The sequence below is a fragment of the Diplotaxodon limnothrissa genome, linkage group LG12 (genome assembly GCF_057381915.1).
Source record: "Diplotaxodon limnothrissa isolate DT_005_m linkage group LG12, D_limnothrissa_male_GT1.1, whole genome shotgun sequence".
In the NCBI taxonomy this organism is placed as follows: Eukaryota; Metazoa; Chordata; class Actinopteri; order Cichliformes; family Cichlidae; genus Diplotaxodon; species Diplotaxodon limnothrissa.
This window is the reverse complement of record NC_140607.1, coordinates 19,438,769-19,726,165: the sequence shown is the minus strand read 5'-3', so window position 1 is coordinate 19,726,165 and position 287,397 is coordinate 19,438,769. Positions and strand designations below refer to the sequence as shown.

The window sequence follows — 287,397 nt, the reverse complement described above, 5'->3', positions numbered from 1 at the left end:
CAGAAGAGGACAAGAGAAAGGGGGAGGGGCGCAAATCTGGTGCCACAGAGGCAAGGATTTAAAGATGAGCACTGGTCCTTTTATTGTCAGACACGCCCATGCCCACGTGATGGGAATGGGCCAAAACCAGATAGGCAGCATAGTGAGGGGGCAGCTTGATGAAAAATATCAGATGCTGTAATGATTTACAATCTGGACACTAAATCCAGTGATCCCAGTTTGAACGTGTAAACTATTCATCGCTCAGTCTCCCAAAAACTTCAAATTACCAGCAACGCACATCTTTTATGCTGTAGGGTGAGTGAAGAGGTCACACAGCTCATCAGCACTTTCCATATACAGTTTCACAAATAAGTGTCAGTGCAGTATGTCAGCGAGACAGTACATTTGATATAAATAAAAAAGTAAACATGGAATCAGTACAGTCTGATGATGGGAACAAAACCACAGTGACATACAGTAGTAGTAAAAACATAATCGCTAACCATCGTGAGGATGTAGTGTGAAAAAGAAACTGAAAACAGATTGACCATAGACCTTTGGAGCGTTTGGTGAGTTGGTGATAATTGTTGTGACTCTCTGGCGTAGTCACTGGGTACATGTGTGGCTGAGATGTGTGTGCTTGAATGCGTGATTGACTGTTTGTGTGTGTGTGTGTGTTTACAGTACAGTACAGTGTGTGCAGTGCCAGAGGCTGAAGTCATCTGTGTTACGGGTGCAGCCCTGAACCCTAGCTTTCCCAGTCGTGGGCGGCCAAACCATCGTCGTCCGAGTCGGACTCTGGTGAGGCCTCCTTGATGCGGCGCAGCGCCTCGTGGATGCTCCTAGTCAGGGGGTCGGTGGAAGGCGGGAACTCTCCCTGGTCCTTTCTCTCTCTGCAGGGAACGCGACGAAGTTTGACCCCCTTACGAATTTGGGCCAGGATGCTGTTTGGGTCATCGTCACCCTTGGCAGGAAGCAGGGAACGCTGGTCGACCTTCCTCAGATGGAAGCTGCCTCTCTTCAGGGAGGCGAGCACCTCGTCCATGGGGGAGCTTACTGCATGTGAGCAGGGGAGAAAAACACAGACTATGATTGGCTGCTGTAATTAGCTAATGTGAATACTCAAATTATTTTGCTTATTAACAGTCCTGGTACCTTTTCTGTTGTGGATGTCAAACTCTGGGGTCTTCCTCAGCTTTTTGCGGGCGCTCACCAGTTGGCTGCTGTCAAAGAAGCGAGGGATAAACGGGCCAAGCGGGGAGAGAGCGAGCTCTTCTGATACACTCTTCCCCCCAGCCTTCTGCCCCCGCCGCCCCGGGCTCCCAGAGGGCGACAGCTCCTCCCTTGTTGGTGGCGGGGGTGGAGGGGGTGGTGGAGGAGGAGGGGAGATAGGGGATGCTAGCAATGAGGACAAGGAGCAAGGAGAGCAGGAGGAGTCTGCAGGACTGGGCACAGGCAGCGGCGGAAGCGACGCCGTGTACGCCGTCGTGGGCTGAGTGGTGAGCGTGGAGCTGGGGTCCGTCTGCACGCTGGTACTTAGACACAACGGCTGGCCCTGCTTCTGCACACAAACAGAGTCCGCGCACTCCTCCCTCTCACTCAAGCTACTCATTTCCACGCTTCTTCGCTCTCTTCTTGTGCTGTGAGCCGTGCGTAGCCGAGTGGACTTCAGAATCACCTGACCTGGGTACCGCTAGAAAAAGACACAAAGGTGTAGGTGAGCAAAAGATAATTACATATACTGAGACACCTCCAGTGAACAGGAGGGCACATACCTGTTTGAAAGTGCGTAATCTGTCCAGTGTTCTCTGCCTCTCCTGGCTTACTCTGCTCCTCTTCCTTTTCTCATCTTCCTCTTCTTCATTTTTCAGCTGGTAATTCATGAGTTTAGAAGAGGAGAGAGATGATGGAGATGCTTTAGCAGCAAAAAGTCCCATCATTAAAAAAAACCTAAAACAACTTCTACCTGGGATGTGGGGTCCTTTTGGAGGATTTGGCGTCTCTGCTGTTTCTGAGTGTGGTTGGAGACACAGATTTCCTATCGATACACACACCATAACCAATTTAAACAATCAATAAAAACTCACAGTCATGAACATACCATAATTATATATATGTATACACATATTTGCTTGGAGACATGTGTCTTTATAACTTGTTGTAGAGAAAATCCAAATATCTAGCACAGAAGAGCTGAACAGGATTGCAACCACAGTATTAGCAGTCACTTCTTCATTTTGAATAGGCTTCATGATCCAGGCTACACTTCAGGAATGAAAATAAAAGCTAGTAAAGCACACACACCCTCTTGTTCCTTAGATAGGAGCGTTTGGCAGTGATGCGCCCCCTCCTTGCCTCCAGCTGTCGAGCGCTGACCTGAAGTCTGCGCAGCTCTTCTCTCTCTGCAGTATTGTCCTCTGTTATATCATCCGCACTTTCAAAGGTGTCATAGTACACCACTTCATCCTGACGCTCTGAAAGCACACATACACATAAATATAAACCATTAATGTACAACCAGAATTCAGAAAGTCTTACAGCAGTTAATATAGCAGAAATTCTACTTCAGGACTCTCTTTAAAACAGGATAATTAAGATCTTGCAAACAAAAAGTAGCTGCAGTAGAACCTGTCATCTGTCTACGGATGCTATCTAACTGAGCAGTGAGGAGCAGCTCTTCACACTGTAGTATCTCAGCCTGGATGTCATAGAGCTGAAGCTGGAGCTCATAGTACTTGGTCTCCATGTGGTCTAAGAGGGCCATCGCGTCCTCACTGCTACACAGACTCTGCATCTGGAAGGAATGAATGTAAAAAATAGAAAACGGTCACAAAACAAAGCATGCTTAGTAAGCGTGCCTGGCAGTTTCATTTGGTCGTGAGCGTGTTACCACACCTCTTCTCGAAGTGTGTGTTTCCTCTGCTCTAGACAGATCTCCCTGGCTCTCTGGAGCTGGAGGGTTTCCTTTGCAACTGAGTAGCGCAGCCTCTCCATGCGCTCCACCGCCGCCGTCCACGAAGACTTACCAAACTTACGCTGATCCAACTTCATACGCTCGTATACACCTATGGACAACAAAACACATTGCACAGGTGGATGAGTGAAACGTGAGAGTGACTCATTCAGTCTCATCCTCTGGTACAGTGTGTGGGCACGTCACCGCAATTTCTTTTCCCTCTATGTGATGACTAAAGTCTAACATAAAAGGAAGGCTCCTTACAATAACACAGAGGGAGACATCTATTGGCCACATTTGGATATTGCATCTACTTTCTTTACAGTCGTCTCTTCAAGCAATTAACTTACTTGATTTTTCATCTGATGAATTTGAGATAATAAAAGAATGAGTCAGCTGTGAAGGAAAACATGAGAAAAGAGGGACACATTGTGGAGTGACCCTGCACTGACAGAAGCTGCTGGCAGAGCTGGTTGATCAATAGGTCGTCCTTGTTTTCTCCTGTTTCTGTTAAAGCACAGCTGTCTGCAGTGTCTCATTAATACCACATCGCATTAGCCCTGGGATCAAAACCACACACAGGTCAATAACACGCCAATGTCTCTACTATGTGTGTGCGTGTTCTCTGTTTGATTATTCAAAGTCATCCTTCTGCTGCTTTATCGACTTGACGTGTCAGTGATGGCAGACCGTACCTTTCTGGGCTCTGGCAGTGATTTCAAAGTATTTTACAGTAAACTCTTGGATGTTGAGGACGGCCTCCTGAGCCTTCTTCTGCCAGTCAGAGTCTTCCTTTTTTAGACCTTCAATGCGCCTCGGGCCCAAGTAGTCATTCTCCATGGAAATCTAACGAGAGGATATGCACACATTTTTTTCAGCAAGATTAAAAAGCGACATTTAATATTTTTCTGTGATGAATAAAATCTAAAGAAAAGTAAGTTTGTTTCGTTTTTTAATAAATCTTATTAACACTTCTCAAAATAACCCTTTGGATACAGTATATAGTGTGCTGATAATAAAAAATGAATAATCATTGAATAAGAATAATAGAAAAAGATTAGGAAGCAGCTGCTGTGTACACAGTGGAGCCAAATCTCAATGACAAGTTAGCTGCCCATTCATAAAAACATACACCTTTAAGATAGCACTGCTTCTTTTCCATTTGAGATCCAGAGTGGTGGTGGTCTAAACTCCAAATATCACACATTACTAAGCTACTGCCACTTAGTGGTAAGAGCAAGTTACACAAATGGTTCTCCTAAACTTTGGAGTCACTGTGGTATACATAACAGTACAGATAATCTCCCCACACATAAAATCTGTGTGGAACGGTTTTAAAGTTTAAACACACACTCCATTTAAGTGCTTTCACCACAAAAAGCAGGCCTGGAGGGGCAGCCTCACTCCCACACACAGAAGTACTGGCAACTGTCATGAAATTCCATCTTCTCTTTTAGTTTAGTTATTTTTAATTACTGTGTGCACAGTCAAGTAAGCATGTATGCAAGTAGACATCTATAACAAAAAGTAGTGTCAGCCTCACACGATCACTGAGATTACAAAAGCATGTGCGATGATGAAAAACAAATTTAAAAAAAACTTAAATCTTAATTGTTTCCGTTGTTTTATTGGTTATGTTTATGGAAGATAGAATAATGTCAGTTGAGCATGTAAATATTAATATCAACAAATACAGTATGAATTACTGTAATATTGTATTTATCAATATAATAAATACAATATAAAGTTGTTTTTAATAGCTTAACTGAAAAGGCTAAACTTTCATATATTCTGTATTCATTACATGTAAAGTTGATATTTCAGGGGTTTTATGTTTCCATTTTGATGAAGTCAGAAATCCACTATCTAAAATTGTTAGAATACTTCATATAGATTTTTATTAAATTACTATTCACACACTCTAAAAAACTCTAGTTCAGCATACGCAGCCACAATAATGCAGTCCAAATTATGATCAACTTTAAGCCTCAGTTCTGAAGGCTAGATGTTCGCACAACCTCTGTACTCCTGAACCCAAGACAACATCAGATACATCTCACGTAGGTGTAAGAAAACAATAACTGGACCTCTGCTCGCTGGTCCAATGTCCTCTTTTCAGATTAAATCAATTTTGGTTTTTTGATTTCCAATCAAAAAAAATGGCTTGAAATATTTCACTGAAAGTTAATCTTCTAGAATTAAATTACAGGAAGTCTGAACTATTTTACAACATTCACATTTTTTGAGATGCACTAGTGCAAATTTCAGAAACTAATTAAAGCTTGGATCAGTTCAGCATCACACCATTTGTCATTTAATTATCAAACTGCAGCATCATGGTTTAGAGAGTTAGACACCAAAAAAGAATAAACAATCCATCACTAATGTGGAAAGCAGGCGAGTCCTTTTTTTGTTTTGTTTTTACACAAAATCAGAATCAGAATCGCGTTTATTAGCCATGTATATGCAGAGACACACACAAGGAATTTGGTTCCGGCAGATGGTGACTGTGAAGCACAACAATGTATATCTCAACAATGTAAGCAACACAATTCACCCCCCCACACACACACACACACAAGCGTATGGATACAGCTACACATGCATACACATACATACACAAACATACACAAGCTGTGTAAACCAACCATAAACAAACCATCTAAATCTTATATACATAAAATACAGGATAACAGAAATGAAATGAAGTGAAATGAATACCACAGAAATCATAAGACAAACAAGATTACAGAGCTAAACATCAACTGGCTGACCCTTATTAACCTTCCATCTCTATTCAGCAGTGCACCAGTATCATTTGCTACTGCAATTTCCTGAAGGTTTTTTAATAAAAATATTCTTCCATATTGATTTGTGCTACTATATAGCTAAGGTTACAGTATATAAATAAATATTTCACAAGAGGATCTCAAATGCTCTCAATCTATATGTTAACTCGGGTACAAAAAATATGTATAAAAAGTTCTTAATTAAGATTCGTCTTTCCAGTGTTTTTCACTTCACAAAAAATAACCTTTGATCAAGTGTTTTGATATTAAATGCTACTCCATCACAGAGTAGACAGACATCAGTCCTGCCAGTTCTGAATCATCAGTTAACCTAACATGCATGAACATTAGAAGAAGAAAGAGCACTTACTCTTGTCTAACCATTTTGTGAAGATAAAAGAACTTAGTCACTGAAAGTCTTGCTGTGTAGTAGCTGCAGATGCTGTAGGCTATAAATACACCCGGATGTTTGAGTGTAACCCACTCCTACCTCCCCCACTCTGGTAGGAGGTTCCATGGTGTAATGGTTAGCACTCTGGACTCTGAATCCAGCGATCCGAGTTCAAATCTCGGTGGGACCTGCATATTTTGTAACCTCTTTCTCCCCTCTTGTTTTCTGGCAAAGCCTCGATTCTGCTGACATACTGTTGAGCAGACTAAATGCACTACAGAAAAAATCCAGAGAGACAAAAAGGGAGGTTCTGCTCTACTTATCAGAGTAGTATATGTATGCATCTATACCATACCCATACATCCGACCGACTATCAACATAGAGGATTAAAGTTGCTAACCTTCTCTGTCTTTAGTTGAAGGACTGTGATTGACAGCAGCCACACGTGAAGTGGAAAGCTTTACTCAACAATCCATCCTTCCATTCAGACTGGTCCTTTCTGAATAGTAACAACCTCTATTGATTTGTGCTTCTGGACATAAATTTCCACCCTTATTCCTAAGAATTAGTTTCACTAAAATACCTGAATTCACTGAATGTGGTGGAGTGATTATGCTCACAGCAGAGACAACAGTTTGACTCATACACATAAGATTTTTTTCTATTTCATTTGTACTATTATTAATACTAAAAACTATTAATTCAATATACACAATATTTAATATCGATTATTCTTTGTTATTAAGCTGGACTCAATTAGGTTTATACAACAAAAAATACTCAGGGTTAGAAAAAGGTAATTGTTTGAGATAAAATACAGCGATTGTTACTTCTTTCATGGTTCAGATTCCTGGTTGCCAGGGTGACAAATCCCAGCTGAACAGTGTGGACAGCATATTGTACGTGCTGTAGACGTAAAAAATACTTCCTACTGGTTCTGTTTCTTCATTAGGTCCTATAGGTGTACCTGCAGTACACCTATAGGACCCCACACAACATGATTTATTCATGTCTCTGTGAGAATACGGGAAATTGGAGATCCATTCACTCTGACAGCATTTCACTCACACACCACCATAAGTTTTTCAGGTACTGTGGAAAACTTAGAGGAAGGTTTTGATCCAAGGATGGGAAAGCTGTTTTTTCTTAGTAGATGGATATCAAGTGGCAAAGTTAATATCCATCCAAAAGACACTGAGGTCTTATTATTATTGATGTGCTGCGTGTGAGTCATGGAGCTAAATATATATGTGCCATCAGCACTGCAATGATTGAACAAAGCTTTTCCACCATTTATCCATTCACCAGCATTCATCTTCCCTTTGCAATTAGATCCGTCTCATCCCCCTCCCACTGTGTTGGAGCTTATCAGAAAATACAAGATAATTTGTACCGTAATACCATAATACATCTTCGTCAAACACACACATACACAGTGTTGCAGACAAATGGAGCAGGCTCTATTTTAGGAGACATGAGAATTTCCTGTCAGGTCCGTTGTGTTTTATGATCCGTCCACGTCACTGACTAAATGCAGAAATAATATGTAATTTAAACATAGCAGCTAAAGAAGAGGTCAGAAAAACCCACACAACTCCCATGATCTACAACAACAATTTGTGTCTCATTTTATTTTTATTTCCTCCTGGTTATATGTCACCAGTGTTCTTTTACCCCCTATGTGTAAAATGTTTGTTTGCATGCAAACTATGTAAGCTACTTGGATTGACTGAAAGGGCTTGGTAAAATGCCGAGAGGTCTTGCAAAATTACTGGGTCACTAAAGGATTTAGATCCAAACCTAAGTTCAAACAAATTCCCACGAAATATCAAGAATGCCTCTCTGATTCCAAACAAGGGGAAATTGTTACCTTGATCTGCTGCCTGCGAAGCATGGCTAGTTCCCTCATGTCTCTGAAGGGTTGCAGAAGATACTGGTACAGCTGTGTGGAGGCCTCCAGCAGACCTCCGTAGGCGTGGTCTTCTTCCTCATATAGCTCCAGTAACTCCACCATACTGTCCATGGTCTTGTGCTTCTCCAGCAGCTGCATTTTATACGTGCAAGAAGTTATTTTTCTTAACATCAACAACTTTTAAAACACAGGAAAACAGCGCACATCGAGCAGCTTACAAACATACTGCAAGTAAGGGGTGTTTCCATGATTTTTAAAATAAGGTGGGATTGCACAAGAGCAAGGTGGAGGGGGCGTCACAGGAGACCAGAATATTTCCAGACCAGCCTGGAAATTGTTTTATATTGAATAAATTATAAAGTATTTAGCCCTTTTAATTTAGTTAAAAAGCCTTAAATCTGATTTTGGACCATAGTACAATATATCTTAGCAAACATACTCAAAACGTAAAGATTAAGCAGAGTCACATAAATGATATCCTAATTATTTATTTCATTAACGACTGTATCACTTTAATCTTGCAGTGAGATGTGATATTGAATACTTATACACTGTTGGATAGCTTTATTTGCAATAAAAATGCCTAGAATAAAATATATATTTTTTCAATCTGCAAAATAAAATCTAAAGCTTTAAAATACATGATATGAATGGGATTTGAATCCAAACAGAATAGAAGGGAGTAAAAAGCGAGAAGATTATTAAAACTATGACTAGACTACAAGGATGCTTTGTGTAACTGTAAATAACAGGAGTATATCTGAGCGTAGTCTCTTGCTGCATAGACTATGGCTAAGTGAGCAGAGTCATTGCAGCTGCTGGGAATAAGATCGATACATGCACATTTTTGCCAGACTGAATAATCCTGTAGGCTACCAGCAACACCAAAATAAGCATTAACTCATTCCTCAAATGGAGTGAGAGGATCGATAGGCCAGTGTGTGTGTGCGTGCATGTGTGTACGTGTGAGATGTCTGACAAAATAAACAACTTCTGTTTCTGAATGAGCTATAGAGCGCTGTCACTGCAGTCCAGGGAGCTCAGCCTGTGATAAACAGTTGAATAAGATCAGCAGCTCCTCGGGGATGAATCCTCCGTCGAGCAAATGGAAATCCCAAACTGATAAACACTTACTGAAGCAATCAGAGGGATGGCTCGGCTGTTTAATGTTTTCAGATCAGGAAAAGGGCAGTAAGGCAACACTTCCTCTGTCTGATTTTCTGCCTTTTTTATTCTGACAGCGGGAGTGGTTGTGGGACTGTCTGTGTGAAACGACATGGCTTCTCTCACTCGTGTGCGCTATTCAGTCTCTCTTCGCTGCCAAAAGCAAAGCAGAGAGGAAATGCCTCGGCCAGAATAGTCACATAAGCACATCAGTATAAATGCATGTCGTTTCAACTCTAAGTTAAAAAAGACATGAAATGCATCACGCTGTGACTGCGATCATAAACACAGCATCTTTAAGAGGAGCCTTCTATCCTTTTTCATTGCATTTGCAAAACGAATATAAGTGTATTGTAAGAAATGGTCTCACTAAAATTAGCTTTTAAATAGTCCATGTAGTTCAAAGAAATCCGGGTAACACACCAAGGTTTATCTACCACTTCCACTGTAACGTTATGAAGAAGTAACACTGTTGAAAACACTTCCATTAAAGGCCTCTCTCACCTGTTCCCTCAGGGGCCTTCTCTCACTGTCTGGCTCCACAAGTCAAGGATGCATTAATCTACCACTGCTGATTAGGAGCACAATGCGAGAGCCGATGAGCATCAATACCTATTGCTATTATGAGCTTTTAACCAATCATTAGCTGCTGCTTAAGTGTGCCAGAGGAGCAGGCCCAGAGCATGGTGTCTGGAGGGTGTCTGCACTATTAGTCAGAGTCCCGGTCAAACATTAAATCATTGCAATTTGAAATGAGTGATGTTATTAAAACAAATATTACTCCTTTTACTTCAAAACATCTTTAATTAGCATGTATTAAATAAATGTCAAATTCATTTTCAAGGCCACAAATCAGTCAGACTCATAATTTCAAAATGAGTTAAAGGTCATAAACATATAATGAGGTTATGTGCTCCTCTAGCATGAATTATATTTATAATGTTAACTTTATGGCTTACAAATTCACCTCACAATCAAAAGAAACCAGTTTTGATCCCAGGTTTGTGTGTGGACTGGATTCGCTCAGCTGTATAAGCAGACTGCTGACTCGCTGTGAGTTTAGTACAGCACACTGCAGTGAATTTTTATAAAAAAAAAAACCCTTTGCTCTCTGGTGAGACAGCATTATTGGGTACTCCACCTTATCTCTGGAGAAAAGGAAAAAACTGAAGCACTCTACCTGTCATTGACTGGGTGTCTCTTGTATTGTAGAGGTTACACTGTCTTTTTTTTTTTTTTTTTACCTCCCGTAACTTCATGTGATCTGTTTTTTTCACACTTCAGTCCCCTTAGAGTTTTAGGTGAGTGAGATCGAGTTTTTCCTTCCCACTGTCGCCAAGTGCTTGCTAATAGGGGGTCGCCTGATTGTTGTGACAATATAAAGCGCCTTTATTTATAGAGTTCTAACTTACAACATTGTTGTTGTGAGTTAGAACTCTATAAATAAAACTGAATTTAACTGAACTTTGTTCTTTCTTTCTAACCTCAGAAACTAGCTTCCTACTCAAAGGGAACGTGATTCTATTTGTCTCCTCTCGTCCTGTGCCGTCTGTCCTGTGACAGTAGTGGAAATGAAATGCCTTTTTGTTTTCATTAATTCTGGGTTTATTATTTTTAGTTATTACGCATCGTAGTGTTTTTTTTTAAATTATCATTTAAAGAAAAATTAAACCTTAAGGCTATACTGGAGGATGCATCAGTACCCCTGGAACTTCTAATTCTTAGCTTTAATGACAAACAAAACACACTAATGCAGTATAATATATGCATAGAATGATAGATATGCAAAAATAAATAAAATAAAAACTTCCAATCTTAACTAATCAAGCAAATAAATCTGGTTTCAATAGTTCAGCCATTTCTGTTTAACTCTTTTTTGTGTGTTTTAAGTGTGCCTGCTATAACTGTCTAACCTACATAGAACAGATTTATTATAGCAAAATGGAAATGACCAAATTAGCCTCTCTGAAGTGTTTGTCTCATAAGTTTTCTTGCTGTATTCATGATTATTCAAAGCAAACCCGGAGTTAGTGTCCTGTACAGTGACTATTATTCTAGCAGTTCTACATCCACTTTGGGAGTTTTTGTGCTTTCAGCATCCTGGTAGAAGAAAGAGCTCCAGCTTGCATACTGGACTTTTTTTTGAAGTCTTACTGTAGGTGAATCTCATGTAATATTAGGTTGGGGTTTTTTTTTCTGAGTTTGTGTGTTTTTGTGTTGTTAAATTTTGTACATGAATAAAATAAATGCCCTGTGCAATGAATCGGGTCTGGTAAGTGCAGCGCATCTTAATTTTCCAGATGTGCGGACACACTTGTGTCACAGACAAGCTGTGGGAGGATCTCAAAACTCACCTCCTGCAGATGTTTATTTGCTCGGCTGAGCGCCTCTTCGTACCCGGACTGCCTCAGTTCGCTCAGGCTTTCGTAGTACTCATCCGGGTCGTCATTTTCCGTGAAGAGAACCTGGGAAAGTATCTTCCAACCGCAGGTGTCGAGCGCGTGACCCAAGTACACCTGTAAATTGAAGCACAGCTCGTCCATTTCTGTTTCGGATACTTCCGCCGGGCCGAACAACACCGTCCACATCCCGGCCGGCTCCTCTGGAAACACCGGCAGGCATGGCTCCAGGACGGAGTTTATCGAGCACAGCTGCTGGTGGATTGCCCGAAGGTCCTGAAAGGAGAAGAGTCCGGCCCAGCTGCAGTCCTCCCTGCTCAGACTGTCCAGCTCCTCCAGGTCCAGGCAGTCCAGTGATAGAGACAGCTGGTCCTCTCTGAGTGATTGTAACGCGTCGGTGTCGGGGCTAACCCGCGAAGCAACGGGTTTAGTCGCAGTCTGAATTTTGACAGGACTATGTTTTGACAGGGACTTGGTTTTAGGGCTGCATGCTTTAGCCTCACTGGCTCCTTTACTAGACGCTATATCCCTGACGGGACTTTCGAGCCATTTTGTTTTGTCCCCCTCCAGACCAGTCACCTCCACAGGAGGGTCCCTACCAAAGCTTCTCCTCTGCACCGTCCTGTTATGACACGTAATGGCAAATTTGCCCTCCACCTCATTCCAAGCGACGATGAAAACAAATTTATGCTTCTCCTTCTCCTCAAACGCATTCGGGCGAACGGCTACCCACCCCGACTCCAAATTATCCTCCATTGTAAAGGACATCTCTGCCAAGTGATGAAACGGGAATATGCTGCGGTGGCACTGTCTGGGAGTGGGGCGTGAAACGGAGAGCCTCACAGCGCTGTAACGTCGTTTACCAAACCGTTTGCTCTCCGAGGAGATTTCGCCTGGGGGGCTATCCTCCTTCGCTCGAATGGATGAATTTGAAGCAGTGCGGTTTCATGTCCCATCTCTGGCCCACCTGCTTTCAACTTGGACGTCTATCGCATCATCGAGCAGCCGTTACCTCTGCCATTAGCTTTCCCGGCCGTTAAAGACTCGGCTCTGACACATAACAGGCGCCCGAGTGTTTACCAGTCCAACGGTCGATCCGCCTGTCAGCTGGGTTCTGTTATTCTCTCGGCTCCAGAGCCCCTTTCTAATCATGAAGCACGACACCAAAGCAGACATCGTTCAGATACGCCACGCCGAGAGCACACATGAGCGTTACACGGGGCTCTCTCCGGTCTGTGTGAAAGGGTAGCATCGTCTCCAAACTCACATTACCATGTTGTCTTCAGTGTTCGCCCAGCAGGACCACAGACGCAAAATATGATGCCTTCAGGTGCACTGAGATATATCGGAACTATATTGATAAACTCGGAGACACGGGGAAATAGGCAAAACTGAGTGCTGAAAGCTACACTGCGGTCTATTTATGAAACATTGGAGACTTTATGTAAATAGAAAGAGCGGTTTGCATTAACGTTTGTAATCCCATGGAAAGCTGCTTTAGCAGCAGTTACTTACCATGTTACTACTGACTGCTATACTAATGCAAGCCAGCTTTGAGGACACTGAGTCTGCATTGCTGTATCCCAAAAAGCACGTGAACGCAACATTAGAGATTCCGCTTGAGTAGGGCACGTAACTGTGGTAGCTTAGAAAATAAAAACAATGCAGCTTTTTTCCGAAATGAATTAAATAATAGTTAGATGCACAGAATAATAACTTTTTAAAATATTTCACCAATTAAATTGACAGCTCATTTTCTGAAGTAACTGAATGACCCCATTTCTAGAAGGCCCCTGAAATCATCTAATATAAAACAGTTCATTCCCTCTTTCTTTTTAGAGGAAGGGCAGGAAGCCGAGTGAACCAACTTTATTTTCAGGTCACAGGGGATCAGTGGGATGACTCATACAGACAGCCATTCACACCTACAGCCAAGTCAGAGTAGCCACTTATTAGTTTAACCCGCTTGTCTTTGGACTGTGGGAGGATTTAGTTGCCATCATAATGATGATGTAGTCCAAAACCACTAACCTTGAAGTAATAAAGTAGTTGAAAAAAACTGAAGAAAAGAATGTGTCTCATCTTACATAGTTAAGTTCAGAGGAGGGAACTGGTATTGAGTTACACAGCTCCTGTTGTTTACACGTTGGCTGGCCTGTTACAGAAGACAGGGATGGAAAATAGCATTCCCCATTAATGGTCACAGCCTTGAGATAGATAAAAGTGAGTCCCTCAGCAGGGTCTGTTTCTCCTAATGATGCAAAGAAAAAAAAAATCCTTAATGGGTTCCAACGAAGACTGCCTCCCACCACAACAACCTATAGAGCACTATGTTTGCATTATTAAACAGATCCCTGGGACCTCTGGGATCCTGTAGTTTTAAAGACGTTCATTTAAAAATACTGCAAAATGCTGAACATCTCCTACGACTATCAGGAGCAAGTTGGGGTGATTTCGGATAGACGGCTGAACATTTCTGAAGAACCGCGTGTTCCTTTTTTTTTTTTTTAAATCTTCTTTTGGATTTCACTGGACTACCGCCTAACAAAACCTCCATATTAACAGCCCAGTTTATTTCCAAATACCTGAAATCACGCACTGGTACACACACAATGAAACACAGAGCCCGTTGATTTAGGGGACTCAGTTAAATGGGATTTACTCAATCAATTCAATGAAATTAATTGAAAAATAAAACCTTATTTTGGCTTTTGAGTAGCGTGCGCCAAAGGGGATTTTGCGCAAGTCCTGCGTGTGCATACCAGCTACGCGAACAAAGGGTTCCATGGTGTAATGGTTAGCACTCTGGACTTTGAATCCAGCGATCCGAGTTCAAATCTCGGTGGAACCTGTCGCTTTTCACTTTGAGATGGCATCAAATTGGCCTACTGTTGAGTACATCATCCATAATCAGTCGACGTAATCGGCATAAAAAGATTTAAGGTTTGTTATGGAAATGCTTATTTGGGCCCCTGCATGTGTTTAATCCTGCTTGATGTTAGACCAAATTGCGAAGTTTTTGTGGTGTCCTGCTTTGGGAGGCTATTGCAATTTGCGACTGTTTGGAAAACCCTACCTGATTCAACCTAAAGCGTTTACCTAATCAATCGAAGAAGTAAGAATGGCTTCAATAAATTAATCCAGTCAGAAGAATAAATGTCAGGCATAGTTTACATATAGAAAAAAAATGCATGTGAAATAGTGTTTCAGTTTTAGCTGTGTCAGGTGTAGAGGTGTAAATTACACTGCTGTTTACACAAATCATAATCTTGCATCACAACTGAACCTCATCCTGGTTTGTTTTGTTTGATGGACCTTAGGAAGTCGAGGCGAGATCGTCAGTTCAGCGTGCAGGGGAAACACCTTGGGTCACAACTAAACTCGTGGTTCATTGTATGATTTATGGCACCGTGTCTAACACTTTTACTCTCAAGAGCAAATACTTAAAAATAGTAGAGAGAGAATGATGAGACAAAACTTTGCAAGTAAAGGAATAAAAGGCGTATTTCAATAAAATGTGTTTGTCTTGAATGAAGAATACTTTTGTTTTTGTATATAAAAAAATGTACATTGGTTTCATACCACTCTTCAGCCACTAATATTTTTAAAAAGCAAGTATTTCATTTCATATACATGCGGGTTAACTATAGTAGCTATAGTAACTATGGTAAACGGTATAATAAAGAAAACAAACCTGTTGTATTTGTCCACATATGTGTTTTCCCTCTCGACCAGCAGGGGGCGCCGCATCCCTTGATGTGTGACAGGCAGAGCCTTTGAAAGTTGAAAGTTCAGTTGAGCGTTGGTTCTGGTCACAGGCAGACGTGTGACGTATGGTGACGTTCCGTTACGTGTTTCTTGGCGGGACGGCGTCGTTATAAAATTAAGTCGCGCGGCGTAAACAGTTTGATGTGTTACAGCTGGTGACATTTTGATAAGCAAAAAATTGTTAACTTTAACGGGCGAGTGTAACGACGACGCCAGGGACTAACCTCTGCTTCTTTGTCTTCTTTTTTTAATCTTGACATAAGAGCGTTAACCTAACTCAATCGAGGTAAGACTTATATGTAAACCGAAGTAGTTTTAACGCTAAGTTATAACCAGCTGAAAACACGTTAAATGACGTTATATGAAAATAATGCATGTGTTTACTCTCCTGTGTAGTGACTCGGGTGCTTGTTCTTAGTTTGAGGATTCACTTTATTTTTCTGTAACGGTACACTCACCGGGCACTTCGTTAGGTAAACGTTGCTAGCACTAGGTTCGACCCCCAGAACTGCCTTCCTTATTCATGGTCTATGTTGGCACGATAGCATCACACAGTTGCTGCAGATTTGCAGCCGTTGCACATTCATAATGAGTATCTCCAAGTCCAGTTCATCCCAGATTTGGTGTATTAGATTGAGATCTGGCGCCTGAGGAAAGCGGACTCACTATCTTAGCCAAGAAGCCAGTTTGAGATAATGTGAGATTTGTGACATTGTGTAATGATACTGTTCTTAATAGCAGTCATAAGTTGGATTCAGTGTAGTTATAAAAGGATTGACTTGGTTAGGAACAATACTCAGGAACGCTGTGGTATTTAATTGATTTTCAGCTAAGAGACCCAAAGTGTACAAAGAATCTCTAACAGGCCATTACACCACAGACAGCAGCCTGAACCATTGAAACAAGCCAGTATGGATGCTTTAATGTAATTTACACCAAATCCTGACCTTACCATCTGAAATTTAGAATAGAAGTCAACATTCATTAGACCAGTAATTTTTTTTTTGCCAATCTTCTGTTGTCATGTGCTTGTGCAAACTGTAGCCTTAGTTTCCTGTTTTTAGTTGACAGGAGTGGCCCCCATTGTGGCCTTCTGCTGCTGTAGTAAATCTGTTTCATGTAGTGCATTCAGAGATGCTCTTCTGCATACCTTGGTTGTAACGAGTGATTATTACTTGGTCATTCTACCCTTCCTCTGACATTAACACTGTGTTTTACCCCAGAACACTGCCATTGACTGGACAGTTTCTTTTTCAGATCATTCTCTATAAACACTAGAGATGGTTCTGTGGGGAAATCCTAGTAGATCTCCAGTATCTAAACTACTCAGACCAGCCCATCTCACACCAACAATCGTGCCATGTTTAAAGTAATGTCAATCAGCTTTCTTCTTCATTCTGATTTTAAGTTTGAACTTCAGCAAGTCAGCTTGACCATCTCTGTATGCTTAAATGTATTGAGCTGAGAGTTTTTTCTCCTCCTGAGACTCACTGTTCAAAACGTATTAGTTTTCTGAAGACATGACCTTTTCATACATATACATCTTTTTTTAGTTCTTAATTTTTTAATGACTGGGCTATTATGTGTAAAAATGTAATAGCCAAACTTAATTCTTTAAAAAGAAAGATTAAACACATTGGGATGTTGTCACACACACAGTTATATGAGTGTAATGCACAGTGAAATGCTTATATATCAGGTCCTTATACGAGTAAAGTGGAAGACATAAATAGAGAAGAATCACTGAACTCATTTAATGGTTGGTTAACATTATGAACTAGTAGTTCAGCTATAGGCCAATTATCCAGAAGTCGGTTAATATGTTGTGGGCAAGGGTGGGCTTTGTTTCTTTTAAAACGTTAAAATGAGCATTAAAGAGAGTGAAACCAACTCCTTGCTGAAGGTGCATGAGTGTTCTCCTGCTTGTCTTCAGTTTTACCCTCCTGTCCGACAGGTGGCGGTACTGAACTTGTAGGCTGGTTTGCTAATCCCTGACAAAGAAAAACAATAACAATTTAACGCGGTGACAAAACTGATTACCTATTGCGCATTTTCTTGCTAATTAACAACCGCATTTCACACAGATGAAAGCTTGTGAAGAGTTGTAACTCGCCGTTACACTGAGCGACTGACGTTAACTAGCAAGTGTAACGCCGAAGCTAACAGAGGTTCAGCAGACAGTGCTTATTTGATGTCATTTGGACTTGAAGCATCATCAATTCCGTTAAGAGAGGTAAAAAAAATTATTTTAAATAAACCGATATTAGTTTTAGCGCTACGCTGACAGCTGCTGAAAAGGGCCGCTGTAACCGTATAAAGACGAGCATCAACTCTGATTAAGGCTGCTGTATGTGTGTGTACAGCGCAGAAGCAGAGCTGCACTGAAGTACAGTTTCAGCTTCTACGACATCAGAAGCCTACGCTTTACTTTGTGTGACTGTAAAACTGATGGGTGACAAATTACTGCGGGTGCTTTTACACAGGTGCTAAGCATAGCACCGTGAAGCGATTGAACTACCAGTGATGATGATTTTATATAAGATGACTGGAGCGGCAGGTTAGTGATTTGAGAAGTGGTTTCACTGTGTCGCAATGAACAGGTGGCAGGAGTCTCAGTCACAGAAGCCTCTTTGCTCGTATCTTGGCTGCGTTTCCGTGCATTATCTGAAGATTGACACTTGCGCAACAAAACTGCTTACTGTTTGCAAACCACTGAGCTCAGTGGTTACGGTGGAGGCGTACAGCAAGGAAACCAGACAATTCATTGGTGCAACCTGCAGAATCTGCCTGGATTTTCTTTTTCTACATAACGTTGTGCAGTTTTCTGGTCAACTGAAAAACCATCGGTCTGTCTGTCTGCCCGCTGGCCACCACTCACAACCACTTGATCACAAGGTGATTGCATTGGTCGTTTAATAGGAGGCAGTCTTCTGTATTCAGTCACAGTTTGCCAGTCAGAAATATACTTGTTATCAAATACTTGCTGTCTAATTTATAAATGCAGACAGATTGCCAACATGTCGCCATCAGTTTGAACAAGTCTTTGTTAATAAGGAGACTCGACTCAAATGGCTTCCAGCTGGTTGTATTCTGGTCATATTCCTATAGAGCAGAAAGGCTGCTGAGCACAAATTTAACAGTTAAAAGTGAATTTCTGTTGACGTCTACGAGGACACAAATTCACATTTGGTATTTTCAGACAGCTTATCACTGTTAACTGTTGTATTATCAGGAACAGATTGGATGTAATTAACAACAACTGTAATTAAAATTCAGTTGCATACAGTTGGCCTGTCTGTCTTATGGCAATACAGCTATGCCAGGTTTATTGACAGTGTTGGTGTGCTTATTGGATAAAACAGACAAAGTTTAACTTTGAGAACATAATTGGTTATTTTAAAAGTTATTGAAACTTATGCATTAAGATTTTATGATATACTATCAAATTGTGATAATATTTTATTGTGGGGTATTTGCCGATCCCCACTTAAAATATGATATTTTTATACAAGCTTGTTTCTGCCAAGTGGGACTATTAATAAGACACTAAGCCAGAATTTCTTATCACAATCTCAACATTTTGACTTACTAATTGAAATTTCAAATAATTTTTTCACATGTTTGAGTTGATAAGTTTGTATTTTGAAACAGCCTTCCTCAGCTTGGCTGCTGAAAACTTAAGTTTAACTCTGTCTTGCTCATGATTTGTGGCCTTTTTTTTTTTTTTTTTTTTTTGCACCAGCTGCATGTATGAATTATGAATGAGTGTAAGGCTGTATGATGTGTTTTGTATGTTGAGATGAGTATACTTGTTTCGGCCACTGAAACAAAAAACCAAAAAAAAAAACTTGATGACTGGCAGACTTCAAGTTAAATGCCATTATTTTCTGTATATTAGTGCATATTAGTCAGTCTGAGTTTTAATGAGCTATAGTTTCTTATGTTGGATTAAACCCACATTTCTGTGGTTTGATTTGTCTCTCCAGGAATCTTCACTCGTTTTTTTTTCTTCTTTTTTTTTTTTTCTTTTTTTTGGTGATGGAGTCATCTGACAGCCAGGGGAAACTCAATCACATGGTGGAGACTATGGAGCCAAATGATGTTCCTGCTGCTGAAGGTGCCACCGGACAGAAAGACACGTCACCTGTAGACATGCTGAGGTTTGTATCTCTCACCCCAACATTGGTGTTGAAGGTCAGTTTTTGATCCAGCTGTGCCGCACACGTCACCTCTGGTCTTTACTTTCTTTACAGAATAAAGCAACAGATGTCCAACCAGTGCTTTGAGATGGCAGTACAGCTCAACGCAGGTATAAAACAATTTTCTTGAATAAATTTGTTTTTATTTTTTAAGAGCAAAAATGGAAATTAATTTTAAGTTTCCCCTGATAGAAAAAAATAAAAGGTCATGCAGCACATCTGAAGCAGAGAGAGACTTGTGAGTATTTGATGTTTTAAAGCCAAATGTTAAATAGAAAAGGGAAAAAAAGATGTTGACACTTGTTCGTTTCAGGCCAGAATATATCGGTGAGCTTGAAAGGGTGAAGACGCTTCATTTTAACAGCACACTGACCCTGCACAGGTAAACTGCTGCTTGTATTATTTGTTTTTGGAGTTCAGATGTTCTCATGTTTTTCGTGACAGATCATTGATTGTCTCTGTCTTTCAGAATGCAGATGTGGCACGCTATCGGAGAAAAGCTGAACTGGAGTGACTCTGAAGCAGAGTAAGTCAACTGACAACATACAGAAACAGCTGAAATATTTAATTATTTTTATCAAAACATTTGTTTTGTTTTTTTTCCCTCAGTGCTCTGAAAGCCATAAGTGACCGCTGCATGGGTCTTTGTTCACACATAAAACACCTTCAACAGGTGAGCAGCTTAAGTCTGTGTTCTTCTTTGAAGTGCTTTGTGTGTTTAAAATTTTATGGGATTTCCTATATTAGACAATTTGTTTTGTTAGGGTATTGTAATCACTTATAGTATTGTGCAAAGGTCTTGAGTCAACCCTCATTTGATATTTTGCTTGGAAAATGGATAATGTGTTCTGATCTTTATTGAAACATGAAAATGTTCATGGAAGTGCAGTGTATATAAGGCAAACACAGGATCTGTCCAAGTCAATACTTGGCATGACGACCTTTATTCTTCAACATAAATGCTACAGGTTAAAGTGCTACTTAAAGTTGAGGGTTTTATACCCTAATCTACTATTTATTTTTCCAACAGGAGTCCAAAAAACTTCAAGATGAGGTTACAGAAATACAGAAGAACAGACTTGGTATGCTTTACGAGAAAGAAATCGGATGTCTTTCACAGTTAAAGTTCTTAGTTATTTATTGTTTCGACTCCAGATTAAAGTAGTACTTTCTGCTTGCAGAGATGAAACGGCTCACGCATGAGAAGATCAAACACATGGAGGAGTCTTCAAAGAAAGAGTATCCAGACATGGAAAAGTACAAAGCTGCGTTGGAGAAAGGCCAAGCAAACCTGGAAAAATATAAAAAGATGGCCATCATGACCCAAAATGTCCTCAGGGTAAACTTTAGAAAAAACAGTCGGTACAGTTTATGACTGAATGTATGATACTCACTCGCAGTTTTGTTGGTTGTATGTTAATGTTTGTTTTCCTCTTCAGGGCATTCTCTTGGCCTGTAAAGTCAACTGGCTTGATGATCCCAAACTTCGAGACATCGCCATGACACTCGAGGAGTTTCCCATCTCTGAGTAAAGATGGTGTGTGTGTGTGTGTGTGTGTGTGTGTGTGTGTGTCAGTCAAACTGTTTCAAAAACAGTTTTAGTTTCATCTTGAAAAAGTAAAAGCAATGCCGCCAGATCGCCACCAGAGGGCGCGGAGGAAGCGAGCCAACAGATGAAACCTGCAGCTCAGCGTGTCACTGAAGAAGAGAAGGAGCAGCATAGAGGAAGGACTACACGTGTTTACAAAGTCCAGCCAGCCTTACTCTGGATAATTACTTACAATTTGGATTTTTGTAGCTCTTTAAGTAGGACAAAATAAAGTAAAATGCCGAAGGTCAAAGCGGTGAAGAAAAGCAGACAGCACCAAGAGGTCAAAAACCAAGGTACGTTTCTGAACGGGGTGCGTTAGCATTAGCATGTTAGCATGCCAGACTTTAGAGACGGGGTCAGTCATCGTGTCTGTGCAGTGTTTGCATATTGAGCTGGTGTATCGCTGTTTTAGCAGTCACAGCATTTAACATGAAGCACTGCTGTAACTGTCGTCACTTGTGTTGACGTGGAAACGTTTTAGTGACTCCAGCCCACCAGCTACTTCAATTAAAAGGTTTCTTTTGAAAGTTTCTTTTCCTGCAAATTGTTAATTTGTGCTAACTGCGATATTTAGTCCAGCTGCTTCCGCTGTTATTTTCTGTATGCATTGTTTAGGTGAACAAATGACGTAAACACAAATTGTTTATGCTTAATCAAGATCAGAGAAACATAACTGACTGTAACAGTTCTAACATGTAGATTTATTACTACTGTTTTGCAATATTATGAATGTAAATATTCACCAAAGAGGCTTATGTATGAAGAAATGTTGAAAGTCATTCCTGATATGTAAATAAATGTCTTTTGTCATTATGTTAAAATGCTCGTTTTGATTTTTTTTTCTCTTTTTTTTCATGGTGGTGGTTATTTCATTTGCAAGCACCCTGAACCTCAAATGTCAATGAAAAATGTTTACTGATAACAGAGCAACAAACTCAGCCAGACTCTTGTTTGGGGCTTGGTGGTGTCAGATTCCCTGATACGTTTTAAGGGCCCAGCCACAAAAATATTTAAGCTATACTGAAGTCAAATCATGAGGCTGAGCCAGTAATTCATTACTGTTCATGCAAACCAGACCACTGATCCTGACTAATTCATTGCAGGCTGAAACAAACCTCAGTCCACCACGAGTTCTTGGAAAGGTGGCCTTCCTTGATTCTTGGCAGCTATTGGAAGAGAGCCAGACTTTATGAAGCTTTCTGTTGTTTGGTATTGTCTGTTGGAAAAACATCAAACTAATCAAAATGTCACTCTGGTCACTCTGCGAGATGCGTTTGATATTTGTAATAAGTAGTCGTGACTGACCGTGGAAGGTGGGGGAATTGGTGCTGCAACTTTACAGTATGCATTTTATTCCACAGGAATAGATGGGCATGGAGAAACGGGAGCAACATTGAAAGTCCACAAAAGCAGTTTAACACTGAAATGATAAGCAGTTACTTCTGCCTCGGATCTGAGTCTGTATGCATGAATTTAAATGAAATTAGAAGTATGACCATCTGGAAACTTAGTTGATGAACAGGCAGGCTGAACTGTAAACTCATTCCTACCTGAAGGCTGAGAGAAGTGCAGAAGATTTTTAAAAAGGAGGATGGATGCAAAGAAAAATGGCATCTTGGTGCCAATTATGAGCGCAGGAAATTATTATATTTTTTAACCTGTAGCCGTGGTCATGTTTCTCAGCGGTTTCTGGACGGGATTGTGTGATTCCTTAATACTGTCTCACTGCCAGGTGAATGTTAACCCCACTGAACAAAAAGCAGTGCAATGTTCACCCATCTGCAAAAGATGCAGTGTTTGAGTAATGATGATTATAAAATTTTCAGGAGCTGTTTATCTGCAAAATGAGCCTTGGGGGTTTCTTGCTGTGTATATACAGAAGGAGGACTGTAGTGCATTAAAATCCAATTTAGTAGAAACTGTGAAAAATGGCTCATATTCATCTTAGCAAGGGAACAAGCAAAAAAGTATAGTATAACGTTTAGATTTTGCAAGAGCTTCATAGATGTTTTTCATGGGACTAGATGAGCTGGCATGGATGGACTTATCCTTGGCTTAAAATGTGAGCTTAGGACATATAAACAGATATAATTGTTCATATATAAATGACCATAGTCGTCACACATGACCAGCATGCAGTGCTCAGTTTGCTCTCTGTTGCAGGGATCATGTTCAACACTGGCATCGGCCAGCACATCCTGAAGAATCCTCTGGTTGTCAATGGGATTATTGAAAAGGTGGGAAGTACTTGCTGATGCTGCTACAGACAAAAATTTTAACAAATATTCACAAAATGTAAAATATGTGTTTTAAAAAAAAGAAGTGGACAATCATGCAGAGGCTGCTGATCTAACTGAACTGTGACGCGTCTCTTTTTCAGGCTGCTTTGAGGCCGACAGACGTGGTGCTCGAGGTGGGACCTGGTACTGGTAACATGACGGTTAAGCTGCTGGAAAAAGCCAAAAAAGTAAGAGCCTCAAACTGTCGGGGGTCTCGCTCCAAGAACTCACACTACACCTTTATGCAAGCCTTTTTTCAAACATGTTGTGATACACAATGTCAGTAAATACAGATATTTTTAAACCTATATTTAATAGAGAATTGTGTAAACATATTTAATATTGACACTGAAAATCCAATTAGTTTGTTTTACATTCTCATTATTATTTGTTATGAGATGTTCTGTAACTTATTAAGCCCCAACTAAATTGCAAATGGGACAAAAAGTTGCACAAAATCCTTTCAAACCACCAAAAGTTTAATTCATTTTTGAGATTTGAGATTTTATAAAATTTAGCAAACACCAAAAATGAATTGCATATTGTGGATAATTTGCATGAAAAGGAGCATATACATCAAAATGTATTTTCAGTGGTGCAGTCAAAGTTTTAAGTATCCCAGAAAGTCACACTTTATTTTTCAAAATCACCAGTGGAGCTGTGACAGACGGTGGAGACGATATTTAGTAACTCATGTGGATTAACTCTACAATCAACATATATTTGGTTCGATTCCAGGAGGAGGTACAAATGCATCTGATGTGTAAAAATAAAAATAAATAAGAAAAAATTAAAATAAATAAATCTAAATCAAAAAGCCCAGGGCCAGTATTTTAATTGCTTGCAGACAGTTGCAGAAAGCACGTATGAATGCATGTTTCTGTTATATTGTTTCTTGGAGAATGCTTGGAGCACACGTGCGTAGTTGGTAGATCTCAGCATGGTGTCTTTACAGACAGGTCCACGTTGTCACAGTTAATTGGAGAGGACACAGAGTGCTCCTTTTACCCTGTAATGATAAAATTTACACCCCCAAAAAGACCCTCCACACACTTGGAAAGTATAAAACTGCCATAAGACTACACAGACCGCACTCCCGGAGTTTGTCTGGTATTTCGGTTCACTTTGGTGTTTGTTCGGTGCTGCAGTGACTGCAGATTTTTAAAAGTGACTCGCCGTTTTTGCAGGTAGTCGCCTGCGAGTTGGACTGCAGATTGGTGGCTGAACTTCAGAAGAGAGTACAGTGCACGTGAGTGAACAAAGCAGTGCTGCTCTTACATATACTGTGCTTAAAAGTCGTATTTGAATATAAAGTGATCTAATAAAATTGTTTTCTCCATCAGACCCTTACAAGCCAAGCTTCAGATATTAATTGGAGATGTGCTAAAAACAGATCTGCCTTTCTTTGACGTCTGTGTGGCTAACTTACCTTACCAGGTACGGACGTGTTTCTGCCAAATCCACACAAGTCTTTCAGTGTCTTGCATTGCACTTGGACCAAACACAGTTTCTCTTTGTGCAGATTTCATCACCTTTTGTCTTCAAGCTCCTGCTGCACCGGCCTTTCTTCAGGTGAGACACAGCTGGAGGTCCATAGAGGAAGTTTGATCGTCTTTTCTCGTATCCCTGCTGTGTTAAGTGCCTGTTATTTATTTATTTTCCTCCAGGTGTGCAGTCTTGATGTTCCAGCGAGAGTTCGCCATGCGCCTGGTTGCCAAGCCTGGAGACAAACTGTACTGCAGACTTTCCATCAACACACAGCTTCTGGCTCGTGTAGACCATCTCATGAAGGTCAGCATCCGCTCTCTGATGGTTGTCTAATGCTAACAGCAACTCTCTAGACCAACGGTCCCCAACCTTTTTTGCGCCACGGACCGGTTTATGCCCGACAATATTTTCATGGACCGGCCTTTAAGGTGTCGCGGATTAATACAACAAAATAAAACTAGTACCGGTACCGAAAAAAAGAAAAAATATTCATAACACACGTGAAAAGACCCAGGAAAACAGAGTAAACAATAAAAACGATAACAAAATAACGCTGAAAACAGATTAAAAACCCTGAAAACTATACATTTCACACCTGAACCTCAACTCTTGCGGCTCGGTACCAAGCGACTCACGGACCGGTACCGGTCCGAGGCCCGGGGGTTGGGGACCGCTGCTCTACACCATATGTCTCAGTGTTAATGTGTATTTTCAATGTTATCAGGTAGGGAAGAATAATTTCCGCCCCCCTCCGAAAGTGGAGTCGAGCGTCGTCAGGATAGAACCCAAAAATCCTCCTCCTCCAGTGAACTTCCAGGTGAGCTTTGATTGTTAACGAATCCTACTGTGGAGGAGTATTCATTAAAAATATAAGTTAGACTGAAGGTGTATGTTGTTTTTATTCTAGGAGTGGGACGGCCTTGTCAGAATAGCCTTTGTAAGGAAAAACAAAACCCTCAACGCAGCTTTTAAGTGAGTAGCTCTCAAACTGTTCAGTCAAAAGTGGGTGTGGTCAAGAGCAGATGGTCATGTGATCTTGTGTTCTGTAGGTCCGCTGCAGTGGAGCAGATGCTGGAGAAGAACTACAGAATTCACTGTTCTCTTCACAATACGGTGAGTCAAGTTTTTAAATAAACGACTCCTCAGCCCTCTTTAAAGATCTCGCCCGCTCCCTGTTTCTCTGCTTTTAATCAGGAATCTTTTTGTGCATCTTCACAGGAAGTCCCAGCTGACTTCAGCATTAGCAAAAAAATCGAGAGTGTCCTTCAGGAAGCAGATTTCAGTGAGAAGAGAGCCAGGTCGATGGACATTGATGACTTCATGGTGTAAGCTGACATTCTCCACCTTGAAACGCCACAGCCTGTAGCTTTTAGTGTGCTTTCCCTACACTTCCTTTGTAATTACATAGTAAAAAATGCCTCTTTTCCACTATTACCTACTCGACTCTATTCTCTTGCATTACAATTGAGCACCTCTAGTATGGTTGGCTCAAGAGTCCTGTGATGTAATTTGTATGTGACACAAACGCAACAGTCGAGCACATCAAAGCGATGGCATTACCTGCTCAATCAGGGGCTTTTTTTCAGACTTGGGGTAAAGATAAGAGCCAGAATGAGTCACTCCCTGACCAATCAGTGGCATGCGATCTATTTATGTCCCATTTTCAGCTCGACTCTACTTGCTTTGAACCCCAATGAAGAGTTTTGTTGTTGTTTTTTCTGGTTTTTTTCTTCTAAGTAATTGGTACCAGGTTTTACCAACTAATGGAAAACTCAAAAAATTCAGATTAGAACTTGGCATGTAACATATGTACACGAATATGACAGGAGTCTATTGTACATTATAAACGGCAGGCTGCATGTGGTCGTTAAAGGCTTCACTGTTCTAATGTGTTCAATTGTCTTTTCTTCATCATCCTCAGACTGCTGCATGCGTTCAACTCTGCAGGAATCCACTTCTCCTAACTCTGATGAGAAGATCTTCACATCTTTCAAAATTGTCACGCAAGGGAGAATTTTGTGGTCAGATCAGGGAAGAACAAACGCCTGTCTGGTTCAGCCCCTGGAGCCATGTTTGACGGAACTGAAATTTAAGATATTGAAATGGTTGAATGAAATATACAAATAATATCAGATGCATTTAAAGTGCTCATATTGAGTGCTATTTTACATTTGTGAAAATATGACCTGTAAAAACTTTGAGCACAGATACTTTAAAGCCTCTTACTGGTCTGAGTTTGTTCTTTGTCCAAAAAGTTTAGAAAACCAGATGTTTTCTAAACAACAGATTTTCCTATTCATGAAAAGTGTAGACATCTTACATTGTTTTTTATGTAACTCTCAATAATGCAGAGTTACTCCTGCGTAACAGGTGCCCTTTAACAAGAATCAATATTCCCCGTCGCACTACATAAACAATTTGATTGCTTTCATTAGAAGTCTTGCTTTATGCTTTTGTCCTGACTTTTTTTCTGTTTTTGAACGTTTGTACCAGAAAAGAAATCTTTTAATGGTATGACTGCCATGAATATAACTACATGTAAAGAAACTAGAAATATTAAAACATAGTCTGGATAAGCTCAGAACAAGGATAATCAATTAATGAGTTACTAAAGAACAGACTGAGGGGTATAAAAACGCAATAAATGTTATGAAAGAAAATGGTGACCATTTGTTTTCTAACAATAATACACGTCTATTGGAAACACCAAAGAAACATGGATACAGAAAGAACACGTGTGGAAATTGTAGTTACTCACTCTCGCCGCTGGAGGGCAGTGAATAGCAATTAATGTCTTGGTCATGTTAAGGTGGAAACATTGGCTACTGATGCTGAGATGACTTTCAAAATAAAATAAGTTTGCCATTTGAGTACAATAATACACTGCAGGCTGTTACTGTTGTAAGTTAATATTTTCCTTTTTAATATAGAATAAAACATTTTAAGTATTGACATCACGCTCTGAGGCGTCTACTACAAAGGAGGATTTCGTCTTGAGCAGGTAATTTCAGGGTTAACCCTGAATATTCTATACCGCGAAGGTGGTTCACTTACCAGGGTAAATCACTATGGTGACGTATTCTACTTTCCTCATAAGAGATCCTGCTGACCAATCAGATCTCCAGAATACAACGCTCAGCAGTGAATACAGATTCTTAGACGTACCATTATTACTTTATTTTCGCCTCTCTTTTACCTACATTTTTGCGATTACTTTTGTTTTCTAAGCATCAGTACCTGATCTTAAAACAGGAGGATGCCTATACTGCTGCAGACTAAGCCTATGTTTGAATTCTATTTTTATAATTATCTTTTACAGCAGAACTGAGAGCGAACTCGGTGATAAAATAATTTGAGTTAAATGTTTATTTTACTGGTCTGTGCGCTAAATCACAGATTCACGGGTTCTTGTTCTTTATAGATTTTTGACAATCATTTTATCATCTGATAAAATCTCTTGATTGGAGCAGGTGACACTCATAGGGGTCATTTTATGTGGAAGAAAAATGAGCCATGAAACTTTTAGATTAGTCAGATACCGCTAACACCACCCCAGGGGAAACCTTGGGTTAACTTAGCCAGTTTATAACCAGCTTTGTGTGACTGCTTATCTTGATCGTTAGCGATAGGATAAGTGAATCCAGACAGCGCAGAGATACGGTTGTGTTAAACTCGCACTGATGGGAAAACTTAAAGTAGCGCAGTCAAATTCGAGGTGGTGAAGCGGAGCCCACCTTTAGACGCTCAATTTCTACTCAAGCTTGACTTTATGTTTGTGGCAAATAAAGATAATTTGGGTCACAGAAGTCATTGAAATGAAACATGACTTTTTATTAATTCTTCCAGCATTACATCTGGTGCAAACACTGAGCAACATAACCAATGATAGGTCAGTGATCTTCACTATACATTTATTAATAGTTTTTCTAGTTCCATTTTTTTTTAACAAAGTGTTAAATGGGTGGAAAACATGTTTTACATTAAGAGTTTTTTGAGTCAGTTGCCACATGGCACAGACTGTAGCAAACTACAAGTAAAAATCTGTCAGGGATGACAGAAGGAAAGAAACACAATGTGGTTTAACGCTTCCTCCAAACTGGTAAAAACTTTGAGAAGGAAGGGAAAGGGAGAAGAGATTACTTACAATGAAGTATGACTTTACGATGCCGACCGGGGGGACCCCCGGACCATGAAACAGTGGTGAACATAAGCTATCACAGAGTGAACATGCAGAAATGTCAGCCAGAGCAAACCAGAAATCAAATACTGGTTTTGTGTAGTAAACTTCGAAGCATGTTCAACTGAGATCTCCTCTGAAAACCGGTCGAAAAGTTTTAGTTCAAAGGAAGTACAAACGGGTATAAAAGAAAAATAATTTAAGTACAAGGAAAGGAAACTAAACATTCTCCATTTAAAAAAAATCATCTAAAGTGGAAGGAAATAAAAACTAGTTTCCTTCCAGTTTTCTAACAAGACCAAAGAGTGAGTGGAGAGCCAGTTTCTGTTACTAGAGGGATCAAAACAAACGATATTCATTGAGCCTGTTGGTACATTAGACAGTCTTTTAATTTGTGTTTTCACAGCTGCTAGCGTCAGCTCGACTTGTGCCAAACATCTAGTGGTTATGTTTCTCAACATGCCACTTAAACCTCTTCAGACTCTAAAGAGCACGTGGCCTCTTGGGATTGATCTGCTTACTGGCTTGCTCCTCCTCCTGCAGTGCAGAGCGGAATGACTTCACTTTATCTGTTGAGGAGAGCAAAAGCATTTCACACATTTAAAAAATGTAGCAGGATGGCTTTATTCTATTGTTAAGTGATGTTTCGGGCATACCTCGGAGCTCAGTGAGGATTTCTATCTTTTGATCTAGGATCTGCTCCAGCTGCGTGGCGTAAGACTCCACGTCATAATCCACCTCCTCCGTCATCTCCAGCAGCACCTTTTCATCTTCCAGCCACCGGATAGACTCCTGCTCAGAGGAGAACAAAGAGAAGTTATAAATTCACTGTCAGGAGCTGCAATTTATCTGGATTCATATAAGTATGTATGAGAAAAAGAAAGAAACGAGGAGAGCTGGAGTGTTTTCTAACCTGGAAAACAGCTCTGTGGTCCTCTAGGACCTGCTCCTCCATCTCCACCAACTGGGACACGGCCTCATGGAAGGTGAAGAGCTGAGGAGACACTTCTTCCTCCTGTGTTTACAGATCCAGCAGAAGATCCAGATTTAAACAAAGGAGATCAGGCATTTTTAAATAGCTACTTCTAAACTGTGGCTTCTTTCCCTTTATACGTCACGATGTCTCCAACAAACAAATATTCTTTAAACCTGAGTAAAAACCCACGTTTATAATTTGGGTTTTAAACCAGACTGAGTTCTTCTATTTGTGTTATTATTATATTATCTCACTCTTTTGTATGACGCATTTTAGTCAAAAATCTAATTTTCTTAAAATTGTTAAATTAAACGTACTTAACAAAAAGCTACAGCACAGAGATCATTTCTGAAATCTGGTTATCAGTGGACCTCACCTTCATCACTGATAAATAAAAGTTTCAATGTTAATCCAAAAACACTTGGGGTAGTGTAGGGGTAGTGAAATACGTGGCAGCTGCGATATGGTAAATAGGCTGGTACTTATTTAGTGCTCATATACCAGTATCTTGCACTCATTGCCCCTTGTAGGAGTCAGGGACTGAACTACTGAGTAATATACAGCCTTGTTTTACCTCCTGTTCCACAGTAGCCCTATTTTCAGATATAAGTTCCAGATGTAAACAGTCTGATTTGTGCTTCAAAGAATCAACTGTGAGCACTTACATTCTGCTCACAGAGAAGTTTAAGGTCGTCTCTTTGTGGTGAGATGCTCAGCCACTCTTCATCCAAGAGATCCAGCTGGTTGACAGCATGGATATTGGGGCGTCCCCCTTCCATCACTTGGTTGGGGTCCACCGTTAGTTCCTTTACCCTGCAGACCAAAAGAAGAAATAAAGAAACACATCAGATCGCAGCGACCACAGGTCAGACCTGTTCTTAACAAGGCTGATGTTTGGTTTGCGGTTCATGGTTTGTGCAGCATGGCAGCTTCATGACAGCAGTGATGTCATGCACAGGCACAGATGACAATGCTCAATTTCCAGATATCAGTTTTCATGGTAACTGGAGTCTGGGTGTTCAGAGCTCATGTTTAACTAGGCTCTCGCAGAGCTGATGAGGGATTACAGCACTGTACCCGACCTGCAGGTGCCAGCGCCAATTAATTAGGACTACGGCCGGGATAAGGGATTACCCGCTGAGTGTTTGGCTCAAACAAAAGCTCACCGTGGATGCATTTGCCAAACAGCTAAAAGTCGAGTTTTGCACCAGCATTCTGACTTATCACACCCAGCTATCGCAGTTATCCCTGACATCCGGGGCATGAACAGCGATGAAACAACAGAGCAAATAAAAGACACACCCACACACACAGACAGACAGACATATTGTTCTTCAGGATTTAGCAACACAATTTAAAAAAAAAAAAGTTTTGTCTACAGTTCAGATCAAAGTCAGAGCAGGGATGAAAAGATGAATCACATCAAAACATGCAGATGAAAAACAGAAAGGGGAAGACAGGAAGTGTAGCGCAGTGAGGAGCTGATAAATGAGCTCATGGGTGTGTTCTATAATGCATTAGATACACAAAGGGACAGCATGCACTGTGTGTATTTGTGCGTGTGGTGCTGTGCTTTGGGGAGTGCTTGACCTGCTGGGAGAGGTAGCAGCAAAGTCATCATACTCAAAGGTATTGGTGGGCGAGTGCTCAGGGCGGCTTCCCTGACCGCTCTGGGAGAAGGGGATATCTGACGGACTAATCCCAAACTCCTTCACTCTAAACAGTCATCATACCAGCACACAGAGCAGCAGAGGGCGGGAAACAAGAAGGAAAGAAAGTAGGAAAAAAAGGGGAAGAGGATACAAGAGTCAGAACGAACAAGAGTAAGCAGAGAAATTTGGAGTAGTACAGCTAATTTCAGATTCTATAAAAGCCACTGGACATTACAGAGGAATCCAAAAGAGCTAAAATTTCATAAAGGTGAATAATCCAAGAAGTTCCTGTAGCAAGAAGATACTGTCTAAATCACTGGAGTGGGTTATCTCAACCCCACCTGTTAGCGTAGCGTAGTGTGTTGAGTGTGTTCTCACAGGATGTCATCCCAGGAGAAATGGTTGCAATCTGGAGCAAAAAACAGAATATGTCATTCAGATTTATTTCATATTTATTAACCTGTGGAAGAGATTTGATAACATGGCCAAAGACAGAGGACTGACCATGCATGTGCGTGAGTTTTCCCCAATAAAGGAGTCTCTGAGGACCTGGGTGAGCTTACTGGCTCTGAATGGTGTATGGGGCTTGTTACGACCCAGAGCTCTGATACACTCCTGAAACAACAAGAGAGACATACTTGGTAAATTAAAAAAAAAAAAAAAAAAATTACAAATGGAAAAAGTATACATGACATTTCTTTGTTATTTTACAAATCAACAACAAAAAAACGAAGTGGTAGCCAACACTTGGGAAGGAGCTACTCCACTATCCCTTCACTGCACACAGACCTTCAGGGCTAACAAGCTTTTGTTGATCTCTGCTCCCTCCAGACGAGTCTGCCGGTCAGCGCTCGATGTATCCGCCCCCCTCTCATTGCCCGCAAGGTCGATGAGGGAGAACTTTCCATGCATCTTCCCCTTCCTCCGGAGAATGATCTGGAAAACGGCGTGGCTGCGAGATGAGTGAGCGTTGGCGGACGTCTGCCCTGATGTTCTTTTGGGGGGTGATCAAGATGATGATGAAGCAGCAGCAGCGAGGGCAAAAAATTAATAACTTCAGGAGAAGGAATAACATCCCCAAAGAACATGAATATTGTGCTAGACGACGTCTGCATGACAATAAACGAATTTCAGAGTTTTGATCTGATAACTGATCAAATACAAGAACACAAAGTCTTGGAATTCCTGAGAAAGTTCCTGCTGTCATACCTGCAGCTGTTTCCCACTTCAATGAGTTTCAGGACATCCTCTGTGCACTTGACCTCCTTCTCCTGCAGCCCCACCACCTGCACTTGCTGTTTCCCGTCCTCCAATACCCTCAGCTTAGCTTTACGATTCAGCAGGTCAAACACCTACAAACACAGTTCTGTCAGCATTAAATAAAATCTCTCCTTCAGAAAAAAATAAGAAGGAAAAAAATGATCACACATCACTTGCCTTCCCACTGTAGATTTCAAAGAAAGTTGCGTACACTTGTAGATCTAACTTTTTGTAGCTGGGTTTCTTCAACATGAGAAATACATCCCGAGCTGCATAGAAACACACGAGAGATCGAATTCCAAAACAGATCCAACTTATCCTTCAGTCAACAAAGAGCTACATCTAATGTGCTTACCAGCTAATGCATAAATTCCTTTAGAGCAGTCTTGGTTTTTCCCAGAGAAATCGCCACCCATAGTCTGTGACACAATGAAAAAATAAATATATACAAGTTAAAATGTATTTTATACACAAATTATATAAGATGCACTCCAACTACAAGGATAAAAGCCTTCTGTTTTCTTAAAGGCACATTAATTGTAACTCACGTGTGTTTTTCCACTGCCTGTCTGTCCGTAGGCGAAGCAGGTGGCCATGCCTCTCTCAAAAATGGTTTCCACAAGAGGTCTGGCTGTGAACCTGCAGGAGAAGACAAAACACAGTCATGCGCTACTCCATCCCCAAATTTATACATAAAATATTAACAATTCATTCATCTAATTTTGTTTGTTAGTCACCTTTCTTCTGACTAAAGGAATTATATTAACATGCAAAAAAAACAGATTTCAGTTTTTTATTATCTATGAATTTGCAACTTGAAAATGTCAAACTATGGCTGTTATTTGAATTAGTTTGGTTTAGTAACAATGCAAATAGATAAACAGTCATTTGTAGAATGTTTGTAAATGATTAAAAAACCATAAAACGATCACAATCAACACATTTCGGTCAAATTCCGCTGGCCGAGTGGCCAGGTCGCACCCCTCAATGAGTGTGGCTGCGCTGATCCAGGGTTTCCTTCCCCTAGCCGATAATTTGTGGCAAAACACTGACTTGTTCATTTGTAGTTTGTGCATCAGAAACCGTTCAACAATTTTTTTTCCCAGACATAGCTGTCTGCAAACATCTCTCAAAACTAAGCTAAGACAAACACTGCAAATACTGGAAAGTCTGGTTGTTCTTGATTGTGCGCCATTGCTTGGCAGAGATTCTCCGTCTGTGTCTTTGGTTGGCTTATCATGTGCTGCGTCACATAATATGAATCTGACTTGAAATTGAATAAATCTAACAGCTCAGATGTCGCTTCGGGTCACAAACCTGTAAACCATCTCGTTTGTGGTGCTGTCGTCAAAGGCGTAGTCAAAGCGGAAGGTCTGGTTCTCCAGGTAGCGGGTCAGGTCCACTTTTTGTTTAGGTTCATGAACCATCACCACATCCTTACTGGGAATGGTGATCACATCCAAATCTTTCACGGACAACTCTGAAACACAGCAGAGGCGACACTTTCAAATACAACAATATAAAAAAGTACTTAGCACGCAACATGAGGCGAAACTCATCAAAGACCTCACCTTTTTTGTTGAGTGGGCGTTTCCTCACACAAACGCATATTCTGTGCTCTTCAATCTGGGCAGTGCAATGAGAAGGACATTTATTAAACTTTGGATGAAGGTCAATTCTTACCGATCAGGAGCGAAGAAGAATTTTCACCAGGTCTGCTGTGGTCAGGGGCCGGTAGTCTAGACTGGCTCGGAAATCTCGGATCATGTACATGATCTCATAGTTGGGGATGGTGGTGTCCACCTCCTGAAGGACAGACAGACAACATGACAATTACTCTCATGTCAAATAGATACTCACTTCAATGTAAACAACTCTATGGCAAAAAGAAAAAAAAGAAGAACAACATCAGTGTACCTGAGCTCTTTTCTCCCTGAGCTCCTGCTGCTGAAGCCGGCGTCTTTCTCTTTTCTCTTGAAGTTTTTCCACCTCCTTCACGCAGTTTGACTTCCTTCGTGCTGCCATTTAGAAAAGAAAAACAGTAATTCTCCCAGCTTTCACATCATGTATCAACAGCTTTCTCTTCCCCTTTCATCTCGCTTACAATATGTCACTTCTACTACTTTCCCAGCGTCTTCTATCAGCTTTCCTTTCTGTTGGCCTTTATTTAAACAGCAGAGAAACCTTGGGCTGGCTCCAACAAAGCAGAGCAGTGATACAGCTACTACACACCCGGATGCAGCGGCTGGCACACAGTGTCTCCCGCATAACATTAGCTGCTTGCTCTACATAACCAACAAAAGGCCTTTGCAGCACTGTGTTTCAACACCTTTTTATTTTTATTTGTGTCCTCAAACACAACAGGACATGTGACCTCTGAAAGGAAAATTAAAAAAAACAAAGACAAAACCAAAAAACACTTACAATGCAGGATATGTGCCTTGCATTACTGTTTTAATCCAGTCTGATTACAGTAAGAGGCTGTTTCAAATCAAGAATGATCGTCTTAAGAAGGTTATTCCAAAGCTCCCGAGCACCACACCCCCAGATTAGTTTTGTTTCAGGTCAATCAAACTATTAGTCACCATTATAAAGGAACACAAGTTAGCAAACATGTGAGTAAAAGCCACTTTTAATTCAATGCAGAGTTCATCAAAACCCCGGCTCAATGCTCGCCGCTGCAGCCCCAGCTTCCCGCTGCAAAGCCCAGCCCAAGCCTTGTGACACAGTCCTGGCCTCCTGCTGGCTCCAGTCCCTGAAAACCCAGACTATCGGAGCAGAGGGATTAATAATCTGCTCTAATCTGTGAGGAGAAGATGAACTGGGTCAGCACCGGGACAAGAAATATAAGACGAACTCAGCACCGTTACTGCTTATGGGCTATTCAGTCTGTGTGGAGGGGAGCTGAGGGGGGACAAGGCGTTCACATCATCCTCTCAGCCTTCCAAATGACAGCGAGCACTTTGAATAAAAGGCTATCATTGCTGTCTGAGCCCAGAGACGTAACACACATTACCGCAGGCTCTTCCACGTGTGTGCCCGTGTGTGACTCAGCAGAAACCAGACACACACAAAAAAAAAAAAAAGCAGCACAGCCAAACGACACCACAATTTTTTTCCCCTCCTAATACCCAGAAAGCCTGTCTGCTGGATGGATTGTGAGTGTGCTGCTTCTTGTCCACACAACAGCTCTGAGCAGTATGTGGCAGACATTTGGCTGAGCGATCTTCTTGTTTGACTAGCGGTCTATCGGACTCTATTGGAAACTATCAGAATCACTGTGAAGCACTGAGGGCAGGGGTAACATGCAGGTGATACATACAAAGCTGTCCAAACTCCTTTCTGGATAGCGGCTGATGTGAGGACTCTGTGATGAACATGTGGTCAACAAAGACACGACATTAAAAGATTTTGATGGTATGCTTTTGTGCGATCGATGCATTTTTACTAACGCTGACAGTATATTTGGATTAAAAAAAAAGAAAAATCTTATATGGATTATACTTCACATTTACATAAAGGGATTAGGCTAGAAGCTTTTGGCCAACTGCTTAAAACTGGTTTCTTGAAATGATCATTTTCTTGACAAATGTCATGATTGTTACCGTTCTGTAGCTGCTGCTGTGTCTGAGCCTGAGTGGGCTGTGCAGGCTGCTGCGATGGAGGAGGTGGAGCAGGCTCTGGCTGCTGAGGCTGTGGAGGTCTGGCCCGGGTTGGAATTGCTTAAGACACAACACCACAAAGATTAAAATACAAATATCTCTGATCCAAATGCCACTACCAAGCAACACTAACAGCAAACCCCCCCCCCCCCCAAAAAAAAAAACCCTTACACCAAAATAATTAAATGAATGAATATTAAAAAAGGAGGAAGGAGGAGGAAAGAAAAAAAAGATAATAATAATAATAATGAATAAATACCCAGAATATGTTTACTTTGGTCAAATTTGTTAGCACAACAAACGTGGATGGTTCACGTGTACTGAAACTATAAGGCTGTGAGTGTTATGTTTGTATTTCAGAAAAATGCTTTCTTATAAATAAGGAAGTAGCTGAAAGTAGTGGGTAGTTCTATATATAAATGGATTAGTCAGTATTTATTTATTAATCTTTTTTTTTTTTCTTTTTTTTTTAAACACCGGGTGTCCGTACTGATGCTCCACCAAAGGGATTTGTGTCTCCTCCTGGTAGCTTTTTCTTGTTTGCCAAAAGTGTAAACGACTACACTGGAGTCACTATGTTTGCATTGGAGAACATATTCTATTAAACTATCAATTTTACATTTAAACAACTACTGCCTGTCCATACTACAGTACTGTTTGACCAGTGTTTGCTGCTTGCAATCAGGAAGTTAGTTCTTCCTGATTGCACAGGAAGAGTTGATGGACAAAAAACAAAAACAAAAAACCCCACAGATTTTTTGCATTCTAGTAAAATAATTGCTAAACTAAAGTGGGCAAACTCATGATGGAAATAAACAAAACAAAGACTGACAAACAAAAAATAGCAATCCATAGAAAGCAAAAATTTCAATAACAATTAAACCACCATAAATATGTGAGGATAATGTTGCAGTTCCTCAAACCTCTATTATCTCTGGATGGAGTATCATTCTTAGGAGGTGCTATCGTCCGTCGGTTCTGTGAGGGGAAACCAAATAAAGAGAAATGACTACTGAGTTAGTTAGTGTGATTCCTACTTTTGTTGTCACAAAGTTCTAGACTTTTCTTATCGTGAGTACTCTGCATACAAAAATACAGAAATACACATGCTTTTTTGGAGGTGGGTGGTTAATGTATCCACATGCTGCAAGCCATACTGTGTGGCACAGATGGAGACACAGAGCGGCACAGGTGCAACAGTACCCTGTTCCCTCACTGGCAGAAATTTTCCTGTAATTTCTGATCATTTGACAAATGTGAATATCAGACAAAAATGTCTAATATTCAGTACTGGGTAAGTAACAATTTAAAATTGGACTTTACTAAAATTCTAGTTAGATCTCTGACAAAGGAAAAACCGTGATGATACAGCTCACGCCGCAAAACACACAAAAACAATCTTGAGTCTGGGTGGGCTGGTGGTGAGACAAAAGGATGGTGGGAACCTTGAGCCCTAAATATTTACTGAATTTAGAAAGAAAAAAACCACTGAAGACTCTCACCTGTTAGTCTATATTTATGACACATGGTGTAATTAACAGGACCAGTTAGCTGGTTCCTGAGAAGGATCGAGGTTCTATAAAAAGATCCATCATACTGAGCCGCACAGGTCACCCGAGGAAGCCTGGGTGCTAGCCCGTGAATGAGGGATGAGGGTGACAAAACAAAGAGCTGCAATTCTGAGCAATGTAAATCACACGCTACACCTTTAGGTGCTCATAAGGTCACACAGCACCACTCACCTTTGCAATTTTGTTGACCTTCACACATGTGGGTGTAGGAGGGGGTGGGGTCTCTGGACTAGGGGCAATTTCTTCATCTGGAGCCACATCTGGATTAAGTGCAAATATACTCTCCAAGTCAATCTGTCCAGAAACAGAGCAGCATAAAGTCAAGTGATTCTGTCTATGACAGGGTGTTCAGTCAGTTTGAAAATACAGTGCATCACAAAAGCCTAAAAAGGGCTTAAATGCGACCAGTTTTGTACATAATTAAGGTGGACAAGAGTCTTCAAACTACCCCCAAGTGCTTATATTTAAACTTGGATGTCTCTTGTGTGCTGAGTAGTCAAAATTATTCATCAGATTTATTGCAGTAAAGCCAAAGGGTGTTGACCACTTTCTAAAACTGCTGCTGAATGTAATTTTTAAAGTTCTGTACTGGAAATTTCACCAACGCTCCATGGGTGAAAAAGCTCAGAGACAGACTTGCTCCATGGACACTTTGTCATTTTGATGGGCTGAGAATCAATGCTGCAATTAATGGACAACTTGCTCCAACTTTCTCATTCGTTTTTATACTTTAAAAATCTAGGCAATGTGCACGCTGTATAAGCATTCACATTATTGAGATCCTCCTGCACTTAACTACTTCTGCATACTTTGTGCTACAGAAACCATTCTGGTATCAAAATGTTCAGCTTTTTCTGGAGAAGTGTGCTTTTATGAAGAATTCAATTTTTTATGGCATTTTGCCACCACTGTGTGATGACATCCCCTGCTCTTTAAACGGTGCTAGAAGAATAATGTGAAAAAACTTCTCTTTTTTTCATGCCCAAATCGTTTGCCTTACATGTATAAGATATACATCAAAACATAGCCATCCCTGTCCTCTTTCATCCAGTGTCATTCAGCAATTTCTCATTTCTCTTTCTGTTTTGTTGGAGGGAAAAAGTAAACAGCCTGAAGCTGCCATCCTCTGCAGTGGTTGCTTTGTTTAAAGTTCTTTCCACAAACTAAAGTTTTCAAACAGTTGTAACATCTCCCTCTGTGTGTTTGTATGTCTCTGAGCTTCTGTGCAGGATTATGATTAAAATTCAGCTAATAACCGGCATGATCATAGACTTGTGTCTTAAACACAACTGGGATGACTCCTTACAATAATCAAGAGGTGCACGACCGGCCGACGCACCACAAAGATTGTGTCTAGCGACACAGGAAGTTATGTCAAAATCGTCACACGGCTAAACATTTATGGATAAACATTTCTCATTTGAGATCATTTTTCATTTTGATGAGCTTCAGCTCCAAGTTTAGCATTTTTGAAGCTCAGTTTTGGTACCTTTTTCGCTTTATTTCGCATATTTTCAGTTTTTGGTACTGTTGCTGGCCGATATTTTGCTAATCTTTTGCAATTAAGCTGATTTAGCAAATTCAGCTTTGAATATTTCAAATATTTTTAAACATTTCAGGCAACATTTTCAAATTGCAGCATTCACATTGCATTTTTGGTAGGAAATGCTTTTTCTAGTATTTTTTATTGTCTTATTTGGACTGTGCGTATGTGCTCCAAAGACAGGGCTGAACCAAATGCAGAAACAGACATTTTTATATAAATAATTCTGCTTATCTTTGTGCTTTTTATTATGTCCATGAAAAATAATTATGAAAATGTGATGCAGCAAGCCTGCCGCCAGATGTACTGTTAAATTTTCACACTGTCTACATGTGATCAGAGCTGCAGGGTGTGCAAGGGGTGATGTGTGGTTGAACATGCAGCTTAGTTGCATAATCACAGCAGCTCCTGAATGCTTTTGGATCTATTATTCATTTCTTTGGAAAATAAAAAGCACTTTGTGCTGTTAAGGAAGCTTTAAGAGGTTAAAAAAAACGGTGGTAAATAGTGGTTTACCTCTTTTCCCTTTGTGTCTCCATTTTCTATCCACTCCACTGTGACGCTCTCATTGTCCTCGTTAAGTGAGGTCACCATTGCCTGATGTATACGTCCTGTAAAAGCACCAGAGATAAGATGAACTCAAACATCAGATTAGCAGAAAAACATAAATAGCTGAAGGTAGAAAATATTGGGACAAAAATCACTGTAGTGCTATGGAAAATTAAAAGCATTTTATTGTTTAGTAAGTACAACAACAACATAACGTTGTTGCATTTGCCATTCAAACCCCATGATTTATGAAATATAAAAAGGTCTAATTATCACCTGCTACCATGATCAGATCTGCATGCAGTCTTGTTAAAATAAAACTGTTTTTATTTGGATATACACTGACTTTAAAGAATATGTTTTTAAATAATATACTATATAACAGGGTAGGCAATCTTTCTGATGACGAGTGCCATCTAAAATTTTATGATTGCATTAGCAATAAATTTAATAACACTCTATATTAACAGTTACACACTATATAGAACCACTTTATAGAATTATATTTGTTCGCAGATGTTGGCAGCTATCAGCGAATAGTTATCAGCTATTTTGAAACAAAAAAAGACATTTTTATCCATAACAGCAAATGAACTGTACAACAGAAAATACAAATGCTATTTATGGTCTCCTCACAACAATAAGTAAAATAAACTGGGCCAATATGGCATGTTTGTTAATACAGGGATACACATGTTAATGTGATCTCTGGTCTCCCACTCAGAGACACAGGTCTCCAAGTGTCCAGCATTCAGACGGCTACCTGAGGACACTCTTCATATGAGAGAAAATCTGCTCACACAGATATGTAGAGCCAAATACTGTCAATAAGGCCTCTGCAATGTTCTGAAGACAGTTAAACTTGTCAGGTAGTGATGTCCAGCAGGTGAAAATGCAAGCTCCATGAACACGCACAGCTATGGATTCCAGCTGCTTCGATGTTGCATTAACTGGCATTAACTCAGCCAGTTAATGTGAGACAAATTCAGCTGCTCATTAAAGATTTCTGGTTTGATCAGAAAAGAAAACATTGGTCCATACACCTGAAAGTCCTAAAAACACATTGTGAATTCTGTCTCGAGCACAACGAATGTGTCTATCCGAGCTAATTTGCGATGTGCACCGCTGGCCTGGCCATTTATTTTTAATGCACCTTCTCAGATTAATTCACTGCGTGTCGTGCCAAGGGCTGGACTGGGACAAAAAAATCAGCCCGGGCATTTTGACTAGAGACCGGCCCACCAGGTATTAAAGCCATAAAGCCTTTGAATGAAAACAAACGCTGTTGTGACAGTGATGTACTGTCTTGTTGGTATATGTATGATTTCTATTCATTTTACATCAGATAAAAACTTTGGCTGTAAGCTTCAGATAATTATTTAATAACAGCCAGACATTTTAAATGAGAATAAGAAAGTATTTCTTTGTGCCCCCCTTTCCCTGTTAATGCCCTACCTGGCCCCCTGGCAAAACTTTGCTAGACCCGCCCCTGCACAGTTACCAGCTGTCAGCTACATAGAAAAGGATCCTGGTGTTATTTGTCTCTCAGAAACAGTTCATAACTTCCCTTCAACTCATTCATGTCACCTAAAAGGTAAACCTGTTTCTCCATCACCTGTTCAGCTCTGATGATTCAGTAAGGACATCTCCTGGTTTCATCCTCATGTTTCCCTCTCACCAGATAACCAAACCGATATCATGACCAGCAGCTTTACAGCTGTGGCTCCAGCAAACATCAGCTGATACTAGAAATTAATATTAAATAAATTCTAACAACAGCTTATCAAGCTTAAACGTGCTGCTGTTGTTTAGCGCGATGTCCGGCGGTTTCCTTTTTCTGGCGCAAAGTGGGCGACAAACAATAGAGTACAGCTGATCAGCTGATCATTGATCAGTTTCATGATTGAAGTAACAACAGGAGAGAGAGGAGAGAAGAGGCAGCTGTGCAGCATAACGACAGAATAACTCCTTTGTGTCTTTTTCCATTCTAGCTGAAGTCCGGGACAAACTGTTCCTTTTCAGCTCAATACAAAACGCATAATATTTTCTCTGAATGCGGGACGACTCCGTCTTTTTACGGGACGGTTGGCAACTCTAATAACTAACCTTATGAATAAAATAAAGTTCGCTACAACAATGCTGATGAAAACTCCGTCATGCTAGCTAGTACGCAGTACGAGTTATTGTAACTGACTGTAAAAAGTCAGCACAATGAAAATAAACTACACCAAACTTGGTTTATATTTGACCCAGATAGACAGGTAGGTCATAACTTCTTACCTGAAGTTCAGTTCACCTGACACTCGGACCAGCGGCCGCCTCGGGTCTCTGCTCCTCCTGCCTCCCCTCTCCCTCATCCACCTACCAGCCTCCACCACTTGATAATGTTACTGAATCTGTGGAAGCTCCGCCATAGCCACCACCAAACGAGTTATTTTTACACACCGGCCAGCATCTGGCCAATCCACCACCTGTCATTTTTTATACCCTTACAAAAAATAAATAAATAAAAAAATCATCCGCCCACCGAGCAAATGCCCGGTATGCCCGATGACCAGTCCAGCTATGGTCGTGCCATCAGTTAACCCTTCGCGTGCCAACTGTAGCACGCGTGCTTAGGGTTGCCGACCCCTGCTATATTATAATTGTTGTGTGACGACCCACTGATGTATTCTATACATTTTACATTTTCAGTTCTGTTTCTGAAGTGTTGTGCTCCAACTTTTTTATTATTATGCCATATACATTTAACCTAGCTTCAATTAAACCATTTCATTACTAATTATATAAGCTTATATTCACCTTTATCCTCACAAACAAAGAATCTAGTTCCAGATAATGCAGGCGTTTCAGTGAAATGTTACCAACACAAAACCCGCCTATGCTCACCAACAGAGGCTTTTATTTCATTTCCATTGTTCTGTAAGTGACTGAACAAATTGGGTTTCTTGTGAGAGGAAGGCAGCAGGCTGAGGCTAATCTTGGTAAGTTCAGACCAGGAGGTTTGATAATGAAACGTTAGCGAGACTCGGATAACGGAGATGAGAGCAGCTGCTGTTAGCCTCTGTGCTTCTCTCCGCCCCTCTGTCTTCAACACTGCAATACTAACAGCTGGAGAAAAAAAAAGAAAAAGGACAAAAAAGAAAAAAAGCTGCTCAGCCCTCCCATTTCTGCCTGTGCAGATCCAACTGCATGCTGCAAAATCCCTTCACTATCTAAGCTCCAGTATCCATTATTTAGAGACACAAAGAGAGCAGGCCAGCAAAGATGCTTTCAGTGTTCTCATGTGCTGAACATTTGATCAATTTACCATACAAATGTTTCACATTTGCAAAAAGCAGGGAAAATGATTTTCTCGCAGGGCAGCCATTTATTCAACAGAATGCATATGTTCTATTTGTTAGGTATATATCGCGCACTTGTGATAGCGTTATTTCCTTAAAATTTTGGTGATTTAGCAAGATGTGGACATCCAGTATTTGAGCCATTCCTGTGTGCATTTATAGAGGATACAAACAGCCACAAAAATACACAGAATAACAAAGTTAACCCAACCCCCCACCCTAAAAAAAAAAAAAAAAATTAGTTGAAATTGATTTACAATAAATCACAAAGTTTTAAAATGTAAGAGTGGTTTTATACTTGGTCCCTTTCAGCCCTCAAAACTAATTTAGTTTCTGAACACTCATTGTGGTTCATGTAATCTGTCACCTGTAAACACAAAGGGTTTTTTTGTTGTTGTTGTCATTACCTCCCAGCTGGATGGATAGATATATAATTAAATTATTAATTGATTTAAGTATCATGTTCATGTGCAATGACAGCTTATCTTACAAGAGAAACTTATACTACAATTCATTTGGTTTTGTTATTAGCAGGCAAGATGCTTTCACATTTTATTATCAGAAAAATCAGCCACATGCTATTATAGAAAACTTCCATACAGGCAGTAATGATAATAGTAACTAATCCAAACATAGACATGAATTTAAACAGGAAATGTACATGTAGCTTTTTTTTTTTTTTTATTCTACTGCTGATCAGATGTTTACCAACAGTATACAGTCATCCCCCACTATATCGCAGTAGAGCAGGGCGATATGGCCAAAAATATTTATCACGATATATATTTGAAAATTTGAGATAACGATATAACTAACGATATAATTGATGTGAGACAAAATACAAAATACAACTCTACAACTTTACTAGCGCAAAAACAAAAACATCCATTTATTTTCACTTAAACAAGCAGCTGTTTTTTATTTTCATTAAAGCTATATAAAAATTTAACAGTGCAAATGCAAATTCCTTGCTGAAAGTTTAACCAAAGGGCATTTCCAGTAGAAATGGGCTGACATATCCTGAGCATAACCATGTAAAATATCCACTAAAGTTAAAAAGAGGTGCTTTGCAACATTAAACTGCAGTGTGCCAAATAAAAAAGTCAAATAGATATTTTTCGGATTATAAAGTGCACGGGATTATAGGGCACATTATGCGAAACAAAGCAGTCAGATAAATCAAACTTTATTCAACTCATTCTTCTTGTTTCCTCCACTTCTGTACCATTGATTCATTAATGCTGTATTCTATCACAGCTGCACTATTCCCATGTTGTTGCAGTATATTAATGACTAACTTCGTATTGTGGATGGATTATCTCAGTTGTTCGCCTGACTGAAGTTTGGTCCGTTTACTGCATCCTGCCATGCGATTGCATTTGTCTCTAACCATCAGGAACCCTCATGTTAACTTTTATCGAGTGGAAAAGTATTAGCATTCATCCAGTGGCGTGTCTAGAAAGTTTTTGTTGGGGGGGCCAGGTAGGGGCACAGATTTGGAGAAGGGTGGCAGATGTAATTGGCAGATAATGTTAAAAACAATTCTACCAACCGTTAACCATAATTCAATAACCCTGTAAACCTAATAACCGAATGCGCTTTTAACTCTTATTAGAATGAGATTTTAACCACTACGGTGCAAAGTTTTTAGATACTGCGTTGATAAAGTACAAGAGATACAATCAGTCAGTGTTTATTCAGCAGTCAAGGACATCAATATTTGCATAGTATTTTTACTGACATGTAGAGCACATATGTTTTGGGCAAAAACATTTTTGAATATTAAAATACGAACATTTTTAACATACAATTGGCAAATTAGCCAATGCAAAACCAATGCCTGTTAAAAAAAAAAAGAAGATAATCTTCTCACAAACTGGTGTTTGATTTTGAAACAGGAAAAAAGTGGGGAAACAAATGAAAAGACTAACATTTGAATAACACCTGAAAGCAAGTAAATACTTTATATGCTGCCTTATGGTAAACTTTGGTAATATTGATGTATAAAGAACAACACTGACTGATGATGAAATACAGTCAGCTGGCATGGTGACACTGCCAGTATTAACCTGCAGGGCTGGACTGGGACAAAAAATTGGGCATTTTCACTACAGACCGGCCCACCAGGTATTAAAGCCATAAAGCCTTTGAATGAAAACAAATGCTGTTGTGACAGTGATGTACAGTCTTGTTGGTATATGTATGATTTCTATACATTTTACGTCAGATAAAAACTTTGTGCCCCCCTCTCCCTGTTAATGCCCTACCTGGCCCCCTGGCAACACTTTGCTAGACCCGCCCCTGCACAGTTACCAGCTGTCAGCTACCTAAAAAAGGATCCTGGTGTTATTTGTCTCTCAGAAACAGTTCATAACTTCCCTTCAACTCATTCATGTCACCTAAAAGGTAAACCTGTTTCTCCATCACCTGTTCAGCTCTGATGATTCAGTAAGGACATCGACTGGTTTCATCTTCACGTTTCCCTCTCACCACATATCCAAACCGATATCATGACCAGCAGGTTTACAGCTGTGGCTCCAGCAAACATCAGCTGATACTAGAAATTAATATTAAATAAATTCTAACAACAGCTGATCAAGCTTAAACGTGCTGCTGTTGTTTAGCGCAACATCCGCTGGTTTCCTCTTTCTGACGCAAAGTGGGCGATAAACAAACAAGAGAGACGATCAGCTGATCATTGATCAGTTTCATGATTGAAGTAGCAATAGAAGAGGGGGGGGGGAGATAAGAGAAGAGGCAGCTGTAAATACAGAATAACTCCAGCTTTGTGTCTTTTTCCATTCTAGCTAAAGTACGGGACAAACTGTGTCTCTTCTCAGCTCAATACGAAACGCGTAATATTTTCTCTGAATGAGGGACCATTCCATTTTTTAAGGAGCTGTTGGCAACTCTACTAACTAATCTTATGAATAAAATAAAGTTCACTATCAGTAACATCATAGCAACCGAACAGCTGTATAGAAACGCGTCATGCTAGCTCACGCAGTATGAGGTATTGTAACTGACTGTAAAAAGTCAGCACAACGGAAATAAACTCCACCTAAACTTGGTTTATATCTGACCCAGATAGACTGCAGGTCATAACTTCTTACCTGAAATTCAGTTCACCTGACACTTGGACCGACGGCCACCTCGGGTCTCTCCTCCTGCCTCACCTTCCCTCATCCACCTGTTGCCTCTGTGGAAGCTCCGCCATAGCCACCACCAAACAACTGAGTTATTTTTACACATCGGCCAACATCTGGCCAATCCACCACCTCTCATTGTTCATGCCGTTACAAAAATAAATAAATAAATAAGTCATCAGCCCACCATACAAACGTCTGATGGCTAGTCCAGCTATGTTAACTTGTTAATCTTTCGCCGAAAAAATGTTTTCCGCAGTGCCGTCTTTCGTGCTTGGCTCTCCTACCTTTGCTAACATGATGCTCATAGTGCAGAAGCCGGTGCTGCATTCACTTACCCTCAAATATCTGAGCTTCACTGTGAAACCATAATCGTACATTTGATATTTCATTAAATTTTATTGTTTTAGCTTCGGGGTGGCACCTGGGGTGGCCAGTCTGGTTGGGGGGGTGGCCCGTTGGACACGCCACTGCGTTCATCCTCCAGCTTCACTGTTTATGTTATGCTAACTTAGCTGTGTTGCTAGCGATCACATAGCACATCATTATATACCAGCTAGTCCAACTTCAGTAACCCTACAAACGTCACTGCTATTTCGTTTTCTGTCTTCATTTATGTTGGAAGTGATAGCAGAGCTGTAAGTTTTAATTTTTTCAGAAATCTCTCAGTCAGAACATGGTATACCATGGTTAGGTAACTAGCGAAACTAGCGAGCTACCTTCCGCTAACTTCCTGCTAACTTCTAACTCCTGTAAATGTAATAAAGTCTGTTTTCATGGATGCCTGGATGTTAAACTTAATTGTTACACCTGTTAAGCAGCAATCGTGATTGTTTTATTAAAGATGAAAGAATTTAGACAGTTCTTAACTCTCAGTGTGCCACAGTGTTCGTTTGACTTTGGGACCTGAAACGGATGGAGTTTTGGACCCAGATTACTCCCAGATTTACAAGCACCTTAGTCCGACATATACGGTAATAATGACGGTCCGCTTGCATGTTCTACAAAAAAAAAAAAAAAAAAAAAAGTGCTTTGGTGGGTATCTGATGGATGAACACCAAACCAGTTCTGCATCACTGAAGTTGCACCATTTTTATAAACCGATTCTGTTCCATCCGTTTCATTCAATGATCCGCTTTCCCCCTTTTCATTTTCCGCTGCTGCCATGCTTCTTCGGCCATGTGCGTATGAAAACAAAGGCACTGCGCATGCGCGTATTACCCATATTCTATCGCAATATTTTCTTATCGTTGCCTAACATTGTACTGGTATTACCGTGAACGGTATAATATGGCCCAGCCCGATATCGCAGTTCACTATTTGTGGCCTCGCTGTTTCGCAGATTTTTTTTTGTGCAATTTCAATTTGTCAATCAATCTCATGCAGTGTCTCCTGTACAGTAAAGAATGCGTTCGGCTTATCAAATTTACATATATCTTCGATCACTAGCAGTGGGACTTGTCACCGGCGGGTGCCTTTGGTTTCATTGTATAATACCGCACTTATTTTTCTACGAAGGTTTGAACTTTGAGAGTGTTTAAACAAGAGAGAAAAGTGTGAAAATGTTCATGCCTGTCTGAGAAAAGTGTATAAAGTGTGTAGTGAGGGGTTTTACAGCCTTAAAACATCTATAATAATTGTAAAAAATAAAGTTGGCTACTTCGCGGATTTCACTTACCGCGGGTTATTTTTAGAACGTAACTCCCGCGATAAACGAGGGATCACTGTAATAAAAATGTCCCAATAGAGATCGACAGACCATGTGACTGATCGCTTTACCCATCGGCTTCCAGTGGCTGTCATGCGACTGGCTATGGCAGTTAATAATACAGCTTCTTGCCATTCTTTGTGTCTCCGTTTATCTCTGTAACTGTTGTCTTGTAATAGCCCGTGCGCGCTAGCCACTTGTACCTACAATCCTTTGCGGTTTTACTCCGGAAATTACGTCACATTTTCGATGTCTATAGCTTTGATGGAGGTTGGCACCGAGTCTGAGGAACAAACTGTCTGTAGGGTTGACTGGAGTAGACAGATCTACTCTAAGATCCTGTGTGGCTGTTACGACTAGGTCGCTTTGGACCCTAGGCACGAGCCCTGAATGGTAACAAGATATTTCTGCCCGTTTTCTCCTCATACACATCAACTTGCACTGTAATGAAGGAAGTATTCACATCCTTTACCCAAGTAAAAGTACTAACACTATACTTGTACTAATTAATTAGTTACGTAATTAGTTAGAAAAAGCTCCAAAAACAGTCGAGGAGTCGAGGTCTGAGGGCTCTAAAGAGTGAACAGGAAGATGACCTAGAGTCAGAGTTGAAGGGTACCAGAAAAATCAGGTCTTTGTTTAAAATGCAATCACACTATAAACACAAAAAGAACTAATTTCTCTTTTGTTGGTCCACTTTAAGATTGTTGAGTTTGCGTCTTCTAAAAAGAACGATATGTAAAAACACTCTTGGGTGTCAGAAGCTATAAAAAGTTCTGTTTCCATTAGTGCTACTCATAACCAGATGGGTGACCTATCACAGGTATTGGTCCACCACAAACTACATTCATCCACAAAAACTGGTCTTTGGAAAGATAGACTCTGAAAAAAAATCTAGCTAAATTATACAGTGACTGGGGGGAAGAGACATGTGACATTAAATGTCACACCTCCAAGAGTAGCAGCACTCAGAGGATTTATGGAAACAACTGTGCTAAGCATGGCTCTCCAAATCACTGCTCCATCCTGCTAACCACCCTGGAAAAAAACGGCTGCCTGCTTTTGCCAATGTCAAGCAGCAAGCCACCGACCACAGACTTCCTGTGGCTTCATCGCGATCAGACTCAATAAACTACTTGGTGCATAAGTAACAGCAGCAGAGAAGAGAACAACTTCGCCCAAACTACTTTGATAAAACGAGACAAATGTCCTATTATTTTATAATATGTAAATCTGAAATTTAAAAATGAAACAATATGGAATGTAAGGGGTTATAAATAACCAATAATTATCTAAAACATAATAATAGCAACAACAAAAATATAATTTTACACAAGAAAATCTGCAGCCCGATACATGTACTACTTAGGTGGTAACCAACAGACACCGCACGATGTTATCACATTACTTAATTAATGATACGATACAATGACAATTTTTAACATTTTTCAGCATGCTGAGTACTGCAGTAACATATATTCTGATTTATGGCCGTTTTTCAACTCAAAGTTAAATAAAGAAGGCGGCCATGAAGTTAAAAGTTAACACAATTAAGTACACTTTAGTTATTATTTTGAGATTGTCAAGCACACCAACACTGTCAGTGAAGCCTGGACATAAATGGTGCCAAAAAGACCGAGTCAGCATGCTATCAGCCTGTGACTGAATGGGATCAAGCAAGCAATTACATCCAATCAGTTTCTGATAATAAAGTAATTAGCTGTGATGAATCATCAAAAAATGCTGTCTACATAGGAAGAAATTCACATATAATTATTAAAGTTGGTCTCAGTAACCTTCCTGATCTACAGGAATATCACCAGAATACAATCAACTGGCAGCCAGTTAAGCTGAGTCCCCTTGAGTTGTGCTCATTGACAAAGACTCATTCAGACTGTCTGTCTGCATTTATAAATTACACAGCAATTATTTATGAGTCTCTAACAATCTCTGAGAGCGACTGCAGTGAGTCCAAGTCCAACTGTGAGTGTTTGCTGGTCTGTCTCTCTGTGCTGGCCCTGCGATACAACCCGTTTAGGGTCTAGTTTGCCTCTCACACTGCGACAGCTGGGATAGATCCACCCCTAACGCTGACCTCAGTGGATAAGTGGTTAAGAAAATGAATGGATTAAATGATACATAAACACACTATTCTGTTTTTTATTACAGAGATGGAGATGTATTTATTTCCCAGACACAAAGGAGGAAATAAATAGCAACAACCCCCTCCCCCTCCAAATCAATCATCAGCCAAATTGTTATTTTAATCACCCATGAACACCACATCTCCAGTTAGAAGTTCTCTTAAAATACAGTACAATACACCTATTAATGGCCAGACCTCCCTACTATTATACATACTGTTATAAAAAATGCCCAATAAATATCAAACCGAAGTCCTTGAACTATACTATTATAAAAGGGGTAGATCTGTTACATTAAAGTGACAGCTAAATGACACAATGCTCAACAGGTACTAGGGGTTGAGTGGATAAAGTTCGTCTCACTCTAAATGTCAATTTTACACAGGTCATTAGGTTCAGATATAATAAGGACAAGGCTTGTTTTAGGCTCATTCATAACAACCCACAAACACAAGAATAACACTAAGGCAGTGTAACTGTCATATGATCCTGCTGAAACTGATGAAGTGATCACTTTCCTCCCAAGTCTGCTAACTTTGCAAGATGTTTGTTGTGTCAATGAGCCAACAGTTGGATCTTCACTGTAAAATGCCAGCAATTCGTCTTTTCTGCTATCAGACGAGACTGTTTAACTGAGCCTTATAGTGAGTGCAAATGCCAAGAGAGGCAGTCATGATGAACCCATAATGCAACAGTACAAGACATTTCCCATGAAGAGGCTAAGCAATGGTGCTGCTTGTAGACATTTGCTGTTAGCAGTGGCAGGAACTATGTAAACTGAACCTCAATAGCAGTAAATGGCACTAAACACAACACTGAACATCAGGAGCTTGTGTAACCTGTTGTACCCAGAAACGCATGTTTTAAAGTACTAACAGCATAGGTATTAAAAAACGATTTATTGATTTAATTAAAAGTAAAATTATTATTTTTGTTATTACATTTACTTTCAAATGGCAAGGCAGACATGCCTTTTAATAATCGAGAAGTGACAAATTTCCTTAACTGGAAACTATCCTACCGTTCTTTCTGCAAAGCTACAGACCCAAACGGACAGGTTTCAAGGACACAGCATACGTCCAGACACTGTACATCTACAAGATCCACATGAGCTATTGTGCAGCTGTACTCTCTGACCTTGCCAAAGACGGGAATATTTATTTCCCCCCCAGACTTTAATAAACTCTAACGGCTGCCTACATCTTCCTCACAGACATACACTGTATCCTTAGACTTAAAAGAGCTGAAATACCAAGTCACAACCGGGCTTGTTTTACTGAATCCCCCATCAAGTGCCCCACTTTTTTACTAAAACCTTGCTGAATGGGTACACTGACACCTCCCAGGAGCAGAAGGGGCTTAAAATGGGGTGCTCTAGTTCTGCTAAGCCTGTGGAATAAACAAAACCCTCAAAGCATCGTTTTCACCCACAGAACCAGAGACACCTATTAATGAAACCATATCAACATGGCACACATTCAGAAAAAAATGATGTAGTGTACAAACACCACACAGACCCTTGCCTCTCCGGTACTCCACTCTGCTCTGAAAGACTTTAAAATATATAAAATGCCAAACCATAATATTTTACTTAAAAACAAACAAACAAACAAACAAACAAAAAAGATAAAAAGAAAAGAGGAAAGCCCAAAAATTAATACTCAATATTGATATCCAGGAACAATTAAGAGTATAATACCTTTAAAGGTGCACACATCATCCTCTGATGACTGGAGGTAGTCTAATTAAACTGCTCCTAATTATTTTCTATAAGACCTAGCTCTCAACAGGAATAAATATGAAATGGAAAAAACACAGAGGGAGCGAGTGAGTCCTGGCAGAACAGAGGGAGCCGGCTGCAACAGATGGGGTGGTGGCTAATAGCATGAATCTGGCTTGAATCTGAACCAGTCCCCAGAGAGAGAGGGCAATCCCTGCTCTGGATACAACACCAGACAGACAGAACTGGTTCTTTCTGCAGCCCTGCTGTGCATCTAGTTCACATCTCACTCTTGATCTTAGGACAGAGATTATGGATTTAGGGACATTACCAATGATACTAACCAGCACCAGTGGCTGCAGCACACCTCTGGCACTAGCTTTCAAGCTTATTCCCGTGTGCTTTGTGTACAAGATTGGTGCTGTTTGAGGGTTTGTTGCAAAACAATTTCACTGGGTGTAGCAAAGTCCCAAAAGGACCAGCAGGAATGACACAAACTTCTGTGTCATCTTTGGCTCTATAGCCCTGAAGCAATGCCGAACAACTACACAGAGCAGCAAGAATAAAGCTGGCATTCACAGAAAGGAGAGTCATACAACAACCAGCCTCTCCCTTTTCTCGGTCTACTCATCTGCTAGCCTTCAGAAACAACTTCAGCTCATGTGAATGCAGTTTAACCCCCCTTTTTTGTAAGCTATTATGGCTACATTTGTAGTACCACTACAGAAAACCGAGGGCATCAGTAGATGCCTCATATTTAAGGTTACACTATCTACAATTATATATCCTTGGCATTGCCTCTATTAAATAAAACACTATCATCTTTTATGACCCATGCAATACCAAGAGTAATAGAGGAAATAAAGGAAAGAGTTATAAAAAATGGCTTACGTATATGCTCTTATTACAAATGTATTTTTATGGCAAATGACCGTGATAAAAGACAATATTAATACAGGATTTTAGACCTCAAAAGGGTTTCCATAACAACTAGCGGTTCGGTTTATTGACAGAGCATTTAATAAGCTAACAATGAAAGAAAGCGGGGATAAAATATAACCAAAAACCAAAGTGCATGTTAACGAAACCGATTTTACTGCAGAGCCACTGCTGTGTGAAGCCGGGAAACAGCACACAGCCTTTGGCTAGCCATAAGCTAACGCTAATCTTGCCGTCTACGTTAGTTAGCTAAGCTAACCGGGTTAGCAATCCCGCTAGCTTGGCTAATTATAATTTTGAATTCCCTGTTATAATAAATAATTTAAGAGACTAGGTGGCGCTAGAGTTAATATGTTTGTATGTTTGATAAATTCCAATCAAAGACATTTGCTGTTATCTAATGATAAGAATCTAGAGGTATCGGGAAATATCTTCTGAATGGGCATGCTAACAAAGGTAAGGCGCCCATTCAAAGGCTTAGGCCGTGCTGAAACTCTCCGCCCTGACAACTAATATGAATCTGCAGCTAGCGTTACGCTCTGCAGCCAGAAACAACGGTTGCTATATTCAACAGCAGCGCAGCAACAAAGATCCCCAAACAACTTACACATCGCGACGGGAAAAATAAATAGACAGGGTGAAACTTACCATCGCTGCGTTTTATCTCCACATAGGTACCAACGACTATCTTCCCAAAGCCAGACGCCATTCTACATCACTTAAAAATGAACAAATACAGGACTAGAGACTTATTGTAAGCCGAGTAAAATCAGCTTCTTTGGCAGTCTTTGGTTTGGGAGGAAGATGCAGTCAGTGGGATTACGCATTACGTCAAGAGCATTACGTACCTACCAAGAATAGCAGTTTCTTTCCGGTCAGCTTTTTCAAAATAAAAACGTTATGCGGCTCATAAAAGCATTGCATTTACTACAGTGTTTATAATTGTTATTTCTTTAATCATAGGCTGTTCCTGTAAAATATTGGATTTCCCATTAAAGTTAATTGCAAAAACTATTACCTTTACTTGTACATGATCACTTTGGGTGCAAACACACCATAATATATTATAGCTATTATAGGCTGTTGTAATTGACTCCAAAATGAACAGATGTTGTTAAGATTAGTTTCCTCCTAACCAACTCAATGATTTAAAATGCTAGGTAATAATAATAAATGCTCATTTTTCTGTAAAACGAGCACTTACATTGAGCTCATGTTTCAAATATATGATACTAATCTATAAACATATATGACATAAATAAATAACTGATAATAACTGATAAGTAATGCATTTTTTTTGGTATGAACAAAATCCCTCTATTGTGCAATTTATGCTGCAGTGGATGCAGTATACCACCTGGTGGTACTACTGCTCTAATAGGTCCAGATAAGATGCATCACAGTTCTCTGACTTCTTCACTACGTACGTAATGTGGAAAAGATGCCAATAATTTACCTACGACATTTATGACGTTTCATGTGTAAACCTCTAGGACTATCACTAGGATATGGAGAGGACCAGCACACCCAACAGTCGTCATTTACAAAAAATGAAAAAAATATTACTTGCACTTTGCATAACACTGAAAGTGTAATTTTGGTCTTTAGCAATATTTTACAGGCATTTTTTTCAGCCCAGTCCTTGTACCTGATTCTCTGGGGATTTTTTCATGTTTTTGTTTTTAAGCCACAACCAACCTATGAATCATTCAATAATAAAAAGAATGCATTCAACTTAAGGAATGAATCAGTTTTGCGTCTACACATAACGAACAAGTTAGAGATGTAACATTATCTTTAGATGCTTTGTTACCAGCAGCCTGTCAAAAAGAAAAACATCATTTGTTTATACAAAAAAAAATGCAAAAGAAAAGAAAGTATTTTTGCATCAGAGATCAATTCTCAAAGAGCTATTAACTGAAAAGCACTTCCTGCCATGCTGTGAACTGTATCTTTAAAAAAAAAGTAGGAAAGTGGACAAGTAGAGGACAAAAGCACAAAAGGAGAAGTTGCAGGATTTACAAACTATTTACAGCAGATGAAGAATATTGAAAGTCATATCTTAAGAAACAGGACAAAATAACACCAAAGTCCTGAAACAGAACCTGAGACACGCCTCTGACCATTCAGTTTATCCATCTTCTATTCACTGAAATCTACTCTGAAATGGTCTCAGCTGTAAAGATGTCACCCTTAAAGAAAGAAAAGGTTGAGGCACACCAAATTACAGAAGAACTAGACTGAAAATCTGTTGGTCTGATGAATCCAAATGAGAATTTTTGGATATCAAACACGCAATGGATTACTATTACTATGGCTTCCCCAGAGCCCGGACGTCAGCATTATTGAGGCAGTGTTGGATCATCTTGACAGAGAACAAAAGAAAAGGCCTCAAGACTTTAGCACAGCACTGTATGGGCAAAAACATTTGAACTCAAATGTTAATGAAAAAGAAGCAACAGTAGGTCTCAAGAAATTCACTGTGGCAATAGAAGACGAATCTTTGCTGGGTTGTCTTGTATACAGGTGTAGTACTGTATGTATTAACTATTTTTGTTTTTAAGGGACAGTCATGACTTGGCCCTGCAGTATGCAGATGGCCAAGGCAAAGACACACTGTGACTACTGGGGGTCTGGTGGAGATAGTGTCTATCATTTAGGAAAATGTCATTTGTTGCAAGGCTCAAAGTGGGATATGAAGTCATGCTGCAATAATGCTTGAGGGGAAGCCATGTAAGGTTGAACATACCATGTGAATGGTCTTTTGAAAATTTTTGAAAGGACTGGTCTTTTAAGCAGGTACAAACCCATTTTAACAGAAATATTAATGATACAAAAAAAGAAGAAACAATAAACTGCTTTCAAACACACTTGCACCCTATCATCCACATCAGACAGTTGCTGGTGAGTTCGGAGGTCAGTGCAAATATAATTAGTATCTCTTTCCCCAACACTAACATCATTATTGATCTTTCCTCTGGTCTGAGTCATGTATCAAAAAATGTCTACACAGTTCACAGATGGAGTTTAACACAGTTCTAATACAGAGCATGAAACTGATGTGCTGCACATGGAGTTTATAGTTACTGCTAGATTTGAATTACATTGAGAAAATGCAATTACATAAAACCATAATACACTATAAATACAAAACTACAATATATGCCCAAAATAGAAAAATTATTTCCAAAAGTATGAATAATTGTGAAATGATATCAATAAAATGCTCGCAGCTGTCTTTTGATATGCATGTCTACTTTAAAATCCAATCCAAAGCAAACTGATTTAAGACTCAAAGCAAAAGGCAGGGAGGCAGCGCCAGAGGTTTTATGAAGATGAAGGCCAGACAAGGTAAACATTTGAACACAATGGCCTGCATGAGTTGATCATAACAAAATAAGTAAGCGGAGCCCCACAATATCACTGTGGAAAGCTGAACGTTCTGGTGATGTTGGAGAGGAAAATCCGGTCTTAAATACTGCAGTGGTGATGAGACAACACAGTTGTGTCAATAACCACTGCAGCTGCTGAGACGCATGCTTCTCAAAACCTCAAACCAACCACTGAACCTGGGACAGAGTAGGTGGAGAGAAACAATGAGAGTCACTGGTCTTCAGGACAATGACAACTCTTCTTAAAACATATTTTTATCATTATGCGTGTGCGTACTTGCTCTCAATTTTTTCCATGTAATTTGCAGTAATCATAATTTCTATTTTAGATGTTTTGAATTTCTCAAAGTCTTCACAGATTGTTTTCTTTTTGCGTACTGACTTGTGAAGCCAGAGCGCTTCTTCATTGGGGCGTCACAAAATGAAAAACATCTTGGGACCTCTGTTGGGTGTGTGTGTGTGCTGAGAGGATACCAGTTACAAAAAGTTATAAAATCATCGATGGGACATTTTTGAGAGAATTGCTGAAAACCATTTGAGCGCACATTCAAAGGATGTAAACATACACTCACATTTACACTTGTGAGTCTTTCCACCTTAAACCCTGAACTCTCCCCCTAACCATCAAAACTAATTGCTTGATTCAATATCAAACCTTATGTACGTGCTCTTTCCAGAAGCTACCAGTTTCCACCAGGATCCCCCCCCCCCCCCCCCCCCACACACACACACACTCTTCAACCCCCCCCCCCCCCCCATCAGGCAGTTGCTGGTGAGTTCTCAGCTGTCTGTGCCCTAAATAGACCTCATCAGGAGCAGACCACCTTTGAGGGGTTACTCTCCACTAAATTACCAAATCTAAAGTTTGGGGTTTCTTTTGTGAAGCTTTAGATTATTCAACAACCCTTAAATTATATGTTTTTCAATACAAGTCGTCATAAACGTACACCAACCTTAAGCACAAAGCTGTTTTTTGGGGGGGTTGTCACTGTGGAAAGAACCCTTTTGGTCGCTGGTGGTCCACCTTAGTTCTGTCCCACCTCCTTGAGAGTCACTATAAATATAAATTGTGATACTGGTAGGGGGAGGTAACACAAGACAGATAAAGTTTGTAAGAAACACTCGGGACTACAGGTCCAGATCATCTACGCAGGAGGAAAAAGAAAAAAAAACCCCACAAGAGCAAAGAACAAAGAAGAGGACTGAAGAAGAGAGACTCAACAGAGATACAATCTAACGGTACAAAACAGCTTCCACACAGAGCTGTGATTCTCTTTTGAGGGACACTCAGGTATGCAGAGGTACTTAGTATAAGGGTAGACTATGGCTATCAGGGGAGCAGGTGGAGATAGTGTTGGTCATCTAGGAAAGTGCCATTTGTCTCAAGGCTCAGACTAGGGTGGGAGATCGTGCCCAAATAAGGCCTGAGGGGAGGCCATTTAAAGTTAGAGATAGCATGTGCATGGCCATTTTCTACGGGGGACCCAGGTCAGTGGGACAGGGATTAGCAAGAAGGTGAGAATGAAAATAATTTCTAATTGTATGTTAAATTATTTTCATTACCACTCTGTCGTTTGTTTGAATGGTGTGTCTTTATAACTTTGAACTGCTTGCACACTGCTTTTCTAACACAATTTAAAGAGACAAAAAGAGTCAGCCACGATCATTATATGTTCAGCTTATTTGACGTATTTGTTTTTCATCCAGAGAAAAAGTAAAAAGCTTAATTTAAATTTGATTGGCAGAATTTGTTAAAGTAAGCTTTGCCTGGTGAGCACAATAAAACAACACACAGGTTTGATTTTACATTTCACATATACATAAATATATATATATTCCAATTTTTTGCCAGATGGGAGACCCAATCCAGTTAAAAGAGGAGGGAAACAAACACTTTCAGGCAGGCGATATTGACAAGGCCATTGAGTGCTACACTAAAGCCATCAAGGTGTGCCAGGACAAAAAGGTGCTGGCTGTGATTTACAGGAACAGATCTGCATGCTACCTAAAAAAGGTAAGCACTCTGATATGGGACCAAAACTATATCAAACTGATTATGCTTGCAGGTTCTCTGACAAACTGTCTGTGATTGTCTCTGTTTTTTCTTATAGGAAAACTATGTTAATGCAGCATCTGATGCAACTAAAGGTAGAGTAATACGTTAAGAACTTTGAACAGCTGTAAATATTCAGTCAACAGCAGAACAAAAATCCATAGATGAAAGCTAGTCATTAACTTAAACAATTTGCCCTCATCCATAGCGATTGATGTTGATGCAAAAGACATAAAAGCTTTGTACCGGCGCTGCCAAGCTCTGGAAAAGCTGGGAAAACTGGATATGGCTTTCAAAGATGTGCAGAGGTGTGCCACGCTCGAGCCAAAGAACAAAGCCTTCCTGGAGACACTCCGCAGACTGGGAGCAGAAATCCAGTCCAAGGTCAGCATTAGGCAGATACAACTGCACACAGAGCACCATACAGGGCAGTAGAAAACTACATATACTACTTATCTAACTGCAATAAGTATCCATTAAACTCTAACATACAAGTAATCAGCAGGCTAAACACTGAAGTAATTTTCATGACTGTTCATGGCCATATCACCAAACAATATAAAATGTAGTCTACATAGCAGGAGCTTAGATGATATGATCATTTATAGTCATTTTTCTTTATCATTTTTTCTCTCCACAGCTGAAAACTACATTTTCCACAGATTCGAGGGTACAAAACATGTTTGACATTCTCTTCGATGAAGAGAGCGAAAAGGACAAGAAGGAGAAGGTGAGGATTTTCTAAACTTCCTATTTCTATATTTGTTGTGGCAACAACACACAGTTCACACAGTTTTGCTTCTTCAACCTCTAGGCCGCCAACAACTTGATTGTCCTTTCGAGGGAAGACGCTGGAGCAGAGAGAATTTTCCAGAATAATGGAGTGACTCTGCTACTCAATATGATCGAGACTGGCAAACCAGAAATGATCCTGGCTGCTGTCCGTACGCTGTCAGGAATGTGCACGGGACATAAGGCTCGCGTGAGTCATGGTGCATGCAAAGTGAAACTTTCAGCAACTCTTTATAAATATATAAAATTCCCATGCCCATGTCACCGGATGTATGATTTTCTTCCCATTTTCCTTACAAAACCCTTTACACTTACTGCAACAGGCAATGGCCATCATTCAGATGGTGGGTGTTGATAAAATGTGCAGCATCATGGCTGTTGACAATGAGGAGATTGCACTGGCAGCCTGCAACCTCTTCCAGTGCATCAATGATTCCCTCACTGGTGGAGATACACGAGAATATGGGAAAGAAGCAGACCTTGTTATGGGTATGAGAGAATAATTACAGTATGTGTAATAAGTATCGGTTAGATTTTCTACTTCTTTTTTCATCCTTACTCCTAAAAACACAGACTTCATTCTAAAAGGGCTCCTCTATTGGTGGTATTTTTCACTGTATTATTGACTGATGGACAATCTTTGATTTAATGTGTCTCCCCACAGATCCATCTAAAGACTTGAAAACTATTCTTCTTTCTCTGCTGGAGATGGTTGCCAGTAAAAAGGTGTCTGGCCATGGCAGAGACCAGGCATTAAACCTCCTGAGCAAGAATGTACCTCGCAAAGAGAAGAAGGAGATGGATCATTCCAAAAGCCTTTTCACTATTGACCATGGTGAGCCCAACACCTGATTCCCTAACAGATTCCCTAACACAGGCTTTTTGAGTGATACTAATCATTCAACATCTGTTTTTGTTTTTTCTTTAGGTTTGAAAAAGATCCTCAAGGTTTGTGGCCAGGTTCCTGAGCTGCCAGACCAGTTGCCCTTGACAGAGAATACACAGCTGATTGCTAGCGTGCTCCTCAACAAGCTCTACGACGACCTTAAGTGTGACCCAGAGAGAAACAACTTCAGGGACATTTGTGACGAATATATCAAGTATGTCCATGAAACATTCAGTGTTAATAAAGACACTATAAATGAGGCCCAGCAAACATATCTTGTGTAATAATCAGATTTTTTTTCTTTTCTCTAATTCTCCATTCATTTTCTAAAGATCCAAAATAGACCCCAAAGACATGGACAAGACCATTCATGCCATCAACTGCATCTCAGGACTGCTGCAGGGACCGTTCGATGTCGGTAATGCTTTAGTTGGTCGGCAAGGCATCATGGAGATGATGGTGGCACTGTGCGGCTCAGAACGCGAGGTGGACCAGATGGTTGCGGTGGAGGCCCTGATCCACGCCTCCTCAAAGATGAGCCGTGCCAGCTTCATTATTACGAATGGTGTCTCACTGCTCAAGGATATCTACAAGAAGACCAAGAATGAGAAAATTAAAATACGTGCGCTGGTGGTGAGTGTGCCAAAATGCAATAAAAGCTTACTTTATGTTTTTTTCTTTTGTCTCAGGGTCTGTCTGTCTTTATGCATACTCATGCGTCTGTCCTCTCCAGGGTCTCTGTAAACTCGGTTCAGCAGGAGGCGATGATTACAGTTTAAGGCAATTTGCTGAGGGCTCCACAGAGAAGCTGGCCAAGCAGTGCAGAAAGTGAGTATTCACAGAGACTCTGTACTAACTATATGCTAATGACAGTAATATTTTAAAAATACGATAAACTACCTTATAGGGCAAGGATGTTAGAGTCATTTTACAGCGTGGGCGAAATACAGCCCACTTTGACTGCCCTGCAAGTATAAAACATGAAGTTTTCATTAATTCAAAGAAAATGTCAGCTTTTGGGTTTTGTTTTGTTTTTAGACTGTGAACAATGTAAGAAGAAACACACAAACAAACAACAAAAAGAAACATTTCTATAGTAGAAAGTGGAAAAAAAATTAACTTTGTCATTTACTTGTTTTTGTATTACTTAATTACTTGAAAATACAGTTAAAAGTCTGTGCACTCCTTCACATTTGCTAAAGCTGTCTAGTGGCCAGTCTTTGCTGGGCCGATTCTGGCCCTAATCCAAATGTTTGACACCCCTGCAGGCTTCATATTTGTCAGGTTGCAATCAATGATTCATGATCATTTTTGACTTTTCTAGGTGGCTCTGCAATCCCCAGATTGATACCAAAACCAGGAAATGGGCTATAGAGGGTCTTGCATATCTGACTAATGATGCTGATGTAAAAGATGACTTTGTGGATGATGAGCCTGCCATGCAAGCCATGTTTGAACTGGCTAAGGTACGGAAATAACAACCTGAGAAAAACTCAGAAAAGACTAAGAGGAGACCAATAACCACTTCCTTTTCTCTGTGTTTTTAGTCCAGGGATAAGACGATCCTATATGCAGTTGCTTGCATCCTGGTTAACTGCACTAACTCCTATGAAAAGAAAGAAATTCTCCCTGAGCTGGTTCAGCTGGCCAAGTTTTCAAAACAGCATGTGCCTGAGCAACACCCCAAAGTAAGAGAAGAATGTAAAAGTCAGACCTAAACTGATGATTCAACAAACAGAACAGGAAATGTCACACACACACACACACACACACACACACACACACACACACACACACACACACACACACACATATGATGCATTTTTTCTTGTCAGGACAAGAAGGACTTTGTTGACAAAAGAGTGAAAAGGCTGCTGAAGGCCGGAGTCACATCAGCTCTTGTTGTCATGGTGAAAGCAGAGAACATCATCTTGACGGATCAAACCAAAGAGATGCTGGCAAGGTGGGAAAGAAAAAAAAAGAAAAAAAGACTGATGAGGCGTAACAAAATATGTAAAACGACATCTTGTGACGTTTGTAGTCTGGAGGGGAATTCCAGTTTGGTGACAGCTGAATAAATGACATCATGACTCTTTGACACATTTTTTAATCTTTAGGGTTTTCTTGGCCTTGTCAGAGGATCCCAGAGATCGCGGTACTATTGTTGCCCAGGGTGGAGGAAAGGTAAGCAGTGTGAAAAAAAAAAATCAAAGTAGACTTGAATTTATGGCGCTCTATAAAGCCACGGTTAGATACATGGTCAGCGCAAGCATGATTTGTACTGATTAACTTAAAAAAAAATTCCACACGTGTACGTTACTGTTATTTAAACATATAAATGTGGTTCTGCCCTCAGGCTCTCATACCACTGGCTCTGGAAGGAACAGAAGCAGGAAAGGTGAAAGCCAGCCATGTCATTGCCAAAATAGCTGCCATTTCCAACCCAGAAATCGCCTTTCCTGGTGAGAGGGTAAGACAGAAGCTCCTTTGTTTTCTTCAGTGACAGTTTTGCCTGTGGCAATGATTTTTTTTAAATGGTTTAAATGAAAGTGTTTAGACTTGTTTTTACTTGGAGTCTGTGTCATAGCTATTCAGCTCTCACATCTTTTATTGTTTCACAGGTGTATGAGGTAATACGTCCATTAGTGAACCTCCTTCACACAGACAGAGAAGGCATGCAGAACTATGAAGCTCTGAGAGGTCTCACCAACTTGGCTGGTTTCAGTGAAAAACTGAGGTGAGATTTTTTTTCTTTTTAAGATCACATGAATGAATGGACACTGTGACATTAAATAACTCATTTTCTATACAACAGTTTGCTACGTTCTGCAGATTTTTTCATTTTCAATTATAACCTTCATCTGTTTTTGTAGAGTGAAGATTGTGAAAGAGAAGGCTTTGCCCGAGATTGAGAACTACATGTTTGAAGAGAATGAACAGATCAGATTGGCTGCCACTGAATGCATGTGCAACCTAGTGACATGTAAAGAGGTGAGGACAGCTGCAAACACATATTGATGGACGACACACAATAAGTAGGCATTCCAACAGGTTGGGGAAAATGAAATGAACTCTGTATGCTTTAGGTGCAGGATCGCTACCTGGAAGATGGCAATGATAAGCTGAAGTTGCTGGTGTTGCTCTGCGGCGAAGATGACGACAAACTTCAGATAGCTGCAGCTGGAGCTCTGGCCATGATCACAGCTGCTCAGAAAAAGCTGTGCACCAAAATGACTCTGGTGGTATGTGCAACAGTTTACTACAACCCACCCCCTTCTCTGATTTTTCTTTTTGTATAGAGATATCACATAAATGAGGTAATTTTGAAAACTTTAAGAGGTACTCCTACAGTTACATAGTAGGTTTTTGGACAATAACACAGTTTTGCCTCTGTTACCGCTAAAGTGTATATACAAATATCTGTAATTTCTAAACAGTTCATGCAACACTTTTGTTAAGTCCCTGTGAACTAAAACTAAAAGTCTGCACTACAGTCACACCTTCACAGACTTACAGAGTCAGGTGTATATTAGCCAATGATGTTTATGTTTAAAAAAAACACAGTGTCACTGACAGAGTACCTTATCTGTACCAACAGACTTCCCAGTGGCTTGAGATCCTGCAGAGGTTATGCCTTCACAGCAATGTTCATGTTCAACACCGCGGTCTTGTCATTGTTTACAACATGCTCAACTCAGACAACAGTGACCTGGCTAAGAAACTGATAGAGAGCGAGTTACTGGAAATCCTTTCAGTGGTTGGCAGAGCTGAGGACAATCCGAAGAGGCAGGAGGCCATTGATGCAGCACGCACATGTTTGGTCAAAGCTATGGATCTTGGTCTCATCAAACCCTTCGCCAGCCCTTCTTAAAGAAAAAGATCAAAGATCAAAGGACATTCTTCATTTTTCCCCTCTGTTAATCAGAGACCCCCCCACCCAAATAACTGTTTTTTCACATAAGTGATTTTAGGAGTCATCACCCTGACTCCCCATCTCTAAATACAACCCCTCACACTGTGAAGCAGGGATTATTTTTATATACAGAAAGGGGTTGCGTGATATAGGAATCATATATGTGGTGGGGGTTTCCAGCGATTGGTTTTGATAAAGCTGTAACTGTGTCTAAATGTTTAAAGACTGATGCATTTACATGTGTTTATATTTTGCCATTTGTGTGGTTGATGAGCCATAATACACCATTTAAATAACACCTAAATGTTTCAGTGTCTCTTTTTCTTTTCTAAACTCAAATTCTAAACAAATAAGCAGCACAGACTGAAAACATTAAATCAAAAATCTTTACAGATCTTTTTTACAAACACCATCTTGTATTTACCAGAGGTGTGGACTCGAGTCACATGACTTGGACTCGAGTCAGACTCGAGTCATTAATTTTATGACTTTAGACTTGACTTGAAAAAATGTTCTAAGACTTGTGACTTGACTTGGACTTTTACACCAATGACTTGGGACTTGAATTGGACTTGAACCGGTTTACTTGAAAAGACTTGATATTTTACCCCAAATATAAAATTTAACATGCATATTATATAGAGATTGAAAATGTGACGTCATTCACGGGTAGAACCGCAAAGGATTCTGGGAACTCGTGGCAAGCGGTACTAGCGCACGCAGGCTTTCAATTAAAATCAGTTATACAGCGATAAAAAGAAACACAAAAATGTCAAGAAGCTGTTGTATTATTAACTGCAATAGCCGGTCGCATGACAGCCACGGGAAGCCGACGGGTAAAGAGATCGGTTGTTATCGGATTACGTCGTTGAAGAGAAATTGTTCAAGCCATGTTTCCGAAGTAACAAAGACGCGACGGATGGCCTGGATTGCAGCCATTCAAAGACCAAATATAACGTCCCAGAACACTCCAGCTCACAGGTTAGTCTGCTCCAAGCATTTACACGAAGGTCAGTGTTTTTTAGTAGTTAATACGTCATTTTTCTTAACATAATTGGTGATATAGGTTACAAGCAAGTCTGGCGCTGAACAGAAATTGTCGCGCTATGCTCCTTTATTTATTGTGCATAAATAGTAAATTGTCCTGACACAATATTGCGTTTCGCCTCTGTTATTATGGCACATTGACAAAAACATATACTTTTATTCACAGGATAAAACAGGTTTTTTGTATCACTAATTGTCCAGTACGATTACAGCATACAATATTATTGTCACTGCTACATTTCTGTGATGGGTACCAGAAATTATTTCTGTAGCATGTTGACCTATGTTTGTATCAGCCACTAGATGGCACTGTGTCGCTGCAATGTGTGTAATTCACTGGCGAGCAAGAAGCTTCAGGGGCAAGAAAAAGGAATAAGAAATAAAGTGGAAGCGGAGCAGAGATCAGTGTGTGCGTGCAGTTAATAAGAAGCTCGGTATACATACAAAAACAACACATGGTGTCAGAGTAGCGGATTCTACGCAATCCCTCGCCGTCGGACAGCGCAGACATGGAGGCTTACGGCGTTCCCACACCGCGTATGGATTGGGACTCCAGCAACCTGCCCGAGGCATGGCGGCGTTTCAAGCAGCACGCCGAGCTAATGTTCGCTGGTCCTCTTCGGGGGAAGGAGGAGGCAGACAAATGCAGCTACCTTCTTCTATGGGTCGGTGAGAAAGGACGGGACGTCTACAACACGTGGACGCTCACCGCAGACGACTCCCGAAAGCTTCAGACGTACTACGATAAGTACACTGATTACATCATACCGAAAGCTAACCCAATCTACGCCCGATATAAGTTTCATGAAAAGATGCAGGGTGAAAATGAGACATTTGAACAGTTTATTACAGAGCTGAAACTACTTGCTAAAGACTGTGGGTACCCAAATACAGATGAAATGGTCAGGGATCGCATTGTATTTGCCACTAACTCGCCACACGTCCGAGAAAAGCTACTCAGCCAAGGCGCAGAGCTCACGCTAGAGAAAGCTATAGATATAGCACGATCACACGAGCTAGCAAAGCAGCAGCTAAAAACTATGGGTCACTCCAGGGGCCAAGAAACTGTGCACGCCATCGGCAGGAAATCGCACAGACAAGAATATCAAACAAGAAGCGTGAGACCAAAAGAACACGCTAATGCAACACTAAAAACGTGCAGCTATTGTGCCGGACAACACAGTAATAAAGACACCTGCCCAGCAAAAGGGAAGCAATGTGCAAAATGCAAGAAAATGAACCATTTTGCGAGAGCATGCAGGTCAAGACTCCCTTCGCAGACAAAAGCCCACCTCAAATCAGTACACACTGTGAGAGAGAACATAGAAACGACAACTAAGGACACAGATGAGGACCAAGACTGTTTCTACATTGATAGCATCACCATAGAAAATGAAGGAAGAAAGGATGAGCAAGCATATGCAGACATGCAGCTTGGTTCCCCCCCACAGACAGTGAGGTTTAAAGTTGACACTGGGGCGCAAGCAAACACAATTCCAGCCAACATGTTCCAGACACTCTTCCCACACGTGACACTGAAGCCTGTCACACACAAGCTCACAGATTACGGGGGACACTCACTCAGCATGGAAGGGAAATGTCAGCTAAAATGCAAACACAAAGACAAAACCTGCACGTTGGAATTCCATGTTGTTAACACAAGCGCCCCACCTGTATTAGCAATGAAAGCTTGCCGTGACCTTAACCTGGTAAGGATTGTGATGGCAGTGACGGAGGAAAGAGGCAAGACAACCAACAGTTCACAGGCAATACTAGACGAATATGCAGACGTATTCAAAGGGATAGGAGAATTTCCTGGTGAATGCAGTTTCCATGTAAATCCAGACGTTGCACCCACAGTCAGCCCACCTCGTCGGATTCCCATTGCTCTGCGAGCCCGACTCAAAGACGAGCTCGACAACATGGAAAGGAACCAAATCATATGCAAGGTCACAGATCCTACGGACTGGGTGAATGCACTTGTTGTCGTGGAAAAACCCAAGACAGGCAGACTCAGAGTATGTCTGGACCCCAGACCCCTCAACAAGGCTATACAAAGACCCCATTACCCTCTACCCACCTTAGAGGATGTCACCACAAAACTTGCTGGGGCCAAGTATTTCAGTGTTTTGGACGCCAGATCAGGCTACTGGGCCATTAAGCTAAGCCACGAATCATCTCTGTTAACCACATTTAATACTGTGTTTGGCAGGTACCGCTTCCTCAGGTTGCCATTCGGCATAATCTCAGCTCAGGATGAGTTCCAGCGACGCGTGGACGAGACCTACGAGGGCCTGAGGGGCGTGGCAGCCATTGTGGACGACGTACTGGTCTTCGGAGAAACCAAACAGGAGCATGACGACAACCTGAGGGCCATGCTGCAGCGCAGCAGAGAGAGAGGTGTAAAACTGAACCCTGACAAGTGCACCATCTGCGTCAAAGAGGTCAGTTACTTCGGTCACACATTGTCACACGAAGGGCTGAAACCAGATCCACAAAAAGTAAAAGCAGTCCAAGACATGGCGCCCCCACAGAACAGGGCGGAATTGGAAACAGTGCTGGGGATGGTTAATTATCTAGCAAGATTTGCCCCACACCTGTCAGAGATAAATGCTCCGCTCCGCCAGCTGTTAAAGCAGGACAGTGAGTTTGTATGGGACAAGAACCATGACAGAGCCTTTCAACGAATGAAGGAGCTGATCACTAAAGAACCAGGCCCAGTTCTCTCCTTCTTCGACCCCAAGAAAGCGCTACGACTCCAGGTCGATGCATCCAAAAGTGGCCTCGGTGCTGTGATGCTGCAGGACGGCAAGCCAGTTGCCTACGCATCCAAGTCACTTAACAGCACTGAGCAGAACTATGCCCAAATAGAAAAAGAGCTGTATGCTGTTCTCTTTGGTTGCAAGCGGTTCCACGAGTACATGTACGGTCGACATGTGACCATTGAGTCGGACCACAAGCCACTTGAGTCCATACTCAAAAAAACACTAGCATCAGCACCACCACGGCTACAGAGGATGATAATACAGCTGCAAAAGTACGACATCAGCATCATCCACAAGCCAGGGAAAGACATCCCGGTAGCCGACACGCTCTCCCGGAAATCCATAGAGTTCCACGTCAAATCACTATGTGACGGGATGGATGCGCAGATCCACTCAGTCCTCAGCAACATGCCTGTCAGTGATCAGAGACTCTCAGAGATAAGAAACGAAACAGCCCAAGATCCTCAGCTCAACAGCCTGAGACGGACCACATTGAGTGGATGGCCAGATAAAAGGTCTCAATGCCCGCCTGACATCCAGGAGTTTTGGAACCACAGGGATGAGATCTCACTGATAGACGGGATCATGTTTAAAGGAGAGTAAATGATCATCCCAAAAAGGCTCAGAAAGGACATGATAGATCGGATTCATTCCAGCCATATGGGCATAGAAAAGAGCAAAAACAGAGCCAGAGACCTTCTGTTTTGGCCAGGCATGGGAAAGCAGATTGAGGAAGCAGTCGGAGCCTGCAGCACATGCCAGGAGAGACAAGCTGCTAACCCCAAGGAACCCCTGTTGTCACATGCAATACCAGAACGACCGTGGCAGGTCATAGCCACCGATTCACTTGGAACTCGGAAGACTACATCATCATGGTAGATTACTACAGTAGATTCTTCGAGTTGGAAAGACTGCGCAGCTGCACTGCAGAAGCAGTGATCCACAAACTAAAGTCAGCCATGGCTAGGCATGGTATTCCAGAGTCGGTGATTAGTGATAACGGTCCGTGCTATGCTTCCAGTAAGTTTCAACAGTTCGCAAAGTCATGGAGTTTCACCCACACCACTACTAGTCCCCATTACCCACAGAGCAATGGTCTAGCCGAGAAAACAGTCCAGACAGCAAAGAAACTTCTGGACAAGGCCAAAGCGGAACATAAGGATCCCTACTTGAGCCTATTAGAATACCGGAACACCCCTGTGGACAACTTAAAGTCGCCTGCACAACTACTCATGAGCCGGAGACTTCGCTCCATCCTCCCTGCAACACCAAAACAGCTGGCACCCCAAGTAGTTTGCCAGCAAACAGTGCGTGAGAGGAGAGAGGTCTGCCAGCAGCGCCAGCAGACTTATTTCAACAGAGCCGCCCGACCTCTGCCTCAACTATGTCCTGGCACACCGGTTCGGTTCCGGCAACAAGACGGTTCCTGGAAGCCAGCTGTGGTCACAAGTTGTGCCGACACGTCCAGAAGCTACCACATAACCACAGATACAGGACAAGTTTACTGGCGTAACCGCCGACACCTCCGCAGAAGCAGGAACAGCGTAGGAGGTGAGGAGTTCATTCAACCAACAGGCATCAGCGATGACAGCCCTGTGGTATCTCAGCCCCCGCCTGTGGAGCCCCCTGGTGAAGACATTACAACACCTGGATACACGACTCGATATGGGCGTGTTACCAAACCAAGACAGGTCTTGGACCTGTAATATTGTAAAGGGTGCAGGCGGATCGCTGCCCTAGAAAAAAAAAAAAGGCTGTTTATATGTTTGTTGTTCCAATGATGTCACTAAATGCATCTGTTTATTATGTTTGTGATATAGCCAGTATTGAGTCGAATGCTATGTTATCAATGGATGTGCTCAGGATGTTATTCCTGTAATTTCAGTTGCCTTAGAAATTTTACAAGCCTGAGTTGTGTTTTTTTTTTTTTTAAGAAGGGAGATGTAGCATGTTGACCTATGTTTGTATCAGCCACTAGATGGCACTGTGTCGCTGCAATGTGTGTAATTCACTGGCGAGCAAGAAGCTTCAGGGGCAAGAAAAAGGAATAAGAAATAAAGTGGAAGCGGAGCAGAGATCAGTGTGTGCGTGCAGTTAATAAGAAGCTCGGTATACATACAAAAACAACACAATTTCCACTACTAATTAATTACCGTTGAGCTCAAAGGTCCTATTAATAAACGGTTAAGGAATGTGTATTTATGACGACAATTTGTGAGACTGGTAAACTTATGATACGTACGATGGTCTTTCGTTCTACACGGTGCATTTCAAGGTCCTGTACCCATCCGTCGGTAAACTGTACCTGGGCTTGTTGCAGTGACCTGAAGTTACTAAACTTCATGAGTGTATGCACTCACTCCAAGAACCGTGTAATTATAAATATGCATATAAATATGCTAGGATGAGATAGCTGACTTCATCTAACTAGCAAATGTTGTCCAGGCTACGTTGGTGATACAGTTTTTTTTTAATGTGTATGATATTTTTGTCATGCGATTTTAAAGCTGGTCCTACAACCGCATCCAAGAATAACATGCAGCTTATCTCAGAACTGTCGGTGAAAATTATTCTAGGAGCTAGGTTTAATTGAGCTGCATTTTAAAGAGGTGCAATTTCACAATTTGTGTATATTTTCTAAGTTCACTATTTTGTCATGTGTTGAGAAAAACACAGATTTTAAAATTACATGGTCTAATATTTACATTTAGCATAACTGCAACATTATTTTTTCGTTTGTTTTTTTTTAAAGACTCGAAAGGACTTGAAATTCAAAGTTTCAGACTTGTGACTTGACTCGGACTTTTACACCAGTGACTTGAGACTCGACTCGGACTTGCCTGACATTACTTGAGACTTGACTTGAGACTTGCAAAACAATGACTTGGTCCCACCTCTGGTATTTACATTAATAAATCTTTTTTGAATTATAATTTGAAGTAAGACTATCATTCCTCCTGAATAACTATATGTAAATAGACAAGAATCAAACATTTATGTTTAGCAAATACAAATTATTAGTTTTTTGGGTGTTTTTTTGCTCTTGGGTTTTCAATTCAAAATTCAAAATGAATAACTATGAAATGCAGTAGAATGTGTAACTTTGACACTCTGATTCATTGTTTTTATACATAAACTACCACATGTTTACAGGTAATTAGTATGTTTCCTTTAACAGGTTATTAATATGTAATTACATAGAAACAGGTAGTTTTGCATTTTGCAGTCATGATTCCTGCATATAATAAGCCATAACAATAAACATTATTGCCATTATTTACCATTATTGTTTCCTGCAAACAAAGAAGAATACTGAGGACATGAGACAGAATTAATTCCAGGATTACAAAAGTATATCTCAGCATGTCAAAGCATTAGGCAGTATTACCTTACTCTTTTTTTAGCTTAAAAATTCTAATCACTTCATGTCATTTTATTTCTAAGAGGTAATACTGTTACCAATACATTGATATACAGTTATTAATATACAGAGCTCGACAGTCATCAAAGAAATGAGTGCCAGCTGCTGGTCAATGTTTACCACAGCTGCAGACGTGCAGCAGTCCATGTGCTATTGCAGTTTATTCTTACAGTGTGCACTTTCACCCTGAAGACTACACAATATGACTTGCTCTTCCTAACTTGTGTTTCCTTTTCATTTTAAAGTATTTTATTTTAGCATAACAATCACTCCCCTTTCACTATTTTTGTCATTATGCTTGATTTATTTCAAACTTTAAATGTCCACTAGATTTCATTAATCCACAGTGAAGATGAAACATAACAAAGTGCAGGAACCTCTATCATCTTCTTCGTGGCATGCTCTGAATACACAGACAAGCATATCTTTGACTAGATGTGTAAAACTAAATGTTTTTTTAAAAAAAAGTCAGTACCATGAAGGCTACAGCAGTAATAAGCACTATATGCATATGTAATATATGAATTTTACTATACGTTCTTGTTTTTGAAAGAGATCTTTTTATTTCAGACCGTCCCTTTGTAACCATGGAGAGAAGAAAGGAAGAGCAACGGTCTGGCAGTCCATATGTAAAGCGCTTTGGGGTCCTTAGGGACTAGTAAAGCGCTATATAAATACAGGCCATTTACCATCATCACTCTCAGCATCTGCATGATTTAATATTTACAACATCACAGATCTGTGATTATTTCTCTCTGCTCACATGATGTTCCTAAAAACTCTTTAATGAGTGACAAATTTGTTGGTCAGTTCATTCAACTTATTTTACTCGTTCCTAAAATTCTCTGGAACTTGGAGTCATTTTTGACCAACATATGTATTTCAACATGAACATTAAACAAATATGTGGAACCGTCTGTATTGGCTCCAGAATCAAATTTAAAATCCCTCTCATAACATACAGGTCTTAAATAATCAGCCCTTTCATACCTTAAAGACCTCATAGTACTTCATTATCCTTACAGAGCACTTCAGTCTCAGACTGCTGGCTTACTTGTGGTTTGTAGTTTTCAAAAGTAGAATGGGAGGCAGAGCCTTGTGCAACATTTTGTGCCAGTAAAAATATATTTAATTCAAGAAAATATCTAATAATTATAATATTACTCATTAATACTTGCCATACAAAAAACCAACATTTGGTGGTACTTTTATTCATCTATCTCCCGTTCAGTCATGTCAGGTATGTTTATATATAGTGCCCAATATGTTCTTCGTACTTTAGAAAACCCCAACAAGCATTTTTACGGTGGGAAGGGAAACTCCCACTTACAGGAAGAAACAGCTTCGTGTAGGCAGACAGTTGCCACAACCGGGCAGGGTGGGGGAAGAGAACAGAAAAGCTGAGCTAAAAGATACGCTCCAGTGGCATCTGATCAAGTGGGTTGTGAAAAAATGGGACTGGGGGATAAATGCTCAGTGTGTCACAGTTAAAATTTGTTAGAGTACTGATTAAGTGGAGTGGTGCATTTCCATCAATTAAAACAATATTAAATAGACTTCTCCCAAATATAACCGTAGAATACTTTTAAAAAAGAGCATTTCAGAGTACTAAATGAAAAATGTTAAATTAAAATATTTTTAAATGCATTTTTTTGTGCACAAGATGCAAATCTGGCAAATTAAAGTGTCAAAGGAAAGGCCTTTTTTGTTCTTGCATGTTAGTTTGTGATGGTTGCAGACTTCTTTCAAATTCACAACTGAATGAGTCATGCAGCGTTTCCGGATGGGCCTAAGCCACACTTAAATGAAGGGTTAAACAGTGAGTTTCTTCAGACTGTCATCAAACCGTGTAAGAGAGAGGATTCCAGCTCAGATCCTGAAGCGTTGGTGTTGAACATGAATAGTAAGTCTCTGATTCGTTACTTAAAGTTAAAAGTGTTCATACTCAGAAAGGCTCGAATTTAGTTTCTATTTTTCTCTTCATAGACCTGCTACTGTTTACTTTTGGACTGTTTGCTCTCGCAGCAGGTGATTCATTCATTCAGCTATACTAATCTCAAGATTTTTTTTAAAAGTAGCTCATGTGAGATGTTTTATGAATAATCTGTGTGGTGTTACAGGTGGAAACGGCGTGCAGGTGTTTTATTGCGAGCCTGAAAAATGTGCTCTCAGTGTAATTAGGGTGTATTGCAACGATGAAGCCCTGCTCAATAACAGATCCATGACAGAGTGCTCTGGTCCTCCTCCACACAGAGCTGTCTGTCAGCATGATGGTCGAGCATTTGTTTCCATGTCTGGGAATGCTCATTGTGAATTTGAAGGGAATAGTGGATACATCACCACAAAAAATTGTTCAGGTATTTACATTTTTTAAAGTTGTTGCTTTTCTTGCAATCATTCATGCCTCTCTTTAATTTATTTTTCTTTTCTTTTTCATTGCACTGAAAATAACAGATTTCTTTCACTAGTGTCAGAAATTTGACCAGCTTTGGAAAAATCCACAATAGCCCACTTGTGTGCTCAGAAAGATGGCGGATGTTGAAGAATTTTAAGCTCTTATTCAGGTTTTTGTTTACTTCCATTTGTATTTAAACAATCTCATAAAATAACACATGATTCTGATCATGCTAGCTGAATGAGGAAAACAGTGAATTGAGGTGTGCCACCCTTGCTGATAATGGTCAAAGACTTCCAGTTTATTCTGTTCTATATCTTCTGCATCTTTTCTACTCTTACTAAGTCGACGTTTATTTATGGAACGCACAGACGTAAACAACAACAGTGAAACTGATGCCACTGTTGATAACTACTTTCTGTTAGAAGATATTAATTTACTGAAGATGTCCGAGAACTTATTTTCTACAATTAAAATGTTGAAACTTTGGTTGTGAAAGAAATCTCAACTCGTGATTGCAGTTGTTGTTGCTGGCAAGTTGTTGCAGTTGTTGTTGCTGGCAAGTTGTTGCAGTTGTTGTTGCTGGCAAGTTGTTGCAGTTGTTGTTGCTGGCAAGGGTTGCACAACTGATTATTAGGCTTAGAGTGAAAGTACTTCTACACACAGAGCCAGATAAGTTCTTATAGCTTTTTTCCCCGCGATAAATGAAATAATTTCGGAACTGCATTTTCTTTTTTCTTTTTATTATCTGAAACATTTCTGTGTTAAAAATATGGAAAACAACTAATAAATCAGAAAGTGGGCAAAGACATTTTGACTGCACTGTATAAAATCCCTTTTTTAGAGTTATATTTATTTTGCCATATAAACCGTGAGCTGACTAATGTTGATACTTACTGCAAATAAGAATCTGAAACAATGTACATTTTCTTGACCAAAAGAGTGACTTTTCTGATCTCTCTGATTTCTCAAAAAGACCTCAGCAACCTGTGCTCTTTCACTGGAAGTAAGTACAGACCTTTCATCTGCTTCTCATTATTTTGACTTTTCACTAAATGGAAATTCTTCCTTTCCATTTAGCAACCAAATCCTCACCAACCCCAACGGGTTTTGGAAGTCTTGCGGAGGGCCTTACGCAAACTCATCTCATCATCATCGTAGTAGTAGTTTGTAAGTTCTGACCATTAGTTGTTTTGGCTGCATGCATCACATTTCTCATGCTAGTAAATCTTTAATTGCAAATACAGCTTTTATCTAGGAACAAATTCATGATTGTTCTTCCGCAGGTTCACAAGTACTACTAATAATATTAATACTACTGGGACTACTGAAATGTTTTTTCAGTAGTTTCATGTTTATGAAACTAAAGAGTGAGCCGAATCAGCAACAAAAAAAGTTACTGAAATATAAAACTAGTCATTTTTATGTGTTTAGCTAATGGGATATCTTTCTCAATAATATAACCTTGTTTCAGCAAACCTGGTGTGACTGTTCCCCTAAAAGAGGGCTGCAGTCAGCTGTGAAAGGTTAGTGAACATTACATACACTTACAAACTGTATAGATGGAACTATTCTCATTTTACTTGACTTTTTTTTGTCTCTTTAGACTACTGATCAATAAGTTCATGCAACCAAGGCTCAAGCCTGACGTGAACCCCCTGCTGTAACGACAAAATAGCTTATCCCACATAACCTCTCCACTCTGATATTTTAAATTTGTTTTATGTCTTATGCTTTTATGATTGTGTAAACTGCTTGCTTTTATGTTGCTTTTATTATTCTACCATGTACAGTGTCCTTGAGTGTTCTGAAAGGAGCTTTCAAATAAAATGTATTATTATTATTATTATTATTATTATTATTATGTTATGGTTACATGAGACAAAGACTTAGATATTTGGCCTGAATGATGAGAGGTATGTTTGGAGGAGAAACAGTTAGGTTTTCAAACCTAAGAACATTGTACTGGCTATCAAGCATGCTGGTGGCAGCATCGTGCTTTGGGGCGGTTTTTCTGCCAGTGGTACTGGTGCATGATACAAAATGGATGGAATAATGAAACATTAGGATCACCTCCAAATTCATCAAATTCGCTTAAAACTTGGACACAACTGGGTGTTCCAACAGAACAATGATCCCAAGCACACATTAAAAACTGGTTGTGGATAAAACAAAGAAAATTTGAGAAGTATTCTAGCTTTTTGCCATGAATGCAACCAATTTAAAGGAAATGTCAAGAATAGTTTTTAAGATATCTGATAATTGACTACTATTCTCTGTCAACAATTGCGGTCAGTTATCCAGAATTATCCTTTTGGTAGCCAGAATTATTGCATCTCTTCAAGGTTTCAATTTGCTAACGGACATTTAAACAAATATTATTAGACATCAATAATACTTGTATATTTGAGGGGGGTGTATATTTGAGCCTGTGTGGATTAGAGAAAATGTCATCCACTTGGGATGTTTTTTAAGTCATCAAAAATGTATGCTGTGCAATACACAGCATACATTTTTGTGTCAATCATTCCAGCCTGGAAAAAGAACAGTTCAAACAAATCATTAAAAGCCCAGAATTCCTGTGACATTCATGCACATCATGAGTGTATCTTAACTTCTGGCTCGATTGTGCTAGGATAAAGATTGTGAAAGGTTGTAAAAAATAAAGCAAGCGAATGGCGGAGCGACACGATGGTTTTACCGTCGTTGTTGCACAAACCGACGCGTAAACCAGCCTCTTGTCCATCCAGACTCTTATTTTAGATATAAGAGAAATAGAGAACTCCAAGAAGAAACAAAGATAGCCACTACATTAAGTAAAACCATCATGCTCCCGAGCAAGACGACTGCATCGCTATGAGATCGTGCAAAGTTTGATACAGCAAGTCAGTTAAGTGCACAGAGCTGTATGCATGAAGAATCTAAGAAAAGAAGAAATAAACTTTCATGGATAAAGTTTTGGACTATGATATGCTGCTAAGCTACAAGTCGTGTTAAAACTGAACAATTGCGATTCTCAACTTCTTACAAATAAGTCAGTGACAGTGTTTTTGGTCTTAAGAAGATGACACTAACTACGAAAGCCTCAGCTTTGTGTCATAGACCATTTTGTTTCATGAACACTTTTTGAATAAGAAGTTGTGTAAAAGGAGCAGAGATGGCAGATAAAGACCCGCAAGGTTGCAGGCCCAGGGCACAGAGCTGCAGTAGCGGGACCGGCCATAAGAGGGCGCAGAAGTACACCGAAAGAGGTTTGGAAGAACAGCTCGGCAGGCACATAAACGCAAGAAGGTCCAAGCTGTCACAATTAACTTCAAAAATGAATAAAATTAGCGGACTGATGAAAGAGAATGAAAGCCTTGACATTGTTGATGAACATTTAAGTAACTTTTCAAAGCTGCATGAAGAATTCTTACGGGCAAATGATGATGTACTGTCGCTGTTGCCAGAAGATGAAAGGAATGTGGACCATATGCTCTGGTTCAATCCAAAAAAGGAGCAGTTCAGTGCGTTTATGACCGAAGTTGAGAAATGGATCATCGTAACAAGACATCAGCATCAAGACGACGTGAGCCCAGATGACAGCGTGTCAGTGACTGCTAGACCAACTGCAAAGAAATCAGGTACCAGCGTTGGAAGAAGCTCAGTCAGTAGCCACTCATCAAGATCGTCCAGAGCTTCTTCGGTATCATCTGTACGGCAGAAAGAAGAAGCAGAGCGCGCTGCTCTGCTCGCACGAGCTGCATCCTTGAAACAGAGACAAGCCTTGGACATTGAAGAATGTAAGTTAAAGGCAAGAAGAGAACAGCTTGAGATCGAGACAGCTATTGCTGCTTCTACAGCCAAAATAAGAGTGTTAGAGGACTGTGAATATGACAGCTGTAAAAATGATGTGGAACAGTGTGAATCGGCTGTTAAGCACTTCAGCTTCCAAGAGCCAAAGGTACAAGGTGAACATGATGGGCATTCAAAGGTAAACAGTCACAGTGTAAAACAAGAAGATGACTTGCACCAAACTGATGCCAGTGTTATTCCAATGAATCTATGTGAAGTCATGCTGAAACAAAATGATATCACTGAGATGTTAGTCAAACAACATAGACTATCACATTTGCCTCAAAGAGACATTCCCATTTTTAGTGGTGATCCACTTGAGTTCATACCATTTACAAGAGCCTTTGACCATACAATTCATGATAAAACTGACAGTGACAGTGACAGGTTATATTACCTTGAACAGTTCACCAGAGGTGAGCCCAGAGATTTGGTAAGAAGTTGTCAGCACATCGATCCTCAACAAGGCTACAGTGAGGCAAGGAAGTTGCTGTTTTGTCATTATGGTAATGAACTAAGAATTGCAACTGCCTACATGAACAGAGCATTCAATTGGCCACAAATCAAAACAGATGATGCAAAGGCTCTTCATAGCTATTCACTGTTTCTCACTGGTTGTAACAATGCAATGCAAGACATCAGTCAACTGCAAGAGATGGAGATTCCCACGAACCTCAGAGTTATAGTCTCCAAACTGCCATATAAAATGAGAGAAATGTGGAGAGTCTCTGCCTTTGACATTCAAGAAACAAGTGGAAGGAGAGCAAAGTTCTCAGATCTGGTTAGATTCATAAACAGACAAGCAAAAATAGCTGCAGATCCTTTGTATGGTGACATTAAGGATGCTGAAGACAAAGCAAAGTCATCTGCAAATGTGAGAATGACTAGGTCATCCAGGCAAAGGGGAAGCACATTTGCTACAAGTGTAACACAAGCTGCAAATGAAAGGTCACCTGAAATTAATAAAAGCGCTTCTTGTCACACTAGCAATGCCTTCCAGAAACCATGCATATACTGTGAAAAACTCCATACACTGGCAGAATGTCAAAAGGTCAGAAACCAGCCTTACAAAGAAAGACTGGAGTTCCTTAAAGCAAAGGGTCTGTGCTTTGCATGTCTGACACAAGGTCATCTGAGTAAGGACTGTAAGAAAAGATCATTGTGTGAGTACTGCTCTAAGAGACATCCAAGTATGCTTCATTGGACAAAGGAGGAGGACAGTAAGGCAGACGATTGCATCCAGAGAAATGTCTCAGACATTCCCACAACAAGTGATGAAACACACAGTTCAGGCAGAATTTGCGGAGTCACAGGGGCCGGAAAAGGCATTCATGTGTTATCGATCGTTCCTGTGTGGGTTAAGTTGAAGAAAGGCAATAAGTTGATTGAGACTTATGCATTCATGGACAATGGGAGCCAAGCCACGTTTTGTTCAGAAAAACTGATGAGACAACTGGGTGTAGAAGGTAAGAAGACAAAATTCATGCTTCGCACAATGGGACAAGAAAAGATGATGACAAGTTACCATCTGTCAGGATTAGAAGTGTGTGGTTTAAATGAGAACACCTATATAGATCTTCCTGACATTTACACTCATGCAGACATTCCAGTGTCTAGAGAGAACATCCCTACACAGGATGACTTAAAAAGGTGGCCACATCTTCGGCAAATCAAGTTCCCACATTCAGATGCAGACATTGGATTTTTTTTTTTTTTTTTTTTTTTTTGCCTGTCCCATTTGGTTCTTTAGCCATCAGAATTGTTGTCTGAAGACCAACAAGGATACCCAATGGATTTACTTTGCCAAATGGATCATCGTGGCATTGCCGTATTGGTCCATTTGGTCGATCTTTGTTTTTATTATTTATTATATTTTATTTTCAGATGTTACAGACGGGACAGACATGAGTGAGGGATAGGAAAGGAAGAAAGAAAGAGGAAGGAAAGGAAAAACAGAAGGGGAGAGGGACAGTGAGACGGGGGGGAGAAAAAAAAATCTCCTGGATCACCTGTTGAGAGAAAAATAGAAAACAAGCAAAAAAAACAAAGCAACATACTAAACACAACACCATCGCATTAATCTAGCTAAGTGTAAACAGCAGTAAATACTAAATATTCAATGTTGTTGTGCAGCACGCAGGACAGATGTGCTTCGAAGTAGCGGCCAAGAAAGGTGTAATTTGGGTCTACGAGCAGTGAACACCCGTGTGCATACCTGTGTGGATCAGCGCGCTTGTATTCCAAAGGTTTCTCCATGTAACGATCTGCTAGGGAGTGTGGGGGGGCCACAGCCCCGTCCTCCAGGGTGTGAAGCGGGTATGGAGGAGATCAAAACTCCAGACATCCAGAGGCCCCCAGAACACAAGAGACCATGGAAGACCAACAGAGGGGCAGCCGCGCCACTGTTCCAGTAAGAGCTGAGGAGAGTCCCAGATGAGGGTTCACTCAGCAGCCGCGGAGCAGAAGCCAGGGGGAGTTGCAGTGACGCGCCCATGAGCTCCGCCGGCCCCCAGCTGTGACTGAGTGACCGAGCCCCAGGCCGAGAGGCCGGGGGCACCCCACCTCCGAAGGGGCCCGAGCGAGCCCCAGGCCCCAGACATTGGACTTTTGATAGGATGTGATGTGCACAAGGCTATGGAACCATGGGAGATTATTCATAGTAAAGATAACGGTCCATATGCTGTTCGAACAGTCCTGGGTTGGGTTATCAATGGCCCTCTCAAGAGAGATTCCTGCTCTACTCCTTCTGACAGAGAGCTGAGTGTTTCAGTAAATCGCATCTCTGTCACTAATGTTGAGGATCTTTTGATGCAACAGCTCAACTATGATTTTCCAGAGAAAGCTTCTGAGGAAAAACAGGAAATGTCACGAGAAGACATTATGTTTATGGATTCTGTCAATGGCACAGCTGAAAGGATTAATGGTCATTATAGCATAGGTCTTCCTTTGAGAAACAAAGCTGTCAAAATGCCAAACAACCGCAGTGCACTAATGCAGAGGGCAGAGAATCTGAAAAGAAAACTAATCAGAAACACAGAGTTTCATAAGGAGTATCAGAGCTTCATGTCTGACTTGCTGAATAAAGGCTACGCAGTTCAGGTACAAAACATAAAGACTACCCCTGAAAATGAGAGAGTTTGGTACATACCACACCATGGGGTGTACCACCCTCAGAAAAGAAAACTCCGTGTAGTTTTTGACTGTGCAGCATCCTTTCAAGGGAAATCACTGAACGAAGAACTCTTGCAAGGGCCAAACCTAACGAACACACTGATTGGAGTACTAACAAGGTTTAGGTGGGATCACATTGCCTTGATGTCAAACATAGAAGCTATGTATCACCAGGTGCGAGTACCTCCAGAGGACAGTGATCTTTTGCGTTTTCTCTGGTGGCCAAACGGGAACTTGAATGAACCTCTGCAAGAATACAAAATGATGGTGCACTTGTTTGGGGCAACATCCTCCCCAAGCTGTGCAAACTATGCACTAAAAAAGGCAGCAGAAGATGCTAAAGAAAAAATGCCACTAGCAGCAGTTAATGCTGTTCTGAACAATTTTTATGTAGATGATTGTCTTCTGTCAGTTTCAGATGAAACAGAGGCATGTACTATGGTCAGGGACCTGTCTGCATTGTGTGAGAGTGGAGGATTTCACTTAACAAAGTGGATGAGCAACAGCAGAGCTGTCCTTGCTTCCATTCCTGAAAAGGAAAGAGCAAAGGAGATGAAAGATTTGGATTTGAGACATGATGCACTACCAGATGAAAGAGTCCTAGGAGTGAACTGGTGCACAGAGACAGATGTATTCAAGATCAGGATAACTGAAAAACATGTGCCAACGACTAGGCGAGGCATCCTCTCATTTGTAAGTGCAATATATGACCCATTGGGCTTTTTGTCTCCTGTCATTCTGACAGCAAAAATCATCCTGCGAGAGCTATGTGGCAGGAAGATTTCATGGGATGAGGAAATCCCAGCTGAACTGGCTCAAAGGTCAGAAGTTTGGCATTCAGAGCTTTCAAAACTTCATGGCTTCACCGTCAACAGGTGTTTGAAACCTGCTGGATTTGGAGTGGTCATATCTACACAATTGCACCACTTCGCTGATGCCAGTGAGAGAGGTTACGGAGTCGTTACTTACCTCCTTATCACAAACCAGAAAAGAGAAACTCACTGCTCATTCATTATGGGCAAGTCCAGAGTGTCTCCTCTGAAGCAGATAACAATTCCACGTCTCGAGTTGACAGCAGCTGCAGTTGCTGTAAAAATGGACAAGCTCATGAGAAAGGAGCTGCAAATGCCACGAGAAGAATCTGTGTTTTGGTCTGACAGTAGCACTGTTTTAAAGTACATTTCCAGCGAGAACATCAGATTTAAGACATTTGTAGCAAACAGAGTGTCACTTATTAGAGACAACACAAAACCAAGTCAGTGGATGTATGTAAACTCTGAATTAAACCCTGCTGACCACGCTTCAAGAGGAATGAACACAAAGACATTCATGAAGTGTTCAAACTGGATTGCTGGGCCAGAGTTTTTGACAAAAGATAAGAAAAACTGGCCAATTCCACCGGACATTAAAGAAATACCAAAAAATGATGTCGAAGTCAAAGAGGTGATGAGTGTAGATGTTACAAAATTACCTGAAAATCCAGTGAACAAACTGATCTCTCACTATTCAGACTGGTACCGTCTAAAAAAGGCAGTTTCCTGGATACTTACGTTCAAGCAGCTGCTTGGCAGGTTAAGTGCGCATCAGAGGCTTCTCATGTCACAAGCAAGTGGCTGTGACAGCAGCAAAAGGAAATCTGAAAAGGTTGCAGGTCAAATGCAGCAGTTCAAAACATGTATTAAGGGATCTTCACTTACTACTGCAGATGTTGCAAAGGGAGAAACTGAGATTGTTAAGTTTTGTCAAAATCAAAGCTTCGCAGAAGAAATTCTGCAATTCTGACCGAAAGAACGAGATCGCGGATACAAGCGGCAGAAATGAGCTTCCTCCGAAGGGTGGCTGGCCTCTCCCTTAGAGATAGGGTGAGAAGTTCGGCCATCCAGGAGGGGCTCAGAGTAGAGCAGCTGCTGCTCCACATCGAAAGGAGCCAGCTGAGGTGGTTCGGGCATCTGACAAGGATGCCCCCTGGGCGCCTCCTGGGTGAGGTGTTCCAGGCATGTCCCACCGGGAGGAGGCCCCGGGGCAGACCCAGGACACGCTGGAGAGATTATATCTCTCGGCTGGCCTGGGAACGCCTTGGTATTCCCCCGGATAAGCTGGAGGAGGTGGCTGGGGAGAGGGAGGTCTGGGCCTCTTTGCTTAGGCTGCTGCCCCCGCGACCCGGCCCCGGACAAAGCGGATGAAGATGGATGGATGGATGGATGGATGCTTGAGAGCCACCATCTACCGGAACCAAATTCCTTGTATGTGTCTGCACATATACTTGGCCAATAAACACAATTCTGATTCTGATATTAGTCATAGAAACAAGAGTAGACCTTCAGGGAGAAAACATTCTGATTGCGTACTCATAAAGGTTTCAGTGATGGTGTCCAACTACACGTTTCCAAAAGTAAAAAAATAAAATAAAATGAAATAAAACTTTATATGTATATAATCTGGATCTTAACTGTCTCATGCTGATTCTGGTTTTTCTTATCCAGTGCTGGTAGATCATGACTCAATGTTACTGTAGTTTAATAAGAAAACTGAGATAATGGAGATAAACTAGGTGAGTTTGTCTCATAAGACTGAAAAACTTACTGGACACTATATTAGGTGCACTCTGTTTGTTGCTCCTCACAACTGCCTTAATTCCTCATGGCATAAATTCAACAAGGTGCTGGATGCATTCCTCAGACATGACGGCATCACAAGGATTTGTTAGTCAGACATTTATGACATGAAGCTCCAGTTGTACCAGATCCCAGTGGTGCTCAATTGGGTTGAGACTTGGTAAAGCTTTGTGGTCATAAAGGGATGGACAGGGTCAGCAACAATACTCAGGTAGGCTGTGGCATTTAAACGATGCCCTGTTGGTAGTAATAGGCTAAAAGTGTGTTAATAAAATATCCCCCACACCATTACAGATGGATGGATCCATGCTTTCATGCCTTTTCTGCTTAATTCTGACCCTATCATCTGAATGTAGTTAATAAGCAGACGAACAGATGTCTCATACTGGAATTTACCTTTAAAATGTTATTATGACTCAATTCAATAATATTTGAGGAAAAAAATATGACAAGGGAAACTTTTCCATGATTATGAGTTTTAGAATGAAGTACAAAACAATGACCATTGGCAGGAATGGGGGAACTTTTACTCTTTTGTCTCCATATAGAAATCTTCCCAATAATCTTCCCAGAATGTCTTTATGTAACCTGGACGTGTGTCCCTCTATCTATAAAGAGATGATCTATACTGCTCGCCCAAGTGCAATGTCTACAATATCCGAATCTAGGTTTGGGAAGGAGATTGGCGGTAGCAACTCTGTAAGAGCAATAAGTGTCATGGTCCTGGGTCGTTGACTCAGCGTTTTGCGTTTTTTCTGATCTGTATTAGTTTAGGGTTAACCTGAAGTTTGGTGTATTGTCAGCCCTACCTGTGTCTGTCCTTGGTGCTCTGTTCATGTCCCCGTGTTGTGTTGTACATCAGTCTGTTTCCTGTTTTATTTTGAAGGCTCGTGTTCTGGATTTCCTGTTCTGTTCTGAAGGTCTGTGTCTGTTATTGTGTTCAGCTTGTCTCCTCCGGTCCCCAGGTGTATTAGGTTCAGCTGTTCTTCCCTCCTGTGTGTGATTACCTGATTACCTTGTGTGTGTACATTTAGTGGGTGTCGGTCTGTGTTCGTTGTCGGCTCGTCTGCGTTCATCCATGTATCACTGTGTTACTCCGTGTAAGTCTGCATTCTTCCGTGTATCTCTGCGTTCTATGGTGTTCCTCTCTCTGCGTCTCTCTGCCCCGCACCCCTTTTGTATGGTCTCAGGTTTGGCATTTAGTTCTCCCAGTTTAGGTTTCTTCAGTTGTTTTGTCATGCCTCACTGCCTGTTTCTGCCATTGTCACTTTGTAAATAAACATCACTCGTATCATCAGTTTGCTGCATTTTGGGTCCTCCTTTTCCTCCACTCCACACGGCTCACTCCGCCAGCCGTGACAGTAAGACTTCCAACCCACATAACACGCACGACCACAAGTTTGTGAAACAAAGTTTGCTTTATATATTTCTTCTTTGGATCAGTTCCCTTTGCTCATCCTCAATGTAGGGATACCTTCAAATGCAGTAACCATCTAGAATGCATCACAAAAATAATTGAAACAATCAAAATAGATGTAAGACAAGAAACACAATATTTCAACACCCCAAAGAAAAGGAAAAAGAAAAGAAAATAGCATGTGAGTGTCCAGTTCCTTATGGTGTCAGTTTATTCAGTTACCCACTGTCCTGGGTTAAGAACTGAAAACGACCTGAATCTCAGGCGGAGAAAAAGTAGCAAAGAAAATGGTAAGGTGTCTCTCAGGTGGGCTTCCTTTTGTTTTTTCCCTACCGCCCTCCTGGTACGGCAGGCATCAACATGTAGCGTCCTGACACAGAGAAGGCCTCCACAGCAGCAACAGTGTCTTAGACCCACGATACCAGCTCCTCACTTGGCACCCATGGAACTGTACCTCAAAAAAAAACCAGTCAGAATAGTTCAAAAAGTTCGAAGAAATACTCCGACTCCTTTCAGGTAGGTACCCGTCTGTGGTTCACCGCTAACGACAGCTCTCTCACAAATGTTAATTAAACCTCTTTCCTCTCTTTCAACTGGAAAAAAAACCGTGCTCCGCGGCAGCATGGAGTTTTTCCTTGCCGTCCTTTTTCCTCTATACCACACCTTCACGCGCACGGAGCCGCAGACGGTGCCTTCAGGGCAAGCCCGGAAATTAAACTATCAGACAAGGACGACGATGCATTCAAAGAACCCTGTACTTCTGATTGCTGTAAATCTTACCAGGGTTACATTCTCCCCCTCTAGACTGCATGAGTCCCAGCATGCATACCTGCCCCTACCGGTACAGACACATGTGAAATAGCAGCCCCTAAAGCCTGAAAGAATGAACTAATGGCCAAGGTTAAAGGCTCCCCCAGCTCATCGTAGGTGAGTTTCCGAGGCGGACGTCTCTCCCTAGTAGAACGCCGGACACTTGCGTTCTCGGACTCTTGACTCTCAGATACTACATTGTCAGTGTCTGCAACTACAGGGTCTGTGGTGATGAGATCTGTGTTCTCTTCATCAGGTGAGATTTGTGTCACATCAGGTTCAGGAATATCAATGACAATATGGTCCGGAGTCCTACAGTGTGAAGTAGGATGTGTAACTGAACCACTATTCTCAGAGCTAACATAAGGAGTTCCTGGTTGAAGCTCGTGAGTAGGTCTTTCAGGTAAGTGTGCTGAACTTTGGGGCACAAAAGAAGGGGTGTCTGGGTTTAATACCCTGGAAACTAGCTGAGGCTCATTGAAGCCTCCTTCCCTCTGCAGGAAAGGACCCTTCGTGATGATTTCTGGCATCCATGTATTAGGATACAGTTCATCTTCATCACTGTACGACTCGTCCTCCTGACAATCAGTGTCCCCTTGCACGCCTTTTGTTGTTTTGCCCCTCAGTCTCATTTTCCTCGATGCGTCAGTGGAAGAACTTTGCTCTCTGATCTCAGTTACAGGTAGGAACCCGCACGGCAAAAGAAGGTCTCTATGCAACGTACGGTGTGGCCCCTCCCCTGTCTCAGGTTTGACTACATAAACAGGACTGTTGCTAATCCGTCTGACAACAACATGGATTTTCTGTTCCCACCGATCTGCCAGTTTGTGTTTCCCCCTGATACTCACGTTTCTCACTAAGACCCTATCCCCTTCTAAGAGTTCAGCTGCCCTGACCTCCCTGTCAAACCTAGCCTTGTTCTTCTCTCCCATCTTCTTGGCACTTTTAGCAGCTAATGAGTAGCTCTCCTGTAGGCGTTGACGAAGGCCCTTGACATACTCTGAGTGGGTCTTGTGACTTGCCATTTCAGGTTCGATTCCCAGGACAAGATCAATTGGCAGTCTGGGCTGCCTACCAAACATTAGTTCGTAAGGCGAATAGCCTGTTGTACTGTTTCTCGTGCAATTGTATGCGTGGACCAGAGGTTTGACAAAATCTCTCCAATGATATTTGTCTCTCTCTTCCAGGGTCCCTAGCATACCAAGGAGGGTCCGGTTAAATCGTTCCACTGGGTTTCCCCGGGGATGGTACGGGGTGGTACGAACTTTGTCTGCTCCAATCAGTGTGCAGAGTTCTCTGATCGTCTTAGACTCAAAGTCCCTGCCCTGGTCGCTGAGCAGACGACTGGGGAACCCGTAGTGAACAATAAAGTTCTCCCATAAAGCCTTCGCAACAGTTCTGGCTTTCTGATCCCTAGTCGGCACCGCCACAGCAAATTTTGTAAAGTGGTCAGTGATGACTAAAATGTTTCTCGTGTCTCTATCATCCGGCTCAAGGGATAGATAATCCATACAAAGAAGTTCAAGTGGATAAGTAGCAGAAATGTTTTCCAAAGGCGCGGCCCTCTGAGGCACAGCCTTCCGCCTGAAACAGCGTTCGCACTTTTTGCACTTCTCCTCGATGTCTCTGGCCATTCTCGGCCAGTAGAACCTGGCACGAGCAAGCTGAAGTGCACGCTCAGAACCGAGATGGCCAACATCATCATGCACTCCTTGTAGTGCCCTCTCTCTGAACTGTTCGGGTAAGACCAACTGATACACCAGTTCGCCTCGCTCAGACCACTTCCTGTACAGGACACCATCCCTGAGTTCAAGTTTTTTCCACTCCCTGAGAAGAAGTTTGACATCGGGATGTTCAGGGTTTGTCTCTCTGAAACTGGGTTTTACAGCTCTCCTCACAAAGGTGATGACACGTGAGAGAGACGGATCATTATTTTGAGCATTACACCAGTCAGAGTTAGCCATGGATGTTAAAGTGTCCTCACCGAAAACATCAGGCACTACAGAAGGGTCGACAACAAGAGACTCCGCAATGACAGGCTGCTCTGAATGAGGGTGACGTTCATCTTTAACCATCACAAGATGACGTTGACATAATGCAGAGAACACCTCATGATCCATGTCATCTCCTGCTTCCATGAACCGTTTTTTCATGTCCTCTATTCTCTCTCTTTCTTTAGTGAAAGCTTCATCCTCAAGAGGTGGACCTTGAGGCCGCCAGGATAACCCATCTGCATCGCGGTTGGCCTGCCCTGCTCTGTACTTGATGGTAAACTGGTAAGTAGAAAGAGCGGCTAACCAGCGATGACCAGCAGCATCTAACTTCGCAGATGTCAAGACGTATGTGAGGGGGTTGTTGTCGGTAAGCACAGTGAAACTTGACCCATAAAGGAAATCACTGAACTTTTCACAAACGGCCCATTTTAAGGCCAAGAATTCGAGTTTGTGCGTGGGGTAGTTTCTCTCGCTCTTGGAAAGACCTCGACTGGCATACGCGACAACTCTGAGCTTCCCCTCCTGCTCTTGATAGAGCGCTGCCCCCAATCCATCGCGACAAGCGTCAGTATGTACAACATATGGTAGTTGTGGATTCGCAAAAGCAAGGATGGGCGCAGACGTCAGTTTCTTGATCAGAGTTCTGAATGCACTCTCACACTCCGAAGTCCACTCCTCACCGAGCGGTGCATTAGGGCTTACAAGAGTCGTGAAGCGTTCCCTCTTGTACACTTTGCCCCTTTTCTTTGGTGGATAGTAGCCTGCTGTCAGGCTATTAAGAGGTTTGGCTATCTGGGAATATCCTTCGACAAACCGCCGATAATACCCAGCGAAGCCTAAGAAACATTTAAGCTCTTTCCTATTTGAAGGACGAGGCCAGTCTCTCAAGGCGGATATCTTGTCAGGGTCAGTATGAACTCCTCGTGCATCCACGACATGACCAAGATACTTCACTGACGTCTTAAAGAAGTGACATTTCTCCGGAGAAAGCTTTAGACCGAAATCTTTAAGACGGTTCAGCACCTTCATGAGTCGTGCTTCATGTTCTTCCAATGTGTCTGAAAAAACAATCAAGTCGTCCAGAAACACCAATACCTCATTGAGATGCAAGTCACCGACACACCTTTCCATAAGGCGCTGAAAAGTGCTTGGTGCGTTCGTGACACCCTGAGGCATGCGATTGAATTCAAAGAAGCCAAGGGGACACGTGAAAGCGGTTTTAGGCTTGTCTTCTTCGGCCATCTCAACCTGGTAATAACCAGATTTAAGGTCCATGACGGAGAACCATTTAGCACCGCTAAGGGCAGCAAAGGTCTCCTCAATGTTCGGAAGAGCGTATGCATCTCTGATGGTTCGAGCATTTAGCTTCCTGTAGTCGATGCATAACCTGATAGAACCATTCTTTTTCCGGACCAAGACCACTGGGGATGCAAAAGGGCTCTGTGACTCTTTAATGATTCCTGCATCAAGCAGTTCTTTAAGATGCTCCTTGACTGCCTCCCTGTCACTGGGATGAATAGGCCTTGGCCTCTCCTTAAAAGGAGTCTCGTCATGTAGCCTGATGTGATGTTTCACTGCAGTGGTGTGACCATATGACAGGTCATCCACAGCAAAGACTTCTGGAATAGATCTAAGCTTGGTGGTGATACGATCTTTCCATTGTTCAGATATTGGTGAATCATCAAGATTGAACTCGAGGTTGTCACTGTCAGGCTTATTGTGATGAGAGTCACCTTTCACTGGTCCAAGTGATGTGACCTGCTGAGCTGCACATATTTGAGCAATGATGCATTTTGGCTGCAGCGTAACATCATGGTCACTAAGATTGCGCAGGACGACTGGGACCTTGCAGCTAGACTTAAATGGAATGTCCATCAGAGCAGCTTCAAGGAGCACGCCACCTGGCAACCTGTGATGTTCATTGGGTTCAAGCACAAATGTGGTCTGACTGTTCCTTTTCAACCTGACATCACCTGTGATGCAGCACTTTTGTTTTGCAGGGATGGTGATGGGGTTTCCACCATGTAACCTGACAGGATGAGCATGGTTGTTGAGGTCATGGATCTGGGCAATATGCTGGAAGATCACTGCAAAATCTCTAGAGAAGAGTTTGCAAACAACCTCTGGACCATCCTGTTCAAGTACTTGTTCATAAAGTCGTAATAACACATTGGTACCAATCAACAGGGGGGTCCTGCTGTTGAACTGACACTCTGGCACCACAAGTGCTAACACGACTAGCTCCTCTTTCCTGCCAGGAATGGACAGCGGGAAAGTGACACGCGCTTCTATGTAACCAAGATAGGGGACCTGCTGTCCACCTGCTCCTTCGATTTCAAGAAGGGCATGAATTGGATGTATAGGTAAGTGAGACAGATGGTTCTTATGGAAACACTCGGACACTGTTGTAACTTGTGAGCCGGTGTCCATTATGGACTCACACTGCACACCCTCAAGAAAGACAGAAGCCGCACAACGAGGACCTACAAGCCCTGCAGGTATAGATAGCTCTGTGCAACGGTAGGTTTCAGTCATTGTGTGGGTTATGACTTTCTTCTGTGTTCCAGCACCATCAACTGATCTGTTGGGACAGGGGTTATCATCAACTGCAGCTCCTGGACGTCCCACTACAGGAGCTGCTACTAGTTTAAAGTGAATGGGGAAGCAGCCTGCTGAGCTAAAAACTTATCCTGCCTCTCCCGGAGTTCTGCATTTTTCTTGCGAACCAGTGCGGGGTTGGGTTCATTCGAGCAATGAGCAGCAATGTGGTTGTCTTCCCCACACTTAAAACAAAACCACGGCCTCGGCATTCCAGGCACCTTAAGGCCCCTCTTCATGTTACTACTACTGATTGCAAAGCAGTCGGTCTTTTCAGTACTCTCTCTCTGATTTTGTGCTAGTTTTTCAACTTGCTTTGTCAGTTCAGCTATCTTGTTCTCAATATCAGAGGTTTCATCTCGCTTTGCTTTTACCACTAGGGGAGGATTACTATCATGAGTGAGGCTCGGTGGCTTTTTGTTTAGCTTTTCCAACTGTTTAGTTAGCTCATTTACTTTCTTTTCAAGCTTTGATGTCTCATTCGGCTTTGAGTTAGGCAGTGGGACAGGCTCACAGTCATAAGAGGGCATATCAAAAACATGGTGGGCATACATGTTAGCTTTCGAAGCACCTAAATGCTTTTTCATCCTATCTAGCTTTGTGGAACGGCGGTCTTCCTCAGTTCTCAGCATGAGGAGGAATTCAGGAAATGTTGGTGGATTTCCCTTTTTGCACTCTAACTGTAAGCCGATGATGATGCTCTGATCCCAACAGCCCCTACAAAACTGTCTGAGCAAATGATCATTGGAATTTCCAGCTGAGGCTCCCCCTCTAGAAATTGCTCTTGTGAGGAGGCTATGGAGCCTGTTCAAGTATGCTGATGGCTTCTCTCCACTATCTTGGTTAGAGCCGAGAAATGCCGCAAACAACTCCTCTCCATCCTCCACAACACCAAAAGCAGAGTCAAGTTGAGTGATGTAGACACTTGGTGGTGAAGAGATGCCAAGAGGCTTCACAACATCAGCTGCTGGACTCAGCAAGCTCTCAAGAATCCTTCTCACCTTGTGAGCATCATTCAAGGAAGGATCGTTAAGGAGAAGATCAACTTGGGTGTGCCATGTTTCGTAGTCCACCTCACCATTTGGCCTTGGCATCCGCCCAGAGAAGGTGCGCAACCTTATTTGTGGGGATGGTGAAGTGGTGGACTCACTTCGGATGACATGCTCCACAATCACTCTCTGGATCTGGGGGGGGTTAAAAACATCCTCACTGATGTGGACCGGGCTCGTTGGTAAACTAGCAGATGCACTATAAACATGTGTGGGCTCTGCAGGCTCATTTTGATCATTATTAGGTGTGTTAGCATTTTGAGCTGCATAGGGCTGTGTAGCATTACTGTGTACGTCATGTGATGTGCCCTGGTTCCCATGCAGTTCCTCCTGAAGCACATTCAAGAAACCTTTCCTGCCACTGCCTGCGACAGACTTTAGTTCGTCCAGGTATCTGCAAGCTATCTCCCTCCCCACCACTTCCTGACAAACATCTCTAATGGTCCTCGCAAACCACACCACAGCGGGGTCCTTTGGACTTGGTACAGTACCCAAAGTAATGGGGTCGATTCTAGAGATAGACCTGTCAGATGCATACTGGATCAGGGCTCTACCCTCTGGTTGTCCTGATTCGTCAGGGATCCTCACTAATTTAGAAATATCTCCATTAACTTTGAACACAGCAGTTATTTCCTCATCTGTGTATTCTGGTCCTATACCTGTTACATACAGGGAGTTCTGACCATTAACCTCAAAACGGTTGCAAATATCCATACCTGACTCGGTGGAACAAATGTCAAAAATCTCAAACGTGCGTAGTGTGGGGTGGAAGATCAGAAAGCTACTATTAACCAATCTCCTGGCTGGCTCGCCACTTTTTATGTAACCTGGACGTGTGTCCCTCTATCTATAAAGAGATGATCTATACTGCTCGCCCAAGTGCAATGTCTACAATATCCGAATCTAGGTTTGGGAAGGAGATTGGCAGTAGCAACTCTGTAAGAGCAATAAGACTTCCAACCCACATAACACGCACGACCACAAGTTTGTGAAACAAAGTTTGCTTTATATATTTCTTCTTTGGATCAGTTCCCTTTGCTCATCCTCAATGTAGGGATACCTTCAAATGCAGTAACCATCTAGAATGCATCACAAAAATAATTGAAACAATCAAAATAGATGTAAGACAAGAAACACAATATTTCAACACCCCAAAGAAAAGGAAAAAGAAAAGAAAATAGCATGTGAGTGTCCAGTTCCTTATGGTGTCAGTTTATTCAGTTACCCACTGTCCTGGGTTAAGAACTGAAAACGACCTGAATCTCAGGCGGAGAAAAAGTAGCAAAGAAAATGGTAAGGTGTCTCTCAGGTGGGCTTCCTTTTGTTTTTTCCCTACCGCCCTCCTGGTACGGCAGGCATCAACATGTAGCGTCCTGACACAGAGAAGGCCTCCACAGCAGCAACAGTGTCTTAGACCCACGATACCAGCTCCTCACTTGGCACCCATGGAACTGTACCTCAAAAAAACCCAGTCAGAATAGTTCAAAAAGTTCGAAGAAATACTCCGACTCCTTTCAGGTAGGTACCCGTCTGTGGTTCACCGCTAACGACAGCTCTCTCACAAATGTTAATTAAACCTCTTTCCTCTCTTTCAACTGGAAAAAAAACCGTGCTCCGCGGCAGCATGGAGTTTTTCCTTGCCGTCCTTTTTCCTCTATACCACACCTTCACGCGCATGGAGCCGCAGACGGTGCCTTCAGGGCAAGCCCGGAAATTAAACTATCAGACAAGGACGACGATGCATTCAAAGAACCCTGTACTTCTGATTGCTGTAAATCTTACCAGGGTTACATTTACAATATGTTTTGTCCTTAGTTAGAGCTTAGATTAACATTTATTATCCTTGAAGTGTACTGTGAGTTGTGAGCAACAAATGTTGATACTTACTACAAATAAGCATTTACAAAGTACATTTTTCAATCTAAACATTGATGGTATATTTGCTATAGCTCAGTATCTTATTGAAGTCTAATAATTATGTTGTTCTGTTTTTACTGTGTTATAGAGTTTTTACTGTTTTATTTGATTATGCTTCAAATGTTATGTTCACATATTTCACCAGACAAAATGTACTCACAGTTACAACACCCACAGCTGTTTCTAGAAACAGGAAGTTCACCCTGTGACATTTACACGAACTTAGACACACACACACACACACACACACACACACACACACACACACACACACACACACACACACACACACACACACAAACTGTTTCCCAGTTTAGTTGAGTTTGCTCTGTATGCTTTTCACCTGGCAGCAAATAAAGCTGAGTATTTTGAGTTCATCCCTCGAGTACACTTTCTACAGAGGCACCATCGAGAGCATCCTGTCGAGCTGCATCACTGTGTGGTTTGGAGCCTGCAATGCGTCCTGTCATAGAACCCTCCAACGCATAGTGAGAGCTGCAGAGAGGATCATTGGTGTCTCTCTCCCCTCCCTCCAGGACATTTACAGCACCCGTCTCACTAAAAAAGCCCTTTGCATAGCGGCTGATCCCATGCACCCAATGCAAAGCTTCTTCAAGCTGCTGCCGTCAGGGAGGAGACTGCGGAGTCTCCAGGCCAGGACCAGCAGACTGAAGGACAGCTTCATCCATCAGGCTGTCAGGAAGCTTAACTCCCTCCCGATTCTGCCCCCTCTCCCCTCTTCTCCTCCACGGTCTCACTGAACTCTGTCACACACACACACACACACACACACACACACACACACACACACTCTGACTCACTCACTGGCCTGCACCAGTTACCAGTCACTTTGTGGAGCATTGGACTGCCATTACCTCATAAGACTTTGTTGTTACACTATCTCTTACCGTACATTACTAAATCTCCATTTGCACTATTTGCCTATTTGCACTACTCTGCCTGGTTTACACTCAATGTCATTTACCCTTACTTGAATATTGTATATTGTATATTGTATAGCTTTCTTGTTATACGTAAAATTGTATTGTATTTATTTAAATTTTTTCTTTTTAATTATTTTACTTGCATTTTTTAATCACTCTCTTATATTTAAATGTTCATTTGCTATTTCATCTAGGGTTTGAGAGTAACGAAATTTCTATTCTCTGTATGTCCTGTACATGTGGCAGAATTGACAAATAAAGTTGACTTTGACTTTGACTTGACTTTGAGTCTGAGTGCCTGCATTTTGGGTCAACTCCTGCCTGCCACACAGTGCTTCCTGATATTTAAATTCTTTATTGTCCCACAAGGGGACATTAGTTTAGCAGAAGGGAACATAAAAGTAAAACAATAATATAAAATAATGATGACAATAATAGTAATAGAAAGTCACAGGGCGGTTATTTGCCATTAAGGAGACAGAATGCGGTGGGGATAAAAGAAACCTGTTTTACTGCAGTAAAAGTTGCAGTACTAATCTGTATCCTGTCACCCTTTTGCTCTCTCTCCTATTAAAAAGGTTAATCATGTCATCATTTATGGTCAGGATCCTGGATTATATAGCAGGGTTAGTAGCCTCTTCATTCATCTGATCAGGGGCTCATAGCTATTCCATGCTGTCATTTTAAAACCAGAGGAAACCATACTGCTGAAGTTGTACGTATACAGCACTTTTATACTCACTGAGCACTTACAGCACTCATTCACCCAATTACACCCACACACTCAGTAGCCCAAGAGTACTTTGATATGCAGACTGGAGAAGCTAAGGAGTGAACAACTGAACTTGTATTTGGTAAATGACTTGTTCTACCTCCTGAGCCACAGTCAAAAGTGCCTAAACTTTGAAACTGTCATGGTCCCTGTGCCTGCCCAGCCGGCCTCACAAGTCTACACTTGTGTTTTTGCTTTTTCTCTCTCTCCCCTACCTCTCTGCCTGGGCGGAGCTCACAGCTGGCTCCCACCCTTGGCTCACACAGCTGTTGGCGATCAGCTGATTGGCGATCAGCTGATTACCGATTGAGGCTGGGTCACAGATCCTCTCATCGCTGGATGATTGAGCTACTGACTTTATCTTCCCGGACCTGTGACCTCCCCGCGGTACGGACGTGTGTGAGTCGGATGTGAGGACGTGAGCGAGCGTGAGAGAGAGAGAGAGAGAGAGACTTCCCCTAATCCCCTGGAACCCTGGACTTTCCCCGTCACTGTATATAGTATTTCACTGGTGTGTAAATAAATCGTGTTCTGAGACGTCAACCTGCTCTGCGCTTGAGTCCCTGCTTTCAGTTTGTGACAGAAACAGCCTTGCAAACTGTTGTAAAAACCCCAGAGTGACTCTGTGGTTTGCTTTCTTACAATATTTTTGCCCTACTTTGCATCTAATGTGTGTATAGAAGTGTGCTTTTTGGACTAAATGTAAGCGTATGTGTTTGAGTGTGTGTCTATATGCTGGAACCTGTATACTTTTTTTTAATGTGTAGTTTTATTAAAACTGTAAAGCACTTTGTAACTGTGTGGGTTTTTTAAAGTGCTATAGAAATAAAAGTATTATCATTATTAATATTTTTATTATACCACTTATTTAACTTACACTGTTATGCCTCAATGCATTTGTCTTTATAAGTTATAACTAGTCACACCAAATAAAGGTAAGTTTACACTTGTCAGAAGTGGGCAGGTTGCGGGCCAAAATGGAGATGTCTTAAACAAAAACAAACTTTTATTGAAGTGACACAAGTAACCCTAAAAGCATCAAACAATAAGAAAGATTTTTCTTGCAGATAAAGTGGCAATAATAAGTACTAAACATTTAAAAAAAAGCATACATACGCAAAAAATGCTTTCAGTTTTGGCAGTTTAGTCTTATTTATCAGCGCAAAACAGACAACAGTTAAGCATAATAAGCGCTTCTTGAAACTTCATTCACAAATAATACCGATAAAAGGGACACTGAACTAAAGTTCAGCATTTTCAAAATGAACACACACAAAGGAATTTAAGTCAGTGCGAACTCAAATGAAAAATCAGGTATATAAGTCCGTCCTCTCGTGATTCAGGTGCTTTGGACACACTCCATATGTAACATGAGTTTGCTCACTTGACCCCTCTAACTCCCGGTGTTTTTTTTTTGTTTTTTTTTCTGTGGCGGGTGACATGACACCATGTGACACGTGCCGCAGTTTTGGTGTCACTTGAGTTTGTTCTGTCAAATCAACATACATTGTCAGATCGGCATACGTGCAGCACAAGGTGACAGCTATATTTGTTAGACAACAATAACCTGTGAGACCAGCACAAAATCATATATCAGTAAAAAGAAAAAGTAATGATCATTTACTTGCCGTTTGTCTACTGTACAACAGAGGCGGAGCCAGACATTTGAAACACCCGGGGCTTAGCCCTAAAGGGTAGTATGCATGTGGGATTTTTTTTTTTTGGGGGGGAGGTTAGAAATGACTGAAAGATTAATTGGCTCTGTTTTGAGTTTTGTTCAAAAAAGAATGACTTCATATAGGGAAAAATATATATCACATGTGCAGGACACCTGAAACTAGTTTTTTAATTAAGCAGCAAGGAAGAACAAGGTCAGGGCTGCATCACGACACGAGGACTAAACCCCAATTCAACCAGACCCAGAACTGATCCAGAATTAAAACAGGACTACAACAGTTCAAAATCAGCACTACTTAGGATTTAACCAAGACAGAACCAGAATCAGAACTAGATGATAGTAGTACTAAAAATCATCATAGACCTGCACTACACTTATTTTTTTAATTCTACCAAAGTCCACTATTTAGATTGAGAAAAGTTTATATAATTATTTAGCCTTGTTGTGCAAACAAGCCTGCATAACTTAATAAATGTAGAATTTGAAAAATAGCAAACCTAAAAAGAAACACTAGGTACGAGATACATGATGATACGGTGATACTTTTGGTAAACAACCATTTGACTAACATGTGTGTCTCACCTGCTCTTGTTCCCTCTCTGTTCCTCTCTCTCCCTCTTTGTGCTGACAATCATCAAATATACAAATATTTACAAACTCTTCAGATCAAAACACAAACACTTTTTTTAATTGTAACATCAAATCAGACTAAATGTTTATTTTTTTTAGATTGATAAATATAAAAAACATATTTGTTAACTTTAAGAGTAAAGAGAGAAACTATCTGTATTTCTTAATTGCAAATGGCACCAAATTGTATTCAAAATTGAGCCACACTTATGGAGATCCACAATTCTTTTTCTGGTGTTTTGGTTGACATCTCTTGATTTTCCCATGTTAAAGAAACAGGTGTTTTGCCTTATATGCATCCACAGCTGTGCCACCAATTTACTCACATGGACTCTACTAACCTATCAGAAGCTTCTTCAGCTCAGAATGGAATCGTCTGGAGTTTTCTTATTAATTAACAAACTTAGTGTATATGTACTCCTAAATTTGATCAAAGTGATAAAAAATAGACAGATCTCTCTCTCTTTATTCTGACATTTAACTAATTCAAAAGATATTTCAATATTTATCTAAAACAAAAGTTTACTCTAAATTGATGTTGTACAGTAAAAATGTTTTATGTTTTCTCCCTAAAGTGTATGTAAATATCTGGTTACAAATGTGAATATCCTGCTGTGTACTGAAATCCCTCTTGTTTTGCATAGAAATATACTGAACAACATACAAAGCATAATATATAAAATAACATTTACCTGAGTTTTTTCTTTGAAAGAAGCCTCTAATGTCCATTCTTATATTTCAGTACATAACTGAAACCGATTTAGTCGGGGAGGGTAAGAACTGAAAATGTGAAATAAACACACGTAAGCTAAGACTCTCTAAAAAAAAATAGCATTTGTTCGGCTTTTCATTTCGCCATTTGTTGATTCACTTGAAGAGCAAGTAACGTAATATTGGTCAAGTGATCAGTTTGATATCAATCTTTCGTGATACACCGTCATCAGTGTTGGGGAGTAACGGAATACATGTACCGCCGTTACGTATTTAGAATACAAAATATGAGTAACTGTATTCCGTTACAGTTACCGTTTAAAAAGGTGGTATTCAGAATACAGTTACTTTGTTGAAATAAATGGATTACACTGCGGTACTTTCCTGTTTCATTTTGTTGCGGGTCAGGACTGTTTGGGTTTTGTTTGACAGCTACGTTCTTTCGTTCCAGGCGGCAGCGTTACGGTTGCCATGGTTACAGGGCGACGCTCTCTCTCTCTTTCTGCGACTGTGTGTTTCCTGGGTGAGAGAGCGCCTTTTCGTTGTTGTTGTTGTGCTAAGCTAACAGGCAGAATGCTACAAGCATAGCTCTAAACAGGGCTGGACTGGGACAAAAAATCGGCCCGGGCATTTTGACTAGAGACCGGCCCACCAGGATAAAGATTGAAAATGTGACGTCATTCAGGGGTAAAACCGCAAAGGATTCTGGGAACTTGTGGCAAGAGGTACTAGCGATAAAAAGAAACCCAAAAAATGCCAAGAAGCTGTTGTATTATTAACTGCAATAGCCGGTCGCATGACAGCCACGGGAAGCCGACGGGTAAAGAGATCGTTTTTTTTTATCGGATTACGTCGTTGAAGAGAAATTTTTTAAGCCATGTTTCCGAAGTAAGAGCCGACGGATGGTCTGGATATACCAAATATAACGTCTCAGAACACTCCAGCTCACAGGTTAGTCTGCTCCAAGCATTCCCACAAAGGTCAGAGTTTTGTAGTTAATACGTCATTTTTCTTAACATAATTGGTGATATAGGTTACAAGCAAGTCTGGCGCTGAACAGAAATTGTCGCGCTATGCTCCTTTATTTATTGTGTTTATTGTGCATAAATAGTAAATTGTCCTGACACAATATTGCGTTTCGCTTCTGTTATTACCATGGTACATGACAAAAACATATACTTTTATTCACAGGGTAAAACAGTTGTTTTGTATCACTAATTGTCCATTGCGATTACAACATACAATATTATTGTCACTGCTACATTTCTGTAATGCTACCAGAAATTATTTCCACTACTAATTAATTACCGTTGAGCTCAAAGGTTATATTAATAAACGGTTAACGAATGTGTATTTATGAAGACGATTTGTGAGACTGGTAAACTTACCTTTGTTCATACGATGGTCTTTCGTTCTACACGGTGCATTTCAAAGTCCTGTACCCATCCGTCGGTAAACTGTACCTGGGCTTGTTGCAGTGACCTGAAGTTACTAAACTTCATGAGTGCATGCACTCACTGCAAGAACCGTATAATTATAAATATGAGCGTGGTGAAAGTTGGGCAGCACGCTGACGTCTTTTGTCCACTCTGTGTGCTCCTAAGGGTCTGACCCTTTCACTCCTTTGATTTTTTCCTCGTATTTTTCTTTGTCTTTTCGTCGAGTCTGTCTTTGTACGGACCGGCATTGTTCTCCTTTTGTTTTGTACATTCCTTTTTTGTGCGGCAAAGAAAAAACAAGAAGGTATTGGAACCGGAGAATGAACGTTTTGCGGTGCTGCAAACGCTTGCATTTGATGCGGTACTTGGATTGTTTTGCCACGAGTTCCCGGCATGCAATGCGCGAAAATCACGTGATTGCTAAACAAGGGGGAGGGTGCATCCGGCCTCCTCGGCTGTAATTGGTCCAGTCCAGAGTCGATCATGACCAATTGGCCAATCCAACACCTTTCATTATATATACCCTTCCTAAAAAATAAAAAAAAAATCCATCGGCCCAAAAAAAACAAAAAATCGCCAGCGGCCCACCGGGCAAATGCCCGGTACGCCCGATGGCCAGTCCAGCTATGGCTCTAAAGAATGCAGCATCATGGGCAGTATAGTCCGTGTTGCAGGGAGAATGCACTGCCATACACGTTATGTGTCTGTGAGCGCGAGGAGGGAGAAAAAGGCGAGTGGAAAGGTACGAGTTGTCGTCGAGGAAAAACGGGAGCTGGAAACATGTAAATATAATAATAACCACTGCAGCCAAGAAGAGTGCCTGACGAGCCCAGTTGTAAGTAAGCTATTAAGACTCGACTGTACACCGTGTTCGTGTTTTCCTCCGAAAACAATAAGTTCCGTTGGAGCAGTCTTTCAACGCCTCTCTCTGTCTCTCGCAAGAAAAATTGACCCACACAACAAAGTAAAGCTATTTTTCGGCTATGAGCCGACAGGGACCCCGCCGTATTAGTCAGAGGTCCCTTTACTACAGTTCGGAGTCGCGGACCTTCAGTAATAGTAATAAATCACACAGCAATAGTACATTCACGTTGTTGTAAAAAGCACGATAATATATTAAGTAATCCAAAGTATTCAGAATACGTTACTCTCATTGAGTAACGTAACGGAATACGTTACAGAATACATTTTGGGGCATGTATTCTGTATTCTGTAACGGAATACATTTTAAAAGTAACCTTCCCAACACTGACCGTCATATTTACATTATTTGTACGGTACGAATGATTCGCTTTGGTACCTGGTCAAACTTAAGCTCTCCTTAGTATGGCTGGCTCCGTTTCTCCAACAGCGCACTCACAGGTAGCTAGTGATGGGTCGTTCGCGAACGAAATGGCTCTTAGAGCCGGCTCTTTGACGTGAACGACACGAGCCGACTCCTTATCGCGAGCCGTCACATGGGTTTTTTTTTCTTTCTTTCTGTCACCCTCTCTCTCTCTCTCTCTCTCGTACTTTTTTTCGCTTCACTCTGCACGCGAGCCTTGTGCTTTACGCTGGGCAGAGGGGGGAGGGGCGGTAGTTACACTCAGTAGCACAGGAACAGAGCCAGAGGGAGAGAAAGAGAGCCAGGGACAACAACGTCACATTAGAAAGGTATAGTAATCATCCACAACTATTTTCAGTTGCAGATGATAAAGGATTCAGAAAGTTTATTCATGCAGGCCCATATGACAGAGAATATGCATGTTCTTTATGTTTTCATATTTTAATTTATATTTAATTGTGTTGTGGTTTGCAGTGTTTTGTGTTGTTTTCACTTTAAATTTGTAAAAGGGAAAAGCTGAAAATTTAAATAGTTAAAAGTTGAAATGTGAATAGTTGATTTTTGTATTATATGATTTATTTATTACATTTTATGTGGAGTGAATAAATAAAAGTATATTTACGGTGGCCCCTACAGACAAAGCACATACAAACTTCAAATCACGTACGAACTCTGAAGCATGTACAAACTCCAAAACACGTACAAACTCAGAAGCACATAAAAACTCAGAAGCACATAAAAACTCAAAACATGTACAAAAGACAACAGAAGTGCTCCAGGATGCTAGGCGCAGTGTTGAGCTTTTGTTATCTTGTGGCTACACAAGCCAGCAAGTACCAACGACCGGATTTGGTGTGTGGTAGTAACAGGTAAATGAACTTTTTTTTTTAAATTATTTGAATATATATGAGTGCTTGTGTATAAATACACAAACAATACACACAGGGCCGGCCCGTGGCATAGGCCGTATAGGCAAATGCTAAGGGCGCCGTCCATCAGGGGGCGCCACGCCAGTGCCACAAATGTTGAAAGAAAAAAAAGTTGGTACTATTATTTCTAAATACAAAAAATAATCCCACGTTAATTAAAATGCAAAGTAAAGCTTATTTAATAGAAATATTATTTGTTACAACATTACACTACACTGCTGATGTAGGGGGGCGCCACCTAAAATCTTGCCTAGGGCGCCAGATTGGTTAGGGCCGTTTCTGAATACACATATGCTTTCATGCTTTCAATTGTGTAATTTAAGTGATCTAGTAGCTCTGCTTTGGAAGTTCAGTTCATGCTAGAAATGTGTATTGGAGTTTGTACGTGTTTTGTCTCTAGGGGCCACCGCATATATTTATATATAAACATATATAAATAAAACCACTTTTTTTACGTTAGTAATTCCTTTTGTGCGTAATTTTATATTATTGTTAATAATAAATTAATTAAAGCAACAAAACAACCTGAAGAGCCGGTTCAGAGCCAAAAGAGCCGGCTCTTTTTAGTGAGCCGAACCGAAAGAGCCGGCTCTCTAAAAAGAGCCGGAAATCCCATCACTACAGGTAGCAGCTGCCCCGCCCCCTCGCTCAGTCACTTAGTGCCTGAGCTCGGATCATACCAATATCAGGGGGGATTCACGCACAGACGTAAATTCCCACAGTGTGCACTATGTGCTTCGAATATTATGTGTGCTTTTTGTTTTATACAGTTGTCAGCCAGGCATCTAACTATGAAAAAATTACACTCCAAAAGACCCCGGGCTTCTGACAAAACAACCCGGGCTTAAGCCCAGTAAGCCACCCCCACGCTCCGCCCCTGCTGTACAATGAACTGATGACTCCTACGCACGTGGAATTATTCTACAACGCGCATGCGCATGCATGCAAATTAATGTGATGTAATGCTACTCTTAGTTGTATTGGATCACCCCTGATAGGAAGCGAACAGCGCGCCATTCAGACCACGCTACTGTGAGCTTATAAAAAACCATTTAAAGAATAATATACCAGCAGAGGGTAGCGACAGACAGACTGCATTTGCGCAGAAAATGATTGGTAAGTCTCACATTTAAACTTCACATTTAAACTTCATCATGAGAAAAGCTTTAACTCCAACCGTGTGCCTTATTGTGCCTCATTAACTTTAACATTATTTTAAACGAATGTGGTGTGAAGTCACTAGATTTTCAAACATTATCTACTTTTTATCTAACACATTAATTGGGAAACTCCCTCAGGGGTTTTTACTGGGAACTGCACGTGAATTTTGCAGTGAGCGGGGCCAGGTGTCCTCGTGTTCCTTCTGGCTGTTTACTTGGGGGGTGTGAACCACGTTACAAACATGTTACATAGCCCTCGTTAGATGATTCACACAATGCTAAATAACTGTTAAATATGTGCTTGAACATATTTAAGTAAATAGCCACAGTCAGTGGTGGTCCTAGCCTGTTTGGGCGAACACTCCCTCTGCCCCCCCCCCGCCACACACACACACACACACACACACACACACACACACACACACACACACAAAACATATTAAGGATAAAACCTCTGTTGGAACCATACTGAATTTCACCAGAGAAACACACACACATGCGCACACACACACATATGAAGAGAGAGAGAGTATGCATAGTATGCAAACGGCTACCAAACAGCCATCATAATTCGTCATACAATGAGAACAGGACAAATCAACAACTGACAATGACTAATTAATATTAAAATCTGTAACATAATGTATTGTTTGGAGTTTAGTCTGTTACTGTTACTATTTTACCATTTCTTCTTGGAGCAACTGTAACCCACATACTTTCCTTAGGGATTAATAAAGGATTCTGGTTCTGATTCTGATTGTTTCAGGATAACCTGCCATTATCCAATGACACATCTGCTTACCTGTATCTTTTGCTCGTTTCTCCTCCTCTTCTTTTCTCTTTTTTGTAAACTGAGCACCTGATGGCTTTGAACTTTTCTAGTCCATCTTCCATCGGTTTTAATTTTGGACTCCAGTATGAACACAAATCCCCCAACCCAAGGATCACCACAACATAACCTAATAGACCTACACCTTAGTTCACAGATTCGCTTTGTCTATGGTCCTGGGATTTCGCACAACCCAGGATCCAAATCATGAATACATAATGGACTTGGATTTACAACATTATGAATGAAATTGCTCTATTTGGAAGCAGCTGGCCCCCCTCCCTTTTCGACAGATTGTGTGTGAGACTTTAAATCATCAAACTGTAAATTATAAGTTTTAAATTGTTATTGATCCCTTTACCCCCAGTCCTAAAGTGTATATTTATTTTCTTACTCTTCTTATATTTATTGTTTGTTTACTTGCACTGCTGGAGCCTCGTCGTCTTGTCTCTCTATATACTGGACTGTATGTAGCGGAGATGACAATAAAGTTTACTTTGACTTCAGCAGCGAGCAGGCGCACCGAGGGCTCTCGCGCTCACTTTTCGCGTATAGATTTTCGAAAAAACATTGGTGCAAATTATAAGTCTGTATCATAATGTCTGGTGTTTTCGTGTTTGTTGGTTGTTTTTATTTTGTTTTATTTTGCGAGTTGGTTATTAGATGCTGCTCCAGCCAGCCAGAGAATCCCCCGCCGCCCCACCCTTTGGGGTGTTTTGTTTTTCTGTTGTATTGTTTTGCACCTTAAGCCCCTTTGGCATTAGTACCTACTCGGGTTAGATTGCCATGGTTTTCAGGGTTTTCCATCAGGTCGTAGTACCTGGTGCCAAGTACTTTTTTAGTACCTACTCCGCTGGGGTTTCGAGCAGTCCGAGACTACTGCATGCCACCGATTGACTGGTCAGTTGTGTCACTCGATGAGTCATGAGAGCGTAATGTAAACCATATTTGTAAACTGGCAACGAGGGAAATGACTACAGAAAGCAATGCCGTGGTTCCCGAGTCTGACAAAAAACCACACACTGAGCAGCAAGTATATTGTCGCCTCAATGTCCACCTTTGTTGCATACTAATTATATGACAGGACACTCAGCCTCATTGATATAACGACTACCTCGCATATTAGGTGGTACTTGATTGTAATGGAAAACGAGTCAAGGCAGGTCGTACTGCCTCAAGTTGCATCAAGGCAATCTGAGTATGTAATAATGGAAAAGGGGCTTTAAAGTTGGCTTTTATTATTGACCAAATGCAACCACAGTGATTTTCACCTGGCAAACAGTGGCTAGAACTTAATGAATATATATTCATTTTAGGCAATGTGTTTTTCAGTAGAACAATATACTTGTTAATTGCTTACCATCTTAAGTAGAACTGCAACATCATATATGATAGCAAGCTTTTTGGAGGGGGGGTCGCCCCAAACTATTCCAGGTTAGACTTTGTAATGTGCAGGAGTGTTGCTTTTATCTTGTGAAAATGTTGACTTTACTAATAACATTTCAAATATTTTTCTTTTTTTCTTTAGTGCTCATATTTAAAATATTGTTAACAGACACTTTAAAATAAGACATTTAATTAATTAGCCTATTTGTAGTTTGTGTGTATGTGTTCTCTTCATGTAGTTATGAGCGGTGTGTGTGATTTGGTAGTTGTCATGGAAGTGTTTTAGGACTACATATAAAATCTTGTTTAAGGCCACCAAAATCGTAGGGCCGGCCCTGGTCAGCACCCCTCATCAAAGAGCATTCAGCTTAGATCGTATTCTTTATCTTGACAGAGGTTTTGTTGTTCGTCATCGCTGGACTCTTTCCTCCGTGCTCTTCCCTCACATCAGGTCAGAAATCTCTCCCATTGTTTACAATTTTATCATAATAAATGTTTACATTACTAAAAGCTCATTTGTGATGTTTTATGGATAAACTGTGTGGTGTTATAGGTGGAAATGGCGTGCGAGGATTTTACTGCGAGACTGAAGGCTGTGTCAATGATGTAAAGCGTGTTTTCTGTGAAGATGTGGAGCTCCTGGGTAACAAAGAGATTTCAAATTGTTCCCACGGTCCGCTTCCACCCAATACCATCTGCCAACACAGAGGCCGCTTGTTCGTCTCCACCTCCTTAAAGTCCTGTGAATTTGAAGGTGTCACAGGATATATAGAGACCAAAACTTGTACAGGTATTTTCATGCAAACATATTTATTCTTTTCTCCCATCTTGCTCTTTCTTCTCTTGCCAATTCCATTTTAGTTTGTGAGATGCTGCTGCAGCTGACGGGGCTGTTTGATACTTTTTTAAAATGGCCCATGCATGTGTTAGTAATTTCCCGTATACGTATATGTATATGTATATGTCAGTCATGACTCATAAAAATGACCTGAAAAAGTTCCCATATATCATTTGGAAACCACTCTGTCTTATCTACATGGGATCTCTGAGCTCTCTGCACCTCTGATGCTTAGTCAGATCCAAAATACCTGGTACCTTTTTGATATCCAGTAACTGATGCTGTTCTTGCTATTAACCATCTTTCTCTTGTTTCTCAATTAGACTGCTCTTTTTTAAATAGAGGTAAGATTTGTTTTTTTAGGTACACATTTCACCAGTTTCTGATTTTGTTAACTACTAAATTAAGTTTATCCCTTTCCATCCAGCTACCACACCGGCAGTCACCCCAAGCACTGTGGAAACATCTTCGCAGCCCAATTCCAAACTTCCAGGCATTGTAATCACAGTAGTCTGTAAGTGTGGATACACAGTTAGTTACCATACTTACTGCCTACATGTTTTTTGAGTATAGCTTCTGCTACTAACACAGCTTGTTTTCACTATGCAAATTTAATCTAAACTATAACCTATTTTACTTTTTTGTTTTTGAAACATGTTCTATAGGTGTGGTACTGCTGTTAGTGGTACTGCTGTTAGTGGTACTGCTGTTAGTGGTTTTCTTTTGCAGAAAAGTCAAAAATCAGCAACAACAAAGGTAACTAAAATTAAAAAATAACTTGAAGTATTTGATAAAAGTATCCAAATTTAAAATAATGTTTTGTATCTTTAGACGGACTCAAACCAGTCCTGGGTTGCAGAATGACAGCTCTTTAGTCTAATGCCTTGGATCTAACATCATACTCCTGGTTCGAGGCCAGGGCATGCCTCCACTAGGGGTCCTTCCTGCTACCCAAGCCTACTGTGAGGGACAACTGTAGCCATGCCGGCTCGGACGTCGTCTTGATTAATTAGGTCTGCACGAGGTGTTGAAGAACCAGAAGAGTTTTCATAAGCAGATAGCATCATTCTGGTGCTTGCACTACAGGCTAGTACTTAAATAGGGCTTTTCCAAGTGATGGCAACATCAAGAAGAAGGAATGCTTAATAGCAGAATAAGCTGGAGTTTTTCATGTGGGAAACCCAAAAATGTATTTTCCTCACAAATGTGGTACATTTATGTGGAAATACACAGGCTTTCCAACAGTGAAGTACAGAGTGGGCCATTTATATGGATACACCGTAATAACATGGGAATGGTTGGTGATATTAAAGTCCTGTTTGTGGCACATTAGTATATGTGAGGGGGCAAACTCCTCAAGATGGGTGGTGACCATGGTGGCCATTTAGAAGTCGGCCACGGAGGGTGGGAGTGCCTACTGGGGTCAGCGGGGGAGCTGGCCCCAGGGAGGGGTTACCTGCCCCTCCCTTCCTTCCCTCCCCATCTCCAGCTGCCTCCCTCTTCCCGCTCCTCCACAACCACCCACACATGCAGGGCCTTGGAGTGGGGGTATGTCACCAGGGTGCAGAGGAGGCTACCCCCCCCCCGTCCCCTTCTGGCTGCCTCTGCCTCAATTTTATCCCACAACTTAGACATTCACATTATTCACACTCTCATTACACATACATATAGGATCTTGGGGGTGGGCACAATCACGGAGTCCAATTTACCATCAGGGTGTATACCTCACCCCTGACGTCGTTGCCCACCTCTCAATTTTAAATACACTTAGTCATTGAGGGCTAGCAGGAGGGACTATGCGCTTACCTGCTGCTCCATGGCAGGTAGCTCCATGCCCTCCTGGGTTTTAATTGCACCTTAGAACACATATGCATCAACACTACAATGAGCGGGTGGAGGGAGGTTTGGAGTCTTCTCCCACCCCCATTCTCTGCGGCCTGCTGGAGCGGGAGGGCTAGTAGGAGGAGTTGGCCGTCCGACTGCGGTCTGGGGTGTGGAGCCTCCCTGCTGCTGCGGAGTCGGGGTGGTCTGCCTCTCCCCACCGCAGGGAAAAGGGTAACACCACCTGGGTCTGGGTGCAATTCCCCCCTCCAGGGGCAAGGGTACCTAGACCCGGTTTGTAGAGTACGCTTGGGGAGTGTGATTGTGTGTACAGCGTCTCTTTATGTCTGTCTCCACGTTGGTTGAGTGTGGAGTGAGTGCATATGAGAGCATGAGGGTGGGAATGGATGTTTGTGTCTGTGTGTGCCTGTATGTCTGTGTCTATATGTCAGGTTGGGTATCAGACGCCACCTCTCTGGGGACACCTCAGGCCCTCCAAGGTTTGGAGGCCTATCTCCACCCACCACCACTTCCCCTGCCGGTGGCGGACTCCCTCAGGTGTCGGTGTGTTGGTGGTTCTTTGTGTCTGGGGGTGGGTACACACCGGGGCTCGGTCACTCAGGCACAGCTGGGGGCCGGCGGAGCTCACGGGCGCGTCACTGCAACTCCCCCTGACTTCTGCTCCGCGGCTGCTGGGCGAGCCCTCATCTGGGACTCTCCTCAGCTCTTACTGGAACAGTGGCGCGGCTGCCCCTCTGTTGGTCTTCCATGGTCTCTTGTGTTCTGGGGGCCTCTGGATGTCTGGAGTTTTGATCTCCTCCATACCCGCTTCACACCCTGGAGGACGGGGCTGTGGCCCCCCCACACTCCCTAGCAGATCATTACATGGAGAAACCTTTGGAATGCAAGCATGCTGATCCACACAGGTATGCACACATGGGTATTCACAGACGCGGACTAAAGCTTTCTTGGCTGCTGCCTCAAAGCACACTGTGCGCTGTCTATCTTGCGTGCTGCACAATATCGTTTATTATTTAGTAAATATTGATATCTATGACTAGCTAGTTTATTGTGATGGTGCTTTGTTTTCTCTATTATTATGTTACTCTTTGTTGTTTGCTGTCTCCTCTGTTTGTTTTTTTTGTTTGTTTTTTTTTTTTTCTCCATACAGGTGACCCAGGAGTTCTTTTTTTTTTTTCTCTCTCTTCCCCCCCCTTCTCACCGTCTCTTCTCCCCTTTGGTTTTCTTTCTTTCTCTCCCCCTCTTTCTCTCATTCATTCCCCCTGTCCTATTTATTAAAAAAAAAAAAAAAAAAAAAAAAAAAAATGACAAAGGATGAACTGAAGCTCTGCCATCACGTAATGTCGCATACTGCTGTTTCTGATGTCATTTAAGAAAAAAAAAAAAAAAAAAAAAAAAAAAAAAGATGGGTGATGACCATGGTGGCCAATTAGAAGTCGGCCATCTTGGATACAACTTTTGTTTTTTCAATAGGGAGAGGGCCATGTGACACATCAATCTTATTGGTAATGTCACAACAAAAACAATGGTGTGCTTGGTTTCAACGTAACTTTATTCTTTCATGAGTTATTTACAAGTTTCTCTTTGTTGACATGTCGAAGAGGTTAACACGTGAGTCGCAGATAGAAATTGTGTTGATGTCTGGTGAACGCAGTAACCAGGTCATTGCAGCAAATTTCAATGCAAGACACCCTTTGAGACCACCCATCTCCCATACTACAGTTAGCAAACTGCTTGCTAAGTTTCATGAAACTGGTTCAGTGTTGGATTTGACAAAATGTGTTTTTTTCAATAGGAAGAGGGCCATGTGACACATCAAACTTATTGGTAATGTCACAACAAAAACAATGGTGTGCTTGGTTTCAACGTAACTTTATTCTTTCATGAGTTATGTACAAGTTTCTCTTTGTTCACAGCCATTGACATGTTGAAGAGGTTAACACTTGAGGAGCGGATCGAAATTGTGTTGATATCTGGTGAACGCAGTAACCGGGCAGCAAATTTCAATGCAAGACACCCTACGAGACCACCCATCTCCCATGCTACAGTTAGCAAACTGCTTGCTAAGTTTCATGAAACTGGTTCAGTGTTGGATTTGACAAAATGTGGACGCAAGAAAACTGTCACTAATGAAGAAACATCAGTGGCTGTCCTAGCTTCATTCAGCAAGAGCCCACAGCGTAGCACTCGCCGCATGTCACTGGAGAGTGGCATTAGTCGTAACTTTCATGAGTTATTTACAAGTTTCTGACCACTTATAACATGTGTTCAACGTGCTGCCCATTGTGTTGTATTGTCAATGCAACCCTCTTCTCCCACTCTTCACACACTGATAGCAACACCGCAGGAGAAATGCCAGCACAGGCATCCAGTATGCGTAGCTTCAGGTGCTGCACATCTCGTATCTTCACACCATAAACAATTGCCTTCAGATGACCCCAAAGATAAAAGTCTAAGGGGGCCAGATCGGGAGACCTTGGGGGCCATTCAAATGGCCCACGACGACCAATCCACTTTCCAGGAAACTGTTCATCTAGGTATGCTCGGACCTGGCACCCATAATGTGGTGGTGCACCATCTTGCTGGAAAAACTCAGGGAACATGCCAGCTTCAGTGCATAAAGAGGGAAACACATCATGTAGCAATATCAAATATCCAGTGGGCTTGAGGTTTCCATTGATGAAGAATGGACCCACTATCGTGTACCCCATATACTAGGGGTGCAACGATACACAAAATTCACGGTTTGGTTCGGTTCGATACTTTGGTGTCACGGTTAGATATTTTTTTGATACAAAAAAATGTTCATGCCTTTTTAATTTGTCATTTATTAAAATTATAAATATATATTTTAACTCAAAAGTACAGTTTTTAAATTTAATGTTGCTGAAACAACAAAATAATAAAAAAAATAAATCTATCTGATCGAGAAATCACTCATCTTTGGAAAAGAGAGTTTATTATAGAGAAATGGCTCTTTCCAAAATAAAAGCTATACTATACGCTTCTTCTGGGCTATATTCTCAGCAGCATATTAAACATATCAGGTCCCCATAAGGAGAATCATGTGCTAACGGCTGTCTAAATAACGCGGGTAAAGTTTGTAGCATGCGTGCTTGTTGTTTTTGTCTGCTTCCACTTATCTTTGCACTAGAATGATGTTGGCGTAAATGTGCAGTCATATTTGTTGTGTTCCCACTAGTGCTGTCAGTGTTAATCTCGTTAAAATGACATTAACGCCATAACGCGGCAAATCTCTGTTAACGAGTTACCACGGATCGCCCTGTGCGTGGGGCGAACTATCTGGCCATAGTTTGAAACGCCAGATCTGAATGAGGGTGGGGGAGGTTCAATTTTGGGTAGCGTTGAGGCAGTTGCCATGTTGCAACGAGCTTAGCTTCTGACTTGTTAGCTTGTGCTGTGCTCAGTGGATCTGCACTCGACAGTGCAGCCTAGGCGGAGTACTCGAACGCAGATCCACTGAGCGCTCAACACAGACAGCATCGTCAGAAGAAAAGTTGATAAAATAAATAAAAAAATTTGTATTGTTCGATACATATGTGTACCGAATCGAAAGCACTGTATCGAACGGTTCAATATCGATACGAGTATTGTTGCACCCCTACCATATACCACCCCAAACCATCACTTTTGTTGGTCCAACAGTCTTGGAGGGATCCATCCAATGTGGGGTAGTGTCAGACCAATAGCGGTGGTTTTGTTTGTTACCTTCACCATTCAGATAAAAGTTTGCCTCATCACTGAACAAAATCTTCTGCGTGAACTGAGGGTCCTGTTCCAATTTTTGTTTTGCCCATTCTGCAAATTCTGTGCGCCGATCTGGGTCATCCTCATTGAGATGCTGCAGTAGCTGGAGTTTGTAAGGGTGCCATTTGTGAGTAGCTAATATCTGCCGAAGGGATGTTCGACTAATGCCACTCTCCAGTGACATGCGGCGAGTGCTACGCTGTGGGCTCTTGCTGAATGAAGCTAGGACAGCCACTGATGTTTCTTCATTAGTGACAGTTTTCTTGCGTCCACATTTTGTCAAATCCAACACTGAACCAGTTTCATGAAACTTAGCAAGCAGTTTGCTAACTGTAGTATGGGAGATGGGTGGTCTCAAAGGGTGTCTTGCATTGAAATTTGCTGCAATGACCTGGTTACTGCGTTCACCAGACATCAACACAATTTCTATCTGCGACTCACGTGTTAACCTCTTCGACATGTCAACAAAGAGAAACTTGTAAATAACTCATGAAAGAATAAAGTTACGTTGAAACCAAGCACACCATTGTTTTTGTTGTGACATTACCAATAAGATTGATGTGTCACATGGCCCTCTCCCTATTGAAAAAACAAAAGTTGTATCCAAGATGGCTGACTTCTAAATGGCCACCATGGTCACCACCCATCTTGAGGAGTTTGCCCCTCACATATACTAATGTGCCACAAACAGGACTTTAATATCACCAACCATTCCCATTTTATTGCGGTGTATCCATATAAATGGCCCACTCTGTACAAAGAACCATTGTTACAACCAGCTTTATATTATGTGTGTAAAAAAAAAAAAATCATATTTCTAACCAAAATGGTTTTCCCTCCTTAAAATTGTTTATTTATTCTTCTTATTATTATGTTCTCTATGAGATTGGCTGTCAGGGCTCATTTGTGCCCCTTTACATACTTTTTTTTTTTAAATCCAGTGGTGTACTGAATGAGAAGCAGGAAGGGAAGTTATATTAGATTTAAAAAAAAAAAAAGGGATGTAGTCTGTATTTACAGCTATATGCAGTAAACTTTGTTATTAGAGACAAGGAGACTAGTTATTTCTGAACATGTGTAAGGCTGTTAAACAGTAATTATTTTGGCCTTTTCTGAGAAGAAAACAGTTCTTTATAGCACCTAAAAATATCACTACAGAAATATGCATTGGTGGATTTCTTTACAGAGAAGTGGGTGGAAATTCTTTCTGAATGTTGTGTGCAAACTTGTGCTTTTCAGCAATGATTCCTCCATTATGTATCACATCAGTGGTTCCCAAACTTTTTTTTGCTAGTTTGGGCACAAACACATCCTTCAACCACACACACCCATAATTCTTTTTCAAACTCCATTGCAGTTTATTTCACACCTCAAACCTTTTGTAAACAATGAAACACATAAAAGTAAAATGCAATAAATTACAGGTTGCAATAAAATAAACCACTAAACAAACCATCTTTATGGTGAAATTATTTTACGTATAGTTGTTGTTGTTGTTGTTGTTGTTTTTTTATTGTGTAAGAATATTCAACCCTGCTATCAATACATTTTTCAAAAAATGTTTCTCTGTGAAAAATGAGTAAAAACATAAACAACTGTGGGATACTGTTTGTCAGTGATTTGAACTGGGAAAACAAATTGTGGCAGGATCAGCCTGATATTATTTGTATCACACTGTAACTTTACTGTATAAAGAGCTAACATTGCCAAAATATCATTATGAGAAGTGTTTGTGAAGTAAAAATCAAGAATGCGGGATACTGTTTGTCTGTGATTTGGACAGTCCAGCGCATGCTCCTGATGCAGGGGAAACAAATTCTGTCGGGGAGACCAACCTTGGCAGCACCATTTTGCTGGTAAGGCCAAAGGCAAGATATGCTTCATCATATTTTCTGGTCTTTGGCTTGAAACATGTGAAAACATGTTCCCTATCTCCCCCTAGATGAGTGGGCCAATCTTTATGAAACTTTGCATAAACACTGTCTTGCAAACCAAGTGACAACATTTATATGGCTTATACAATATTTTATACAAATCCTACAATGTATACATACTCCATACTTCAGTGATGTGCACCTGTGACACAAGACTGAGAGCCTGCATTTCTATTTGTTGCAGGCTAAGACTCTTCTGAGCGTTCACATTTGCTTTCATCTGAAAGGCAAATTCATGGCAACCACTGCTAGTGTGTTACTGGTCTTACTCTTTATTACATATTTGAAAAAGCAGTGTCTACAAAAAAACAAAAAATGCAGATGGGAAACTACATACCTGTTTTGAGAACTCCATTATGAGTGGTGAGAATGAAGATTCGTACACGGGACTTGCAGCTGTAGTATTAGTAACAGTAACAGGCATGACTCATTCTGAACTGTTTGTCTCAGAGGAAAAAACTGCACACGTTTACTACTGGAAACAGCAGTTTCACAAGAGTTGTTTTCAATGTCAATTTTATTGACTCATGATAAGAATTTAAATCTAAAGCCCCCTAACTTTTGTTTGTAATAAATAAAACAGGAATACTAGTAAACACGAACCAAGAAGAAAACAGACTAATAAACAATAATACACAATCAAAACACTGGGTCACAGACCCAGGACCGTCACAGTTTCAGTGAGCATGGTGTGACTGTGCACCTAAGAGATTCACATCTCTGGAATTTTTGTATCTTTAGATGCACTCAAGCTGGTTCTGGGTTGAAAAATGACAGTACTACATCTAAGCCTGACCACAGAAATGAACTGGTCAGCAGAGGGCGTGCTCGTGCCACTTTCCGTGCTCGCTTGAGTCCCGTGGCGCACTGAATGGCATGGCTGTAAAGAGGCAGGGCTGGCTGGGAGGCAGAGACACACCACACAGGTCTCCTCCCAGGCCTGGACTGGTAATCTGGCACATTGGACATTAGCTGTGGAGAAATGCAGGAGAGCGAGCAGTGCCAACAACAGAGCGAAGAAGAGGAAGGTGAAATTAATCAGGAAGGGAGAGATGCAAGGATTCAGGTAAAATGAAGGGCTACTTTGACCATGATGCACTGCTAGTTTTAATTGTCGCATGCGGTATTACCGTCCGTGCAACTAAGATCCCCTAACCCAGCAACTGTACCGACGTGATTTTTAAAATTAAATATATACACAATATACACACACAGTGAGTAAAATAAGTATTGAACAAGTCACCAATTTTAAAGGGAAATATGTTTCTAAAGTTGCTGTTGACACGAAATTCTCACCAGATGTCAGTGACAACCTGTCCACTCCAAACATGCAAAGAAGTCAAACCATAGATGTCCATAAATTATGTGTAATAATGAGAAATGACACTGGTGAGAAGCTAGTCATATGCATTGCACAGATGTGATTTTGGCCCATTCTTTAACACAAACAGTCCTTAAATCCTGAAGGTCCTGTGCTCCCCTTCTATTGTCCTTTCCACAGATTTTCAATTGGTTTCAAGTGATTGGCTGGGCCATTCTGGCATCTTTATTTTCTTTCTCTGAAACCAATTGAGAGTTTCCTTGGCAGTGTGTTTGGGATTGTTGTGTTACTGAAACATCCACTCTTGTTTCATCTTCATCATCCTGGTAGGTGGCAGCAGATTCTTTTTAATCAAGAATGTTTCTGTACATTTTTCCATTCATCAGTGATGCTTCATGTAACTGAATGAAGCAGTTACATGAAGCGTGCCGGGTTATATGTTGAAAAACAGCTCAATACCGTGATCTTCCCATCTCTAAACATCACTTAGTATGGAATTTTTGGAGTGATATGCAGCACCTTTTGACCTCCAAACACTGTGTGTATTATGGCATCCAAAGAGTTTAATTTTCTCATCTGACCAGACTATATTCTCCCAGTATTTCACAGGCTTGTCTAAATGTTTTTCAGTAAACTTTGAATGTGCTTCAACATGCTTTTTTCTTCAGCAATGGCGTCTTGAGCGTGCATACAGGCCATGGCATTTGAGTAAATAATTGTTTTCCAGGTCTTTCTGCAGCTCTCCAGGAGTGGTCTTTGGCTCTTGGACAACTGTTCTGATAATTCTTATTAGTCCTCTGTCTGAAATCATGCGGGGAGCACCTGTTTGTGACCAGTTTATGGTGAAAATTAGAAATTCTTTTGTAACCAGTGCCATCAGTATGTTTTGCTGGTCCTGTGTGAGCTCATTGATTTTATCCATCATAAGATGTACTTGTGTAACACCTTGGTAATAAGACATCTTGTGTGTAGGCCTTCAGTTGGGCTGAACCATCTGATATTAATTTGCACTAGGTGGCAGGATTGCTTCCAATTACTGATAGGTTCAAGCTGTTGTCATGACTTTCCATGCCTTTTGCACCTCCTTTTCTTCATGTGTTCTATCTTTAGGGTTACAGGTCATGTCTGTCAAGCTCAGTGCGCAAGATGGCGGCGTGAAGAGGAGTGTTTTTTCGAGCTCTCGGCACTAGAAAGATATAAAGCATTTTTACAACACCTATTTGACGTCTTTCTAACTTTCGAGACTTTTTTGAAGATCAGCGCACTAAACCTGTGGTGGCTCGTCATTTGCGACCTCTCGAAAACTCATAAGTTGATGTTTTTGAACCGTAGCGGTGAGTGAGAGGAAGGACGCTAGCATCAACTAGCTAGCCGGTCGTCACGGCAAAGCTACAAGAGCGTCTCTCAGCATGGGCCCGAAAAAAGTTCTGTCAGCCGAGGAAGGAGACGATATTAAGAAGTCGCTGGAGTTTATGACAGAGGAGATTTCTACTGTCAAACTGCAGCAGAAAGCCATCCTGGACCTGGTCGAGGAAGTTAAGGCTCTCCGCATCCAGAACGCCGAGAAGGATCGGCGGCTGGCGTACCTGGAGAACAGAGTGGCGGATTTGGAGCAGTACACCCGGATGAACGATGTTATCATCACGGGGCTTCGCATCAAACCCCGGTCATACGCCCGGGCGGTCGCCACTGACAATGTAGGAGGGCCAGGAGAGGAAGATGTCAACTCCACGGAGCATCAAGTGGTTACCTTTCTACGGTCCAAAGGTGTGGAAGTGGATTATAACAACATTGAGGCTTGCCACCCTCTACCCCGAAAAAATGACAGTGACAAACCAGCCATCATTGTGAGATTTGCAAACAGGAAACAGAAAACAGCACTGTTAAAACAAGGAAAGAAACTGAAAGGATCCGATGTCTTCATGAACGAACATCTGATAAAAAGAAATGCGGACATTGCCAGGAAAGCACGTTACTTGAAGAAACAGGGAAAAATTCAAAATACATGGACCACCAACTGCAAAGTATTCATTAAACTCAATGGAACACCGGAACATTCATGGAGTTGTACGATAAAAACTGTCCAACAATAAAATACAACAGAAAGCACAAATATTCAGATAGACCATGGCTCACTAAGGGTTTACAAAATGCATGTAAAAAGAAAAATACACTCTATAGGGAATACCTAAAACAAAGAACAAAAGATGCTGAAAATAAATATAAAAAATACAAAAATAAGTTGACCAATATTATACGTGTATGTAGAAAGGAGTATTATAGTAAAAATATTGAACAACAATAAACATAATATGAAAGGAATATGGGATGTTTTAAACGGTATCATTAAAAATAATTCTGGACAACAAAGTTATCCACAATACTTTATCGATAATGGCAATATTATGGAAAACACTGCTGATAAGGTCAACAGCTTTAATCATTATTTTGTAAATATTGGACCAAAACTGGCAGAACAAATTCCTGAGTCACTGCCATCAGTAGAATGTAGTGAAAACCTGATTGATAGGAACCCTAACTCAATGTTCCTCACATCAGTGGAGGAAAAAGAAATAATTGACATTGTACACATGTGTAAATATAAAACATCTACTGATTGTAATGATATTGACATGAAAATCGTCAAGAAGGTCATTGAAGGAATTGTAGGACCTCTAACATATATTTGCAACTTATCATTTCAGACGGGAAAAGTGCCAAACAAAATGAAAATAGCTAAAGTTGTGCCGCTGTATAAAACCGGGGATAGACGCCACTTCACAAATTACAGGCCTGTTTCTTTACTACCACAATTCTCCAAAATCCTAGAAAACCTGTTTAATAAACGATTAGACAAATTCTTAGATAAATATAAATTACTCTCTGACAGTCAATATGGATTCAGATCAAAAAGATCAACATCTCTGGCATTAATCGAATCAATTGAGGAGATTACGAATGCTATAGATCAGAAACAGTATGCAGCTGGAGTATTTCTGGATCTCAAGAAAGCATTCGACACAATCAATCATGACATATTAATTAATAAACTGGAACGGTATGGGATTAGGGGGGTTGTACTGCAATGGGTGAAAAATTATTTAAGTGACCGGAAACAATTTGTGAAGCTGGGTGTCCATTCCTCATCATGCTTGGACATTGCTTGTGGTGTTCCACAAGGCTCTGTACTGGGTCCAAAATTATTTATTATTTATATAAATGATATTTGTAAGGCATCTGATATATTAAAATTAGTATTATTTGCAGATGACACAAATATTTTTTGTTCTGGGGGGAATCTAAAGGAGCTGCTGGATACAATTACTTCAGAAATGTGCAAAATTAAAAAATGGTTTAACAGGAACAAACTATCGCTAAATCTAAGTAAAACTAAAATTATCTTATTTGGGAATTCCCTTAGAAATGCACAAGTGCAGATTCATGTAGATGGTGTGGAAATTGAAAGAGTACTTGAACATAAGTTTCTTGGTGTGATTATAGATGATAAATTAAACTGGAAGTCTCATATAAATCATATACATAACAAAATTTCAAGAAGTGTCTCAATCTTGAGTAAAGTAAAACACATTCTGGACCACAAATCACTCCACATTCTCTATTGTTCCCTGATTGCACCATATTTGAATTACTGTGCAGAGGTTTGGGGCAATACTTACAAATGTTCGCTATCATCAATCTTTATATTACAAAAAAGGGCCATAAGGATAATCCATAAAACTGGTTACAGAGATCATACAAATCCACTATTCTTAAAATCAAAAATTCTAAAATTCACAGATCTGGTTCATTTTCTCACAGCACAAATTATATATAAAGCAATAAATAACCTGCTTCCTGACAATATTCTAAAAATGTTTTCTAAAAGGGAACGGGGATACAATTTGAGGGGGGAATTAAATTTAAAACATCCTCGTATCCGTACAACATTAAAAAGTTTTTGCATCTCTGTGTGTGGAGTGAAGCTGTGGAACAGACTAAGTAAAGATATGAAGCAAAGTCCAAGCATGGCGCAGTTTAAAAAGCGGTTTAAGGATATGGTTTTTATAGGGTACAGGGAAAAGGTAGAGATTTGATAGGGTGTTCTTGTCTAATATTTTCATGTGTGTGCGCATGCACGGGTTTGTTGGTATGGGTATATATATATATATATATAATTGTAGGCTGTGTATCCTTGAGGTGTTAATGGGGTTATTGAAAATGTGTATATGTGCGTATGTGTTCAATACTTTTTTACTGTGTCATTTCTCATTATTACACATAATTTATGGTTTGATTTCTATGCATGTGTGGATTGGAGCAGTTGTTACCAACATCTGGTGAGAATTTCATGTCAACAGCACCTTTAACCTATTTAAAACCTATTTACTTAGAAAATTGGTGAGCTGTTCAATACTTATTTTACCCGCTGTACATATATTGAGTGATCATGAGTCACCTGCACAAAAAATGCCAGGGTTGATTTTTTTTCCCGTCCCAGTCCTGTCTCAGCTGCTTGGCAGAGAAGGAGGCAGTTCACAGCCAGCCTGCGGTGGAAATAATCACTATGTTTCCTACTGTAAACTGCAGTTTGTTATCAGTTGTTGATTGCATTGAAGAGAAAGGCATACTGTGAGGAGTACACCAGCCTGTTAGAGGCGAATATTTCTTCTTGTATATTTTTATAACTGTTACACCGTGACCTGGCCTTGCACATTTACAAAGAAATAGGCAGTTTGATGGGAAATGAGGCCAACATTATTAGATGTTTTGTAAGTGAGGGTGGAGCAAGAAAAGCTTGCTTCAAAACATGATGACAGTTAATGGGCAAAGTGACCTTTTTAACTCCCCGTGTGTATGTTTTGAGTGCAGATTGAGCTACAATTAGATTTCCACATACAGTGATGTGAAAAAATGTTTGCCCCCTTCCTGATTTCCTAGTGTTTTGCACAGGTTTGTCACACTGTAATGTTTCAGATCATCAAACAATTTTTAATATTAGACAAAGACAACCTGAGTAAATACAAAATGCAGTTTTTAAATTATGATTTAATTAATGGAAAGCTTATCCAAACCTACTTACCTTGTGTGAAAAAGTAATTGCCCCTCTTGTTAAATCACAACTTAACTGATTAACCACATTTTTTGGAAAGGTGAGTTTAGTTTTACGAAACACACTCACCCATCTAAAAGGGAAGCAGGGTAAGAGATATCAAAAAGCAACACAACATACCAAGATCCAAAGAAACACCTAAGAAACAAAGTCACTGACAGTTATCAGTCTGCAAAGGGTTACAAACCCATTTCTAATGCTTTAGGACTTCAGTGAACCGCAGTGAAAGCCATTCAACACAAACTGAGAAAACTCGGAACAGTGGTAAACCTTCCCAGGAGTTACAGGCCTACCAAAATTACTACAAGGAGGTCATCCAGGAGGTCAAACCCACAACTACATTAAAGAACTGCAGGCTTTCCCTCAGGTGGGACATCAGGAGATTTGGCTGTTTTTAAATTTCATCCTTAACTAAACTGAATCTTGTTATTCAGGTAAGTGCTGCGTTACATTTCATTGTGCTACTTTGTATATTTTTATAACTGTTACTCTGTGACCCTGGCCTTGCACATTTACAGGGAAACAGGCAGTTTGATGGGAAATGAGGTAAGCATGTGTAACTGGGGATGGAGCAAGAAAAGGTTGGTTCAAAACATGATGAGAAGTAATGGGTAAAGTGAACTTTTTAACTTCCAGTGTGTGTTTTCAGTCCACAGTAAGCGCAATTTCATTTCCTCTTATGTCTGTCAATAGATCGATACACTTCCCCCAATATATCTGTCTGCGTGCTGGCCCGAGCCTCAGGATCTGTCACATTCTCACTGCTCTTTACAGCGAGGTGCTACATTTCTCTGCTGGCAGGCTTCTTACAAACATCTCCTTTCGTCCTAATAGATCTCCACTCCAAAGAATCCACTGAGATGTGAAGCCATTCCACAAGCGACAACCTGTGTAGGCTACTCAGTGTCTATTTAGGCTTCCAAGGCAAGCTCCCAGCAACAGTGAACAAACTGGATGTACTACTTTGCTACCAGTCAGTCAGTCAGTAAGTCTGTTGATTTACTACTAGTCAGTTGTGGTTCTCTGGAGTACCCGCAGGGGAAACTCCAGATTATACACCAAAAACAGAATTTCCACTTTTATTATGCTGTTGTCAAATACAGATTACTCGAAAGATTTAGAAAACAAGAGAAAAAGAAAGGAATTATATGCCTAGTTAATTTCCTACAAGTTGGTATCACTGAAAATAGGTACATATGAAAATCAAATAAGTTTTTAAAATCCATTGTAATCAATTTTAGTTGATTGATTGATTGACTGGAAGTCCCAACCACTGCTGTAATGTTTCTCAGCAGAGCTGAGCAGAAGAAATTATTACCAACATAGGACAGCCTTGCCAGGGAGGGCCACTGGGGGGGGTGCCAGCAAATTTGGTTACTACCCATCTCTGCTCCTGACACATATGGGATCACTACAGGTTTTCGCTTGGGCAGTGGTTGTCCTTCTCTCCTGGATCGTGTGGAGCTTTCTCTAGGTGCCTTTCCAGCTAGAGAAAGGCCTTTTTCTAGCTGGAAAGCTAGAGCTAGAGAATGTGGTTATCCAGCTGGGGTAACCACATTTACTCAGGGCCTTCTTGATGTGCTGTTCTTCTGCCTCCCTGGCCGCTGTGTCAGTGGGGATGGTGTACGCTCTGTGTTGTAGCGTCCTGATGACACCCAGTTTGTGCTCCAGTGGATGATGAGAGTCAAACCTTAGATACTGATCCGTATGTGTAGGTTTACGGTACACGTCAGCTTTTAGATGTCCCCTATTACTGATGGAAATCTCACAGTCTAAGAAGGCTAACCTGCCACTTTTCATATCCACCCTGGTGAATTTGATGTGTCTGTCCACCGAGTTAATGTGATCCGTGAAATGTAGTACGTCCTGAGATTTGATTTTTACCCAGGTGTCATCCACATATCTGAACCAATGGCTTGGTGGTGTTTCAGGGTAGGATAGCAAAGCCCTCTTTTCCACTTCTTCCATGTACAAATTGGCCACGATGGGTGAAACTGGGGAGCCCATGGCACACCCATGTTTCTGCCTGTAGAACTGACCCTTGTATGTGAAGTAGGTGGAATGAAGACACAGCTCCAAAAGCAAACATACTTGGTGGATGCTGAGAGTGGTCCTGTTGCTGAGGTTGGGGTCATCCTGTAATCTCTTACGGACTACCTCCAACGCTTCCGTGACTGGGATGCATGTGAAGAGAGATGTAACGTCATATTAGACCATGGTTTAATCTGCCTCCATAATGACATCTCTCACCTTCTCAACAAAATCTAGGGTGTTCTGGATGTGGTGTTCAGAGCTGCCCACCAGCGGGTTGAGGATCGAAGCCAGAAATTTGGAGATGTTATAGGTGACAGAGTTGATCATGCAGACAATCGGTCTTAAAGGTATAGGGTGCCTGTTTATGTATTTTCGGTAAACCATACAGACTTGGTGTAGACTCCCTGGGTATAGCCTGTGGTATGAGGTCCGGTCACTAGCCTTGTCTTGTTCTAACTGCTTCAGACAGTCTATCACCTTCTTCCTGTAGCCACTTCCTGGGTATCATTTCAGGGGCTCATAAGTATTTCCATCACTGAGTAGTGACAAAATTTTCTCATGATAGTCTTTCTGGTTTAGCAATACTGTGCACATACCCTTGTCTGCCGGAAGGATGATAATGTTGTTGTCATCACTAAGTGATGTGAGTGCCTTCCTCTCCTCCATGGTGATGTTGGATGCTGGGGGCTTTGCATTGCTGAGACAGGGCGAAACCTTCGTCCGTAGTTGCTCTGCTTCCACTTCTGCAATATTGTTGTTACGAATTGCTGTTTCTGTGGCTGTGATCAGCTCCACTAGCGGGATTTGTCTCGGTGTGACAGCAAAATTTAACCCTTTAGCAAGGATGTTTTTCTCTGTTTGGGTGAGCTGTCTGTCAGACAAATTCTTCACCCACTTGTCCACATCCTCGGTGGACAGTAAGATTGGGGAAACTTGCAGTCAGCTGAGACTGAAGAAGTCACTTGGATGAGTGACGAAACGTTTCTCTCACAAAACGCTACGTCCAGATGAACAGAATCAACTTTTGGAGATTTACTTTCCTGGATGATTGAGAATGCATCAAGATGAAGTAGTCACTAATTATTTTTAAAGACTTTATGGAAAAATAAATAATTTTTCCTGACTGACTGCCTTTGGATCCCCACACCCATCAGCTAATGGGTGCAGATAATGTACCTGCATGCTTGACTTCACTAAACCTTTAGAATGTGCATTATATTGAAGTATTAAAGGAAGACTGTGCAATAGTATTTTCTCCCTGACTGGTTTAGATGGTAAAAATCTAGTTTCAAAATATGTAAGCATGCTTCCTCAACAAGTGTAAAAAAATGTCTAAATTGTGTGGAAGTGCTTGCTTGTATCTTGTTCTTGTGTAAACTGTGGACATTATTTAATTGCAGCACATAGACTTTTTTAACTCCCACCTTCAAGCCTCATTGAGTAACCATGCAAGTACACTATATCCAGTAAGGGTCCTAAGGCTAGACCCCCTATGCTAAGCAAGCCTACCGCAGACATGAGCGAGACAGATAAATATGAAGGCATGCCGGCTCGGACGTCGCCCGGATCAACAAGATCCGCGTCAGGTGTGGAGGAACCAGGGCACCCTGACGAAAAGTGGGCTACTGGAACAAGAAGGCATCGGTGGGCAAGAGACGAAAACAGGGCGTTGTTGGAATGCTACTACGCAAGTAACCCCGGCGGAAGGGGCTACATGAATAGGATGAGGGACCTATGGATTCTTCGATACCCAACATCCACAATGACGGCGAAACAACTAGTAGCTCAGTGTTCCAACATTCGAAAGAAGGGACTGCTCTCACAGCTAGAGATTGACGAGGTACAACACAAATGCTACGGCAAGGAGGAGTCAGGACGCCAGGTCAGGGGGGAGATATCATCACCCCCACCCGAGATTGGGTACATAGCCCCAAGTGCGATAGGAGAAGGATCGTTGAGTGTGAGAGGAACTGACCTGAAAAATAGGATAATGGCCAAGCTTGAAACCTGGATCCCCCGTAGCCGGTTACCAAGATTACGTGAAGTACCCTCAGAAGGTCTGCTAGATGATGTTAATGCAGCACTATGGGCAATACCTACAACCACGATTACCGACACTAACAAGCTGATCTACAATACAGCAGCAGTGATCAGTGAGATGCTTGGCTACAAGTTGAACAGCCACAAGGGGCAGTACCCTCCATGGAGAAGGAGGCTAGAGGGCAAGATCAAAGTAGCACGGAGGGAGGTTAGCCAACTAACGGAGTTGCAGAAAGGTGCGACAAATAAGGTGCCTAAGAAATACAGCAAGCTGTCCATACCTGAGGCCTTGGAATGTGTGTGTGTATATATATATATATATATATATATATATATATATATATATATATATATATATATATATATATATATATATATGTATGTATGTGTGTGTGTGTGTGTGTGTGTATATATATATAATTGAACAGTTTTATCAATTGATAGTTAGATCACTGCAATCAAGCAGTCATCTCAAATGAAATGAGTGAATTGCATTTTGAAATGGGAATGTTTAATGTAGAGTTATATCATTTGGAACATGAATAACACACTGTTCCCATTCGTGCTTCACAAAGTCAAGGTGTGCTGCTAACAGAGGCTATGTCTACACTAATACGGATAAATTTGAAAAATGTTTTTTGTTTTGTTTTTTTTGTCTAAAATCGCTCCGTGTCCACACTATCGCTTTCAGTCGTTTTCATCCACACTGAAAACGCGACATTCCTGTACTGCACATGCATGAAACGTAAGACGATTTGACGTGCGCCAACTCCATCTGCCGTTTATTTACTTTCTGGTTCTTTGAAACGTTGCGGAAAAATGTTGAGGAAAAGCGCCAGGTTTTATCTGGAGCTATTGTAGTTCACCCTCAAATTGTTTTTGTTTTTTTCCCCTTGCCTTGTTTGGTATCATTCTTTTCAGCTCAACTGAATTTAGTTGTTTTTTCACTGACATACTGCATTAGTATTACTGATCTGAAATGCAAAGATAAATGGTACATTTTGTAAACATATACAACTATTTATCTAAAAATGCAGCCAATACACCTGCTGTTTTTTCATTTTATACAACCATTTAAAAATATTACTAAAACTAAAATGAGAGAACCATCAAGTTTCGCAATAAGATGCCCCACAAATGATGTGTGCCAGTAAAAAAAAAAAGTTTGTCCACCAAAAGACAGAGGAGAGCATCACAGGGATAAACCTGCAGGCCTGACAACAGGAGGTGTATCACTCTGCTGGTTTTCTACTTAGTGACAGTGTTTACATTGCAAATGTGCCTCTGTGACATTTATTAGTGCCCTCACTGACACGACTACACAACAGAACAACTACACAAGACAACACTCCACGCTAAACGTCACAAATCTCCCACATCTAAAAACTCTCTCTCTCTCTCACTCGCTCGCTCTGTCTCGCTGCCGTTACCGTCACTCCCAAAACTTTCCTCTCGTCCTAAACAACCAAATCCCACTTGTTGACTTTTTTTTTAAAATTGGTCGACATGGTACATTTTTCCACCGATAGGAAAGAGGTGGCTTTTTTCCTTTCTTTACTGTTTTCGCGCTTTCGTGAGAAAACGCTAAACACACACACACACACACACACACGTGATGACAGTATTTCGAACAAAGCATGGCTTATATATATATCATAACTCTGAATTTACTGGCCTGTAATTAAAATTTAAAAACTTTGCAGTCCGAACTTTCAAAGTGGGCTGAAATAGAGACTCAGCGTGGCTGCAGCTTGTTGCTATGTCAGCTTAAAATAGTCACGTGATTTGGAGGTGCAGCGTGTAGGTGGACCACAGAGGGTTAATAACACTCACCTTCCTTTCATTTCCAGAGTGTAACATCCAACCACCTGTGTAAAATCCGAAATTCCCATGGTGTTGTTAAAAATGTGCTCTGGCACAATCATAAGCATCGCTTGCTACTGAAAACAAGAAAAAAGCCAGTCCTGCTTTGGGCTGAACCATTTGTTAATGGTGGAGGGGGGAACACTATGCAATATATTCAGTTTTAGCATTTATATTCACTGTTGACTGTAACTACGCTCAATCTGTTAATGCTATCTTGTTTTATTAAACAACACTGTCATATGCAAAACTGGGGTGGCACTTGGGGTGGCAAGGGATCAATTTAGGGTGGCACTTGCCACCCCATGCCACCTTTCTAGATCCGCCCCTGCTCCCATGGCAAATTGGTCCTGGATGAGGGACCAGACAAAGAGCGATTCAGAAGACCCCTATGAAAAGACCATCGAGGGAACAGTTCACCCTGCTCGGGATAGGGTTACCGGGGCCCCGCCCTGGAGCCAGGCCCGGGGAGGGTGCCCGAGGGCGAGCGTCTGGTGGCCAGGCCTTAGTCCATAGTGCACAGCCTGGAAAAGGGACATAGGCCCATCTTCCTGCAGGCCCATTACCCGCAGGAGGCACCGTAGGGGTCGGGTGCAGTGTGAGTCGGGCAGCGGCCAGGAGTGGAGGCCCTGGCGGACTGATCCCCGGCTACCAAGACTGGCAATTGGTACATGGAATGCCACCTCTCTGGTGGGGAAGGAGCCTGAGCTAGTGCGTGAGATTGAGAGGTACCGGCTAGATATAGTCGGGCTCACCTCAACGCATGGCCAGGGCTCTGGAACCAGTCTCCTGGAGAGGGGCTGGACTCGGTCTCAGTCTGGAGTTGCCCCTGGTGAGAGGTGTCGGGCTGGGGTGGATATCTTGGTATCCCTTCGGGTTGCTGCTGGTATGTTGGGGTTTCTCCCAGTGGACGAGGGGGTTTGTTCCCTTAGGCTTCGGGTCAGAGAATGGGTCCTGATAGTGATGTGATGTTCTGTATCGAGGCTTCGAAGCTGGTGTCGACTAATTGAGGGGGCGTTTCCGCAATGCTTGCTTCATTTATGGGAGGAGTTGAAAATGATGACGTCCGAAGCCTCGCTGCCCGGCTGTACCACGTGACTGGTTCATGAAGTGGTTCGAACTTTGCCGCGAGCTATGACAGCGATATAAACCCCTCAGACTTCATTCAAAATGTAGGTGTTTGATGGAGAGTTGCGGTTAGTGTGAGTTTGGAGACCGTTTGGAGGTTTATGAGAGTGAGGAGAGAAAGTCAGGAGAGAATGGAGCCAGCTAAGAAGAGGAGGATGTCCTCCCCTGTGTGGGAACATTTTGATTTCATTCCTCCCAACAAGGTATATAAATTTCTACAGAAGATGTATTTTCATAATACTGATGGTGCAATGCAATTTATGTTAAGCTGTCTTTACTTTTGTACAAGGTGAAGTGTTTGCTATGTGCCAGGGAGCTGGGATATAACAACAACACCTCATCCATGCTTAGGCACTACAGAGCTTTGCGTGAGAATAAGGGGAACACCGATTGTGGAGCAAGACCAGGTGAGCCATCAAATGCCATGATAATATAGCATGCCGTAATGTTACTAAATGATATAACAATATTATACAACTGTTATAAGTTACGTGTGTGATATTTATATCTGTGCTTTGTCTTTATTGTCTTTCCTCAGGAGAACAATCTCAAATTGATGAAGACCTGGTCAGCATGGTGATTGAGGACTCCCAGCCATTTAGCATTGTGGAGGACAAAGGATTTAAAAGATTTGTTAAATCATTAAATCCTAGCTATGTTCTCCCCACTAAAAAGGTCATAAAAGCAGTGAAAATTTAGTTTTTACAGAATAAAATGTGGGCAGGACTGAGGCTCAAAGCCTCAGTGTGTAGCTGTCCATACCTCAACGTTACAAAAGCACAACCACTGTCCACACCCCAAACACACCTCACCTCACAGTAAATGATCATTTCCATTTTAAGCATTTCCAAATAATCCTTTTCCATACTGCCAGTATAAATATACACAGTATACTGCCATCACTACAATATACATGTTTTACACACTCTTTTTGTTGTTGACATTTACAGGCTGTGTGCAAAAGGCCACACTCTTCAAATTCATGCCAATTAATATTTTTACGTCCAGTAGGTGTCCTACTAGAGCAAATGAAGCTTCAAGACGCTTTGCGCTGGGGTGAACCAATTGGATGAAAAGCTTCAGTGTTTCATGAAGCTTTATCTGCCCATCACTAGGTCATGACTGTCGTCTGTGCTCTTTTTTGTGACTGAATTTTAAAAAGTTAAGAGACGTTCAACCCTTAACATCATCAAAACACTGAAGTAATGGCTGTAGAGATGGAGAAGGAGTTATTGCTTGAGTAAGAAGCAGATAACTGAGAAGAGTTGCCTAGTTACCTCCGCGGAGAGCATAATGAACTGGCAAGGAGTAGCAGGTTGCACCAGTTTAAGAAGCTCTCTTACTGATTGCTTGCAGATGAGCCCCAGGTGAGATGCTGGAAGCTCCACCCCTTCGGGGTGGACAGAAGATCAATTGCCATAGGTGGAAACCCCCCAGACACTCCCGTGGACCATGACCATATATATATGTTTATACAGTACATATGGATTATCAGATATGACTTGTTTCATCCTCTCAGTATTAGTATTCAGTAAACAAACACCAGCATTATCATTTGTTTGGATTTTTTTAATTAATTGAGTTTTCAGGACAAGATTTAAGAAGTGACATGACAAACGTCAAAATAAACCACTTTGAATGCAGTTTAGTTTAGTTTTACACTGGGACAGGTATGTCACATGAAGCAAGCAACACAACATTGCTTTTATAGCCTAAGCTAGTTTGCAATGCCTGTAAAAGTTGGGCCTGTAAAACGCAGACCATGTAATAAAATACCAGAACAACAGCACAAATTCATTGTTGCATGACTGATTAATCTTTAGATTTGACTCGGTCAGACGTCCCATTTTCAAATCTGTTTTCAAAGCCTCTTTGTAATGACTGTTTTGACAAATTTATCCAAATTCACAGTAACAGTTCCACAATAACAGAACCAAAAAAAAGTACTGGGACCAGTACTTTTTGTTATTTACATGCTGCCACTTGGCAGTATCATCAGGATGTCTCCTGTCACCCTTCTACTGCCCTGTCCTCTTAGTATAAAAGCATCTTTGGCAACCTTTACTGCTGCCAGATGTTTAAAATTTTTGGTCTCTTTTGTTTGTATGGTTGATTAGAAGACACTTGGAATTTAACACTTTTGTGTTTATAACAAATTGTTAGAAGTAAAAATTAAGTTGGACTTTAAGTTTTGGGAAAGTTTTTCACCTCTCATCAAAGAGACTTTTTCAGTTCTAAAACCAAATGGTGGAAAGTCCCAGGTATTTAAACTCTAGTTGGGGTTGTCCCTTAAGAAGGGTAGTACCCCACTATTAATCATGTGCCTCATTACACAAGCCAAGGTGGGTGTGGGTCATTATTACTAGAGGTTTCAGTTTAAACTGCTGCGAGACCTTTCGCACACCCTACATTTTCATCTGCTAGCTATGTTCTGTTTTCTGCACAACCATTTGCATACACATTTTGTTGAACATATATGATGAGTGCTGTAAAACTACTTTTCTAGATTTAAAAAAACCTCTTGAAGATGAAAGCTGTCTGAGTATTGGCTGGTATGTAAAAAACAAACAAACAAAAAACCCCACTAACTTCCAAACCACCTGAAGAAGTTCAATATTTGAGAACACGAATAAAAAAAAAATTCACATTGTAAAAAACAACAAGTGACAGTTTCTGAATGGTATATAGTTACATTTCAGGATAATGCAAAAATAAAAATAAAAAGCATGTAGAATACATGAAACTTCCTAACATGAAATTCTTAGTCACAATATAAAAATGCTATTTTTGTTCACTTTTCAATATAACACCCTCAACTGCACCATTGAGTAAGTGTGGAGTATTAAACATTAGGCCTCTCTCCTCCAAGTCCCTGTTAGTGAATCATTTCATTTGTTGCTTTGCTGTAACTAAGATTACAGCAAAGCAACAAATGATTCCTTCACTGTTATCTTCTTCAATGCCACGTGCCAACACAATGCAGATCAGCTACCTAAACGTTACTCCCACAAAGGTAATTGCCTTGTTAATAGTGTTACATCCTCACTGTGTACGGCCCTGAATGGTTCCTCTGAAAAACAAGACAAGTCAGAGATTGTCACGGCAGGTTACACCGGTGTGTTTTGTTGCACAAACCCAAGAGCAGACACTGAAGGAAGGAACTGCGTTCTCAACTAAAGGCGAGCCTTTATTCTGGCCAAACACATGAACTAAACTAAAAACGAGACCAAGTTTACATGAAGGTAAACAGACAAAAGTAAACCTGTGACTTGAACTATGACCGCGACTGCAACTAGTACTGTGACTATGACTTGATCAATATGAAGGGAAATAGGCAGACGTCCTGACAATGAACAGTAAGAGACAAAGGACTTAAATACACATATGAGGTGATCAGGGGAAGTGGAGACACATGAGGAAACAGCTGACTAGAATGAACATAATGATGCACAGAAAAATGTAAATTAAACACAATGGACATTGAAACCAGACTTTCAAAATAAACAGGAAACATGACAAAACGCAGACATGACATGAACTTGACAACATTAACCATGCAGACAAAAACATGACAGGCAAGACACACTCAACAACAGGGGGAACTTTAAAACAGGGGTGAAGACCCAAAGGAATCTAAATGAACAAAGAAGTACAACCGAGGAACCTAGGAGCTAATACCAAAAGGACTAAACATAAACAATGAATATCAAAATACAAGAAAACTCAAAGCGCTGGATCACACAGTCCGGGACTGTGACAGAGATGCTTGATTTCCTGGTACTGTGTAACTCTCAAACACACACTTTAAAGCAAATATTAGAATAGAATAGCCCTTTTTTGTCATTGTACATGTGCCACAAAATGATGGGTGCTCCACGCCAGCTGTGCAGGGGTAAAAGAATATATATAAATATTAAAGACATCAAAAATAAATATCAGACAGAAAAGACATACATACAGTGTAGAGGCATATATACAGGATAAGAGAACCTAACTGAGAGCAAAGTGCTTGGAAGCAGTACAAAAGTACTTCATCTAATAATGAGTAAGCTGAAGAGGAAATGGATTTGCGCTCATCTAGAAGATCTTTGTTTGGCCTGGAGAAATAGTTTTTTACTCTGAAAACATAGCTGTCTGTAAAGCTAAGACATCTTCCTATTCCTATTAGTTAAAAAGCTCTTACCTGGTCCAGCTGTCTTTGCCAATTCTCTAACCTTCCTTGCTCATTAGCAACTTCTTGACTTCAAATATAATATGCTAGTACTGCAACTTTTGCATGTGTGTCAATTTCACGCTCTGGAGAGGCAAAGCAGCTGCTAATGATCTTTCCAAAGATGCCACTGCTACCTTTTCATAGGCACAATGTTAACCTGCCCTAAGAATATATCTACAAACATTTGGCTAATGTCAGTTCTCTCCTAGATGTAACAGTTCTTAGTAGCTTCTTAGCAATGCTGTTAGTTGTCAGAATACTTTTACTGTAAACTAAATGTTAATTTTGCAGTTTAAACCAGGGATGTAAAACTCATTTTACATCGTGGGCCACTTACAAGCTACTTTGATCCAAAGTGGGCCAGACCAGTGAAATTACATGATACATGTGTAAAATTACACAAAAAGTAATTCATTTCCCAGACTATCCCGTGATTCTAAAATATACATTTTTCATTCATTCAAAGAAAATATACTTTCTCCTGTGAATCCACTGTAAATTTATATAGCAGAGAAATGTCTGTCATTTGATTGTTTATCTATTAATTACTTTGCTGTAGTATAAATGAGGCGGGCTCTTTATTAATAGGAAAAGCTGTAAACTTATAAAAATACAGTTAGAAATTCAAAATCTATGCACTCCTTCACATTTTCCTGAGCCATCCAGAGGGTCAGAGTGGAGTCAATGACGGCCGTTTCTGGCCTCTGGCCTGATTTTTGACACCCCTGGTCTAGAGCTGTCATTGTTTTAGGATACATAATGATGGACATGCTAACAACACTTTAAATAAGCCTGTGTAAAAATAAAACAAACCAAGGCTAGAAACATTTTATTTTGACTACAAGTTACATGCTTTATTTAATGCCTGAGGAAGATAACACTAATAATCAGTAACATTTTATTCAACAATAAAAATGCACTCATACAAAAATTATTCAGCAATGAATTTGATCTTATTTTGCCACTCTAATAAACCCCCAAAAGCTCAAAAATAGGGGAGGTCAGCAGCCCAGTCAATCTCAGAAGCCTTTTGACTCGCAAGCTGTTGATAACTTGATTTGCAGGATAAAGAAGCTATTTTGACATGGAGTCAGCAGCTGACCCCCCCTGCTGTTTTTGCTGGCCAGCAGTCTCTGGGCAGTCTACTGTATAACCACACCATCCTTTTACAGTAAAACTGAGACCACTTGTAAGCATCAAATATGGAATTTGAATGTAAAATTATGGCAGTCAGGGGCAAGTTGAGAAACTACTAATTGCTCTCAAACACAATAAAAGTTGCCATAAAGGCAGTAAATTAAAAAACAGTTCAAGTTGTTTTATATGTTTTACTGACTGCTCTTGTGACTAATGGAGTTTTCTATTACTCCAGATTACTACACTGTGGCAGAATTGTAGATTAACGCTGTAATCTTAATTCATAAAGTCTGACAGAAACCCAGTAAAAGAATCTAAGCCAGTGATAGGCTACTGATTTATGATTAGAAGACTCCCAAGCCAAAAAATGACACAAGTCAATTATTCACCTCAACTTGCCAAAGATCAAAGTGTATTGGTTGACCATGAGTCATAATAAGACTTTAGATGGTCTTAAATTTTCGTGTATTTCAGGGTGACGACTTCATTTGCAGTTGGAAGGTAACATCCCATACCTGTAAAAAAAAATGTAAAAGTTCAGAGAATATTATATAATACGACAAGTTAGATTGTGTGCATCAAATGTCTGACCTCAGCTTATCTTACACATTGTGAGATTGGTTCACTCACCAACATTGAGTGGGGTTTTACCACTCAGCAGTTGCCAGTAGTGTGATGAATTTCCTGCCAAACCATTTACACTCTGAAGGAATGGTCCATAGTCATCATGTGGTATGTACTGAAAGCTGGAAACATAGGGAATGACTTTTTAAAGAGTGAAGTGGACAGTTTTTAATATAACTATGAAATCCTTCTTAACAATGCAAATAGTTTCACTCTCTATGTTTTTACACATAACTCTGCATTCAGTTATTAGTTATTATTAATCTCTGGCTGTTTTGCGTCTTTTGTCCTGTCTCCCTCCTGTGTGAGGCCATGTGATTGTTGGGACCTCTATAAGCAGTAGAAGTGTTGTAGGTCTTAATGTCACTGGGTGACACATTCACCTGCACTCTGAAGTTAGTGTTACCTTAAATAACAAAGGAGGGTGAAGTTAGTTTATCGAAGATGAGCAGAAAAACAATAAAGGTGATCTTTTTGCTTTATAGCTTACCCTGAGCTGATGTCCCACTAAAAAACAGCAGCAGCAGGGCTGCAGAGAGGAGAGCAGGCTTCTTCATTTCAACTGCAGGGCAAACAGAAAATTTTGATATGCAAACATGAACACAAACATACGTTGTGGAAAGCAGTTCCTGAACACTGAGTATCACCATCCCAAAATACAGCATTTATAATGGAATAAAACCTCTTCATGTTTTATTATTATTTTTATTTGGTACGTGAGTTTATCAAGTCATCTAAAAGTGAGGTGTGCAATATTAAGGAAGTTCAGCAAAGTTAAGCTTTTCTTGCTTGATAAACCCTAAAGTCTAAGTTGGAGATAAAGAGTATCTCATTAGTGGTCATCAACTTTCCCTGTTAAGTCAGGCTTTCTGCTTCAGACTCTGAATGCCCAGGATTTCATGTGTCATGTTATCCCTGTGAGTGTAGCCTACTCTAACCAGAGACGTTAGCAGATGATAAAATGGTGACAAAAATCTGTAAAAAACATGAAAAATGTAACAGAACCGCACAGAGCAGTAAAATAAACATTTTAATTCAAGTAAACTATTTTAATGTTGACCGCTTTGGGTGCTGCCTTTTATTTCTAATATAAAGACTGCATGTTAGAAATCTGAAACCTTAGACTGGATACATTTAAATATTAAAGGTTACTGTGCCTTTGAAAAAGAAGGAGACATGGAAATCGCTTTAGTATGTTAGTAGATCAAAGGTAAACTGCTTTTATTTATTATCAATGATATTTAAAGATATTCTTACCTTTTTCAAGTTCTGTTTTCAATAAATGTGTAAGAATGCAGCCGTGGAGGTTGTAACTTTTCAGTTGAACAGTTCCTCCTCCTCAAGTTGAAGCTGAACTACAGATTAGGAACTTTTATACCTCTGCGCCACACATAGCATTATACAGAAACAACCAATGATGATACAGAAAAATAACCAAGCCCTTTACTTGTGCAATCAAAAAAAAGAGAAGCTTATATCTGTGTTGACTAACCATGGATGTTTTCGAATGACAAAAGGTGACCATGTATATTAAATTGCATAGGAGGACTTTTAATTTGAATAACATTTGCTACATTTGGCATTTTTTCTGCATTTAATCGTTTAATTGCAGGTTTGAATTCGACCCGCGAATTTGACACCTAAGTGATTTGTCAGACTTCAGCCTTCTTCTTTACATAACTGAGCACTTTTATTGCTTGGTAGTTAAATCACTGTAATGAAAAAATCAAACAGTCTCAAATGCAATATGTAAGCTATGTTGAGAAATGGTAATACTATGATGTGGAGCTGTATCATTTGGAAAATGAATACCACGTTGTTGTTACCATTCATAGCATTCATGCTTCACAAAGGTAAGGTGTGCTGCTGACAGAAAGGACATTGTGTGGGTTTAACCTTATTTCTAGTTTGGTACCGAAATGTCTTAGAAGAATTTTTAGTGTATTTTTCCTTCCTTTTTGACTTTAACTTGAAATTGGCTCTCTCTACAGTACAGTATCATTTCCTGCTCCTGTACTGCGCCCGGCCTGCTTTATTCTTACTGACATGGCACAAATCAGTGATGCAGATTTAATGCACACTTTAACTGAAATATAGCAAAAGTTCAAAATGTTCTGATAATGCAGGGTTGATGTTTTTGACTTACAAATTTAGAAATTTGTTCTCTAAATAGCATCAAAAACATTAGCTCAGGTAGCCTACTATTAGCTAATTTTAGCTTTCTGAGTCACTACTCTGCTTGTGTATCGCGAGTTACCAGTAAAGGAGCTGATGTACTTTATTATTTTACTTGTTAAAGATTTCTATTCCTATGCTGAGCTGCATTTCTTGTTCACAGAACAGCTCCAGGTTATAGCGAGTCAAAGGGTGTTACTTATCTGTTTTCAGTTGCAGTAGTAGTTTTCAGTGGTCTTAGCCACATAGTCTAGGCCATCTTTATGTAGAACAATAATTATTTTTTTCAGATCCTCACAGAATTATTTGCCATGAGGTGCCATGTTAAACTTCTAGTGACCAGCATGAGAGTGTGAGAGCAATAACACCAAGTTTAACAGTTTAACCTCCCCCCTATTAAAACCCGTGACTTTGTAACACTAGCGAATCACATGACAACGGGAAGGGAAAGGGCTAGTTGGGCACAGTTTGGACATTTCCCCTCAGAGGTTTACTCGCTTTTTCATCAAATTTACACAATTATACGGAACCCCGCAGGGGACATGGGAGGAAAAAACAATTACAGTTTTTAATTAAAAAACAATTACAGTTTTTTACAGACGCTAGGACACATTTCCCAATACTTAGGTCACGTTTGCAAAACTCCTCACACAGTGAGCACAACAGAAGTCTATGTGGGCTAAACTGAGGACCAGTTATCATTGTCTTGGCTCAAAATGCATTCAATGACTACATCTCTCAAATTTCATGAATCATCTTCTCACTCAGACACAACAACTGCCAAAAAGCTTTGTACGGACAGGACATTTTGCATGTGCTTACATACTGTTTTCAAAACTGTTAAACTCATGGTCAAAACAATAACACAATGCAAAACTTGAAAAGACAGCAAAATCCAACGGCAATATTTTATTGAAACATATTTTAAATCTAACAATGCAGTTTAACCAGCCATAGCTGATTCTCATTGTGGATGAACATCTACACAGTTGTTACTCCTTCAATTTTTCAACTCCTTCAATTCTGGCATGCCAGAAGATTCTTTCCTAGGTGTATTACCCTAGATGACATAAGATCTGATGTGGATGAGAACCTGTGGCCAAATGGAGGAGACCGAGTAGATTAGCATTACTATTGTATGTGTATCAGTGGATGGTGTGTATACAAATTCTTGTATTTTGGGATTACTTAGTGCAAAAAAATAAAAATACATAAACATAAATACATGATGTCTGATTCATTCCAGTAACATATATTGAAATTATAAACAGAGATGTGTCCTTGTTTTACACAGGAAAACACTGTGTAATGCTACATGTTGTTAGTGTTTTTTAGGTCATTGTTTTGTGGGTGACAAAGTGTGTTTGTCGGCTGTCAACCTTTGCTAGTGTTCTGGAGGAATGTGTTCATTGGAGACCTGAATGAAGTGTTTTGGTAGTTGTAGTGCATTTTGAATGTGAAATGAACTGCTTTGCCAGGCTGATGGTCAGTTAGGAGAAATGTGTGAAGAGTTTTGCAAAAGTGACTTAAGTATTGAGAAATGTGTCCTAGCGTCTGTAAAAAACTGTAAGACGCAAAACTTTTGCGAGATTCCGAGATAGTTTTGCGAGATCTCGCAAAACAAACTTGGGATCTCGCAAAAGTTTTGCGAGCTCTCGCAAAACTATCTCGGGACCTCGCAAAAGTTTTGCGAGATCTCGCAAAACAAACTCGGGATCTCGCAACAGTTTTGCGAGATCTCGCAAAACAAACTCGGGATCTCGCAAAACTTTTGCGAGATCTCGCAAAAGTTTTAGCCGCATTCTTCCCGTTAGCTCGAGACCTACTACAGCCGGGAGGAACACCGCTTTCCCGGCACATCGTGCCTCGACCTCCCGGTCGGCTTCGAGCCGGCGTCCGAAGAATGCGGCTAAAAGTTTTGCGAGATCTCGCAAAACTTTTGCGAGATCCCGAGTTTGTTTTGCGAGATCTCGCCCCCCCCCCCCCCCCCCCCCATGCACACGCACGCACACATCCTCCAACCACACACGCCCATATTTTGCTCCATTGCGCTTTATTTCACACCTCAAACATTTAGTAAACAATTAAGCAAATACAAGTAACCTGCAATAAATTATAGGTAGTAATAAAATAAACTACTAACTCTTTTACGCTTCGTCCACACCTACACGGTATTTTTGAAAACATTCACACGTAAACGCCGTTTTGAATCACCGAAAACGGAGATTTTTTAAACTCCTTTTTTTCATTTACATGTGGACGATGAATACAGAGTTGGTCGCAACGTCAAAGGTATGCGCCTTTTTCACGTCACGCACGTTATTTTTTTACATGAGATGAACTGCAGAATGGCAGATAGAGACGAAATACTGTTAATCTGACTATCTTCAGGTTTTACACACTTGCATATACACACGCAGTTACTGTCCTTCCATTTAGAAAGACAGATGCGTCATGGTGTGATTATTTTACAAGTCGTTTTTTTTTCATGTGTAATAATATTCAACATTGCTATCAATACATTTTTCAAAAAATGCCTCTCTGTGCAAAATGTGTTTAAAAACATAAACAACTGTGGGATCCTGTTTGTCTGTGATTTGAACAGCAGGGAAAACCAATTCTGCAGGGAGACCTACCTCGGCACTTGTGCAGGTGAAACCAAAGGGAAGATATGCTTCACCATATTTTCTAGTCTTTGGCTTAGAATGAAGTTGGTTTGGAAACATATTCAGCTATGCTTCATCTCCTGCTTTGCGTTTCTGTGGGCGCTCTGTGCTAGCAGTGTCCAAGCGTTTTGTTTTTTTCCCCCCCTTTTCATTTGCATATTAGTCAACTGAAGTTGAACTGAGCCCCACACTTTGGGAAGGTCCGCTTTAGTGAGAGTCATGCACTCCATTCTGTCTGGGTTAGACCAAGCTTTCACCTTAGCCTTGACCCATGACAGTGTACGTAGTGTAGATCAACTTATCCCCAGGACACTGAAACAGTGTAAAGTTCCACATGCATGCGGCTTAAGAGGAAGAGAATGTAACCCTCTCAAAGTTATCCACTGCTATTCAAGCCAGTTTTAATGTTTAATATATGCAGTACCAATTTTATCCAGCAGAGGGGAGTGATGGCACTATAGTTGTCTTGCAAAGCATTATGAGGTAATAAGAATAATTGCAGTGCAAGCAGATAGAGAGCAAGCCAGGAAAAAAAACAGAGCATAAAGTATTCACCGGAGTAAATAGGAACTTTAAAAAAATAAGTGTTAAGGTTTTGACAGATAAAGACTTATGGGGATTTGCTCACCATACATCCCATTCTCCAGTTGTTGTTTTTTTACTTTGTTGTGACATAATGCGAGAAATAGCACCATATTTTACTGTTTTCTTTTTCCTTTCCTCACCAAACCAGAGTGGTTAGTGGAGGCTTTTATTAAACAGTTATTCAACAGTAATGCACTAATACAAAAATTATTAAGCAATTTATTTGTTCTTATTCTGCTCACAACCCCATAGGAGCCCCCAAAAGCTCAAAAATAGTTGTAATTTCACAGCTGATCTTAGAGACTTGCTGGTGTCCAAGAGGAGGTCAGCTTCCCAGTCAATCTCAGAAACCTCCTGGCTCCCAAGCTGTTGATAACTGGATTCACAGAATGCAGAAGCCATTTTAAAGCTAAGCTGCCCTTATTGGCTGTTTTTCCTGGCCAGCAGCCTTTGGAGAGTCTACTGTATAACCAAACAATCTTTTTACACTGAAACTGATATCCCTTGTCAGTATATAAGTACCTCTCAAACAATGGAATTTGAATGTAAAATTATAGCACACAGGGGCAAGTCGAGAAACTACTAATTACTCTCAAACACAATAAAAGTTGCCATAAGCGCAGTAAATTAAAAAACAGTTCAAGAACTTCAGTTGACTAATATGCAAATCTTGCATGTCTTTAAACTTTAAAATGTTTTACTGATTACTCTTGTAACCAATGGAGTTTTCTGTTACTTCAGGTTGCTACACTGTGGCAGACGTGTAGATAAAAGCTGTAATCTGAATTTATAAAGTCTAACACAAACCCAGTCAAAGAAACTAAGACAGTGATAGGCTACCAACTTATGATTAGACACATTTTGTCATGAAAAGCTTCCAAACAGAAAAATTACCCAAAAACTAAGTATTAACTTAAACCTGTCAAAAACCAAAGCATGTTGGTTGACTATAAGTCAGAATGAGATTTCAGATGATCCTGTTGTGTTGAGGTGTATTTAAGGGTGATGACTTCATTTGCCTTTGGAAGGTAACATCCTATACCTGTTAAAAAAAAAATTCAGAGAATATTATAATGGGACAAGCCGGACTGCGTGCATCAAATGTCTGACCTCAGCTTATCTAACACATTGAAAGAATGGTTCACTCACCAACATCAAGTGAGGTTATACCACTCAGCAGTTGCCAGTAGTGTGATGAATTTCCTGTCAAGCCATTCACACTGATGAGGAATGGTCCATAGTCATCATTTACTTTGTATTCAAAGCTGTAAACACAGGGTATGACTTTTCATGGACAAAATTATGCACAGTTTTTGAAATAACTGCGACGCTCAAAAGAAGGTTATTGTAATTGCAAAAGTACAAGAGCACCGACACTCTTGAGAACTCATAAAGACTTATGAAACATCAATGAAAGGAAGGCATTTTGTTGAAGCTAAAGATGTGATGTGGTTTTTGATTGTCCTCTAAATATATGCAGGTTTCTGTAGTTTACGATGATCAGATGAAAGTGTGAAGAATTGTTTGTAAAGGTCAGCAAAGCTGTTTCATCTTGACTAAATGTCAACAAATAGCAGAAAACAATTGGTCATCTGACAATCAAAAATCCACACCCAGAAACACAGGGTCTCAATTAGAATTACACATTGAGAGAACAAGAGAGACTGTATAGCTTCCTCTAGAAAAGAAATAGCTGATTAGATGGTCTTACTCAAAGCCTTGGTCTGACATTTTCAGTCTTATCAGTCCACCGAAGAGGCTTCCATTAGGAGCAGTAAAAGTGTTGTAGTTCTTAATGCTAAAGGGTGGCGTATTAACCACCACTTTGAAGTAAGTGTTATCGTTACCTGTATGCAAAGATGAAAAACAATAAAGGCGACTGGTCAGGCCTACGTGACTATTTAAGGACATTTTCAAATTTATTTTTCTTTTTTTAATTTAGCTACACTGAAGCTTACTTCGAGCTGACTGCCAAACACAAACCAGCAGCAGCAGGGATGCAGAGAGGAGAACAGGCTTCTTCATTCTGACTGGTGGGTAACACAATTCACACCTAAAAAGTTAGATATGCAAACATGAACACAAATATTCATCAGGAATGCATAAATCGAACCATTGTGGAAAGCAAATAAAAACCTCTTAGTCTTTTTTTTTCTTTAGGTACATGAGAGTAAGAGTACGATTAACTAAATGTTGATAATCAGTAAATCACTAAAATTTTTCTAAGTGGTCAGTGTGCAACACAATAAAAGTATAATAATCACTGTTGGCTGTTTTTTGTCAACAATGACAAAGAGCTTGGTTATTTAGCTTTTTTTTAAATTTAGCTTTTTTTAAAATTTCTTTTTACATTAAAATGAACAATGATTTATTCAAATATATATATATATATATATATATATATATATATATATATATATATATATATATCTCCAGTTAGAAAAATCTTACCTTCTTCACCTACTCCTTCCAACAAATACAACTAATGCACCAGTGGAGGTTGGTAAGTTTTCAGTTGAACAGTTCCTCCTCCTCAAGTTGAAGCTCAACTATAGATAAGGAACTTTCACACCTCTATGCCTCACATAGTATTACACAGAAACAGCCAATGATGATACAGAAAAATACTTCCTGACAGACTGCCTTTGGATCCCCACACCCACCAGTAAATGTCTCTGCATGCCTGATTGCATTAAACCTTTAGTAGTTATAACATTACATTAAAGCACTGAATAAAGACTTTTTGTACAATAGTATTTTCTTCCTGACTAGTTTTAGTACTTTTTTGGTTTCTTCCCCAACCAGTTGTGGCAGATAACTGGCCCTCCCTGAGTCTGTTTTTTCATTATCAGTCTATCCTCTGGACCTACTGTCAGAATAAATATTTTAAAAAAAACGAGCAACAGTCAACAGCTGGAGTATTCATTCTTCCAAGGGCGCAAAAACATCAAATACAAGGTTTCATGCAAGTGCTCGAAGGAGGAAGTTCCCAGTGACCTGTTTATTACATTTTGTCAATCCCACCCTCCTTTGCCTTAAAACTGTCACACATAAACACTTTTTCTTCTACAGGCTTCTCAGAAGAACAAATATGAACGTGTGTACTGTAATAAGCAGCTAATATTTTTTTGCAACCTGGGAGTACTTCCAGGCACTAAGTGTACTAAGTGTAGTAGGACTGCCACAATTAGTCAACTAGTCATGATTACGTCGACTATCAAAATCAGCAACGACTAATTTAATAGTCGACGCATCGTTTGAAGCTTTGTAAGAAAGACGCGGAATAAGTAGTAGGATTTAAGAGCGTAATAATGGACTGAAACAGAAGATGGCAGCACCGCATGTACAAGGATGCCAGCTGCCATTAAACCCCAAAGAAGAAGAAGCAGTTACATTACATTACAGCGACATGGCGAAGCCTGTTCAAATTTGAAGACTCCCAAACGCGGCCGAAAAATGCATTCTGCATTTCCCCAGATTTGAAGGATAAGTCGAGTGCATCCTTCGTGGCCCAACCTATCCCAGGATTCATAGCGCGGCCCAGCCAATTCCAGTTCTCCAACAATGGTGGCAGCTACTTAGTTTTACAGTTTTTTCTGATTGCTTAAGCCCTTTTTTTGCAACTATTGGCTAATTTTGCAAAACTCTTCACACAAATAAGAAAACCTGTCACCCAATCATCAAAACATTTTAGTTCTCTTGCAAAAGCAAACACAGCTAGATTAACTCTTCACACCTTCGTAAAAATGGTGTTTCCGTATCAAACAGTACACACAAGCCATCATCTACTAAGCACACAATGCGCCAACTGCACACTGATGGTATGAATACAAAACACATCTGGCTTTTGCTTTCTCTGTGCACAAGGTAGGCTATGTCAGTTTGAGCTCATACTTCTGTCATAGATCCATAAGCATAGAGGGATCCAAACTTCAAGTACTGGTGTTTATTCAAACACATTAAAACAAACACAAGTGTTTATTTCCAAGTATAGGATTATTTGCAATCGCCATAATGACTATATGGGTTACTTGGACTGCAGTGAACATGTTTCCTCTGCCCCAGCATCTGGTCATCTAGCAATTCTGTAAAGTAACAATTTCAGTATTTTTACATCAATGGTATTGGTGTGTTTCTCATTGGCATATGGCAGTGCTACAAATCTTTGTGCGAAGTGACTGTACTAACCGATTCTCATTTCAAGATGTCCCTATGGTACTTGCTACAGTGTAGCGGCTCGAGTTAGGCTGGACCCGTTGGCCAGCTACCCTCAGGGTCATTCCACGGTTGATTACATGGTCCACTATTGTAGCTCTGATGTCATCAGCAATTCTATTTCTTACTCTTCCTACCCTTCCTCTCCCCCCTCCTCATCTTCCTCTCCCCCCTCCTCGTCTTCCTCTTGCTCCTCCTTGTCCTTGTCGTCCTCTTCATCCTACTTCTTCACCTCCACGTCCTCTTCCTCGGCCTCCTCTACTTCTCACTCTTTCTGCTCCCTCCATTGTACTCCGCACACACAGCTTACCTGTATTATAGTGCTTAGGCTGATTGCAAAGTGAACGAATTATCTAAAAAAGTTTTCACATGTGAAAGTGTGCCAGACAGTTGGCAAATTAGTGTTAATGATAGCCATACATGTGTATACTTTTGCTAGGAGTGTGTTGGAAATTTGGTAATTGAGTGTTGTGCAGTGAATTGTGCCTACAGTTTTGCAAAGTGTGTGTTACAAAATTGCAAACTGAGTGCAAAGCAGTTTTTGTGCTTTTAGTTTTGCAAACTCAGTGAGTGGTTTTGCTATAAGTCTGAATAGTTTTAGAGATTGTGCTACAGGAATCACAGTTAGGGTTTAAGCATTCAGAAAAAACTGTAATACTTAGTTTGCTCTTATTACTATTTCTGGGTCACAAAATGAACTTAACATATTTTCAGGTGAATGTAGCTGTGTAAACCTCAAATATCTGCTCAGTTTATCAAGACATCACATATTTGCAAAAGTGCTCCGACGTTTTCGGAGACGTCTGTTACCCAGCAGCTCGATAGCTAACCGGGGGCAAGGCTCACTAGAACCCGTGAGAACACCGGACTGCCGGCAAATCCGTCTTTCGCTACTCAGGTTAAACATGATATATAAGTCACTTAGATAACTTAAAAATGTTGTTTGTCTTTTTTCATTGTTTTATTTGTTCCTGAGTAAATCAGTTTGGCTGAGATTAAAGTTATAGTTTTTACACAGCTGAATAAATGTCAAACAGAACTGATTAAACAGAAGTGTGAGATGCTCGAGAATTTACTCCTGTTATATTTTAGATAGCAAGGAGTTTATTAAACTCCACCGAGACAATCTGCAAATGTAATTAAAAGTTTAATAAACTATCATCTTGTCTTTATTTTCAGTTAGCACCTACCTTAAACACTTCAAGCTGTAAGCTAATGATAGTTATATAAGAGCAGATGCATGCTGGCGCAATAAGCTGTAGTTTTACGTCCAATGGATGATGATCTGATTAGTCAACTAATCGCAAAAATAATTGGTGACTAGTCAACTATCAAAATAATTGTTCGTGGCAGCCCTAAAGTGTATACTTGACTCATACAGATCACACTAGTTGGAACATTGCATAACATATTTTCCCCATTACCTACATTGTGTGGGTTTAACTCCTTTTTCGGTTTCTTCCCCAAACAGTTGTGGCAGATAAATTATTCTGTTTTTTCATTCTCAGTACTCAAGTACACATTCTTGGTGATCCTTGCTTTTGCAAGTTCACACAGGAGTCTGGACTTCTGGAGATCACAGCACCATCATTTTACAATTGAAATGGCACTTGACGACGTCAGCCCCAGAGTTTTTACTACCACCCCCCTTTTAATTTGACTGTGATTAATATTTGCAATGGAAATTACACATGATCTAAAATTACACGTTATGTAATAAGCTGATTTTTTTTTAAAGATAAAGGATAATTTTTAAACAAGTATTTTAAGCACTTTGACAAAATTTACTTTTACATACGTTCTGTTTCATTGTGTCTAATAAGCTTCACACAGTTAACTGCAGTCACTACATGACTGAAACACAAACTTTATCTCCTAAAAGACTATGGATGCTGTTGTGCTGTTGACCTCGGCCTCTCCACATGGCTCCGAGAGATAAAGGCTGCCGCACCCAAGCAGTAAACACTTTTATCGCGTGTGGTTAAACAGAATGCTAACATGATTGGTCAAAAAGTAGCAGACACTCAAAAGTTACAAAAGACAGCTGGTGTTTGGAAGAGATCATTTCAGTATCTCCATGTACCAACATGCTGTTTCTGCTCCCAGTGAAAAACTTCCTCCTGGATTAAAATGTTTTTAATGTTGGATTTAATTCAGAGTAAGCTGTTAAAATGAGAACAACACATTTTTACATCAGACAATAAGGACGCGCCCGCGGCGGGTTGGAAAACAGTGTGCAGGGAGTCAGGCGTTCTCACCAGCTATAGTGAGCCTTGAACTATCAAGCTTGTGGGGTAACAGACATCTCCGAAAATATCAGATTATCTTAGCGAATAGTAATATATTGATAACTTGAGCAGATGTTTGAAGTTTACAAATCTACATTCTTGCCTGAAAATATTGTAAAAGTTTATTTTGTGTCACAGAAACAGTAAAATTTTAAACTTTGAGAAATGGCCTCATTATTTCCTCCTGACCTACATTGTGTGGGTTCAGTTGTTTTTCAGGTTTGGTTATTTTAGTGTGACCCCAGACCCATCGACTAACAATGGAGGAGGTGGGGTTTGTGACCTGTACTGCAGCCAGACACCAGGGGGCGGTAGAGAAATTTTGGCTTAATTTTTGGGGAGCTATTACCTGTGAAAGTTCTCAGACATGGGATTGTACAAGGGGCATACAGGGGCAGTGTTATTTGGAATGAATGCGCAACAAGTTCCCTCAAAAATTGAATACACTCCCTCTCTTTTTGTCAATAGCATCTCCAAAGCCATTCTGTTTTGCTATGTCATGAGACCAGTGTAGGGACTAACGCGTTATTAAGTAACGCGTTACAGTAACTACATTATTATTGTGGTAACGAGCACGGTAACTAGTTATTATGCCAAAATCAGGAACGCATTAATCGTTACTGGGATTTAGATAGGGTCATTATTTGTTACTTCTTGCGGTGGCTATCGCGGAGCTTCCACAGATTCAGTAACATTAGCAAGTGGTGGAGACCAGCAGGTGGATGAGAGAAAGGGGAGGCAAGACGAGAGACCCGAGGCGGGGCCGGGTGTTCTGGGAATCCATCCTACCTCAAAAAACATCCTACCCAATGTTTCTGCACACACGCGGCGCATGCGCACAACACCAAAGCCGAATTAACTTCTTTTTCTCTGACCCATCCGCTCCGAGTGTCAGGTGAACTGAACTTCAGGTAAGAAGTTATGACCTGCAGTCTATCTGGGTCAGATATAAACCAAGTTTAGGTGGAGTTTATTTTCGTTATGCTGGCTTTTTCATACTGGGTACTAGCTAGCATGACGGAGTTTCTATACAGCTGGGTGGATGCTATGATGTTACTGATGCTGAACTTTATTTTATTCATAAGGTTAGTTAGTTAGTTGCCAACTGTCCTCTAAAAAACGGAATCGTCCCGCATTTAGAGAAAATATTACGCGTTTCATATTAAGGTGAAAAGGAATGTCAGGAAGCTCCCCTGGCTTCTGCTCTGCAGCTGCTGAGTGAGCCCTCATCTGGGACTCTCCTCAGCTCTTTCTGGGATAGTGGCGCGGCTGCCCCTCTGTTGGGCTTCATTGGTCTCTTGTGTTCTGAGGGGCCTCTGGATGTCTGGAGTTTTGATCTCCTCCATACCTGCTTCAAGCCCTGGAGGACGGGGCAGTGGCCCCCCCACACCCTCTAGCAGATCATTACATGAAGGAACCTTTTAAATACAAGCGCGCTCATGCTCACAGGTGTACACACGGGTGCTCACACACACAAATTACACCCTTTTTGGCCCCTCCCTCTCCTGTTTCTACTTCAGTCATGAAACTGATCAATGATCAGCTGATTGTCTCTCTTGTTTGTTTATCGCCCACTTTGCGCCAGAAAGTAGAAACCAGCGGATGTCGCGTTAAACAACAGCAGCACGTTTAAGCTTGATCAGCTGTTGTTAGAATTTATTTAATATTAATTTCTAGTATCAGCTGATGTTTGCTGGAGCCACAGCTGTAAAGCTGCTGGTCATGATGTCGGTTTGGATACGTGGTGAGAGGGAAACAAGAAGATGAAACCAGGAGATGTCCTTACTGAATCATCAGAGCTGAACAGGTGATGGAGAAACAGGTTTACCTTTAGGTGACATGAATGAGTTGAAGGGAAGTTATGAACTGTTTCTGAGAGACAAATAACACCAGGATCCTTTTCTATGTAGCTGACAGCTGGTAACGTTGCAGGGGCGGGTCTAGCAAAGTTTTGCCAGGGGGCCAGGTAGGGCATTAACAATGAGAGGGGGGCACAAAGAAATCCTTTCTTATTTGCATTTAAAATGTCTAGCTTTTAAAAAATAATTATCTGAATCTTTCAACAAACGATTGATAGATTGATGCATATATACCATCAAGACAGTGTACATCACTGTCACAACAGCGTTTGTTTTCATTCAAAGGCTTTATGATTTTTCCTATAATGGTGGGCCGGGCTCTAGTCAAAATGCCTGGGCCGATTTTTTTGTCCCAGTCCAGCCCTGTATGTAGCTCATCTGCAGTCTGGTGTTGCCTACATCTTCCTATTCAGAAGGCAGAATTTCTGAGTACAATCAAAGGACCACGGCTGCAGTTTTCATGTTGGATGTAAAAAGCGCACGTGACGCTGTGACGTAGGCTAGAATCATGGCGGCGGTCAACGACGGTCCAGGCGTGGGATTTCTCTCGTGGAAATATGCACATTATTTTTTCCTTTCTATTGGTAGGTGGCACAGTGCACTTGTGGCAAGTAAACAAGCTAGAAGACTGGCAATCTTGCTGGGTATCCAGTTACGGAAGCAACACATTAACAGGAGAATTCTGAGTAAAAACCAAAGTTACTTTCCCTAGTAACTAGTTACTTTGAAAGTAACGAGTAACTTGAAGTAACTGAGTTACTTTTGATAGAAGTAACTAGTAATGTAACTAAGTTACTAATTTAAAGTAACTTACCCAACACTGCATGAAACTAGTTGTATCCATTTGCTCTCATACAGCTCAAAGTCTAGTGAAATTAGCAAATCCTTAATGTAATTTATCCACTTTTTGTTGGTTTCTACTCCATCAGAGCCGGCAAAAGCTGACGACTGTCCTTAGGCCATTCAGGTAAATAAAACAATTTTTAACTTATTGTTACTGTTTCTTCTAAAAGCTCTATAGTTGACAGTTATTGTGTAGATTAATAATTCTTTTCTTTAACTGTCTACTACAGGTTTGTGACTGAGCTTCTTGGAGGTGAGACATATGTCTCATGTTCAGTGGTTTTACCTGCTTACTGCCACCTGCATCACACCATGGAGGTCTCCAATGATGACCCAGACTACATGGTGAAATTTAAGACTGCCTTTACAAAGAACCTATTCCAACATGTAGCTACACTCAACCATCAGTGGCTCAAGGGGGAGAGGGAGAAGAGGTTTGGACCAGCCTTGACGTTACTGCAGGAACAGTGTAAAGATGCCACCACAAAGGAGCCAGCAAAGACAAAGAGCCTCCTCCTCTCTTCATTGTCTCCAGACTCTGATTCAGATGATTCAGATGAGGAAGCCCTGTGTAACAGGGCCCTGAGCAGAATCCACCATCAGCGATAAAGACTGCCCACTGCAGTCTAATACAATTATCTAATACAGTCTAACACAATTATCATTGTTGTTTGTTGAATCCTAATGGCAACTGTAGTGTGTAATCAGGTATAAACACTTTATTTACAAGACAAAACATCTGTTACAGGTCATAACAGAGTTTAAATGTGAAGCTGGTCAAATAACCTTTCATGTTTCTGCCTTAGTTTTTTAAGAAGAAAAACTGCAATTTATGTTGAAAATGTTATTATTATTATAAGAGACACTACCATTTTTAAAATGTACTTAAATTAGCATTTTATTTTTTTAAATTGAGTCCCACCCCTACTAATTAATTAATGAAAAGTGTTATTAATTAAACAAAATTTAAAATAAACACATTATTAAATGATTTAAATAAAACAAATATGCATCTAATTAATTATTGAACTATTTATTTAATTAATTAATTACAATTTTAATTAAGCAGTGAAACATTTAAATTATTTAATAACATATATAATTAATTAATTTTGTCCCTCATGGCCTTCCATAAAAGACAAGCCCCAGCTAGACTAATTTAAAATAACAAAGAACAAAATGTTTCTCACCACCTTCAGCTCAACCTCTTGAAGATGAAAGCCTGAAGTTCTCACAATTTTTTCCTGACCATCGAAATAAATCAGGATCTGTAATCTGATATGTAAACATATAAATGTCTGAGTATTGACTAGAATGTAACAAAACAAAACAAAACAAAAAAACCCCACCAACGTCACACCACCCAAAGAAGTTCAATATTTGAGAACACTAATACAAAAATTCACATTGTAAAAAACAACTAGTGACAGTTTCTGAATGGTATCTAAATATATTTCACAATAATGCAAAAGCATGTAGAATACATTAAATTTTTTGTCATAAAATAAAAATGCTATTCTTATTCACTTTTCAATTGTCTTGTTAATAGTAAACACATCAGAAACAAATATCAAACAGAAGTGATACAAACTAGAGGAATATATACAAAAGAAGAGAAAGGCACACAATGGAGAGCAAAGTGCTTGGAAGCAGTGGAAAAGGACTTGGTCTAATAATGAGTAAGCTGAAGAGGAAATGGGTTTGCGCTCATCTAGAAGATCTTCGTGGTTAGGGGAGTTGGCTGGCCCATCCTTAACACGGTTCTGTTTTTTCCATCCCATTGTAGAAAAGTGCTTGTTCATATGGGGCTGTTTGATTGTGGGGGTGATTTCTCAGATGCTGAGCAGTCCATGAATTAACCTGAGGTCAAAGACATTTGTGCAGCTGCTGATGATCTTTCCAAAGACGCCACTGCTACCTTTTTATAGGGACACTGTTAACCTGCCTCAAGAATATATATAAAACACTTTGGCTAATAACAGTTCTCTCCTAAATGTAACAGTTTTTAGTAGCTTCTTAGCTTTGTTGTTAGTTGTCAGAATACTTTTACTGTAAACTAAATGTTAGTTTTGCAGTTTGACCCAGGGATGTAAAACTCAATTTACATCATGGGCCACAAGCTACTTTGATCCAAAGTGAATTTACATGATAAATGTGTAAAATTACACAAAAAGTAATTCATTATCCAGACTATCCCATATTTCTAAAGATCTAAAAGATACTTTCTCCTGTGAATTTATATAGTAGAGAAATTTCTGTCATTTAATTGTTTATCTATTAATTACTTTGCTGTAGTATAAATGAGGCGGGCTCTTTATTAATAGGAAAAGCTTTAAACTTATGAAAATACAGTTAGAAGTTCAAAATCTATGCACTCCTTCACATTTTCCTGAGCCATCCAGATGGTCGGAATGGAGTCTTTGACGGGCCGTGTTAAATCTCCCAATTCTTTTATCTTTGGGCTGAAGGAAGAACAGCACTCGGTGTATAAATGCTCAATCAACAATCTCTTCATTCCATACAATTCTCATTATTCCATACAACACTTTGAGCATAAACATCCGGATGGGAGATGTGGACAGGAGGGTGTCCGCCAGATCTGGAAGTGTATGACTGTTTCTCACATTCTTATAGCTTCAGCCCCCCTCCAAAGTCATAAAACATAAACATCCACATTCTTTCTCTCTTACGGCGCCTAAGTGACGGCTTTGGCTTCCTGTTTTATCTCTGCCTGATGAGATGGGGCAGAAAACCTCTACAGTATGTTCTGTTCTCTTTGTAATCAGAAAAGGAAGGCCATGATTCTACACAAGCAGCATTTCTTATAACTCAGCAGTATAATGCATCATAAAACAGTGTAATGATTTCATAATTTTTAATCCAAGGCATAATGTGGCCTATAGCCGTATAATGATTCAACAATTATTTGATTAGAAGGATAAGGTGGCATAAGATAGTATGATAATCTCACAGCCGTTTCTGGCCTCTGGCCTGATTTTTGACACCCCTGGTCTAGAGCTGTCATTGTTTTAGGATACATAATGGTGGACATGCTAACAACACTTTAAATAAGCCTGTCTAAAAATAAAACAAACCAAGGCTAGAAACATTTTACTTGGACTACAAGTTACATGCTTTATTTAATGCCTGAGGAAGATAACACTAATAATCAGTAACATTTTATTCAACAATAAAAATGCACTCATACAAAAATTATTCAGCAATGAATTTGATCTTATTTTGCCACTCTAATAAACCCCCAAAAGCTCAAAAATAGGGGAGGTCAGCAGCCCAGTCAATCTCAGAAGCCTTTTGACTCGCAAGCTGTTGATAACTTGATTTGCAGGATAAAGAAGCTATTTTGACATGGAGTCAGCAGCTGACCCCCCCTGCTGTTTTTGCTGGCCAGCAGTCTCTGGGCAGTCTACTGTATAACCACACCATCCTTTTACAGTAAAACTGAGACCACTTGTAAGCATCAAATATGGAATTTGAATGTAAAATTATGGCAGTCAGGGGCAAGTTGAGAAACTACTAATTGCTCTCAAACACAATAAAAGTTGCCATAAAGGCAGTAAATTAAAAAACAGTTCAAGTTGTTGTATATGTTTTACTGACTGCTCTTGTGACTAATGGAGTTTTCTATTACTCCAGATTACTACACTGTGGCAGAATTGTAGATTAACGCTGTAATCTTAATTCATAAAGTCTGACAGAAACACAGTAAAAGAATCTAAGCCAGTGATAGGCTACTGATTTATGATTAGAAGACTCCCAAGCAAAAAAATGACACAAGTCAATTATTCACCTCAACTTGCCAAAGATCAAAGGGTATTGGTTGACCATGAGTCATAATAAGACTTTAGATGGTCTTAAATTTTCGTGTATTTCAGGGTGACGACTTCATTTGCAGTTGGAAGGTAACATCCCATACCTGTAAAAAAAAATGTAAAAGTTCAGAGAATATTATATAATACGACAAGTTAGATTGTGTGCATCAAATGTCTGACCTCAGCTTATCTTACACATTGTGAGATTGGTTCACTCACCAACATTGAGTGGGGTTGTACCACTCAGCAGTTGCCAGTAGTGTGATGAATTTCCTGCCAAACCATTTACACTCTGAAGGAATGGTCCATAGTCATCATGTGGTATGTACTGAAAGCTGGAAACATAGGGAATGACTTTTTAAAGAGTGAAGTGGACAGTTTTTAATATAACTATGAAATCCTTTTTAACAATGCAAATAGTTTCACTCTCTATGTTTTTACACAGAACTCTGCATTCAGTTATTAGTTATTATTAATCTCTGGCTGTTTTCCACGGTGCGTCTTTTGTCCTGTCTCCCTCCCCTCACACCCAGCAGGTCACAGCAGATGGGTCCCCCTGAGCCTGGTTCAGTGCGAAGTTCTTCTCTGTTAAAAGGGAGTTTATCTTTCTACTGTCGCCAAGTGCTTGCTCATATGGGGCCATGTGAAACATTAATGAAAGGAAGGCATTTCTTAAAGCTAAAGATGTTATGTGATTTTTGACTGTACTGTACATATACAGGTTTCTGTGGTCTACTGTAAGAAAAAAGTATGAAGATTTGTTTTTTTAAGATGTCAAGAAACATTCCAGGGCACAATTAGTCATCTGGAATTAAAAATTCACACCCAGATATACGGGGTCTCAATTTTAATTAAACATTAAGAGAACAAAAGTAAATGTATGGCTTCTTCTAGTAAGGAAATAGTTGATGTGATGGTCTTACTTGAAGCCTTGGTTTGAGTATCTCAGTCTCGTCAGTCCACCGAAGAGGCTGCCTCTATAAGCAGTAAAAGTGTTGTAGGTCTTAATGTTAGTGGGTGGCACATTCACCTGCACTCTGAAGTTAGTGTTACCTTAAATAACAAAGGAGGGTGAAGTTAGTTTACCGAAGATGAGCAGAAAAACAATAAAGGCGATTAATCTATGTGACTTTTCAAGGATTTTTTGGCATTTCTTTTTGTTTTTTATTTAGCAACACAGGAAAAAAACACTAAAGGTTACCCTGAGCTGATGTCCCAACAAAAAACAGCAGCAGCAGGGCTGCAGAGAGGAGAGCAGGCTTCTTCATTTCAACTGCAGGGCAAACAGAAAATTTTGATATGCAAACATGAACACAAACATACGTTGTGGAAAGCAGTTCCTGAACACTGAGTATCACCATCCCAAAATACAGCATTTATAATGGAATAAAACCTCTTCATGTTTTATTATTATTTTTATTTGGTACGTGAGTTTATCAAGTCATCTAAAAGTGAGGTGTGCAATATTAAGGAAGTTCAACAAAGTTAAGCTTTTCTTGCTTGATAAACCCTAAAGTCTAAGTTGGAGATAAAGAGTATCTCATTAGTGGCCATCAACTTTCCCTGTTAAGTCAGGCTTTCTGCTTCAGACTCTGAATGCCCAGGATTTCATGTGTCATGTTATCCCTGTGAGTGTAGCCTACTCTAACCAGAGACGTTAGCAGATGATAAAATGGTGACAAAAATCTGTAAAAAACATGAAAAATGTAACAGAACCGCACAGAGCAGTAAAATAAACATTTTAATTCAAGTAAACTATTTTAATGTTGACCGCTTTGGGTGCTGCCTTTTATTTCTAATATAAAGACTGCATGTTAGAAATCTGAAACCTTAGACTGGATACATTTAAATATTAAAGGTTACTGTGCCTTTGAAAAAAAAGGAGACATGGAAATCACTTTAGTATGTTAGTAGATCAAAGGTAAACTGTTTTTATTTATTATCAATGATATTTAAAGATATTCTTACCTTTTTCAAGTTCTGTTTTCAATAAATGTGTAAGAATGCAGCCGTGGAGGTTGTAACTTTTCAGTTGAACAGTTCCTCCTCCTCAAGTTGAAGCTGAACTACAGATTAGGAACTTTTATACCTCTGTGCCACACATAGCATTATACAGAAACAACCAATGATGATACACAAAAATAACCAAGCCCTTTACTTGTGCAATCAAAAAAAAGAGAAGCTTAAATCTGTGTTGACTAACCATGGATGTTATCGAATGACAAAAGGTGACCATGTATATTAAATTGCATAGGAGGACTTTTAATTCATATAACATTTGCTACATCTGGCAATTTTTTCTGCAATTAATTGTTTAATTGCAGGTTTGAATTTGCTGTATGTGTTCCCCTCTCACTATAAAAGGACAAAAAATAATGCTAATTTAAAAATGTAATGTGCAATTTTTATTAAGGATTTTCACAGTGAGAAAATCCTGCGTGCTTGTGTCTGCAAATCCTTTATAAAGTATAACCTTATATTAAATTGTAATTTAATGAATTGTGTATCCTGTGTATTGCTTGCCTTTATCTTGGTCCTGTGTAAAAAATGTGGAAATTGTTTTACACTGTTTAATAGGAGCACAGAGAATTTTTCACTTTTGCCTTCTTGCTGAGTAGCCATGCAAGTAGGCCAGGAGGGTGACCTAGAAAGTTAATCGTGTTTCCAGGATCTCTGTTTGAATTTACACGTACCTTATTTGTCAGACTTCAGTCTTTGTTTTTCTTTACATAATTGAGCACTTTTATTCCTTGACAGTTAGAAGACTGTAATGAAACAATCAAACAGTCATCTCAAATGCATGTGTAAGTTAGGTTGAGAAATGGTAATAATTTGATGCTAAGCTGTATCATTTGGAACATGAATACTTCATGAATACTTCAAAGAGTAAGGTGTGCTGCCGACAGAAAGTACATTGTGTGGGTTTGATCCTTTTTCTGGTTTGGTGCTGAAACTTCTTAGAAGACTCTTCTATTTCCTTGTTCTACCCGAACCAGTTGTGGCAGATAACTGGTCCGCCCTGAGTTTGTTTTTTTCAGTCTCAGTCTTTCCTCCCGACCTAATTTGTGTGCATTCATTTGTTTTTCAGGTTTGGTGCTGAAACCTCTTGTAAGACTATTTTCCGTGTATTCTTCTTTCCTTTTTCTTTCCCAACCATTTGTGCTGGATAACTGGCATGCCTTTAGTCTGATCTTTTAGTCTCAGTTCTTCCTCCTTAGCTAGTTCCCTTTGCCTCTGCTTTTTAAGCCCTCATCAGAGCCATCAGATAGTCTCTCACTACCTGTTCTGTCAGTCTACAGTCTTGCTTATACTGTTTGCTCGGTCTTGCCACTGCTGCCATGGAATATGGAATGCACAAAGTGCCAAAATGACTTAAATAAATACATAATTTAAATAATGAATTAAATGTGTTGTTAATTAATTCAAATAGGTATTGTAACTCCCTCCAAGTTGAAAAACAGACACAATGTGTTTTTGATTTTTACTGGCATTTATTGGACACAGGTGCTACCAACGATGCCGTGAGAACTGTATAAACCCAAGGTAAACAAATCAATAATCCTAAATCAACATTATCTCCTAAAAATGACAAAAGAGGAAAAAAGATACAAAAAACATTGGGTCACAGACCCAGCCCTGTGACAGTAAGGAGACCTCTTGCTAATGCTTTGGGTTCCAAGTTTTGCTCGTAGCTGGTAACTAGCTTTAACATATAAGTGAGAGCTAGAGAGATGTTGGAAGGCTGTGCCAGCACTACTTCATTCTTTCTGACATGACACAAATCAGTGATTCAGATTTAGTACACTTTATCTGAAATAGAGCAAAAGTTCAAACTGTTCTGATAATGCAGGGGTGATGTTTTGATTACTAAAGTTTCTGCTTTTTCTCATTTGTTCTCATCACATCGACAACATTAGCTAAGGTTGCCTATGTCGCTAAAGATTATTAGCTAATTTCAGCTTTCTGAGTCACTAGTCTGCTTGTGTATCGCGAGTTACCAGTAAAGGAGCTGATGTGCTTTATTATTTTACTTGTAAAAGATTTCTATTCCTATTCTGGGCTTCATTTCTTGTTTACAGTACAGCTCCAGGTCCAGGTTATAGCGAGTCAAAGGGTGTTACTTATCTCTGTTCAGTAGCAGCCTGTATTCAGTCTGAATATTGGTGTAAATTTACATGGGTTTAAATTCAGTTTCAGTGTTACATTTAACTTTTGGGAGACAGCACAAAGACTGACAGAAGAGGAAAGAGAGGGAGAGAAAGGGACAGAGCAATGGCTGTAGAAAACTCTTTTCTACGACTAAAATTGTAAAGGGAGTTTAGCTTCTGTTTTCCCCATATTCATCTATGATGATTTCACATAACTAAGCAGTTTGCTATACTGATATCAAATATGAATGCCCAACCTGCTCATATATTATATCGTATATTATCATCATAATCTGATCAGATTATATTACTATGTAATCTTGAAGTTAAATGTGTTTGTGCATGACCGTCAGTGCAAAGAAGAAGGGGAGGACAGAGCAGCAAGAAGCAGGTGAGTAAATGGGCAGATAATGAAGTTTGTGTGAAGACTGTAATGAAACAATCAAACAGTCATCTCAAATGCATGTGTAAGTTAGGTTGAGAAATGGTAATAATTTGATGCTAAGCTGTATCATTTGGAACATAAATACTTCATGAATACTTCAAAGAGTAAGGTGTGCTGCCGACAGAAAGTACATTGTGTGGGTTTGATCCTTTTTCTGGTTTGGTGCTGAAACTTCTTAGAAGACTCTTCTATTTCCTTGTTCTACCCGAACCAGTTGTGGCAGATAACTGGTCCGCCCTGAGTTTGTTTTTTTCAGTCTCAGTCTTTCCTCCCGACCTAATTTGTGTGCATTTATTTGTTTTTCAGGTTTGGTGCTGAAACCTCTTGTAAGACTATTTTCCGTGTATTCTTCTTTCCTTTTTCTTTCCCAACCATTTGTGCCAGATAACTGGCATGCCTTTAGTCTGATCTTTTAGTCTCAGTTCTTCCTCCTTAGCTAGTTCCCTTTGCCTCTGCTTTTTAAGCCCTCATCAGAGCCATCAGATAGTCTCTCACTACCTGTTCTGTCAGTCTACAGTCTTGCTTATACTGTTTGCTCGGTCTTGCCACTGCTGCCATGGAATATGGAATGCACAGAGTGCCAAAATGACTTAAATAAATACATAATTTAAATACTGAATTAAATGTGTTGTTAATTAATTCAAATAGGTATTGTAACTCCCTCCAAGTTGAAAAACAGACACAATGTGTTTTTGATTTTTACTGGCATTTATTGGACACAGGTGCTACCAACGATGCCGTGAGAACTGTATAAACCCAAGGCAAACAAATCAATAATCCTAAATCAACATTATCTCCTAAAAATGACAAAAGAGGAAAAAAGATACAAAAAACATTGGGTCACAGACCCAGCCCTGTGACAGTAAGGAGACCTCTTGCTAATGCTTTGGGTTCCAAGTTTTGCTCGTAGCTGGTAACTAGCTTTAACATATAAGTGAGAGCTAGAGAGATGTTGGAAGGCTGTGCCAGCACTACTTCATTCTTTCTGACATGACACAAATCAGTGATTCAGATTTAGTACACTTTATCTGAAATAGAGCAAAAGTTCAAACTGTTCTGATAATGCAGGGGTGATGTTTTGATTACTAAAGTTTCTGCTTCTTCTCATTTGTTCTCATCGCATTGTTTCTCCACACAAAGTGTCATTTAACTTATCTATCCATGAACCAAATAACACACAATGACTCATTAAACTGCAGGAATCTCTTAAAGACGTAAAAACCTGTATGACCTCTAATTTCCTGCTTCTAAATTCAGATACAACTATCTATTGTACTTAGCCATGTGGTTTATAACCTGATGTTTATTCTTGATGGGATTATTTTGGTCTCTAGTAACACTGTGAGGAATCTTGGAGTCAGTTTTGACCAGGATATGTCCGTCAATGTGTATATTAAACAAATGTGTAGAACTGTTTTCTTCCAGATCTCTAATATTATTTCTCCCATGCTGGATTCTCTTTGTTGGCTTCCTTTTAAATCCAGAATCAAATTCAAAGTTCTTCTCCTCATGCATACATACAAGATCTTGGATAATCAGGCCCCATCTTATCTCAGTAACCTCATAGCACTGTAAGATCCCAGTAGAGCACTTTGCTGTCAGACTGCTGGTTTACTTGTGGTTCCTAGGATAGTAGTACAATGGGAGGCAGAGCCTTCAGCACTCAGGCACAGGTTCTGTGAAACCAGCTCCTAGTTTAGATTTGGGACTCAGACTCTCTACTTTTAAGATTAGGTGTAAAACCTTTCTTTTTGACAGAACATTTAGTGGCTATGGGCACTGGGCTAGATCAGGTGACCGTGAATCCTTCCTTAGTTATGATTCAGTGGGGGCTTTCCATGATGCACTGATCTTTTTTCACTCAGGATGTTTGTAGACACCACATAAGCTATTTTTGATCTGTAGCTCCATTTCACAGCGTGTCTTTACCGGACCTCGGCTGCGGGTTTCCCTTCAGCCATTGAGGAATAATGTGTGAACTGTGTTGAGGTGCTTCCCTATATCTTGCTCTGGTGTAAACTGTGGACATTATTTAGTGGGAGCACAGAGACACTTTTTCACTTTTACCTTTTGCCCTCACTGAGTAACCATGCGTGTAGACCAGGAAGGGGACCAAGAAAGCGTATCATGTTTGTGTAATCTATTTGTAAGTTGCATATTAAATATTTTTCAGACTTTGGTCTTTTTCATTATGTAATTGAGCAGTTGTATCAATTGATAATTAAATCACTATAATGAAACAATCAGACAGTCATCTCGAATGAGATGTTTAAGTTACATTGTGAAATGCTAATATTTTGGTGTTGAGTTGTATCATTTGGAACATGAATAACACATTGTCAGCATTCATGCTTCACAAAGTAAGGTGTGCTGCCAACATTTTTTGGCTTCAATTGCTCTTCCAGTTTGGTGCCAAAACTTCTTAGAAGACTATTTTCCGTGTATTATTCTTTCCTTTTTCTTTCCCAACCAGTTGTGCCGGATAACTGGTGTAACCGGTTTCTGCTTCATCCCGCTGCAACAGTTCGGCCCAAACAGACTCCTCGACTCTGCGTTGTGTTGTGTTTTTTAAAAAGACAAGGAGTCTCTTATCGATCGTTGCCACTTTATTGCCTGAATGGAAACAATGGTGTATTATCAGTGCACAGGCTCGCCACACACCACTCCGCACAGCACACTACGGCAGAACATCTCGTTAGCATTCCGCTTTAGCATACAGTTTTACACAATAACAAACAAATGAAAAGTACATAAAACTGATGTTGGACATGTGTCCACTAAGCACTTATTAGACTCGGTGCTCGTCAGCTAATCAAACATGTTTTACGTGCCTGTACTACTTAGCTATATCGTGTGCGGAACAATACAACTCACCTCTCGTATGGCTACGGCAGACTGGCAGCGATTACTGCAGCCAGCCTCACCAGCCACACCGAGAGGCTTAGCTAGTTCCCTTAAAAAGCCCTCATCAGGGCCATCCGATAGTCTCTCACTACCTGTTCTGTCAGTCTACACTCGGTCTTGCCACTGCTGCCATGGTATATGTAGTGCACACCACATAAGTTATTTTTGATCTGTAGCTCTATTTCACAGCGTGTCAAAGTAGTGCCAAAATGACTTAAATAAATACATAATTTAAATAATGAATTAAATGTGTTGTTAATTAATTAAAATAGGTTTTGTAGCTCCCGCTAAGTTGAAAAACAAACACAATGTGTTTTTGATTTTTACTGGCATTTATTGGACACAGGTGCTACCAACGATGCCGTGAGAACTGTATAAACAACATAAAATAATCAATTTTCACAGTAAGTTGTTCTTAATGAAAACACATCTTGCAGTGCACACTCTTTACCCACAGGTGGAAAACTTCGTTGCATGTGTCTCCAAATCTGTACCAGGCACCAACTAAGAAAGGAAAGCATGCTGCCCTCTACCGAGTGTGGCGTGTAACTGAAAATACTGTCAACCCAAACAACAGACTGAACATTGGTTCCACCCTGGAAACATTCTGTAAAACCTTTAAATGTGAGTTTTTAAAACCAACAATGTATACATTACAATCTGATTTATTAAAAATAAAGTATCTTAACTTATTTATTGCAACTTAAAACCATGAAATTATCTTAAACTGCATAACTGCTGGTGACAGCAGCCACAGGTATTAATAAATTAATTACATAAATAAATAATTAAATAACAATTAATGTCATTGAAAATCTTTTAAAAAATTTATCATTTCAAATTTTAATTTATAATCACATTTAATGAATTCATTATCTGTTTCATTAAATAATTATTAATTTATTAATTCTTTAATGGTGTATTTCAGGGGTATTCAACTAAAATTTAAAGAGTTCCAGCTGGAGAAAATTTCTTGAAGCAAACATCACAATGTCTAATCACATAAACAGTGTGATAAATGTATCAAAAACATTTTCATTATATGTAGTATATAAAAAAATATTCTGTTCACGCAACATAGAACTAAACATATATGTTTGACTAGTGACATGTTAAATGCGCACATTAAAAATTTTAAAGTAGAGGTCCTTTTCAAAATAACAGAAAATAAGAAAATGATGCATTTTGAAATAAACTAACTACAGAAAAATTACATAAATGGAGGAAAAGCTTGTATTTCCCCTTTTGTGTTTTATTAGGCGATCAACCGACTGCATGTGGAGAACTCCAGCATTTACTCATTAAATGCTCTATTTTCACTTTCCATGTTTCTTTTTTTGCACAACCATATTTTTTCCTGATTTTTCGCTCCCTTTCTTCAATTCACTGTTTTTCTATTTTCTTTTTCTCCACTTTCTCCAGTGCTATCGTCTGTATTTCTCCCTTTTTTTTCTACATTGCTGTCTTTCTTCTTCTTTCTACTCTTTTCACATGTAACTCTACGCTGTCAGGGCTGCAGAGTCCAAGTGTTTAGCACCCGGAATGCACAAATTTAATTGACTGAGTGGCTGAACTTGTATCCAATTTGCCTGTGTTTCTTCAGCCAGAGAGCCGCTACCGTAAAGAGCAGAAAAACTGCACCAATTAAAATAGAAGCGCCCATCAGGTTTTAAATCTGTTTTGGTTGTGGGTCCATGTCTGTATGGGACAGCTTGTGGGTCTGGACTCAGACTCACAGTGTTAGTGACCTCTGATGTATTCAATTAATTCTTTTAGCACTCTAAATGAATTAATTATATTGGTCAACCTCAGTCATCAAACTCAGGGGGTTAATCGAGGTTAATGCTGATTAAGTCAAAACCATTGTTTTGCCCTGGTGGCCATTCTTCTAGTGGGCATTTCTCAGTACCAAGTAGGCCAAGTGGCCCACTATAAAACCATTCTATACACTTTTACCAGATGTGTTTTCTGCTGTATGCAACCTTTTATGATTTGTTATTGTGGACCTGAGAGACCTCTTGTGGACACTTTGGAGTACTGCTGATAACGCAATCCAAAAACACAAACAATATTCTTTTGTATCAATCTATAATACTTCAAATTTAAAAAGTTAAATTATGCTTTACAATACACCCATACTCACCAGACACAGCACCGAAGTCAAGTTTCTCCAAATCTGACAGAAAAACAAATTCAGTCAGGGAAATAATTATTTGATCTCCTGCTGAATTTGCAAGTTTGTTCATATGCAAAGAAATGAAGTCTCTAATATTTTGGCAGCATCATTTCAATGCTGAGAGACAGAATATCAACCAAAAAAAAAAGGGGGGGGGGGGGGGGGGGAACCACATTATATAAAATTTATGGATTGATTGGGATTTCATTGAGTGAAGTAACTATTTGATCCCCTACAACCCAGCCAGAGCTCTAGAAACCTTCCAGCCTCACCACCATCAGAGCCAGAGACAAGAGTGTAGACCTGCACAAGGCGGGAAGCGGCTACAAGACCCTCGGCAAAAAGCTTGGTGAGGAGACCGCTGTTGGTGCGATTATTCAGAAATGGAAGAAATATAAAATGACCATCAAACACCCTCAGTCTGGAGCACGATGCAAGATTTTACCTCATGATGTGAGGATGACTATGAGAAAGATGTGGTCAGCTGAGACTGGAGAAACACTTGGATGAGTGATGAAACATTTCTCTCACTGAAACATCCAGATGAACAGAATCAACCTTTTGGTCTCCATAAGGGTAAGAACTTGTGCTCTGGAAAAAGGATATTGGATGGATCATTAATAGTTTTATGAGCCTCGTGAACAACTTTTTTTTTTCTTTTCAGTTTCATAGATTAATGAACTGACCCCTAGGGCCAGTCATTTGGATGTAATTTGCTTTTAAGGATTTTTCTTTCATAGTCTCTCTCCATTAAAATGAAAATACCATAAAAGTGTCTGTTGTTTTTTCATTGTCCTTGCATAACCAAAGTGCATTTGAGCTTCAGTGCACAAACTGATGGCCGGACATTCTCCTTGAGGATTTTCTGAGAGCAGAATTCATCGACCCATCACTTAGAGCAAATCATCCTTGGGGATCATTCAGATGGGTTTTTTGTTTTTGTTTTGCAAATTTAAAATGAGCCTTCATCTTCTTTTTGGTCAGTAGTGGTTTTCTCCTTAAACTCTCCCATGGATGCCATTTTTGCCCAGTCTTTTTTTTTATTGTTGAATCATAAACTCTGACTATAAATGAGACAAGTGAGGCCTGCACTTCTTTAGATTTTGCTCTGTGTTGTTTTTTAAGGGTTTTTTCTTTTTTTTGGTATCAACTTGGATGAGTTGTTGGAGTAATTTCAGTAGGCCAGCCATTCCTGGAATTGACTGTTCTTCCAGGAATAACTGGGTGACATGATGCTTTCTTCCAGAACCAATAAGAATAGAAAGATAGATTTACATCACACCTGACAGCATATTTAACATATTTTGACTATCAGCAAAACAAGAAGTGCTAGATTGAGCAGTTAAAGAGAAAGTGGGTTACCATCAGAAAGTGATATACTAAAAAATAAATTACTAACTAAACTTGTTGAAAGGAAAGTGTTCAAAGACATTCCAGACTTTTAACAATTTCCCGTATCTAAATAGGGTAGTCAAGTATCATATATGTCAGTCAGTAATGACTCAAGAAAGTTACCTGAAAAAAGTTCAAACATTTGCTTTGAAGGGTTTGGTAAATCCTTTTCTGTCTATGTAGGATCTCTGAGCTCTGTGTGGTGTTCTTGGTTAGCTGATATCATAAATGAGCCATTTACTTGAATTAAACTGAGAAATTACATTGACAAAAATCCTCGGGTACCTTTTAAATGTACAGTAACTGATGCTGTTCTTTCTAAATGAAGTTTCTCCCTTTCCACCACACCCTTAGTCACCCTAAGCTGTGACATGTGTTGTTTGTAAGTGGTGGAGATTTTAGTTGCCATACTTTCTCATACATGTTTTCTTTTTAATAAAACAATCGCTTCTGCTACTAACACAGCATTTTTTTAAACTATGCCAATTTAATGCTTCTAACTTTGTTGATGGCCAGAATATTTGTAATATGATGATAGTCAGGTGAGATCTAAATTTTAACATATTTTATTTATTGTGTAATTAGAAGTTGTAAATATCAACTTCTTGTTTCCACAGTTTTTTTGGGGGGGGGGGGGGGGCTGCTGGTCTTTGGTTTGCTCCTATACACAACACCACAGAATCAACAATAAAAAAAAAAAAAAAAAACAACTGTTAACATTTATTTGTTTTCTACTGTGATATCATTCATATTAATATCACCATGTTTCAGTGAGCCTGCTGTGACTGTGCACCTAACACAAGTCCACAGCTCTGGAGACACCGCTGAGAGCTGAGTGAACATTAAATGCATTCACACTCTGTATAGATGGAAGTATGCAAATTTTCAGACGATGTTTGCAGCACTGCATCCCAGCCTGACCGCAAAGATTTATCATGTGTGTTTCGATAAATAAATATTTGTTAACAGGATGAGTTACCCTCCAGTGAATTTGAAGATAACTTTATATTAATGTCACTTCCATCCCTTTTTCCTAGGGCGAGAAGCAGGGTACACCCTGGACAGGTCGCCAGTCAGTTACAGGGCTAACACACTCACATTAGAATCACTACCCTAACGTGCATGTTTCTGGATTTTGGGGAGGAACCCACGCAGACACGGGGAAAACACGCACAGCCGACACTGAAACTCTCCACCCTGGACCTTCTTGCTAGAAGGTGGATGGTGCCAGCACACAGCACCACCTGCTGCCCCTGCTGAACTTGGATCTAAATTGATGCTTAACGAAACTGTGAGATTTGCTGCTGCCAGCAGAGGGCGTGCTCGTGCCACTTTTCGTACTCGCTTGAATCCAGTGGCGCACTGAATGGCACGGCTGTAAAGAGGCAGGGCTGGGAGGCAGAGACACACGACACAGGTCTGCTCGGCAGAGGAGGAGGACTCAGTTCATAGCCAGCCTGCGGTGGAAATAAACGCTGCGTGTCCTACTCTAAACCGCAGTTTTGTATCGGTGGCTAGTCGCGTTGAAGAAACAGAAAGGTAAAGACTGCAGCAGCCGCTCAGACGGGAATATTTCCACAAGACTGCGCAGAAGAAGAAGACGATTACTGTGAGTTTGATGCGTCACACCAAAGATTCGTACAGACGAAAACAAAATGACAGTAGCCACCGACACAGATGTTCACCCAACATCTTTTACAACCTTGTGGACATTGTGTCTCACAGCGTCAGTTCTCAGGTGTTGTCACGACAGGTGAACAACTGCAGGTGTGCGAGTCAGCCAGCTGCTCCGTTTGTTGTCTGATAAAGAGGTGGAGGTGTCATTTCTCTGAATAACTCAGTTTAAAAAAAGAAAGAAAAGATATGTTCTGCCGAAAGAGTCATAATTTTAGATCTTCTTAACATATTCATGCTAAGTTCACGTGTGACATCAGGTGAATTCCATCCTTCACTCTGAATGTAAATCTTGTTGATTTTATTTAGATGAGTGCTGCTCTACAGTTCTGTCTTCCTTTATATATATTTTATAGCTGTTTTCTATTAAATGAAGTTTCCCCCCCTCATGTATCTGCACATGTGAGCCTGGGCTTGCACATTTACAGAGAAACAGACAGTTTGATGGGAAATGAGGCAAGCATAGTTGGAAGTTGTGCAACTGAGGATGGAGCAAGGAAAGTGTGGTTCGAAATGTGATGACAGTTAATGGGTGAAGTGATCTTTTTAACTTCCTGTGTGTGTTTTGAGAGCCTGGTGAACGACAATTAGATTTCCACATTTCATGGCCTGGCACGTGGATACACTTCTCAGGAACCTTTCCTGCATTTGACATGCAAAACACCAAATTTCTCTCTGTACGTGCTGGCCCGCGCCTCAGCATCTGTCACGTTCTCACTGCTCTTTCTACAGCGAGGTGCTACATTTCTCTGCTGGTATTTGGCAGCTGAGCTCCTCACAGACAGCCCCTTTCATCCCGATGCGCCTCCACACCAAAGGCCTGAGCTGCGACCACTGTGAAACAGTTTTAAGAGTCCAAAAGAAGAAGAGCCACAACCTGTAGGCTGCTTTAGATACTGTTTAGTTGCGGCTCAGCTAACGAGTTTCTTTTTTACGTGATATATGATTGACTTCACTGAGTTTTGCTTTGTTGCTGTGAATAATCACATGGAAAGCATAAGAGTGCAGTTTTCTCTCGGTTATGAGGAGCAGTTGATGATAAATTCCTCCTTTTGGAAATGCTTCTGGTGTTATTCACGTTGTGGTTCATAAAGCAACAAATGCTGCTCAAATATCTTCTCATTGGTCCTTGAGATATTGCAGAAATTAGACGCTAATTTGAATAATCAGTCAAATCTGACTAGCTCCAAGCCGGCCTATACTACAAAGACAAAGCATCTATATATAAATGTGTAATCTCTTCATTAACTTCCTGTTCCTGCTTCATTTGACTGGGAGACAGGTGGGGTTTGTCCAGGCTGACCAGCTTGCCGCAGGATTTTTGACAGGAAAATGGCTCATGCAAATCCCCTGCTCTCTCCTTGGGAGTAACACCTGTGCTCCTGTCCTGTGCTGCCTGCTGCCTTTGCACTGAAAAGAGTGAAAAGCATTTGTGCATTACATAATGTTTTCCATTTGAGTGGCAGCAGAAGTGCCTCAGCACCGCGAAGCCCAAACTGTCAACACAAATCATATTTGATGATTCTGTGACTTTCTGCAGTTTTGTGTCTTTCCCTGGAGTTTTACCGGATTCTTTCTTACTTCAGTAATTAAACAGAGGTACTTGTTTGCAGAGGGGCCTCACAGGGCGCTCATACAGCTTTTTTTCCCAAATATATGAGCACCCTGTGTAAAAAGGTAGCACAATTACCAGCTGTAGGGTTTTTAAGTTCAGTCTTGTGATATGACCAAAATAACAGGCATATGAGACTCATTAAGACAGTTACATAAGTCAGTGGTCTGAACATTAGCTTGCAGCGCTCTCATTCCAGATAATGGTTTGAGTGACCAGTGTGCCACACCCCTGTGTGCCACACCCCTGTGTGCCACACCCCTGTGTGCCACACCCCTGTGTGCCACACCCCTGTGTGCCACACCCCTGTGTGCCACACCCCTGTGTGCCACACCCCTGTGTGCCACACCCCTGTGTGCCACACTGGTCACATTCAACATGTTCAGATTAGAGAAAAAAAAAGTCTCACTGTGTTGTGAAAATGAAATCTGGTACCTGGTAATGTTTGTGTGTGTTCAGTGCGACCTCTCCTCCCACTACAGCCATTCTAGCTCTTCTCTCTGAGGATCCTCCCTCACTATTGTCTGCAGTCTGTTTTGAAGCTGTCTAACATGCTGCGCTCCAGTTGCAACGAGCTGAAAGCATAACGGGAGTGTTTGCTTTCTTTCTGGAGTTTGTCATCTTGGGTTATCCGACACCATGTCAGCCTTTTCTTGCTTCTGCTCAATGCTCCGCTGTAGCGAAATCCAAGCTAATTCCTGCTTTGTTGCTTGTGAAGTACTGAAGTAAGTGTAGTGAAGAGCAGTATTCTGCCCTTCAGCTCCTCATGGGGTTAAAACTGCTTTGTAGTTTTTCTAGTACAGTAGAAAAACTACAAAGCAAAGTTTCTGTTTGGAAATTTATTTACTTTTTTTTTTTATTGGTTGGTCTTTTTGGTTAATCAATTGCTAAATTAACAATTTAATACACTGGGTCAAAGTGACCAAATACCAGAGCTGAAGTATCTTTAGTATAGTCTGGCTGTACATGTTTGAGGCAGATAATGGTATCATTTGAGAGTCTAAATATCCGACATGCACTAAGTTTCCGGGTTTAAAAAGTCTCCTTGGTTGTGAAGTTAACACGGACAGAGAAAATGAGCTAAATGGTATCCATCTATAATACAGATGACGGTGAATAAAACAATGTATGTCCTTCAAACAAGCCAGTCAGACACACTCGAGTCATATTTGGAGGTTTAGGCTCCATACGTCTGTCCAGCATGACCTCCTGAGCAGAGTGTGGGCTCGCCCTCTCTTTCTGTTCTGTTTTATTGTCCTCATTCACTGGCCAGGCTCCACTCGTGTCAGCACATACCACATAGGCCTGCTACTGACGGCCACCAGCGGCAGTGAGAACATTAAATCTAGAGTCTCTTATCTATTTTTGTGCCACACCCTTTAAACTTTGTGAGTTATAAGCAAAGAGGTAATCATCTCCCCAGGTGACTTGTTAGATACAGGAACTAAGAAAGAGGAAAAACCGCAAAGAGAATATGCGATAGGAACAGAAAAGTTCAAATTTATTAAATATGTTCAGGTTTGTCTGGCAGACCACAGCATCAAAAGTGTTTAGTTTAGTTTTTCTCTTCTCATACAAAGTGAAATAAGTCCCCACTAAGTCAGTGGTTTGAAGTTCAGCGTGTTGTAATTATTGCTTGAAGAACGATGAAAAGATGCTGCTGAGTGGCAGCCGTTCTAGTGATGAAAAGCCAGGATGTCACAGCTTCTGCGACCAACTCAAACTTACTACAAACTTAAAATGACTTTCTAACCTCATACTTATAAATACAGAGACAATCTTTAAAAGAACGTCAGCGATCATCGCCGCGATGGTGTCTTCATGTACTTTGCAGCAGATGCAGAACTTCCCGGTATTATCGTTTTGATCTTAATGACCTCCAAACGGGAATTCCCATCTCTGTGGGCGAGCGGCACGTCAGCACCAGCTTTTGAAAGAGTGGAAAAAAAGGAGACCTGCAGACATAATTGGCTCATAGTTCTTCTACACTGCATAACCATTAGTGGTTGTGTTGGCCGGTTGGAGGCTGCTGGCAGAGCGATCCGTTGGCAGCATCGCAGGAATTCCGATTATTTGGAGGTTGTGATGTTTTGTTGTTGTTGTTTTGGGCCGGCTGAGTCCCCTGTGGCCCCCTCCCACTCTCATGCCCTGATAATGACGAGGTTTGCGGAGGCCCACTTGGGGGACACTAGAGCGCCAGAGCGAGATGGCAGGAAGTAGAAATGAGTTGAGAGGATGGAGACGGTCGTCAAAGTATAAATCTTCTATTTTTTTTTTTTAATTCATTCATTTATTTATTTTTTTAGTAACCTGTGACTTCAGGTCAATAAAGGCCTGGCCATATACTCCCCTTTTAATCATGTGATAGTCTACTTCAGAGAAGTACATCATTTATGGATTCTCAGAAGTAGAGCATTTACGTTTGTGATATGCATAGGTAATAAAACGGCTTCTCTCGGCTTAAAGGGAAATATGAGGACCTTTGGACTACAGTGCAGGCTTTAGTAAAACTGACATGGGCAAGTCTGTCTCCTATTGTTTCTGTTCCATATGGTAGCGATATCCATGGGCCTTGACGTTGGGAGCAGAGGCTCGCTGTGGTTAGTTATCACTGGTAGTTAAGCATAATAAGCCTGCTGTAGTACGTTCTGTACAGCCGTGCTGTACTGTACCGTCCCATCGGAGCAGCGTCTCTGCTTCTGTGTCTTTAAAGAACATTGTCTCTGTTTTCTGTCCATTAACTCATCTCTATGTTTCTCCCCACCTCCCCCATGCCCTCAGCCGAATCATGTGACACACTGGACACAGAGGGTGACCTCCTCCTCACAGCTTCTCATGCGGAGTGGAGCTAGAACGAGACGCTCTCTGAATTACAAATAGACCGAATCTTCTCCCTGGGTTTCCTCTTGCTCAAGTTATCTTATATAATGAAATGGAGACATTTTTTGTGACTTTATTACCACAGATTTATCTCTTCTCTCAAGAAAAGGGGGTTTACATAGAATAAAACTTGATATAACTCCCGACTACACGTTTACAAGACAGCTTTTCAGAATCTCTGCCTCTCGCTGTCCTCCATCTTTTGTCCTACGTCCCTCGCCCCGTGTAGCTTGTTTCTTCTGTTCATGTTGCATTTCAAAGGTCAGGCCACTCTGTAGGTGTAATCCCACCCGCCTTCTTTTCTGCTTTATTTCTTGTCATCAAAAGGTCAAACACCATGCTAATATGCAATACCACAGAATAAAATGTAGGTTTAGAGATGAACGCATGGTCAGGGGAACATCACTGTGCCCACATGCACACTGCCGAGCTCACTGAAACATGTTTTTTTTAGGATTCAGAAGGATGCTGTGTTCAGTACACGCTGTACGCTCCGTCTTGTGTGATTGATGGTAGCTGCTTTCAGTGAAGGGAGCTCCCATTTTTTACACTTGTGTCAGGGCTCTCCTTGCAGCATGAAGATGTTAAAACAGATCGGTGTTTGTTATTTTGTAATCCAAACAAGCTCTTCTGGTAACTTTATCAGTGTAAACCTCATGAATAGACCTCAGTGTTCAGTGTTTACTTTCCATCAACATCTAATACATTATGCACATGTTTACTATAGACTGTATCTAAAAGATGGCCATAGCCACTATGGCTTTCTTCGTTGGGTAGTGGAGTGCTGTTTTTAAAACGTCAGCACATTTTATCAATCAGTCCTGGTTGTTTTGAACCCCAGGTGACCATGTTTTAACAGGAGACTGCAGTGCTCAGTTATCAGCTAATGTTAGCAAGTTCCACCTATAGACTGTATTGTGGTGCATCACACAGCCATCAATACCTGTACTTGCAGATATTCACCTTGAAAATGCTCCAAAAGGCACCAACACCACAAACTCTGGAGATCCAGGTCAGTATTGTCACAGTTTTTTTGTACCAGCTGATTATTTTAAGATGGAAGTTTAATTTCAATCGACTTGTTTTCAGAGATGGTGGCTTTCAGCCTGGAGGTTGCCCCTTCATGGTAACATACAGGCTTAATATCAGTAATTAACCGAAATATTTTCTTTCAGCTTGACCTGTGTCTTTTCATTTAGCCACGCTTTTTGGCCACTTTTGCCATCAAAAGTCACGTAGCCTACCTGTATCTTACTCCAGCCTGTCGGCCATCTTTGTGGGCTGCCGTTTTAGTCTGATTTCATCATGTAGCCTTCCTGCTGCACACATACGCAAACACTTGGAAAGCTCTGCAGTGCTGCATAGTGCCTGGTGTTCAGGGACAAACACTACTCTGAAGCAGCATCACAGCTTTTACATCTGAGCAAAGATGAAAAGAAACGTACCTCCAGAGCACGTCGTAAAATATGGAACACAACGTGCCAAAAACAGGTCAAAATGATACCTGGCTTCTTTTATAATGGCTTCTTCTGTTGTATTTGTGTGTGTGTGTGTGTGTGTGTGTGTGTGTGGGGCTGTGCATTGGACCAGAAAACCTATATGTATCTATACATGCTAAACTGTAGTTCTTCCTTGCTGTTATGGTCTTTGTCTGCCTTACTGTATCAAGATGGGGGAAACAAAGTCCTTAGGTAATCACACTGACACACCAAAAGAGCACTGGTATCAAAAGTATAATGATCACTGCCCCACATGACAGATGCATACAGACAATGAGCCTTTTCTCTGTGTATTTATTGGGAATATTGAGTATATATTTTTTGAATGCCCTACATCCCGAGTTTCTGTGAAGGATGAGAGCATTTAAGTTGATGAAGCTGATCCCCTTCAGGCTGACTAAGCTGGCTCCCCATGCATCTTCTTGATTGTATCCACCCAAATCCAGATCTCGGTGCTTATCTAACATCTGAGTTGTGGGATTGCATGGGTCATGAAAGCCCAGCAGCCCAGTCCTTGAAGCTCAGCATTGCTGCTCTGCTATTGATTTTCCATTATGTCTCCAATCTGCAGCAGTAATCCAATAGTATCCGGGGACTGAAGCAGAGCAAAAGGAACCCATATGTGATATCTCTGGAGATGGAGACTGTGGGAGCCTTGTTGACTGAATACCTCACAGCCTTGAAGTCATAGTCAGATGGTTTTGAAAAAGATTGTGATCCAGATTGTCCTAATTTTAGCCTAGCTATTCTACTGAAGGGCACTGGTAGATATAGATCATTTTGAAGAGAGTATAATTTCCGTAGCATGGTTAATGATGTGTTGATTGATCTGCCTGACCACTGCCTTTATTATTACTACTGGTTTGCCCGCTGGGATCATTGAGGGAATATTAGCACAGCTACTTTGAGTTTTTGACAGCTTAGATTTATTCAATCTGCATAATCATCATACCAGACAGCCCACGTCTGCTCTCTGCAACATATTTTCCTTTCAAGGACTGCCTTGGCTGCAGAGTGGCTATTTGACTTCCACAGGGGCAGAATGGCAGCCTTGGCAATAACCCCGAAGCCGCGGAGGAGATACGGCATGAGAGCCAGTGTTTGATCTGCACTCAAGTGTGTTTGTTTGAAGGGTGGTAGAGTTTCTGACAAGGCTGTAGGGACGAGTGGGAATGGAGTTGTTTACGTACAGTGAGGCTCAGGGAGAGATGAGAGGTAAATGCAAAGTTTTAGAAAGAAAACCAAAAACAAAAAAAGCTTCACAAGAAGGGAAGGACACGGTGCTCGAAAAGTAACGTTTCATAATGAAGTTGTGGTAAGTCAGGGAAAAAGTTTAATGTTTTACTAAATGGCTTTAATGTCTGCGTTTAGTTTATCAAGTTGTTGAAAGCTGATCCTGGAATGACATTTCCTGCATTGCTTAGGAATTTTCTTCAGGTCATTGCAAAGTCTTATCGTAACATAGACTATCTTTGACCTTACTTGCTTTTTCACAAAGGCATCGAAATATCAACTCCCTATGCACACGCCTGTGTGAGTTTTCCATTCAGACTCAGGCTTTCATGTACTAAGTTTCCTTTTTATTGACCCGTTGGATCACTTTCCCCATTTGGTTCTCGCCCAAGACCACAAATATCCACATCCACTGTCTACCAGAGGCATTGATTTAACAAAGCTGCGTTTTTGTGTTAGCGAGGTCGTCTAATGTAATTGTGAAACACGAGGTATTGTGTTACACGTGTACAGTGTACTCTTGTTTTCCTCGTTAGAGTCCTGTGTGAGTGGCATTTACCATGGGATGGGAGTGTTTGACAGCGGTGAGACGCTCCTGATTAGGATCCTCCGTTCATTTTTACCGACCATCTGTCTGCCTCTCTTTTGTTGAGAGGTGAACAAGAGACCTGCTGTTGTTCACTGCAGCTGCGGGCCTCTCGTGGATTGTTCTCGAAGCAGTCTGTTAGAGTACCAGCTGGGTTGTGGGGTCAGGTGAGGGAGAGGTGGCTGGAGCGCGAGAGAGAGAGCGAAAGAGAGGTCCGCACAATTCATTTTGACACTGACACTCAGGCCGGTGCTGAGCTGAGAGCCAGACAGGCCTGCCTACGGGCTTATTAACATTCCTCAGGCTCAGGGCACATAGTGTAAAGGCTCAGGTGGATCAACACCTCATTACACTGACTGACGAGGCTCGAGATCAATAACAGGATTTTATGACAGACGTGAGCTTTACAAAAAACAGGAGCTCGCACAAAAAACCATATTGGGTTTGTTGTGTGAGCGAATGTGCTCGTGTCCTTTTCGTAAGGAAGGAAATTGTTTTTAAGGTGATATAAAAGCTATGAATGATTCACAGAGGCAGAATAAGACCGAGTAAGCCTCTAGCCAGGATGGTCTCTGTGGTCTGTGCTTTTGTCTCTTATGTGTTTATAGCAACAGAGAAGCTGGTGTGCAGATTAGGAGCCAGTCTGGAGATAAGAGCTGAGTGTCTGCTACACTCTCAATATCTGAATCTCTGCGTGTGAGCGTATTTTCGTCCAAGTGCACCTTACTCCATTTGGAGACTATTTCCAACAAAGGTGCAACATATTGCGAGGATTTTACTTTGCAAGAACCAAACACAAACAAGACTTTTTCAATTAGTGTTCCACTGCATGGCGATGATGTGATGATGATGTGACAGCTGGTCACAAAACAGGTGACTGCAGGGCATGAGGGCAGCAAGACATTGTGCGATACTCAAAGCTCCAGTAACAGCAGGCGCATTTATATGCAGGTGATGTGGTGACTGCAGCCTTGCGAGAGCTTGTCAAAGTCCAACTTTTGCAAGTGCTCTTACTCCTCACTTCTTCTCAGTGTGTCCTGAGGCAACATTTAAATGACTTACGCCACTCTGTCTCATTTTCTCTGGGAGTGTTAGTGGAGAAAAACAGACACATTTTAAGGAGGAGTGGAAAATTCATGGAGAGCATACGTAGAAACAAGACAGACTGGTGCTTTGTGGCTCAGGGAGGACTTGGATGAGCTGTAAGCCGGGCAGTGACACGCTGTGCAGCTCCACTCCTTTATGAGGTGTTGTTCTGCACGTACAAAGTCTTGAATATGGAGGCAATATGAAAACAGAGAAGCCGGCGATTAGATTAAAGTGTAACAAGATTTCTGTATCTGCACGCTGTGCTTTGTGAGGTGGTGAAGTGACAGGCAGGAAAGGACTGTTTCTCCAACACGGCACTCGAGCAGAACTCTGATGTTTATTACAAAACACAGATGTACATCTCATGAGTCAGGAGTGACTATCAGAGTTAAAGTGCCTTTTTTATCAGGTGGAGATTAGCAGAATCAGCAAGATTCACTTACTTTAATGCAATGTCAGTGCCTTTTTAAAAATATTTTATAGTAACTTACTGGGCACCCGTTCTCTTACAGAAGGTCCTGTGACAACTCCTGATGATTGCTCAGCCTGACAATCAAGAGCTGCTGCCCTGATTGCTGCTCGTCAGGCACAGCTTTTCATTAAGCAAGGTATGCTTTTGACTGCTCAGTAAATTTTAGAGTGATACGACAATTGACAAGAATTACGGTGTTATAGTTTGTTGCCTGAATGACTTTGTGTCACTTTTAGATGTCTACAGCCACAGAAAATGGGACAGGAGGGAATCGGAGCTCAGAGAAAACCTACAAGAAGGTAAAGGAGTGTGTTTGGTAACATTTTCATGTTATGATGAATATGAGCACGATCCCTTAACATTTACTTGGAAATGCTGCTGTTTAGAGTCAGCTTTTGCTTCTGAGCCACTCGAGTCCCTTAACTCCTTCTGCAGCACATTATGTCGTGACCCTCCCACAGCCAGCTGCCAGCAGTCAGTCAAGTGCTGGGTACATTTGTTTTCTTTCTTGTACTGTAGACGTCACTCCTTATGGAAACATCTCTCTCTTTTCTTTTTTTTAAGATTCACCCATAATGCATTTCTTTATACTAGCTACCTCTGTTCAGGTTTGGGGAAATATGTTTTAGAGGTGTCATGCAATAAAAACACAAACTGGATTTGTGTCCAAGTCTGCAAGTGCAGTTGGATGTGTTTGTGTGGAAATTCTCATATTTCAAATCAAATCAAAGGGTAAACAAGGGAGCAAGTGTGCCACGGCTAGACTAATGTGATATTTTCTTTTCGAATTTCCCATCCAGACCACATCCTCGGCGTTAAAGGGAGCCATTCAGCTTGGTATTGGCTATACAGTGGGAAACCTCACCTCCAAGCCTGACAGAGATGTTCTTATGCAAGACTTCTATGTGGTGGAGAGTGTCTTTCTGCCCAGGTCAGTGATCCCACACGCACATCCACAGTGTTACATTCACAGAAACACTCTCTCAGCATATGTGTTTTTGTGCGTTGAAGGTTTGCGTCCTTGTCGCGTAAGCTCAAGGTTATTTATCTGCAGGACTTGGTGAATAGGAGAGCTGCTTCGTAAAAACAGACTGTGTGTAGGTTGGCTGTGAATGAATGAATGGGAAGTGAGTGAAGGGCACGCTTCGCCTGGACGGCCTCCGCAAATATTATATGTTTGGATCTCGAATGAAAAACATTAACCGCTGTTATTAATCCCGCTCGGTGGAAACTACATGCGCTCGAAATCCACTCCAAAGAAAATGTGGTACCACCTCAAACTGCCAGCGTCATCATTTATCAACAGTTTTGCTAGTCTAAGTCATGACGCAGGGATAAAACTATTCTAGTGGATTATCTTGCCAAGAACTGTGGAATCAGCTTACTGTGTGCCTCTTAACTGCCACAGAGCAAAACGTACGGCGGCGCGCCGCTGAGCTATCTTCAAAATTACATCATCAGCTCAAAGAAATGCTTTATATAATCTAAAGCAGGACGAGGAATTCATCGAAAGTGTTGCCTTATGTCCACACATATGGTTTATTAACACACAGCTGATGCTGCGGCACATACTTTATCAGTTTTTGTTTTCTTTTAGAGCTGTAGAGGAACTACAAAAACAAATTAAATCAGGAGCAGCTGAGCAAAAGATGTCTATTAGTTGCTGTTTGTCCATCCCAGTGTAAATACATCCAAGGTCATTCAATGTTGTGTTTAACCCTTGGACGTCAGGAGGAGAATTACAGTCCTATCAGGATGTACTTTGTGGTTTACCTTAGAGATGCTGCACCAGGATATGCAAACTGGGCATGGTTTATGCAAACCTCCTCCTGGCACGCACACCAGTCCTGCTCCTCAGCAACAGCCAAACAAAGCTCTTGTTGTGTTTGACTGATAAAGGCCCTGATGACTTTCAAGACTTTGATGAAAACTCCACATCTCTCGCTGAGACTAGTGTTGCCAACTTAGCGACTTTGTCGCTATATTTAGCGAGTTTTCAGACCCCTTAGCGACTTTTTTTTCTAAAAAAAGTCGCTAAAAACAGACGTGAAAGCGCGTATCGCTTTTACTCTCAACAAGCAGCGGGTGCTGTAACGCAGTCAGTTCTTCTTTTACTCTTTTACTCTTATGCTGTTTTGTGGATCACAAGGTTTAAAACTACTTATAAACACACACACACAAAGTAACTCCACCAGAGTGCCTATTTCGGGTCACTTTTGCCGGTCCAAGCCCGGGTAAAGAAGCAGGGCTGGAATTGTGACATAAAAAAAAACAATAATTGCTAAAAGAAATTTAATTTGTAGTTCTAAATAAACTCTAAATGCATTTAGGACGGTTTTTACTCACTTTATGTCTCTTCCACGATGTTATTTCTCTCTCCAACAACATAGGTTACAATTTAGATTAGCATGACCAATTATGCAAATTAAGCGATGACATCATTTAGCGACTTCTAGCGACTTTTAGGACAACCAATAGCGATTTTCCTTACTGAGGAGTTGGCAACACTAGCTGAGGCTCTGAAGCGCAAAATGACGAGCGACAATTGGTTTAAAATGAGGCTTGTTTCATCCAGCCCAAGTTTGAATTAAAATGAAAGTGGTGGCAGTCTCCAGGGCCACCTTTTTCACAGGGGGAGAAAGAATCTAGGCCATGTTGTTAGGAAGAAAATAAAATTACACAAGACAGAACAAACAGAGTGTAATGAGTGAGGGGAGAAAATGAATGTCTTACATCTTTATTCTGACATAACAGTTTCCTATTTTATTCTTTCTGCTTTCCCTCAGCATTTATCTTCTGTTCTGTAATAGCACACAAACCCTTCTCTTTCCTCCCACCGCAGGACTACCCTGAACAAGTGACTAAACGATGGAAACGGAGATGTCGCTTTGACTCCCACACGCTTAATTTTCAGTTTGTCTCACACCTTTCCGCAGACTCACGCAGACAGAGAGGGAGATGAATCCCTGATTAGACTGAAATTTTTCCGGGCGCTTGTGTTGCTTAATGTTTTTTTTCTTTTAAGTAGACTCTCAATCAGTGGCAAATGATTCCCGTTGTCCTCGCGCACTAAACAAACCATTCAAATGCCATTGTTGCGTGATCACAGATATAGTGTTACACCTGCGCCTTGCCTCCGTGTCACTGAATATAGCACACGCAGGGAACAACAAAAGGGCCTCTCTACCCAGAGCAGCTTCCAAATAACCAGATTTAGAGGTGCCCTGGGAAACAAAACCTTTATTAACCTATTTCTGCAACTACAAAACTGATTCCAATGAAAGTTTAGCTTTAAAAAAAGACTCGACGGCTGACTCACGCTACCCTTATCCAATGTGCTTACAGGATTATGGGTTAGGTTAGTTAGAAACAGGGTCAGCCTTTGTCGAAGCCCGTCTGGAAACGTCTCCCACTCCACGCTTGGCAAAAAACAAAAAAAACATGCAGGTTATTGTGTCTCATTTTGTTTGGCTTTAAACCTTTTTATTTGAGCCATTTTCTCCCCATTTGAGCTGAAGTGCATGTTTTTTATTTGGTATTGTTCGATCCAGTAATTAGAGCCATCTTCAGTCTCCAGGCGAAGAACTCTATACAGACCTATCTCTGTTAGCACAATGCTGGTGGATCTGGGTTCCCATAGAGGACTTACTGAAGCCTGTTCAAGCAGGAATGGAAGAAAATACAAGGGCCCTCTGATAAAATTACCCAGAGTCAATAGCGTAGATACCAGGCACAAAGATTAGGTGCTGGTGTTCATTTCCCGCGGTAGTGCCAGTTTTCCAGGGGGCGTGAGAATGCATCTGTGTTACTGACACTAACATGTTTCCTTTTGTAATGTTAAAGCTTCTTTTTTAAATTTCATGTCAGTTAGTGTTGAAAGATGTATCTAATATACCCGTTTGTGTGTTTGTCTCATCTTGTCTTGGTCAAATATTACCAGTGAGGGAAGCAACCTGACTCCAGCACATCACTATCCTGACTTCCGCTTCAAGACGTACGCCCCGCTGGCCTTCCGCTACTTCAGAGATCTGTTCGGCATCAAGCCAGATGACTACCTGGTAAGACTAAAAACCTGGCAGACCTTGCAGGTCATTATTTGTGTTCATGCTCATAATCCAGACCTCAGCTCCGTCTGGATCACCACCTCATTTGTATGGAGCCATGCCGCAGGAAGCAAATCTAGTGCACTCTCATTTCTCAGCACAGCAACTGAAATTAACCTGCTGGTCCTATTCAAGGGGGTAAAAAAAGGTCATTTTAAGTTTTTGCTTTCAAGACTTAAAGGAAAAAAAAAAAAAGGAGATTTAAGAAAATATGCTGAGTCACTTCCTGTCACTGACTGCCTGCCCAGTATTTCCCTGCACATAACCCGCATAAACTCACTGCTGTTTATGAGATTAAACAGAGATCATTTTTATAAATTGGTGAGATCTATGACATTGGATTTTGATTTTTTACCTGTTCCAGCCTCGATGCAAAGCTCAGCTAACTGCTTGCTAGGTGCTATAACTTCACATTCAACGTAAGGTGTTACAGGGGCATAAATGCTGAAATCGCATCATTTTGAGGCTGTTGCTAGGCGGTTGCCAGTCTACGTAATGACGTAGATGCATTTTTAAGATGTTCTACATGCCAAGTTTGATTTGTCATCTCCCTGGTTGTGTAGGAGGAGTGGGCAGCCAAAGAAACAACCACACAGGCTGAGATTTCCTGTGTTACAGCGAGATTCACCTGGTTCTTACATGCACACGTCACAAACTGACATAGATAATCAGTTGTAAGTCTGATAAAGAAGAGAGAATTCCTCATTATTTTTGTCTGTCTGGAATTTCTTTCCACCAACTAAATGCTGACTAATGTAGAATCCAATAGGTTCAGTAATGCTGCAGTCCCCAGGAGGGTGAAGTCAAGGCAAAACATTGGGGTGGTGGAGATACTGGAGCTAATAATGACAGAGCATGTGCCCTCATTAGCACAGCTGTAATCCTCACACATGCAGTGATTTCCCAGCAGACTCACAGGTGCACATTTTGACATTTAGACAGAAGCATTTTGTGTGATTCATGTTTTTGTTTTTGCTCGTTTGCACGTGTTTTTGTCTGTGAAAATATTCCCTGGCTGAAGTCTTTGGTGTTCATTTCAAACGTTTGACAGTTCTAATTTAATGCTAAATTGATACTCTACCTGTATATAAATAAAATTAGATTTCAAAAAGGTGTGATTTCCTCTGACCTTTATCCTGCTGTGGCGGCATCTTCCTGCGTTCCTTATGCCTCGAAGTCTTTCCTAAACCCATCAGGCTACATTGTTCCTTTTGATGGCCAGATTCTTTTCTGCATAAATGAGAGACAAAAAGCTCCAGAAGAGAGTCGGAGATTAAAAAGTTATTTCAAGGCCGAAGAGGGTTGATGGCATAAGGCCCGCCAGCGTTGAGGAGTAGTGCTAATGACTGATGTCCTTGAGGTGATGATGAATTCATTCAGGCGGAGGCCACACTGCGGTGTCTAATTAAGAGAGAATGTGGACACGCATACACAGCCAGCCTCAGTGCAAATGCAATAAAGTGTGGATGTGTTTGTGCTGGTAACGCAACATGACTGTGGATGGTCATCAAGTGGAAGAGTCTCTGGAGAGGGAGAGTGGATGCCTCCAGTGTTTCTCTCTTTTGAAAATGTGGCTCTCATAATGCACTGATTAATATCTAACGCTTCTCTACAGTCTTGCGGGTTCTTGTATGTAGATGGGCACTGCGGGACAGAGGCTCTCGTTTCTTAGCAGGAAGATTCACATGTCCGTGGGCGCCTATAAAGTTTGACAAACAGATAAACAGTAGACTGATGTGAAGCAGAGCTGGCATTAATGGAACAATAAAACAAATGTAGACAGCTTTCTCCGATAAGCATGTGAACAACTGTAGACTTTGGGGCTGATTTTTCATTACAAAAGCGGCCCTCCAATTTTGTGGCACCAGCCGAGGGACCTCTGTTTCCTGCTCTGCTGCGTGCAAAGCTATACCATAAAGAGTTGATTTGTGAATTTGATGTATTAGATATGAAATGTTTATGGCTCTCTTCCTCAGTACTCCCTGGTAAACGAGCCTCTGATTGAGCTGGTCAACCCCGGGGCCAGCGGCTCTCTCTTCTACCTGACCAGCGACGATGAGTTCATCATTAAAACCGTTCAGCACAAGGAGGCCAAGTTTCTCCAGAGGCTGCTACCTGGATACTACATGGTGAGAAGTTTAATGTTACTTCATTACAGTTCGTGATGGCATGTGAAAATTGTTGCTGATTGGTGTCTAAAACCCGCTCGGTGTTAAATGAGTGATTACTCATGAGATGCGTCAGAGGCAAAAATGAGATGGAGTGAAAATGCCCTTTAGCTCCTGCACTAGGAGCCTGAATAGCAATTCAACTTGACTGAGGACAGTGGCAGTTGCATAGATAAAAGTCCAAAATTTGATCAGTTCATTTTGTTATTCATGTTTTTATTTATTGCATCCACATTCTGCTTGACATCAGTGAAGCATGGAGTGTACATGGTGCCAAGTTTTCCACATATGGAGTTTAAACCATACGCAGTCTTCCCCTTCCAGTTAGTCCTCTTCTGCAGCAATTCGCCACTTCTATTCACCGCTTGCTATTTTTAGATATATCCTTTCATAGAAGTGCTGTTCTGACCACTTAAACTTGTGCTCCAGTAGTGTGTTTTAGATCTGATCCACTGTGTCAAAACGGCAACCCTTCACTTGAATGTTTCCTTTTTGGAGAAGAAGGTAAAGTCGCAGGGAACCATATCCGGCAAGAATTGAAGGTGTTGAGCCAAGACTTTGTTAATGTGGAAAAAAAAATACACTCACAAAATTTTGAGTTGTCTATTGAATGTTTTCCCTCAGCAGTCTAACTTTGGGAGACAGTTTGGACAACTCCTTGAATGTTATAGCAAAATCGAAAAGCACGCTCACTGGGCACTATGTGCCATTCCACTGAAAACTGCTGTGCTCTGAGCCGTAACAGAAGACTCAGCACTCTTCTTGGCATGAAAATCAGATATGTCTGACACAGAAGTTTGCTCTTTGCACAAGTTTAAAGTCCTCTGCAAAGGTCTATTTTTTATTTTTTTTTAAATCAGCGGAGCTACAGATTTTTTTATAGTAGTATAAATACTAAACAGATGGTCCACAATTTATAGCTCTATCTACAAACACTAACAGAGCTCCTTATCTGGGGTAGGTACGTCACAGTTATCTGCAATATAATTCTGACCATGCACAAATTAGTTACCAAACTGCTTCCTTTTATCCCACACATTAATATATCTTTTAAAAAATGCACCCAGTCTACAAAAGTCAACGTCGTTGCGACCCCTGTGCTTTCTCTAAATTCACAGAACTTGAACCAGAATCCACGCACTTTGCTTCCCAAGTTTTACGGCCTGTACTGCATCCAGTCTGGAGGCATCAACATCCGATTGGTGGTGATGAACAATGTGTTGCCTCGCTCTGTCAAAATGCACTACAAATACGACCTGAAGGGATCCACCTATAAGAGACGAGCGTCCAGGAAAGAGAGAGAGAAGGCCTGTCCGACCTACAAAGACTTGGACTTTCAAGACATGCACGAGGAGGGGCTTTACTTTGACGCCGAGACGTACAACAACCTCATGAAGACTCTGCAGAGAGACTGTCGGGTAGGTAGTTTTATGGATGTTCTTCTCACAGACTGGCTTTGAAATGGCAGTCGTATCATGACAGGAAGCTCTCTATTGTTCCCTACAACAAATAAGGAAGTCTAGGATGATCTCATTTTGGTTTCATAGCACGGCGCTTTCCTGGTGAAATCCTTTCAAGCTGGAAATCTTAGTCTAGTGAGAAAATATATCTTTTTAAAGGGTTGGTATGTATTCTAACACCAGCAACATGCATCCTTGTAACTTAATCACATTATATACTGCTTTGGGATAATAAGTGCGTATCCTAGATGGGACGAAATATTTTGAAAAGAGAATTTTCCTTGTCTTTGCCACAGAGAGAAAGACAATGTGTTCAGCTAAACTTTCAGTTTGCCTCGGGTCTCTGTTCTTGTTTCCTTGCACGGCTATGTTTCACTACGTGACAGCTCTCCAAACACTGAATGTGATTAAGGCATGATCCTGGTAGCGTGAGACTCAGAGCCCTGTCCAAAGATAGTCTTCCAATCTAAAGGCTCACATTCTTCTCTGTATTAATGCAGACACCGTGAAATTGTTCAACTGAAGGAGGATAGTTTGAGCTTAATAAGAGACATGAGCTGTGATCTGGCGATTCACCAAATCTTTAAAAAAAGAAAACGTTATGCTGCAAACACATAAACTTCATCCTTTCATATCCCTTTGTCTGTCTGCATTACATTAGTTAGGAAGAATTGTTGCTAGTCATGGAGCCTGATGGATCGTATACAGTAAATTTTCAGATTTGTGGGCCATAGCTGTGATTAAATAAGAAGCCTCTAGGTTTTAAAAAGCAAAAGACACAAAACTTACTTGGTACTGATGTCTGCAGCCTCTGTTCCCCTCCCAAGGCAACAATTCAGGCGTTGTGCACCATAAACTCATAAAACAAATGGCTGTATATTAAGCTTTTTTACATTAGAGCTTTCTGAAATGTTGAATTAAGACCCTAATAAAGCACTAAGCATACATAACCTTTGGCTCATTGTCGGTTACAGCAGAAGTTTCCATTTGGAAAATACCCTTTCTAAACACAGAGAGGTGGCATATTTGTGAAGCTATTTATACACCATGATCAAACGCTAGATAATCAGGTTAGAGCAGACCTGGGCATCGGACAGCCTCTAGTTAGTTGTGCTTTTATTTTAAAGTCACCTTTGGGGTTTTGTTGTTTGTTTTTTTTAAAAATCTATATATGTACATGTGTGCAAGCAAATGGAGCTTCACTGTGAACATGTTCGTGGAAACACTTATGAGAGATATGATACGATATGTAAATGTCAGCTCGCACTAAAAATAAAATAAAAAGACAGTTTCAGGGTGTAGAGTTTTTTTTAACAAGACATGTATGTAAGTATGTATTTACTGAGGTCAGAGGTAAGACTGTGTGCTTTGCTTGTGGAGAGCTCATTTGTGTGTTTGAGGAGTACAATTTGAATCGCCATTCTGAGACTAAACACACAGAGATGATTTTGAGTGTTTCTCTTTGGCTCTGGGTGAGGGCTGTGTCAATCCCACCCAGTGACAATTACACAGGCCAGTTACTTATTCTTTTAGGTAAATCCCAAGTATATTACAGAGGAGCTGGCAGGAATGACCTTAGTGAAAGGGACTGTAACAGGGAGTGATTTGTTCACAGATAACTGGCAGACGTTATGTCCAAATCTGACAAATTTCAGATTTGGACACTTTAAAAATGATTGAAGGCAGATTTAGACAGAAGTAACTGAACTGAACCCAGAACTGAAATTCATATGTTAGCATTGTACGATACAGCAGGAGGTGTGTAACTTGGTGCTAAAAATTAACCATGTTCATAACTAATAGAGTTAATTGGGGGCGAGAACGCTGAACTGTGTTTTGCACTTTTGAAGGAACATGAAACTAAATATGGTGACATAGGCTACCACACAGCTGTCAGGTGGCTCAGCCTGGGGAAAGAGTATGGGACCTCAGACCAGAAAGTCAAGAGCATTATGAGAAGAAAGGCACAGACTTTCCAGAGCTCTCAGATGCAGAATAGAAGGCAGATCTTGCATTTGCTGTCGCTGTGACTGTCCTTCACATTTCAACTTTAGACACTGAATCTGATGATTTTAATGCACTTATTTAAGACCAAAGCCAGCTAGTTTTACTGCACTGGAAAAAAAAAAGAAATAAAAAAACACAGATTAATTCATTTACCTAAGAGGCAAGATGGCAACAGTATTTTGTATAAAGTTAAGTCTTGTGCAAAAATATGCGCATACAGTTCACAGTTGTTTTGGGGAATGTTGAGTAAATGGTGATTAAATGTTGATGTTTTTACTGTGTCACATTTTCATCGTCTAACTGTAATGACGACTCTTTCTAGTAGCACTTTATAAAGAAAGAAAATTAATAAGTAAAATTGAGTTGGGCTTTTTGGTGTGTCGCTTCACAACAGCCCCAGCTTGTCATGTGGTCTCTTGGGAAAGTTAATTGCCCACTTATGTTTTTAAGGGCCATTTCAAAGTGCAGAAAATCTAGACCTCAATCGTTGTTTTTTGGGGGAAAAAAAATGTTAACAGCCTGCTGTATTTAACCTGGAAATAGACCTGGATGTTACAGCAAGTGTTGATGGGTACATCAGATGAGTTCAGGGAACAGCAAAAGAAAGACTTCCTGGCAAAGTTCCTGCTGAGTCGTGCCAACCTGCCAGACCTGGCAACCTCGTGAGGCTCCATATAGCTAACAACTTAATGACTTCCCTTACACCAAACTTCAGGTAAATGATTCAGTTTTTTATTTGGAAGAAGAGGAAACAAACATGATGTTTTTATTGAAAGAATTAAAGCTAATGAATAGTGGGATGCTGTGTGTTTAAATCAGCCTATTATGTAACACAATCTGTGTCCTCTAATTTCTGTATACTCAGAAAACAAGTAATGACATGGGTAGCTCAGTTTTACAGAAAATCTTTTGCTGCATTAGTTTGTAGTTTTTTGTTCCTCTTTAGGGGAAATTGATTCCTCTTACAGGATTGCTGCATGAACAGGTGTGATCACCTCTTGCTTTCCCTCCTTTTAAGTCAAACATTATCTCGAGTTTTGCGGTAAATCTGGGTCTTGTGATGTTGACTTACAGTCAGGCTACCATAAACTCAGAGCCTTATGTAATCTCCTCAGGTTAGAGTGTTTCTCATTATCATTAACCAGTGTGTTGACTTCCTCAAAGTTCTGTTTTCTTAAGCACACTGACACCGACATCCTCCCTTCTGGCTAATTCAGTGATTTCTTAATGTTTAACCTGGCAGCGCACGCAAGCAGTTCACAAGCTCAAAGTACAACAGAGATGCACTGGCTGTCTGTGTGTGTATAAAATTAATGTATATAGTTTATAAAACCTATATGGTGTATGCAAGTTGGACTGTTTTGCAGCAGCTGTTACAGAGACTGTGCTGTATAGTTTATTGTCATGGCTTCCTGCGTTTGCCTCCTAAGCGGGAAGCAAAGTGCCCTCTAAGCAGAATCTCTGTCCATTTCCATGAGTAAGCAGCTAACCCCGTCACCGCAGGAGAGGCTGCGGACCAGAACGCAGAGTAAGGGTCGGCAGAAGCTAAGCAACAGGGGGCATAGGGGGCTTTGGAGGGAACGAGGAAGTGGAAGAAAGAGTTGTCCTTTAATAGCTATGATAAAAAAAGTAATGTTCAGCTGTTTTTCCAGATCCTGCAGGGAATGTGGGAATGTGGAAAGTCAGTTTAGTTAAAAGAAGAAATGGTGTTTGAGCAATGCTTGTGACATTTCAGAAATAACCGATACGAGAAATGTGCTCTCTTCTTAAGTCTCTCCTCTCCATTACTCTCCAGCTCCCCTGATACTCCCCCAAATGCCAAAACAACACGAGGCATTAATAATTCATGCTGAACTCTACTCTACAGAGAGAGTGAGACAGAGAGGGTTTATTGTAGAGTGTGTGTGCATCTACCAGTCTGACTCTGGGTGTGTGTGTGTGTGTGTGTGTGTGTGTGTGTGTGTGTGTGTGTGTGTGTGTGTGTGTGTGTGTGTGTGTGTGCGTGTGTGTGTGTGCGTGGTGAAGAGCATTGCTGTCACATTACAGTGACTGTGCAGTGAGGCAAACATAATGACTGTGATGCTGAAGATGAAATCAAGCTGTTAGGAGACTTTTCTTCACAACACATGCTTGGCTGTCAACACTTTGTCATCTTGTGGGCAACTCAGGCCAAAAAAGCATTAAGAAATATACACTTTTGGCCACTTTATTAGATACACTTGCTAGTACTGGTTTGGCCCCCTGTATGCCTTCAGAAGTGCCATAGAATAGCATAGATTCACAAAGGTGCTGGAAACATTTCTTGGGCATTTTGGTCCATATTGACATGATGGCATCACACAGTTGCCGCTCGCTGGATATTTTTTCTCTTTCTGACCATTCACTGTGAGCCCTATAGATGGTTGTGCAGGCAAATCCCAGCAGATCAGCAGTTTCCAAAAAAACTCTGCCCAGCCTGTCTGGCACCAGCAACCATGTCAAGTTCAAAGTCACTTAATCGCTTTTCTTCGCCATTCTGATGCTCACTTTGAACTTTAGCTTGTCGTCTCCGCCATGCCTCAGCTCTTGAAAGCACTGAGTCACAGGAATCTAATTGGCTGATTAGATATGTTTGTTAACAAGAAGATAAACAGGTGTACCTAATAAAGCGGGTGCAAGTGTATTTTAAAATCCAAGCTTTTGAATTTCAGACACCAACAAGGATAGAAATGGAAAGATTTAGTGCAATGCAGGCATGAACATGTGATAGATGGATTGTAATGGGAGTAATTTTGAATTATAATGACCGCTGTGTGGAAATACAGGGTAAAAAAATAGATGTTTTTCTTTTTTCTATTAACAGGTGAATTAAATGTGATTGTCTGCAATTATTCTGGTTAGACATTGATTCCCTTCTGGCTGTCGACTGGTTGATTAATGTGATTAAAGTGTTTTGGGGCACAGAGAGCAAATTTAATCTATTTTCTCTTTATTTTTAGCCATTAAATTAACCATTATATGGAAAATAATGTTGTTTGTGGAATTAACAGGTCAGTGGAAAATAGGAAGAATACAGCAGAGTGTGGTAGACAAGTGAAAACAAATATTACAGAGAGGGAAGCTCAGTTGATCACTCGGGTCAGGAAGTGTGTTGCTCTTACAGCCGTTTTGTCAGCAGTCATTGAAGCCACTCGTTGCGTGGCGTCGTGACGTCATGGAGAGCAGTACGAATATGAAAACATTACGCCCTACTTTACACCCCTGTGGGACTTTTCTTTTTAAAGTTTCAGATCACAATGTGTTATGTTTGAATCATTCGAAGGGTAAAGTTAAATTAGATTTCTTTCTAATCAAGGCCATTTTCTGAATCAAGCCCTTTTTTTCAGTTTTTATTGTGTCATTTCATACCGTTTTTTTACCCATTGTGAAGAAAAGATCTTAAATTACCAACACTGACAGTGTGTTGCGGGATTTGAGTTGTGGCTTTTGTGACCTCCTCAGGTGGCGGGTTGGTGTTTGTTCCTTTCTGCCCCATCACGACTTCTGCGACAAACCAAGCGTTCTTGAACTGGACTCGTAGTCGGTGTATACTTGGAAAAAGTGCTTCAGCTTGCTCAATGAATAGGGAACACATGTATTTGTGTATTATTGATGTATTAGTGCAAAGTCGGGCGGCTCTACTGGCTCAGAGCTGAATGGGTGGAGGAGCGCTTTAGGCTAGACTATGATGAGAAAAATCGAATTTTGTTGAGGATTAAGCTTTGCTATGACAAAGCTGGCGTCTCACGGGAGCTTTAGAGCAGTATTATTATTACTTTCACTATGAGACAAGAACGGTTGTGTTTGAAAGCAGGAACTAAAGACTGTACCGGTATGCCCCTCAGAATAAGTCAGATTAAAAAATACAAGGAGAAATTTTGCATAAATAACACACAAACGTGGGTGTTCTCTGTCTGCTGTGATGCTTTGATTGTCCGTCGGGGAAAACTGGGGCCCGGATGCTCGGTCGTGGCTTTCTGTAGGCAGCGTGATGTGTATGGCTCTATTCAAAATGGTTGCTGTTTGAATAGGCTGGGGGAGTTTGAGCGAGGGGATGCAAATAGTTGATATGAAAAAAGAGAGGGGTGGGGGGTGATCGGTGAAAAGGCCCTGTGTTTGCTTTGAGTCACTCATTAAGTCTGCTTGCAGTTGTGTGCATGAGTGTGTGCCGCTTTGGCTTTAAATATCAGCAAATGCTAACTTGATTTACAATGAACACTAATAAAATCTTCTGACTATAGATAACTTCATTTTGCTCTGGATTCTGGGCCATGACTGTCTTTGATTATGTCAGGTTTTTTCTGCAGTAAATATAGAAATCTTTGTGGGAATGCATAGTGTTAAAGCATTTATCTGGTTTATTCATTCATGTTTAGACAGCCTGTTTCATCTGATTTTTCATCCCATATAAACACATTAAAGCTGTCGAGGGAAGCGCGATTTATGACTCGAAAGCTCAACTGGCATTGTTTTGACCTTAAACGAAGGCAGAGTTCAGCGGTAGGCGTGGCGTAGCTGCAAGCTCGATCCCATCAGAAGATGTGTGTCATTTTTATTCTGCCGACTGTATTTGCAAAAGCAAATGGCTTCAAGCTAAGAATATTAAACCGTTACCATAGCTTGTCTTATTTTTCTTGGTTGTTTGTTTCAGTCTGGGTCATAAAGTAAGCCTCAGTACATGGCAGTGACCTCAATCCCATTCCCAGAACAAGCTCCCACCTCACTTTCTGCCCTTTTCCTGCCACAGGGTGGCTTTTCTTGAGCGCTGGGTTCCCATAAAGTCAGAGGGTTTATGGGAAGCTTGGTAAAAGGCTCCTCAGACGGGTCGGTGTGTAACACTTGGCTCTCTGTGGTGAAACACCTTGTGTATTTGGCTCTGAACAGGTTTCAGCAGAGATTTCCTGTTGCTGGCTTTCTGGTCTTTCATCACCCGACACACTTTTGACTGAGCTGGGTGATGAAAGTGTTTTAGGAAGGAAACAACTCCCTCCTCATGAGAGTCTAGTAGAAAACTTTTCAAAGTTTTGAGAGGTGGGAGATTGAATCATGTAACTATATCCAGATTGTGATATTGAGTGAACTCTTTTTATTTGTAATTTGCAATAGGTGCTTGAGAGTTTCAAGATCATGGACTACAGTCTTCTGCTGGGCGTGCACGTCCTGGACCACAGAGAGGGGGGCGAGCAGGGTCAGGCAGGGGGTGATGGGAGGAGACCCGTGGCTCAGAGGGTGCTTTACTCCACCGCCATGGAGTCCATTCAAGGAGACGGCAAGGCTGCTGAAGCCCTCACCACTGATGACACGTGAGTTTATTCAGCCTGGGGGGGCGAAGCACACACATGCACACACACATGCACACACACATGCACACGCACACCTCCTCTGTTTGTCTCCTGATGTCCACTTTTTCCCTCGCAGACGTTACACAACCTTCCACAGAACGCTCGAACACACAGTCGGGCTCTCGCATAACCATAGCTACAAAAATACAAACACTGGTCTGCATATTTACAGCAACACACACACACAAATGTAAATACTGCAGGAGCCTCTTTTACAAACACTCGTAAAAAGTGCAGAGGCACGTTTGAACGTTCATTTGAACTACAGCTGCTTTCTAAATGCTGCCATGTTTTGGTTTCTGTCTTCTTTTTCAGGATGGGCGGCATCCCAGCCCGGACACACAAAGATGAAAAGCTGCTCATCTACCTGGGCATCATAGATATTCTACAGTCATACAGGTACTGATGCTAATGAAACTGAAAAACACTGGATTTTTACTGCCTTTCCTTCTTACTTTGTCTAGAAAATAGATTAATATGTTGACTTCTTGTGCCACGAAGTCTTATGAGATCCAACAGCCTTTTGGGTCATCAGCTTTTCCTACTCGTGGTGCTTTAAAAGCATCGCATAAACCTTTGTGAGCCTTGTCGGCATCAGACTCTTGACAGCGAAGGCGAAGTCAGATCAGGTCAGATATGATGAAAAGGCAGAGTTTGTGTACTTTTGCTCTCTTAAAAGCTAAATGTTGCTTAACTTAAAGGCAGAACTTTAAGTTGAGCAAAGCTTTGCGCTGCACCCAGAGGGAAAAGTGAAACCTTTTAGGTTTGATCGGGCATAAAGGGGAATTTGTTGTATAACCTTCGTAACAAGGCCTCTTTTTGTTGTGTTTCTCCTGCAGGTTCATTAAAAAGTTGGAGCACTCATGGAAAGCCCTGGTGTACGATGGTGTAAGTTGATAGCCTGCTCAAATCTGATGGAGCAGCTTTTATGAATGAGCCTTTTATTTTGTTACGTCCTCTTTAAAATTACCCGTGGCTGTCTGATAAAAACCTGACTTCTTTTTTTTTTTTTTTTTTTTTTTTTCTTTCCTCCCTTTCTGATTTGTCCTCAGGACTCCGTCTCAGTCCACCGGCCCGGGTTTTACGCCAGCCGCTTCCTGAAGTTCATGAGCACACGGGTCTTCAGGAAGACTCAGCGTAAGTCAGCTGACTGATCATGGTCATGTGAAACTAAAGGAGGAAACAAAATGTGGAAAGCTGGAAATCCTGCTCTGGTAACAGGAATGAAACTGTAGGCAGTTTATCTTATGAATTACTGGGTATTTTGATGTCACTGAAATGGCACTGGGTCTTTTAGAGTTGGCTATTGGATAAGCTTTTGAAGCACATGATCCGTAAACTCCGAGATAGGAAAATAGTTTTTTAATAGTTTTATCCGTAGCATCTATTCTCAGTGTCCTGGGTGTGGCTGTAGGTGAAACCAGGAAGCTGTTTTGGAACATCAAATATAGAAACAAATGTTACCATGTCGGACCCCCTCTGTGGAAATACATATGGCTGAGGCACTGATTTGAGGATTTAGCTGCGCTGTTAACCATTGCCAAGTCCCGACAGAGGGAGATGACAGGAAAGGATTTTATTTCACGCCCTGCTCAGGAGGCAGAATAAGAAGTGGCTTAGGGGACATTTGTGTCAGCGTCATTGTGCATTTTAACAGTTTAATAGCTTCTAATTTTGGAAGCAGGGCATTGAAGTTTTCCTCTGTGTGAACACTGATTTGATTTATCTCCCCCTAATTATTGCAGTTTTTGTCTCCCTCGCCTCCAAGTCCCTGAATATCAGATTGTGGTCCTTTACCTGACTCATGTGCTCCTTTTTTTAAAATTTTGGCTCCACAGCAATTCGATTCTCCCCTTCAAAGAGGACCCGCACTTCCATCCCTGCTCTGAAGTCGTGCTCACAGGAGATCCTTTCATCGCAAGCGGATGAGAGGAACGAGGAGGACAGGAGGGACCGGCTGGTAGGAGCGCGCAGCCTCGCCAGCCTGGATGGACAAGGTACACAAAACAAGAGTTTGACAGATCAGCATCTGTGCCAAGGAAGTGGGGGTGGGATTGGTAGATCATAAAAAGCACTTGACATTTTACCTTAATCCTCGCCACGTCTGCCTCTTCAAGCTTCGTTTTGCGGCTTATTAGAGCTTTTTAGAAACACTCGAGGCCACTAAAGAGCTGCTTCCACTCAGCCATAAAAATGTTGTCCTCTCAGCACTTCCCAAGAGGAGGAAGCAGTCAGTGGTTGATGTATTGTTTGGCTTTGATGGAAATAAACAGAGGTTACCTTCCTATTAACATTACATCAGTTACAGTATTTGTGTGTACAAACTGTGTATAAACCATCCTTAGATTGAGCTCCCCCTACATTCTTACGTGATAAAGCAGCTACATCTGTGTGATCTTTGTGTTTGATAAGGCGAGTTATTTAGCCAACAGCACACCGGAAGAAATGTGGGTGTGGAGCAGAAAGATAAGTCACGGGGGTCATTTGTCCTCTCCTCTAATCAAGCCCTGCCCCAGCTGTATCTCCAGCTGTGATGCAACAAACTATAAATCCGTTTGGGTTGTTAAACTTTCCTTCGCTCTTATGGTCACTGAAGGGGTCTCGGGAAGGGCAGGAAATCGGTTTTCACTCTAAAGGGAGTGGCTCGTATGTCAGTTTAACCGGAAGCATCTAAACAAAGTGTGTCGCACATGCTGCTGCTTTGATCTGAAGTGGGCTGGACCAGCGAAAATCCCATTTCTGTCAGTGTAAAGAATTTTATCTACATATTTAATCCATTTCCATCTCAATATGAGAAAAAAAGTGTGTGTTTAACAGTATGTCTCCGTTTTTGTTTGTTTTTTTTTTCATGATAAAGAAATTCGGCTGTAGTTAATGAAAGAAATCTGTCACTACGACTCTTTGGCCTTTAATGGTAAAAACAAAATGTGTAAAAGTACAGAATTGTAGTAGCTCATTTCCCCAGACTGCCCTGTAATGTTTAATTCACAGAAATGTCTATAGGAACTTGAATGTCATTCAGTCATTTATCTATTACTTCATTACTTTGGTGTCATATGAATGGCTGTGGGAGGGGATCTTTATCAGTAGGACATCTGTAAAATGTATGAAAATACAGGTAAAAGTCCAAAATTTATGCTCTGCTTCACAATCTCCAAAGATGTCTCGTGGGCTGGATCAGAGTCTTCGCCTTTTCGATTCTGGCCCCTAGGCCTTATGTTTGACACCCTAATCTAATCAGTTGCATTAAACTCTCATTCGCTGCCTTGTGTCGATGATTAGGTTTTGAAGTCTGCAAAGACACGGCAGAATTACAGGAAAAACATACTCACTTTTCCTAGGATACATCCAGTGTCAGCTTTAGATTTTATTCAGCTCAGCTTCCAGGAAATGCTTCCTTTTAAGGGGGAACTCTGATTTTACAGCGTTTGGTGTTCCCACACTTATCTGGAGCCGAAGTACTCAGCCTAAAGTTGTAAAATGTGTGGGATCGCCCAACCGTAGAGGTCAAAATGCGCTTACCTGGATTGTGGAGTTTGAAAGTCTGAAGGCACAGGAGTGTTTATTGTTTTACTGTTTTATGGTGCGCTCTAACATCAGGCTGTTGTGGCAGATGGCCGCCCTCGCCCTCGCTCTTCCTGTCGCCAAGTGTTTGCTCATAGTTAGATTGCTGAATCGTTAGGTTTTTCTCTGTGATTTTGTGGGGCCTTTCCCGTCACTAGGAAGCATCTTTAGATGACTGTTTGTATTTATTGGCACCATGTAAGTTAAAACTGAGCGCACCTGAGATAGGAAACCGTCACATGTTTAAAATTTAGTTTTCTTTTTTCCTCCTCAGCCGTGTTCGGTTCATATCTGCGCCCCGACATTGTCCCAGCCAACCCATCCTTCTACGAGGGCTCCTCCATGGGAACTATCTCCACCTCCTCCATCTTTGTAAACGTGGAAAACCAAACAGAGGACAGGTACAGTGTCTCCTGTGTTGACGTTTCCTTGTTTTCCTACACTCACATGATCCTGAAATGTTAAGCTGATCACCTTAAACCATGACGCAAGGCCACGAAGAAAAGAAGGAAGTCACGCCTGACATGTACACTCACGCACATGCTCGGGCACTCCCGCCTTATTGTTACCTGTGCGTCTACGTCACACGGTCTTATTGGTGACGTGCGTCATGGAGCATGTTACTCACTTAGTTTGCCTGCATGCATCCAAGTACACGTGCACGCTTCATAGACAACATATGAATCAGGATGCGTGGTGTTGTAGTGGATGCCAGGAAAACTTTTATTTGATTGGACTCTTGTGGCAGGAATGACTTTGGATGGCTCAAGCGTCCCTTAATGAAATGCTTTAATGGCACAGCATTGACTAATAGTTGAAACCCTGATTTTTAACACAATCAGAGTGTTACATTAACAGGTTTCATTGTGACTTTTACCAGTGTGGAGAGAGAAAGTGTGTTAAAGCTTTATTTCCTGTCCTGCTAAAAGCCTCTAAGCCCTGCATCCCCTGCCCTTTGCATTTTTTTCTTCCCTTCCACCTTTCAGTGCTCCTCCTCCTGTCAACAGTGTCGAGTTCAGCTTGCTTTCTGAGGCTGCATTGTGTGACTTGCCCGGTCTTGTCCCTTCATCAGTCACCTGCTGCTGCCCTGACATTGTTCTGTCAACTGTTTTTATAAATATTTAAACAGCAGCTTTGACACACTCTTACTCTGTGCCATTACGCTGCACAAATACGGTGACAAAAGAGGACAAGCGGCGCTGTGGAGACTGTATATCAGCCAACAATAATCCCTGTCTGACAGCCGCTCTGCCTTTTATTTTAGTAACACACTTTTGAAGTGTCACATCTATCTATCTATCTATCGATCTATCTATCTATCGATCTATCGATCTATCGATCGATCGCTTATCCGTATGTCTCACATCCATCTGTTATCTCTACAACTATAGCAACATGCTGCTCTTGTTCTAATTGGATTACATCTCTTTCAACCCCTAACATAGTGTGTCATATGTTAGAAAAGGGCAAAAACACATTCCTGAATTTATCAGGAAGTCTGCTGATGTGCATATAAGGGAAAACGATCTTTTGTTGCCCCCTAGTGGTGAACCAGAGACTGCAACTAAAGGCAGGATGAATTTTGCAGTACGAATGTGCGAGCTACGTTCAAATCCATTTATCTGACTCCTGTATGGATTCAGTCTAATAGCACTCTATTTCAGCATTACGCTTTTGATCCATTTTTAATAAGTCCCTCCCCCCATTCCTCCTCGTCCAATTCAACTACTGCAAGGAATTTCCAAGATCTGTGGGCTGCGCGTTAGCTGGATCTCATTCGTTGAATGCGTACATGCATGAAAAAGAACATATTTTCTGTCAGAGTGCAATATGCTACAGTTTTTATTAGAAAGGATAGAAAATTGGAATTTCTGTGGATGTAAGTTCCCTCCAGTGGAAACCAAAATGAAGGAGTTAACTTTTTAGGTCTGTAATTTCCTGGAAGAAATCTCTTTTAAAGCTCACTTGTATCTCTTACTCCACATTGAGAAATCTGTAGGACTCTCTCTCCCAGCAATTCCTCTCAATTTCAACCTCCCGTTTGGCGTTTCTGAGACAATGAGCCTCTACGTCCCGACACCAGACAGGTTTCTTTGTCTCTTTACGTCAGAGTCCGCAATAAATCTGCGGTTCGTTTGTTAAGGGGTTTTTTCCAATCCCTTTTCCAGCACTGTTTATACAGCTGCCCTGCTCTAACCGGGGCTTTGACGCAGATGATAAGCTCTCAGGTCCGTCTACAAGTTAACGTGCGACCGTGTTTTTCAGGGATGACGTCGCATCCAGCTCCACCTTCACCCTGGAGGACAGTGCCATCTGCCTTACGTCGGAGCAGAGCACCATGGACGTGGACATGGATCGAGATGACGGATCGGTTCTTGACGTCTACCTGGTGGGTTCATTTATTTCAGGTTATTCTTGTTTAAATATTGACTAGGCTTCAGCTGGATATACTGACTTATTCTCTTTGTTTCACAGTGAAAGGAGCAGCTTTACAAACATTCATTTTCTCCTGCCAAGCATAAGACAATCGCCACACCCCCACTGGACAGGCCATGCTGGCGTTTGACTCACTTTCAGTGCTGCTAGATCCATGTTACCACTTGTCTTTGCCAACACATCAAAAAAAGTACTGAGATTTCCACTGGTTGTTGGACGAAAAGTCAAAGTGAAGGAGATCTGCGAGGAACCATGCAACATACCGTGTCACGTGCTGTACATCAGACTGAGCTTTGGGAACATGCGTCAATGCCGCGGCACCATTAGGTTTTATATGTGTGTACTGTTTTCAAGGCCTACAAAACAACTTCAGCATATTTGAGGAGACGGTAGATGCAAACCATTCATGTGTTTAGATGTTTGGTTTGGGTTTTTTTTCTTTCCCTGCTGTTCAGAAAGACATGAAGGACACTTTTACGATTCGCGACTGCTTTAGTTGCTGTTAAAATGAGAAATGTTTACACTGAATTTATGGTGGCATCTTTGTCCCCAATGAGGAGGGACGCCGCGTTGTCAAACGAAGGACACAAGTTGGTTTTGTAGCCGCATCCAACACCTACCAGGAAAGACTCCTGTGAACAGACTAGATACTGAAGCTGCCGAGGCCAAACCCGAGGTGCGATCCGGTTTAAGCGGCCTGCATTTTTTCCTAACTGTGCCGCCCGGAGAGGAGCGTGAAGCGAGCAAAGACTGCGGCCAGGCCTCGTCTGAAGCCCGGAGCAGGAGGCACTTTTGCCATGTTATGATTTCTGTAAGACAGATTTCTCCAAGGACACTGCTTTAGGCGGGTGGGCTACCTGATAGAAGCACAGATGTGTGAACATGCACTTTTTTAAAAATCTTTATTATTCAAATGCACACTTGTTTTGTCGTTGACACTACATGTACAAAGACAATGAAGCAACACTGTAGATATTTTTTTTTCTGTTTGATGTGGAACTACTAGTTTCATGAGGTTTGCGTCATGACTGAAGATGCTTTTACTCAGGATATCCTTTGATACTGAATAAGTGTGTCCTCTTTAAGTTCAAGTTCTGAGACACTCGGTGGCGGTCCAGTACCGCTCCATCAAAATCATATCCAGCTATAAGTGTTTGAACTCCACGATCACGTCAGTTGAGACCATAATTTATTATGTAAATCCCAATATTTTACCATTTGCTGAAAATATACTTTCATCGCTGAATGTATAGACAATGCGTATTTATATAAAGAAGAGACTCCTATAAATAAAAAATTTAAACTCTGTGTCTGCCTGTGAATGCTCAAAACATTTCATGTCATGCGTTTGCAGGTCATAGCTGTGGATGTTTAGGAAGTGGCGGTCTTTAGTGAGAGTATGGGTAGAAACCCTAGGCATGCAAACACGGTGGTAACACGTAAACTCCACGTAGAAACGGCCGTGACCTGATTCTGTTCCAACGCTGATTATTGCGGCTTTCCACAGAAACCAGTTTCATTGTCACGCCAGTGTGAGGAAAAGAATACGATCGGTTCTGCTGTATATTAACTTTAATTTACAGAACATTGCAAAACATTTACTGTCAAATAAAATTTCTCATATACAGTTTAAAAATATACAAACTATTTAAAATACAGACAAAACTGAAATCACTAAATGCATTCTGCTCATGTAGCTACAACACTGTGCAAAACGTCTGCAGCCACGCCTCATTTCGTGACATTTGCCTCCAGATTTTCTTGTAATTTTTTAAAGTGGTTTTCAGAAATGGCTCTCTGGGCTCTTCCAAAGATTTTCTTTAGACATTGGCTGCTTTTATAAAAAAAAAAATAAAAAAAATACAATTTTAATTTATTTTAAATACAGTTTCAGTCCATTCCTTGTACCCGACCATTTTCAGAGGTATGGTTTTAGTTTAAGCCTTTTAACACTCATATGAAAAAGGCACCAAACCAAAGTTAAATGCTCCTCATCGCCCAAGCTATATTTCTTCTGACTGTTTCTGTCAATAAATTCAAGTGTTTAAGAGTCACAAGTGATAATTTATTTGACATCTAGAGTTTTCTCTGTACAATACACCGTGTCCACTGTGCTCTCTGAAAGCTACTTTATAACAATATTAAAGATTTCAAAGCTTTAGGCCATCAAACTGCAAAGAGTCGTCACGAGAGGGAGGGAAGAAGTGAAAGTGTTCCCACCTCATCAGTGCTTTTGCTGTAAATATCAGTTTAGGTTTTTTTGTTTGTTTAATTGACCTTTAGTGAAGTTTAGCAGTACCAAAAAAGGAGAAAAAAGCAGCTGTAATATTACCAATTAGAGCAAGACCCCCCCCCCCCCCAAAAAAAGTCAGGAAATGGATAATCAATAGAAATGCACGAAATAATTTACCCAAAAAAAAAAAATCACCTCATGAAATTCTTGTGGTTACATACAAAAGCGCCCATGACCAGCATGATCTAGCTAAGATCATAAACAACTACTTTTGTTTTAAAGCTCGAGGGGCATCTGAATAATTACAGATTCTGTAGATCTTACCTCGTTCACTTCAATAAAATCAATCCAATCTCAAAAAAGAAAAAAAATCATGAACTTAGTTAAACTTAAAAGGTCAAAGATGGTATGCATGGTAATTAAATTAACCCAATAAAACAAAAATATACAAATATAATTAATTATAATTATAGAAGATGTAGCTGCCAGTCAAGTTGTGCTTGGGGTCCTGGTTACCTCGTTGAATTCAGAAAAGGATGGGCTTCCCAGTGGTTTTCTCCTGGACGTAGGAGCTGAAGCGTTTGAGGAACTTGGGATACTCTCTCTTGGCCACAGGTCTGAGGATTGATGCTGGAAACCAGCCTCCGGGGTTCACTGCAGTCACACAGAGAAATATAATCAGGAAACAGTGTGTTCCCGCTGACTTATGATAAAACTATTAATAATAAACCTGCACAGGCAGCTGTGTGGGATGCCCTCTGGCGGGACGTGGTGATTTAATATTTATGTTTTTAAATGAACTCCCTTGACTCGCACGGCATCTCTGACAATAAACTGGCTTATTCATCCTGCAGCGCTGCTTTATGTAATAACCTGCTTGTCTGCAGGGGCAGAAGTTGCAGTCTGGACTACAATTTCAAAGTAATACCCCAGGCTGGGTCATCCTCGTGTCAAAACTCCAAAATTCATTTAACAAAAACAAAAAAGGGCCAAAACAAAGAATGGCATGTCAGTCATTCAAACGAATGAATAACCAATTCTAATATATTTTCTTTGATGGTCTAACAAACGCTTCCATTAGACTGAATAACCAAACATTCAGACATTCAAAGTGTGCTTTTCTCATCTGTCGTGTACAAAATCTAGTGATACATGTGAGGACTGTAAGACTAAATAGAGGCTTTGTTCTGCTGTCTGCTGAGATCAAATCCAGATGCTCTTAAGAGGCACTTACCATTGGCAACATAGCTGACCCTGCACGAGATGTTGTCTCTGCTGATCTCTTTGTCGCCCTCTGGTGGACTAACCAGCGTTTGGCAGATCATTGCAACATTAAGTTTGGCACGAACACACCGGTTTGTTAGCTGAAAGTGAAAAATACATGAATAAATAAATAGGAGTAAAAACAAATTAAATCCCCCAAAACAGACACATATCTCACTGTAACTGATATGACTGACAGACTTTGGTTAACATTGTTCTCCCATTTACTCAATAAGGCCTTGTTTGACAAGATGATGTTTGATACTAACATGAACTAGATGCACTGTTACAGCACTTGGAGGTGTGAAGAGAAAAATATGCATAAGCAGTATGTTTACCCAGCTTTCTTTGTCAGGCATAATGTATTAAACCTCAAATGTAAGAGTTGTTCTTATACCAGGAGCAGTGCTTATGTCTGTTTTCAGTCATCCAGGTCATGGCACGCTTAAGCACTCGAGCTGAAGGCAACTGGACGTGTTTTTACTTTCATTAAGATTTTTCACATCTCATCAGAGAGTCTTCTTCAGTCATAAAGGCCCAAATATTTAACCTCTACTGGGATTGGCCAGAGTCGCCTCTATTTTTTGAGGCGACTGAGGTCCTTCAACATCTGCCGGACAATGCTTGGGATTTTCTACAAGTCTGTTGTGGCCAGTGCGATCCTCTATGCTGTTGTATGCTTGGGGAGTAAATTGAGGGTTGCTGATGGTAAGAGACTCAATAAACTGATCCGCAAGGCCAGTAATGTTGTGGGGATGGAGCTGGACTCTCTTGAGGTGGTGTTGGAGAGGTGAATGTTGTCCAAGATAAAGGCAATGTTGGATAATTCCTCCCACCCACTCCATGACATGCTGGTCAGTCACAGAAGAAGTTCAGCAAGAGACTAAGATTACCAAAAAGCACCACTGAACGACACAGGAAATCATTCCTGCCTGTGGCCATCTCCCTGTACAACTCATCCACTTAGCACACTGTATACTGCAATAGCTACACCCCTTTTGCACATTCCCTTCTTTCTTATTCAGATATTTATCAATAAGTAACTTATATGTATGTATATATTGTGGTATTTCTTACTTTTTGTAATGTCTGTCTTTGTTACTGTTTGTACTGGAGCACTGTAACCAAAATAATTTCTCCTAAGGATCAATAAAGTGTTCTGATTCTGTTCTGATTGTCACCTTGGGGGTGGTCCTGAGAGTTTTTGACTCACCCTGTCATCATGTCAAAAGGAAAGATGTTTCACCTTCACAAACCTAAAAAGAAGTAAAGCTGCCTTTAACTCAAGTGCTTAGCACTGGGACTCTGCTGTAACCCGAAGTAATTGTCTTGTGTATGACTTTATGAGCCTCTCACATGATTGTGCTCGGGATCATTGTCCTGTCGCGTGACCCAAGCTTTAGCTGCCAGTGTCAGATTTGACTCTATAATACTTCATGAGTTCATGAAAGGTGCTCAGGTTCCTGTGACTCCGAAACATCATTCCTCCACCACTGTGTCTGACAGTTGGTTTGATGTGCTAATGCTGATATGCTGTAGTTTTAAAACTACTTCAGCCTGAAATATACATGTAAAAAAACTTATTATTATGATTATACGACTATTATTACTATTTTTGTTAGGCTGTGAGATGGGTTAATGATTAGCCGTACTGTTGATTTTCATGCATTTTTTGTACAGTGTCAGATTTTTTCACCAAAACAATTACTAATTGGGAAAAAAAAGAAAGAGAAGACTTTAAGTTGGACACACACACACACACACACACACACACACACACACACAATTATCCAACATCAGTAGCGGCACTAACTTATCAGTTCAGTGACAAGACACCCCTGCAGAAAACAGAAGAGTAGCGCCATCTGGTGGACAAATCTAAACATTTTAAATTGAAGCGAATTTCAATAGCTTTCAATGGGGCATTTTTTGGCCTTAGATCAAATGTGGATGTGCATAGCCTAACCATTTTAAGCTAATTTAAGGAGTTGAGACAACTATTCTAAAATTTAAAAAATATATCTTTTGGCAAATATCAGCTATATTCATTCAGCACAGCAGAAAATAGAAAATAAAAGAAATAAAAGAAATAACAGAAAATAAAAAACTGAATGGCACAAAATGTCCTGAACATCATCTATTAATTAAATGAACACAGCACAACAGTCTAGCGCTAAAAACACAAGGGAAGCCTCTGAGGGTTAATCTTACAGGTACATCATCATGCTCCACAGAGATGTTGCAGACGATCCATGTGTCGGGTTCACTTTCATTTCTCGGTGGAATCATCCTGATGACTGACAGGAAGAGCACATCTCTCTGAGCGACAGGCCACACTGTCTAAAACAAAGGAGACACGTGATCAATTCAATCAATCAAAAACAGGCTGTGCAATATAACTGATGAAATGTGCATTGTGTTTCACTGTGCAGTGTGCACTCAGTATACCTTGTGTGTCTGGTACACAATGATGGCATTATCAGAGAGCTTTTCCACAACGTGGAAATTTTCAACGGTGGCTGTGGGAGGGAGAGTTCACATCAGGTCATGGCAATAACACAAGGAAAGTCAAATAGTAATAATATGTTGGACTAAAACACAGATCTTACTCTCCCAGTCCAATCGGACTGCAGTGTCCCAGAAGTAGTGGCAGACCTCATGTCCAGTTACCCCCTTCACAGCATGTGTCGCTTTGAGGGGATCCAGGACGATGCCGTTCTCCTCCACTTCCCTCCTGTATACCTGTTACACAGCACCACAGACAGAATATTATAAACACACTAACAACTTCACCCGTTACTAAAAACTAAGATGATTTTTCTCAGGCTTTTAAAAGTTTTAAATCACCGTGTATTTCAGCGGCGTATTTTTTCACTGTAGCACAAATAAGTTACTACTGCAGTACATTTTAAAATGTGAATGAGATTTAAATATTCACAGCAAACAACAGAAATAATTCATGTTTTCTGTCCTCACCTTCATCGCCCCTTCTTCTGCTACCAGTTGCCAGTTGGCACCTCCACCCTCCTCCTGGATGGAGTAAGCCATGTGATTCTGCACAGTTTCCTCCACCTAAGAGTCAGATATTATAGCATTACAGTATTTATATGCCTGAGCGATCATCACACCTTCTACCTGTGTATTTAGTTTTTTTAAACAGAGGTGTTGATAAAAATAAGAGAAGCCATGAATCCCAGAAATGTCTTAAGCAAATTTACTATCCAACTAAATTACACACTTGATATTGCTTGGGTGTGTTCAAAACCTCAACAACGCGTCACGGTCCCTGATTTCTCCCAGAATTTTGACTTCCTGTATAGTCAGGTGGTGCTATATACTGAGCGCAACCTGACTCTGATCCTCGGAGCACAGGAAACGTTTGTGAAATCCTGCAGGGAGTGGTTTAGCAGGCGTTTATGTGACGTTCCCAAACACAGCACTTGAGGGCTGAATCAGTGAATGTTATCTGAAGCAGATGACTGATTAGCTCGATCGAGGACGAGGAAGGAGAGTGGATATAGAGCTGTACATCGGAGAAAGATTTTAAAAAGAAGAAGGAATAAACTACAAAAACTGAAAAAGACTCCACAGCAGGAGAGCAGAAGACACATAACAACCCCAAAAAAGTAGCATTTCATATGAATCTGTACTTTAATATTGCAGTGAGCACAAAATGATGTGATTAAGATTAAGGTCAGGTATGTCAGCGTCATCAGCACCAAGAAGACCTTGATTTGTACAGGGATGATAAGACAAAGATAAGAGCAGCAACTTGTTACCTTAAATTTTAACAAAGGTGGACAGGAGGAGGGTGAATAGCACAGAGCAAACAAACATAAATATGGTTCGCACCTTGTTGGCAAATCTGTGTGTGCCGATGCTGGAATATTCATGACCGGAGGAAGCTGAAGGTAGTTGAACTTTCCAGACCGTCCTTGACTGGCTCTGAGGGAACGAGCAGATGAGTTAAGATGAGAAGATCAAGGAGACAGAAATGGGTTTATGGAGGCCATGAATGAGAACATTGAGACAGCAGTGAGGAGGGTGACAGATGGGTTCAAGGTGGTGTTGCTGGGCTCTGAGACCCTTCTCGTGATGGACAGACTGATATATGAGTTTAGAGAAGAGTCTCTGCAGACTATGAGTTCATTTAAGTTCAGTTTTATTTGTCATATGCAAGTTAGCACAGGGTCAACATTGCAATGAAATGTATGTGACGAGCAGAAGACAGTCACTCAGCAGTATAGTACAGTAAAAAAAAGAAAAACATTGTAAAAGAGCAAAATATTTATAAAATATAGTAAATATTTTGCTCTGACTATGATGTTCACATACAACAATGTGTTCTATAATGAGAGTAGGGAGCAGGTGGAAGAGAGCCTGGGGAGGTGGAGGTATCCTCTGGAGTGAAGAGACATGAAAGACAGTAGAAGAAAGACCTAATATGTGTGTGTGAATGAGAGGGAGACAGGTGTAACAGTGAAGATGCAAGGAGGAGGCAGCCTAATTTTGACCTAAAATGAACAGTAATTAATATAATATTATAGCTTGAGTGTTTAATCATAAGAAAGTTTTGCACAGGCCTCTATGCAGTCCCCCAAGAGCTACATTTCAGTCTAAAGGCCTCAGTTAGCATGTTAAATGTTAAAGTTCACGACAGTGCAAAAACACTGAAAGAGTGTGGCTTGTTTGGAAGGGTTGCCACAAGAAAGCTTCTTGTCTCTCTCTAAACAAAAAAGGAAGAACATGGCTGCACAGCTTATCTGAACAAATCACTAATAAGACCTTTGGACAGGCAAGACCAAAGTGGGAATGTTTGTCCATGAAGAACTGCACTATGTGTGTTGAAAGCCAAACACAGCATATCAATAAAAACATCAACATAGTGGTGGTGGTGGTGTGATGATTTGGGGTTTGTTTTACAGCCACAGGATCTGGCCACGTTATAGCCAGCCAAGAACTCCTCTCTATAACAAAGTCTTCTTCAGTCAAATATAAAAGTATTTGTCCCACAGCTACTGTAAAGCTTTACCCGCATGCAATTTGACAATTATCTGATGCAAAGCATCAAATCTACAGCAGAATGACTGGAAAAAAGAGAAGAAAAATCAAGGTGTTGCAATGGCTCAGTCAAAGTCCAGAATGAGCTGCGCATAAACAAATGCCCGCAAACCTCACTGAACTGAAGCAACGCTGTAAGGAAGCGTGGACCAAGGTTCCTCTATAATGATATGAAAGGCTGATAAAGTCATACAGAAATCATTTTGGGACTTCAGGTTATTACTGCTAAAGGTACTTCTAGAAGCTATTGATTGGGGGATGCACTCAGTTTTCCACAGGACTTGACTTTCCTTTCCACGTGACTGTTTCTGTTCTACTTTGTATCTTTGTCCATTAATCCGTTTGGATCTTATCTCTCCTTGTCTACACGAAGAAATGCTGCCATTCCACATAACAGCTAATCAGCGAAGAAGTAAAATGGTTAGATTATATTCAATAGTTTATCCCAGTCCAATTAGTATTATTCAGATCTATGACTTAGAAGAAAGGAATTATAGCAAACTAGCTAAAGTATCTGGACTTTGTTTTTTTAATTGCTGTGTGGATAAACTAACAAATCAAGTGTGGCTACCGGTGAACTGTAATGCTAACAACAGAGTAATACTATTAAAGTCAGAGGAACCAAACACAAACAAACAGGTATAAAGGGAGGTGTCGGCATTCCAGACAACACAAAATAAATAGAATGTGTCGTATAACCAGGACACAGAGACCTACTGTAACTGGATGGCTGCAGGTCTGCACAGGGATCCATCTTTGAGTCTCCTGCTTCAGCAGCTGTTTCTTCTTACTTTTCCGTGACTGCTTCGGTGAACTGTGCAACGAAGTCCCGGTACTCATTTTCTAACTTACTCTCTGAACAAGTGTGGGTAGGTGTGTCCCGCTCCTCGTGTTTGCTCTGTGACTGTTTCTATGTCTCTACCCCACACACCCGCAGTTAAACTTCACATACATAACCAAACACTGATAAGTTTGTGGTTGATTGACTCAGGTAGTCTAACTCACAGGAAATACTTCCCGGTTTACCTTTACGCACAGAGAGAGAGAGAGAGAGAGAGAGAGAGAACTGGTTTGTCGAGATCAGCTGAGATCAGGACATACATGAGGAGCTCTTTTAAAGGCACAGGCCAATCAGTGTCAACATGAACAGAGAGTGTTACAGGACCTCAAACTGTCCACTTGTTTCATGTTTACTGAGCAGTGACTGTAGGAGTTGAATTTCATAACATGTTTACAGTAGCCGCTTTTATCCGGATAGTTGGATCATGGAAAGGACCGGGGAACTGACTTTTCCTGTTTTTCTTGCTGCCTGGACACAGGCTACAGTCTCTTTTTCCTTTGGATGCGATCTGATTTGCATTTTCAGCAGGCGGACCAACACCGGAGCTAACTTGCATTAAAGTGTATGTAGTGTAAAGTATTCACCGCTAGATGTCAGTAGTTATTCTTTCTAATGTTGCCATGATTGTGTTTAAGGACTGATGAATAAGTAAAATACAGACTACAGCTGAAAGTTAAAAAAAATAACTACCTTTTATAAAAAGAAGAAAAAAAAGAATATTTTCGAAATCTGTCAAAAAACAATCAAACAACCTGATTAAAATAAAAATGACTGCATTAACTGAACTTAATTCAAGCTTTTTACCCACATTTGAAGCCACTGAACGTCTCTGAGAAGTCAGAAATTAATCAAGTATCACATACAACCACTAAAATTAGTGTTGTTCAGGAATGCAGTAACAATATTCAAGCATATTCTGGTGGAATAACCATAGTAGAAACAAAAAATTTTGTAACAAGCAAAACTTAATTTAGGACTACTTTGGTAAACCTGACATTGGAAGGTGGTGTGAAAATGTAAACGCTCTACATAAATTACACAGATGTGATACAATGCAGCTGACAGTAAAAAACACAAAAATATTATATACACAGAGATATAGATTATACACAGACACACACTTAAAGTGTTAATAAAATAGGTCCAAGAATGGATCCCTATGGAACACCTACACTGATGGCAACGCTTTTAATCAAGTTCAAGATCTTTCGTGACACAATAAAGTGCATTTTTTCTGACTCCAGGTCTGTGTTTGTAATAACTTAAAAACTAAACTAAACTAAACCATAAAACACCAAAAACACTTACAGTTTTTTGTATATTAATTTTAATTTACAGAACATTGTCAAATTGCAATACATTTAGTGCAAATAACACTTCTGATGTACAACTTAGAAATATACAAAGTGTGTAGATTACTGACAAAAATATCAAAATTAAAAAGACTAAATGCATTCTTCAGCTGACACCGCTCATAGATTTAGCTCTTATCATTATCTGCAAAACAATTATCCAGATCCCTCCTAACCTCAAATCTCTTTTTTCAAACCATGCAGATCTACTGACTGCTAAACTCCCAACTATTGATGGCATTGAACACAGTCGAAATTGAAACCTTGAGGTAAGATGATGTGAAATGCTGACCCTCCCCCTCCCAACCCCACCCAGTTTGATTTCAGTGTTGATAAATGCACGTCTGGTGGCTGAACAGTAGAGAAAGCCAGAACTCCTGGCGTCTAAGGCATACTGGGGGTAGTTTATCAGTCAAAGTGCAGGAAACCACTGCACGGTAGTGTGGCATCTGAAATGTAAAATCATCTGACTGAGAACATAAGGAACACATTATAAAATGATAATCCTATTTAACATTTAATAACAATTCCGCTTAAAAGCAAGCAGGAGTAATTTATAAATCTGACACTCTTGAGTGAACAGAAAGATTTTCTTTTCCCTGCCTCACCAGGGTCTGAAAATAGAGATGAGAAAACCTAGAGGGTACAAAATGTATTCATTCAGCTCTCAAAGAAAGAGAGGAATCTTCAAACCAGACACTAGGGCCGGTCCTTTGCAAATATCTGTCAGCAACAGCATGCTGACTGACAAATACATGCAAATACCGCAACTTAGCATCTAACTAACGACATCATCTGGATAGTTGAAAATATTGTCCAACACAAGTCAATTAGACTTAGTAAGTGCTCCTCATCACTCTTGTTGTATCTAATCTGCCCATTTCTGTCATCAAATTCAAGCATTTAAGAGTCAATTCACATTTATCACAATTGATAATCTATTTGAAATCTTACCGTTTTATCTGTACAATACATTGTGTCCACGGTGTTCTCTGAAAGCTACTTTATAACAATCTAGAAATGTAAAGACTTCAAAGCTTTAGGCTCTGACCCCCCATCAAACTACAAAGAGTCGTCACAAGAGGATCAGCAAAAGGCAAGAAAGAGGAAATAGTGTACCACACCTCATCTGTGCTTTCACTGTAAGTATCTGTTCTCTTTCCTCTTTCATGGTAGTTACTTTAGCAGCAGCAAAACAAGTAGCTGTAATACTAGTGATTAGAGCAAACCCCCCAAAAGTTCAAGAAAAGTTTAATCATAGTAAATGTACAAAACAATTTACAAAAAAAAAAAAAAAAAGAACCCTAACAAAAAAAACAAATAAAAAACAAAAAGCAAATTATCGGTAACAATTTGAAGACTGTTTAGGAAATGTTTCAGCTTACGTACAAACGAACCCATGACCAACAGGTTACAATCTAAGATGATAACTACTGATCCATTAGGGCCAAAAGCAGTCTCATCTTCAAGCAGCACGTCCTGATGGTGCGGTGACACGTGAATGGTCATGTGATCTTCAACAGTCACTTCAACAACGCAGTCTCCCCAGCAGGTGAACTTGGCACCTCTGAAAGCTGAAATGAGCAGGATTAAAAGAATACAAAGAATAAATTGAAGTAAGTGTATGGATCTGCTGGCTGATTCAAAATAACAGATACGACATCAACCAGGAGATATCTCAAATAGTGTAATAAAGTCAGGATACAAAACAAAAGAATACAAATACAACTAAGTATAGAAGATCCCGCTGCTAATAACAGTGTTTCTGTGGTTACCTGTTTAAATTTAGAAAAGGATAGGCTTCCCAGCAGTTTTCTCCTGGACGTAGGAGGTGAAGCGTTTGAGGAACTTGGGATATTCTCTCTTGGCCACGGCTCTGAGTACTGATGCTGGAGCCCAGCCTCCGGGGTTTACTGCAGCCACACAGGAGGGAATAAAGACAAAGATGAAAACAAAAACCAATGTGTTCCTGCTGACTTATGATAAAACAATTAACAATAACTCAGTGATTCAGTGCACAGAGAGCTGTAACTGTTTAGAGGTGCCCTCTAGTGGGAGAAGGAAATGTAAGATTTATTAAATGAACATCCTTTGAACTGCTCAGCATCCCTGGCAATAAACTGGCTCAAGATTCCCCCTGCAGCGCTCCTTTATGTAACAGCCTCTTAGAGAAGAGGCAGCCTGGACTGAAATTTCAAAGAAACCCAGACTGTGTGATCCATGTGTCAGAGCAGCTGTACTAAGTTTAAAAATGCTGTTATCAGATTGTTTCAAATGAGGATAAAGGTGTATATTCATTTGTAACTTGTGACACAAGATGTTACCAAGCTAAAGATTGTCACATTGGATCCAGATACACTGAAACTACTCGATACATAATTTTTCTTTTAAGGCCTTTTGTTGTCTCTATATGTAAATCAACAATAATTTCTTTGTCTGAACCATTTAAACTGAATCCGAGGATCAACCCAGCTGATATATGTATATGTGCCAGCTGGAACATTCCATGTGTGCTTTTCTTATTTATTGCCTAGTGTTTTTTCATATAAAGTGGGGCAATAATGAACTTGAGTTTGATTACTTACAAAGAAACAAACAATTTCTAACTTTTATGGTAGTTTCATTTTGAAGGAGAGAGACAAAATATCAAGAAAAAAATCTAGAAAAACATGTTACATAAATGTTATAGATCATTTTGCACGTCATTGACTCCTAAGTATTTGATGCTCTACAATCCAGACAGATTTCTGTCTCCCACACTGATAACAATCAGTCAGTCATTTACAGAAAGCAGCTTGTTCGGTGTATAAAGCACACCTGTCCACAAAATCCATTCCAACCTCTCCATTACCATGGGTGAGACCAAAGAGCTGCCAGAGGGTATCAAGGACCAGATCTTAGACCTGCAGACAGGCTGGAATTGTCTACAAGACCATCAGCAAGAAGCTCAGTGACTGATGGTTATACATTTCTCAATTTCTAAATAATCGCACCAACAGTCATCCTCAGGTTGGAGCTCCAAGATTATGCCTATGATGTGAAGATGATCACGCGAAAGGTGATGGATCAGCCCAAAACTAAATTGAAGGAGCTTATTAGTGATCTGAAGGCAGCTGGGACCACAGTCACCATCAGCAACACACTACACTGCAATGGACTGAAATCTCACAGCACTAGAAATCCCCCTGCTCAAGAACGCACATTTACAATGATAATAATATAATAATAATACAATAATTATTTCCCACCACTGTATGTGTAGGGACACATGCAGACTGAGTAAAACTGAAAAACTGATTTGAGGTTTGGTTGGAGCCTCTGGCATTTACAGTAGGTTGCATTATAGCAGGATTGTTGTTGCTACACAGGTTTTGTTTTGCTGGCCGTTGATCTTGCCTCAGGCACATATGCTAAGATCAAAACTAGATGATCTTCAGAGGTACTTACCATTGGCAATATAGTTGATCTTACACATGATGTTGTCTCTGCTTATTTCTTTGTCACCCTCTGGTGGGCTGACCAGCGTTTGGCAGATCATGGCAACATTGATTTTGGCACGAACACACCGGTTTGTGGGCTGAAAGTTAAAATAGACAAATAAATACAACAATAATAATAATCAAAAACAAAATACAAACAACCCCCCAAGCTAACACAACTCTTACTGTAGATGAACTGACAGGGTGAGTAAGATTAATGCTGTTCTTCTGTTTCGCCCCAAAAAAGTCTTGTTTAAAAAAAAAAAAAAAAAAAAAAAAAAAAAAAAAAAAAAAAATGTTTGTAAAAGCTTTAATGAACTAAACACAGTACTTTGATGTAAACAAATACAAACATGCTCAAAACAGTCTTTGTCTGACAAAAACACAGTTAATGCATTAAAGCTCAAATCCAGACCTAATTACTCTCTGACAACAATCTACTTGCTATTTACATTAGTGTGCATACTAACATAATATATGCAGAAGAGGCTGATTAAGGCTGATTTGATAGGCGGACACAAAGTGTTGATTTCAGAATCTAACAGTGAAAATCTATTATCCAAATTTGCTTTCTGTTTTTAGGTGGAAGTTTCTTATCATTGAAAACTAACCACAGTATATAATGCTGTAGATACTGTACTCCAGTGTTTTGCAGGCAGGCACAGACAGATTAAGCATCTCAACATTTGCCAGGAAAGAGCGTGTTTATGACAGCAAATGGCTCCCCGAGATGGCAATTTATCCTGGAAACTTACTGTGTGTTTATAGCAGCAGAATTGAGGCAGTAACTGTGAGACTGTCTCACAAAGTCCTCACTTCTCTTGGCACTGCTAACTTAGTGTTATATTTGGACTGTTTCATCATTCAGAAGCATACCAAGATTTCAATGAGCCTGATATGTAATCACTCACTGTGCCAGAGTGTAGGCACAACAGCATGTTTAACACCACTCAGTCGCTGAATGGTATCAGAGAGTTGGGCGGTTATATGAACACATGATGGAAAACAATGCAAGCCTCAGAGGGTTAATCTTACAGGGGCGTCATCGTGGTCCACAGAGAAGTTGCAGACCAGCCATGTGTCGGGGTCGTTTTCATTTCTTGGTGGAATCATCCTGATGGCTGACAGATACAGCACATCTCTCTGAGAGGCAGGCCACACTCTCTAAAACATGAAAGACAAAATTCAGCAGGCAAATCAATCAAAAACAGGTGGTTTAATGCTACTGATGAAAAGGCACCATGTACTCAGTATACCTTGTGTGTCTGGTACACAATGATGGCATTATCAGAGAGCTTTTCCACAACGTGGAAATTTTCAATGGTGGCTGTGGGAGGGAGAGTTCACATCAGGTCATGGCAATAACACAACGAGAGTCAAATAGTAATAATATGTTGGACTAAAACACAGATCTTACTCTCCCAGTCCAATCGGACTGCAGTGTCCCAGAAGTAGTGGCAGACCTCATGTCCAGTTACCCCCTTCACAGCATGTGTCGCTTTGAGGGGATCCAGGACGATGCCGTTCTCCTCCACTTCCCTCCTGTATACCTGTTACACAGCACCACAGACAGAATATTATAAACACACTAACAACTTCACCCGTTACTAAAAACTAAGATGATTTTTCTCAGGCTTTTAAAAGTTTTAAATCACCATAATAACTTTTAAAACATCAATGAGATTTAAATATTCACAGCATTCTCTCTCCTCACCTTCATCTCTCCTTCTTCTACCACCAGTTGCCAGTTGGCATCGCCCCCCACCTCCTGGATGGAGTAAGCCATGTGATTCTGCACAGTTTCCTCCACCTAAGAGTCAGATATTGATTTAATGATATGTTAGGCAGTCTTCTCCTGTTGTTACCAACAAGGCACAGTTAGAGAGGAACCTGAGGTTCCTATGCTCAGGTGTAATGATTGACAGCCCTGACCAATCAACACACCTTCCACCTATGCTGCTATTGTTTAACAACATAGGAGGCATGAGGAAAACTACTGGTGTGTCAGAATCACAGGAATGTCTTAAGCAAATACATTATCCACAAAGCAGTAGCCAAATAAATATTAGGCACTTGATACTGCTTGGGGTGTTATTTAACATCTCAACAATGAGTTAAAAATATAGTGCAAAGCTAGCCTGGATTCATGCCTGTTCATGCTGTGGAAGGAGAAGCGTGCAGTGAAGAAAGGAGGAGGAAATGAACCAAATTCCTAACATGCACAGAAGACCTACTTTGTGGTAAGGACAACTCAACCTGCTCTCTCGGGAAATTTCAACTCTGACTAGGTAGGTTTTCCCCCCCCTCATGGGTCAATGTACAGCACAATGTATAAACACTAGTATACTATAATCCTCAAAATATTAGTGAAAACCTGGAGCGAATGGTTAGTAGACATGCCGTTTGCTCATGCTCTCTCTGATTGTCATGGAAAGCAGCAGGCTGCTCTTAGCTGACCAAGCACAGTACCTGAGGGCTGAATCTGTGAATGTCATCTGAAGCACTGATTAGCTCGATCGAGGACAAGGAAGAAGAGTGGCTATAGGGCTGTACAGCGGAGAGAGGGTTGAAAAAGAAAGGAATAAACAACAAAAACTGAAAAAGACACCACGGCAGCAGAGCAGAGGAGAACAACCACAACCTGCTAAAGTAGGATTTCATATGAAGCCATCATGTTAGCTCTTGAAAAACACTGCAGTGGGCACAAAATGATTGCCCCACAGTTAAGACATTAAACAGTTAAGATGACACATGACCACATCATGAGTAATTTTTCAGGAGTCAGCACCAAGTAGGCAGCTCACACCGGCTGTAAGCTGCCTTTGATTTTTACAGGAATGATTAGGCAAAGAAAAGAGCAGCAACTTGTAGCCTTAAATTACAACACAGTGGGATAGGAATAGGGTGAAAGGTATAGTGACAATAAAAATATGCTGCGCACCTTGTTGGCAAATCTGTGTGTACCGATGGTGGAGTAGGCATCACTAGGGGAAGCCAGAGTTAGTCGAGGTTTTCTGACCTTCTCTGACTGGCACTGAGGGAAACAGTAAACAGAAATAGACACTTGTTTATAGATTAATTTATTGGAGATTCATGTTTTTGAAACATGTCCTGACTTTGCGAGGCCCATTTAGGTCTTCATCACACCTGCTCCTCTATCTTGTCTTGTCTGTCCAGTGCAGCTTCCACTGCATCAAAGAACTCCTCTTCATTGATCAGACTGTTGGGCCCCTCCTGTGAACAAACAATAACAAGCACACAATGTCAGAATTTGTGATTCCTGTGAGAAAAGCCTCACCCAAGATTAAAAACAACAGGGATGTGCAACATCAGGAAATCTTCCTACTGTCGTCATCTAGTTTTTATCTAATCCATTCAGCTTATCTGATTTCATTGTACCTCGTAGTCTGGGCCTCCATAGTGTGACTTTTTCTTTAGTTCATTCACAGCAGACTTGTAGGCATCTTCTACTTTCCTCCTCTTTTCCAGCTCCTACACACACACACACAACACACACACACACACACACGAGATGCTGTTATGGTTAGTTCAGCTGTATTGAAACTTTGAATAAAAACGTAGAGCGTGTAAACACAGAAACCCATTGAACCAGCACTGTAGCCCTAGCCTTTTCTTGACGTCATCCAGCAGAAGGGCATGTGACAACACAACCGTCCACTGCAGTCCGATTCTACTTTAAACAGTTTTTAACCTGGTAAAAAAAAGGTGTGATTTCCAGCCAAGCACATGAATTGCCTGTTTAATTCACCGCAAGAGAAAGGTCTCCTGTGTCGTTTTTATACAAGCAACTTCCTCCCCAAAACCAAACAGAGTTTTTTTCCAATAGTGTGTGGACAGAAATACACTGTTTCCTGTTGTGTGTTATGTCTTACTTCAGACAATGTCCCAGCCTCATTCTCATAACATTGTCAGGAGTTTGTGTGGAAACATTTCCTGTCACACCAAACACTATGCTTAAATTAACAACATGACAGGTGATTTAAAAAAAAAAGAAAAGAAAAAAAAAATCATAAAAGTGAAGTCAACTACCCCATTATTCAGCCATCTGTTAAACAAGTTTTAAATATTTTAATTGTGTGTCTATAATGTTATTTGCCAGGGACAAAAACTGTCATTTCACACAAATAATCTCAATGATTGCTTGAATAGAGAACTAAAGAAGTTGGACTATATTCCAGTGTCACTGTTATAATAAAATCTATCACTTAAAATAACAGGAATGCAGTAAATCGCCTGTCTGCAAAAGAAGATGAACAAAAATACAGTCTAACAACTTGAACTGCAGGAAAAAAGATACTTAAGACAAAGTTTTGACGTACAGCAATTACAAAAAAAACAACAACAGGTAAGCTGAATCAAACAGGCTCATCTATAATACAAAACAATTAAGCTCTGACGAGATATTATTAAATGCAGAAAAATAAGACACAAAGTCAAAGAAACTGAACAAAGTGCAAAGAGAGGCCTAGATATATTCCAGAAAACACAAAATAACCAGAATGTGATACTGCAGTAAGTTGTGGACAACCAGGACCCTGACATACAGAGACCTACTGTAAAGAAATGGCCGTGGGTCTGCAGAGGTATCCATTTTTGTGTCTGGTGTTTGAGCAGCTCTGTCGTCCTCCTTTGTAACATTCGCTTTGGCAAACTTTGCCTTGAAGTCCGAGTACTCATCTTCTAATGTAAACTTCAAGTGTGAGGTGAGGTATGTCCTGTTCCTCTGAGTGTATGCTAATATACATCAAAACACTGATAACTTTGAGGTAGTGTCACTCAGGTATTCTAACTGTAAAAGGCTTCCCGGCTTTGAGGGCTGGGCAGGAGCACACCTACCTTACACAGGGAAAAGAACTGGTTTGACGAGGTCGGATTATATGAGCTCTGAAGAGCATTCCTTTAAAGACACAGGCCACTCACTGAATATTAATGAATATGAGTGCGTTATAGGAAGTCTGACTTATCCATGTATTTACCAACCCATATTTGCCAATGATGCTTGGTAGCAAGTTCACATTAAACCTTTCAGTGGATAGTTGGATTATAAGGACGGCTGAAATGATTTTTCTTGCTGCCTGAGCATAGTCTCCAGTCTCCTTTTGTAATGAATGAGATTTGCTTTGCATTTACAGCAGGTGCTTGGATGAAGAATTGAACTGCAAAGCATCTTGCAAGCAGTTTATTTCATTAATATTTCCCATAGAATATAAAGTGCAAGAGCAGAATCCCAGAATAATGAGTCACTTAATAGAAGACGCACACAGACTGAAGAAAAATAAAGACTGAAAGATTGAAGAAGCACATCTAAACTAATAACTCCAAAAGAGTCAAGTCTACAGAATCACCTTGTAACCTTTCCAAAACAAAAACTGCACCTTTTTAATTATAAATGTTACAATACTGTAAGTATCAAGTCTAGACAACCGAGTGTTGCATCACAACCTCAGAGACAGAGCCCAAATGATAACATCGAGCTCTTTAAGGGAAATGGAAGCAACACTCAGCTCCTCAGTCAGCAGCAGTACCCACAGCGGTGGCTGCAGACACGCCCATTGGGGAAACTTTACTCTTTGTCCAAAGCCGTACCTTGTCCAGTCTTTTCTGCCAGCTGTCTTCTCGTTTCGTCATCAGCTCGATGCAGTGTGACAAAGTGGAGAGGATGCCTGCTGTGGTGGCTTTGAAAGTGATGGCTTCACCCTTAAAGTCTATCCCATTAATACCTTTAGGACTGGCAGGAGAAAACACTGGCACAGAGAGGAAGAGAGAAAGCAAGAACAAAAATAAACAATGGTGTTCACACTTACACTGAATTTGTTATAATCAAGCCAAGTAATGCAATGGAAAGTCAAAGAGTATTTACAGATAGACTCACATTTCTCTTTGCTGCCATTATTGTTGTGATTATATTCGCTGTCAGGTCTCGCAGAAGTGGGAAAGTCATCGTCATCATCCTCTACTAGTTAGAAAACAACAAGCAGTCATAGCTTCATCTCCCTGCCCTGCATAGTTATTAGTGTATAACTTATAATATTTTAAAACCTATTTCATGTTACTGAATAATCCACGTCCACATAATTGCAGGTAACACATTAAATATCTTTGTGCAAATAAACAATTAGGGTTGTGTCTGCATTGTAATACAAATTCAATAAACATAGTACAAATAAAAAACCTGACAGCAAATTTAAACCCACATAATGTCTTGTTAAGTTATTGATTTCTGAATCCTTTCTCAATGAGCATTACCTACTCTCATACTGCATGAAACGGATAAAAAAAAGATCTCTGTTAATGTTCTGCTTTGCTGTGCCAGTAAACAACAAAGCCAACTCCCCCACACTGCTCCAGAGATCACTGTTTTACAAACAGAGGCAACTCAAAACAAATGTACATCTATTTTTGAAGTAAATCTGATGCTATGCAAGGTCAACAACTGGTATACCTCTGTCCCTCTGAAATTCATCTTTGGAAACGGCATCGGCACAGGAATCAAAGTACTTCTGCAGGGTGTCTACTTGTCTGCACAGGATGTCTCGGAAAGTTTCCATTTCTGCAAATTTCTCACGCAACCTGTGCCCCTTCTGAGCAGGGGGGGGGGGGGGGGGGGGGAGAGAAGACGAAGAGATGCAAACAGGAAAAAGATAATATAAAAGACTGAAAAAAAAGAAAAAAGAGATGTCACGCTTAACCAGATCTTTCAACTCAGTCACTGATGACGATGATTTACCTTGAAGGAGGATGTAGATGTGGAAGACAAGGCACTAGCTGCTGAGGTGAGAGACAACATGGAACCATGACGCCTCAGACTCGTCTCTGAACCGTAACCAGACTCAGCCTGCAGGTGCGTGGGAATGTGGGAGGACAGCAAGAGAGACACGAAACAAAAAGGTGAAGAGACAAAGAGGAAGGAACAAAAGATCAGTAAAAAGGCACATTAAACATTAAACAAACTGCAATATAATAAGAAAACCTGGTGATCATCAAAGTTAGACATAGGGAGCTCAGTTCCTGACTAATGCTGAGCTGGACCCGAGCAGGACCCACACCTACACAGAAACATTCCCTCACAGTCTGCAGAGACTGGCCAAGGTTGACGAAGAGACATGCAGAAACCCAGCCTTTAGGCCCAATGCGTGGTGGCTGAGTAACCATGGAAATAACTGTCAAGCTACTTTAGTAACTTCACAAGGGTTTCTTGTAACTATTGTGATGTGTGTGCTAACATGCAGTGTATCGTTTCATTTGAAATGACAAAATTGATTTATGACCAGGATTTAGGGAGTGGCAGTGATGACATCCGTTCTGCAACAGCAAACTGATGACTTCACGATTCCTGCACTACTGAGTCAGCAAAGTAAAAAGAGATCTATATAAATATGTAATATATATATTTTAGTTTAGTAAGTGTTAATACCAAGCCAAAAATCTCTAAAGCTGTACATGCCACACACAGTTGTCAAAGTGTCCATACAGACAGCAACTTCATAACCCATATTATTAAAGCCTCTCATTTAAATGCACATGTTTCCTTACATGGAATGTGTGTGTGAATGTGTGGATGACTGGATATGTAAAGCGCTTTGGGGTCCTTAGGGACTAGTAAAGCGCTATATAAATACAGGCCATTTACCATTTACACAGCATAAACGGAAACATTATTTTGCCATGGTGGTAATATGTTTTAAGACTCTCAGGTGATTTCCCAAGGTTTAGTCATGGCTTTATGTCCAATTTTCCACTTGATTTCAAAATTAAGACATGGTTGCAAGCGATTTCCGTTGGCTAATTGGCATGCAGAAAAATTTCCTAACGACAGAGAGCAAACTGAAGAGGGATCAGGTGACAATCTTGACAGAGCGCCCACGTGAATTCCTCTGCTGTAATATCCCACAGTGAGAGACTGAGAAAACCGACATCAAACAGCGGCAACCAGGTAACGATCTAAGTGTTTAAAACCATAGCAACAGAAAACTTAATCACTCAATAAAGAGTTTGCTGTGATATTAACATCATGGTTATTGCTTCACAGTTGCATGCCTTCTGCAAGCAGTCAAGCTGCAGTTTACATCTGTATCTGTCTGCACATGACCTCTTAGTTATCAAATGTCAATACTTCATGAATTTATTGCAGATATTTGTCTAAATTTTAGTCACAAACCTTTTTCCTGCAGCCATTCTCACATGAAATAGGTGATTAAAACACCACTGAAGGTTTGTACTGTTTAGGTACAATGCTTTAATTTATGTGATTCATGTGTGTTTATCTATCATTTCGTATTAAAATGGCTGCTGTAAAAACAGGCTGTTCACTTATGAATTCTTGAATTATGTCCAAAAACACTTCGTAAAGTTGTGGTGAATTGTTTCCGAGATGTAACATTAGTGAGAACGAGCTGGACAGGCAATCTCAAAACACGATAAAACTGACATATTAAAGCATGTATTTAGTACAAAGCAGTATATAGCTTCTCTGTTTCAAAAGCTACACAAAGACAAGATTTAAGTAACAACCAGATTTACTCCTCCCCTCTACCAGTGTTGTGATTAACCTTTTACAACATTTGTATTTTTCATACAAGACACACATTATCACCACACAAAAAACACCACAGAACGAATTTAAATTCAAAACAGTGACAATAAAGCACCTTCACTTAACTAACCACAGCAACATTCATTGAACTGTACACTGTAATGACACAGACTACACACACAAATACACTGAGAGTCCAAAGTCAAAGCAACTGTTTGTTTTAAAACAATCTTCTGCTTTCGGGCTGGCTGTCACTGGATAGCCAGCAAAATGTAAACATAACTTAAAAAAAAAAGAAAAAAAAAAAGAGAAGATTTTCTAAATCTCTACCCACAGAGAGCAAAGCTTCAGCGTGTCAATGCCGAGCCACAAATATCAATATCCAGATAACTGCCATAGCAACTGTATTTGCTGATGGATGTCTTAGAGTAATAATGACTTTAACAAAACATGAAAATTTATTAATTCTTATTAAGAAAGCCAGTGAATACACTTAAGAGCTACATGGGTTAATAAAGTTTTGGCAAAAAGTGTTACAGATATCTTACAACAAAATAAAAAACAAATACATAAATGCAAAAATAAATAAATACTGTAAAAGCTGATTTAAACTGCTAATATAATAGTATCCCAACTAAAAATCCAGTTTTAAGTGAAATGCGACATCCTCAATGCTTTCTAAACACTAGAGCCTTCAATCTAAAATATATTTATTCTTTTCTGCATTTGTTGCTAATGCAGATTATTACATTTGATTGACTATATAATTACCATTTTGTGCAGATGACAGATGTTATTTTTACAGTGTTGCTAATTTGGTACAAACAGAAAAAGCAGTAAAGTGCAGTGAAGCAATGACGAGACCAACCTGTGACCAGAGACTGGCATTTTTATGTTGCATGACAACCATGCAAACTTAACTCCACTCATTCTCGACGAATGAAATGGCGTCCTGATCTGAAGGTTTTATAATGTTGATGCTGATGAAATGAGGGTAAATGTGATGTAAACTCCTCAGAGATTGTCGATACATCTGAGGTTAGCTATGAGCTATGCAGTTTCGGTCTAATTTCCTACTAATAGTGACTAAGGCTGGCATGCAGTGAAGTTCATTAAAGAGACTAGTTCTTCTTATATCTCAATTTAAAACACTACATGCAAGCACAATAAAATTTATGCAGTGGGGGCAACGGAAGAGATGGATCACATCATTTTTATTGCCATAAAACTAGAATCATAATTAAAGATTTTAGTGATGGGTGACAGGGAGCAAGCAGCATGCCAAAGTGCTAAAAGCCCACCATCCGGCCATTCCAACAGCCAAAGCAGAGCAGGACACTGCGGCAGTCCCGGCGGTTTGCTGGCCTCAACATGGCCAGCCACTTCCCCCAACACTCCCAATGTTGTGACAGTTCAGAAGCTTTAATCCGGTATTCCCGTTTCCCCGGACACACCTCACTATTAAACAAAAGGAAATAGGAGGAGGAGAAGAGAAGCCATGCAGGCTTTAGCTCAGCTCATCAAGTAAAAGAACAGAGCTACAAGAAAAGCAAAGGAAGAACAGAGAAAAGCAGTCATTTCCTCCGTAGCGAACAGAGACGAGGCAGACACTAGCTGCACCGTCTCAGTCAAAGGAAGGAGTCTTCTAAATTCCTTGGTAGTGAAACGGAGTCCCCTGTCAGTCAGTCCTTTACAGTCACACACATGGGCTCAAAGACAAAAACACCAACATGCCCTCCACTCTCGCTGCACACAACCATCAACAGACCACACACCCTGATATGTGAAACCTTTTCCTCTTGTCCGTCCTTATGTCCGGCATCCATCACTGAGCAAGCAACCGTGATTGTGTGTGTTTGCATGGAAGAGTAAGAGCGAGAGAAGGGTGAAAATGAAGGGTGCATGCATGTATGCATTAGAGCGAAACGCAGGCTGTCTGGGGCTGTTTGTGTAATAAACCAATAAAGTATGGGTGGGCGAGTGAAGAAGCATACTGTATATTATAACAGAGAGAGAGAGAGCAGCAGAGAGTGGGAGGCAGGGGATAATACTTGTCTGGAGCTTTACTTCTATCTACTTCTTTCCTTTTATCTCTCCTTTACAAAGAGATGTGAAGGGACCAGTGAAGTTCAGACAGTCCTCAAAACCATCCCAAAGAAGTGGCAGCAAACCCACAAATAAAACAGTAAGTATTCCCCCCCCTCCCTTATATGACCCCTTTGAATACTCCTAAATGGATCAGCCTTCTCTGTGCAAAGGAGTTTTATGTGTCCCTCTTGATTTTGTTGCTGTGAGAACAGGCGATTAAACAAATGTATTATTCATCGAGAGCGGCACTTAACGTCCCCACATTTAGCACGACTTTTCCCACCACCAACACAAACACACCCACACATAAAAACACAAATGGATTTGCACAAAAACTACCTCTGACCAGCTTAATTTTGCCACGGTGATATACATATAATAGCCATTTGCTTTTGGGGTGTTTAAAAGCTGGAATCATTAGTCACCCCACATTAAAGCAAATTAAGAGTTGTTAAATACTGATTATTAACTTGCCCTGTATGAATTTATAAAAGTGGCACACAAAAAAATAAAAAAATAAAAAGAACGCCACAAAGTAGAAAAGGGTGACCTTCAACGATTTACACTGAAATGCACTGCTATCACACTGATGCTGGAAAGATGCTGTTATGTGTGTGTGCTCTATTGTTGCGAAGAAGTGTTGAGGACTAGGACAGAAAAAGAACCTACAAATGAAATATTTATATTTATAGCACATGTTTTAGAGTTTCAGCAGAAACTTTAGTGTATGCTAGTTAGCCTGGAAACACAGACAACAATATTCCACATAGTGTACACTGCATGATGCAAGTCCTTCTTTTTCCAATTGGGAGCAGTACAAACACTACAGTAATGCTGAGGTGGTGCTTCATTAAGCTCACTGAGGTTGCTGTGGGTTACAGTTCAGACATAACTTTGAAATACTCTCACACCCTTGTTAATGGACTGCTGACCTCAGGTCACTCACACCCACACTAAAAACCATCCAGCAGGACTCACAAAGTGAACTGACAGCACTCTTCGGTGGAGAAGCACGGCTTATGAGAATTCATGAAAAAGTGAATGTTTTTTGAATGGTGCGTGTTCACTGCGCTACAATAAGAACCACTATAAAAACAAGTCTCTTACATCATTTTGGCATGGACCATGAAATGAATGTACCACCGATGTAATGCACTGCAGTTTAAAGAAAGGCAGTAGTAAGTTAACAACAAATCTCCATTCAACTTCAGGAATGTCAGTCTGTCCAGTTAGGAAGCATGCTGTTCAAGTCAAAGTATCAATAGATGCACCGGAGAGGCAACAAACCCCCCCCCCCCCCCCAAAAAAAATAGATTTCCAGCTGGTGGCCTCTTTCCTTGTCACTTCTGAGGAGACAAGATGGTACAACAAGAGATCTAGACAGGGCTGTAGAAGGTCATCAACTCTGCAGCAGGATCTGCTCCTTTATGCAATGACAAACAGATGGAGCAAGCCCTTAACATGACCTCTAGAGGATTACTCGTGTACATGTTTCTAACCAAACTGTCAGAAACAGACTCTATGAGGGTGGCATGAGGGTCCAGTGTCCTTTAGTGGGACCTGTGCACCATGCCGCTCATATGGCTTTTGCCAGAGAACATGAGAACTGGCAGCTCCACCATTGCCACCCCGTTCTCTTTACAGATGATATTGCAGGCATGTGCCTAACAACTATCATCACGCCATGTGGTATGGTGTCATGACATTGGTTATCGTCTTACACAGACCACACAGTTTTGGGGGAGGAAGCTGTGAACGTGTTTACATAAAAGAGACAGTGTTTTCTCCAGATGACCAATGAGGAATAGGGTTAGAAAAAAATGTATCGAATTTAAAATGTATAACCTGCTGTTACGCTTAAACTTTACTTGAAGTAAGTAAAGGACAAGTATAAAAAAAAAAAAACCCACTAACTTAAATGACTTACTTGAAAATAATCTTTTAAGGTCAACAAGTGCTTTAATCAGCCGAGACACTGAGTGAGACACACAATCAAATGAATACCTCCGGTAACTTTGTAACTTTTGCCCCAAAACTCAGAGTTAAACCTTAAGTTCCCTGACTAACCCCACAATCCGCTTCCAAGTAGAGGCCTTGGGGCAACTGTGTATCAACAGTCTGAAGTCATGTGATCCGAAGTTACACAGTCTCAGCCTTATAAAATGAAGGTCCAAAATACCAACACACACACACACCTAAATACAACCTTTCAGACACTACCTGAACCATATCCAATTTGTTTTACAAACTTTATGCTCAGAGGTGATATACCATTAACCAGATGTCCTTGCAGAGAAAACAGCTGCCTACTATGTAACAACATCCCCACATCAACCCCTCACTCTTCAGATTCCTCACATTCCCAGGGTAAAGAGCTCTCAGTATGTGTGTATGGGTCTGATTCTTGCCCTGCCACACCCTGTTCACTAAGAAAGGAAACAGATAAAACTCAAAAAAGGGAAAAAAGAAAGAAACAAGCCTTGAACTCAAATTCAACTCGAATGCTGAAAAAAAACAAAACAAAACCCAACAACACGGACAGCAAAACTATTTTTAAGTGATTACATCAGCAAAAAAGGAAGAAAAGCTAACACAATACTGCTTAAGAAACACTTTTCTGATTCTCAACAAGCTCCTGCTGTCTCTGATGACAACAGGAACTGAAATCATGTTACCTAAAATTAATCTGTCAAGGTAATGCAGCTCGCATGCAAAAATAATATAATCCCAAGAAAGTCTGTATGACAGGCAAACAATGATCTCGAAAGAAGCTAAGGAGAAAGTTTATTTTAAAATATGCAGAAGAAAGAGAAAAATCACCAAACTGCTCACCTTATGTAGTTCTATCGACTCAATCCACTGGAGTCTGTGCTCGGGATCTTCGGCTCTGAGGTACCAAACGCTGTCGTTCACGCTGACATCAAAACGACACTCGTCAAACTCATGAGGCTGTGCAGAGAGAAGGCAGAGCGCATGGGTAGTTATTAGAGTGCATGAGTCAGAAAATAAAATAACCAGAAATTTGAATATCAAAATACAAATTTCAATAACATTTTCCCTTAATGAATAACATTTCTAAGGAAAGAGCAAAATCCCACTTTAGCACCTCTCTGTCTGTGGCAAAGGATTACTAACAATGACACATTCCAGACACATATGGACTTAATCAGCCACAGAAATGCATATGCCATGGAATAAAGACGGATTTTAATTAGAAGATGATGTCTTGAGCCTGCTGTCGTAGCCCTTAACAACCGTAGTGGAGCAGCGCTACATAAAACAGATTATTCCAGCACACTGTCACCTGACCCAAGGTCATCATAAGATTTCCGTCAATTTCTCAACCAAGTCTTTCAACTATTGCACTTCCACATTCTACAACACACCCCACCCAGCTCCAGCTACTAACCGCCTCAGGCACCAAAACATGTGCAACAAAGAATTCTCTCCTTTCCTCTGAAACTGGAATTTGCTTACAGCTGAGAAGAGATCTGCAACGAGTAAGACACAGTGGGGTTCAATCTCTGTCCGTCCCCACCCCCATTTTCCCTATTCAGCAGTGTTCAGAATACAGCTGCTCTGTCAGCTGACAAAATTGTATGCTGCCAAAGTTTAATTAGATTTGCTGAATGTTGCTCATGTGCTGGCTTATTTGCAGCCACTGACAACAGCAACACACAACTCTGGACATCTATTGTCAGCCTGCAAAACTTTATGTAACATTGTAGTAATGCTTTAACGCTGGTATTGCATTTCACAGCTTGTATATTTAGAATGGGCACAAGCATGGGGTGGATTTTTATGACCCTTAAATGCTTTTTACTGAAGTTCCTAACAAAATCAGCGCTGCCGTATTCCCTTACCAGAAACAGTCGGATATGAAAAAAGTGCTCCTGTTTTAAATTTTCACTATAAAGGTGTGTGCAACTTTGTGCCCATCCAGCCATGATTATAGCTTTGACAAATCCAGTTTATCTTGCACTGCTGCATCAGGCACAGACCATAAACCTTCCCTTTACAATGAAGTTTATAACGCTTTCCCTATGACTGGAACGTTCTCTTCCCCTTTGCGTAAGCACAGCTGTATCTACACGGCATTAGCTTTTTTTTTGTTTTTCAAACGTGTACATTTCTTCACGAAAAGTCTTATCAGTCCACTGATAAGACTTAGTCATTGTCAGATCCTAACTTTTCCTTCTTGTGACATTTTACAACGCATCTGTGTGCATCAGATTAATTTAATAATATTTAATACAAGATATACAAATATTAAGTATTACTTATACTAGATTAACTCTTAAAACTGATAAATGGTGGGAAAATGCAATGACATGTACAATCAATGGGAGCTTCTGGTGTCGGTCTTTACTTACAAGTTGTGTATCAGTGTGTAGCTGTTACATGGGAGCTAAGAAGCAAAGATTTGTTTGTGCATTCCTGAGTCCTTAGACCCCGCTTTAGTGGAAAAAAAAAATAGAGGCAGGGAAAAGTTTGGGTCATGTTGCTCCAATTACTTGTGAGCATGTGTAATAAAACTGTGTACATTCTTGGTTTGGCTACTATAGCGCAATTACAAAACAACCGTGCTCCATTCAGGTCTGCACAAGCATAGGAACTGATATTATGTTCACACCAACAAGCAGCAGGACCTCACTGTGACCTTCTTAAGTTGTACTTTTAAAAATCGTGTAATCCTATTGAACACAGCTGCGCAAATTACAGTAAAACCAATTGTTTGGCTTCTGTACTTGTATGATCAGAGAGAGAGAGAGCAGTGAATATTTAACCAGGGTGGTAGGTCTCAGTTTATCTGACTAACAGGAGGCCAGAATAGGAAGAATGTAGGTCCAACCTCTACAGTGTGTGGTCAAAGCTTACATCTGAAACCCTGGGCAAACGCTAATTTATAGTAGATAACAAGGGCCACGAACAATTGATAGCGCTATGATCACTGAAGCAATGTTCCCTTGGTATGCTCAAATATCTATCTGTAATCTCAACACAGCCTCAATATAAGTTAATGTTCACCTTTCTGTCTTAGAGGAACATGGAGAGCGTGTGCTAAGAATAAGAAGAGATCAAAACAGGGAGACCTACTAGAGAAACAACTATCCTCTTATGAGCCCTCACTTACTGAAATGCTGAACAGGTGCTAAGCTCGCTGTGATGTTGGCCAGTTTAAATACTTACTGTGATGACTGCCTTGCTGAGGCACAAAGAGCCCCTGCAGCCGTACTCCCGTTCATCCTCCGACTTGTAGTAACTCAAAGTATTGTTTTTCAACACAACCCATCGGTCCTGCCACCCGTGTATGTAATTTGTCCACTGTAAACACACAAGACGTGAAGTACACAGTTACAAAGCTGCAACACGCGCTCAGCAGGTGATCTAGTGCAGCAACACTTGCACACCGATTAAATTAAAGTTACCTTGCTTAGGACGCCTCCAAGCTCCAGGGGCTGCCCGGATTCCGGGTCCACATCCTCATCCGAACTGGACGATGAACTCTTCTCGGACATTTAACTCCAAGTTTACAAGAAAAGTTGAATCTGATCGTATCAGTGCAACCACGTAGCTCGACGCTAGTTGCTGGATTCGTTGAGTTAAAATACGGTTGCAGAAACGTTCTTCAACTTAAGGTCTGCAAAATAACGTTAATTGGCCATTAATGGAGAGTACAAAACAGCGTCTAGGTGGCGTAATATACCTTAGGTCACTGACAGACTTCAACCGAGTTAGCTTGTCTGGCCACCACCTACTCTGGAGGTGACAGCTGGATCTGATTTTCTCCGTTTTGCGTGCTTTGTTTTGAAACTGACGTCGTATACCACTGAGACTAGCTAACTAAGTTAGCGGTGGCTATCAAATGACGCAACTAGCTAGTATTACATTAACTAACAACTTGTGGTTGCGCTCGTTAGCTATCTTAGCTGCTGTCCATAAGCTCCTGCTCGACATGGAGGCCTTCGGGGAAACCACTACACATCAACTTCCATCTGAAAATCGACGAGCAGCGGACTGAGTCTCTGCTGTGGTTCCGCAGTTCAGTTAGCAGCAGTGGAGGACTTTCGGGTCGAGGGGGGAGGAGCCGCAGCCACGCTTTACTGTGTACGACCGCCGGTCACCCCCAGACCGGAAGTTATATGTGTTTGAATAAAATTAAAAGCTGGATATTTTTTTTAAATCAAAAGTTTCAAACATTGTATCACAAATAAATAGGTATTATAAGTATTTCAAACGGGTTTATAAGATTTACTGTTAACGTGTGTGCTTGCTTCAAGTTATCTCACTAGAACTTGTTAGTGATATAATTAGTATATAATCTAAGATAAGAAGAAAGAATAAATAAGAAAAACTATTAATAAAGTTGCCAAAATGGGAAATGACATTTCTCTAGTTAAAAGTAGTTACGTGTTAAGCATTTTTAACACCAAAATCAATCAGCTGATCCAGGCTTTGATCATCAAGGCTCTGCCCAATAGGGTGATCTGTAGTGGGACGATAGATCAGATCAAAAATATGAAAAATAGAAATAACAAAAAATAGAACAGTAGATATTGTCCACTGTTGGGTGTATAGAACAAAAACTGTAATAATGGATAAATGTCTGGTTAACTCTAATAAATAGGTTGCATTATTCTTTACTTGTATAATATATATATATATATATATATATATATATATATATATATATATATATATATATATATATAGGCTATATATATATATATATATATATATATATATATATATATATATATATATATATATATATATATATATAGTTGCTGCATAGTCTCCAATGACTACAACTGTATGTATAAAACAATGTTGTATATAGCCTAACTTTTTGTGTAGACAAACATGATTCTTCTACCTCACATACAAGCCACAGGAGGAGATTTTTTGTTACCCACAGCAAGAATCAGTCCAATCAAAAGAAGCGGTTTACATTTAACACAAGAAACCAGTAAAACTGGAATAAAAAAAATCTATTTGGCATGACTTCTGATCACAGGTAGGAATAGTTAACATGAATATGTTTTGTGTGAGTGCTATAGCACTCATGTTTCATGTAAATGTGACGCCACATAAATATTTACCTTGATATTCGTGTTGTGAGGATCTGTTTCGTTGTTTGCAACGAAACTACATTTCACCCCACCTGGGTCTGGGTGCAATTCCCCCCTCCAGGGGCAAGGGTACCTAGACCCGGTTTGTAGAGTACGCTTGGGGAGTGTGATTGTGTGTACAGCGTCTCTTTATGTCTGTCTCCACGTTGGTTGAGTGTGGAGTGAGTGCATATGAGAGCATGAGGGTGGGAATGGATGTTTGTGTCTGTGTGTGCCTGTATGTCTGTGTCTATATGTCAGGTTGGGTATCAGACGCCACCTCTCTGGGGACACCTCAGGCCCTCCAAGGTTTGGAGGCCTATCTCCACCCACCACCACTTCCCCTGCCGGTGGCGGACTCCCTCAGGTGTCGGTGTGTTGGTGGTTCTTTGTGTCTGGGGGTGGGCGTCCGGGTACACACCGGCTCACTCCTTGGCGGCCGCTTGTCGGGGCCTGGGGCCTGGGGCTCGCTCGGGCCCCTTTGGAGGTGGGGTGCCCCCGGCCTCTTGGCCTGGGGCTCGGTCACTCAGGCACAGCTGGGGGCCGGCGGAGCTCACGGGCGCGTCACTGCAACTCCCCCTGACTTCTGCTCCGCGGCTGCTGGGCGAGCCCTCATCTGGGACTCTCCTCAGCTCTTACTGGAACAGTGGCGCGGCTGCCCCTCTGTTGGTCTTCCATGGTCTCTTGTGTTCTGGGGGCCTCTGGATGTCTGGAGTTTTGATCTCCTCCATACCCGCTTCACACCCTGGAGGACGGGGCTGTGGCCCCCCCACACTCCCTAGCAGATCATTACATGGAGAAACCTTTGGAATGCAAGCATGCTGATCCACACAGGTATGCACACATGGGTATTCACAGACGCGGACTAAAGCTTTCTTGGCTGCTGCCTCAAAGCACACTGTGCGCTGTCTATCTTGCGTGCTGCACAATATCGTTTATTATTTAGTAAATATTGATATCTATGACTAGCTAGTTTATTGTGATGGTGCTTTGTTTTCTCTATTATTATGTTGCTCTTTGTTGTTTGCTGTCTCCTCTGTTTGTTTTTTTTGTTTGTTTGTTTTTTTTTCTCCATACAGGTGACCCAGGAGTTCTTTTTTTTTCTTTTTTTTTTTTTTCTCTCTCTTCCCCCCCCCTTCTCACCGTCTCTTCTCCCCTTTGGTTTTCTTTCTTTCTCTCCCCCTCTTTCTCTCATTCATTCCCCCTGTCCTATTTATTAAAAAAAAAAAAAAAAAAAAAAAATGACAAAGGATGAACTGAAGCTCTGCCATCACGTAATGTCGCATACTGCTGTTTCTGATGTCATAAAAAAAAAAAGAAACTACATTTCATCAATTAATGTCTTAATTTACTTGACCAGCAGATCCATTTTTAATTCCTCGTGTGAAATATGCCAAAGGGTTTCATAACATATTTGTTGGCAATCAGAAGTATCCAGTGTACTTTAAACGGACCGATAACAATCTAAGGTTAACTCATATCAGCAGAAACACTGCACAATCCCAAGTCATAAACTGTAAAAGCAAACTTTGAAGGGAAGGTACAATCCTGAAATGACGCTCTTGGTTTTTTAGTTCCGCCCAGTTGGCTGATGACGTATGGACGCGGAAGTGCCGCCAAAAAAACCGCCGCCGTAGCTGTTTTCAACACTTGTAGAGACATGTTTGTCAGAAAGCTCAGTGACTTAATTTACAGTCACCGTGGCTCTTATTTGTCATTGAGAAACTCGGATCTGATCCAGCCCGGAAAGCCGCACATATGTGGGGATGCACAGCTCAGTTCTTCAGAAAACAGCCCAGTTCGTTATAACCTGAAGTGTACCTGCACTAAGTAAGTCATTAGGATGGAGAATGGGGTGGCATCCACCAAAGAAGAGGGCTTCCTCTCCAGAATGGCTCTCAATGACAACAAAGCTGGTATGGAAGGTCTTGACAGAGACAAGATCAATAAGATCATCATGGAAACCTCCAAGGTAAGTGCTCACAAATCAAAGACACGCGCATGACACACCTGAGGTCACATACCCGATAGTCATCTACACAACTGTCTCCGAGAGGATGCAAATAACCGAATGATTAGTTTTTAGAACACAAGCATGGATAATTTGTTGACGTGCCGTTCTGTATGTCTTTATGTTTTGCTAGGATGGATGGAAAATAAGGGCAGCAATATATTGAAACACGCACAAAAAATACATAGAAGTACTACATATAAGGCAATTCTAACAAGCATGAAATGTTTGACACCTTTATTCTCCAACAAAGCCTGAACTCTCTTAGCTAAGCTTTCTTGTCATTTCTTTAAGCAGTCTTCAGGAATAGTTCTCCAGGCTTCCTGGAAGACATTTAAAGCTCTTCTATGGATGTTGGCTCCTTTTAGATGATGCCACACTGTTCCATGCTCTCCATGACCGATAGTGTTGCATTGTGTGCTTTTTGTACCCAAGTTTTTACTGCACCGGCAGTGTGTTTGGACACAAGCCTTAATTCAGATGGTGTGAAAAATGAAGTTGTTGCTAATCACACGCTTTCCAGATGTTATTGTACGGTGAATTCAAATCCGATGATACTTTTCTGTGTTCATAATTTAATCAGTTTTAACAAGAAACCACGACAAAGCCTCCACCGTGCTCCACAGATGGCTGCACACATCCACTATTTAACCTTTCTCTTGACCACCTGCATACATACTGATGACAATTTGAACAAAAAATTTAAAATGTGGATTCAGCACTCCACAAGACCTGTTGCTGCTGATTTTCAGTCCACTTCTTGTGTAATTTGACACACATGAGCCTTTTCTTCTAGTTTGCCTTCCTTAAGAATGGCTTCTCGACAGGCACCCTTCAACTGACATTATTTCTGATGATGCATTTTTTTTGTAGAATTCTTATATCACCATATAAGTGTCATAATTCATTCCTTACAGTAATATGAATAGCTTTTGTATAATGGTGTTCTAAAATGTTATTTTGAAATATGTAGATGAGGCATTACATTGTTAAGTATGTTTCAGTTTGCAGTATTATAAAAGCTTACACGTGTATGTGGACAGTTTCTCACTGCTATAGTCATTGTAGACTTTGTGGGAGCAAAATCTAAAAATTGACTCTTTTTTTTTTTTTTCCCCCGGTTTACTTGGATGTATCTAGCTTTAACCAATAAAAGGCACAAATGACACTGTGGACAATATGAACCTCCATCCACTTTTGTAGATTGTATCCTGTTCCCCTTTGCGTCCACTATCCTCTGTGTAATGACATCCAGTCCTAAAAATAAATGAGCTACAGTAGCTTTTTATTAAAGCTGTAAAACAGAGTTGTTATAACTCCCCATTGTCCTTGTCCTTCCTGGGCAGGGATCTAAGTTTTACGAGAATGAGCTGAAGAGAGATCAGCAGGTGAACCAGCGCATTACGAAAATGATGCTACAGAAGGCACGGATCACAGAGCAGCAGTTAAAAAAAGCACAAGTTCAGGTAAGATGTAAGGGATTCACATGGCCAAAGCTCACTTCTTTTTCCAGAGGTGACCCGAAAATCACACAGACACAACTCAGGTGAGCTTCAAGCAACTGGCTTCTTTTCATTTTATTCTCTCTGTGTAGGTGGAAAAGGTTTCCACAGCGCTGGAGAAGAGTCGTGATCTAAGCCGTGTGATTGTACATGTGGACATGGATGCTTTCTACGCTGCTGTTGAAATGAGAGACTGTCCTGAACTGAAGGACAAGCCCATGGCCGTAGGATCCATGAGCATGCTGGTGGGTTAAAAACATTGCTATTGTGGCTAATGGACACGCCACAGATACTGACTATGAATTATGTCTGAACTCTGAAACAAGATATTAAAGGTTTATTTCAAATATAAACCACACTGCACTGAAATATAGTATACACATGCTCTCACTACTTTACAAACTACACGGAGATTAAGTATTGAAATCATGGCCATTTAAGATCCAGAACAGCCACTCTCTCTGTTTCATTCATATCGCCTCTTTTCCTTTCACAGTCGACCTCTAACTATCACGCCAGGAAATATGGGGTTCGAGCTGCCATGCCTGGCTTCATTGCAAAGAAACTCTGCCCCAGTTTAGTCATTGTTCCACTTAACTTTGATAAGTACAGAGCTGTGAGCAATGAGGTAAGCGCAATACCTAAAAACACACATGCAAACAAATTCTTTCAGTGGCTTGTTGCTCAACAGGTGCCCATCTGTCTGTGCTTCTGTTAGATCCGGGAGATCTTTGCAGACTATGACCCGAACTTTCAGCCAATGAGCCTGGATGAAGCTTATCTAGATTTCACAGACCACCTGGAGCAGAGGCAGCACTGGCCAGAGTCAACACGTACACATCACTTCCGTGTCAGAGACATGACCACAGGTAGGGATTTGTTTTTCTTTAATATATACACACAAACACATTGATATTAAGTTTTATATATATCAGGAATCCATTTAATTGTTGTGTGATTTATTTATTTTTTCTTGTAAAGATGAGAAAAAAGCTGAGCCTTCCCAGGAAGCTGTGACAGAGGTGAGAGAGCTCTCCCCAGTACTGTTTGAGGACAGCCCAGGCTCCTCTCCCAGCCCAGTGGGCCCTGAAGGTGTGCATGCTCCTGCAGGTGATTTCGAGGTGTTTGGGACATCTGTTGAAGAGGCTGTGCGAGAGATGCGCTTCCGCATTGAGCAGAAGACGATGCTGACTGCCAGTGCAGGTGAGCAAGAAACCAGTCTGCTTTTAATTTAAAACACGCTCATTTTAACTGCATAACAGGGATATACAGTAATAAATCTCAGATCCTGAGCTCTAAGCAGTCACTGAACATCGCTGATCCCTGTGCCATTGTTGAAGCTGCTGTCATTACGAATATCTATTTATTTATTGCTCTATTTATGATAGTTTACAACATATTTTGATACTACATTTTTATTACTTTTGTTTGACTGTACACCAAGTTCATCAGTTCATTCTAATCTAATGCAACCCTGACAAGTCTAGTATGCATATTTTGGGAATTATTGTGCATGCTTTACCAGCTGTTTGGGGGAAAAAATAGCCAATGATATTTTCCAATCTTCCAGGAATTGCGCCAAACATGATGCTGGCTAAGGTGTGCAGTGACAAAAACAAACCCAATGGACAATACAGACTCCCATCCACCAGAGAGGCAGTGATGGACTTCATCCAGAACCTTCCAGTTCGCAAAGTACAGTACCCATTGCTCAAATTAAAGCACTAGCAGAGCTGTGTGCTTGTAGTATATTGCTTGACAACGTAAGATTTTTAGTATTTTTCTTTTTCTTTAACTGCAAAAGTGCAAATAACGTTTGAGTTTGGACTTGCTTGTTTGCAAACCTCACTCCTCTGGGTTAGAGCTGAGACAACCCACTGCAGTATGAGGCTCATGGTTCATAATAGTCAGTCTGTGGCTCAACTTGATAACAGAACAAAGTTAAAACTGCAGTTGTCACATATTTGTGTCTGTGAGCAGACATGATGGAGTCCATTTGGTAAAAGATACATCAGCTGGATGTTTTTCAAGGGTTTAATAGTAAACAGAAGATGGTTTTTAGAAGTAGAAAAACAAACATAGAAGTTTGTTTTTGGGCTCTTACATGTGTAATCCTGCTCTGTGAAAAAGCATTGGATGTGTTAAATAACCATCTGAAATAAGGTTTGTTAGCTTGATGCTAGAAGAGTGGCTTTTTAAAAAAAACAAAATTGATTTGTGATCTCAAACAAGAAACACAATTGCTACAATTTTTTCCTTTTTATCTTGTGTTTGGACTTTCTCCGGTGATTTAGTTATTGCTTTCTCCAGTTTATTTGTAGCATGTTTAAAGCTACTTTCAGTTGCTCCCTTATTCACAATGGGTCTCCGCAGCGGGTATCTCTGAATATTTAGTTTTTACTCCAGAAATCCACGTGTCTCACGTTCAAAGGATCTGTGTCTCCTCCCAGAATCGAACCAGGGATCTTTTGCTTGTTAGCTGAATGTGTTTGTTTTTTTCCTCCTAATTGTCTTCATTGATTTCTTTAAATAAATGTTAATTGTGAAGTTCTGAGTAGAATGCAGTATAAAGGTTTACAGACATGTTGTGGAGTCACTGTGAAACATGGCTGAAAGGCTAAAAACATGTTTATGTGCTTTTCTAGGTTTGTGGCATAGGAAAGGTGAGTGAGAAGATGCTGAACGCTTTGGGTATAAGTACCTGCTCCCATCTTGGCCAGCAGATGGCGTTGCTGTCATTGCTGTTCTCGGAGACAGCCTGGCATCATTTCCTGGAGGTTTCTCTGGGACTGGGCTCCACATATATACCCAGGTACTGTCTGCTTGCTTCATAACACTCAAGTACAACTGATCTCCAGAAGAAGGAGATAAAGCTGACTGTCTCTACTGTCACACAGGCATGAAGAAAGAAAAAGCATGAGCACAGAGAGGTTTTTTTAACAATTTTAATTAATATTTGATAGTTTAAAAAAATGGTTTCCTTCTTTCAGCTCTCTTCTAATTTCTCTGTCATACTATCAATATTTACAGGACCTTTAAAGAACTGAGTAAAGTTGAGGAGCAGTTGTCTTTGTGCAGGGAGCTCTGTGAAGATCTAACAGAAGACATGAAGAAAGAAGGTCTGAAGGTATTGATCAGTGTTATTGTAACCTTTAAACCCATATCCGCTGTATAAGAAGATTTTCTTTAACATCTTTTCAGCTACCTTGCTTTCATACATCAACTTTTTTCAGACAAGAGGCAAGTTAAAGGAAAAGCTAAACCCCTGACCCCTTCATTACAGCTGTGTCATCCCCCTGTCATCTTCTTTCTAGATCGCAGTGCCTCCTTCCATAGGGCACGAGTGATCACTGAATGATTTGATGGCTTAAAAGTTGTGTAAAGTTGAACACCTACACATTGTGGACCGACATGTTAGACGCCGCTCTCTATCACCATCATCGAAATAGCAAAAGAGGGAAAGAAAAAACAATTTCTTTTGAAAGTATGATGCTCTGTCGCTCCAATACATTTCCAGAAACAGGAAGAAGCTATTTTGGCAGCACATGGAGGCTCGACACCTTCCTAACACACAATTCTTATACTTGGCCTTCTTAGATTTACTGTGTCTCCAAACAGAATCTCGTACAGTTACTCTAACATGTTCATTCCCTTTTGAATCGATACAGTAAGGACTGGATGGCTTAGCACAACTATTACCCCCCCTACTTGGGTCCTGATGTGGCTTTGATAGCTGCAGGAAATGGAGGACCATTAAAGAGACCAAAGGGGGCTACTATCAGCTTTGAACATATCGCCATAAAAACTCACAAAATGGATTCTGACAAGTCAATCACTGATATGATTATACAGATTTCCATCTCTTTCCTGGTACTATTATTTACGTCTAATTAGAGTGCAGGCTGAAATGGCCGTGACTGTTTGCCTAATATGAATTTAAAGGCGTATATATATATATTTTTGTCTTCCTGGAAGGGTAAAACGGTAACACTGAAGCTCAAGAATGTGAACTTCGAGGTGAAAACCAGGGCAATGACGCTGCCGTGTGCTGTTGCCACAGTGGATGAGATCTTCGCTGTTGCTAAGGACCTCCTGAAAACGGAAATAGAAAATGAGAGTCCTCAGCCACTCAGACTGAGGCTCATGGGTAATTAGATATAACAATAAAACTGACATATCAATTAATATAACTAGCTTGAAATGAACCTAAATGATGTGTGACAAGCTTCATGTGGAAATAATAACACAGCTGGCATTCGTTTAGAGGTTTTCTCCGGATGATTTGTTTTTGTGCTTGTAGGTGTTCGAATTTCTGCCTTCGCTAGTTTGGATGATAAAAAGCCCTTGCAGAAGAGCATCGTCGGCTTTCTGCAGAGCGGCAAGGCAGACTGCTCTAGTTCTTCCCAAGGGATGCTTCAAAAACTGGGGAATGAGCATCTCTCCGATGCTTACTCCTTCCACACCTCGCCACTTATGTGCCCCCTAGTGGAACAGAAACACCAGAGACAAGAAGACCTTCCCTGGCGGAGTAAGCAGAGGCAGACAGAAGGAAGCCAGGCGACTGTGGGACTCCAGCAGTCTTTCTTTCAAAGGGCTCATGTTAGAAGACTGCAACTCGAGGCAGCTAATGCAGCCACAAAAAATGAGGGGAGCGGGGAAAACGCTCCAGTGATTGCTAACACAAGGACTCCGGCCACAGCAAGCGAAAACAACCATTTACCACCCGATCTCTCAGAAAATCCCAGTCCTGTACAGGCGCATGCATCCACATCAGCCTGTGAAGAATCAGAAACCCTCACATGTCCCGTGTGCTTCAGAAAGGTGGAAACAACCGACCTGAATGTCTTCAACACGCATATAGACCAATGTCTCAGCAACGCCTCTCAAAAAACAAACAATGGCACAGAGTCAGACACAGAGTCAGAGTCGGGTCTAAAGAAGGACCGCGAAGAACGTGCAGCAGTGAACAAACTGAGGAGGCGGCACGAGGCTCAAGAGAAGAAGTCAAAAGTCAACCCTCAGAAAGGCCAGAGCAGCGTAAAAAAAGATTCTGTTCAAAAGGTTTCGTTGATTAAAGACGACAACAAAACTGCGACCTTGCAAGAGCCTCAGCCATCTAATAGCAAAGGGCCAGTCTTCGTCTGCCCAGTGTGTCAGCTGACCCAGGAGACTCATGACCTCGCTGTCTTCAACCACCACGTTGACCTCTGCCTGAACCAGGAGGTCTTACATGAGCTGGGGAGACAGACATCATCCTCCATAAATCCATCTCCAGTTAAAAATAGCAAGAGCACAGGTAAGTGCGTGTATTAAACAAAGGGAACCTTGTTGTGTGTGTATTCTGAAAAAAATGTTTTTCATTACGATGCATGCAGTCACTACATGCTTCGGCTACATGAAGGTACTAACAGCAACCCTCTCTTCTGACAGAAACTATTCTGTCCTGATGACAGGAGCGATGCTGTTAGCCGAGTCTATAAGCTGTATGACAGCGGAGTTAACAGAAGGAATGTGTATTTGGGAAGGGGTCGGTGGCCTATGACCTTGTTATTTACAGACAGTGACACTATGTGAGACGTTTGTATCGATTCAGACCAGGAAAAGACATCTCATTTCACCCCATGGGGCTCCCTTTGCCCCGGGCTTGGAAATTGCTAAATCACTTTCTCACCTATTCATTTCCTACAATGAACTGCACCCCGGTTTCCTCTTAAACAAGCCTGCCTCAGAAATTGCACTCTTTATATCCCTGGTGCTGCGATTGTGCACCTCCTCAATGGAAGTCATTTTTATGTCAGAGAAAAGACAGCGGGGGATACATTATTTTTTCTGTCCATGCCAATAAGTGTCCCTTTCTGTTTGTAGACGGAGGACATCTTCTGCTAAAGCAAGCAAGCAAAGGCAAAAGCAAAAGGTGAGACGGCTTGTTTACAAATCGCTTCACTGAATGCTGACACGCGATCTCTTCTTGTTCCATTTAGTGTGACTGAAGTAGCATTGAAATTTTATGTATAAATAAAAGTATTCATTGTTGTGTGTTCTTTTTATGATTTAGACGGGACACGCCTTCGTCTCCTCCGTCTAAAAAGGTTAAAAGCCTCGGTCCTTGCAACACCATCGACAAGTTCTTCAGGTGACAGTCATTCAGGGGCAAACTCCAGCCTAGTGCGGATGAACTGAGGAAGTAAAAACGCAGCTCTTCTATTCCCTCGGCTTCCCTGCGCGGTTTTTATTCATCCTGCGGTCACTGCGCACAAAGCTTGTTAAGTTTGCACATAGAAGATGCTCCTAAAACACCTGGCTTGTCTGCTCTAAGCGATATTCAAAATGAAAGATGAAGACAAGTCCAATAATTCCTTTTAATGCATTTTTATTTAATGGTCAGGCTAGATATATATTTTTTATTTATCTTCATTAAGTTATTTTATTATGACATTGTCACATTTGTGTTTTTGTGTAGTGTATACCTTTAATAATGACGAAAAGAGATTTTTTTTATCATTTAAATTGTTGCAATAAATTATTCTGCTGAAATCTCACTTTTAGGGACATTTTTTTTGTTTACACTCAACACTAATCACTTCTCCAACAGCCTGAACTGTAACCAAACAATGAGTGCTTCAAAGTAGTGAGGAAAAAAACGGGTTCTTGCTGTCAGCCATGAAACTGTACCACTTCAAGTTGTGTAAATGTGTAAATGTGACTCGCCGCTTCCTTACACATACAGTACGTTTGTTTCCTTAGACAAACATGTACTACTACTGAACTCCAACTCCTTTGTTAATCTTTTAACCAGCGTTACATAATAGAAATTTAAGTTAGACTATTGGTATAAATTCCTCATGTTACTCGAGCCATAATATAGCCACAGCTGTGCCACTGACTAGTCAAAGTGAAATGTGTCATGTTTAATAAACCTGTTACTATCACCGGGGATCTCTAGGGTGTGAGCTAGTAAAGTAAATACGGATCAGCCCTGCGGCACTAAAGTAAGGAGTACACTACCATACACTTCCTCGCTCTTGGCTCTATGAAGATCAGAACTTTGAAATTGGATAACACTGGCTTTCTTTACGGGTGTGCGATCTTTTTCCTCTGGAACTGAGGTAGACTGTTTTCAGGATATAACCTATACTGTTTAATACACAAAGTGTGGCTTTGTTGTAAGAGCCTCCAAATGGAAAAAAAAGCTATGGCTCTGAAGAGGATGATTGAGAAACATTCTCCTAAAAAGGAGAATCTGGACCCTCGAAAGTGGATAAGACCAGAGACTGTGAGGGGATTCAGTGACTTTGCTCTGAACAAGCATTCAAACAAAGAGACGGACAACAGTTTTGATGACGTAGAGATGTGTGAGTATCCAAGAGAAAAAAAAACGTAAAAAGAATAAACAAGCTTTTTGTGCTTTATATGACAGAAAAGACGTAGAAAGTGTAGTAAATGTAGCAGATTCAAGAACCGAGCACTTGAGTTTCTAATGTTTGTCACTGAAGTGAGGTGTGACAGTTTCCTTCCAAGGAAAAACACTGTATTTGCTATGTGGGTGTGTAGGTAGTAATGTTGAAAATCTCACCATCTTAGTTCACTTTACTCTATGTTGTGATATAATCCTGCTGTCTAATATGTATTAACACAATTAATTATGTATGAAAAAAGCCATGTATTAAGGCTTGTCTACTGTGTTATGTAGTGCTTGAGGCTGAGAAGGAGTTTATCGAAGCAGCTAAGAGGAACGATGTGGAGACCATGACGGATCTTGGAAAAGGCTTAAATGCCAACGTAAAGAATGTGGTGCGTCTGAAAAGATAAAGTATCTGCATTAGCCAAACAGACCCAATCACTGAATAAACTTTCATTAAACTGATAACATGTTGATTATTTTGTCTTCCTCAGCAAAATAGGACTGCCCTTCACTTTGCAGTAGCTTGCACAAACAAAGAAGCTGTTAAGCTGCTGTTACAGCGAAGGGTCAAAGTGGACCAAAAGGACAAGGTGGGAGGATTTTAAGATGTTAGATGCGAGGATTTGAGCCAAGGACAATATGTTATGTAATGTCTCCAAGTCGGCTACTACCATTTTGTGTTCTGTGTCTGACAGTACGGCGTAGCACCCATTCATTTGGCTGCCTGGTTTGGCAGTTTGGACATCCTGAAATTATTAGTGCAGGCTGGAGCAGAACAGAAGGCTGAGAACGAGGTGAAGTAGAAGGAAGAATTCTCCTCTATTGCTTCTCACTAACCAACAGAGATGAAATACCCTTAAACTGAGAAATGAATCCCATTGGGGGGTTTTTTGTTTTCCTTTTAGATTTTGCACAAACACCCTCTCAAAACAACACACTGCGATTCAGATATTTTATTATCTATACTATTTAAACTTTTAATTTTCAGTAACACTTAATAATATAGCCTGCAACATCTCCTGTAATACCCCTTAAAGTACTATATACTTTTTCTGAGTTTACTGTGCAACTATACTGTAAATATTTGAAAGCAGTTGGTCAATTCAGAGCATTTTAAAAAGACAGGACAAAATGTATCCTCTAAGCAATTTTAAATAGTAACGTCTAAAGTTACATTCCAGTTCTGTATTGGCTAAAATGTTTATTTTGCATTTGTTTCAGGAAAATCAGTACAGGTATTACAATAAAAACAACAAAAGAATTTTGAAAGCAGTTGACTCAGTAGTTAGCGCCCCCCCATCTAGTTTTGTAATATGTTTATAATAACCTTGGTAATGTCAAACAATATTATTGAGTAGCCTAACATCCTAATATTGCCCCGACTGCTTGAAGAGTTTGTGTGTGAATCTGTGGTCGGCTGCCCTTCCTCAGAAACCCTGATGCTTCTCCCAGAAAACTGAATTTGAATTGCAAAAACTGAGTTTGAGTTATGAGAACTGGATTTTAGTTCTGAGAAACGAAAAGTAATAAAAGTAATATGGTGTGAAGTTTTGATTAATTTTAATTTTGTAAAGTTTCGAAATTCAGTTTCACAAATACATTTAAGCTTAATCTGTGTAATTCACATCCATATGTAATTATATGAGTTGAAAAATTCACATCAAATTATAAATAACTAAAATGTAATGTTTAGTGGCACATATTTCTGACAATGCTATAACCATAAAGCATTTCGACGTTCGAATTTAAGTATAATTTGTTTAATTTTAAATATACCCTCTTGTTCTCGCGCACCTGTTTGTAAGTTTTCAAGTGCGCTAAATTTCAAGGAAATTAAACCACAAGCTACACGTTGTAGTTTGTCCATTTTTGCTTTCGTTATACTGTATCTTTTACACTGTGGCTTTCCATTTTCAAATACGGTTCAAGTTGAATTTGGTTTTCATTGTAAATTCTCAAACAGCGCCCTGCCTGATTTAACAGAAAAAGTTATTTGTTTCAGGAAGGACTCAATATTTTGCACTGTGCTGCCATCAACAACCATACTGAAATCGTAGACTACATTGTAAATGACCTGCAGATGAAAGAACTTGACAAGGATGACCTGGTATGCAACTTGCACAAAACAATTGTGTGGCAAATTTCATTTTGCATGCACTACATGTGATTACCTGAGCCTCTTTTCTTGTGTTTCAGTCAGGACACCGAGCATTTGCACTGGCAGCAGAGCACGGGTGTGTTAAGATGTTACAGGTGCTCATGGAGCCATACAACATGGCCACCATGAAGCCCAACAAGGTGTGCACGAGGACTTATTTGTGCGATTTTTCTGCATCTATTTCCGAGTAGGCTATATGGCTGTTTATGCTCACGTGTGCCTTGAGTGCACATTTCAGTGTCACACCTGCAAGAAAGCTCAAAGTCAAACACTCTTTGATGCAAGCTGTTTCCCTCCCTCCCTTCTGCCAGAGAGGGGACACGCCCCTGCACTTAGCTGCCAGGAACGGCCACTTGGATGTCGTCCAACTGCTGCTGCAGAGCTTTGATACTCGGGATGAAGTCAATATGGTAGACAATCAGTGCAAACATCCTCTCTATCACGGTTTGGTTTGTGACAGTGTGAGCTCAGCGGCTAATCCCCTGCTGGATGCTGGCTCCACTTGGGATCAATTGAGATGAATCAAACATCTACCAGTTAGTATAATGACACATTTAGCTTTCTGGATCGAACTTTGGCAGGTAACAGGTAAACTGAACATGATAAATGTGTTCCTTTGTATTAGTACTGATGTGGCTTAATGATGCATTAAAGTAAGAGATAATTACAAAACCTTACCCCCCAAAAGATCTGCAGTAACTAATTTATTTGCTGGCATTTAATTGAATGATCCAAGCCAACGTTCCCTTAGTGTAAAGAAATTCTACTTTGTTATAACTAATAATAATAATAATAATGATGATAATAACTTAAAATGTTAATTATGTTAGAAGAATTTTCCATTTGCATCATTGCTGACGGATGTTTTGTGCTGCAGGATGGTGAGACTGCTCTGTACCAGGCTGCAGACCACGGTCAGGAAGAATGTGCTCAGGTCCTGCTGGAGGCCGGTTGTGACCCTAACATACTCACAGTGGTACGTTCAGGCAGTATACCCGGCCAAGTTTTACTGAACCAGTGCAAGCTAAGAGAAAAATACACACATCAAATACTTACAGTAATCACTGTTCATAACATGCAAGTTCAGAAAATCATGTGTTTTCTTTGGTAACTTTTGTTTGTGTACCGGTGTATTTTCTTGGCGTTTTTTGGTACTGTGTAGATTCAAATGACTAAATACCTTTTCTACTGTTCTGCTTTTAACCGTACTACTAATATAATATGCATTATGGTGTTTATCCTGAAAAATATGTTATAAACAAAATCAGTTTTTAAAGATTCTTCTAGACAGTACAACTGCACTCACTTTGTACTCTTTGTAGGCCAAATGCAGCGCTCTCCATACAGTTGCAGAAAAAGGAGACGCGGCTCTTGTTCAAGTTCTCTTACAGTACAATGCCCAGGCGGACTTTCAAAATCAGGTAAGTAAACAACCAGATAGGAGGCAGTGGCAGAGTAATCCATCTTTTATGAAGCATAATATTATTGCTCTCAGGATCTAGAGACACCTCTCCACCTGGCAGTGAAGAACAGTCACATCCCTGTTATCTACTACCTATTGGAGGCTGGCTGCAATATCAATGCCACAGATAAGGTACAAGCTCCTGCCTAAGACAGTAAAATAAAGCATCCATGAACATAATGTAGACAAACTAATTCCTGCGTATCGTTATGTCGTGTCATGCTTTGGACTGTTAGAGGTCCCAGACAGCTATGCACATTGCTGCTGAGACTGCCAAAGCTGAGGTTGTGGAAATGCTTCTTAAAGCTGGGCCTGATATAACAGTCAAGGACCGGGTAAGATGCATTTGTCATATTAATAAAATTAAACTGTATACTAATGCTATCCAAACAGCAAAAAAATGATAATTAATGTAAGCCTTTGTCGCAGCATGATACATTGAAAATACAAGAAAAATCAAACTAAATGCAATCTCTTGCGGTTCTAATTGAATTTGTTTTTCACTGTACATGCTGGATTCGGAGTAGCAGGGTAAGACTGCTCTGGGTGTTGCAGCCAGAGCAGATGAGGTAAACATTGTGGACATGATCATCAAAGCAGAACGATACTATGACCAGAAAAAGGTGAGGGGATAATCAAATGATACTTGTAACTTTCACGAGCATAATCCATTCGCGATGCTTTGAAATCAATAATTACTTTCACCATGAATGATTCAGTGTCACATCCTCGATTAGCTGAATCCCCTCTAATTCTATTAAAGCATTCACTGTAAAAGTGATTCGGAGCCCAGAAACATTCGACATACGATTTATCATCAGTTTAATTAAGAATATGCCTTATTCTCCTCCATTATTGATTTTCAAAATGTTTCACTCTGACATTTATATTGCTAATCATACGTGTTAGTGTCTTGCCAAAATTTTCTTCCTGTGCCCCTCTGTTGTCTGGAGAGTGTGGCCTTTATCAGCCTGCTGACATGATTTAATTGCCCTTTCAGGCTAACCCTGAGCTTAATGAGATTGTTCGCACCGAGCATGCACTGACGTTCAAATTTGACCGCCGCAGTGAGAACAAGGAGCTGTATTCGATGGCTTGGCGCCTGGCGTACAAGCTGCTGAAACCAGGAGACTGGAAAAGACTGGCAACACACTGGGACTTTACTCAGGACCAAGTGTCTGCCATCGAGGAGCAATGGACAGGTGCCATAACTCACACACTGACAGGGCAGGTTTCTGCTGTGCATTTGGCAACCCTCTGAAAATCTAACTTAACCTTCTTGAATCAAACACATTAATTAAATACCCTGAAATCTTAGGTAAAAAAATGAATATCCCAGTATGACATTGAAATTTTTACAGCTTATTTTCCAAGTTGTAATTTGGTATCTTTAGGGTATTTTTTTGCAGGTTGACCTTTTTTTCTGAACTTAAAGGGTTGTGCGTTTACCTGCAGGTCAGCACAGCTATCAAGAGCATGGGAACAGAATGCTGCTGATCTGGCTTCATGGGGAGGAGCTGGCTCTGAAGGCCCCTGCTAAAGACCTCTACCAGGGCCTCATCTGCACTGGGAACACGAAAGCTGCAGGTACACTCTGTTAACAAGTATGCGATAAACAGAAATTTATGTCTTCTGCACCGCCTGTTCCAAAGTTTTACTTCATCAAATGTTCGTCTTTCAGATAAGATTCGACTGGAGGCAGAGCAAGTCAGCAGTAAAAGATGTACCATTTCATGAAGAGGAACACTGCAGTATTTACAATGTTCGCATCACTGTCAACGAAGCATCTCTACAGGACTACTGCAGTGAAATAATTTATTTTAAAAATAACGTTGTGCGTCACACAATTAGCATATAGCTTTGGTTTCGTCAAGTAAACAACATGTGCTGTTGGATGGTCGCCTTGCAGTACACTTCAGTACACAGTTATCTGTGCACAATTTAAAGCAAAGTAATAAATGTTCATTTTGGAATTCTCTGAACTTTTGTTCCATCTGTAATAATTACATTCTCATATATATATATATATATATATATATATATATATATATATATATATATATATATATATATATATATCCCCTTCATATCAAGACAGAAAATTCCATCAATTTGGATTTTTGCATAGCTGGTCTTAAGGAAGATCTTTGACATATGTGCGTGTCATCAGTCAACTACTTTGATGGAGTGTGTGTGACAGGTGCTGCTGTGCATTCTGGAGGAGGCTCTGCCTGCAGTGGACATGTGGCCCTTTTGGGAGGAGCTTGGAAATTTAGCAGCTGTGGCTTGCCCAATGGTGAGCTAAAAGAAAGCAAAAAACAAACAAACAAAAAAAAAGTTTAAATTGCTTTTCTAATTTACATAAACAAAGTTGCATTTGAACAACGTGAAAAATAAAGGGTACCTTTATAAAGTTAAGTGATTTTGCTTATAGAAAAACAAAAATCAAACAGCACAAAAATATTAAAGTCTGTTGTTTTAATTCCTATGATGTAGGCATCTTCTCATGCACCCCTGGACTGCTTCCAGCATACCTGATTTTATTTTTTTAAGATCAGTCCGATTATCACCATTTGCACTGGGAACTGAGATTTCCCCACTGACCAAAAAAAACACCCAAAACATCAACTTTTGTTTCAAGGTGACAGAATTTTTATTGGTGATAAGAGTTTGGGTAAAACCCAAAGACCAAACTGCAGTTTCCAGTATAAAACTTTGGTGCTCTGGTGAGTCCTCGAGAGTCAGATTATCAATGCAGACATCAACTATAAGGTCCTGGAGAAACCAGCTGATGTGAAAAATAATACAAATTTAAGTGTAGGGTTTAAGTGCAAAGTCACTTGAAAACCCTAGAGGGAGCAGTCTAAAAGCAAGAGCTGTGCTAGATGTGGTCCGAGATACGCAACAACATGACCTTGAAGCTAAAACTGTGCAAAGATTCATAAGTATATGACTGCAAGACTCATAAAGGAACAGTATCGATGCATCACATCACATACCTGCGTAACAGGATGATGCCGTTCGACTACCACAGAGCTCATGGGTGGAGCCACTCCCATCACCTGCAGGCTGCTACGTCCCACCTTACTGATCTCATGGCGCGCAGTGACACGAGCCATTACAGTCTTTGAGGATTTTTGTTGACTTGCTGTGACGACACGAGTACCTACCTAAAACAAGCAATATTTTTAGTGTTATATACAAATGTGATTTTTGATGAAGAGCTTTAGATGGCACAGTACAGACAACAAAGCAGGACATAGATTCAGCTGCTGTTGGTAGTTTGTCTCTATATGTCTGACACTAACCTTTTTGTGGGAACTTGCAATTCCCCCAAGAGGGAGTGAGCTGTGCACCACTGTAGTGGGAGGGAGTGCTTCTTCTTGGGACATGGGGGCACCAGAGCCCATCTACAAATAAAGGCAACAAGTGAACACAGGATCAGGATTTGGGATTTAGAGGAAGTTAGTCATAGTGCATCTAATTTAAACAAAAAGTATAACAAAGGAAATTCAAGACTGCTCTACAAATTTTTCTTTTTTAGGGCAATCACATGATTTATATGTGAAGCCAGAATTGTCTGCGACATAAAGTAATAAATAATCAAAAGAACAAAATGATCCACGTGAAAGGACATGCTTAACATTCAATAAATAAATTTCAAGAACCACGAGTGATTTGGAAAGACACTGTACTATGGTGTGTTTTCATTATAAATTAACAGTGACTTGCCACATCATCTGCTTCACTGTGCGACGGGCCTGGGTGGTCAAAATGGACTGGACTGAACTGTGTGGAAGAGGTGGCATATGGCTGGAGCTGAGCCATGGCAGAGGAGCCACGCTCATCCTCACGAGGCAGAGGAACTACGACACAAAAAGAAACCTTCATTGAGTCATTAGGACTCAGTAATAACTCATTTTTATTGTAGTTACACAAAAATCCCCCTTTAAACTGGAAATCCTGTGTTTGTATTTGAATTGGAATATTTCAATGATCTCTTGCTTGTCAGATGACACATAAAGTACCCATTTTAAACCACAGGTGTAGCAGGAGCTGGGGATTCATAACTTCTGCAAAAGTCCTATAAAGTATAAAATATATAAATATGTGCAGTTTAAAAAAAAAAATCCAAAGGGAAAAAAAAAAGTGCTCATTTTTAAAGCAACAGGAAAGGGTAATCAATTAACCGCCCTGGCTGACAGCATCGTATTAACATACATTTCAGTTTGGAAGACTCATTAAACCTGAAAGCAGATGGATGAGCAGATGCCCATGCTAGGCTTCATTTCTACATGCTAAAGATAGTAAGATCCAAGTCCAGCAGCCATGGTATCAACAAAAAACAAAAACAGATTCAGACAACAAATCTGACGACAGGTGGTGTAAATATAATGATGAGATATTTTTCCCAACTCATGCCAGTGGGACATCTTGGTGATAATCATATGATGCTAGTATTTTAAACACCGCTGGTCCGAGTTTAAGGTTTTCTACTGAAGTGTCAGGTAATAGTCCAAAGCTCTTAATCCAATCTTCCCAGCATTTACATACAACTAACTAACATTCATTCATTCATTCATTACATGATTCTTAACATGGTTCAAAAGGGTTTTAAATTTTATCAACCAATTTTTCATTGCCACATTAAGCTTGCCAACCTGTGCAAAGTACCTTTTGCGCAGTGCTGAGCATATTCACAGATTTAACTTCATTAAATGAGGCTTTCAAGTAAAGTGCAAAGACCCCATTCCCTCCTCTCAATCATAAATCTTAACAAACGTCAATAGCACATGGCTGCACTCTATTGGAAAAATGCTGTTTCCATCTTGTCTTTTTGTTTCAATCTCCAAAACTGCGCTAAATCAATACACCGCAGAGGCAAGGCCCACGATGCAACCACGGTACATTGTATAGAGCATCAGTCTATATATCATCCTAGCAGTACATGCTTTAGTGTGCTACATTTCTACGAAGATAAATGTTTTTCTCCACAGGCCACAAATTTACTACAAACCATGCTGATCATGAGCTGGAGGTTGTTCTGCTCGTCCTTCTGTAGAGTGAAACATGCTGAGCGCCTCCATGTTGAGAGCACATACACCCCTCATGAAGGCTTTCTTCATGGATTCTTCATATCGCTCTCGCTCTAATCGTAGTCTCTGAATCTCCGCCTGTGCCCGCTCTATAGCCTCACAGTGCTGTGCACACAGGTAGCAAAGGATAGAAAGAATTGTCGAATTATCTTTCTATATAATTATTTTTTAAAAAGAAGAAAAACACAAGATGTGCATTAAAAAAACAAACAAAAAAAAACTGATTTATTATGTTACAGCCTAATAAAAACACGAAAACATGAAGCCCTATGTAGGATGTATTTTTGGTTTCACCATCGGCACGGGCTCTACAGTGATTTGGAGAGCACACAGAAGTAATTCACAGTAATTAAGGTGGTAGACTGGGTTCAGTGTTGGGGAGTAACGGAATACATGCACCAGCGTTATGTATTTAAAATACAAAACATGAGTAACTGTAATCCATTACAGTTACCGTTTAAAAAGGTGATATTGAAATAAATGGATTACACGGCGGTCTTTTCTTGTTTCATATGTTAGGCTATGCTCTCTATTTTTGGTAATTCCACGCTGGTGGAAACCCAAAGAAAACACGCATTAAGAGGCTCCAATGCCTGTGTCTCAATCTCGTGGCCCATGTCACCTCTACTTGTGGCCCGCATAACGAGGTGAAGAAATATTTTTTAAAATTATTCACAAAAATGATTTAATATGAAGGCAATAGGCAGAGTGTTACAGTCATCGCCCTAAAGAATGTAGCCTCATGGGCAGTGTAGTCCGTGCTGCAGGGAGAATGGACCGCCATACCCGTTATGTGTCTGTGAGCGCGAGGGAGGGAGAAAAAGAGTTGAAAAGTACGAGTTGCAACCGACCCGAAACGGGAGCTGGAAGCATGCAAATATAATAATAACCACTGCAGCCAAAAAGAGTGCCTGACGAGCCCAGTTGTGAGCTATTAAGACTCGACTGTACACTGTGTTCGTGTTTTCCTCCGAAACAATAAGTTCCGCTGGAGCAGCCTTTCAACGCCTTTCTCTGTCTCTCGCTAGAAACGTTGACTCAGACAACAAAGTAAAGCTAGTTTTCGGCTACGAGCCCGACACGGAACCCGACATATTAGCCAGAGGTCCCTTTACTACGGTTCGGAGCCACAGACCTGTTTTAGATACACACAAAATAGTTTTCTATACGAGATCGCTGCAAAAAGTGCAGCCTTACCTACTGTCCACCCTACTGTTACTCATTTTATAATAAGATTTAAAAATCTAGTTGGTATTGGTATTTCAGTAACAGTAATAAATCACACAGTAATAGTACATTCATGTAGTTGTAAAAAGCATGATAATATTATTAAGTTATCCAAAGTATTCAGAATACGTTACTGTCATTGAGTAACGTAACGGAATACATTACAAAATACGCTTTTGGGGCATGTATTCTGTAATCTGTAGTGGAATACATTTTAAAAGTAACCTTCCCAACACTGAGTGGGTTATATAATGATCTGAAAGTTGATGGTTCAATCCCCTACTCAGCAGAACCTGATGCATCCGTGTAAGTGTTTGAATGTCAGGACGAAAGTGTTTAGGCATAGAAAAAACTGCTTGTATGAATGTGTCTGTAAGAGTGAATGTGGCTTGTAGTAAGATAGCACTCAGTGCTCAAACAGAGCTGAAAACCAGTCCATTTACCATGATATACTAACAAAAGTGGGATGCTCATTTACTTAAATGCAGAGAGTTTCAGTTTAAAGTGAGCATTACAGCCTCATCTTAGACACACTGTCCCACATGTACTGACCTCTGCTAGCTTAGCCTCATACTCCACAGTCATCTGGGAGCAGACCTCTTCAGCCCTTGAACGGCAAGCTCTCTCCACCTTGACTTTCCAGTGTTTCTGGATCAGAGACTGCCAGGCAAACCACACCTTCTTCTTCAGCTGCAAATTGTAGTGCTGCTGTGCCACCTGAGAAGAACGAGCCTGGCGGGGAACCACAGGGCTGTGATTTGTAATATTTACAAGGCAATAATTACGTCTATAAGTCACTCCTGTGCAGCTGCATTCGTTCTCGTCATGAATTTTATGTCGTGGTTTATACAAAAATATGAATTGGTCATTTTTAAGGAATGGCATTACCCGATGAGTTAAGTAAATCACCAACACTTGTATGAAAGTTCACATTGAAAAAACAGCAACAGTGGGGGGGGGGGGGGGGGGGGGGGGGGGGAGCACAAAATTTAGTAAACCAGTAGTTTGGACGTAGCAAAAATCTCTGTTACTCTGACAATTTAAAGGTAGAGATGGGTTTTACTATTTGATGAGCATTTCTAATGTCACAAGCAACTTCTAAAATATCATGTCAAAAGGTTTTGAAATCTTCTTAAACACCATACCTCTTCTTTGGCCTCGATGTGCTGGAGTCTCCAGTGGGTGAAGGCCCTCATCTTCTCAAGCTTTTCTTTCTGTCTGTCCAGTACTTGGCTCAGGTTCCCGATAACCTGAAAGAGTCCACAAAACAAGCCCATTGGTTTAAAAAAAAGGAAGGAAGTAGAGTGCTTCTTGAATTTTTTTTTAAATTTTTGTTTGTTTTTACACAGGCATGCAAGGCATAATGTGCAAATTAATTAATAAAGACGTATATAGGGGCCTAACAAAACACTGATATGAGGACCTTAAATGTAAAAGTCTTTTTTTTGCCTTTCATTGCACTAAATATAATATTTTTGCACTCTAGTCTCCTAGAGACACGAGACATTAGTTGATGTCAGCTTGGAGTCCATGATTTTGTAATGGGTGTTTTTACAGTTTTTTCGTGTTTTGTTGACAAAAAACAAAAAACAAAAAAAACAAACAAAAAACAACAACAGGTGATTAAATAAATGACAAATTATTCTGCAAATTACCTGATAACAAACAGCTAAATGATTTACTAGATAAAGCAAATAAACAGACGTGTAGTCACCTCATCTTTCCTTTGGTTGGAGGTTTCATAGGTTTGTAATAGCTGTTTAAGGCTATCTAGCTCTGACTTCAGGCCAGCTGTCTGGGCTGCATGCCTCTCCCTCTCCTTCATCATCTCCAGCTTGTGTTGCTCAACGAAGGCCAACTTCCACTTCCGTAGCTCCGTCAGCACATTTGACTAATTAGGGAATAGAGGGTTGGGCTGTCACAATGTGTTCATTACTCTACTTTAGCAAACATGAGCATCTGTACAAATATCTGTAGTTGCTTTTAAATTACATGAACAGGTGTGCCAGACAGATGCAACTGCACAACACAGAAATCTTGAAGAATTCATCTCTAAGTTTTCTTTTGCTGGACTCAGTTCTTGACATCTGAAGTCCAGCAACCTTAAGCCAGATTTATGCTACTGCACAGAGTGTAAGAGTTTTCTACCAGAGATGTATTATTTTACAGTTCTGATGTGTAGTTCCAGGTTTAGAAGAACTTTCAAACCCCTCCCTCAACACACGAGTGTACTATTTAACCCACATCTCCTTCTCCTTCTGGCTGGTACTGCTTTTTTCTTAGATTAAGCTTTGCACAGCTTAGCAGGTGATTGGCTGTCATCTGCTCTCCATGAATGAGCTGTACAAAATCAGAGGAAAAGGGCAGGATGGACACCCACATGGAGACACCCATTTCCTTTAGAATAATGTCTCCAGGAAACACAGTTAAAAGGTCAACGGTTCCATGAAGAGCAGCGAGGTGTCATCCTTTTCAAAAAGTCATCCTGAGGCTCAGACACATTCCCTCTATATAATCTCTAATCTGACCACAGGCATAGTATAACTTTCTAATGACAATGGCAGAGAAAGAAGAGTGTGAAAAATATCATTATGATCAAAAATGCCAGAAACTATCTATGCATCAATGCTGTTTGCTGCTATGTAAAAGCCCACAGGAGAAACCGAGCGGCTGTGAAGGACAGTTGTACACTGTGTGGAAGCAGACTAACCTTCAGGTTGTTGCTCCACGTGTCCAGAATGTTCTCCATCTTGTTTATGTTCTCCTCTGAAATAAACATCTCTGTCACAACAAACTCAAAGGGTTCTGGGGTATCTGGCCTGGACCTCTCAGATGCCACCTGTAACCTCTCTGAGGGATTATCTGAGAGCAGTGACGCCCTGCTAGACAAATGACCTGCCATCTTCTCAGCTGGAGTGGGAAAAAAAAAAAGCACAACCGCAGACAGACAGGCAGACTATGGCTGAGAATATGAAACAGTATTATGACAGTTACACATAATAAGTATTTTGTTTCTCTGAAATTTTACAATTATTTTACCACGAGAGGCTCTTGAGTGTGTCGAGTGTGGCCCAACAATCAAGGGGGAGGCCTGTGACGATCTCAGGCTCCTGCTAGAGTGCCGCCCATCCTTAGCTTCAATGGCAGAATCTGAAAGAAGATACAGGAGTTACAGTGAGCAGGTAGAGGAATAGATAAATGTGGCTAAAGATAGATTAAAATGATTGATTTAAAAAATGTAATCCAAAAAAGTCAGAAAACAAAAAACAGGTTAAGAGCAGAAAATGTGAAGGTGAGAGTGGTAAATAAGATGAGTGTGGCTCCTTGTCCAAGAAAGCATTTATGTCAATATCTTAATTAAATTCTGCAGGGAGGGAGAAGAGAAAGCCTGCACTCTAAAGAGCAGTACGGGCAGAGTGCCAGGAGATCATTACCAATTGGCCCGTCTGCTTTCTACATCCTCGTGCACTACTCCGTGACAGTTAAAGCACTAAACCTCAGATGAGAGTCACAACAGGGGAGGAAACTGATGGAGTGTTTAAGATGTGGGTATTGCAGGGGAAAGAGATAGGGGGTACAATGTGACAGACTGATATCTAGCCTTTTACACTGGTTTAAAAGATGAAAATATAAAGCTGATGAATACACACACACATTTTCTCCATATTTTGATGCCAAATCCTTTCTGACAGACGATCATTTGATGCAGACAGTGTCTGGAAGGGCTCATATTCAGTTTCAGTCAGCCAGTCCCGGTGAACTGTGTGTCTGTTTTGTTTTGTTGCCTCTTTTTCTAAGCTCTCTAGACTAAGATGACCTAGATGACTGTGAACCTACACAGACATGTGTATGAAAGTGTTCTTCATACAGGAGGAAGCCACCATACCTGGTACACGTTGAAACTTTGTGCCATCTTTATTTCCACCCGCTGCAGACAGATGCGAGGTGCTCTGCTGCTTCAACTGAACGCCAAGCGCGTCAAATTTAGGGGTGATAACAGCATAACGGAGGAGCTCCTCATACTCATCCTGTTAATTGATAAACAATAACAAAGAACAAGGTGGTCAAATATCAATTGAAGCATATTACAGTTTGTATTTTTCTGTGTATTGTTTCAAGTCAGTTTATTTTGGTTACAACATTTTAGTGTGACTCTTCTATTTTGACACCTAGTGATGCTAAGACCATGTTATGTAAAGCTTTGCTCAACCTAACAGAGTCCATTTGGACTTGCAACACAGCAAAACTACTTTCACACAAGGTTCTAGTTCAAGCAAGCTGATATCACACACGATTTTGGTTGGCAGACTAATTCAAATGGTTGGACTCAGACAACAGCAAACTGAATCACCAATCGTGTAAAATGTTGAATTTAATATCCAAACCTTTTCAGAGCAGCTTCTAGACAATCTGTCCTTTTACCATTTAATACAAAAACAAAATAGATGAGTATTTCCTTTTAATAAATAATAGTTTTCCAGTGGTGGAAACATGGTTCCATAGAATTATGAGTGTAAATAAAAGCACATTTTCACCTGAAGCTCAGAGGACACGGAGCTGCCCCGGTCCGAGTCTTTGGGGAGAACAGGACTGGTTGGTTCTTCTTCGTCTGAGGACATCTAAACACAGAGATATACAGTGTCATAGTGCTAGTTTAATAACACAGCATGAGCTATCAATAACTGGCCATACGGACGGGACCTACTTTGGTATGTTACTATATAGTATTTATTTTAATTTCAGCTATGGCCACCACCGTTATCTTTGGCAGCTATTGATAGTCGTTGGTACTCTTTTGTTTGTTTTGCAAACCGTACATGGACATAAAACATATTCGGATGCGTTTGATTTATAAAAGAAACTTTAATACTTATTTCAAGCTACAGCTGAAGCCTTCTGTTTAAGTTTCTTTAGCCCAAACGCTAGTTTCTACATTACAAACTAATGAAGGTACACACAGAGTAAACAGAAAACTTCCTCATGCACAAAGAAATCCACGAATATGCTTATCTGTACGCTTAAAAAACTTTACATTTTTCTATATTTTACTCATTTACAGGCGCATTAATTGATCGAGTTAAACAAACATCGTTAGCTAAATAAATCAGAGCTAAAGCTAAAACAGAAATGGACAAGTGGAGACAGAAATACAGCTGCTCATAAAAAAAAACTAAACTACTTGAAGTGAGTATATCTACCTCTGTAAGTAGCGCCGCTTTTCGGAAACTTAACTATTTTATATAACCATAAAAAGTACCACGCTTGCCCGTTTCACAAGTCGTCAGTTGAAAGGTGCTTGGGCTTGCTTTGCCGTTTCAAACAGCCTGGCTCTTAAACAACAGACTCTCTGATTGGCTACTCTTTTTAACTGGCCCTACTATGTCGCCTCTGATTGGTTAAACTATTCCTATGGCAACGATAAGCGGAACGAAGCTACTTGTCTTGTGTTTTAAATATGAAAGGTGTGCAAAACCTTTTACTGTGATTTTGGAAAATATTTTTTATTTACTTCACACTTATTTTAGCCTCCAGTGTCACAGTGCCGTAAGTATCAGGGTTTTAAACTAAAGGAATCATGGTGATAGAGGCAAATAGGACCTCTTCTTTTATAACAGGTTGAAAATTAATACTTGAAAGACCTACTTTAATTGCCCCTAGAAAGTTTCGGGTTTGCTCACTTTGCTAAAGTTACAAAAATGATTGGCTCATTTAAAGAGCAACATGGTTTCCATATTGTGTTTCAAATGCAGTCTGATGTTAGCTGAGATTATCTGATTAAGTTCATTTTCATGAGGAAGCAAACTCACCTGTCTTAGGAAGGTGTAGGTCATTGGGGAATACCACCACCCAGTGAACCTCCCTGTGGTCATTTCTCTATTGTTCATAAGCCCAAATGCAGATACAGACAAGGGTTCACAATCTGAATTGCAGCAGTGCCTTAACCACTTGAGGACTTATTAGTACTTAACAGTATTATGGCACATATGTGGGATAGGCCTTAACGGCTTGGCAATAGTAGCCTGGGACGGACTCCTGAGAGAGGAGACATATGGTACCTCTCAGCCATGGCAGAGCTGAAAGCAGCACTGTTGGACTAGCGCCTCCTCACCAGCTGGCTCAGAGTACTTCACTGTCCGAAGGTGTCCAGTCAGCATTGTTATAAGACCCGCAGCCTGACATTAAAAAAAAAAGAAAGAAGTAGTGACTTTGGTAATCTTCCCCTAAAACAACAGACTTAGAGGAATCGCACAGTTTTGGATGTAATACATTTTCAAATCAAATATACTGTACTTACTGGAAGCAAGACCTGGCACAGGCAACCCTCAGCACACACAGACACACACATTTTATTACATGTCTTGACAGCTGACGCAGGCTGTGAATTTGAACCAGAACTGTGAGGCGCAGAGGATAATCCTAGCTGCTCGGCGGGGAGTGGAGGTTTCCTGTTGAATGACAGGAAGCTGTAACTCCCCACAGATTACTTATTTCCATTTCGGAGCAGATGATTCACATGTTTTGAAAGGTTTCAGTGATGCGTTCATCGCAGTTTCTCTTTCGAGGTGATTTTTTTTTTTTGTCATTCCAGCATGGTGTTGCTTTGCTTCTCTGGTTTTCTGTCATGCTGTGGTATATTCCTAATTTTCTGCACTTGTCTTTCTCTGTAGGAAGGTTAAAATGACAAGGACTGGCTAAGACTAGAAAATGACAGGATTTGCATAGAAAAAGCAAAATAAAAAGAAAGAAAGAAAAAAAAATCAAGGAGTTTTAGACCCTTGTGCCATCTTTTTGCAATGCACAATACAACACATGGCAGATAACTGTAGATGTGTTTAATACTGCCCAGGCTCTTCTTGTCTGCTACACGATTTCTTTGCCTTGAATGCCCGTAAATTGTATCTTGCATAAGATTAAATAAAGTTAAGTGTAGGTCTGACATCTAAATTAATCTAACTAACACAGAGCAGCAGTTAAAATCTAGGCAACTTATTTGAAACCATCTCCGTTCTTTGCGAAATGTTTTTCTTTTGCTGCAGAAAAAAAAGTGATAAACTACTGTTGATAAGTGGTTAGATTACACCCGGTATTACCACCTAAATGCTTTCTTTAGATCCCTTTTGTGAGTTTCACCTTCCTCTCAGTAAAAGAAATGCACCTGGGCTTGTGTGTTGAAATGGGATTCAGCTCACATTCTTCTCCCACAGCCTGTTCAATCTGTTCCAGGACAATAATCACAATCCATTTGACTTTCTTCCCTCTGGTATTTTAGCTCAGCTGCGTTAGACTATCCAGGACCTTGCAAAGGTAGACAGAAAAGAAATGAGAAAATAATGTTTTGAGCTTTTGCATGTTTACCTTGTTACCAAGCCTTTCCTTGCTCAACTTTTATTTTTCCCCCCAGAGAATTTAAATTTAAGAGATTGCAGAAATGTATGGTATTACAGCCCTTTTCTTTTGTCCAGCACGCATCATTTCATCTGTTGCATCTGATGGTGGAACGGTGGATTACAAACTTGGTGTAAAATTGTTTCTGCCCTTGATCGATTTTCAGTCAGACCTACTTACAGACAGCCATAACTCCTGAAGACAACAACTAATGTTCTATCATCAATCGTAATGTTATCAACCAATTTTTCCCATATATGAGACAATAATGACCTCTCACTGAAGACAATGTTACCAGAACTCATCTTAGAGTTATTCATCGCTGCCTGCTGTTTTCAAATTAGTTTTCATTACATGTTGATGGAGCGGGACTTCCCCCTTGGGCCACTCTAATCCATCACATCTCTCTATCAATGACATCCGTGTCTTTTTGTTTTGCTCTCTAGGTAGCAAATTCACCGGCACTTCTAAACACATACCTACACACAGATGAGATGCAACAAGTCAACAGATTTTCTTATATCAAATTCGAAACGTATCCGTGCAGTATGACTAAAGCTGAATCTAGTATAAAGTGGTCAGCAGTATGAATGTAGATGAGCGGTGGAGGTGGACAGCAAAAGATGGAGGCTAAATCAGTTAACCAGTGCTTCTATCTCCACAAGACATAAGCAATTACCATCAGTGTCCACATCTGTTATAATCTGGATGAAGATAAGCAGCAGACAGTTGTTCCAGTGTAATTTATCAAGGAAAGCTGATGCAGCAGGTACCACATCCATATATCAGACTGGCTCATCTTGCTTTGCAAATAAAAAGTTGCTGGTTCAATTCTACAAATTCCCATTGAGGCTGAGTTAGGAAGAACATCTAGTGTAAAATTCAACTTAATGAGCGGCCCCTTGTGACAAGAGAGCAGCTGGAAGTAGCTTTTTGATGCTGTCCTCTCACAGATTTAGCCGAGTAAATTTTTTAACAGAACTAATGAGGACGTAATTTAACAGTTGTGTCATCGCATAGTTCTTCAAACGGTCTCAGGATCTCGGTCTGCAGCACATGTAGCAGAGCAGCAGTACAGCTGAGGAGGTGGAGTCAAGCCGTATGTCCTTGTTAAGTAGTCACTAAACAATGACCCTGTTGTTTTACCTTCCCTTCTTTGTGTGGCTTCTCTCCAGGTTGTCCGACTTCCTCCCACAGTCCAAAAACATGCTTGCTAACTGGCGGTTCTAAATTGGCTCTAGCTATGAACATGAGTATGAATGCTTGTCTGCCTCCTTGTGTTAGTCCTGTGATGGATAGAGCTGTCTAAGTCACCTGCCTCTTACCCAGTAACAGCTGGGATAGGCTCCAGCCCCCCTCATGTTCCTGAATTGGGCAAGCAGAAAATGAATGGATGGATGAAGTTCATAATTTAGTGTTGGGTGTTTTTACCAATATTTGTCAATATCAGTGTGGGCAGTCAAGAACCCATTGCTTAGTCAAGCCAAGTATGGCAATGGCCATGTTTTTGGGGCACCCTCCTGTTTCAAATGGTAGTCATTGTTTACAAATGCAGATTATTTCTGAAACCTAATAAAAAGTCAGTGTTTGACACACTAATTTCAGCAAATGTAAGCACTCTTTTGTTGTCCACACACACTGCTTACCTTCCTGCAACGAAAGCCTGATCAAACGTGATTGGTCAGTGGAAATCAGACTACAAGCAGAGTGGTACAAAAATCCCTTACCTTGCCTATAGACTCTACATACAGGCCAGGCAAAGGCAAGACAAAGTCCAACACTGGCACTATTCTAATAACTACCACGAATAGTAGGCTGTATTTACATGTAGCATGGGATCTTATTAAATTCACATCTATTGTTTGTACATGTAAATGTCCAAAGCTCAGGGAAAACACCATCTTTATCATGCTTTCTGTAATAAAAGATACTGAAATCCATGAGGATCCGCATGTGTGTGTGTGTGTGTGTGTGTGTGTGTGTGTGTGTGTGTGTGTGTGTGTGTGTGTGTGTGTGTGTGTGTGTGTGTCATTCTACTGTCCCGTACATTAAGCTAAGTGCTCCTCAGCTCTACAGCAGTAGTAAATGGAGTCTTATGGCTCGGGGCTTGGAGGGGGCTTCTCAAGTCCAGATCAAAAGCAGAGTGTGTCCCAAACCCCAGGTCACTGCTTCTGTGAATCATCAAGTTCAGAGGAAAAGGATAGAGGCTTTTCTTTTTGTTTGTGTGTCTGAGCGTGTGCGTATGTGTTCCCCTTCACGTTTTTGTGTTGTGCATGTTTTAGTACACAGTGTGTGGATCATTTAAAATCTTACTCTCTGTCATTTGTCCTGAACATGATGCATAGCCAGCGTTACAAACATGTCACGGTGCACAACCAGGCTGTCCTATTCACTGCACGTCCTTCGTATTAACAGGAAAAGCGATTGATTTAAAAAAAAAGTTTTTGAATAATGAAAGTAAAGAATTAGATGCACTGGATGTAACACATCAAAGAGCTTGCTTGTAGATGTTTTCTGCAGTGGACGGTGTTCTGGTGTCTCACTGGTTTTGTTGGTGTAATTTGCAGCTGCAAACGATGTGAATACTGAAAAGCTGAATATCCCTGTGCTTGCATCACTCTGTATTTTCCTTCTTTCCCCCCCTTGCCTCATTTTCTCCAGGAGTCACTTGCGGGTAGTATCTGACATAGCAGCGAACTGTCAGTTGCTATATCATGCTTAATCTAAAGATCCTCAGTATCTCTTAACAGCCTGTGATCGGTTATGTAATTATTATAACGGGACTGCACACCCTTTGTGTGGTGTTCATCAATACTATTAGTCCCTCTGTGGTCGTTAATGAGATGAAAGAAATTAGCATTTCTCTTGCTCAAACTGCATTGGGAATTCAAAGGCTTTACTCACTGCTCAGGTTACTTCACACTGTCAAATTAAGCTTAGCAGCTTGCAAATAAAGTAAGAACCAGCAATGGGATGCTGAAATGAAAATAAATGTGAAACCTGAATATTAAGCAAAATTGTGTACAGCAGTTAAGAGTGTATTTAGATATGGGATCGATGCTAAAGTGTGAAACCCTTTTCCCATTTGTGTTGTCTTTTCCAGAGTAACCTGTTCATGAAGCAGTAGTTTGACAGAGAATGTGACAGAACAAGAGAGACAATCAGAAATTATGACCTGCACTAGTATGAGCATCTCTGGCTCCCGGTGCATGGCTGCAGGTGATCAGATTTCAGTGTTGTATCATGTGTCCGCTGAGTTCATTATGCTGGAGTTGTGCCTCTGCACTCCTTTAAGGAACTTCAGTCTTACAGGAAAACACAGTACTCCTGGCAACTGAAAATCCGCTGCAATTAACATACGATTTATCTGCTGTGCTCTTATTGGTGATCATCAGGAAAGCATGAAGATTTTGGTAAGGTACCCTTAAGGAATCCATTGAGTATCACTCACAGGGGAATCACTTTGATCAGATCCCCTGACCCCATCGTTGTTGCCCTATTAGTGATCCAAGTGAAGACTGGTCAAGAGCTGAAAATCAGTTTTACAATTTGTCACAGCACTTCTTTTTATTTTAATGCACCTTATTTTGTAAGGTAAAGTTCATGGTTTGAAGTTCATTTATGATTCATTTTCTTGATTTAAACCCTTTCATAAAGCTCTCCCTTGCCTGATTAAATCCAAAATCAAATCAAATTGGGTAAGATAATATGGTGACAGTTGATGCCAGTAAGACAACAGTGTGTTAGTGCAATAAAAAGGGTTGAATAAAAAATGTATTGGTGATGTGGACTGTGTGCGTATTTGTGTGTCTGTTTGGCTTCATTCTCAGTGCCGTTTGTTTGTTGAACTGGCAAATATACACATAAACTACTTCACCAAAGTTCATGAAACCTGGTGAAGAGGTGGGGTATTGGACAAGGATTAAGTTAATTATGGTTCAGATCTGTTAAAACTGACAGACAAGCCTTTGGCAGGGGTCCCCAGTACTCCAGCTGTATGTGTGAGTCGCTGAATTGCCTCCCAACAAGAATAATCAGTAGTTCCCAACATTTGTAGAACTTCAGATTATTTTATTGTTAATCTATGTTATTATTCAGTGGGCACTGATTGTTTTCCCTCATAATATCACAAACATCAACTACACAGTTTAAAAACAAATATGAAGATATCATTTCTACCAAGTGTAGGGACGTGGGGGAGTGTTAATCTCAGGGTGTGTAGTTAGTGGACTGTTGTTTTGGTTTGTGAATTGCCACTACTGGATGCAGACTTGTGTATGTTTATGTATGCATATAAGTACTGATAATGATCAAACAGCATAAAAGGTGTGGGATTGGAAAAAAACCCACCTGATACTTCGTGTTTACAATGCACTTTTTTGCAGTCAATCATAATTTTGCACCAGTTGTACTGACTATATAAACTACAGATTTTCTTCCACAGCTTCCGCATGTCCTGAAAGCGACAGACTATAAAAGTACTTTAGCGACGATGTTTGCGAATAACTTTCAGAGAGATGTGTGGCTCACAGTACGATTGTGCTTGCAACATATCGACCATTTTCTGAGAAGTTATCTGAGGTAAACGCTGAGGAGTCGGTCGGTCAGCACCACGGACAGAGGCGAGATTTCGTTAAAATGCGTTGTGCGGCTTCAGGATCCACTCTGCATAACCAAGGTGAGCTCCCACACAGCTCCACTTTTATGAAAATGGTTAACTCTGAGAACAGACGGAGGGGAGCTGAGTTGCAAGAATCTCTGCTGTTCACAGAATTTAGATGTCGGGGTATTTTTGCAACTTGTCTTTCGAAAGAAGTGGGAAACTTTCCCTTAAACATATCTTTTCGGCTCAAATGGGCAGGCGTCAACTCCCACAAGTCCTACAGTCTGTGTCTTGTAACTATCCCCCAAGACTGAGCAAGTAGTTCGCATACACACGAACATACTGGGCTGCCCTACAGTGAATGTGCGCAAACCTTTCTCATCTGTTTAGCATTCATGCGCTGCAGTGCTGCGCGTCAGTCACCTAACTAGATTGTTCCATCAGACGGAATTACCCGCATCACTCAATGAAATACAATTATTGATTACACCGGCCCTCCCTCTCCCCAACCACCACCTCTGTTTTTCGCTCTCTCCTTTCCCTGAAGTGCTGCAGCGAGAGAGGACCGCATCGAAAAAGAAAGAGAGAGGGAGAGAGAGAGAGAGAAAAAAAAAAAAGAAAAACAGTCGTGCGCCGGCAGTTTCCTCTGATCCTATTCTACAGTAAAAAGCCCACAAGATTTTTTTTTCCCTTCTTCTTTTTTCTTTTTCCCGAGAGCAAAAGCAGAGTCCGGTGCAATGGCTCACAATCAGCTCGGTCCAATTTTCTCGCCATAAATGACGGTAAGTAATGACTTTTTTTTCCCACCCTGAAAACATGCTGAGTGTAAGACTTCCGAGTTAGGCAATTCTCTTTTCGCCTTTTGTATCTAATATGGGGACACACAAACACACACATACACACAGACACGTGCGACTATCAATTTATTAGCACATTTTCAGTGATATTTCTGACTAAAATGAAAGCTGCGACTCAGGGACAGGTTATTTTGTATTCACGAGTTCATGATTGAATGGTTAAAAGTTGGGATTATTTCCCTGACTTCACATTTGCCTCATATAAGAGTAAAGGCAAATTATCCTGAAGTAGGCTGCGAGCATAATTAACTAATGGGATGTAGTGGGGATTCATCCCCGGTTTCAGTGTGTCTTAGATTGTGAGATTTAGTCAAATCTATGTCAGATATACTCGAATAAAGTCTGTTTAGTTTTCCTTTCGGCTCATGAGCTGGTGTGCCCATCTTTGTGGTATCATAAAATAGTTGTCCTTGGCATGAGCCGAGCTTTTTTGGGGTTTGTTGACTGTGGACTGTTCACGCTGTACTGCAATCCAGCCACCTGCCCTGGGGCAGTTAAAGCACTCTGCACTGCCGCCAAAAAGAGGAGAGGACGCGGGAGTAGGCAACTGACTCATCCATGAATTGTACCTCAAGAGGCAGCGAGCGATTGACAGGCGCACAGCCGGTGAACTGGAAATCTGTGGCAGAGTGCTTTGTTTGCAGTCCTAACGCCGCTTGTAGTAGTCCTGCTGGGTTAACACTGAAGGGCTCCATCAGTGAAAACACGCTGGATGGAAGTGATTGCAAGCTGCAAAATTCAGTCGTTTGGCCCACTTGTCATTGTTTCTAAAAATCGATATATACCTGATAAACAAAAGTCTCTCTGGGATTCATAACATCCTCTTCCCTGTGTCTCCACTACAAGCACCCATTGATTCCTAATTTTGTTCCTATTCTGAAGTTCAACAGCAATAAAAAGATGTTTTGAGGTGGAGATAGTTTCTGTTGCACTGTTTTGCTGTATGCTGCAAAGAAGAAAGGACTCCAAAGTGTGTCTGATAATGCATGTCACAGTGTAGAAGAGAGAAGAAGGTCTGTCAGAACATTTTGTTGACTAACGTGAAAGTAGATATCCACCACATTCATCATTATTTTAGTTTAAACCAGCAGTTTTGCTCTGAAGAATCCTCTTTTTCACTCTCATGTTACCCTAAATGTGCGTGTGATTGTGGCTTGATTTATCTTTTTGTAAGCACACATATGCACCATGCAAAGGTAAAACGTCACCAGTAACTGTGTAACATATTGCATCCCTTACCTAATATGAATTGTTGCATCATTACGACCCAGCAGACAGGGTTTGGACTAGACAGGAGTGGCATGTGATATTTCATAAAGAAGATCAAACACGTATCAAGTTGAAAGAGAAAAGCAAACGAGACGACACACTTTGCTGTGTGTAGATCAGTCAGGGGTTTCTTTCTGTCTTTAGGTTTTAGGTTTTCGATGCTTGTACACTCCTGAATGCATTTCTGGAGACATTAATTGTTTCAGTCTAAGTAAGAAGAGTCAAAAGAATATAAATTATGTAAGAATATAAACAAGGAATGACACTTTTTTATAATCTCCAGGCTTGAGATAACAGTGACTGAAGTCATTCTAAATAATAACAATGGCAGCTCTTCATGTTTGAGAAGGAAATAATCAGCTTGCTGCAGACCCATTTTTGTGTATTTGTATTGATATTTTTTTTATTCATCATCTGTGATCTGTGGTGGATCTTTGAGTGCTTCTAAGCTGCTGTTTTTTTACACTCCACGAGGAACAATTTCTCCTATACAGTACAGCCATCGTCCTCTGTCTTCCCCTTCGCTTGCTCAGTAATGAAATCAGTGTTTGATGAAATCTCCTAAGACGTCACGGGCCGGTTGGGTTTCTGCCTTTCAGATGAGGTCATGGACTCTCCGTTTTTATGGGATTACATGATGTGGCTCTGCCCACTTTAGCGATTGGACCTGCTTTTCTCTTTCCTCCTTTTGGTAATAGAGCAAACCACCGGTCACACCATCACAGTGCTTACGCACGTCTTTGAAAGGGAAGGTCGCTTTCTCCGTCAAGTCATACTTGAGAGATGGGAGGTCTTTATGATTGTGCTTCAACAGCACAAAAACCCACTAAATCTTCAAAATATTTTACAAAATGTGGGAAAAAAGTTCTTCTGAGTTAAGGGGCCCAAATACGTCCACTTCATGTGAACAAAATACACAGGTCAAAAAGGTGAAGTGCCAGTATTGTGCCCTCATAGCTGTGCCACTTTTCCCCCTCTTTTGCTTTTTATTTTCTAAACATTTTTGGAATATATTTCTGCCTTGTGCACTCTATAAAACCGATTCTTATAAAATCAGATTTAAGAATGAGAAGGAGACCACAGCCCTCGTTGTTTTGCGTCATTCTACTTACTCATTGTACTGTGAAAGAGACAAAGTCTGTACTAAATAAGCACACATATACAAAAAGGTCACTATTGATTTTATTTCAAGTACATTAAGTGTTTGCCTCCACAAGATGTTGTGGGTCAGGGAACCTGAAATCCAGGGACAGAAATTGATCCTTTTATTTTGTACTAACAACCTGCTTGTGCCTGCTCAGTCTGTTTGTCGGCCGCTGGACTCGCGGTTGATTAGTTCCAACACTCACATCAATCCTTTTGACAAAGTGCAATGTGAGTAGGAAGCCCTCACTGTGCTGATAATTGGTTCATTATGTTTTAGGTTGTTTTCACTGAGGCTGTTTATTACTATTGTCATCATTACTGTGTAATCTCGTGTAATTAATATCTTTTTGTTTTCTGTCAAAATTCACATTGCTTGGGTTAATCACTGTGCCACTTATGACAAATGTTTCACGGTAAGCAACAGCAGTATGTTTAAATGCATTAAGCTTATCAAACACACAAACTCTGGATAATAACACTAATCCCCCCCTCCTTCTGAGATTAGCTGTCCTCAGTTGGACGCATGGATAAATCTCTTGAAACACTAATCTCTCAGTTTGTCTTTATGTCCATGGCAGATGAAATTCAAAGGCCAAGTGATACTTGACCTAGCGATTTTTCTATTTTCTTTTACTATTTTAAAGAGGTCTAAGAAAAGCAGGGCCACCATCCATCATGCAGACAAGAGGTATCGCCAGAGCCAGGCCTAATTTCAGCCACCCTCTCATGGTTCAGAGCAGCACAGTATATTAGCTCTTTTTATTTTAATAGCGGGGAACAGTTTCCCATGTGACACTGTATGGATACTGTTCCATTCATTTTCAGGACATTTCATTAACATTACAGTGGCTCCTTATAAGTATAAATATTCAGCTGCATCTTTAAAACCACTTACCTTTGCACAGAACCTCTGGGGGTCCCATGTGCTGTCTGGCACTTGGCCGTTGCCATTGGGGAGTGCCATAGCCATCCAAAGTATCCAACCCCATGAATGTCTGGACAAAAGTTTTCCCAGCAGACCACTGCACTACAATAAAACGATCAAAAATATTCACTTCACCTGTCAGTGGTTTTGATGTTGTGGCTGTTGAGATGGCCAAGTGTTATGAGGAAATCAACATGCCTAAAATATAAACCTACATAAAATATCAGAGGAACTGCAAAAAATAAAGAAGATCGCGTAGAAATAAAATAAAACAGAAAACTTAGGTTAGGCAGAGTTGGTGGTTTCCCCAGCTAGAATGCGATTGCTCTTGCTGTCTCCGGTATCGGGGTCTCTTCAGCTGCGGTCAGGTGAGGTCGGTTGCCTCTGTGCTCGGGTGTCTTCTGAGCCTCATCACCACTGACAGCGTGTCTCACCATACACTCCATTGATTCTCTGACAGGCAGCCTCGTGCAGCGCCTGCGTGTGCCCGTTTTAGGTAAGAGCCTGTGTGATGGCTGACACGACTCAGTCCTGAAAGAAATAAATGGTTCTCTGACACCTGTGAACTTTGACTTGCTCCTTGCAAGGTGTTAGCCTTCTGAGGAATTCACAATTCATTTTTACTTTTTGATGTTTTCATGCATAAATGCTCAAGGAGAGCCGTTTGGGGGAAACTAGGAAACTGATGCCACAACCTCAGCCCTTTGTATGTTATTTTTTGACAAAGGAGACAGATTGATTATGCGCGTCCTTATCTGAGGAAGCACCAGTGTCAATGGAGGCATTAAAAATTATCAGAAAAGGGAGCACGCTCGTAACCACAGAAGTTATCGTATGCGCCAAAAGGGATTAGTAGAGTCACCTTGAAACTGCGGTGTCATTTTGCCCAGTAAAATTGCATTATAGGAGCTGGAACCGGCCCTGTGATTTGTGTCCTCCTGACAAGGCTTCAGTGTTCATTAGAGGCTGTGGCGAGCCACTCGTAGTCACATGGAAACCCCACACACTGGACGGCTCTGACCATCCCCACCCTGCTCATAAATATGCACTCCATAGCATCTGCAAATGTTTTATAATAAAAAAAAAGAGCAATTCAGGGTTTTGTAATTTAAGAGAAATTTAGAAATTCTTTGATTTGTTTAACCTGGCTGATGATGAGAGCAGAGCACTCACATGAAATCATGATACATCATTTTAGCGTTTAAGCTGGGGTCTCCCTCCCATCACTAGTCTGCAGAGATGGGAAGTGGCTTCCCCGCGCCCATGTGTGTTCACACTCACTTATGTGCACGACATGTTTAGGAGTGAGAGATCTTCTTTCTAGGTATGTGTGCCTTTTGCAGGTACATATATATTTGTGCAGCTTTTCAGGCACTTTATTTGAGAATAGTTCTTGTCTGTGATTGTTTCTACACTGTGTCTGTCTGTGCATCCACTCACGGTCATTCCTCCTATCCTCCCGTCTTTACTTGGATTAAAAATGACAGTGCCGTTCCAGTTGGATCGTCGCTCCCGTTTTAATGAACCGGGTCTTTATTGGGGACAAATTGATTTTTGGGCAGAGTGTTTGTTTATTAGCTCCTGCTTTACAGAGCTGATCATGAGTCAGCAGGTTCAGCATCTCTGTTTCAAATAATCATCTCTTCAAAAACTGAGGGCAACTCATGAGATGTAGAACAAACTAGGAGAGCCTTTGGAGAACGAATTTTTATTTTGAATGGAAATTTGGGGCAATGCAGAAAAGCCAACGATTAACAGGTTAGTTAATGATAGTGGGCGGACATGATGAGCATCTCTTGTGTCTGATTTTATTTCTCTTTAAACTCTGATGCTTCTCGACTCTTCTTTTTTAAAATCTGTCTGTTGCTTCCCCTTCCCCCCTGTCTTTCAGACTGGTCCATGATTGCCACAGCCATTGTGGTTTATCTCCTGTGGTGACTGCAGACTCAAGAGTTTCCTTCCCACATCCCAAGACCCACTGATCTCACCATTCCTCTAACTCGCCTTTACATTTGCCCCTTTTCCCCTCTCTTCCCTCTTTCTTCTACTTCTTGCCACAATCAGCACCCCTGCAAAGGCCTACTTTTGGAGCCAAAATGGAGGACACTTACAATAATAGGACTTCCCTAGTTAAGGGGGCCAAGGACATTGTCAAGGAGGCCAAAAAGCACGCAACAAAGAAAGTCAACAAGGCGGTAGACCGTGCTACAGATGAGTACTCTTCTCACCGCAACTACACTCGATTCCAGGACGAGGTGGATGAAGATGAGGATTTCTACCAGAACCCGCCGAGGCAGGACGGCGAGAGCTACCCCGACAATGAGGAGGGCTCAAGTGATGCTACAGAGGGCCACGACGACGAGGATGAGATCTATGAGGGCGAGTACCAGGGCATCCCCTCATCCGCAGGAGACAAGAAGCAGGGCCAGGTGGCACTGGGGAAGCCGATGTCTGATGGCACAAAGGACCGTGGCGAGCTGGAACAGGAGAGGCAGGCGGATGAGGAGGAGCTGGCCCAGCAATATGAGCTGATCATCCAGGAGTGTGGCCACGGCAGGTTCCAGTGGCAGCTGTTCCTGGTGCTCGGGCTGGCACTCATGTCGGATGGGGTGGAGGTGTTTGTGGTGGGCTTTGTGCTGCCCAGTGCAGAGACAGACATGTGTGTGCCCAACTCCAGCTCGGGATGGCTAGGTAAGGCCCTTCTTTGTATTCGTTTTGGATATTAATGCACTCGTTTCATTATTAATTCAGCAAGGCCTTTTCTTAGTGTGTATTTTATTCTGTTTAATTAGTTATTATAAGTCTGAAAGGCCTTTTTCTCACCTTTGAATAGAGTTTAAATAGCACCCTACGATGTACAGCTGCATCCTTTCCAGGATCATTATAAAATTAACAACTGTGCACATGTTTGAAATAAGTACACAGCATGCAAAAATAGCCTCAAAACAGCCTTGAAAAACAGGTCCAGATGTATGTGTTTGTGCTATACACAGTATGTCACTCTTATCCTATAGCAGTGTTTCACATAGATGAGGCGTTTCGGTCCAATGGTCTCCGTGTCAGGATTAAGAGGGTAGCTAATATTCCCTGTGTGCTCTGTGGGTTGAGGTGGAGTCTCAGCAGTACCAGTAGCTGCAGGTGCATAATCCATCACCACAGAGCTGTGTACAGGGGCTGACTCACTGTGTCAGTACCAGAGTGGAGAGGACATTCAATCAGGCACACAGCCCTTAGATACTAACTGCCACGGTGAGACGTGACAATACATCAACTTCACAGCAACACCTGATGGAAAACTGATACGCGCTTTGAAAATGAAGGTTGTGATGGAAAGTTTGACAAATACTATTGTACTGCTGCTTTATTTAAGAAAAATGTACTGTTGGTTGTACTTGCAGCAGAGTCATCTTATCAACAAAAACACTACTTTGTTAAAGCCTCACAAGATGTTGTGTACGCTGCACCTTCATTTTTCTGTCTCTTTCCTTGGTATCAGTGTAAACTCTTTGCTTCCTTTCTTGCCAAGCAAAGTCCTGCAGGCATTTTTGCTCTATGCTCTGCTTCTCCTTGTTCGTGACTCCATCCCTCACCCCTGTCCCTCCCCCTCACCCCCCATTCTCTGTGCTTTTCCTTTCTTCTCCCATCCTCCTCTTCCTCATCCTGCTGATTAGCCCGAGGCTCCTCCCTGTTGATTGGTGTGTGTGTGTGCATGCGTGTGTGTGTGAGTGTTTGAGCATAGCCTACATAATTACCATGACCTTGTTGGTATCCATTCGGAGTTTAACACACTAATTACACTTAATTAGAGGTAACAAAATGGTGTCAACTGATGTTTTACAGGTGCCACAGCATTTTTTTTACTTCCTTTAAGTGCAGAAATTCAAAAATGAACTTTAATCTGCAGATGAACGAGATAAGAAGTTCTGTTTTTTTAAGTTCACTGGGTAACGAGGATCTCATCTTACAGTGACAGCCTTAGATGGACTGACATCGTCTTTCAGAGCACTTTTACACCACAGCCCACATTCACTACTTTATTTTTCACACACTCACGCTCCAGTGGATGGACGTTTCTGGGGCATTTTTGGTTACCTTCTTTTGGCCAGTTACACTTTAATATGCAGACCAGGAGAGCAGGGATCTAATCAAGGACCTTCTAACTGGCCACAGTTGTCTTACCATGAAATAGCCTCTTTTTGGTGGTCTGCGGGTAAGGACTGAGGATCAGTTTAACCTGTGGTCCATACAGCTTGGTCTGTAGGTTCAGTTATCACACTTGGCAGATTTATCAGCATGTGAAGCTACTTAGGTTTCATTTAGATGAGGCTGGTTATGGTTGCATCTGCATTATACCCTCAAGGTCACTCTTCTGGAATGGTGGATGTGCACTCTCACTACACTCAGTCTTCTCAGTATGTGTTTCATCTCTGTCACAGTTGAAGTAAGTACATATTGCTTCCAAAATAAGGTCAACAGTAGAAAAATGAACCTAATCACTGATCTACTATGAATGTAGTTGGTGATTTATGTTTTTCAATTAAATTAAATTCAAATTTATTTATACAGCTCCAAATCACAACAACAGTTGCCTCAAGGTGTTTTATACTGTAAGGTAGACCCTACAATAATACATACAGAGAAAATCCCAAGAATCATATGACCCCCTATGAGCAAGCACTTTGGCAACAGTGGGAAGGAAAAACTCCCTTTTAACAGGAAGAAACCTCCAGCAGAACCAGGCTCAGGGAGGGGTGGGGCCATCTGCCACGGCCGTTTGTGGTTTGAGAAAGAAGACAGGATAAAAGACATGCTGTGGAAGAGAGCCTGAGATTAATAACAAGTATGATTCAATGCAGAGAGGTCTATTAACACAGAAATGTTACTGAAGAAAAAAACCCAAGTTTTAATTGGGTATTACAATAAATGCACATTCTGCTATATATGTGCTTTCTGATTTTTGTTTATATGCGGTTAAGTGTTTCAGAGGAGGCATTTGGACAATAGTAGAGTTAAAGTGGAGGCTGACATCCTCAGGATTAAGAAACTAAAAATTACCCAAAAATATATGAAAAATTAAGAAATTCTAAAGATTTGAAAAACCAGTTTGGTGTTTGGTTCGCTCTACCAGACTTCATCACAGTTTGAGTGCAGCTTCATTGACTCCATAGAAGGCAGAAGCAGGAGCATGCTGTAAAGACCGCTGAATATAATGGGATAATGCAGCATGAAAAAAAACAGAAAATCCCAAATAGGATGGATGAGTAAGATGCTGATTCCATTACTGAGTTGAATTTGGTCCAGCCGGTTTTCCGATCTCACAGGAATCTTTTAATGTTACTTCAGTGTGAAAGATGAAGTACTGGGCTATAGGAGGGGGTGAAATACTGTAAATACCTCAAACAAGAGTGGAGGATGTGGGAAGTGGGAAGCAGGAGGGAAGACACGCACGCTGAGATGCAATATGTGGGATAAACGGGGGAAGACGAGAGGAGGAGAGATGGCTTTGAAGCAGCGAGATGACCAAGTTACATGGGAGTAATAGGAAGAGTGCTGTGGGTGGACGGGTGCAGAGAGGTGGAGGATGGTAGTATTTAGTACACCAACAGTCAAAGTCAGGGAGAGGCTTAGCTATCATCTCAGACACATCAGACAAAGGGAACCGATCACCCTCTCATTACTTATTTGTTTTCTTAGACTGTCTCTCCACAGCTACAACTCCCCTCATTTTTCTCTTTGACTCATCTCGTTTTCATCTAATAGCCACCTCTCCACCTCTGCTGTCTCTACCTCCCTCCTACTTTCTTGTCTTTTGCTGCCCTTTATCTCTCTCCCCCCTTCACTTTCTTGTCTTTTGATCGCTTGTCCTTCCCTGGCCTTCTTTGAGTCCTGACTTCACTCTTTGTCTCCTCTAAAACTCCATCTCTACAGCGCTCCTCCCTTGTTGTCTCCTCTCATTTCCTATCGTTCCCTTTCTTTCTCCCTGTCGGTCTGAGCCAGCTGGCAGGCTGTATGGGGCTGCGCGGTCCTGGGGCAGCTGAGCATGGCTAAACTGCAGTAAGATCGCAGCGTCATTGCGGAGATTACACTGCTCGAATAGCCCAGCTAGCTCCACGTTGTGTGGGAGAATGTGTGTGGTGGACTGAGGGAGGGGAGATGCTCGATGGGACTGAATATCTGTGCGTGGACCAAACCTGCTGTCACCATGTCCAACTGCTCGCCTTTATCAGGGTTTCACAACATCACTATTTTATGTGAATTATCACAATCTGTACTGTTAATGAAGGTTGGATCATTACTGATTGGGACTGAGTCATTTTTAAACCCTGCGCTCTAAGAAAGAAGAAAGAAGAAATCCTGCCTCCACTGATACGACTTAAATATGACACAAAGCTTCAATCTCATCTTCTGCGGAGGTGGCAGAAGAAGGAGACACGAATCCGGTCAAACTGACACGATGTAGTACAAATGTGATTACACGCTGCTCAGTGTAAAGGAGCTGTTGACAGAGGCGCTAGGATGAAGCTAAAGTAAATACTGTAAATAGGAAGGAAAGCACAGAAGACAGGAGAGAGGAAACTGGAAAGCAAAGGAGGGTGCAAAGCTGGGGGAAAGACAAATGGGGGGGAATGGTAGTAATGCAGGGACTCACAGCAGGAGGGGGGGATGGTACAGAAAGGTGCCACAGCTGAGCCGCAGCATGCACCAGGGGTGCTGCTGCACGATAGCATCATCATTATGAATAAAGCAGGATGGGTGTTTTTGCGCGACGCCGAAACAGTTTGCACCGCTAAGAGCGAAGAGCATCAAAGCGTGAAATCAGAGAAGAGGTCGTGATGCAGCTAAGCGCTCCCACGGCTCTCAGGGGGCTCCTTGGTGTGTGACAGGGCAGAAAACACTCCACCAGGGCCTTCCCCATTCTCTCCTCCTCCTCACGCTCTTTTTCTCTCACCATATCTGGAAGTGACTGAACTCTCCTCCTGCGTTACATATCTCCCCCCTCATTACTTTTGGACGTATATTGGTGCTCGATCCTCAATTCCCTCTTATTTTGTGTTTTCTTTTCTTAATCTAGCTTCCTCTTGGCTATTTTAACAACAACAAAGGCAAATAAATGAATTTTTAACAATTTAACGAGCATCTCAGATTTACTCCTCAATTATCTGTGTTTGTGTGTGCAGCTTTGCTTTACTCTGTATGTGTGTGTGTATGTGTGAGGGTGCCTGAGATTTTGATGAATATTTATTATTCTTGGAGATGTGTTTTGACATCTCAACATACTGTCACAGGGCAAAACCTTTTGCTTCTGTGTGAGAGGTCTCCTGACACACTGTCATCTTCTGATGGTGCTCAGAGTCTATACGGGTCTTCACTTCTAAATTTAGCTGTATTTCACAGTGTTATGCATATACAGCAGGGCTTCACAGCTTTAGATACACTGTAAAGACCAAACCATTCAAATAGTTAAACATGAGTTTTTATTGAATCTTCTGAAACATTACAAAAAATACATATAAGTATCAGTTTTAATTTGTATAATTTATTTATTTTTTTGCCAGATTTGGCTTGTAGAGCTCTCAAAAACTCACTAAAACCCATGTATCCAATATGATACACTTGGCATTTGGGTTAGGTATATATTAGATATATAGCCTAAATGCATCTCAGCAAAAAGATGCAAATCTGCATCTAATGCATTGTGCCCGAATTAAAATGTAATGTCTGGCAAGTAAAGCCCACCATTTCTGGGCTTTCATAGCGATCAAAATTATCTTTAATAGATCCTTTTTGGAACATGTGTAGAAAAGAAAAAAAAATCTAAATTTGTTACCTTGGAGCAAAGAGTTCTTCCTGTCTGACTTTCTGAACTGCATAAAGTGTGTGTGACTCACTAAGAAGATGGATGTTGCACACTACTGTCCATGAACAACTCACAGGCTACTCTATTTAATTTAAATTTTGCAGTACTGCACTATTGTATATTCTTAAGTCTTCTTTTCGGTTGTTCTGTATGGTAGTCCCTAGAGACAAAGCACGTACAAACTCCAAAACATGCACAAACTCCAAAACACAACAGAAGTGCTCCAGGACGCTAGGGGCAGTGTTGAGGTTCTCTCTGAGCAAAGCACACTGACTGTTAGCTAACGCCAGATTTGACTCCACCGTAAACTAGGTTGACCAACCGTCCTCTTTTCCCCGGACATGTCCAGTTTTCACGTTCAGTCCGGGGCGTCCGGGTGGATTTTCGAGTTTGATAAAAATGTCCAGGTTTTCCTATAGGCCGACAGAGGACCCATGTGTGTAACGTCATTTCTGAACTGCTGCTTTGCGCTTGTTCTGCGCTCACAGACGTGACAGACAGCGCGCAGCAAAGTGCCTATTATATTATCATTATAATGATGTTTAAAAGATCCCAAAGCACAAGTGCATCTTTTCAGAAGAACTGCAAAAGACATTTCTCTTGCACCGACCCAGTACTGGTAATTTTTCTTATGCAGATGAGGTATTATTTCTGTACCATTATTTCATTTCCGAGGCTTTTAATTTTTAATTTTTTTTGCTCTTGTTGACTTGTAAAAGCCTACATGACATATTGTATTTCACAATTCATTAACTGCACAGACAAGGCATCGTTTTAATATGGTAAATATGTTTCTTTAAGCAAGTTTTTCATGACTGAGCCAAGTGTCCTCTTTTTTGGAAATTAAAATATGGTCACCCTACCGTAAACTAAGTGTTCATAGTAATTAAAAACAAATCAAACAACAGTTTGCACATTACCTTTCTTATAAAGCATTGTTGCTCTGTCCTTGCAGGTGTTTTCCGCTGGCATCCAACTCCATGTGTTTGCAACAAACTTGTTTATTTTGCAAATCGAGCTCAACACTGCCCCTAGCGTCCTGGAGCACTTCCATTGTGTTTTGGAGTTTGCATGTGCTTTGGAATTTGTATGTGCTTTGTCTCTAGGGGCCACCGTAGTTCTGTACATGTAGCAAACTGACAATAAAAAACAAAAAGAAATCTTTGAATTAAAATGACTTATTTAATGATTAATTTAAAAATCACAGTATTATGGATGCAGCACACATTTAGAACATGATAAGTGTCATTTACAGTCAGAACATGTCTGTGCTACTTTTGCATTATGTTACACTTCAGTGCACTGCAGTCCCAACCGCTGGTGTGAGCGCTGCTGACGCCGTGCAGTAGAATACAGCGGAGCAAGCCGGACAGAACATCAATAAAGTCATTACGTAATTGACTGTCCTGTGAGAGATGTACTCATTTGTTAGCAGTTTTATTGCTTTTATTTATTTATTTATTTAAACTGACTTTAAGGCAGAACGAATGATTGATTATTTTCCCTTGTTTCCTTGCATCTCTAAAAAAAACCAAAAAGTGTATTGTTTGTGTGAAAGGTTTAATGCTGGGAAACATAAAAAGGCCTCTGGATGTTTGGATGCATGACATTTAAATGGGAGGCCAATGGGTGTTTGCCTGTGCATTGCATATCTAGCCTCCCCTTAATGAAGTAAATGTGAACTGTGCATAGACTGAGGACTTCCGTTAAATTTAGAATTGAATTTATGATACCTTGAGGCGAGTATCTAGATGGCTGCCAAATGTGACAGATAGCTGCGTTTTGACCCCTGAAGTGAAAGAGTCAAACAGATATCTGCTCACAGCAGAGGAGAAGAGACCTGACTGGAGACATTACAGAAAGGAAATGAATCTTGCTATTAACATTATTGTAATGGGATGAACAAAGTGCCCCGCGGCAGAGTTGTATCTCTTTGTATGTGACTGCAACGGATAAAAATAACCTCCCTAAACCAGGTTTATGATTATGTGTCTGAAAATACCTGGATATTGATAAAGCTTCAATATAATCTGTTAGTAAACTCTGCTATTTTTCCAGCCTGGGACGGAAACATCAATGAAAGAAATTTCAGCAGACGCTGCATGTCCATGAAAGCGGCTAACCATTCCACTGCCAATTACAGTGCAGACTAAAACAGTAATAACAGGCTCCACTCTTCCGGGCAGATTCATGATGATTAGTGAAAAAAATCAATGCTGTTTTGTTGGAGCATTGATCTCATCTGTGATGAGAGAGATTAAAAGAGGGCAGAGGACCTTTTTGTAAAGTCATCCTGCATTACCGTTCACATTTGTCTCATTGTTCGGAGCCTGTTTTCTGTTTTTCTTTCTTGTTTTTTACACACTGTATTTACAGTTTTACAGTTATTTAAGTGTGTTACAGGGGCAGAGGCTTTTCAGACGGGGTTTAGGGTTTAGTATCTGCACTTGGAGTTCTAACTTTAGGATGCAGTCTAGCTTTTCATTCATTTTCTGCAGCTTATTCAGCTTCAGGTTGCAGGGGCATAATCTAAACTGAAAAGTCCAGACCTCCCTCCCCTCATGCAGAGGGGACACTGAGGTGTGATCTTGCCAGCCTGTTCTGGGTCTGCCCCTCCTGGTTGGACATGCCATAAACGCCTGGCCCAGGTGACGGTCAGATGGCCAGACCACCTAAACTGGTTTCTTTCGATAGGGAGGAATAGCAGCTCCACTCTGTGTACTTCCAAAATGACCAAGCTATTTATCCTGGTTCTAAGGGAGAGCCCAGCCAACCTTCAGAGGAAGTTAATTTCAGCCACTGCTATCTGTGATCTCTTTTTTAAAAACTCCATCCAGAGTTTACACTCAGCTCTCTCGTTACCACATCAGATTTCCATGATGTCCGCCTCACTGTCTCACGCTCCCCTCTCTTATGAACCCCAACATACTTATGAACAGTTATGCTTAAACATGTTGCTTGTTATGGATAAACCGTGATTGGCAGAGAAATCCAGTAACAGAACACAACTCAGGAGTTTGTGGAGAGAAGTAGTAGTATAGGTTTTTTTTTTACTCATTTAATGAATTAACAAATACTCTGGTCTAGTAACTGAAGAAATTACACAGCAAACCAACACAATCATACACTGCAGTGCACATACACAATATAGAGATGTGAGGTAATCGACTATATTTTAACAAAAAATAAAAATAAGGCCGCTCTCTCTTCCTTCCAGGCAGTGTTGTGTACTTGGGAATGATGGTCGGAGCGTTCTTCTGGGGAGGAATGTCTGACAAAGTGGGCCGTAGACAATGCCTCCTCATCTGCATGTCCACGAATGGCTTCTTTGCCTTCCTGTCATCTTTCGTCCAGGGATATGGCTTCTTCCTCGTTTGCCGTCTCGTCGCGGGTTTCGGGTGAGTCTGATAAACCGGAGGTTGCACAATGCCACCACAGTGGGAGGGTAACACAGCAAGTCCAACAATCAAAGACAAATCCCTGTTTTTCCTGATTGTTCCCATCCTCTGAAAAGTGATGAAAAAAATCAGGCTAATTATAATTATTAATAAAATAGTAATAGCTGTAATAAAAATTATTACTTTTTTACCAGAACTATGGCCAATGTAATTCTTCACTCTGTCAGCAAACTTTTATACTAACTGTGAATTTAGGGATTCCTGCAATGCATTAAAATGAGCAGAGCGTGCTTGAAAATGACAGACAGCATGTACTCTTTTTATAGCATAGACATATGACTGTGATTTATTGCGTTCTTTTCTTTGGCAGTATAACCGGTCCTTTAAGGCTTACTCATTCACTTTACAGGTCTTTGCAAAGAGCCCTCAATTTAACTGATTACTAACTGACAGTTTTTCAAGTTATTTTGGGGTTTTTTTGTACAGGTGAATTGAAACAACAAAGGACGGTACAAACTGTGGGATAAACGTGAAACTATGCGAATGATGCAAAAAACAAAATGCATCTGCCTTAGTCTCATTAATCTTCCTGTTTTCTGGTTCTTGCAGGATAGGAGGTGCTGTGCCCATCGTCTTTTCCTTCTTTGCCGAGGTGCTGTCCAGGGAGAAAAGAGGAGAGCACCTCAGCTGGCTGTGTATGTTCTGGATGATTGGTGAGATCTATGCATCTGCTATGGCATGGGCCATCATACCACACTATGGTGAGTGTACTTGCAAAAATGTTAACATTCACACCATCACCCATCAGTTTATATAATGTTGAGTGAGGCGGAACCACAAGGAAAAAATTAAGCTTTGTTTTTTCCTTTTGAAATTAAAGGTTGCATTGTTAGAAGGAAGAAGAAAGCATGAATCACTCAACTCCGTGTTTGAAATATAGCCCAATAACAAGCTATATATGGTGATACCCTTAACACAATTAAGTTAAGCGGCGCTCTTAGGATGCTTACAATGTGACTTTATGCTGAGCTCCTGAATAGAGTTACTAAACTGTACAGTCTCCACATGACCATGGGTTAAGGTGCCAGTTTTCCCTGCCATGGGAATTAATCACTTAATAGCTCTGAGTGGCTGCAGGCTGGGAGAGGCTGAGGTCAAAAGATTAATGTATGCACAGATACCACATAGCAAGTATGGGTGAGGGTGGAAGGCGGAAAATGTGATTTATGACAAAACTGTCTGTCGACTGCACTCGTCATGAGAAAAAACAGCACAAAGAGAATTGGCTTTCTTCCTCTCGCCGGATCCTTTTCATTTTCTCCTTGCTTTCATTTTTTTTAAACCTGCTGTTCCCTTCCTTTTACTGCCTCCCCTCACCTCCTGTTTTATACTCTCCCCATCTCTCTAACTCTGTCCTTCCTTTTATTACCTCGCCTCTCTCTCCACTCTCTGTCTCTGCAGAGTGTTCTTCTTGATCAAGCATAATTAGGTTTTTCTCCTTGCTCTAATAGGACAAAGCTACATCTAGAGTTGATTTATGGCCAGACCATGCTTTAGCCAGCCTGTGACGTCAGAGAGAGAGAGAGAGCGTGTGCGTGCGTGTGTGTTGCTGCAAGTTGCATGGATGATGTTTTACTACGACTGCAGATGCATACAGGTGAAATTGAATGCAATAACATCTGACACTGGGAGAGGTCGTTTGAGTGAACACAGGCACACAAAGAGGTGCTTTTATGGTGTTTCTGATAAGGGACTTCCCAGTTTTATTACATGATGCTTAAACAGGGGCACGCACACATGCACAAATGCTGTGGATCCACTCACATGGATGTACAGAAACACACTGGTAAGGGACTTCTGAAACCGGAATGAGGCTTCATTAGAGAACCTGGCTGTCAGATCAGTGGATATCATATTGAACAGATACTTTGCTTTTATTCTCTTTGAGACTCACTACCACTGCGCCTCTCTATCTGAGAGGGAACGACGTGTCTTGCATGCTTACTCCAAAGCTCACGAATGTTTTTTTTTAACAGTTTCCCTAAAGTGCTGCAGTGCCTTCGACCAATCCCACAATGACGTTTAAGAAAAAAAAAACAACTCCTGCAGACATACCTTTTAGCCTTGCAGTAAAACAAAGCTGCACGACTTATGGGTTATGATACAAGTTCCTTAACACTGGTGTTTAATGTGCCATTAGAGCTCTTATCTGTCTTTACCACTTGCTGACTCATAATGTCTCCTGAAATCCCCCTGGCAGCTGGAGATCCACAAGGAGGTCTACTTGGCAAAAATCCACTGACAGGAAAGCTGGATGAGTTGTTAAGTTAGTTGTTAAGCAAGATCACCACTTGAGTAACCTCATTAGGCAATGCTAAGACCTATAGATTAAAGCTTAAACATCAAGAGTGGACTACACACCATATTTTCTATGAGCCAGCATCTATTATATATTATCCGTCTCTCTGTATGTGTCTGTCTGACCGTCTACAGTAGGCCTGGGATGGCTGACTCAGTCATCCATAGACTTAGCCAATTATGTACATAATCCCTGTAATGAGATTTTCAGTGGCATCGGTGAAACACTAACCCTGCGGGGCAGGAAGTCATGCTACATTTCTGTAGAAAAGGCAATCACTGCTGAACAACCCTTTCTCTCATTGCTCCTCTCTTTATTTCTCTTTCTCACCAGATTTTACTCTAGACTCAAACACACACACACACACACACACACACACACACACACACACACACACACACACACACACACTCACTCGTTTTCATATCTTAGTGAAAACATCTCATTGACATAATGCTTTCCCTATAGCTGCTAACCCTAACCATCAAAAATGAATGCCTAACCCTCAGCCTAAACCTAACCATAACCTAATTGTATCACTGACACTAAAACCACACTTTGAGCCTCAAAAATGCCTTCAAACTTGTGGGCATGGGCATTTTGTCTCCATAAGTAACTGTTGGTCCCCACAGTTATAGTGGCATGCCAGTCTTCTGTCCTCACAAAGATCTTTAAACATGTACACACACCAAAAGGCAAGGAAATAAACAAAGGGACTTTTACTGCCCAATGGAAACCATTATAGACTCACTGGTAATCCGTGTTGCGTCACAAAAAGTCATTGTCTGTGTTCTTTACATTAGATAATTAATACATTAGCAATTTAGATTATCATACAAAGACAAAGTAATTAGTTTCTACCTTTATTTACGTTTTAGTCACTCGTAACAAGACATTTCCTCTTTCTTGTCTCTTTTGGGACGTATTAGCACCACTTATGATCGTCTCCCACACCCTTTAAAAACAGTTGTTTAAGTGGTTCATATGCACAGCTATCAATGATGAATTTTAATATGCTGTGAGATTAATCCCAAGCAGTCGTTTTCTGGCAGAACCATTAGCATTAACCCCCTCCCCACCCTCCGACTCCCCTCCTACGCCTGTTGATGGATAATGGTGCTATTCCGTTAGGAGCAGTATCTCCATGAGGCATGTTCCACGGAGAGACGTGGGAGGTCACAACTGATGCAACAATCCCTTTCCGTGCTTCCTGCCCAATAACATTGCAGAAAAAAAGACTAAATCATTAAGAACACAAAGAAAAGTGTGCATATACAGTACATTAAACATTTGTGATGGCTGGTCTTTTCACTTCTCTTTATATACTTCAGGTTTTTCCATCAGAATCCTGCTGTGCCAAAAAGTAAACTTCAGTTTATGCAGCACACCCAAAAAAACTGAAGACACAAAACTCATCCAAAAAATACAATTTAATTTGAAACTCTGCTGTATTTTCTTCCTGTTTTGTTTTGTTAAACAGTTTCCCTGTGTGTCATGTTTTTTTTTTTTTTTTGCTTCTTTACCTTAGCTGCCTGTCTTACTTGACTTTTGACTCTGAACTGTGTAAATGTTAAAATGTCAAGTGTTTTTTTTTCTAGCAAGTCATGGTGTTAACTGTAAAAGAATTACAAAAAACTGGTGCGTACATTTTTACAGGTACATAAGTAACTAGGTTGACAGATGACAAGTGTCTTGGTCAGAAGTGCTCTATTCCATCATTAAACCATTAGAAATGAAATCACTGAAACTCATAATACGCAGTCCATAGACGCCATCATTAGGGCAAGAAAACCCCCACAAAAGCCCACTAAAATGGGTGAGAGGATATTTTTTTGAATGCAAATAAACCTTCCTTCACAAATCAGCTAAGACTGCTTCAAAGCAGGTGCTGGAGTGTAGATGACCTATATGTGCCTATAAGGCCAGTTAAGAGACCTGGGTTTGATTGTGTCCTGGACCATTTCCTGCATTTCGTTCCCTTTCACTGTTCTGTCCAGCAATAAAGACTAAACTGTCCAAAAACATATCTTAAAAAGAAACTCTTAAGTAAGTAGAGCCAAACTCAACGTCTTCAATGTAAATACAGATGATTGACCTCAAGAAGAAAACCACTGAAGGGCACTCAAAATCAGAAAGGCCACATTAAACTTTGTTAGAAAGGACAACTCCATGGAGAGATGAAAGGTTTGGAGATGGAAAGGAAGGCCTCATGATCTCAAGCACACAGGATCATCTGTCAAATATGCTGGAGATATTTTTTATGCAGGTAAGGGCATGGCTGGCAATAGAAAGGAAAAAGGAAAATGCATAATGTTGCACAAATTTCATATGTGTTTATGCGTGGGTGGGTATGACATGGCATTATGTGGTGTCGCTGCACATGATCATTCATGTTTATTTCTGTGCTGTTTCTCCATATACTCCATATAATAACACCTCCCACCCACTACATGACATGCTGGTCAGTCACAGGAGCACGTTCAGTGAGAGACTGAGATTACCGAAAAGCACCACTGAACGACACAGGAAATCTTTCCTGCCTGTGGCCATCTCCCTGTACAACGCATCCACTTAACACACTGGTTACTGCTACAACTACACATGTTTTTTTTCCAGCTATTTATTTATGAGTGACTTATGTATATATATATATATATATATATATATAAAACACCCAGCACGCCCCTGCGGGCGGTTTATCCTTCAAGCTCGGGTCCTCTACCAGAGGCCTGGGAGCTTGAGGGTCCTGCGCAGTATCTTAGCTGTTCCCAGGACTGCGCTCTTCTGGACAGAGATCTCCGATGTTATTCCCGGGATCTGCTGGAGCCACTCGCCTAGCTTGGGAGTCACCGCACCTAGTGCTCCGATTACCACGGGGACCACCGTTACCTTCACCCTCCACATCCTCTCGAGCTCTTCTCTGAGCCCTTGGTATTTCTCCAGCTTCTCGTGTTCCTTCTTCCTGATATTGCTGTCATTCGGAACCGCTACATCGATCACTACAGCCGTCTTCTTCTGTTTGTCTACCACCACTATGTCCGGTTGGTTAGCCACCACCATTTTGTCCGTCTGTATCTGGAAGTCCCACAGGATCTTAGCTCGGTCATTCTCCACCACCCTTGGGGGCATCTCCCATTTTGACCTCGGGACTTCCAGGTTATACTCGGCACAGATGTTCCTGTACACTATGCCGGCCACTTGGTTATGGCGTTCCATGTATGCCTTGCCTGCTAGCATCTTGCACCCTGCTGTTATGTGCTGGATTGTCTCTGGGGCATCTTTACACAGCCTGCACCTGGGGTCTTGCCTGGTGTGATAGACCCCAGCCTCTATGGATCTTGTGCTCAGAGCTTGTTCTTGTGCTGCCATGATTAGTGCCTCTGTGCTGTCTTTCAGTCCAGCTTTGTCCAGCCACTGGTAGGATTTCTGGATATCAGCCACCTCCTCTATCTGCCGGTGGTACATACCGTGCAGGGGCCTGTCCTTCCATGATGGTTCCTCGTCTCCCTCCTCTTTCTTGGGTTTCTGCTGCCTGAGGTATTCACTGAGCACTCGGTCAGTTGGGGCCATCTTCCCAATGTATTCTTGGATGTTCGTTGTCTCATCCTGGACTGTGGTGCTGACACTCACCAGTCCCCGGCCCCCTTCCTTCCACTTAGCGTACAGCCTCAGGGTGCTGGACTTGGGGTGAAACCCTCCATGCATGGTAAGGAGCTTTCTTGTCTTTATGTCAGTGGCTTCTATCTCCTCCTTTGGCCAGCCTATTACCCCAGCAGGGTACCTGATCACGGGTAGGGCGTACGTGTTGATGGCCCGGATCTTGTTCTTACCATTCAGCTGACTCCTCAGGACTTGCCTGACCCTCTGCAGGTACTTGGTGGTTGCAGCTTTTCTAGCGGCCTCTTCATGGTTCCCATTCGCCTGCGGGATCCCCATGTACTTGTAACTGTCCTCTATGTCTGCAATGTTGCCTTCTGGTAGTTCAATCCCCTCAGTTCTGACTACCTTCCCTCTCTTTGTTACCATCCGGCTACACTTCTCCAGTCCGAACGACATTCCAATGTCATTGCTGTATAGCCTGGTAGTGTGGATCAGTGAATCGATGTCTCGTTCACTCTTGGCATACAGCTTGATGTCATCCATGTACAGGAGGTGGCTGACAACTGCTCCGTTCCGTAGTCGGTATCCGTAGCCAGTCTTGTTAATGATCTCACTGAGGGGGTTCAGGCCTATGCAGAACAGCAGTGGGGACAGAGCATCTCCTTGGTAGATCCCGCACTTGATGGTGACTTGTGCTATGGGCTTGGAGTTGGCCTCTAGTGTTGTACGCCACATCCCCATTGAGTTCCTGATGAAGGCTCTTAGGGTCCCATTGATCTTGTACAATTCTAGGCATTCCAGTATCCAGCTGTGGGGCATTGAGTCATAGGCCTTCTTGTAATCAATCCAGGCAGTGCACAGGTTGGTCAGTCTGGTCTTGCAGTCTCGGCTGACTGTTCTGTCTACCAGTAGCTGGTGTTTTGCGCCTCTGGTATTCTTGCCAATTCCTTTCTGTGTCCCGCTCATGTATTGACCCATGTGCCTGTTCATCTTAGCCGATATGATGCCTGACAGGAGCTTCCATGTAGTACTGAGGCAGGTTATTGGTCGGTAGTTGGAGGGGACCGGTCCCTTCTTGGGGTCCTTGGGGATCAGGACCGTCCGACCTTCGGTTAGCCATTCCGGGTGTCTCTCGTTAACTAGCAGCTGGTTCATTTGTGCTGCCAGACGCTCGTGGAGTGCAGTCAGCTTCTTCAGCCAGTAGGCGTGAACCATGTCGGGCCCTGGTGCTGTCCAACTCTTCATACTGGAGACCCTTTCTTGGATATCTGCCACTGTGATGGTTACTGGACCCTGTTCAGGGAGGTCGCTGTGGTCTGCCCTCAGATCCTCTAGCCACTGAGCATTGCCGTTATGGGTTGCATCCTTCTCCCATATGCTCTTCCAGTATTGCTCCGTCTCCAGCCTTGGTGGTGCTGTTCTCTTATTGTTCCCTTGCCACTGAGAGTACACCTTTGCTGGTTCTGTGGAGAACAGCTGGTTTATTCTCCTGCCTTCTATCTCTCTGGTGTACCTCCTCAAGCGGCTGGCCAAGGCTGTGAGTCTTTGCTTGGCAGTTTCCAAGGCCTCAGGTATGGACAGCTTGCTGTATTTCTTAGGCACCTTATTTGTCTTACCTTTCTGCAATTCCGTTAGTTGGCTAACCTCCCTCCGTGCTACTTTGATCTTGCCCTCTAGCCTCCTTCTCCATGGAGGGTACTGCCCCTTGTCGCTGTTCAACTTGTAGCCAAGCATCTCACTGATCACTGCTGCCGTATTGTAGATCAGCTTGTTAGTGTCGGTAATCGTGGTTGTAGGTATTGCCCGTAGTGCTGCATTAACATCATCTAGCAGACCTTCTGAGGGTACTTCACGTAATCTTGGTAACCGGCTATGGGGGATCCAGGTTTCAAGCTTGGCCATGATCCTATTTTTCAGGTCAGTTCCTCTCACACTCAACGATCCTTCTCCTATCGCACTTGGGGCTATGTACCCAATCTCGGGTGGGGGTGATGATATCGCCCCCCTGACCTGGCGTCCTGACTCCTCCTTGCCGTAGCATTTGTGTTGTACCTCGTCAATCTCTAGCTGTGAGAGCAGTCCCTTCTTTCGAATGTTGGAACACTGAGCTACTAGTTGTTTCGCCGTCATTGTGGATGTTGGGTATCGAAGAATCCATAGGTCCCTCATCCTATTCATGTAGCCCCTTCCGCCGGGGTTACTTGTGTAGTAGCATTCCAACAACGCCCTGTTTTCGTCTCTTGCCCACCGATGCCTTCCAGTTCCAGTAGCCCACTTTTCGTCAGGGTGCCCTGGTTCCTCAACACCTGACGCGGACCTTGTTGATCCGGGCGACGTCCGAGCCGGCATGCCTTCATATTTATCTGTCTCGCTCATGTCTGCGGTAGGCTTGCTTAGCATAGGGGGTCTAGCCTTAGGACCCTTACTGGATACAGACGCCCCAGGCAGGAATCGAACTTGCGATCCTCTGTTCCAAAGGCGTGTAGTCTAACCACTACGCTATCCAGCTGTGATATATATATATATATATAATATATATATATATATATATGTGTATATATTGTACTATTCTTAGTTAGCGTATTGTCTGTCTTGTCTTAATGTTGGTTTATAATGGAGCACTGTAACAAAAAATAGTATTCTGTAGTAATAAGTATTCTGATTCTGATTCTGATACTCAGCTTATTGCATGTGTGCGTCTCCCCTCTTTGTGTGTGTCTGTATGCGTGAATGTTAGAAATGATTAATGAGTCTGGAAGAGTGCCTGTGGGCTGAGATCAGGTGCAACAAGATTTAACTTAGCAGAAAAAGCTCAGTTGTATTCGTACCCATTCAATTAACCTGTCCCTGTGCACTCTCAGGCTTCCTCTGCAGAGCCATTCATCTCTAAGTTTTACACATCACTCTCCTGCGGCTGTCAAGAGCTCCCATTTAAACGCTGTCTTTTATTTGTAGCCCTTTGTGTTTGCAGTGTAAGACTCGCACGCAACACTCACAATCAGCCTTTTAATTCACTTAGTCTCATCTGGTTAAGAATATGCAATAGAAGTACCTATGCTGTATCATCTAGAGTTAAATAAATGTTGAATGCCATCTGTGTTATTTAGCTATTGATTCTATGCTACCATGAAAGCACAGTTGCATTTTCTTTTATTATGCCCCTATGAGTGCAGACTTACCTAAAGAGCCACCTGCTGTAAGCTGAGAATTACTTAACAATTCATCCGTGAACTGTTTGTTACTCTTTCATGAATTTCAACCAGACATATCTGCTTGTGTGGCGCTCTTTCCATTGTTATAGTAAAAGAAAAATGCACCCACCAGACACTTTATTAGGTACACCTGTTTAACACAAATATCTAATCAGTGAAGCACATGGCAGAAACCCTAATAAGACTTTGGTACTGTCCCTTTATGACCATAATGTACCCATCTTCTAATGGCTGCTTCCAGCTCAATAATGAACATAACGATGAGTTCACTGTACTCAAATCAGGTCCAGACTCACCAGATCGCATTCCAATAGAGAACCTTTGAGATATGATAGAATAGGCGATTCACATCTTCAAGGTGTAGCTGGTAAATCTGCAGCGTCTGTGTGATTCTATCATGTTAATAAGGTGTCAAAAGTGCAATGATTAATGTTTTATGTTTGCTACTATTGTAGCTTATTTTCTTCCAATTCAACCCCCAAACTCTGTTATGCTGTGTTTTTCACTTTCTGCATTAGTCACATGCAATTTTCTAAACAGATTTGGTTGCTGCATAATCATGATTGTTGTCATGATGTCATGATCATTATAGATTTTCTAAACTATGTTAGGTTTGGTTTATTTACCTCACCAGGCATGTGCATAGCTTAATATCTGAATGCTGTTGATTCACATTGTTTTATCTTGTAATGAGCTATGAGTCACTTTACGTTTGCTACTTTTTGCAGGTTGGAGCTTCAGCATGGGTTCAGCATACCAGTTTCACAGTTGGAGGGTGTTTGTCGTCGTCTGCGCCCTACCCTGTGTGTGCGCTGTGGTGGCACTTACCTTTATGCCTGAAAGTCCCAGGTTTTACCTCGAGGTAACGAGACCTTCTGATTTTTAGCAGACTAAACCTATTTTAGTCTGCGCCTCCTGAATGTGCTGCATCAGTTCGTATCCCAGAGAATGCCTTGTCATGGTGCTGTGTTGTCCTCAACTGTCATCAGTTTTACATTCAGCATCTTTCAGACAAATTGAGATTACTTGGACATTTCCCAGCAGATGTTTAATCAGACAAAAACAGTGTGAGTCATTCAGTGCTGTTGGAGGCCTGTGTATGTGGAAAATAGAAGCTCAGAGATCTGTGACAGTAGGTTTGCCGCTCCAGCATAATTATCCTTTGAAGTGAAATGAGTCACCATTGTCGTGACTGTCATCATTTTGCCCTATCTTGGAGAAATCAAAGGCTTGTATTTATGCACCTGAGCAGCCTGCTGCTGCTGATCCCATGGCGGCGCACACAGTTGCAGCAGCTCGATGTACCACTGGTCAGTGTGGTGTTTGGTTATCTTTGTACGTTTTGTGTTTTGTTTTGTGCGCGATCAGTCAAGCGAATAACATCTTCAGCAGACATGATCTTCTTAAGATCGGAGTGAGTTACCGTGTGAGCGTGACCATGGAATTTATCCACTCACACAAAATACCAGAGGAAGTAGCGAGGAGACCGGGCGCTCCTTGGATTACTATTCCGGCGGGAGGGAGACGCAGACGGCGACGAGAGAGAAGGAGGAAGCGAGGCTGCCGGGCTGGGCTGGCGTGCTAACCAGGCTAAGGAGGAAGCCTTTCAAACCACCGCTCCCGAGTTTATATCTCTCGAATGTCAGATCCTTGGCGAACAAGATGGACGAACTAAGGTTACAAATAACAACGGACAATCACATCAAAAACTCATGTATTCTTCTAATCACTGAGTCCTGGCTGCATCAGTCCATCCCGGACTCTGCTATTGAGCTAGCAGGCTACACCGCACAGCGCCAGGATAGAACAAACAATTCCGGTAAGAGAAAAGGAGGGGGAATCTGCATATACGTGAATAACAGCTGGTGTACAAACACAGTGATCATAGACCGTCACTGTTCTCCGGACATAGAATATCTGACTGTCAAATGCAGGCCCATCTATCTTCCACGGGAGTTCACTGTTGTGGTAATAACAACTGTTTACATACCGCCAGATGCAAATACTAACGTGGCACTAGCGCTTTTGCACACGAACATCAACAATAAACTCAATAAATATCCTGACGCAGTGCACATTATAGCGGGTGATTTTAATCAGGTGGATTTAAAAACAGCTATCCCTAATTTCCACCAGCATGTGAAGTGTGCCACGAGAGGGGCTAACACCTTAGATAAAGTCTATTCCAACATCAAGAAGGGCTACAGGGCAAGACCCTTACCACATCTGGGCCAATCTGACCATTTATCCCTGCTCCTAATTCCTGCATATGCCCCAATCAGGAAAACTGCGTCGACCATCACTAAAACTATAACAACATGGCCAGAGGGCACTTCTCAACAGCTACAGGACTGCTTTGACAGAACCAACTGGAATATCTTCCAACATCAAGACCTGGAAATGTTCACAAACAGTGTCCTCTGTTACATCAAACACTGTATAGACACTGTCACAGTAGACAAGCAGATCCGGGTTTACACCAACCAAAAGCCATGGATGACCCGGGAAGTCCAGCAGCTGTTAAAAGAGAGGAACAGCGCCTTCAGGTCCGGAAGCAGGGAGAGCTACAGCAGGGCTAGAGCCAACCTGAAAAAAGGCATTAAGAAGGCCAAGGCGGACTATAGGAAGAAGATCGAGAACCACCTGGAGAGTAAGAACAGCCGGCTGGTGTGGCAGGGTGTCCAGCAGCTGACAAACTACAAGTCCAAATCAGGTATGGCTGAAGGTGACCCAGCATTGGCGGAGGAGCTGAACATCTTCTTCACACGCTTTGAGGTCACTGCACCCTATGCCTCAGAGGAACAGCTACACCATACAGCCCACAGCAGCAGTACCATCATCACTCTGGAGGAGCATGAAGTGAGGCGCACCCTGCGGGCTGTTAACCCGAGGAAGGCAGCCGGCCCAGATGGCGTACCAGGACGTGTGCTGAGAGACTGCGCAGACCAGCTTGCCTATATTTTCACCAGGATTTTTAACCAATCCCTTGAACAGTCAAACGTCCCACCCTGCCTCAAGACCTCCACCATAATACCCTTGCCCAAGAAATCTCATATCTCTAGCCTAAATGACTATAGACCAGTGGCACTAACCCCGGTGGTGATGAAGTGCTTTGAGAAACTTGTGCGTTACCACATTACAGCAGCCCTACCCAGCAGCCTTGACCCACACCAGTTTGCCTACAGAGCAAACCGATCGACAGAGGACGCCATAGCAACAGCACTCAATGTAGCATTAACAC

The 287,397-nt window shown here is 41.0% G+C and overlaps 14 protein-coding genes and 2 non-coding genes across 21 annotated transcripts in view; 9 read left to right on the top strand and 7 right to left on the bottom strand.

Moving 5' to 3' along the window:
- LOC146621175 (junction-mediating and -regulatory protein-like) overlaps positions 1-12,538 on the bottom strand; it is a 14,007-nt gene extending 1,469 nt beyond the window's left edge. Inside the window, exons 1-10 of the mRNA XM_085367268.1 lie at positions 11,550-12,538; positions 7,990-8,163; positions 3,634-3,784; positions 2,878-3,047; positions 2,611-2,776; positions 2,287-2,456; positions 1,949-2,020; positions 1,758-1,853; positions 1,138-1,675; positions 1-1,038 (exon numbers count right to left, since the gene is read on the bottom strand). The exon at positions 1-1,038 is cut by the window's left edge and continues 1,469 nt beyond it. Of these exons, the coding sequence (XP_085223394.1) occupies positions 731-1,038; positions 1,138-1,675; positions 1,758-1,853; positions 1,949-2,020; positions 2,287-2,456; positions 2,611-2,776; positions 2,878-3,047; positions 3,634-3,784; positions 7,990-8,163; positions 11,550-12,362 (2,658 nt within the window). The 5' untranslated portion in view covers positions 12,363-12,538 and the 3' untranslated portion in view covers positions 1-730. The remainder of the gene's footprint in view (positions 1,039-1,137; positions 1,676-1,757; positions 1,854-1,948; positions 2,021-2,286; positions 2,457-2,610; positions 2,777-2,877; positions 3,048-3,633; positions 3,785-7,989; positions 8,164-11,549) is intronic.
- Positions 6,237-6,308, top strand: trnaq-cug (transfer RNA glutamine (anticodon CUG)). Its single transcript has one exon. It is a non-coding gene; the product is annotated as a tRNA-Gln (tRNA).
- Positions 12,539-14,373: 1,835 nt separating the features above from the next.
- On the top strand, positions 14,374-14,445 carry trnaq-uug (transfer RNA glutamine (anticodon UUG)). Its single transcript has one exon. It is a non-coding gene; the product is annotated as a tRNA-Gln (tRNA).
- A 4,955-nt stretch (positions 14,446-19,400) lies between these two features.
- Positions 19,401-21,119, top strand: cenph (centromere protein H). Its single transcript, XM_085368176.1, has 9 exons — positions 19,401-19,522; positions 19,616-19,671; positions 19,754-19,799; positions 19,875-19,943; positions 20,031-20,087; positions 20,171-20,234; positions 20,592-20,643; positions 20,743-20,900; positions 21,001-21,119. Exons 1-9 carry the CDS (start codon positions 19,401-19,403, stop codon positions 21,091-21,093), a joined length of 717 nt encoding a protein of 238 aa, XP_085224302.1. The 3' UTR covers positions 21,094-21,119.
- A 16-nt stretch (positions 21,120-21,135) lies between these two features.
- On the top strand, positions 21,136-27,159 carry dimt1l (DIM1 dimethyladenosine transferase 1-like (S. cerevisiae)). Its single transcript, XM_085368175.1, has 12 exons — positions 21,136-21,445; positions 23,316-23,389; positions 23,533-23,619; positions 24,619-24,680; positions 24,775-24,868; positions 24,954-25,003; positions 25,099-25,222; positions 25,644-25,736; positions 25,827-25,891; positions 25,969-26,032; positions 26,138-26,244; positions 26,841-27,159. The coding sequence occupies exons 1-12, from the start codon at positions 21,388-21,390 to the stop codon at positions 26,881-26,883; spliced, it is 921 nt and encodes a 306-aa protein (XP_085224301.1). The 5' UTR covers positions 21,136-21,387; the 3' UTR covers positions 26,884-27,159.
- A 1,727-nt stretch (positions 27,160-28,886) lies between these two features.
- kif2a (kinesin family member 2a) lies at positions 28,887-54,118 on the bottom strand. 2 transcript variants are annotated; one of them, XM_085368173.1, is made up of 22 exons: positions 53,959-54,118; positions 40,277-40,371; positions 38,389-38,511; positions 37,570-37,624; positions 36,590-36,706; positions 36,307-36,351; positions 34,902-35,002; positions 34,695-34,790; positions 34,556-34,610; positions 34,302-34,464; positions 33,533-33,623; positions 33,340-33,403; positions 33,162-33,253; positions 32,934-33,076; positions 32,514-32,718; positions 32,229-32,339; positions 32,066-32,133; positions 31,663-31,788; positions 30,738-30,885; positions 30,010-30,111; positions 29,753-29,888; positions 28,887-29,665 (listed from the first exon to the last, which is right to left on the bottom strand). In XM_085368173.1, exons 1-22 carry the CDS (start codon positions 54,017-54,019, stop codon positions 29,580-29,582), a joined length of 2,283 nt encoding a protein of 760 aa, XP_085224299.1. In that variant the 5' UTR covers positions 54,020-54,118; the 3' UTR covers positions 28,887-29,579. The 2 variants fall into 2 exon arrangements, with proteins under 2 accessions (XP_085224299.1, XP_085224300.1); XM_085368174.1 differs by lacking the exon at positions 36,307-36,351.
- Positions 54,119-57,800: 3,682 nt separating this feature from the next.
- On the top strand, positions 57,801-64,639 carry unc45b (unc-45 myosin chaperone B). The gene is made up of 20 exons (XM_085367267.1): positions 57,801-57,941; positions 58,555-58,716; positions 58,814-58,850; positions 58,964-59,139; positions 59,396-59,485; positions 59,570-59,737; positions 59,871-60,036; positions 60,212-60,382; positions 60,476-60,647; positions 60,766-61,066; positions 61,167-61,261; positions 61,758-61,899; positions 61,981-62,121; positions 62,269-62,396; positions 62,551-62,617; positions 62,790-62,903; positions 63,055-63,170; positions 63,307-63,424; positions 63,520-63,675; positions 64,032-64,639. Exons 2-20 carry the CDS (start codon positions 58,555-58,557, stop codon positions 64,302-64,304), a joined length of 2,793 nt encoding a protein of 930 aa, XP_085223393.1. The 5' UTR covers positions 57,801-57,941; the 3' UTR covers positions 64,305-64,639.
- Positions 64,640-137,633: 72,994 nt separating this feature from the next.
- Positions 137,634-140,982, bottom strand: LOC146621169 (transcobalamin-1-like). Its single transcript, XM_085368172.1, has 5 exons — positions 140,911-140,982; positions 140,418-140,512; positions 140,171-140,306; positions 139,609-139,724; positions 137,634-139,501 (listed from the first exon to the last, which is right to left on the bottom strand). Exons 2-5 carry the CDS (start codon positions 140,482-140,484, stop codon positions 139,407-139,409), a joined length of 414 nt encoding a protein of 137 aa, XP_085224298.1. The 5' UTR covers positions 140,485-140,512; positions 140,911-140,982; the 3' UTR covers positions 137,634-139,406.
- A 10,554-nt stretch (positions 140,983-151,536) lies between these two features.
- Positions 151,537-152,762, bottom strand: LOC146621168 (cobalamin binding intrinsic factor-like). Its single transcript, XM_085368641.1, has 4 exons — positions 152,696-152,762; positions 152,418-152,547; positions 151,714-151,829; positions 151,537-151,598 (listed from the first exon to the last, which is right to left on the bottom strand). Exons 1-4 carry the CDS (start codon positions 152,760-152,762, stop codon positions 151,537-151,539), a joined length of 375 nt encoding a protein of 124 aa, XP_085224767.1.
- Positions 152,763-164,130: 11,368 nt separating this feature from the next.
- Positions 164,131-194,874, top strand: pip5k1bb (phosphatidylinositol-4-phosphate 5-kinase, type I, beta b). The gene is made up of 15 exons (XM_085368171.1): positions 164,131-164,168; positions 173,645-173,740; positions 173,841-173,903; positions 174,405-174,535; positions 177,545-177,662; positions 179,684-179,836; positions 180,994-181,293; positions 188,467-188,663; positions 189,018-189,101; positions 189,542-189,590; positions 189,755-189,839; positions 190,541-190,699; positions 192,541-192,667; positions 194,532-194,655; positions 194,742-194,874. Exons 3-15 carry the CDS (start codon positions 173,841-173,843, stop codon positions 194,742-194,744), a joined length of 1,593 nt encoding a protein of 530 aa, XP_085224297.1. The 5' UTR covers positions 164,131-164,168; positions 173,645-173,740; the 3' UTR covers positions 194,745-194,874.
- Positions 194,875-197,337: 2,463 nt separating this feature from the next.
- On the bottom strand, positions 197,338-204,274 carry LOC146621166 (ceramide transfer protein-like). The gene is made up of 8 exons (XM_085367265.1): positions 203,977-204,274; positions 202,051-202,143; positions 201,175-201,270; positions 200,808-200,940; positions 200,647-200,717; positions 200,410-200,538; positions 198,170-198,299; positions 197,338-197,589 (listed from the first exon to the last, which is right to left on the bottom strand). The coding sequence occupies exons 1-8, from the start codon at positions 204,097-204,099 to the stop codon at positions 197,462-197,464; spliced, it is 903 nt and encodes a 300-aa protein (XP_085223391.1). The 5' UTR covers positions 204,100-204,274; the 3' UTR covers positions 197,338-197,461.
- A 1,452-nt stretch (positions 204,275-205,726) lies between these two features.
- On the bottom strand, positions 205,727-225,631 carry LOC146621165 (ceramide transfer protein-like). 3 transcript variants are annotated; one of them, XM_085367262.1, is made up of 18 exons: positions 225,003-225,631; positions 224,764-224,898; positions 222,406-222,522; positions 215,680-215,787; positions 215,395-215,533; positions 214,825-214,908; positions 214,539-214,696; positions 212,331-212,423; positions 212,079-212,165; positions 211,873-211,965; positions 211,401-211,478; positions 210,646-210,741; positions 210,349-210,481; positions 210,188-210,258; positions 209,967-210,095; positions 208,900-209,029; positions 207,228-207,365; positions 205,727-207,026 (listed from the first exon to the last, which is right to left on the bottom strand). In XM_085367262.1, the coding sequence occupies exons 1-17, from the start codon at positions 225,090-225,092 to the stop codon at positions 207,238-207,240; spliced, it is 1,869 nt and encodes a 622-aa protein (XP_085223388.1). In that variant the 5' UTR covers positions 225,093-225,631; the 3' UTR covers positions 205,727-207,026; positions 207,228-207,237. The 3 variants fall into 3 exon arrangements, with proteins under 3 accessions (XP_085223388.1, XP_085223389.1, XP_085223390.1); XM_085367263.1 differs by having other exon boundaries at positions 214,825-214,905; XM_085367264.1 differs by lacking the exon at positions 211,401-211,478.
- Positions 225,632-228,327: 2,696 nt separating this feature from the next.
- polk (polymerase (DNA directed) kappa) lies at positions 228,328-236,489 on the top strand. Its single transcript, XM_085368170.1, has 14 exons — positions 228,328-228,657; positions 230,043-230,162; positions 230,291-230,443; positions 230,695-230,826; positions 230,917-231,067; positions 231,180-231,401; positions 231,769-231,893; positions 232,844-233,010; positions 233,096-233,128; positions 233,229-233,325; positions 234,174-234,345; positions 234,499-235,494; positions 236,064-236,112; positions 236,254-236,489. The coding sequence occupies exons 1-14, from the start codon at positions 228,529-228,531 to the stop codon at positions 236,333-236,335; spliced, it is 2,628 nt and encodes an 875-aa protein (XP_085224296.1). The 5' UTR covers positions 228,328-228,528; the 3' UTR covers positions 236,336-236,489.
- An 886-nt stretch (positions 236,490-237,375) lies between these two features.
- On the top strand, positions 237,376-242,957 carry ankdd1b (ankyrin repeat and death domain containing 1B). Its single transcript, XM_085368169.1, has 15 exons — positions 237,376-237,550; positions 237,889-237,989; positions 238,092-238,190; positions 238,296-238,394; positions 239,603-239,707; positions 239,797-239,898; positions 240,070-240,168; positions 240,636-240,734; positions 241,081-241,179; positions 241,254-241,352; positions 241,457-241,555; positions 241,748-241,843; positions 242,221-242,422; positions 242,676-242,807; positions 242,902-242,957. The coding sequence occupies exons 1-15, from the start codon at positions 237,376-237,378 to the stop codon at positions 242,955-242,957; spliced, it is 1,662 nt and encodes a 553-aa protein (XP_085224295.1).
- A 402-nt stretch (positions 242,958-243,359) lies between these two features.
- poc5 (POC5 centriolar protein homolog (Chlamydomonas)) lies at positions 243,360-252,162 on the bottom strand. 3 transcript variants are annotated; one of them, XM_085368167.1, is made up of 12 exons: positions 252,079-252,162; positions 251,430-251,571; positions 250,583-250,693; positions 250,254-250,453; positions 249,258-249,434; positions 248,689-248,793; positions 248,096-248,275; positions 246,238-246,421; positions 244,953-245,086; positions 244,525-244,630; positions 244,220-244,386; positions 243,360-243,521 (listed from the first exon to the last, which is right to left on the bottom strand). In XM_085368167.1, exons 1-12 carry the CDS (start codon positions 252,160-252,162, stop codon positions 243,387-243,389), a joined length of 1,725 nt encoding a protein of 574 aa, XP_085224293.1. In that variant the 3' UTR covers positions 243,360-243,386. The 3 variants fall into 3 exon arrangements, with proteins under 3 accessions (XP_085224293.1, XP_085224291.1, XP_085224294.1); XM_085368165.1 differs by having other exon boundaries at positions 244,220-244,390; positions 244,529-244,630; XM_085368168.1 differs by having other exon boundaries at positions 250,583-250,678; positions 251,469-251,571.
- Positions 252,163-265,825: 13,663 nt separating this feature from the next.
- sv2ca (synaptic vesicle glycoprotein 2Ca) overlaps positions 265,826-287,397 on the top strand; it is a 28,241-nt gene continuing 6,669 nt past the window's right edge. The window contains exons 1-4 of the mRNA XM_085367260.1: positions 265,826-266,420; positions 274,805-274,985; positions 275,595-275,746; positions 284,885-285,018. Coding sequence (XP_085223386.1) covers positions 265,826-266,420; positions 274,805-274,985; positions 275,595-275,746; positions 284,885-285,018 — 1,062 coding nt within the window. The remainder of the gene's footprint in view (positions 266,421-274,804; positions 274,986-275,594; positions 275,747-284,884; positions 285,019-287,397) is intronic.

What these genes read in the sequence shown, in the direction of transcription:
- LOC146621168 (XM_085368641.1), bottom strand. Translation starts at nt 152,762, where the DNA reads ATGAAGAAGCCTGCTCTCCTCTCTGCAGCCCTGCTGCTGCTGTTTTTT. An exon ending in TGTTGGGACATCAGCTCAGG is followed by an intron (nt 152,548 to 152,695) that starts GTAACCTTTAGT and finishes TTGTTATTTAAG; the next exon opens with GTAACACTAACTTCAGAGTG. An exon ending in TACAACCCCACTCAATGTTG is followed by an intron (nt 151,599 to 151,713) that starts GTGAGTGAACCA and finishes TTTTTTTTACAG; the next exon opens with GTATGGGATGTTACCTTCCA.
- pip5k1bb (XM_085368171.1), top strand. Translation starts at nt 173,841, where the DNA reads ATGTCTACAGCCACAGAAAATGGGACAGGAGGGAATCGGAGCTCAGAG. An exon ending in CAGAGAAAACCTACAAGAAG is followed by an intron (nt 173,904 to 174,404) that starts GTAAAGGAGTGT and finishes TTTCCCATCCAG; the next exon opens with ACCACATCCTCGGCGTTAAA. An exon ending in GAGAGTGTCTTTCTGCCCAG is followed by an intron (nt 174,536 to 177,544) that starts GTCAGTGATCCC and finishes AAATATTACCAG; the next exon opens with TGAGGGAAGCAACCTGACTC.
- LOC146621169 (XM_085368172.1), bottom strand. Translation starts at nt 140,484, where the DNA reads ATGAAGAAGCCTGTTCTCCTCTCTGCATCCCTGCTGCTGCTGGTTTGT. An exon ending in TGTTTGGCAGTCAGCTCGAA is followed by an intron (nt 140,307 to 140,417) that starts GTAAGCTTCAGT and finishes CTTTGCATACAG; the next exon opens with GTAACGATAACACTTACTTC. An exon ending in TATAACCTCACTTGATGTTG is followed by an intron (nt 139,502 to 139,608) that starts GTGAGTGAACCA and finishes TTTTTTTAACAG; the next exon opens with GTATAGGATGTTACCTTCCA.
- LOC146621166 (XM_085367265.1), bottom strand. Translation starts at nt 204,099, where the DNA reads ATGAGTACCGGGACTTCGTTGCACAGTTCACCGAAGCAGTCACGGAAA. An exon ending in CCTGCAGCCATCCAGTTACA is followed by an intron (nt 202,144 to 203,976) that starts GTAGGTCTCTGT and finishes TCGTTCCCTCAG; the next exon opens with AGCCAGTCAAGGACGGTCTG. An exon ending in TTGTGTACCAGACACACAAG is followed by an intron (nt 200,539 to 200,646) that starts GTATACTGAGTG and finishes CCTTTGTTTTAG; the next exon opens with ACAGTGTGGCCTGTCGCTCA.
- poc5 (XM_085368167.1), bottom strand. Translation starts at nt 252,162, where the DNA reads ATGTCCTCAGACGAAGAAGAACCAACCAGTCCTGTTCTCCCCAAAGAC. An exon ending in CCAACCAAAGGAAAGATGAG is followed by an intron (nt 248,794 to 249,257) that starts GTGACTACACGT and finishes GGACTCTTTCAG; the next exon opens with GTTATCGGGAACCTGAGCCA. An exon ending in ACATCGAGGCCAAAGAAGAG is followed by an intron (nt 248,276 to 248,688) that starts GTATGGTGTTTA and finishes GTTCCCCGCCAG; the next exon opens with GCTCGTTCTTCTCAGGTGGC.
- kif2a (XM_085368173.1), bottom strand. Translation starts at nt 54,019, where the DNA reads ATGGCGTCTGGCTTTGGGAAGATAGTCGTTGGTACCTATGTGGAGATA. An exon ending in ACGCCCACTCAACAAAAAAG is followed by an intron (nt 34,465 to 34,555) that starts GTGAGGTCTTTG and finishes GCTGTGTTTCAG; the next exon opens with AGTTGTCCGTGAAAGATTTG. An exon ending in ACCACAGAGCTGTTTTCCAG is followed by an intron (nt 29,889 to 30,009) that starts GTTAGAAAACAC and finishes TCCTCTGAGCAG; the next exon opens with GAGTCTATCCGGTGGCTGGA.
- cenph (XM_085368176.1), top strand. Translation starts at nt 19,401, where the DNA reads ATGGAGTCATCTGACAGCCAGGGGAAACTCAATCACATGGTGGAGACT. An exon ending in TCACCTGTAGACATGCTGAG is followed by an intron (nt 19,523 to 19,615) that starts GTTTGTATCTCT and finishes CTTTCTTTACAG; the next exon opens with AATAAAGCAACAGATGTCCA. An exon ending in TGACCCAAAATGTCCTCAGG is followed by an intron (nt 20,901 to 21,000) that starts GTAAACTTTAGA and finishes TTTCCTCTTCAG; the next exon opens with GGCATTCTCTTGGCCTGTAA.
- polk (XM_085368170.1), top strand. Translation starts at nt 228,529, where the DNA reads ATGGAGAATGGGGTGGCATCCACCAAAGAAGAGGGCTTCCTCTCCAGA. An exon ending in AAAAGCATGAGCACAGAGAG is followed by an intron (nt 233,129 to 233,228) that starts GTTTTTTTAACA and finishes CAATATTTACAG; the next exon opens with GACCTTTAAAGAACTGAGTA. An exon ending in TGAAGAAAGAAGGTCTGAAG is followed by an intron (nt 233,326 to 234,173) that starts GTATTGATCAGT and finishes TCTTCCTGGAAG; the next exon opens with GGTAAAACGGTAACACTGAA.
- ankdd1b (XM_085368169.1), top strand. Translation starts at nt 237,376, where the DNA reads ATGGAAAAAAAAGCTATGGCTCTGAAGAGGATGATTGAGAAACATTCT. An exon ending in AGGCGGACTTTCAAAATCAG is followed by an intron (nt 241,180 to 241,253) that starts GTAAGTAAACAA and finishes TATTGCTCTCAG; the next exon opens with GATCTAGAGACACCTCTCCA. An exon ending in CATCGAGGAGCAATGGACAG is followed by an intron (nt 242,423 to 242,675) that starts GTGCCATAACTC and finishes GTTTACCTGCAG; the next exon opens with GTCAGCACAGCTATCAAGAG.
- unc45b (XM_085367267.1), top strand. Translation starts at nt 58,555, where the DNA reads ATGGGAGACCCAATCCAGTTAAAAGAGGAGGGAAACAAACACTTTCAG. An exon ending in GCACGGGACATAAGGCTCGC is followed by an intron (nt 59,738 to 59,870) that starts GTGAGTCATGGT and finishes TTACTGCAACAG; the next exon opens with GCAATGGCCATCATTCAGAT. An exon ending in TTAAAATACGTGCGCTGGTG is followed by an intron (nt 61,067 to 61,166) that starts GTGAGTGTGCCA and finishes TGTCCTCTCCAG; the next exon opens with GGTCTCTGTAAACTCGGTTC.
- LOC146621165 (XM_085367262.1), bottom strand. Translation starts at nt 225,092, where the DNA reads ATGTCCGAGAAGAGTTCATCGTCCAGTTCGGATGAGGATGTGGACCCG. An exon ending in TTCACAGATTCAGCCCTCAG is followed by an intron (nt 210,742 to 211,400) that starts GTACTGTGCTTG and finishes TCTGACTCTTAG; the next exon opens with GTGGAGGAAACTGTGCAGAA. An exon ending in TTGTGTACCAGACACACAAG is followed by an intron (nt 210,096 to 210,187) that starts GTATACTGAGTA and finishes TTCATGTTTTAG; the next exon opens with AGAGTGTGGCCTGCCTCTCA.
- dimt1l (XM_085368175.1), top strand. Translation starts at nt 21,388, where the DNA reads ATGCCGAAGGTCAAAGCGGTGAAGAAAAGCAGACAGCACCAAGAGGTC. An exon ending in TCAATGGGATTATTGAAAAG is followed by an intron (nt 23,390 to 23,532) that starts GTGGGAAGTACT and finishes TCTCTTTTTCAG; the next exon opens with GCTGCTTTGAGGCCGACAGA. An exon ending in TGGCTAACTTACCTTACCAG is followed by an intron (nt 24,869 to 24,953) that starts GTACGGACGTGT and finishes CTCTTTGTGCAG; the next exon opens with ATTTCATCACCTTTTGTCTT.